Genomic DNA, 288,358 nt, shown 5'->3' with positions numbered 1-288,358 from the left:
TAGAAATACAATTCAAAGTAGCTCAAGTAATTAATAAAGTAATTTACAGTTCACTTTACCAAACCATTACAAGAACAAAGAGGAGCTGGTCTCGGGGGGAGTAAAAACCAGAAATTCAAATACCATAAGGACTTCTTCTTGGTCTCTCAATTCTATTTCCCTTTGTGTTTCATCTTTGTCATTCATCCTGGCACCTCCATGCGGCTGAGACTTGGTGCATGGGTAGAAAAACACCTGTCCCTCAGCTTTGTTTAGAAATATACCAAGAAAGGGTATTGTTAAGCCCAAATTAGCTCATAACTACCATAACATTAGGTCAGAAGACTAGGGCTGAAACAAACAGGGAAAAATAATTTTCAAACAGATGGAGATGCTGTTTTCATGAGAAGCAAGAGTACTGGGAAGACAAAACTGTCAACAGTCTTTATGAGTGTTAACACATCAAAATTGCATTTGTTCAAGCTGTAAAAATAATTCTCAAGGATTATTTATTTTTCATTTTTATACACAAAAAAATCACTAAGGCAGCAGAGTTGCTTGAGGACAGATGTATCATTAAGGGTAAAATGTGTTGATTTGCTGTTTATGAGGGATATTAACTCCTCTTCAAAGCGTAATAGTGTGTATTAGTGTGAACAGCAAAAAATTTCAGAAAACCATAAGTTGTACTCACATTTTTAGTCTTCTGGTAGATATTATCCTTGAAAGCAAACGCATTTGAAAATAAATATACAGGAAAGAATAAAATTACTGGAGAAAAAAAATGGTCATGAAGAAACTAGGGGCAGGATGGGAATAAAGACGCAGATGTACTAGAAAATGGACTTGAGGACATGGGGAGGGGGAAGGGTAAGCTGGGACGAAGTGAGAGAGTGGCATGGACATGTATACACTACCAAATGTAAAATAGATAGTGGGAAGCAGTCGCATAGCACAGGGAGACCAGCTTGGTGCTCTGTGACCACCTAGAGGGGTGGGATAGGGAGGGTGGGAGGGAGGGAGATGCAAGAGGGAAGAGATATGGCGATATATGTATATGTATAGCTGATTAACTTTGTTATAAAGCAGAAACTAACACACCATTGTAAAGCAATTATACTCCAATAAAGATGTTAAAAAAAAATTACTGGAGAAAGAACTGATATTAAAACAAAACTCACTATGATGAGTCATTCTTTGCAAAGTCCCTTTCAATCCAAAAAATCAATTTCATAAACAAATAATCCAGTCTATGGCCATACCACCTTGAACACACCCAATCTCATCTGATCTCAGAAGCTAAGTAGGGTCGGATAGTACTTGGATGGGAGACCGCCTGACAATACTGGGTACTGTAGGCCAAAACAAAACAAAATGAAACAAATAATTTCATGCTTTATTTGCTGGGAAAAAATCAATTCAGCATCCATTCATTTATAATTGAGCAAGTATTTGTTGAGTGCCTTATTAATAGTAAATTACTGTGCTGGAGGACAGCTAGTATCTGTCCTTGAGGAGTATACAGTAATTTAGGAACAGTAAGACATAATCAGAAAGAGATATAACTTTAAAAAGTAAAAAATTTTGCCAAAAAGGGCATATGGAATGATAAGGACAATTGAAATTTAAAAGAGAATGAAACATATTTCCAGATAAAGGAATAGAGGATGACTTTCATGGAAGAAGAATATCACAAATTGTTGTCCATGGTAATTTTTATTGTTATGAATCTCCTTGCATTTAATCTTGAAGGAATTGCCCACCAAAGCAGAAGACAGTGTTGTGGGCCTCATTTTGGCACCCAAGGCATCTTTGACAGTCCAGCTGTTCGTCTTTCTCTTTAACTTCCACTCTTGAAGATTTGTCATTTGGTGGTAAAGAGTGAGGGTGGGAATATTTTCTATATATACCTGAAATATATATATTTTTTAACTTTCAGCTTTAATGCACACGAGCACATATATGAACGTAAATATGTGTTAACATTCATTCTTGAAGTAATTATTGAGAAAAGTACTGTATTCATTCATTCATTTATTCATTCAGCGAATATTTAATGAGGATTGAGGACATGCTGGTAAACAAGACAAGGTTTCTGCTCTCATGAAGATTACAGTGTCGTGGGAGAGACTGGCATAGCCCTATGGGATGACAAACCATAAGTAAATACAATACAATAAATAAATACAATTGGAGATAGTTAAAAGTCCTTTGAAAATAATAAAACACAGTAAAGGGATAAGGAGTAACAGAAGAGGAAAAGACTCTAGGATGAACCATATAAACAGAAACGTCTTAATGATGAAACAGAAAAAGGACTACACTGTGTATGTGCAGTGTAATATCATAAGGCACTATACTAGTTGCTGAGATGTATAAAAATATATGTTTGGCATGATGTTTACTTTAGCAACCAGAAGTTCTAAATTAAATTGGAGAAACAGAGCATATGTGTAGTAAAAAAATATATATATGGAATAGTACACATGACTATGAACCTGGATATGAATTATCAGAGTTTATGCAATCGTGCAGTTATAAGGCTGTGAAACCTAATTCATTATTTCATGAACATATTTGATATGAGTGAATGAACTACCAAATTAGTATCTAAGCAAACATTCCTTCCGGTTAAACCCAATATCAGTATTTTTGCCAGTGGGTCTCTTGCATGTTGTTGAAGATATACGGATGCAGAAGTGTGTCTTCCTCCATGAGTGCCTGTCTCAGAAATCACCCAAATGTCTCAGCTAGAATAGCAGAGCTTACTCTTAACACATCTGCACTTACCCCCCATACTTGGTGCATCACTGAGGGCTTCTACTTGCTGAATTTCCCCCCAATATTATTCTCTGCATCTTCACAAACTTTCCCAGCAACTTCTTTTATGAGCTGTTATGAAAACTAGTGCAATATTCTTCCTATTATTCTCCTAGCATCCTCTCTTCCCCTATTCCATTTTTCTTTCCTAGGCAGCCATTGTGAGCTTAAAAAACTGAAATCTAATTGTATCTACACCCTTTCATCGCTTCCCTTCGTTCATCGTATTGAGAGCAAATTCTTTATCGTACAAGCCCTTTGGTCGGACTCTTTCCTGCCCACATATATGCCTGTTGTTCTCTGCACTCCAGCTGCACTGAGTTTCTTCCAGGTCCTAGAATATGTGGTGCTACTGAAGCTGAATCTGGCCTCTGTACCCTGACACTGAATTAAATCTAGGAGACAGAATTTTGAGTGAAGTAGAAAAGAACAGCTTTATTGCTTTGCCAGGCAAAGGGGGCCACAGTGGGCTAATGCCCCCGAAACTGTGTGTCACAACTTGGAGAGGGTAGTGAGGAGTTTTATAGTAATGGTTCAAAGAGGGCGTCATCAGCTCTTGGACTGATTGGTTGGTGGTGAGGTAAGTGGGAGTCAATATCATCAACCTTCAGGTTCCAACCCGCCTGGGGTCTACGTGTTTGTGGACAGCATACCGTCGTTAACCATTAGCTTTTTCCACCTAGTGGTGGTTTTAGTATCTGCAAAACAGCTCAAAGATATTGTTGTGTGTATCCTTCGATGGGGAACCAGGACCCTGCCCCAAGGCTGCACTATTGTTTCTCTTGACTGTTTGTTTCTCCCTTGTCTTGCATCCCCTCCCTTCCCTAATTAACAACTGCTTGAATCTGCCCGTTGGAACTCAGGGAAGGTCATGGAGGCTGAATGAAGCCTATTTCCTGTAATCAAAGAAATGGGGGACACAGAAAGGCTTTTGTGCCCAGGAGCCCCACAGGGCCCTGCTTGGTATTACTACCTCTTGCTTCAGGACTGTGCCAGGCTCTCTTGATTTTTTTTTGTTTCTTTCTTTCATTCGGCATAATTATTATTATTTTTTTAAACATCTTTATTGGAGTATAATTGCTTTACAATGTTGTATTAGTTTCTGCTGTATAACAAAGTGAATCAGCTATATGCATACATATGTGCATATGTATATCCCCATATGCCCTCCCTCTTGCATCTCTCTCCCACCCTCCCTATCCCACCCCTCTAGGTGGTCACAAAGCACCAAGCTAATCTCCCTGTGCTATGCGGCTGCTTCCCACCAGCTATCTATTTTACATTTGGTAGTGTGTATATATGTCAATGCCACTCTCTCACTTCATCCCAGCTTCCCCTTCCCCTTCCCTGTGTCCTCAAGTCCATTCTCTACGTCCGCATCTTTAGTACATGACTCTTTTTTTTTTTTTTTTAACAGCTTTCTTGGAGTATAATTGCTTCACAATGGTGTGTCAGCTTCTGCTGTATAACAAAGTGAATGAGCTATAGGTATACTTACATCCCCATATCCTCTCCCTCTTGCGCCTCCCTCCCAGCCTCCCTGTCTGCCCTTTTAATAGTCTGCGGGATTCTCTCTTGCGATGTCACTGAGTTGGCTCCCTCCTTTCCGCCTTACTGCAGGGATAGTGTGGCCAGCCTTTCTACCTCACACTACGTCACACTTTCCTGCTAGTGCTAAAAGCGTCTCTCTGGCTCTCCTTTAACATCTTACCATCAGCTTTCTCAAATCTTTTTAGGCGTCCATTCACACCATCCTCAAAGACTCTTAGGCTTTTCTTAACAGTATCTTCAAAGTCCTCCCAGCTTCCATGAATCTCTTGATCTCCAAGCCAAGACTACAAATTTTTTTTCTTTTCTTTTTCGCCCTTGCACTTTTATTTGTTCTTATCAAAGTTGCCTTATTTTTTCAGGTCTGTTTCCATAATTTGTCAATTTTTAAAAAAAATTAATTAATTAATTAATTGATTCTTTGGCTGTGTTACGCCTTTGTTGCTGCATGCAGGCTTTCTCTAGTTGCGGCGAGAGTGGGCTACTCTTCGTTGCGGTGCGCAGGCTTCTCATTGCAGTGGCATCACTTGTTGCGGAGCTAGGGCTCTAGGTGTGCAGGCTTCAGTAGTTGTGGCTCATGGGTTTTAGAGTGTAGGCTCAGTAGTTGTGGCACACAGGCTTAGTTGTTCCATGGCATGTGGGATCTTCCCAGACCAGGGCTTGAACCCGTGTCCCCTGCATTGGCTGGCAGATTCTTAACCACTGCACCACCAGGGAAGCCCATAATTTGTCAGTCTTCAAGTAGACTAAAATCAATTTCAACATCTTCAAATTAGGCTATTCTTCTCGAGACCAAAGCATTCTTTCTTGGCTGAGCACCTGTAGTTTGGATGGGGATGATTTTTCCTTTTCCCCTACCTTATAATCAGTCAGTGCCTAAAACCTTATTGCTTCTCAGAAGTAAGCTTTGCTACCCAATACTGAACTAGATCTATCTTATCAGGATTATTCTGCTTTCAATGACTCTGTTAGAAAACCTGGGAAGTACTATATGCTAGGTACTATTTTAGGTGTTGGAGATAAACAGGTAAATAAAGAAAATGTATTGGGCATGAATTTCAATTTAGGGTTCTCCCTTTTAGCTTTTTACTTTCCTCAATTTTCTTGCTCAATTTCCAGCCACTCTAGCAGGCAACATGAACCTCTGACCTCTAACTCCTCAACCAAATAAGACTACTGATTTCTGCTTGAGCTTTACTCTCTGTGGAATACAGAAGATGATTATCTTCAGGTCAAAGCTGTTTTCATGTGGATCTCACTCACTGTATTTGCTTCTTTCAAAAGCCTTATCCATCCAGTTTCTGTCTGTGTTTGGTGCTATCTAGTTGCTTCAAGCTATAGTTGATTATATATATACATATATATATATATAATCAATAACTATTATATGTATAATTATATATATATAATTATAACTATTAAATTATTATTAGGATCATCTGATACTAGGTACTCTGCCTTTACTAGAACGCCTATCTGTATTAATTTTTAAAAATAAAGTCTGATCAGTGACAATAACAGACCCATATTAATAAATTTAAATTTCAGCTACTTCACTTCTTGCAGGTATTGTGGTGAAGGAGTTGACAAGAAGCAAATTAGCCAATTTTCCAAATGTAGGAAGGAATAAAACGGGTTAATACAAATGAGATCCTTGGCCAACAGGCTAGTGATGTCAACAGTGTAGATTCATTCATTAAAACACTGACTGTAAATAGTTCTTTTTATTTATTGTCTCCATTAGGGATTCCCCGCCTCTTGCCAAAAAAAATGTTTCTCTGACATTTGACTCATATTTTGCCAAGCCTGTTGCCAATGAAAAATTTTTTCAAGAAGCATAATTTTTCAGAATTCTTAAAATTCTCTAGGCAAGTTTTTATTTAAGATCTGTTTCCACGAGAATTGCATCATGCACATGAACATGAGTTTCGGGGTAGAGCCATAACTGATAAGAAATGAAAGAGTTCCTTTGCTATTTAGATATCGAGTTATTAACATACTTCTTGCAGTCAAAAGCAAATATCTAAACCAGAGCTCACCATTACACTTAAAGAAAACTCCTGTTTTATCATCTGTTTAAATGAAATTAGCACCCAGTGAGAGATCTGTTGAGACTTCCATGTTCTGGAAGTTTAGCCCTGAAGTTTAATTTTCTCTTTATGAAGGATTGGAACTATAGTTGAAGCACTAAATTTCTAGAAAGAGAGGTCCCTGAGACATGCCCAGATGGATGTTGGTGTATACATGCATAGGCCCATGTGGGAGGTGGATTTGGTGGATAAAAGTTAGCCATTAACTAAAGATATTATTTTTCATATTTTACATAAGACGGGTGAAACTTCAGCTGTTCATAAAAACATATGGATGAAGATGAATGTTGGGGCTATAACCATGTGTATGTGCCAATTTTTTATGCTATCAGTGTTGATAAGATCACAGTCTACAGGCACAAGACCAATATCTCATGGGAGGACAGAGAACTGAGATCTTCCTGAAAAAAAAATATAGCATAACCCAGAAGAAAGATTATTATGGTCAGACTTGGAGACTTCGTGTTCCACTTCTAGTTCTGTCACTAACTGGTAAATCACTCACATGGCAAATTTTAACATCTTTCAGTACTTGAGGTTTTTTAGTTTTGTTTTCTTTTAATAAAAGGAGGAAATTAGAATGGAAGGCATCTAAAACCTACTTCATCTCTATAAATTTTTTGAGTGAAAAAACATAAAATATTAAAAATAAATTGTCCCAGGAACTTTCTCTACCTTAGGTTTTGAGTATTGACAGCCACTGAGCAAAGATGAAATAAAACCAGGGATGATCAAAATCTCAAGCGAGGCTTTACTTAACAGGGCCAAGTATTGCTTTTAGGGGGTTTTAACACTTATAAGGCTTGATTAATATCCTTAAACATCTCAAAAAACTAAAAAGAAACATTTAAACATAATTATTCTTTAACACATATATTACCTGGTCTAATCTTTCTAATTTTTGTTAACAGTGGCAAATCACCTATTGAGAGATACGTTATTTTTTCTCATTTTAACATCTCTGAAATCGAAATGGGCCAAATAATAAATGATGTCTTAATATTGTGTCATTGTTTACTTGCTGGTATTTTTTTTTGGCTTCTTGGTGTTACATAAAATAATGATTCATCTTTAAAATCGATGGTATTGGGCTTCCCTGGTGGCGCAGTGGCTGAGAATCCACCTGCCAATGCAGGGGACACGGGTTCGAGCCCTGGTCTGGGAAGATCCCACATGCCGTGGAGCAACTAAGCCCGTGCTCCACAACTACTGAGCCAGTGCTCTAAAGCCCGTGAGCCACAACTACTGAGCCTGCGTGCCACAACTACTGAATCCCGTGCACCTAGAGCCCGTGCTCCACAACAAATGAAGCCACTGCAATGAGAAGCCCACGCACTGCCACGAAAAGTAGCCCCTGCTCGCCACAGCTAGAGAAAGCCCACGTGTGGCAACAAAGACCCAACACAGCCAAAAATAAATAAATAAAATAATAAATAAATTTAGTTAAAAAAATCGTTGATAGATTAGGTGAAGTACAGCATATGCATCTACCTTGGAATCCATTTAAAAATTTTTTTTTCAAATGAATAATCTATAAAATGCCCAATAAATTCTCATTCAGATATTGTTTATGAAAAACCTAGCAGATAGGCTCAGATCTGTGATACCTTGGCCTTATGCTTCCCACCAGTGCCATCCAATGTCAAATGTCAGTGATTCCAGAAAGGTACAAATACCTCCATGATTCTGATTGGATCACTAGGTCCTTCTCAGAGTTTAATGCTCAATGTTTTACCAGATGAGGTCCTGAAAAGCTGAAGTTAATATTTACAATAATTATAATGATTGTTATATATATAAATCAAAGAAATTAGTACTTTTGTAGAAGTTAGTAAACTGATCAATGTGCCAGGCACAATTACTGTGATATTTTTTGTTTTATATTGCACAATAACCTTATAAAAGAAGTATTACTGATACCCCTACCTTACAAATAAGTGAACTGAAGCATAAACTGAGTAACTTATTTTAAAGTCCCAGAGTGAAGAGTGGGGAGAGCAGAATTCAAAGCCAGACCTCTGCCCCTTAACACAGCGTGGTACTTTCTCCCAGAAACATACAGAGGAAAACAAATAAATATAAGCACTAAGATAATGGAACCGGTAGAAAATAATTAACTATTAGATTGTTTGCTCCACCAGGGAATTAATTTAAAACAGATTATTCAATCAATAATCCCTCCTGATTTAAAAAATGAATTCAGCAGTGTGGAGATTAAGGGCAGATCCAAATGACACGGTAGGGTCAACCACTCATAGAAATCTATCCAACTGGAAAATTAATGGAAACAAACCTGTAATTAATGAAGATGACATGTCCCTTAGGGCTGCCAGAAATGATGTCCCAACTCTGAGTGCTCTAATGGAAAAAGTAAACAAAGGGCAAGAAGCCACCAACAAAACTCACGGCCTTATGTATGTCCTTAAAAGCCCTTTGCTTCCTGATGTTTCAGTGACTTTAGAGAAGGAATTTTCACTGAGATGGCATGAAATTGAAGGGAGGGAACTCAAATAGACTACTTTTTCTACCTGGCAGAGTGTCAAAAACAATTTCCAATAACTTGTTTGTCTTAGTTTAAGATAGACTTTTTAAAAAGGTTTACACACTAAAAGATACAATGGGGCATCTTATGTTGCTATTGGTCAAATATATATGCTAGTTTCTATTTCTTTTAAAGGTGTATTATTGTTATTTGGATTTGAAAAGAAAACCATAAAGCTCTTGATATTTGAAACTGCTAAAAATAATCAGGCTCCTTCTGTCAGACGACAAAAGGTCACATTTGTGACGCAAACCTTACAATTACATGCAATGCAAACTTTACAAATGGAAGGGTGGTTGAAATCAGTGATTAAACTTTTATTTATGTAAAAATATTAACTAATATGTCAGGTAGTCTTCCCCAGTCTTTTTCAAACAAGTTGTTAAATACACTGAACCTTAACATATAAGTCCTTGGGATTTTAGCAAAATGAATATTTTGTTGTTAGTATATTTAGCCGTTTTCCGGGTTAAAAATTTTTTTTTTTGATTTAAGTGTGTAAAAGCTGAATTTTCTTTTTACTCACAAAGCCATTACTGTTTCAGAAGGATTCCCCTTTAAAACTATTAATATATTTGATTTCCACTTAAAACCATAAAGGAATTCTAAAGATTTAAGAAAAGTCTAGACTCCAGCTAGGCTGAATGTATATGTTCTTAGGCTGCATTTAAATGTCTGAATTTATTCTGAAACATATTGTCATAAGAGAAAGGCATTATAACAGTATGTCTATTTATTTCATTGTTTATTCACTACAGCTTCATGTGTGCACAGTATCATTCATATAGTGGACCATTACAGCATTCTGCAGAGTGTCAAAACAAATGAAATCCCTGCAGAATATATTTTGACAGAGAGCGAAAGATTTTACATGGTCTTATGTTAAGGCAATGAATGAATGAATGAATGAATGTTCTGTCATTCCCATGTAAAAGTGAATTGCTTTTGATTTTCCTTATCGATATATTTTTTGAGAACTCATTTCCCATGTTAATAACTGCATAAAGAGTTTCAGAAGCTGGGGATCATTCCAGTAAAAATGACTTATCTAGTATGGTAACTGCAATTAGGGCCAGCATTATATAGGCTTACGATAGTCTACCATCACTCACCATAATCAATCTGGTTTTTGCAGATTTTAACAAAGAAATGGTAGAAATCATCCCCTCTACATTCTTTAAGATTTTGATAATCCCTCCTACAATTTTATTTTATTTTAACTGAGGGTTAGGAGAGCTTTTATATTTATAAATTCTGTATCCATTCATCTGTTGATGGACTCTTAGATTGTTATTTCCATGTCTTGGCTATTGTAAATAATACTGCAGGGAAAATGAGGATACAGGTATTTTTCAACATATTGATTTCACTTCCTTTGGTTATATATCCTGAAGTAAGATTGCTGGACCATATGGTAGCTCTATTTTTAATTTTTTGAAGAAGGTCTATACTGTTTTTCATAATAGTTGTACCAATTTACATTCTCACCCACAGTGCACTAGGATTCCCTTTTCTCTACATTCTCACTAGCACTTGTTAATGCTTGTCTTTTTGATGATAGCCATTCTGACAGGTGTGAGATGATATTTCATTGTGGTTTTGATTTGCATTTCCCTGATAATTAGTGATACTGAACATCTTTTCATGTACCTATTGGCCATTTGTATGTGTTTTTTGGAAAAATGTCTATTCAGATCCGCTGCTCATTTTTAAATTAGATTCTATTTATGTGGCTGATTGTTCCTTTTGCTGTGCAAAAACTTTTCAGTTTGATGTAGTCCCACTTGTTTATTTTTGCTTTTGTTGCTGTGCTTTTGTTGTCATATCCAAAAAATTGTTTCAAAGACCAATGTCAAGGAGCTTTTTTTCCCATATTTTCTTTTTGAAGTGTTATGATTTTATATTTTAACCATTTTGAGGTAATTTTTGTAAGTGGTATAAGATAGAGTCCAATTTCTTTCTTTTGCATGTGAATACCCATTTTCTCAAACACCATTTATTGAAAAGACTGTAATGTTTGAATGTTCTTGGCTCCCTTGCCAAATATTAGTTGACCTTCTTTGCGTGGGTTTATTTCTAGCTTCTCTATTCTGTTCCAATGATCTATGTGTCTGTTTCTATGCTAGGACCATACTGCTTTGATTACTATAGCTTTGTAATATAGTTTGTAATCAAAGAATGTTGCCTCTAGCTTTGTTCTTCTTCCTCAAGATTGCTTAGCTATTTGGAGTCTTTAGTGGTTCTTATGAATTTTAGGATTGTTTATTCTATTTCTGTGAAAGATGCCATTGTAATTTTGATAAGGATAGTATTGAATCTATAGATGGCTTTGGGTAGTATGCATGTTTTAAAAATATGAATTCTTCCAATCCACAAACATACATCTTACCATTTATTTGTGTCTTTTTCCATTTCTTTCATCAATGTCTTACAGTTTTCAGTGTACAAATCTTTCACCTAATTAGTTAAATATATTTCTAAGTATTTTATTGTTTTTGATGCTATTGTGAATGAAATTATTTTCTAATTTTCTTTTTGGATAGTTTTTTTGTTAGTGTATAAAAATGCAACTGATTTTTGTATGTTGATTTTATATCCTGCAACTTTACTGAATCTATTTTTTAGTTCTAATGTGGATTTTTTGATGGAGTTTTAGGATTTTCTATATATAAGATTATGTCATCTGCAAACAGAGATATTTTACTTCTTTCTTTCCAATTTGGATATCTTTTATTTCTTTTTCTTGTTTGAATTCTCTGGCTAGGACTTCTACTACTATGTTGAATAGGAGTGGTGAGAATGGGCCCTCTTATCTTATTCCTGATTTTAGAGCAAAATTTTTCAGCTTTTCACCATTGATTATGATGTTATCTGTGAGTTTGCCACATATGACCTTTATTAGGTTGAGGCATATCCCTTCTCTACTCAATTTGTTGAGAGTAGATTTTATAGAAAAAACCATAAGTGACAACAATCTAAACATTCAGAACTTGTTGAATAATGGATGGCATTAAGAGAAGGATAGTTATTAGAACATAATTCAAAATCACAAGTGGATTTTGAAAATAGAACATCTGGCAGAGATCATTTCCCATGTGACCTTTAACCCACGGTCAACTTTCATCTGGCCCTCCAAATTCTCATTTTGGCTTCCAGGGTTTGTTCCTTTGTCTCTGCCTCCAGTTTAAGGTTGTTTGTTATGATTGATCTAACAGGACAGTTCATGAGATGAGGATCATCTTTTACTTCTGCAATACCAGAAAACATGTATAGACAATTCCTTGAATATTTTCTACCATGAAACTTTTCTGGAATACCACACTATTAGGTAGCAATGAGAAATGTCTATTTGTCAAGGATATAATCTTTTCCCCAATCCTACAGAATGAACATGATTGTAAGTTATCTTCAGTAATAATTTAGCCTTCAAACAAATCTACAGAGCATCTAGACCATCAAAACAAACAAACCAAAAAAAAAAAAAAAAACCCCAAGAAAAACCTTAAGCGTAATTTTTTGTCTTCAAAAATGATATAGACTCATCCCTCACTTTTAGTTAGGAAATTACTCTTACTTAAGTGATTATACTTTTGTTCAGCAGAAAATTTTCAGAAACGTAACTCCCAGAATAAAGTTGACTTAATACCATTAAAATTATATATTTATAATGTGAATAACATTGAGAGGACTTTTTTACATGAGGTGTCTTTGAGACAGTTTTGTTACTAACTATTTCACACACATAAAAAAAATGCAACCCCCTACTCCACTAGTTATAAGAAATTAAGATGCAAAACAGGACCAACATTGCAGAAAAACCAATACAAGGAATCATATTCTGGTTATAGATTTGTTCATTTTAATTAGGGTAGAAAAAGAATGCTTTTAATAATTTTATCAGATAGCTTAGAGTTACGATTTGTTTTACATATGTGCAAACACCCAATTCACTAAGAGTATTATTGAAGGGTTTTTTTTTTTCAACTATAAATCAGTTATGCTTGAAAGTTGGAACTCAATTTAATGTTAATGACATTTCTTTTCAAAATACTAACTTGAAATAATATTTTCCTCAAAATATCCTTTCTGTGATACTCTATTTTCCTGTTATCTTGTTCTTTAGAAGATTAGTGATATTTGAAGGTCACATTTTCAGACCGTGGAGCAGATCGTGGGATAAATTTGCATTTCCACTGGTGAATTATGATCTATGCAAGTGATAAAAAGACAGCAGCTTGATAAAAACATCTTCACAAACCTAAGAAAGATAAAGGAATGGAAAAACAATGTCAGGTTGACATTTTTGTCTCTTTTTTTTTAACATCTTTATTGGAGTATAATTGCTTTACATTGTTGTGTTAGTTTCTGCTGTATAACAAAGTGAATCAGCTATACGTATACATATATCCCCATATCCTCTCCCTCTTGCATCTCCCTCCCACCCTCCCTATCCCACCCCTCTAGGTGGTCACAAAGCACCTTGATCTCCCTGTGCTATGTGGCTGCTTCCCACTAGCTATTTATTTTACATTTGGTAGTATATATGACATTTATATCTTAATTTTGAATACTGTAATTATCCCTCACTCCTCATAAGTATGTCATTTCACATTTCTTATCATTACATCTCAACACGAAAGCTATGAATTTGTTCTTCCACAATATCATATGCATTAATTTTCCTTCTGAAAGCAAATTGTTTGTAAATAGCTGTGTGGTATCTCAGAACTCCTGCTCAAAAGACCTACTGTTATGTTTTCTTTTTGATATGAAGTACACCATTTCTAACACTAAACTCTGAATTTTTAAATGTATTTAAAAATATGAAGACTTTGCAACAGAGAAAACTATTATATATAACTAATATACTAATATTTATAACTAATATAAACCGTATTTCAGACTTTTATTTATCCACAGGATAACTTTATTTACCTACAAGTTAACTTTAAGAAATTATATTTTCCTATTGTGGTTTTTAAAGTAACAAAAATATAAAAGTGCTATTTCACAACTATAGTAACAGAGCACTTACACTCTGTTTATGTTTATAAGATCAAGGTGTTTTAATATTTTATATGTTATAACATTTTGATAATTTGATAGTATCTTATGTAATTAACTATGGGAGGCAAAAACTGATAGAATTACCAGGAGAAGTAGATAAATCCACTATTATAGCTGGAACCTTCAAAACCACTCTGTTAGTAACTGATAAATGCAGCAGAGTGAAAATCAGTCAAAGACGTTAGAGACTGGCACCATCAAGCAACTTGATCTAATTGGCATTTATAGAACACTCCCCCAACAACAGCAGAATACAAATTCTTCTCAAGCTCACATGGAACATTCACCAAGAAAGACCACATACTGGGACACAAAACATATCTTTAAATTATTAAAAGAATAGAAATCCAATTATGTTCTTAGATCTCAAGGGAATTAAACCTGAAATCCATAACAGAAAAATAGCTAGAAAATCTCCAAAAATTTGGAAATTAAATAACATATTTCCAGTTAACCCATAGGTCAAAAAAGAATTATAAGAGGAATTATAAGGAAAAATATTTTGAATTAGATAAAAATGAAAACAACTTATCAAAACTTATCAAAATATGTGGAACACAGTGAAATCTCTTCTTAGAAATTTATAGTATAGGGTGTGTATATTAGAAAATAAAAAAGTTCTAAAATCAGTAACCTAAGTTTCCAACTTAGGAAAATAGAAGAAAAAAAAAATTAAGCCCAAATCAAGAAGAAAATAACAAAAATTAGAATAAAAAACAGGAATATCAAAAATAGGAAAACAATATGTAAAAATCAACCCAAAAGTTAGTTCTTTGGAAAGATCAATAACATTCATAAACTCTTAGCCAAGCTAACCCAGAAAAAAAGAGAAGGCACAACTTACCAATATTAGAAATAAAAGAGGAGTCATTACTGCTGATCCCATGAACATTAAAATAATAATAAAGGACTATTATTGGCCACTCTATGCCTACAAATTTGATAAATTAGATGAAAATGAATCAATTCCTTGAAAGACACAAACTATCAAAACTCCACAAGGATAAATAGACACCTGAAATAACTAGAGTAAACAAGACACTGTGGTATTGATAAAAGAATAGACACATTGATCTATGGAACAGAACTGAGAGCCCAGAAATAGACCCATACAAATGTAGTCAACTGATTTTTTTTTTTAAAAAAGCCCAAAGACTATTCAATGGAGAAAATATTATCTTTTCAACAAATGGTGCTAGAATGTTGGAAATTCAAATGTGAAAAATTAAATCTAAACACAGACCTTACTCTTTACACCAAAATTAACTCAAAATTGATCACAGATCTAATGAAAGAGATTGTTAAGAATATGAATAATCCAGCCACAGACGGGGAGAAAATAGTTACAAAATATACATCTGAAAGGACATATTCAAAATATACAAATAATTCTTCAAGCAATAAGAAAACAGTGTAAACAAATTAGACCATAGGCAAAGGATCTTAATAGATACCTCATCTGGAAAAATACACAGATGACAAATAAGCATATGATAAAATGTTCATCATGATTTGTCACTAGGGAATGGAAATTAAGACAACAATGAGATATGACTACACACCTATTAGAATGTCGAAAAGCCAAACCTTGACAGTACCAGTTACCTGTGATGCCGAGGATCCCAGCTCTCTGTGAATGCTGGTGGGAGTGCAGAGTGGTACAGGCACCTTGGAAGATAGTTGGAAGTTTCTCGTAAAGCTAAACGTAATCTTATTTTATAATCTAATAATCATGCCGCTAGATATTTACTCAAATTTTCATAAATTTATGTCCATACAAAATCTTGCACACAGAGGTTTATAGCAGTTTTCTCCATAACTGCTAAAAACTGGGAGCAATGACCTTGCCCTTTAAGAGGTGAATACATAAATAAACTGTGATACATTCATACAGTGGAATACTATTCAATGGTAAAAAGGAATGAGCTATCAATCCATGTAAAAATATGGATGAAAATTCAATGCATATTGCCAAGTGAAAGAAGCCAGCCTGAAAAGTCTCTATACTATATGATTCAGTTTATATGACATATTGGGAAAGGTAAAACTCTGTAGATGGTAAACAGATCAGTGGTTGCTAAGGGGTTCGGTGGTAGGAGTGTTGAAAAAATAGAGCATAAGTGATCATTTTTATTTTTATTTTATTTTTTTATGTGATATCACTTATTTGGAATCTAAAAAGTACAACAAACTAGTGAATATAACAAAAACAACAACAAACAGACTCACAGATATAACCGTGAAATTATTCTACATGGTACGGTAGTAGCACATGACACTAGGCATTTGTCAAAACCCATAGAACTTTACAGCATGAAGTGAACCTTAGCATATGCAAAATTGAAAAAAAGAATCAACTGGACAGAGAGGGATTTCTAGCGTGGAATTCAGACTCTGACAAAATAATGTAAGTTTATTACAGATATATGAATGAAATAACCTCATTGAAAGGGATGTGGGAAAAAGAAAACATTGACCTAAGTAACTCTGAAAATGAGCAGAGACTATAACACTAAAGACAGAGGAAATTCTACATAACATTTTACTCTAGTTGATAAAGCTATTTCCCATGGGGCAATATGTGAACTATTTCTGAAACCACTGTATATGTATATTTGAATTGAACAATTAAGTAAATGAATAAGAGGTGGTGGGAGCTAGGTTTTCCCATTGATTTTGGGACATTTTAGACAAGCAAGGAGACAAAGCTACAATGACCCATTTGGTAATGAAGTAGAGTTAGAAACATCAGTAGGAAGTCATATTTAGCTTAAGATAGATACAGATGGTGATATATAGAAATATTTATACATATATTTAAATACACAAGTCAGTATATAGATATATTTCAGTACGTATATTTCCTTGCTTTGTCAGTTGAGAGGGCTGAGGTGAAATGATACCCTGGTAGCCATAAGGAAACCTAGCAACCACACTCCTAAAGTGTGACTACACACAGTGATTTACATTCAGAAAGTGCAATATAGAAAAGGAAATAAAGAGTAACTTTATAGTGGTAAAACCTGACAAACACTGCCTCACGCAGGTGATCCAGGTCAACATCAATGGTGATAAGTCATGGGGATAATGGGAACTCTTACATAATGATGTAAGAGAAGCACTTTACCTCTGTGGTCTTCCTCCTAAAAACCCATACCCTTCATTTAATCATGAGACAATTTAGGGGAATTCTACAAAATACGTGACCAGTATTCTTAAAATTGTTACGATAATAAAAGCAAGTGCTGGGACTTCCCTGGCAGTCCAGCGGCTATGACTCTGCACTTCCACTGCAGGGGACACTGAGTTCAATCCCCATCCCTGGTCAGGAACTAAGATCCCAAAAGCCTAGTAGTGCAGCCAAAAAAAAAAAAAAAAAAAAAAAGAAAAAAAACCAAGTCCTTAAATTAATATGTATCATATTTTAAACTAATCGCAGTTTCCTTAAGAGTACTGATTTGATTATTAAACATTATTACTTGCCAAAAATGAAAAATACCAGATGTATATTTCATGAAAATCTTTGAATTTACCACATTTTATATTTCATAACACAATGACAATTCACTTTGACACTTTGCTTTTTTTTCCTTTAATTTTTATTGGTGTATAGTTGCTTTACAATATTGTGTTAGTTTCTACTGTACAGCAAAATGAATCAGCTATACATATACATATATCCCCTCTTTCTTGGATTTCCTTCCCAATTTGGTCACCACAGAGCACTGAGTAGAGTTCCCTGTGCTTTACAGTAGGTTCTCATTAGTTACCTATTTTATACGTAGCATTAATAGTGTATATATGTCAATCCCCATCTCCCAATTCATCCCACCTCCCTCTTCCCCCTTAGTATCCATATGTTTGTTCTCTACGTCACTGTCTCTATTTCTGCTTTGCAAATAAGATCATCTATACCATTTTTTAAAGATTCCACATATATGCATTAATACACAATATTTGTTTTCCTGATTACTTCACTCGGTATGACAGTCTCTAGGTCCATCCACGTCTCTACAAATGACCCAGTTTTGTTCTTTTTATGATTAAGTAACATTCCATTATATATATGTACAACATCTTCTTTATCCATTCATCTGTCAATGGATATTTAGGTTGCTTCCATGTCCTGCCTATTGTAAATAGTGCCACGATGAAAATTGGGGTGCATGTGTCTTTTTGAATTACAGTTTTCTCTTGGTATATGCCCAGTAGTGGGATTGCTGGGTCATATGGTAGTTCTATTTTTAGGTTTTTAAAAAACCGCCATACTGTTCTCCATAGTGGCTGTATCAATTTACATTCCCACCAGCAGTGCAAGAGGGTTCCCTTTTCTCCACACCCTCTCCAGCATTTGTTGTTTGTAGATTTTCTGATGATTCCCATTCTAACTGGTGTGAGGTGATACCTCATTGTAGTTTTGATTTGCAGTTCTCTAATAATTAGTGATGTTGAGCATCTTTTCATGTGCCTCTTGGCCATCTGTATGTCTTCTTTGGAGAGATGTCTATTTATGTCTTTTGCCCATTTTTTGATTGGGTTGTTTGTTTTTTTTATATTGAGCTGCATGAGCTGTTTGTATATTTTGGAGATTAATCCTTTGTCAGTTGCTTCATTTGCAAATATTTTCTCCCATTCTGAGGGTTGTCTTTTTGTCTTGTTTACAGTTTCCTTTGCTGTGCAAAGCTTTTAAGTTTAATTCGGTCTTATTTGTTTATTTTTGTTTTTATCTTCATTACTCTAGGAGGTGGGTCAAAAAAGATCTTGCTGTGATTTATGTCATAGAGTGTTCTGCCTATTTTTTCCTCTAAGAGTTTTATAGTGTCTGGCCTTACATTTAGGTCTTTAATCCATTTTGAATTTATTTTTTTGTGTGGTGTTAGGGAGTGTCCTAATTTCATTCTTTTACATGTAGCTGTCCAGTTTTCCCAGCACCACGTACTGAAGAGGCTGTCTTTTCTCCATTGTATATTCTTGCCTCCTTTGTCACATATTAGGTACCATAGGTGCATGGGTTTATCTCTGGGCTTTCTATCCTGTTCCATTGATCTATATTTCTGTCTTTGTGCTGGTACCATACTGTCTTGATTACTGTAGATTTGTAGTACAGTCTGAAGTCAGGGAGCCTGACTCCTCCAGCTCCGTTTTTCTTTCTCAAGGTTGCTTTGGCCCTTTGGGGTCTTTTGTGTTGCCATACAAATTATGAAGTTTTTTGCTCTAGTTCTGTGAAAAATGCCATTGGTAATTTGATAGGGATTGCATTGAAACTGTGGATTGCTTTGGGTAGTATAGTCATTTTCACAATATTGATTCTTCCAATCCAAGAACATGGTATATCTCTCCATTTGTTTGTGTCGTCTTTGATTTTTTTCATCAGGGTCTTATAGTTTTCTGAGTACAGGTCTTTTGCGTCCTTAAGTAGGTTTATTCCTAGGTATTTTATTCTTTTTGTTGCAATGGTGAATGAGATTGTTTCCTTAATTCTCTTTCTGATCTTTCATTGTTAGTGTATAGGAATGCAAGAGATTTCTGTGTATTAATTTTGTATCCTGTGACTTTACTAAATTCATTGATTAGCTCTAGTAGTTTTTTTTTTCTGATGGCATCTTTAGGATTTTCTATGTATAGTGTCAAATCATCTACAAACAGTGAAGTTTTAGTTCTTCTTTCCCAATTTGGATTCCTTTTATTTCTTTCTCTTCTTTGATTGCTGTGGCTAGGACTTCCAAAACTATGTTGAATAATAGTGGTGAGAGTGGGCAAACTTGTCTTCTTCCTGATCTTCCAGGAAATGCTTTCATTTTTCACCATTGAGAATAATGTTTGCTGTGGGTTTGTCATATGTGGCCTTTATTATGTTGAGGTAGGTTGCCTCTATGCCCACGTTCTGGAGAGTTTTTATCATAAATAGGTGTTGAATTTTTTTGAAAGCTTTTTCTGCATCTATTGAGATGATCATATGTTTTTTATCCTTCATTTGTTAATATGGTGTATCATACTGATTGATTTGCATATATTGAAGAATCCTTGCATCTGTGGGATAAATCCCACTGCGTCATGATGTATGATCCATTTAATGTGTTGTTAGTTTCATTTTGCTAGTATTTTGTTGAGGATTTTTGGTCTATGTTCATCAACGATATTGGCCTGTAGTTTTCTTTCTTTGTGACATCTTTGTCTGGTTTTGGCCTCAGGTGGCCTCATAGAATGAGTTTGGGAGTGTTCCTCCTTCTGCAATTTTTTGGAAGAGTTTGAGAAGGACAGGTGCTAGCTCTTCTCTAAATGTTTTGTAAATTCACCTGTGAGGACATCTCGTCCTGAACAGTTTTGCAGTTTCAACTTCAGTGCTTGTGACTGGTCTGTTCATATTTTCTATTTCTTCCTGCTTCAGTCTTGGGAGATTGTACCTTTCTAAGAATGTGTCCATTTCTTCCAGGTTGTCCATTTTATTGGCATACAGTTGCTTGTAGTAGTCTCTTATGATCTTTTGTATTTCTGTGGTGTCCATTGTAACTTCTCCTTTTTCATTTCTAAGTTTTTGAATTTGAGTCCTCTCCCTTTTTTTTCTTGATGAGTCTAGGTAAAGGTTTATCAGTTTTGTTTATCTTTTCAAAGACCAAGCTTTTCGTTTCATTGATCTTTGCTATTGTTTCCTTCACTTCTTTTTCATTTATTTCTGATCTGATCTTTATGATTTCTTTCCTTCTACTAATTTTAGGTTTTGTTTGTTCTTCTTTCTCTAGTTGCTTTTGGTGTAAGGTTAGGTTGTTTATTTGAGCTTTTTCTTGTTTCTTGATGTAGGATTGTATTGCTATAAACTTCCCTCTAAGAACTGCTTTTGCAGCATCCCATAGGTTTTGGGTCGACACTTTGTAGATACTCATTTTCAGTCAAGGAATAAAGCTTTAGTTAACTTAACAGTTGCTTTTGGATTTAAATTATGTACTGAAAGATAATACACTGATTTAATAAATGATATTTTCTTCAGTCATAAATTATTCTATCATTTTTAGAAAATTGGTACATTTTAAGTGTACTTTTTATCTGTAAGTGTGGACTTGGTCAAATATTATCTAAAAAATAAGTTTTATGTAAGTTTAAAAATTCAATTCTTTTTTCAATTCTAGGTAATAGTTTTTCTCTGGTTTAATTTCCTTTTCAAATGCTTGAAAAATTATCAAGGTAACATGTACGTAAGTTAAAATTAAAAGAGCACTTCAGATTCATAATGAAAAACAGCTTTTCAGTGTTTATTTCATGACTCATAAGAGCAATTCCTTAGAGGTAACGCATTTCAAATAATTTAACTCTTCATTCTAGAATTTCTATCCATAAAATGCCTGTAATGGTATTTTTAATCCATAGATTATTTATTATTGGGTTATACATTAGCCAATATTATCTATTGCTTTTGCATTATGTAAATAGTTTTTATTTCCATTTCTTCATGGAGTTTTATACCTACTATTTTAATTTGCTAGGTTGTATTTATAACTAGGGTCATACTATTTACTTTGATAGCCTCTGATATAATTTTCCACTAGTGGAACCTCTCAGTTCCATTCTCCCTCCCACGCAGCCTGCCTCCTGAGATCTTGATATTGGTACTCTTGCTCAGTTTTGATTTGCTTCATAGCTATGAGGTCCTGAAATTTGCTTTCACTATTATCCTAAGTATTATTCATCTTTTTCTTTCAGTGCCTATGTTTTGGATCATACCTTTTTCTTCCTTGGTGTATTCTATTTTTTTTGTGTGTGTGTGTGTGTGGAATACAATCTCAGTGGGTTTCCAGGGAAGTTGCATGGGAGGAAAATTTTGTAATACATGAAAATAATCTCCTCCCTCTTGATTAATTTTTTGGCTGGCTATGGGCTCCTAGCTTGAAAATAAATTTTACTCTAAATTCTGAGGGCATTTGCCTCATTGTTTCCTGGATTTCTTCTGTTGCTATTGAGAAACACGATGCCATTCTGATGCCTGATCTTCTATATAGGATGTGTTTTTTTCACCCATTCTTTGGCCTTTCTGCATATTTCCTAATGGTGTGATTTGATAATGATCGCTTATACAGAATTTCTACCCATCTCTTTTCATCTCATACATCACCCTTTTCTGAGGAAATAAGTGTCTTCAATGTTTAAATCTATCTGGGGTTCTGTTACATACATAGGCTTGCTGCTTGGTAATATCCCCTCTGCAGTCACTTGGAATTTGTTTGCTCAGTTGGGTAAAAATCTCACCAGATTTCTATTGCTCCCAAATTATTCATGCATCTTGTCCTTTATTTTGCTTTTCATCCTTGTACAATTATAACTTTTTCTCATTTAAGTGAACCTCAGTAAGGGAGAAGACATAAATGTATGACTTCAAACTGCTACTTTCAATTCCAAGTTTATTAATCACCTTTAAATGTAAATACATTTAATACTAATACTAATATAGATGTTATTATAGGAAGTTCAATTAAGTTATTTTTCATATCTCCTGTTAATACTTATTTTTCTGTTTTTCATTTTACCTTTGTTTTAAACAAATAAATTGACTCCAAGTTTGGGCCTTTCATATGTAAACAATATACTTATTAACATATATGATAGCAGTCATTAATCTGGTAAGATCAAGCAATTAATTTACCTTTAAAAACAAATTATTGTAGAAAATTGAATTTTACATTTCAACTTACTGAAAATCGGTTTGCTATTTTTGGGTGAAAATCTTCCTAAATACAGTGCTTACTTACTTTCTATCTTAAACTGGATCACATATACTAAATATCCTTTCAGCTACGGTCAATAATCTTTATTTATTTTTGATATATAAAAATTATATAATAAATTACATATATATATATATATATATATATATATATATATATATATATATATATAACTCAATAGCAAGAGTAACAATTCAAGTGCAGTTGAGACATGCAGGGAAGCTTGTTATGAAAGTATTACCAAATCACCATTAAGTTGATATTTTTCCTCTTGTCTTTGCTATCTACTCCTATAGTGATAATCTAATTTTCACCCTTTAGGCTCCTTTTTTAATCCCTTACTGTCTACTGGAGTCTATCAACTAAGGAAAAATCAAATAACAAATTTGTAAGTAAAGACATATATTTTGCTCACAATTGAAGCCTGTTATTCTGGGACTAAGGGCTCATGTTTAAATAAAATAATGGGCTGTATAACAGATGTTTTCCTCAGAGATTTTCCCCCCCATTTTTCTGGGTTCCCAGATGGGTTTTGACTGCTTTTTAACAGGGTTTACCTTCAGCTCTATTTCTTGTCTGGATATTGTAATTATCAATACATCCTCACTGAATTATGATAGACAGGGTTTCTCTTAGTGATAAAATAAAACATTAAAATAATTTAAATAATTTATAGAGCACTTACTACGAAATATTAGTTAAAAGCACAGACTTGGAGTTAGATGTCTGTCTCAGCTCCATGTCTCACTGGCTGTGTGGTTTATTACAAGACATTTAACCTTTCTAAATTTTGGTTTCCTCATTTTTAAAAACACAGGATTTTAGTAAAGATCAAATCAAATAGCCCACAGCAAACTGCCTCATGTGTAGTATCTCCATAATCATCAGCTGTTATTTTATTGTTGTTTTATACCAAGAATCAAACTAGGTGTTGGTGATGAATAAAACAGTGTCAGCCAATGCCTTAATGAGATATTTCTTCCGCATTTCATGATAATGATATTTAATCAGAGTCTCTGGTAGTATAAGAAATGATTAATCCTAGGACAGAGGTGGTAGATGCAAGCGGCTTGCATACAGACTGATCTCGATTTGGCATTAATATTTATTCCCATAACTAAATGTAAAATTTTAATTAGTTAATGCTGTGTGTACTAACCAGGATTTGTCATTTGAAAATTATCTATATATGCAGAAATTTGATTTCATGTACACACTTTATGAAAAATATATCAAGTTTAAATGTTTACTATAATTATCTCTGGTCTTCACATCATATCTTCTGAGAGCTGTCTCTTTGGGGGAATGTTTTGAATAACATGGAGGGATTCTATTTTTAGCCACCAATTCAAGAGGTATCGCCTCTTTCTGAGGAGAAAACCATGTAGCAACTTTTAGTATGGATTCTGCTTTTTCTCTGAGATACAGATTTTGTTTTCTTTTCTAACAGAATGTTAGAGTCTCCAATTTCTCCTTCTCATCCCAAGTCTCCTGGATGTGGGTGTCCAAATTAGTCTCTAGGATCTTACAATGAAATTGGTGCAAACGTTTTTTTGTTGTGATGAATCATAAAAATCTAAAGCTTACTGGTAATATCTAAACAAAACCATGTTATTTAAATAATGTGAAATTATTCCTTACATGTCTTCCTCTGCAAGTAAACATATCCAAAATTTCTGCATAGTTTTCTACATGGTATTGATACAACAAGCAATTCAGTGAATTGGGAGTTTTAAGAAACTTAGATTAATAATACCACATTTTGACGACCAGATAATTGATTAATTTAATTTTCACTTTTTTATAACATTTTTTTGTGGCATTACCTAGATAGAAACCTAATAGAAACAATCATTATTTTTATTTATCGGACATTTTAATAGAATTTTACAACAGAAGAACATTTCTTTGCAAATGCAAGTTATCATTACTTTCCATGTCTAAAACAGTATATGATTTAGGATTAAATCAAATAAGCAGGATTTTACCAAATAACCCAGGACTTATATGAGAATTAACACATGTAATAAAAACGGAAGAATTTGTTTAAATGTTCTAAATTTGGGTCATTTCCCATCTAGAGAAATAACTTATATTAGTTCATATAATAAAAAGGAACACAAAAATAATACTTAGTGAGTTGGGAGTCAGAGACCCACAATAGACAGAAATTTGTGAACAAACATACATACAAGTAGGAATGCAAAATAATAGTAATGGGGAAAAAAGTAAACAATATGTAAATACTAAGGAGGAAATTGAGGAATATGTAAAACTGTTACAAGTTTCCCCTTATATTGTCTTCAATATTTTTGACACAGCTGATGTTTTGTCAAGTTTTCACAAGTAGTGAATTTTCCCTAATAGCAAGTAAGGATTATACAAACTATATTTCTTATTTGTTGAAACTTTTAAAAAGTTGCAATGTTAAAAATAATTGCTGTATGCAAAAGTCAGTGAAGTAAATTTAAAGGTCATTTGTTGAACTATCTTATTTTATGGATGAGCAAACAAACCAGCCTGGTTAATTGAAGTCGTGGAGATCATCGTGTGAGTTACTGGCTGATCTGGGGATGGAACATATGTGCTCAAGCTTTTCTGTCTGCATCACCCTATAGCCACATTACAGCAAAATGCTTCCATCTATCTGTGCTTTTTCAACAAACTTTTAAAATCTCTTTCCTTCTCTACCAACCTATTTCCTTCAATCAATAGCAAAACATCTTAAAGAAGTCATGTGTACCACCTGTCTCTCCACTAGGGTGAATGAAACTCGGAGAGTGTGCAGGACTAGTCACTACAGTACTAAATAAATAAATAAATTAATTAATTAAATGGGCACCTCCACTTACATTTACTTTTTATTATAAGAAAGCAAAGAATTAAATTTCCTGAAAAATTTATGTCAAATATCACAGTCAGATACTTTGGAGGACAATCCCTCTTAGTTTGTTCAGAGTAATTTTAGTTTGTTCCTGTCCTCTTTCACTTTCAAAATTGGTCCAGTTTGGACAATAAGTTATATGGTCCACATATAATTTGCATCTGTGGGTATATAAAAATACTCTGATAGACCAGTGGGAGTTTGAGAGCCTGGAAGTGTCCACTTGATCACTATTTCTCATTTGAGCATTTCAGTGTATTTCAACACATTATTATTAATGAAACATAACAAAAAAGGCAAGTGGCTGAAAAATATTACTTCCAAAAAAAAATCTGTAGTTCTACATTTGCAATCATAATGTAAACATGAAGAAACCCCCAGAAAATGTCAGAGGGGATACTTTCAACCTTAAAACGACTAAAGCTATTTGTCAGCCCCACTATATGATGAAAGCTGAAAAGAAATAAACCAGGGAAATTATTAAGAAGATTTCTTGAAATATTAATTTACATCATTATTATTAATTTTGAATCTTGCCCTAGGAATTTATATTAACAATTTGAGGTATAAACTGTCATGATTGGCAAGATATTTAAAATTAAAAATCCATAAAATAGACTTATCTTCCAATTGTTTTGAAAAAATGTTTAGCAAGTCAATGCTTAACCCAAGTATTTTACAAAATATCACAAATTTCTCTAAGCTTTAGAATAGTAATAAATAGTTAGCATTTTTGAACACTTATTATGTCCCAGGGAATGTTTGAATATTTAGCATATATTAACTCATTTGGTCTTTAAAACAACTCTAGAGGGTAGAAATGACTATTATCCATGCTTTAACTGATGATGAAACTGAATAACAAAGATTTTAAATAACTTTCCCAAGGCCCACAGATATTCTTTGTTGGAAGCAGTCTGGGGGATTTTTTTTAAATTATATTATTAGTGTGGTATTTTAATATAATTCAAATAAAAGCATTTATAGTGTAAGACATTTCAGATTGACTGTGTTTTTGGTCCATAAAAATGAAAAATAAGAACAACCACCTCTATTTTTGAAGTTTAATCTCCAGATTTATTTGCAGACATATGAAATAAACATATCTAAGTTTTTTCATTGCAGCATTGTTTGTAATGGCAACATTTGGAAATAACCCTAATGTTCATTATTTGAAGATTAAACAAATTACAGCAAAAAATTTTTAAAAAGTCAGCTATACAAAAGAATTAGGGCATGTCCTATACAAATATATTAAGTGGTGAAAACCAAGATACAAACAATGTGTATAGTAGACTGCCATTTTTTATAAAATATGGAAATAATTTATATTTATATTGGTATGTACATTCATAAAGACATTATGGAAGTTTAAAAAAAAGGGAGGGAAAGGGAGGAATTTATAAGTGTTTACCTTGGGCAGCATTGAAGAACAGGGCTGGTTGGCTAGGGAACTGGGATGAAAGGGAGATTTTTCACTTTATATTTTTGGCTTATTAACTATGGTCTTATATTGCCTACCAAAATTAAATTAGCTTAAAATTTAAAAGGCTATTAAACTATTGTATCACAACTGATCATGTTGGCAAAGAGAGGTAAACAAATTTCAGAAAATAAATAGCCATGGTAGAAAATTAAGAATGAGAGATATGGGATGTAAACGACATTTTTCCTGTTCAAGTGGCTCAAGTGTCAGGACCCCTGAAGGCAAAGTAGAGGAATGGAATGTGTCTTGTCACGAAGCAACAGATTTAGCTAGATTTTTTTGACAAAAGATAATAACAGTGGAAGAATCAAGCTCTTTCCTTTTAAGTTCATTTATCATGTGATGATAATGACTGCTCTAAAATTAAGTAAAAATAGTTCTATTTGTTAGATAGTATGATCTCGAAATGACCAAAGTGATACTTAGTGTTAATTTGGAGCAAAATGGATTTCAAATGAGTTGCAGAATTGTTCCTGGCATATTAGGATCTACCTTGTCAGTGTTCATTATAAAGGAAGCTTACATCAACTCTGAAAATAATCATGGACTTCACAAAACATGTTATTATATTTCTGAAAAGATTCCAAAATAAATGCAAGTGATAAGTCTCCCAATGATTCCAATGAAAAAGGAGTATTACTATTGTAAGAGTGTTCACATATTGGTTAAGGATAAATTGTTAGTGTGGACAAACTCTTTGTTTAGGAAAAGCATTTAAAAATTGTTTTCTTCTAATGTGTCTTTGAAACTGTAATAATGTACTAGAGGGATTCATTGGTATACTAGAAATCAGCTTTAATTTTAACGTAAATTTAATTTAATCTAAGGAGCAAGTGTATCCCCTGAACGAAAATCTGGGCAAATTCCATGAAGTCTTTGCTTTCTCTTAGGCCATAAGATGTCCTTAAAAGATACTATTGGTTAAAAAATTCAGATGCCCAGTTCCATTATTAATAAAAACTTGAAAATTCACTTAAACATATTCTTTTAATCTCAATTTTGTGGATAACTGAAGTGGAAAAGGGACATATTTGGCATCTTATTTTCCCTGCTTGGGTTTCTATCTGTTCTTCTTCATCGTATTAACTGTGGGTGAGGGGTGGAGGAAGAGTGGTATCAGGAGAGGCCTTATTGACCAGCACCACCCAAGATGGCACGGCTCACCCACCTAGCCCTTGGCAACAATCTAAAATTGTTTCTTCTCATGAGTATCTCCATGGTCTCTTGAAAAGGTTCACTCTCTCTGGGCATCTTTTACCTGCAGGTCCTTCTTTTGATCTGGACAAATGGATCTTCTTCAGTTCGGTATTTATAGCCTTGTTCTCAGCCTCTGGAAACACAGAGCTCTTCCTCCAGCATTAGTTCAATGTTTCCCTCTACGTATCCTCTGGATAACATCTAAAAGTAACTCATTCCAGCATGCTGTTGCTGGTAGCCCATGTGAGACATTGGAAAATATTCAAATTTGCTCCAACAAATTCTGGAAGTTTCCCAGGGCAGCACCCTTTCTGTGTTCGCCATCAGAGGGTCCAGTCAGTCTCTGGCCCTTTCAACTTCAGACTGTGTTCACCATATCTACCAAATTATGAGGCCATATGTTAAGCTCTCTAATCGGTTGCACTAAGTCCCATTGAAGCCCCCTTCTGTAGGCTGAAGAGAGGAGAAGCATTTCCTATATTACCCCTTAGAATGGATGTGTTAGGGAACCATTGACCAAAACCACCCGCCCTGGCCAAGCATAATAATAACTGCTTGTATGAGGGGTCTCACAACAGGAGGTTCCAATAAGGAATATGGTGCTGCCATTGAAAACTAACTGGGAGAATTAAGGAGGGGCCAAAAGGCAAGAGGAGATGCCAGCCTGTAATATGTCCTGCCAACCTCCCAGAAACCCTCACACTGGAATCCATCTTGGCTGAGAGATGTACCCGCCACCAGGAAGGACCCTGACTCAGACCAAATATGGGCACGAGCAAGATGATTGGCCAGAGACACCAGAAAGCTAATCCCACTAGCATAAACCCTGAAATTAAGAGCCACATGGCAGAGCAGTTCTCCTGGGTTCCCTTACCCCCCTGCTCTCTGCCAGAGTGCCCCTTCCCAATAAAGTCTTTTGCTTTGTCAGTACGTGTGTCTCCTCGGACAATTCATTCCCAAGTGTTAGACAAGAGTCTGCCTTCTGGTAACATATGGGGTGAGTGGTAGGGTAAAAAAACCTACCAACTCTCTCCAAAATCTTCTCCTAAATTCCAATTATGTTCTCGTTCTCTCCGAACCTCCTATATAGGCTGAAGGTGGTGGTCAGCAAAGTTTCACATACCTAGTTGTCTTCCATCATTTTTACCAAGTCTTGCATGATGCCCTCCCTTTCAACTCCTTTCTATTGTCATGGAGCCTAAACTGAAAATGAGGCAATCATAGTTCTATTTTTATATCCTGTCACCCTTGCTAAGCTTAAGGGCATGCAAATCAAATGCACAGAGCTCTGATTTTGGTTCATGACTGGAATTTCACAGGGTAACCTTGAGAAGACAGCATGTTCCACCATAATTCCAGATATTGCTGGTATGTTTTATAGGAATATATGGGTGATATATTTTTTATCTGTTGATAATAAATTATAAAATGTTATAATATATAAATAAATATTTTAACATATAAAATAGAGATATTTAAAGTGAAATAACACATTTTACTTCTGTAATTAGAAGAGCATTACTGTATAGGAAAATAAGATAATGTAGCTTTTAAAGTATTTATCTGAAATCCATTCAAATTATTTTAGTGGGATTTAGTTAGATTATCCACCCGTAAGAGACCACTAAGTGTTATTCTGAACACAAATGAAAGATTGGCTCCCTGCCAGTCTTCTTGACTGACGTTGATGGAATGATAAAACAGTCAGCATCTGCCTGTTCTTCTACAGGACATTATGTTACCATTGCATCTGGGTCACAATCCCTTGGAGTTTATTATCACTGTTTCTAATCCTAGGTAAAGGCTCCTGACAGCACCAGAGTAGTTCAAACATTTTAGACTTTTCTACAGTGAGATAAAGGATTAATGTCAGGTAAGGATACATTTTCCAAGGTACCTTAAGGATTGGTTAGTTGGACAAGTTGTGCCTGTAAAAAGAGAAAGTTAGAAGTACTGTAATGAAAACCATTTGGGCAGATAGTGGATTGAATGCCAGATTCAGGACTTCAAAGTAATGCAAATCAGCCAAGCCTGAAGCTTCATTGTAAAATCAAGCTGCTTTGGGGAAAGCCCAGTGCTCTAAAGAGAGAAGAGAATGGAGAGCGCTGAGCATAGACCTACCGCGTAGGTTTTTTCTTAGGCCCATCCTCTTCCTACTCTCACTTCTTTTTGGTCCTCCTTATTACTCAGCATGAAATTTCTCTTTATCTATTATACATTTCTTTTTATGAATTCAACCACATTAATGTTTTCTCTAAACCCACCACATGCATTCCTAAACTTCTTCTACGTTTAACAAGTCATACACTGATATATATCTCTGAAAAATTTAAGAATAGGCAAGAATTTAAGACCCTGCCCTTTGACAAGCTTGGTCACTTCCACATTTTATGAGATAGATAAACTGGATGGGGTTCTTAACCTCTGAAATCTCCAGTAAGGAGTTTAGACCTAAAATTATAAAGAACAAATAACTGTTAAGGGTTTTTGTATGAAATGTTCAGCGTTGTGCTTCATGATGAAAATCCAGCAATAGTATATTTAGAGTGAAAAGAAGTTGGGTAGAAGAAATGGATTATGAGTCTTTAGGAAAAGCCATATAGGAAGTAAATAAGAAGGATGGATCTGAAAGGCTCTGGTGAAAATGATGGAGTGGTGGCTACTAGAGATTCAATGAAGGAAGCATCATAGAAATTTTACCTACCCATAAAGGAAATAAAATGGCATAGCTAGCATACATGGAAATTTGATAATGAATCACTGCTTTGTGGCATTGCCCAAGCATTGTTTACTTTTCTTTTAGATGTCATGCTTAATAATATAGGGTGAAAGGTTTAATATTTATTGCACAAGAGATGTACCAAGGATCTAACATTTGATATGTAATCATCTTTCTTAGAGATGATTAGTCCTAACTCTTATGCACTTGGCATTAAATTTTTTTTTAAACATCTTTATTAGAGTATAATTGCTTTACAATGTTGTGTTAGTTTCTGCTGTATAAAAAAGTGAATTAGCTATATGCATACATATATCCCCATATCCCCTCCCTCTTGTGTCTCCCTCCGACCCTCCTTATCCCACCCCTCTAGGTGGTCACAAAGCACTGAGCTGATCCCCCTGTGCTATGCAGCTGCTTCTCACTAGCTATCTATTCTACATTTGGTAGTGCATATATGTCAATGTTACTCTCTCGCTTTGTCCCAGCTTACCCTTCCCCCTCTCTGTGTCTTCAAGTCCATTCTCTACGTCTGTGCCTTTATACCTGTCCTGCCCCTAGGTTCATCGGAACCATTTTTAAAATTTGATTCCATAGTATGTGTTAGCATAAGGTATTTGTTTTTCTCTTTCTGACTTGCTTCACTCTGTATGACAGACTCTAGGTTCATCCAACTCACTACAAATAACTCAATTTCGTTTCTTTTTATGGCTGAGTAATATTCCAATGTATATATGTGCTACATCTTCTTTATCCATTCATCTGTCGATGGACACTTAGGTTGTTTCCATGTCCTGGCTATTGGAAATAAAGCTGCAATAAACATTGTGGTACATGACTCTTTTTGAATTATGGTTTTTTCAGGGTATATGCCCAGTAGTGGGATTGCTGGGTCATATGGTAGTCCTATTTTTAGGTTTTTAAAAAACCGCCATGCTGTTCCCCATAGTGGCTGTATCAATTTACGTTCCTACCAACAGTGCAAGAGGGTTCCCTTTTCTCCACACCCTCTCCAGCATTTATTGTTTGTAGGTTTTTTGATGATGTCCATTCTGACTGGTGTGAGGTGATACTTCATTGTAGTTTTGATTTGCATTTCTCTAATGATTAGTGATGTTGAGCATCTACTCATGTGTTTGTTGGCAATCTGTATATCTTCTTTGGAGAAATGTCTATTTAGGTCTTCTGCCCATTTTTGGATTGGGTTGTTTATTTTCTTGATGTTGAGCTACATGAGCTGCTTGTATATTTTGGAGATTAATCCTTTGTCAGTTGCTTCATTTGCAAATATTTTCTCCCATACTGAGGACTGTCTTTTCTTCTTGTTTATGGTTTCCTTTGCTGTGCAAAAGCTTTGAAGTTTCATTAGGTCCCATTTGTTTATTTTTGTTTTTATTTCCATTTCTCTAGCAGGTGGGTCAAAAAGGATCTTGCTGTGATTGATGTCATAGAGTGTTCTGCCTATGTTTTCCTCTAAGAGTTTTATAGTATCTGGTCTTACATTAAGTCTTTAATCCATTTTGAGTTTATTTTTGTGTATGGTGTTAAGGAGTGTTCTAATTTCATTATTTTACATGTAGCTCTCCAGTTTTCCCAGCTCCACTTGTTGAGAGACTGTCTTTCCTCCATTGTATATTCTTGCCTCTTTTATCAAAGATAAGGTGACCATATGTGTGTGGGTTCAACTCTGGGCTTTCTATGCTGTTCCACTGATCTATATTTCTGTTTTTGTGCCAGTACCATACTGTCTTGATTACTGTAGCTTTGTAGTATACTCTGAAGTCCAGGAGCCTGATTCCTCCAGCTCCGCTTTTCTTTCTCAAGATTGCTTTGGCTATTCATGGTCTTTTGTGTTTCCATACAAATTGTGCAATTCCTGGTTCTAGTTCTGTGAAAAATGCCATTGGTAGTTTGATAGGGATTGCATTGAATCTGTAGATTGCTTTGGGTAGTATAGTCATTTTCACAATGTTGATTCTTCCAATCTAAGAACATGGTATATCTCTCCATCTGTTTGTATCATCTTTAATTTCTTTCATCAGTGTCATATTTTTCTGCATACAGGTCTTTTGTCTCCTAAGGTAGGTTTATTCCTTGGTATTTTATTCTTTTTGTTGCAAAGGTAAATGGGAGTGTTTCCTTAATTTCTCTTTCAGATTTTTCATCATTAGTGTATAGGAATGCAAGAGATTTCTATGCATTAATTTTCTATCCTGCTGCTCTGCCAAATTCATTGATTAGCTCTAATAGTTTTCTGGTAGCATCTTTAGCATTCTCTATATATAGTATCATGTCATCTGCAAACAGTGATAGTTTTACTGTTCTTTTTCCGATTAGGATACTTTTATTTCTTTTTCTTCTCTGAAGCCGTGGCTAAAATGTCCACAACTATATTGAATAATAGTAGTGAGAGTGGGCAACCTTGTCTTGTTCCTGATCTTCGAGGAAATGCTTTCAGTTTTTCCCCATTGAGAACGATCTTGGCTGTGGGTTTGTCATATATGGCCTTTATTATGTTGAGGTAGGTTCCCTCTATGCCTACTTTCTGTAGAGTTTTTATCATAAACAGTTGTTGAATTTTGTTGAAAGCTTTTTATGCATCTATTGAGATTATCATATGATTTTTGCCCTTCTGTTTGTTACTATGGTGTATCATATTGATTGATTTGCATATATTGAAGAATCCTTGCATTCCTGGGAAAAACCCCACTTGATCATGGTGTATGATCCTTTTAATTTGCTGTTGGATTCTGTTTGCTAGTATTTTGTTGAGGATTTTTACATCTATGTTCATCAGAGATATTGGCCTGTTGTTGTGTTTTTTTGTAACATTTTTGTCTGGTTTTGGTATCAGGATGATGGTGGCCTCGTAGAATGAGTTTCAGAGTGTTCCTGTCTCTGTTATATTTTGGAAGAGTCTGAGAAGGAAAGGTGTTTGTTCTTCTCTAAATGTTTGGTATAATTCACCTGTGAAGCCACCTGGTCCTGGGTTTTGTTTGTTGGTAGATTTTTAATCACAGTTTCAATTTCAGTGTTTGTGATTGATCTGTTTATATTTTCCATTTCTTCCTGGTTCAGTCTCAGAAGGTTGTGCTTTTCTATGAATTTTTCCATTTCTTCCAGGTTGTCCATTTTATTGGCATATACTTGCTTTTAGTAATCTCTCATGATCTTTTGTACTCCTGCAGTGTTGGCTGTTACTTCTCCTTTATCATTTCTAATTTTGTTGATTTGAGTTTTCTCCTTTCTTTTCTTGATGAGTCTGGCTAATGGTTTATCAATTTTGTTTATCTTCTCAAAGAACCAGCTTTTAGTTTTATTGATCTTTGCTATTGCTTCCTTCATTTCTTTTTCATTTATTTCTGATCTGATCTTTATGATTCCTTTCCTTCTGTTAACTTTGGGGGTTTTTTGTTCCTCTTTCTCTGATTGCTTTAGGTATAAGTTTAGGTGGTTTATTTGAGTTTTTTCTTGTTTTTTCAGGTAGTATTGTATTGCTATAAACTTCCCACTTAGAACTGCTTTTGCTGGATCCCACAGGTTTTTGGTCATTGTGTTTTCATTGTCATTTGTTCCTAGGTATTTTTTGATTTCCTCTTTGATTTCTTCAGTGATCTCTTGGTTATTTAATAGCGTATTGTTTAGCATCCATGTGTTTGTATTTTTTACAGTTGTTTCCCTGTAATTGATATCTAGTCTTACAGCGTTGTGGTCAGAAAAGATGCTTGATACGATTTCAATTTTCTTAAATTTACCAAGGCTTGATTTGTGACTCAAGATATGTTCTATCCTGGAGAATGTTCCATGAGCACTTGAGAAGAAATTGTATTTTGTCTTTTTTGGATCGAATGTCCTATAAATATCAATTAAGGCCATCTTGTTTAATGTGTCATTTAAAGCTTGTGTTTCCTTATTTATTGTCATTTCCCCTTTTATGGCTGTTAGTATTTGCCTTATGTATTGAGGTGCGCCTATGTTGGGTGCATAAATATTTACAATTGCTATATCTAGTTCTTGGATTGATCCCTTGATCATTATGTAGTGTCCTTCTCTGTCTCCTGTAATAGTCTCTATTTTAAAGTCTATTTTGTCTGATATGAGACTTGCTGCTCCAGCTTTCTTTTGATTTCCATTTGCATGGAATATCTTTTTCCATCCTCTCACTTTCAGTCTGTATGTGTCCCTAGGTCTGAAGTGAGTCTCTTGTAGACAGCATATATATGGGTCTTGTTTTTTATCCATTCAGCCAGTCTATATCTTTTGGTTGGAGCCTTTAATCCATTTACATTTAAGGTAATTATTGATATGTACGTTCGTATTACCATTTTCTTAATTGTTTTGGGTTTGTTTTTGTAAGTCTTTTCCTTCTCTTTTGTTTCCTGCCTAGAGGAGTTCCTTTAGAATTTGTTTTAAAGCAGGTTTGGTGTTGCTGAATTCTCTTCACTTTTGCTTGACTCTAAAGGTTTTAATTTCTCCATTGAATCTGAATGATATGCTTGCTGGGTAATCTTGGTTGTAGGTTTTTCCCTTTCATCACTTTAAATATATCATGCCACTCCCTTCTGGCTTGCAGAGTTTCTGCTGAAAGATCACCTATTAACCTTATGGCGATTCCCTTGTATGTTATTTGTTGCTTTTCCCTTGCTGCTTTTAATATTTTTTATTTGTATTTAATTTTTGATAGTTTGATTAATATGTGTCTCAGCATGTTTCTCTTTGGTTTTATCCTGTTTGGGACTCTCTGTGCTTCCTGGACTTGTTTGAGTATTTCCTTTCCCATGTTAGGGAAGTTTTTGACTATAATCTCTTCAAGTATTTTCTCAGATCCTTCTTTTTCTCTTGGACCCGTATAATTAGAATGTTGGTGCATTTAATGTTGTCCCAGAGGTCTCTGAGAGTGTCCTCAATTCTTTTCATTCTTTTTTTTTATTTTGCTCCCTGGCAGTTATTTCCACCATCTTATCTTCCAGCTCTTATCTGCTCTTCTGCCTTAGTTATTCTGCTATTGATTCCTTCTAGAGTATTTTTAATTTCAGTAATTGTGTTGTTCATCACTCTTTGTTTGTTCTGTAGTTCTTCTAGATCCTTGTTAAATGTTTCCTGTGTTTTCTCCATTCATTTTCCAAGATTTTGGATCATCTTTACTACAATTACTCTGAATTCTTTTTCAAGTAGGTTCCTTATTTCCTCTTCATTTATTTGGTCTTGTAGGTTTTTACCTTGCTCCTTTGTCTGTAACATATTTTTTTGTCCTTTAATTTTTTTTTTTTGATTGGTGGTGCTGTATTCCTATCTTACTGGTTGTTTAGCCTGAGATGTCCAGCACTGGTGTTCGTAGGTTCCAGGAGGCCTCACTCTGATTAATATTCCTTGGGGTCTGAAGTTCTCTGTTAGTCCAGCAGTTTGGACCCGGAGCACCCACCACAGGAGCTCAGGCCAGACCTTTGGCCTGGGAACCAAAATCCCGCAAGCCTCATTGTACGGTGAAAGAAAAAAAAAAAAGAAAGAAAGAAAGAAAAAAGTAGCAGTACAATGTCAAAGATAAAAAACAAATAATATTAGAAAGATAAAAAATATATTAAGAAAAATAAAAGTGTAATTGAAACAACTGCAACAAGTTAAAATAAAACCACAACAGGAAAAAAAAAAAAGTGGTGATGGGGATCAAGCCAAAAGGAGAGAACAATAACAAACTATAATGAATAAAATAAAATTAGAAAAATAAAGGATTTATTAAGAAAAATAAAAATATAAAAGAATCAACAACAATGAATCAACAAGGGAAAACAGAACCCTATTCTAAAAGAGGAAAAAAGAAAACAACAAAAAAAACCTTGGCTATGAGGGCAGAGTTAGGCAGGGGTGGAACTTGGGCAGGGGTGGGGTTTAGGGTGGGGCGGGACCTAGGCAGGTGGGGGGGTAACGTTTGAGCGTGGGGTGGGGCCTAGGTTCAGGACCCACATAGCCGGAAAAGGCTCTGGGGGCGGGGCCTAGGCCGGGTGACGTTCAAGCATGGGACGGGGCCTCTGCTTAAGACCTGCGTGGAAGGGGAGAGGCAGCATGTCGAAAGGAGGGCCTCTGGAGTGTGGAATTCTGGAGTTTGGAGGTAGGGACCTGAGTGAGGGTGTGTGTGTGGGGTTTAGGCCCAGTTCATTGGAGGGGGTCTCCGAGTGTAGAGGTGTGGCCCTGGGTGGGAGTGCAGGGGCAGGGCTTGGGCTCTGCTCTGCAGGAGGGAGGCTCCAAGGGCAGAGGATTAGGCCTGGGAGTCCAACAGGCTCCCCAGAGCCTAAGTGGACAGGGAAAGCGCTGGCTACGTTCCCTTCCCTTCCTTCACGCCCCTCCCCCGCCTTCTCCCCCAGGGTCTCCCCCATCGCCACTAGACCCCTAACCGTGGGTGGGTCCCACTGGGTGTAGGAACTCCTCCCCTCCCCCAGCCACCCCTCAGGGTTGCCGGTCCTGGAGGTCCGGCCTTTACTGTTGCTCCCCCTTCCCTCCCTCCCACTCCCTCGGGACCTGCGCGGCTGGAGGGGGCCTTGGTGGGCAGAGAATCAGGCCTGGGATCTCAACAGGTTCCTGGGGGCCCAAGTGGGCAGGGGAAACCTGGCCACGCTCCCTTTTGATCCTCTGCCCTCCCAATGGTCCCCAATTCCCCCCGTCAGGCATGGGATCCCTTCCCCTCCCCCAGCCACCCCTCAGGGGCACCAGTCCCATCCCACTTCCACTTCTCCTCCCCCCTCACTCCCCCCATGCCCCATGTCCTACGCTGTTACTGGGGGTTCCTCCCGTCCCCTTAGATGTCCATGGTCCCCCACCGGTGCCTGGTAGCTGCCCTAGTTGTGAGGAGACGCGAATTCCGTGTCCCCCAAGTACGCCATCTTGCTCTGCCCACCCTAATTTTTATACTGTTTGAGACACATTGTCACTGTTATTTTTAATTTAACTTGATTTTTGTTTCATTTATTAACAATGCCTCTCCAATAACATACAAACTTTAAAGTAATTTCTGTGTGACTCTCATAACACTAGAATTAATCACTTGATGGATTTTCACCTATGTGAAAAAGCTGGTGTTTAATTGTCTTCACACTCATTTTTATAGAATATCTCAATTAACACAAAAATCTCATTTAGAGGAGATTATATAGAATCCTTCATTCTGTCAACTGGATATGTGTTCCATTGGCAATAAATACTAATTGATTGACAGTGTTCAATAAGAGTTTTCCCCAGTGAAAATATCTCATCTTCTTGCTAAATTTAAGGTAAAAATAATGTTTTGAATTTTTAAGAGTGAACTTTCACTCTGAGATTATATATATATATATATTAAACCTTTTGAACTTTTAAAATTTTAATAGCCTTTTTATTGCTCCTTGTATCCTATTATGTATCTTGGGTTTATTTTTCTACCTGCTATAATATATTTTCTAGTGATATTTTTGGACAAATTCTGAATGAGGTAAGCCTTTTAAATACTTACATATTGAAAATATTTTTACTTTACCCTTGATCTTGAAGTGATAGTGTGAATGGATACAGAATTATTGGGTTAATTTTTTCCTTAGCATTTCAAATATATTGCTCTATTGCCGTCTTATGTTCAATATTTTTAATAAAAGTACACTATCATTCTGGAGGTCATTTCTTTGTATATAATATAACTCTTCCTCTGATAGCTTTTAGATTTCTCTATCTCTCATGTTAAAGAATTTCATCAAGGTGGTCTAAGGGTGGCCTTTCTTTAATCCAGAAGTATTTGTTCATTATTTCAATCTGAAAAATTATGTCTTCCTCAGATCTGAGGCATTTTAGATGATTATTTTTTAAAAGTTCCTCCTTTGCTGGTTATTCATCCTTACTTCTTGCCACTACTATTGATGAATATTGGAATTTCTAGTTCTCTTCTCCACATCTCTTCACATTTCTTTTATACTCTTCATCTTTTTATCCATTTGGGCAGCAATCTGAGGGAAATAGAACACTTGGCTTGAATAATCAGTGTGATAGTATTTTCATTGGCAGTGTGCCAATTTGTAATTATATATCAAATTTTTATTTTAAAATTTATTTCTAAAATATTTTATCGGGGGCTTCCCTGGTGGCGCAGTGGTTGAGAATCTGCCTGCCAATGCAGGGGACACGGGTTCGAGCCCTGGTCTGGGAAGATCCCACATACCGCGGAGCAACTAGGCCCGTGAGCCACAACGGCTGAGCCTGCGCGTCTGGAGCCTGTGCTCTGCAACAAGAGAGGCCCGCGCACCGCGATGACGAGTGGCCCCCGCTTGCCGCAAATAGAGAAAAGCCCTCTCACAGAAAAACGAAGACCCAACACAGCCAATAAATAAATAAATAAATAAATAAATTAAATTAAAATATTTTATCCCTAAGAATGCTATTTTTCATACCAAATGTTCTTGATTAATTGACAAATGATTCTCTCTTATCTCTCTACAAATAATCATACTTATTTTAAATTCCTATCTGCATTGCTCAAGTATCTCCCTGTCTTAAATATAAATTTTTCCATTTGCTTTATCTCTCATATTGAACTGAGTTCCTTTACATATTTTTTTTTCTGATTTCTGATCCCTGAAATGTCCACTTTTTGTTTGAGAGAGTGGTGGTGGTGGTAGTTATTATTATGTCTTCTCCATTATCCCTATGGATTTGCTCCATAAGGAAACCATTGCCCATACCTGATCCTTGTGAAAGCTAGGGTTATGGGTATGTTGCTATTCACAATTGCCCACACTATAGATAGAATAAAATAACTAGGTTCCTCTTCTGAAATACTTCTGGGTGAAGTATTTTACACAGATCTTGTTTACACAGATCTTCTCATGTATCTGTAAGACACCAATTTTCAGATTGTATGCCAAAAAAGACATAATTCTTCCTACTGAGATAGCATGTACAGTAGCTAAGAAAATGGATTCTGGAGCCAGACTACCTGGGTTGAAATGCAGGCTCTCCTCCATAATATCTGTGGTTTTGGCTGAGTTAATCTCCTTCTGCTGAAGTTTTTTTTTTTTTTTTTTTTTTTTTTAAATCTGTACAAGTATATTAAACCCTACCTCGTAGAATTCTGCAAGAATTAAGTGAATCAATAACCTTATAATTCTTAGAAATATAAAGTTCTATGTAAATATTTTGCTACGCCCAGCCACAAGAGAGAATTTCTAGACTTTAGACTATCAGAATTAAGAAAATAAAAGGTATTTCATGGATTTTTCAAGGATAACAAGAATTTGGACACCAATGACTTCAGAATGTTTTTCCACATTAAATGTATTTACTATAAGTTCTTGCTTTGATTGCATTGCTGTGGCTATGATCTAATAGATAGATTGTGCATGTTTTTTAGTATTTCACATCAATTAAGTATCTGCTATCTGGGAACGTAGGATATTGATGAACAAGTCTAAGATTATTTTATGTTAAATATAGTACTTTCTGGATTTGACATAAGACCACTAATGTTAGCATACATGCACAACATTTATTAGTGGTTAATACATGTCATCATAGTACTTATTTGATTAGTATCAAAAAGTGCTGGTTTCTGGAATGAAACACTCAATGGCAAAAAAAAGTGAAGCCATTTTACAATAGGTCTACTTCTTGCCTTGTGAGCCCATTTTAAAGTGAGTCATTATAACCAGTTTACATGAAGAAACCAAAAACCAGAAATTAGTGCAAAATTTTTTAAAATTTCCTAATTTAAAATCTTTACTTCCAAGACTGCTGAAACTTAGCATATGTCTTTCTCTTGGTGCAATCATTCTAAGATTTTCAGGCTTTTCTAGGAAAGGGAGAGTACCTTTCTTTTGTTTTCTATCTCCTCCAGTAATTAGAACAATTACCAGTGACAGAGAACATTTAAAATAGTCCTGTTTGTGATTTTAGTGCCCTCATGATTTCATTTCAGGGTTCTGATTTGAATTCATCATCTCTATCCAATCTTGCTACCCCAGTTGTGGTTTCTTCTCTCATTCAATTATACCAGGAATTAATCATTTGCCTAAGCCACATATATCCACATGTATGGTATCGTTCTTTATTCCTGTCTTTCACATGTTTATCCTATTAATTGCCAAGTCCTCTGGTTTCTACCTCCTACGTATGTCTTAAAGTGATCTACAAATGAAAAAATGCGATTGGCTTCTGATTTCTCATACGTAACTTCAGAAGGTAGAATATAGTCAACAGCATCAACAAATTCCTGACAAGAAAACTATGCCCCAAGATATTATTCAAAAAATGAATTGAAAGAATTCAAGAAAATTATCTTCCACTTATCCTATCCGAAGTAAATAGTTGAGAAAACACTGTCATGTAATACTAATCAGCCAGAACAGAGAATTCAAGATGGAAAAAGGCAAGGAGTAGAAAAAAAAGGCAGAAAGCTTAGGAGAATGCAGACTCCATCAGGGCAAATATATCTGTTTTGTTCATAGCCATAGTCTAGTGCCTAGAACAGTCACATATAATGAACATTCCATTATTATTTGATGAACGAATGGATGATTAATTATGTATAGTATATCTCATTCAGTCTGCATAATATATAATTAAATATGAATGGATAATGCTAGATTTTTTGCTAGCATGATGTGTAACATGACGAATCACTGCTATAGAGCAGATAAAGTACAAGAAAACATTATACCTTAGGGTTGGATAAAATGAGATTGGTAACTGTGTTCCTAAATTCTGTCTCATGGCTGAGAGGAGGGGAGGAAGTTATGCACTGAAGATTATTCTAAAGGTTTTATCTTATTAGGATGTGTGGGAAAGCAGTAGGAGAGCATAGTATTAGGTGAAGCAAAACAGTGTGATGTTATTTTGATATAAAATTGAGTAAGGTATGTTTCATTATAAATTCTGAGGAAGGGGAATTAAATAAACTCCTAAATTTATAATAGAAAAAGTAGAATGATTGAGCAAGTAATATAAAAATATATAAACATGATAGAAGAAAAAGAAGTCAAAATCAAATAAATATTCCTCATACTAAAAATAGATTTTACCATTAGAAGATAAGATGGCAAGATTGTGTTGAAAGACCAATTATTTGTGCTATTCACAGAAATGTTAAAAAATAATGTAATTAAATAGGTGAAAATAAAGCAGTGGGCAAAGAGGAATGAGGAAATGCTCATAAAGTGGAAGTTGCAGCGGTCATATTAATACCAAACAAGGTAGAATTTAAACAGGATATCATTATGTAATGGTATGAGTCTATGTGAAAGGTATCACAGTAAAAAATCTGTAACATGAATTTGCAGCTAAATATAAAGAGTAAAAACTTATAAATACACAGAGAATATGCAAATTATACAATTATATAGGAAGACTTCAATTCTACATGTTAGATAGACTAGAAGCTAAAATACAAGTGAGGCTATAAGAAAGTGAATAATCATTCAGCAAACATGTATATGTGTATAACATTGCATCTTTCAAAAAGAAAGGATGCATACTTTTCTTAGACTGTGGAACATTTACACAGATTCAATTAGCTACTTGGCTACCAAGAAAACATTAACTTATAGTATATAGTGGAGGTCTGGCAACTTGCATTTTCTGATTATAATCTATAATCATTAGAAATAAATAAAATAAGGTTGACAAAATATATTACATGTAAAAATTAAGAAACAGATTACTAAACAACCCTTGATTCAATTAGGACCTTAAGAGAGAAATCATGCACAACATAGGAAACAATGGAAAGGAGAGCAATTTATATTAAAACCTAATGACTATAGACAATTCAGAAGAAAAAAATGTAGAACTTTAGATGCCTTAATTGTTATACAAGGAAAATTTTTAAAAGGCACAGAGTAGGTAACTAAAAAATTAAAAATAAAACCAAAATACATCAGAAGATTAATTAGGGTTAAAATATAAAATTAATGAAATAGTAACTACACACACACACACACACACACACACACACACACACACACACACACACACAAATTAGACAAGATAAGTAAATCCAAAAGCTGGTTCTTTAAGAAGACCAATAAAATTAACACTTCACAATCCTGATTATAGAAAAAGATGAACACAAAACTAAGGAAAAAAAATATATATATAAAATTAGTACGAAGGAAAGTGATATAGTTAAAGCCACAAGAAACCTTACAGGATTTTTGAGATGATTATATACTAGTCCATAAAAACATATTTGAAAACCTTTGGTAAATTATATTTCCTAGAAAGATTTTTCTAGGAAATATAATTACTAAAAATTTCCAAGATTAAGTGGAAATTTGAATAATTTAATAATTATAGAAGAGATTAGAAAATTGATTAAAGTTCTGTAATCAAAAAGGCACAGATTAGATGAAGGTCATAGCAGAATTTTATCTAACATTAAAAACATTCAATAGTATTTAAAGAATTCCAGGCCATGGGAAATGATGGGAAAGTCTCCAGTTTATGGTATGATGCCACAGTAACTTTCATGCTAAACCCCACTTAAAGTAATTTAAAGAAAACTATATTTCATTTATGAATATAGAATCAAATATTTTAAAGAAACTCATTACAACAGTAAACTAGTACTAGTTGCTACTTGCCTCTCCCAACCTTGTTGACAGCTAATGGAAATTATCAAGATAAATATATAAAATTAACATATATATTTTTGAATGTCACCCTTAGGGTTGTGCAGTGCAAAGACTGCATAATCTGATGGAGTAAATCTGCCCCATTGATACCTTATTCAAAAATCTATTCCAGTTGAATTAGAATTTACAAGTCAACATTAAGCAGCAAATTGTTGCAGAAGACTCTAGGAGATCTCATGCGAAATTTAAGGATATGGCAGAATTCTTAACCAAGACTAGAAACTCAAAAGCTTAAAAAAAAACCCTAAAATTTAAAACTTTTATGGTAAAAATATCTTATAAACGTCAACAGAATAAAGTAAGTTTGGAAAATAAATCTTGTAACCCAAATGAAATAAACCCAAATTTATATCTAGAATATGCAAAGAGTGTCTCAGAAATTGAAAAGGATAAATAACCAACCCAAATAAAAGTCGGCAGCAAATATACCCATTTAATTTATGAAAGAGGAAATCCAAAAGCTAAAAAAAAATAAGTTAAAAAAGTAAATCCAGGGGCTTCCCTGGGGGTGCAGTGGTTGGAAGTCTGCCTGCCAGAGCAGGGGGTGAGATTTCGAGCCCTGCTGCAGGAGGATCCCACATGCCACGGAGCAACTAAGCCCGTGCGCCACAACTACTGAGCCTGCGCTCTAGAGCCCGCGAGCCACAACTACTGAGCCCATGTGCCACAACTGCTGAGGCCCATGTGCCTGGAGCCTGTGCTCCACAGTGGGGGATGCCGCCGCGGTGAGAGGCGTGTGCACCACCACAGGGAGTAGACCCCCGCTTGCCACGGCTGGGGAGAGCCCGCGCGCAGCGGCGAGGACACAACACAGCCAAAAATAAAAATAAATAAAATAAATAAATTTATTTTTTAAAAAAAGTAAATCCAAATGGCAAAAAGCAACACATGATAGCTGTTTTTACTTTTCATTTTGCTAATTGATAATAATAAAATTAAACTATGATACTCTATCGTTCCAAAATCATTAAATTAGCAACAATTAGGGAGAGCTATAATACCTATTTCATGATGGAGGGGGGAAGGGCTTGTGAGGAAAGAGTGGTTTCACATATGCCTGATGGAAATGTAAAGTGTTACAGCCTTTTTTGGAAAGCAGTCTGACAATATCTCTTAATATTCAAAATATATTAAGGTCTTTGACTCAGATATCCCATTCCTAGGAATTCATCACATGGAAACCAAAGCATTAATAAGTAAAAAAAAATCTTTACGTAAGTATGCTTACCTTGTAATTGATAAAGATAAATCAGAAAGAAGTGACTACATATATAGAAATGGATAATAAATTAAGGCACAGATACTCCATGACATGTTTTGCATTTATTAAAAAAAATAAATTCAAGCTGTACAAGCTAATGTGAAAGGGTTTTCACAATACATTGCTAGGAGAAGATCAGATAAAGAAAAGTATATTAAATAATCCCACTTTGTTATTAATGACTAAAACCTCCTCTATATATGCTAATTTGTATATCTGAATTTGGAAGAAAATATAGAAAGAGAAAAATTAGTTGTAAACATGAGTTGCCCCCTTGTGTTGGAGTGCAGAGTGGTCTGATGTAAGAAATCATAAGAGCAGAAGAAGGAGAAAGACAGTAAAGAGGAGAAAAGAAAACTAAAGTTGAATGTATTAAATAAGTAAAATTACACAGAGAATTACACAGAGAATGTAATTGCTTGAGAAGAGAAAGGACCTGCTTTCAAAACAGGTCCTAAAAAACTGGTTAGCTTTATCAAATTTTACAGTCACATATATTCTTGTGGAATAAATTTACATTTTCTCAACATACATCAGTTGTTTGACTAAATCAAACTAAACTCATTGGTGACGGCCTGGAACTTTTTGAATGGAAATCCATGGAGACATATTCAAGTATTGGAAAAGAGTCTTTGCATAGTAATGTATTTTAGGGTGCTGCTGTAAGAAAAATGTCCTGAAGTATGACCACCAAGGACTTTCAGTGTTCTCCCACGGACAGTCCTACTCAATGGACTTTGCATGTGGTCTGACAGTTATTGCAAAGACCATCTGAATTACAGGTATTCTTTGCCTTTTGGATGATAAAAACAGCTTTATGGTTGTATTTTGGAACTATTTTTACAAGTCCTTATTTTTAAGGCATCATCTGCTGAATACAGTGAACTAATAAAAGTTTCTTTCTTTCTCCAGAGAGGACCTCTTGGGTCACAACTGATCACATCAGCAAGTGAGTCAAGACTGTGATATTTTCCACTAATAAGATTTTCATCAATCAAATACCTCTGGAAATGAAATTAAGCTAGAATGGAGATATTACAATACCTGACACAGTTTCCTGGTAACAGTCAGTATATAGTAGAAACGCCTCTTAACGTGTTCCCTAGAATGAATTCATTCTACAAGGGTACTCAGAAAGAAATTTCTTATTCTCAACTTAAAAAACTGTGTTCTCTTGGTAACTCCTGGTAGGAATTCCTTGACCACCATTCAAGATGAGGACCAAGTTGCGAAGATGCCCTATTCAGTGAAACAGGCGCCTGCATTTGGAATTAGCTCATCAATAAATAACCAGAAGGAATATTTCCTTTCTGTCACTTGGGAGCCACATACGAATTCGGCTTCTGCCTACTGCTTGTTCACGGGGAGGCCCAGACCTATTGGGGAGCGGGGAAGCCCAGGCACAATGACTCATTCAGGCCTGAAAACAAGGAAGGAAATGCTCAATGGTCAAATGCTATGTGGAGTTCCACTCAGAGCACCGCACATTTCCCTGAAACTTGCTTAGGAAAATATTCTAATGCTGTTTTTAGTGTGTTCTATTTGTCATTCTGAAACACAACACATTAGCTGCTTTGAACTCCTGGGCACTAAAAATATTTAAGTTACATAAGCAGATGGAGGGAAAGTCTAAACGGAGCTTTTAACTCAACACACTCAAAAGCATCTCCTTATTGCCCTAATGAATAGCGCACCTCTTGTAAGTGACTGTGGAAACCCTCAGCCAGCCAGCCCATACTGGACAGTGCAAAGGAGCAGCGAAACCAAGATAAATAGCCATGCATATTTTCTCCTGCTGGAATGAAAAGCAATGTTTTGCAAAAATATATACTCTTTTTCCTATTACTATTACAGTTCTTGCATGACTTTCATGTCCAATGGTTGGCTCGCTCAGACTTCCAAAATGTTTGAGGGTAGAAGGAAAGCAGAAAGAAGAGATATTGCTTTTGTGCCCTATTTTGTCCCATACATATTTGAAAAGCAGACACTATGTAAATATAAAAAGAAACTCTTCAGATTTACTAGTCCTTTTCATTTCTCTTTGCCTTCATCTGTGTTTTCTTTTATATCTTGCCTCTTTTAGTGTAGGGTTTTTCTTTATCTTTTGTACTCCTTTCTAAGGCATCCCCTGCCTATGTGTAGGACTGTACTATTGCCAGTGAATCTAGGATTTTTTTAAAGATGGATATTGTCTATGTGTATGACATTATATATGGAATATATTATATAAGTGTGATGAGAGAATCTTTATAGGGGCTCCTATTGTACACAAGCTTTATTATGCGTGTAAAAATAAATTGAATAATGAGGAAAAGCAGAATAAATAGTATAAATATTCACAATATAACTCTTTTTTAAGCGCTACTGAAAATAAACGTGACCCGCTTCAACACACACACACACATCAATTAAAGAGAGGTTAATAACCTGGTAACTGATTCTTTGCAGGACTGACTGAAGTACTTTACTGGAAAAAAGGGGAAAGACTTGGTGGTGGTAGTATACAACTCACAAAAGTCAAAACCAAAAGAATTTTTAAACTGCATTCCTTGATTTTTGATTTAGCATTTGGGTCAAATGTGTGCAAAATTCAAAAGCAAGCTATATTGAAATTTGTTTTAAAATATTTACCCCTAAATAAATAAGACAAGTGTCTGTTACCTTGCTCTAAATATAAACACAACTTCACTTCATACTAGTTTCCAAAAGAAAGACCTCAAGATTATCTTACTCTAGGAAGAAAAAAATACCAAGGCAGTCAAATGAACCTGTGTAGCAATGAAAAAATAATTGTGCAACAGATATTTCTCAGAGGGAAATATTTTCTAAAACCTCTATATTTGAATAATAACAATAATAAAAGAGATGGTATTAATTAGTGACAAACAGATGTGAAATAAAATGAGGGGTGGCACAGGATATAGGAAACTATTTGAACTATTTTAGCACTTGAAAATGTCAGACAATTTATTGAGGATTTATTCACTTGGTTTGGAATGTCTTGGAGACTAGCTATAAAAACATGTAAGAACTGGTGGGGTTGTAACCGAGTCAAACACCAGTGTGAACACAGAGAACCTTTTTAGGTTACCTTATTACACTAGTAAATGAAAGGAACAAATTAATTACTGTTCTTTTAACTTTAATCCCATAGATAAGAGACAAATCATTAAGAAAGGAAGGCAAAAGTTAAATCAGAAAAATGTTCATTTTAGAAAAAAATAATTACACTCTCTTCTTTTCATATGTCAACCCCAAAGGAAGATCATCCTCCCAATTAACTTCTTTCCTGTATCAGCTTTAATTTCAGTGAAATTTTGCATTCATTTGTGATCCTTCGGTTTTTAAAAGTAAAGCAAATCTCATAAGTACTAGCCTACTTCACAGGAATATTTTCACAATCTATGAGATAATTTATATGTAACTACTTGGAGTTCTGAGGAAACAAAGAGTTAAGGTAATTTTTAAAATTGATACACACATTTAAAATATGGAGTCATTTATAGGAATTGTTATTCAGCTAATTAAATACATTTACATTCAACCTCTCATCCAGGCTTTATGATATATATTATCTTTCTTCTTACAAGAAGACAGGACAGCGAGTGTATTGTAAAGTCATAAATAACCCAAGTCACAGGTTCTGAATTCAAACTCGTTACTACTTGTATAACGTCCTAGCCTTAATATCATCCATTAGCTCATCCACCAAAGTCAGTTGAAAGGAAGCATATTTTAAAACAAAGCCAACCTTTGCCTCAGAAAGAAGCCTATTTTCAATGCAAATTTCTGGATTTTCCAGTTCCTGCAACACAGTAACCAAGAAGTCATTTCACATTATTGGGCATGGGATGCAAGAGAAGTCAATACTATTTTCCTTATGAAACCTGGCAAATCTTTACACAAACCTTTTATAAAATTTATTAATTAATCTTGTGGTGTTCTCTGTAGGCACTGATGTTTTTTTGGCCCCCTGTCCAATGACGAGCGGGGAGACTCAGAGAAGGAAAGAGAACCCACATTTTGAAAACCAAAAATATTATTTTAGGTTTTTTCTCCCCCCTTGGGTACTCTTGAATTACCACTGGGAGTTACTTGCTGCCTTTGTGCTGAATGTTCCTGTTGGCTCTGTGTGTAGAAAGTGAATCATTTCAGGTGTTGAATGTTTCTTCATAGCTTCAAATTTCAGAACAGTAATTGTGCACCATTCAGTGGGGTGTGTGTAGAATTGGTAAAGGAGTATTCAAACAAGACATATTTCAAATCCCACTTTTTCTTTTCTCCCATATTACAAACAAAATAAAATAAATGATGGTGTTAATGATCCTTTTAAAGATAAGAAGGACTTCCTTTCTTTATGAATGTAAGTTTCACGATATCTCACAGAAGCCAAGGCCAGGAAGCTTTTCCATCCCCTTAGCCTACTTTTAGATTTTTTTTTTTCTTTTTCACTTGGTGATTCAGAGAAAAATGAATGGCTGTAATCAAGTAACTTTATCCAGGTCACTGGAGCGCCCTCCCTTCCTTCTTTCCTCTCCTAAGTTTTCCCACTGCCACACACACACACTGGAATGTAGTTATGAACATCATTTTCCTTTGCTCTAAAGACGTCACAAGAGCAATTGGATAAGTGTGAACGGTGGCCAACTTTTCTTTTCCTTTCAGTAAATACTGTGGTTCCCAAGGCTTCCACTCTACTTCTGAAGCCTCAGTCACTCTTGCTGTAACCGCTTCAGGCTGCCAGGGCAAGCACACAATCAGAGAAAAAGTGCAAAGAAGTGAAGGACAGCTGTGTGAGAGGGAGACACACGTGAAACTGATGAGATGATGCTTTTTTTCAAAGTAGTTTCCATTATGTGTTACTTTTACTAGGATTTTGTAGAGAAAAATGAGGCAAAACATTATAAAATGACACAAAGTTGGGCTTTTTTAGGGATAAACTATGGCTGGTTCCTATCATATCTGGTCAACTGTCCCACGAACCCCTTGAATTTAATTTAACTCAATGAGAAAAAGCCAAAGCTCTTTGCCATTAAAGTAATGTAGATATCTCTTGGTTTCATTATTATTTTAAACAATCTTTTCCAACTTCCAGCAAATGAACTTAATGTGATTCAATTTGAGGAGTTCAAAGTTTACAGTGCAAAGTCACAGACCTCTGTATCTGCAAAGAATATTTGCATCAAATATTCACAAGCCCCGTTCCAATTTACCAATATCTTTCAGTACATTTTTTAACTACACCCACTACTGCTTAGAGCAAAGTAAGGAAATAAATGTCTTTTTACCTTGTAATCAATATATTCAGACTTAATGCAAAAAAAAAAAAAAAAAAAAAAAAGAAATGTGAATGCAAGCTTTAAAGATAGTGAGCTAGAAACAGAACTGAAAGAGGAAAAGTGCAGAAACTGAGAACATAAATGAAGAAGAACGAACGTGTAGATTATAAAGTAATTATATTCACTGTCTTCAGATGATAATATGACTGTCTTCAGATTATTATCTCAGTGGACAGTTTACAAACCACCCTCTAAACTCTATCTTACCTACCTCTGTTTTTACACAATTCTTCTTGACGAGTTTTTCCCAGACATATATTTGAAGCAATTCAGTGTATTCATGTTTAAATATTATAATGAATAATGCCACTGAATTATTCATTTTAAGAACTATCCAGGATGATTTAGCATCATTCCAAAAAAGCCTTACCTCTGTAATATTTCATCTACCCTTAAATATAACTTCTGAGCTTTGCTTAATTCTGTTTGATTTTTAGAATTAAAAAATAAAAGTGGGGTGAGTCCTTCACATGCCCTGATAGGTCAACCTGCTTGTGGTCGGGGGTAAACCAGTAACAGAGAAGATAATAAACATCGGTCAAATTTGGAGGTGGTTTGATTTCTATTTTTGTCTAAATGTAATTAGATGAGTTGAGGGAACGATAATTGGTAGATAGTATATACCCAGTCTAAACAAAAAAAAATCTTATCTTGCAAAAGAAGTGTTTTGAAAGAATGTATAAAGAAAAGAATGTATAAAGAAGGCCTTGAAGGATCATATACTTTATTTATCAGAATGAGTCAGGGTCCCAAATGTCACATTGTCGGTTTTTTTCTCTCTTGTTTTAAGCTTCCAGAGAAGAGAACATCTTTATTCCATTTTAGATGCAACACTTAGACACCTTCTATCTGTTCTCTATAAAGACCGATCCTAGAAATGATCAGACCATTTTAGGTGTAGTTAGTGATTTTAATGTTTGAGCTAGAGGTCTTACCAGTGTGACAAATGTATATCAGTACTTTCCAAAATTGTTTTCCTGAGTATAAGTGTGTGAATGAAAAATGTTGCCTGCCATATCGGTAAACAAAGGATGTTGCATCATCAAGCCACTACAGCTGCCCCTGACAGTGACCCTGAGGGAACTCAGGATGGAAACAAACAGGATGCCCATCATCAAGCCCTCAGCCACTGCAGCCTCCCCCAACCATCTACCTTGAGGTTCAGGATGGGAAAGAACAGGACACTGGCTCTGGATAATTAAGGCGCATATCAAAGGAATGATTTCGGATGAGCCCAAATTCTTGCATCTTCCCATATATAGAAAAATGCTTAATTCCTTAACTTGAGATATCCGGCTTTCTTTAATGAACAGTAATCTTTTGATGTTCCCACTACTTGGTGTTTGTTGCAAAACTCCTATATATCCTGGTTCCTCTCTAACCTCTTCAGGGCAGTCCCTCAGAGCCATCTGAGAGGCTGTCTCTCGGGGCTTGAAGTCCTCAGAAAGTCCACCAAATAAAACGTAAAACTCCACTTTTAGGTTGTACATGTTTTTCAGTCGACAGTTTCTAAGGTAAATCATATTATATTTTACATATTTAATGGAACATTTTAAAAGGTAAGGTATCCAATGGCCAGCATGTGTAAAAAGCTAACTAAAATGGCATAGTGCTATTAATACTAGTAAAGATGACTAATTATCAGTCGGCTTCTTTGTGTGTCCCTTGTACTTTGTTCATGCATTCATCTGTGTATTTACTCAACAGATATAATGTAACAATTATTCCTACTTTAGAGATGAAGATACTGATGCTCAGAAACCCTAAGGGACCCCCAAGTGACATGGGAACTGACTGTCAGGGCCAGAGTCAGAGCTGGTCTCATTCTATTTTATGCTGTCAAGATGAAAATAAGGGCTGTTTTGAAAAATTTTGGAGTTGAATTAAAATGCAAGATCAGGATTGTGAGTATTAACCAGTCTGAACAGTCATCTGAATCCAAATAAATAATCAAGTTCTGAATAATTTTTCTGGTTTTCCTTCCACTTTCCCCTCTTTTGATATACCATGCAAATAAATTGTAACAATATTTTTACTTGGCTGAAATACATTTATAAGCCATATTCAAGAGAGTCAGACATAAAACATCCAAGGTTTCTGCAACCTGCAAGATTAAAATCCTGGTAGCAGCTTTCATCCCACTCTGTACTTGAACCTGTCTGTGCTGACTGAGCTAGCAGACTGTTTAAAGTTCCTGTGGTTTGGGCAAAAGCCAGTCTTTGCAGACACAGTTTCATAGAAGAGAGACTTTTTTTCCCTTACGACTGGCCAAGTTTTAAACCCTTCCTCGGTCGAGTCTGATTAGGAAGGTAACTCTGCAGGAAGGTACCATGGAGTGTGAGAATCTGTTTGTTGAGGAGAATGTATGTTTTATTAAAAAGTAATAATAATAGAAAGCCATCAGCTGCAAAAAGGCATAATGGCACAGATATTTTCAGTTTATATCAGAAACTAAAAGAGGGGCTATTCTTAAGTCCCTCTTTTGTCTCTAGGCTCACAGCTGTCTGGATGTAAATAAAGCCAGCCACTCCCTCAGCATCTCAGTGTCCCTGCCGTTTTCCTTGGCTGACTCTGAAGAGGTTTTTCATTTATTCACTCGCTCACTCATTCACTCATGCATTCCTTTATTTTTCACTTGTGCCTTCAGTAAACCATACCACTGCTCTAAATTCTAAGGTTATCTCTCTAGGTCCATCTCGCTCTACTCTGTAATGATTTAGTCTCAAAATTATTAAAATGTCTTTCTTTTTAATCCAGTGTAGCCTAAAATAGGACAGTCTTTCAAAGATCTGTAACATGACATTTTTTGTGGCAGAGAAATATGTGTCACATATTCGCATATCTTCAATTCAAAAATTCTAATGTAAATATTTATACTTCATCTATCATGCTAGAATAATGTAACAATTACTTTCAAGTTCATGGAAAGACACAATGATCACCAGTAACTAAGGCAGAGACTCTTAACCAAGGGAACTTGTAGTCCCTAATTAAATGAGCTTTGATGAGTTTGTGAATACCTGAAATTATATAATAATTTTTATATGTGTGTGTGTGTGTATATGTATATATAACATATAAAGTATCCAGTGAAGACTTTCGATATTTTTATCAAATTCTCAAAGTAGTCTGTGACACACACACACGCACACATACGAAACTGTATATCACTTCTGTGTACATACTTTTATTAAAATCAGTAGTGAAATACATTTTTTTGCTATTTGGCAATGATTATACTTATCAATTCAGGAAATGTTCCACCAAAATCACTTTTCTAAGCCTTCTTTCTCTCATGAAACTACCAGTCACAAATCTTTAGACATGATATTACACTCTAGTATATAGGAGACAAAAGTTAAAAACCAACCAAAAATAAACAAACCCTAAAATACTTCATTTGATCCTATTTTCTTAACCACATCCTGTGCTTTGCTTTCCTTCCAAATTTAAAATTCTTCGGGAAAATTCTACAGTCATCCTCATATTATTCACGCATCATTTCATCTTAATCTCTGAGATCTGAGTTTCAACTAAATTTAACTAACAAAAAGTTTTATTTCTTTATTCACAAATTGACTGTTCTTTCTCTTCCTCCAAGATTAACTTAAAATTCAGATTTTCAACACTAGCTGTTATTTCTTCAGAACTCCAACTTTAAATTTTATCTTTATGCTCCTCTAGGGCAGTGATCTGAAAAGATCAATCTCTAGATATGGAAGAAAAAGAAGATTTAATCATTTTAATGTTTAGATGTACTGACTTATCTTGAGGAGATACATTGAGACTGTTTTGCTTACTACTCCCTGAACATATCTTTAACTTTCTCCACTCTTCACTTTTGAAAAGAATACCCTAACTCTGTTCTCTACGTGTCTAAACCTTATACATTATATAATATTTAGTACCAATTTTAATTCTTCTGTGAAGTGCTTCTTTAACATCGCAGCCTAAAGTTAATTCATGATCCTCTAAATACTATAACAAATATTTTATTAATTCATTGCAGCTAATCATAGGAGATTAAGGAGAACCAAATTCATCAAGGGAGAGCCAAATCTTTATCACCGTTTCTTTGAATTCTTGCACGGTTATTTCATTATGGTATTTTTCAGCATTGTTGATTTGTTTCCACAACAATGTAGTCAACTCATAGGAAAGGAATCTATCTCTTTGATCTGCTACAGTACTTGATGAATTTTGAGCACTCAACAAAAAAATGATTCAAGTTTACTCTGATTTGCTAAATCCAGAGGAAAAAATAATCCAAGAGACTGACCATTAAGAGTCTAAGAGTTATTTGGTAAGGAGGAGAATCTCATTTTACTTCAGATGCATTTTATAGAAAATTCCTTCATTATTTCCTAGATTCAATCCCTTGTAGAACACCACGCATAAACCAATGGAAATGATCAAATTTACTTTTTGGTAAATGAGGTGAAAATATGCTTATGGAATAATGGACAGGTCTTAAGTGTACAATTAAATGTACTCTCATAAACGAAACCCACACTTCAGTCAAGATATAGAACATTATGATCACCTCAGGAAGTTCCCTCATGCACCCTTTCAATAAACCCTACTACCTCATGAGAAGACATTATTCTAGTTTCCATTACAAATAATTTTTTGTCCTGTTCTTGAACTTCAATTAGATGGAATCATATGAAATATATAGTCTGTGTTGGATTCTTTGGTAAACTTGAGGTTTTTGCAATTCTTCCCCATATCTGCATGTATTAGTAGCTCATTCTTTTATATTCCTGAGTAGTATTCCTTATTGACCTATAATTTTCTTTACTTGTAATGTTTTTATTAGGTTTTGATTTCAGTATTATTCCGGCCTCATAAAACAAGAAGAGTTGTCTTCCCTCCTTTCCTATTTTCTGAAAGGGTTTGTACCTAATTGTTGTAACTTTCTTAAATATTTGATAGGATCAACTTGGGAAGAACTATCTGGTACTAGAGTTTTCCTTGTTCTGGGTTTTTTATGAAAAAATCAATTTTTACAATAAATGAAGGGCTATTAAGTTTACTATTCTTTTCATGTTAGTTTTGTTAGCTTATGTTTTCCACAAAATATGTCCATTTTGCCTATATACTGTAATATATTTACATAAATTTGTACATAATATTACCTCTTATCATTGCAATATCTATTAAAGCTGTGACATCTCTTTCATTTCTATACAGATAGTTTGCTTTTCTTTTTTTTTCTTAATTACCCTTACCGGGTTTTTAAAATAAATTCTATTAACCCTTTAGAAAAACCAACTTTAGCCTTTAAAAATTTTTTCTATTTATTGTTTTCTATTTCACTAATTTCTTCCCATATATTTATTACATTCTTTTTTTTCTTTTTTGTATCTTCAATAGTTTGTTTTTTGTTTGTTTTATTTGAATTTTATTTTATTTTTTATACAGCAGGTTCTTACTAGTTATCCATTTTATACATATTAGCATATATATGTCAATCCCAATCTCCCAATTCATCACACACACACACCCCCGCTGCTTTCCCCCCTTGGTGTCCTCACGTTTGTTCTCTATATATGTGTCTCAATTTCTGTCCTGCAAACCAGTTCATCTGTACCATTTTTCCAGGTTTCACATATAAGTGTTAATATATGATATTTGTTTTTCTCTTTCCGACTTACTTCACTCTGTATGACAGTCTCTGGATTCATCCACGTCTCTACAAATGACCCAATTTCGTTCCTTTTTATGGCTGAGTAATATTCCATTGTGCATATGTACCATGTCTTCTTTATCCATTCGTCTGTTGATGGGCATTTAGGTTGCTCCCATGACCTGGCTATTGTAAATAGTGCTGCAATGAACATTGGGGTGCATGTGTCTTTTTGAATTATGGTTTTCTCTGGATATATACCCAGTACTGGGATTGCTGGGTCATATGGTAATTCTATTTTTAGTTTTTTAAGGAACCTCCATACTGTTCTCCATAGTGGCTGTATCAATTTACATTCCCACCGACAGTACAAGAGGGTTCCCTTTTCTCCACACCCTCTCCAGCATTTGTTGTTTGTAGATTTTCTGATGACGCCCATTCTAACTGCTGTGAGGTGATACCTCATTGTAGTTTTGACTTGCATTTCTCTAATAATTAGTGATGTTGAGCAGCTTTTCATGTGCTTCTTGGCCATCTCTATATCTTCTTTGGAGAAATGTCTATTTAGGTCTTCTGCCCATTTTTGGATTGGGTTGTTTGTTTTTTTAATATTGAGCTGCATGAGCTGTTTATATATTTTGGACATTAATCCTTTGTCTGTTGATTTGTTTGCAAATATTTTCTCCCATTCTGAGCATTGTCTTTTCATCTGGTTTGTAGTTTCCTTTGCCTTCCAGAAGCTTTTAAATTTCATTAGGTCCCATTCGTTTATTTTTGTTTTTATTTCCATTACTCTAGGAAGTGGATCAAAAAAGATCTTGCTGTGATTTATGTCAAAGAGAGTTCTTCCTATGTTTTCCTCTAAGAGTTTTATCATGTCCGGTCTTGTATTTAGGTCTTCAATCAATTTTGAGTTTATTTTTGTGTATGGTGTTAGGGAGTGTTCTAAATTCATTCTTTTACATGTAGCTGTCCAGTTTTCCCAGCACCACTTATTGAAGAGACTGTCTTTTCTCCATTGTACATCCTTGCCTTCTTTGTCATAGATTAGTTGACCATAGGTGCGTGGGTTTATCTCTGGGCTTTCTATCCTTTCCATTGATCTATATCTCTGTTTTTGTGCCAGTACCATATTGTCTTGATTACTGTAGCTTTGTAGTATAGTCTGAAGTCAGGAGCCTGATTTTTCCAGCTCCATTTTTTTCCCTCAAGACTGCTTTGCCTATTCGGGGTCTTTTGTGTCTCCATACAAATGTTTAGATTTTTTGTTATAGTTTTGTAAAGAATGCCATTGGTAATTTGATAAGGATTGCATTGAATCTGTAGATTGCTTTGGGTAATATAGTCATTTTCACAATATTGATTCTTCCAGTCCAAGAACATGGTATATCTCTCCATCTGTATCATCTTTAATTTATTTCATCAGTGTCTTATAGTTTTCTGCATACAGGTCTTTCGTCTTACAGTTTTCAGTGTCTTATAGTGTCTTATAGTTTTCTGCATACAGGTCTTCTGTCCCCCTAGGTAGGTTTATTCCTAGGTATTTTATTCTTTTTGTTGCAATGGTAAATGGGAGTGTTTCTTAATTTCTTGTTCAGATTTTTTATCATTAGTGTATAGGAATGCAAGAGATTACTCTGCATTAATTTTGTATCCTGCAACTTTACCAAATTCATTGATTAGTGCTAGTAGTTTTCTGGTGACATCTTTAGGATTCTCTATGTATAGTATCATGTCATCTGCAAACAGTGACAGTTTTACTTCTTCTTTTCCAATTTGGATTCATTTTACTTCTTTTTCTTCTCTGATTGCCGTGGCTAGGACTTCCAATACTATGTTGAATAATAGTGGTGAGAGTGGACATCCCTGTCTTGTTCCTGATCTTTGAGGAAGTGCTTTCAGTTTTTCACCATTGAGAATGATGTTTGCTGTGGGTTTGTCGTATATGGCCTTTATTATGTTGAGGTAGGTTCCCTCTATGCCCACTTTCTGGAGAGTTTTTATCATAAATGGGTGTTGAATTTTATCAAAAGCTTTTTCTGCATCTATTGAGATGATCATATGGTTTTTATTCTTTAATTTGTTAATATTGTGTATCACATTGATTGATTTGCGTATATTGAAGAATCCTTGCATCTGTGGGATAAATCCCACTTGATCATGGTGTATGATCCTTCTAATGTGTTGTTGGATTCTGTTTGCTAGTATTTTGTTGAGGATTTTTGCATCTATATTCATCAGTGATATTGGTCTGTAATTTTCTTTTCTGTAGTATCTTTGTCTGGTTTTGGTATCAGGGTGATTGTGGCTTCATAGAATGAGTTTGAGAGTGTTCCTTCCTCTGCCATTTTTTGGAAGTTTGAGAAGGATGGGTGTTAGTTCTGCTCTAAATGTTTGATAGAATTCACCTGTGAAACCATCTGGTCCTGGGCTTTTGTTTGTTGGAAGATTTTTAATCACAGTTTCAATTTCATTACTTGCAATTGGTCTGTTCATATTTTCTATTTCTTCCTGGTTCAGTCTTGGAAGGTTATACCTTTCTAAGAATTTGTCCATTTCTTCCAGGTTGTCCATTTTATTGGCATAGAGTTGTTTGTATAGTCTCTTAGGATGCTTTGTATTTCTGCAGTGTCTGTTGTTACTTCTCCTTTTTCATTTCTAATTTTATTGATTTGAGTCCTCTCCCTCTTTTTCGTGATGAGGGTGACTAATGGTTTATCAGTTTTGTTTATCTTCTCAGAGAAACAACTTTTAGTTTTACTGATCTTTGCTGTTATTTTCTTTGTTTCTATTTCATTTATTTCTGTTCTGACCTTTATGATTTCTTTCCTTCTGCTAACTTTGGGTTTTGTTTGTTTTTCTTTCTCTAGTTCCTTTAGGTATAAGGTTAGGTTGTTTATTTGAGATTTTTCTTGTTTCTTGAGGTAGGCTTGTATTGCTATAAACTTCCCTTTTAGAACTGCTTTTGCTGCATCCTGTAGGATTTGGATCGTCGTGTTTCCATTGCCATTTTTCTCTAGGTATTTTCTGATTCCCTCTTTGATTTCTTCAGTGATCTCTTGGTTATTTAGTGACGTATTGTTTAGCCTCTATGTGTTTGTGTTTTTATGATTTATTCCCTGTAGTTGATTTCTAATCTCATAGAGTTGTGGTCAGGAAGGATGCTTGATATGATTTCAATTTTCTTAAATTTACTGAGGTTTGATTTGTGACCTATCCTGCAGAGTGTTCCATGTGCACTTGAGAAGAAAGTGTAATCTGCTGTTTTAGGATGGAGTGTCCTATAAATATCTATTAAATCTATCTGGTCTATTGTGTCATTAAATCTTGTGTTTCCTTATTAATATTCTGTCTGGATGATCTGTTCATTGGTGTAAGTGAGGTGTTAAAGTCCCCCACTATTATTGTGTTACTGTTGATTTCGTCTTTTAGAGCTGTTAGCATTTGCCTTATGTATTGAGATGCTCCTATATTGGGTGGATATATATTTACAATTGTCATATCTTCTTCTTGGATTGATCCCTTTATCATTATGTAGTGTCCTTCTTTGTCTCTTGTAATGGTCTTTATGTTAAAGTTTATTTTGTCTGATATGAGTATTGCTACTCCAGCTTTCTTTTGATTTCCATTTGCCTGGAATATCTTTTTCCATCCTCTCACTTTCAGCCTGTATGTGTCCCTAGGTCTGAAGTGGGTCTCTTGTAGACAGCATATATATGGGTTTTGTTTTTGTATCCATTCAGAGAGCCTGTGTCTTTTGGTTGGAGCATTTAATCAATCCACATTTAAGGTAATTATCAATATGTATTTTCCTATTACCATTTTCTTAGTTGTTTTGGGTTTGTTTTTGTAGGTCCTTTTCTTCTCTTGTGTTTCCCACTTAGAGAAGTTCCTTTAGGATTTGTTGTAGAGCTGGTATGGTGGTGCTTAATTCTCTTAGCTTTTGCTTGTCTGTAAAGCTTTCGATTTCTCTGTCGAATCTGAATGAGATCCTTCCTGGGTACAGTAATCTTGGTTGTAGGTTCTTCCCTTTCATCACTTTAAATATACCAGGCCACGCACTTCTGGATTGTAGAGTTTCTGCTGAGAAAGCAGCTGTTAACCTTATGGGCATTCCCTTGTTTGTTATTTGTCATTTTTCCCTTGTTGCTTTTAATAATTTTTCTTTGTCTTTAATTTTTGTCAATTTGATTACTATGTGTCTCAGCATGTTTCACCTTGGGTTTATCCTGTCTGGGACTCTCTGTGCTTCCTGAACTTGGGTGGCTATTTCCTTTCCCATGTGAGGGAAGTTTTTGACTATAATCTCTTCAAATATTTTCTCGGGTCCTTTCTCTCTCTCTCATCTCCTTCTGGGACCCATATAATGCGAATGTTGGCACATTTAATATTGTCCCAGAAGTCTCTTAGGCTGTCTTAATTTCTTTTCATTCTTTTATCTTTATTCTGTTCTGTGGCAGTGAATTCCACCATTCTGTCTTCCAGGTCACTTAATATTTCTTCTGCCTCAGTTATTCTGCTATTGATTCCTTGTAGTGTATTTTTCATTTCAGTTATTGTTCATCTCTGTTTGTTTGTTCTTTAATTCTTCTAGGTCTTTGTTAAACATTTTTTTGCATCTTCTCGACCTTTACCTCCATTCTTTCTCCGAGGTCCTGTATCATCTTCTCTATCATTATTCTGAATTCTTTTCCTGGAAGGTTGCCCATCTCCACTTCATTTAGTTGTTTTTCTGGGGTTTTGTCTTGTTCCTTCATCTGTTACATAATCCTCTGCCTTTTCATTTTGTCTATCTTTCTGTGAAGGTGGTTTTCTTTCCACAGGCTGCATCATTGTAGTTCTTCTTGCTTCTGCTGTCTGCCCTCTGACCATATTATGATTTAAATGTGGAGTTGATGTCACTAAACTTCTATAATATTCTGGAGATGAATGCAAGGTTTTTAGCATGAAATGGAAAACAAAAACCAGGAGTCGAGTTAAATATCAAAATGCACAAGAAGGGGCAAAAATTAGCCATTAAAGAAGTTTATCCAATTACTGTCAGCTATCTTATGAATTCTGTAATGACAGCATTATGTGAGAGAAAAGAGGTCAGGAATGAAGTCATACAAGCAGACATTATGCATGAACTAGAGATTACACATGCATGAAGGATGGAAGCAGTGTTTGTCATATGCGTCCAGAAGTAATGGAACCCCACGCACAGGTTGGTCTCTTAGTTTTTGTCTGGATTTTTGTTTTTCAATAGCTCAGTGATGGACAGAGAATGGGGAGGCTCAGGTGGTCTCCTGGCAACAGGTAGAGAGCCCAAGCTTCCCTGGTAGCAGAGGACACAGCTGGATTTAGGTAGTAGTATCCAAAAGTGACACCATTACAATACAACTTGTGTCCATTTACACTTCAGTCCATTCCAAACCAATGAACAGCCATGCAGCCAGCAGCCCAAACTGCAAAAATTGTATTTACAATGATTGCTTAACATCTTCCACATTTGTTCTCTTCTGTCCTCATGCCCAGTTTCCAGCCATCATATCAAATTTCCTCCTAACTTCTGGAGCTTCCCCAAAGACGGATTTGACTTGCCTTGCACCATGCTCCTGGTTGTCCCATGATGTCTCAAATAGGAACTTGTATTTTAGCTCTGACCACATGGACCTAAACAAGAACATGGGCCATTTGACAGTGCCCTGGCTGGACCAACTTAATCCTACCTCCACCATCCACCCTCGCATACCATAACATGCTGGAAAACGACTGTTTAGAATTTCCCTGAGGACGTGTACTATTATGGTTTAAGAATAACCCAATCTTCAACTGTTTAGCATACTTGTTTACTGTTCTCTAATGCAAATTTTGTCAGGGAACACCTGTTCTGATGTTTCTAAGATCCTGTGTTGTAAACACATATCCCTGCACACATATGGAAATATTTCATGTCCTGCAAATTCAAAGGAAAACAGATGAACTTACCATAATTATAAACAAATAATTCTTTGAGTGGTTTGTTATGTCATGAGATAATTAGGGCTTAGTGCATCAACCTCAAATGATACAGTTATAACAGCCTGCTCTAAAAGATGTCAAAATTCCATATTTGCATTTGAAAAAGTTGTATTAAAAATTAGTCATCCTTTTATGAAACTTGTCATTCTTTTTTTAATTTATTTATTTATTTTATTCACGGCTGTGTTGGGTCTTCGTTTCTGTGCGAGGGCTTTCTCTAGTTGTGGCAAGTTGGGGCCACTCTTCATCGCGGTGCGTGGGCCTCTCACTATCGCGGCCTCTCTTGTTGCGGAGCACAGGCTCCAGACATGCAGGCTCAGTAATTGTGGCTCACGGGCCCAGTTGCTCCGTGGCATGTGGGATCTTCCCAGACCAGGGCTTGAACCCGTGTCCCCTGCATTGGCAGGCAGATTCTCAACCACTGCGCCACCAGGGAAGCCCGAAACTTGTCATTCTTGATGGCAAGTTTAGCATTCTTTGATAGTGAGAAATATTGTTTATTTTCTAATTTGGTTTTTTTACTTTATATAAACAATAGAAAGGTTCATGGTGGGCATGGATTTGGAAAAGAAGAATAAACTATCTATTACTCTCTTCCCAATACTTGGGAGTACAATAGAATATTTAGGGAAATATATTTTAGATCACTGAAATACCATTTCTTTCAAATAATGTACATAATATATTAAAATAATATATTAACATTTGACTCATATCCCAAATGGACAGAATAAACCAAAGAAGCGTCCAATCATTAAAATAGCTTACTATCAAGTGAGGAGAGTGGAATGGTGGATATAAAATCAAGAAACAGAGAGCAACCTATCATTTTTACATGTAAGTAAGCTTAATTAAATGCTGCAAAAAGTAAGAACTAAGTTACAGTGGGAGATTCTCAGATATTTCAAGCCCACAGTTGGGGCTTTAGATCTATTCTGAAAGACATACACTTTCATTTACAGAGTAATTACATCTCTGTAGAAAGACATAACTTTTAAAAAATTACTAATGAGGATAAAAATTTAGAGGAAAAGGATTAATTGTTGGCTTGTTTTTCTAAAAGGTATTCCTTTTAAGAAACTAAATAAAAATTCACTGGCAAGAGTTGAACCAACCTGAGTATGTGTTCTTGAATCTCTGTGACCTTGGTCAAGTGAGATGACCTCTTGAACACTTAGCCTTCTAATCTTTTAAGAGAAAATAATTCTGATCTAATAAACATATAAAATGCATGATAATTCTAAAGAAATAATATTTTAAAAGTTCCATGTCTGCAGATAGATACCAGATATTTCTTTTTCCTCCCTGCATAGCCCCATTGTGTACATAATTGTTTTTTATTTGTTGGCCTTCTCTGCTAGACCACATGTGCTGAGAGATCAGAAGCTCTGTATTGTGTAAATATCTGAAAAGATATTTTTCTGGAACATAAGTAAAACTTAATAAATGTTTGTTGATACGTTATTGACTCATATAGCACAAAAGTTGAAATTTCTTGAAAGATAATATATCTCGTACATAAACTTAAAGCCATAGTTCATGTTATTAAGAGTAGTGAAGTCTCTATTCAGCTGCATATATAATAATTTTATGAAATAAAAACTATTTTTTAAGTTACCTAATATGAAACTACAGTTGGACTCTATTTTACTTAACATGAGATTTCTAAGAATTAGTTCAAGAGGGATATTTTCAGTGGTGGGCACATAAAAATAATAGCCTTTGGGATCTCACAGTAGTTTTTATATTGTTGATCTTGCTCAATTATATATATACATATATACATCTCAATATTTATGAAAATGACAATGGTATTAAACAGAGATGTGTTAGACATCTTAGGACCTTATGAATGGCCCCAAATAAGAAGATATTGTGAAAATAGAATGATTCACATATTTGGAAAGTGAAATAACTCTTAGTTAGATATATTTATATGAGATTTAAAAATATCATGAAGAAAATGACAAACATTCTTGTGATTGAAACAACTTGGGCAGAAAGTAAATAGGAATAGATACATGCAGATCTCCTCTGTTATCTTGACTCCTAGGATTTGAGTTGGGATTTATACCTGTATGTCACATGAACTAGTTCATGTGCAAATCCAAGAAGTCAGACACATAATTAAAAAAATGAATAGATAGAGGATAACTAACTCTTTAAAAATCATGTGGCTTAAGAGAAGACAGTTTAACATTCAAGAAATATTTATTCGTTGCTTATTTATTAAAGTCTAGGTAAAGTACTAATTTCTCAGCATACGATAGTAAATAAAATAGCTCGTTCCTGCCAAAATTTGTCTTAGATTGTGTTATCTGAAGACTCAGTATCGTTGAACAGAACTTTTTTTTCTGTGTGTTATGTGCTATGAGAAAAGAACTAGCACAGGTTTAAAAACGTCAGGGAAAACAAAAAGTAATTCCTAGGATGAAAAGTACAGGAACTGGATTTAAAGCTTTGACGGTGAATGTGATGATTAGAAATCTAGGGGAACCCAGCCAATATCACCCTTCTTCTATCTCTGAGTTCAAAGCCAACTGAAAGTTAAGAGAACCCATGACATTATCTTTATTAGAGATAAAGGCTGATATTGGAGAACATTGCTTATATTTTCAATTTAGTAAACTTTCTCACAATTAAAAACACTAAAAATACAACTAGAGTGACCTAACTAGGGTTTTGCCTGGGACTGAAGGAGTTCCTGGGACATAGGACGTTGAGTACTGCAACTAGCATTCCACCGAGCGGGCCTGTACTTTCGGTTGCATGGTGCATGGATGTCCCCATGACCATCTTAGGGCTGAAATTTAATGTAGTCTTATTCTTTATAATAGAGCTTCCCTTTGAAGAAGAATCTCAGCCCAGTACAATTTTCTGAGGCAGAATGCTCTGGGAAAGAGTTTAGCCTCTGATCAACTCTTCTTATTAGGTAGCCTACACTACCTCCACTCTTTCTCTATGACAATTTTTTGGGTTTTTTTTTTTTTTTTTTATAGAATAACTTTTTATTCATATAATATAAACTTTTTCATTTACAATAAAATATTTACTCTTTTAATTGTTTTTTCCCTCCTCTCCATTAGATTGAAGGTTCCACACAGAGAGGGATCAAGACTGGTTACCATTGAATACCAGGGTATCTGGCATAGACTAGGTACCTAATAATCATGTGTGAATGAAACAATATGAAAAATTAAATCATACAGGGAAGTAGTATGGGCTCAAATACATCACTTCCATAAGATGATTTTGACCAGGCCCTGGACTCTGGGTCAGCTGGTATGTTCTGGTTTTTCCTCATTCTCAACGAAAACCTGGAATCACCAGAAATGCTCCAATCTTATTATTACTTCTGTTCTACCATTCAGGAAGGGGCAGTCTCCAAATCTCTACCACCTCGCTCACCAACCTATATACAAAGGAAGAAATGAGAGAAATATTGGCATTTAATTATCCCCTATAAGTGATAGCTCTTAGCCTTAAAATAGAAATAATATCTACTTTATTGAGTTTTCTAGGATATTAAATTAGATAATACAATTAAATCAAGTAACCCAATGCTGAGAAAGATAAGTGCTTGCTATTATTAACAAAAACAACAAATAAATTGACTTGAATGGTTTTTTTGATGTTTCTGCTGCAAAATGTGAGAGTCTTCAAGTTTCTGAAGGCTGCATTCAATTTTCTCAGAGATGCTTTTATTAATGCATTCATTCATACATTCAAAATTCTTTATTGCATGTTTATACATGATGTCCTCTTTTATTTTTCTTGACGCTGGCAACAACAAGCATTGACAAAAACTGAATTGCTGCCCTCAAAGAACTCGTCTAAAGAGTCCTGAAATAGTATAGAAAATATCTTAAACAGGAAAGAGAAGACTGTAGAGAAAACTACAATAACAACTGTAAGTGTAACACTTTGAAACTAAGAGGATGAGCTAGCTAAAGAAAGTAGCCAACAACTTTCAATAAACTGATTAATAATATGATGGAAGTTAGAGATTCACAAAAGGAGTAGAAACTACTTAAAGTTGAGAACAGTGCTATCAAAATATGCATGCAAAGTAAATTCCTTTTATAAAATGTTAATGCTGCCTTTATTTTTTTTTAACTTTTTATTTTACATTGCAGTGTAGTTGATTAACAATGTTGTGTTAGTTTCAGGTGTACAGCAAAGTGATTCAGTTATGCATATACATGTATCTACTCTTTTTCAAATTCTTTTTGTATCATTAACATCTATACATTCACTTTTAAGTGTTCTGTTCAGGTAAAGGATGTGAGTTAGAAAAACATCACCAGTGCAGAAGGGGTCAAACGAGCCCTTTCATAAATCAAATATGTGATGTTGGCTAAGCTGCCTGAGTATGTTTTCTCTCTCCTAAAAGGAGGAAGTAGAAAGGCCCATTTAAGCTGTAAAATTTGGTTTCTAAGTCAGGGAAATAACATGTAATTCAACGTTGTTATAATCACCCCCCAGAGGAGGAATACACCTCTATTCCCAAAACGACGTTCAGCCGTCCAGACTGATGACGTGCACCAAGAGATATTAGAGAGAGATTCCTACTTACAAAGTGGGGGGTTTCTGGGGGACGGTGGTTGTCTCTCAAACAAGTTCAAAAATGGCTGAGAGGGCAGAAAGGAGCGATTGGTTTGGGGTTCTATGGTGGTTGGGGGTAGGACTAGAATGAGAGTTCCCAAGTGGGCCGACATGACAAAAAGTTTGAGTCTCCCACCTGTGCCAAAAGAAGCAGCACCCGGACTTTCCTACTTTGCCCAGATGTGGGGCAATAGGGAAAGAGGAAATGGAGCCCTTGAAAGCTATCTGCAAAAACGGAGTCAGACTCTTATCACACACCTGCAGACCAGAGATTTCTCTTCATCAGTGCCAAACCCAGCCACCTTCTAGACTGGTCTTCCTGAGGTGACTGAAATTCATTCATAGAACATGGCTGAACCTTCAGCCCCTTTAGTAACCTAATCATGTTCTCTACTGAGAAAAAAGTCAATGCAGCTAATTCATTAAGCTATATGTTTATGTGTCCTGCACTTACATTTGGGTGTCACATTTGAAGTGTTAAAAATATAAAATGTATAAAAATATAAAATGTACATACAACTGCTAAAATGTATATACAACTGCTTAAAAATGGGTTCGTTTCAGCTGAAAATTCAACAAATTTGCACACTGGCTGGCGTTGCAAAAAAAAAAAAAAATGTATGCCTGATGGTTAATTCTTTTTCCAACAAAATTTGTAATTTTTTAAAATTTAAAACTCTTCTTAAGGTTTTTGAATAAAACTTCTTGGGCAGACATAGAAATCAGGCCACTTTGTAGGCTGAGACTCTCCCTTGCACACGGCATACTCAGAGGCACATGCTCTCTAGAAAAAAAATAATCATAAACATCTGTCTTTTCAGTGGTATTTTTTTTTCACCATAATACATGAAGAGAGTATTCCATGGACATCTATGGCTATAGAAATATGAATTTTTACATGCACTGTTGGAGTCCCTGGTTTAATAAAAGCTTAGTGAAGTGTGGAAAATATGTAAAATATGTTGATTTACTATCTCTCAGAGAATTTCTAAGGAAGCATTCATAAACTTGAGTACCTTTAAAAACAAAATGAAATCATTCTACAGGTCTATAGTTTGATGTATTCCCAAGCTAACCATTTTTTTTTAAGCACACCATGGCCATGAGCCTAACTCACTGATTCAGAAGCCCATGGAAAAGAACCTGTGTGCATTCTGATATTTTTGTTGCAAGTTCTAAAGCCTCCCGGTATGGAGATTTTAAATTTTGACTGTGAGCCCACAGAGGTGGGCTGAGATCGATTCTACTCAAAGACAGAGAAATGGGCTAGAACTTGCAAAGTCTGTGTGACCCACACAGCAGAGCATTGATCAGACTCATGGGCATTCATGGCAACAGGTCACACATTTTTCTTCATAGATTTACATAATCTAAAAAATACATTTATTTTCCTCACCGAAAACCAGAAATTGAGTTCTCATAACAGTCCTGTCATCTATGTTGCCTAATGTATTTAGACAATCCACAGAATGTGCTGACTACAACAAGCTTTACCTAAACACAAAAAACATGTCAGTGTTTTTGTATTAAAAATGATTTCCAGCTGCCTTTTTAAAAAACTACCCAGTACCTGATTTTCCTCTTAGAATTTTCTAATCAGTGCACTACATTCAATGCCTCAGGATAATTGAAGGTCCTAAACGAGACTTGAGTTACCCTGAAGATTACTATTTACAGGAGTTTTCATCCTATTATGTTTAAGGTGACATAATAAAGCATACATTCAAGAAAATTGTCAATATAGAAAAAATACAGTGTGAAAAAGAAACGTATTAAAAACCTAGATGAATACAGTTATTGCAACTGACATTAAATGCGGCTCTAAATTATCTGGCAGTTACAGCAAAGGTGAAATATAAATAATATTTTGTTTTAATCGTTGGATAAGAAAATTTATTTCAGCAATCAGTATAGAAGATATTCTATTATTCTATTGGTTTTATAAAGAGAACTACAGAACAATAAAAAAACGTTTATGGAGAACATGCAAAACATTTTGTTGTGAAGCCATTTCTTATTTTGACCCTTAATAATATTAGACCAAAAGTAGCATGAAAGTTTATTTCCATGAAGGCATTTCTGTGAGGATATTGGGAAACAGCTGATGGGCTACTGGTTCCACATCTATTCAGTACTATAGATCATAGTACCCATATTAGAGCTTGGTCCACTGGAACAGGATCTTCCGGATGTTTTAAAAATACAGTTTGCTGAACCTCCACCTAGGTGCATTGGTTCAGAGTCTCTGATGGTAGAATCAATCCTCACGTTGACATTGTCAGGTAATTTTTTTTGGGTTAAAGTATAATAAGCAAAAATAAAATTAACTTTTTTAGTGGAAAGTTCTGTGAGTATTGACAGCACACAAACCCACATGTTGAGAAAACACTTCAGGTGATATTTTTTTTTATCCACGGAATTTGATCACCATTGATGACACCAGTGGTTCTCAAAATGTGTGTCAGAGTCACCCGGAAGACTTGTTAAAACATACCCTGCTGTGCTCCATCCCCCAAACTTCTGATTTAGCAGACCCGGGGAGGGTCCTGATCATTTGTAATTCTGACAAGTGCTATAGGCGTTGTTTCTGCTGCTGATCTGTGAGGCACACTGAGAAACACTGGGCTAGAACAATGGTTCCCAACCTTCTCTGTCCATCACAATCACTAGGGAATTCTTCTCAAAAACATGAATTCCTGGGCTCCATCTTCTTCGTCATACTAACTTAATTGGTCCACAGTGGATCCCAGACGGACAGTTTTTCAAGAAGTCCCCAGGCAATTTTAATATTCAGCCAAGGTTGAGAACTACTGTCATAATGGAAAGGATGGATATCATTTATTTTGGTCATCTCTTTGGAGTACACACTGGCTGGACATTTAAAAAAAATATGTATTTATTTGGCTGCGTCGGGTCTTCTTTGTGGCACCAGGGCTTCTCTCTAGTTGTGGTGCGTGGGCTCTAGAGTGCATAGGTTCAGTTGCCCCACGGTGTGTGGGATCGTAGTTCCCCAACCAGGAATCGAACCTGTGTCCCCTGCATTGGAAGGCAGATTCCTAACCACTGGACCACCAGGGAAGTCCCCTGGCTGGACTTTTGATATGAACCAAGGAGTCAAGAGCACTGATACTCCTGTTACAAGGCATTGCATTAGATGTTTACATTTTAGTACAGTTACTCTTGAAAAAATATATCTTACTGCCTCCATAAGAAATTGAGGAATAATAGTATGAATTAAAATTAAAAAGAACATGAAGGAAATTAATAAGAGGTAGAGGCAGGAAACAAAACCATTTCTCTCAGATTTTATAACCCATAGTTTGTGATTCATAGTTTGAGTTATCAGATGGTCCTGGGAAAAATGATATTTAGTTGTAAAAATTGAGGATTTGACTTGTCTTATCCCCCACATGCCAGTTTTACAAAGTCATGGACCACTGAAGTACCGTGAGGAAAACTCTGGATCTATTAAAACACCAGATAAAATACATACTAGTTTGCACTTCACAGATATTCACTGTTAAGTATAGGATAAATTATTTCAGTCTGGAAAAAATGGAAGAGTAGATGTTCCAATTTGACCATCTGGGCCATAATATTGCTCTAGTGGGATATCTGATTTTGAGTAATATTGAATTCAGATGAACTTGTCAAGGAGTAATGAATGTCTAATAGCTAAGAGCAAAGTCTAAGGTTTTCTCTGGGGGTAGCTTCTGCAGCAGAAGAATATGTTATGAGGATATATTCTTTTCCAACATTGTTTTTGGTGACAAGATGAAAATATTAACATAGGAAAAATTCATAACCTCATTCTCTCTCCCCAAACAAAATAAGTTTATTTGTTGTCCCTTCTAATTATGTTTTTAATTCATACACCCACAGAAATGTTAATTCTGCAGTTAATTATGCAAACCAATGTAGGCTTGGAGGGCAAAAATGAGGTAGCCTAAGAGGCTAACTAAAGTTGTATTGGAACTTGAGAGGATTGCAAATAGGTAAAGAAAACACACACACACACACACACATACACATACACAGAAACAATGAGAAAAAAAGTAACTTTCGTAGATTGTATTAACGGCCCCAATTCTTCTCTACTACTTACATTGTATTGAGGCTCATTGCATTTAACTGTAGCTTCTGCTCTGACTTTTGGTTCTACCACGTGACATGTTTTGGCCAACGAGAAGTTAGCATAGGTAGTGAAAGCAGAGACTTGAAAAGCAGAGCGTGTGCAACGGGCTTGATGGTTCTTGCCCTCTGCCATCACCATGAAAAGAACATGCCTGGATGAAACTTCTAAAGGATGAGACATGTGTAACCAACCCAAGTGCTCTCAGCCATCCCAGTCAAGATCACTCCATATCCATCAATAAGCAGATGATTTCAGCTTGTGAACAAGGTTGGCCAAGTTCAGCAGAGCTGCTTAGCTGACCCATAGCCAACCATGTATGTTGTGCAAGCCCAGTCCAAATCGATAGAGCCTTCAGTTTTGCGAGCTAAAAATATTTATTGTTTATATGTCTAAGTTTTCGCGGTTGTTGCTTTGCAACATCATTATAATGACAGATAACTGATACACAGCTGGAGCATTTAAGTTTAAGACAATTTAAGAAGAGATAGACCAGAGGTGGAGAAATCTTTTAGAGCTAGCTGTCATTAGAGAGAGAACAGGCAAAATAAAGTGGTTTTCAAGAAGATTCAATGTGTGTTTTGAATAGAACACTTTTTAACATTATTTAAGAGATTTTAGGTAAATTTTACATTTTTTCCAGTTAATTTTGATTGTCATATTTCAATTTCATTCAAGATAATTTAGGCTGTCTGGCCTTGACACTAAAAAAAGCATACTTAAACGTTAATGGGTTATATTTAATATGAATTTACAGAACAACAACAACAACAAATTCAGGAAACTGCAGCCCAGGCTAAGGCCACAGTCAAAATGTACTTGGAACACCCTAGAGATGAAACATAAAATCATCATCTTTTGATTTCAAAAGCTGCTATAGACTACTTCAGAAAGATAGGCAGGATAATATGAAAATACACTTTAGAAAAATTTATTTGTGCTTAATGGACTGAATTAACAGAATTATAAATCACTCATAGAATTTGAATTAATAAAATGATCTAAAATGAGAATAAATCTTCCAGATTCCCAGGTTTTTGAGCCAAAACAATTTTTATAAAGTAGTTGGGAGTGGGTTGCTGTCAATAAACCTGGTGTAGCTGTTGGTATTCTCCAAGTATCTGAATGAGCTCTCATTTGAGTTGAGATTTTTACTAAGTATTTGGATAAAATTATGCAAAATGATCCCAATGATTTTAACAGATAGAAACAGTTTTCTAGGAAAAAAAGTTTTCTAAAAATTTTCTTAAAAAATAATTTAAGGAAAAGCAACCATTGCCATTTTCACCAATAGGTGAAAGTTTTTAACTAGATGAACTCAACTCTAAAAGATGTAATAATAATCACCACAGCCAAACACTGATGGATGGGAGAATCATTTTAAATGTCATTTCTTAGAGATAAATTGATAACTATTAAATTTTAATAGGAGATGATTAAATAAATATGGTACATCCATATTATGTAATATGCTTTAGAATTTTAGATCACAGTTTAAAGTAACTTTAATGAACAGGAAAAAAAAACTAACAATATAAAACTAAGGACAAAGGCAAAATTAAAAACCACATACAATATGAATCATATGCTATAAATACATATAAATTTGATGTTAAAATCTTTTTTATTAATTAAATGTTTAATTCTAGTTCTCGTTTCCTGTGCAAGCAGCAAGTTCTATATCATTTGCTTAGCATGGCTCCTTCCCCCTTCCTTGGTTCATTCTCCAGTACCAAATACCTTAAAACTTACAGGAAAATAAGGAGAAAGAGCCTTCTGCAATTGAAACATACTGACTGTTATCAGTATTTTTGCTAAATAATGACACTATTGCTGTATGTGACAATGCTGTTTGGACAGGCTATGTAGGTGATCTATAATCACCTGACCACAAGTTAGCCTTTCAACCTTCACCATTTCTGTGAAGGCCATGGTTTCAGTAGCAAATTGTACAGACATTTCTGGAACCATCTTCTTACTAGGTCTTGCCAACTCCATATGCCAGGTACACTGAGTCACAAAACTACAGAGGGTACTTTTACTCTATATTTTATGTAAATAGAACCCCTGAAATAATACACCATAGCAGTGCTATCCATGATAATCTGTGTGAATAGGGCAGAATCTCTGCTTTCTAAGATACCAGAAAACTCAGTCTTTCTCTCTCAATCTTGAGGGTGTTATCTTCCAGCAATGAGTCAATCCCTCTTTCCTCTTGAAACAATAGCATCAAACCTCCTTTTCTTTCAGGAAATCTGACCTAATCCTTTTGTGGGCAAAAGGATTTCAGAGCAAAGCCATGCTCTCTGTGTGTGTGTGTGTGTGTGTGTGTGTGTGTGTGTGTGCGCACACACACACAGAGGTTGTCCCTAAGACAATCTTCCCCTACTTGGCCAGAACACACACTTAAAAAGAAGTGCTAGGGAGACCTTCAAGATGGTGGAGAAGTAAGACATGGAGATCACCTTCCTCCCCATAAATACATCAAAAATACATCTATATGTGGAACAACTCCTACAGGACACCTACTGAATGCTGGCAGAAGACCTCAGATTTCCCAAAAGGCAAGAAAATCCCCACATACCTGGGTAGGGCAAAAGAAAAAAGAAAAAACAGAGACAAAAGAATAGGGATGGGACCCACACCTCTGGGAGGGAGCTGCGAAGGAAGAAAAGTTTCCACACACTAGGGAGTCCCTTCACTGGTGGGAATGGGGTGGGTGGGGAGAAGCTTTGGGGCCACAGAGGAGAGCACAGCAACAGGGGTGCAGAGGGCAAAGCGGAGAGATTCCCACACAGAGGATCAGTGCCAACCAGCACTCACCAGCCTGAGAGGCTTGTCTGCTCACCTGCCAGGGCAGTTGTGGGCTGGGAGCTGAGGCTCGGGCTTCGGAGGTCAGATCCCAGGGAGAGGTCTGGGGTCGGCTGCATGAACACAGCCTGAAGGGGGCTAGTGCGCCACAGCTAGCTGGGAGGGAGTCTGTGAAAATTCTGGACCTGCCAGAGAGGCATGAGACCTTTGTTTCAGGGTGCAGGAGGAGAGGAGATTCCTTCCCACTGTGCCCACAAGAGGCAGAGAAATGCCTAAGCAACCACCAGAGATAGGTGCAAGCCGCAGCTATCATCTCGGACCCCAGAGATGGGCATGGAACCCTAATGCTGCTGCTGCTGTCACCAAGAATCCTGTGTGCAAGTGCAGGTCACCATCCACAGCCCCCAGGAGCATGTGCACCACACCACTGCCAGGGTCCCAGGATCCAGGGACAAGTTCCCCAGGGAAACACATGGTGTGCCTCAGGCTGTTGCAATATCAAGCCAGCCTCTGCCACCTCAGACTCACCCCACATTCCAATTATGACTACTGTACCCCTCTCTCCCCCCTGGCCTGAGTGAGCAAGAGAGTCCTAATCAGCTGTTGCATTCACCTCCTTCTGTCTGGTCAGGTAACAGACTCCTGAGGGCAGCCTACACACAGAGGCAGGGCCAAAACAGAAGCTGAACCCAAGGAGCTGTGTGAAAAAAGAAGAGAAAGGGAAATTTCTCTGTGCAGCTATGGGAGCAGCAGATTAAATCCCCACAATCTACTTGATAAACCCTGCATCTGTGGAATACCTGAATAGACAATGAATGCTCCCAAAATTGAGGCGGTGGATTTTGGGAGCAAATGTAGACTTGAGGTTTGCTTTCTGCATCTAATTTGTTTCTGGTTTTATGTTTATCTTAGTTTAGTATTTAGTGTTTATTATCACTCGTGGATTTGTTTATTGGTTTTGTTGTTCTCTTCCATTCTTAAAATATATATATATTTTTTCTCCTTTTCCTCTTTTTGTGAGTGTGTATGTGTATGCTTCTTTTTGTGATTTTGTCTGTATAGGTTTGCTTTTACCATTTGTCCTAGGGTTCTGTCTGTTCGGTTTTTTTTGTTTTTGTTTTTTGGGTTTTTTTTTTTTATGTTATTCTTTCTTGTTTGTTTTTTCTTCCTTTTCTTCTGAGCCCTGTGGCTGGCAGGGTCTTGGTTCTCCAGCTGGGTGTCGGGACTGAGCCTCCGAGGGGGTAGGGCTGACTCGAGGATATTGGATCACAAGAAACCCCCCGGCCCCACATAATATCAATTGACAAGAGCTCTCCCAGAGATCTTCATCTCAACACTAAGACTCAGCTCCACCCAACGGCCAGCAAGTTCCAATGCTAGATACCCCATGCCAAACAACTAGCAAGACAGGAACAAAACACCACCCATTAGCAGAGAGGCAGCCTAAAGTCATACTAAGTTCACAGACACTCCAAAACACACCACTGGACACGGCCCTGCCCACCAGAAGGACAAGATACAGCCCCACCCACCCAAACACAGGCACGAGTTCCCTCCACCAGGAAGCCCAAACAAGCCACTGAACCAACCCCACCCACTGGAGGCAGACACCAAAACTAACAGGAAATACGAACCTGCAGCTTGCAAAAAGGACACCCCAAACACAGTAAGTTAAACAAAATGAGAAAAAAAAGAAATATGAAGAAGATGAAGGAGCAAGGTAAAAAACCACCAGACCAAACAAATGAAGAGGAAATAAGCAGCTTACCTGTAAAAGAATTCAAAGTAATGATAGTAAAGATGATCCAAAATTTTGGAAATAGAAGGAAGAAAATAAAAGAAACATTTAATGAGGACTTAGAAAAATAAAAGAGCAAACAAACCATGATGAACAACACAATAAATGAAATTAAAAATTCTCTAGAAGGAATCAATAACAGAATAACTGAGGCAGAAGAATGGATAAGTGACCTGGAAGATAACATAGTGGAAAAACTATCACAGAGCAGAATAAAGAAAAAAGAATGAAAAGAATTGAGGACAGTCTCAGAGACCTCTGGGACAACATTAAATGCACCAACATTCAAATTATAGGGGTCCCAGAGGAAGAAGAGAAAAAGAAAGTGTCTGAGAAAATATTTGAAGAGAATAGAGTTGAAAACTTCCCTAATACAGGAAAGGAAATAGTCAGGTCCAGAGAGCACAGAGAGTCCCATACAGGATAAATCCAAGGACAAACATGCCAAGACACATACTAATCAAAATATCAAAAATTAAATACAAAGAAAAAATATTAAAAGCAACAAGGGAAAAGCAACAAATAACATAGAAGGGAAATCCCATAAGGTTAACAGCTGATCTTTCAGCAAAAACTCTGCAAGCCACAGGGGAGTGGCAGGGCATATTTAAAGTGATGAAAGCGAAAAACATACCACCAAGATTACTCTACCCAACAGAGATCTCATTCAGATTTGACGGTGAAATTTAAACCTTTACAGACAAGCAAAAGCTAAGATATTCAGCACCACCAAAACAGCTTTACAACAAATGCTAAAGGAATTTCTCTAGGCAGAAAACACAAGAGAAGGAAAAGAACTACAGTAACAAACCAAAAAAATTAAGAAAATGGTAATAGGAACATACATATCAATACTTACTTTAAATGTAAATGGATTAAATGCTCCAACCAAAGGACATAGACTGGCTGAATGGATACCAAAACAAGACCCATATATATGCTGTCTACAAGAGAACCACTTCAGATCTAGGGACACATACAGACTGAAAGTGAGGGGATGGAAAAACATACTCCATGCAAATGGAAAACAAAAGAAAGCAGGAGTAGCAATTCTCATATCAGACGAAATAAACTATAAAAGACTATTACAAGAGACAAAAAAGGACACTACATAAAGATCAAGGGATCAATCCAAGAAGAAGATATAACAATTGTAAATATTTATGCACCCAACATAAGAGCACCACAATACATAAGGCAAATGCTAACAGCTCTGAAAGAGGAAATCGACAATAACACAATAATAGTAGGGGACTTTAACACCCTACTTTCACCAATGGACAGATCAACCAAAATGAAAATAAATAAGGAAACACAAGCTTTAAATTACACATTAGACCAGATAGACTTAATTGATATTTATAGGAAATTCCATCCAAAAACAACAGAAAACACTTTCTTCTCAAGTGCTCATGGAACATTCTCCAGGATAGATCATATCTTGGATCACAAATCAAGCCTTGGTAAATTTAAGAAAATTGAAATCATATCAAGTATCTTTTCTGACCACAATGCTATAAGACTACATATCATTACAGGAAAAAACTAAATACAAACATATGGAGGCTAAACAATACGCTAGTAAATAACCAAGAAATCACTGAAGAAATCAAAGGAGAAATCAAAAAATACCTAGAAACATATGACAATGAAAACACAATGATCCAAAGCCTATGGGATGCAGCAAAAGCAGTTCTAAGAGGGAAGTTTTTAGCAATACAATGCTACCTCAAAAAACAAGAAAAATCTCAAATAAACAACCTAATCTTACACCTAAAGGAAATAGAGAAAGAAGAACAAAAAACCCCCAAAGTTAGCAGAAGGAAAGAAATCATAAAGATCAGATCAGAAATAAATGAAAAAGAAATGAAGGAAACAGTGGCAAAGATCAATAAAACTAAAAGCTGGTTCTTTGAGAAGATAAACAAAATTGATAAACCATTAGCCAGACTCAAGAAAAAAAAAGGAAGAAGACTCAAATCAATAGAGTGAAATGAAAAAGGAGAGGTAAAAATTGACACTGCAGAAATACAAAGGATTATGAGAGACTAATACAAGCAACTATATGCCAATAAAATGGACAACCTGGAAGAAATGAACAAATTATTAGAAAAGTACAGCCTTCAAAAACTGAACCAGGAAGAAATAGAAAATATAAACAGACAAATCACAAGCACTGAAATTGAAACCGTGATTAAAAATCATCCAACAAACAAAAGCCCAGGACCAGATGTCATCACAGGTGAATTCTATTAAACATTTAGAGAAGAGCTAACACCCATCCTTCTCAAACTCTTCCAAAATATAGCTGAGGGAGGAACACTCCCAAACTCATTCTACAAGGCCACCATCACCCTAATACCAAAACCAGACAAAGATGCCACAAAAAAAGAAAACTACAGGCCAATATCACTGATGAACATAGATGCAAAAATCCTCAACAAAATACTAGCAACAGAATGCAACAGCACATTAAAAGGATCATACACCATGATCAAGTGGGGTTTATCCCAGGAATGAAAGGATTCGTCATCACTGTTCGCAGCTGACATGATACTATACATAGAGAATCCTAAAGATGCTACCAGAAAACTACTAGAGCTAATCAATGAATTTGGTAAAGTAGCAGGATACAAAATTAATGCACAGAAGTCTCTTGCATTCCTATACACTAACGATGAAAATTCTGAAAGAAAAATTAAGGAAACACTCCCATTTACCATTACAACAAAAGAATAAAATACATAGGAATAAACGTTCCTAAGGAAGTAAAAGAAAGATGGAGAGATATACCATGTTCTTGGATTGGAAGAATCAACATTGTGAAAATGACTATATTACCCGAAACAATCTACAGATTCATTGCAATCCCTATCAACCTACCAATGGCATTTTTCACAGACATAGAACAAAAAATTTCACAATTTGTATGGAAACATTAAAGACTCCAAATAGCCAAAGCAATCTTGAGAAAGAAAAACGGAGCTGGAAGCATCAGGGTCCCTGACCTCAGACTACACTACAGAGCTACAGTAATCAAGCCAGTTTGGTACTGGCACAAAAACAGAAATATAGACCAATGGAACAGGATAGAAAGCCCAGAGATAAACCCATGCACATATGGTCACCTTATCTTTGACAAAGGAGGCAAGAGTACATAATAGAGAAAAGACAGCCTCTTCAATAAATGGTGCTAATATGTATAGCTGATTCACTTTGTATACAGCAGAAACTAACACACCATTGTAAAGCAATTATACTCCACTAAAGATGTTAAAAAATTAAATTAAATTAAAAAATAAGTGGTGCTGGGAAAACTGGACAGCTACATGTAAAAGAATCAAACTAGAACACTTCCTAACACCATACACAAAAATAAATCAAAACGGATTAAAGACCTAAATATAAAGCCAGACACTATAAATCTCTTAGAGGAAAACATAGGCAGAACACTCTATGACATAAATCACAGCAAGATCCTTTTTGACCCAGCTCCTAGAGAAATGGAAAGAAAAACAAAAATAAACAAGTGGGACCTAAAGAAACTTAAAAGCTTTTGCACAGCAAAGGAAACCATAAACAAGAACAAAAGACAACCCTCAGAATGGGAGAAAATATTTGCAAAGGAAGCAACTGATGAAGGATTAATCTCCAAAATTTATAAGCAGCTCATGCAGCTCAATATCAAAAAAACAAACCACCCAATCCAAAAATGGGCAGAGTACCTTAATCGACACTTCTCTAAAGAAGATATACAGATTGCCAGCAAACACATGAAAGGATGCTCAACAACACTAATCATTAGAGAAATGCAAATCAGAACCACAATGAGGTATCACCTCACACCGGTCAGAAAGGCCATCATTAAAAAATCTAGAAACAGTAAATGCTGGAGAGGGTGTGGAGAAAAGGGAACCCTCTTGCACTGTTGGTGGGAATGTAAATTGATACAGCCACCATGGAGGACAGTATGGAGGTTCCTTAAAAAACTAAAAATAGAATTACCATATGACCCAACAATCCCACTACTGGGCATATACCCTGAGAAAACCATAATTCAAAAAGAGACATGTACCACAATGTTCATTGCAGCACTATTTGCAATAGCCAGGATATGGAAGCAACCTAAGTGTTCATGGACAGATGAATGGATAAAGAAGATGTGGCACATATATGCAATGGAATATTACTCAGCCATAAAAAGAAATGAAATGGAGGTATTTGTAGTGAGGTGGGTGAACCTAGAGTCTGTCATATAGAGTGAAGTAAGTCAGAGAGAGAAAAACAAATACCGTATGCTAACACATATATATGGAATCTAAAAAAAAGAAAAATGGTTCTGATGAACCTAGGAGAAGGACAGGAAAAAGATGCAGAGGTAGAGAATGGACTTGAGGACACGGGGAGGGAGAAGGATAAGCTGGGATGAAGTGAAAGAGTAGCATGGACATATATACACTACAAAATGTAAAAAAGATAGCCAGTGGGAAGCAGCTGCATAGCACAGGGAGAGCAGCTTGGTGTTTTGTGACCACCTAGAGGGGTGGGAGTGAGTCACAAGAGGAAGGGGATATGGGGATATATGTATATGTATAACTGATTCACTTTGTTATAGAGCAGAAACTAATACAACATCGTGAAGCAATTATACTTTAAGATGTTAAAAAAAAAAGTGCTCTTAATATTACATCTAAGCAAATGTAACTCCACAACTCAAGAATGCAAAGTTTAATGTGCTTTCCTTTTAAAGAGTTGGGGGAAGTTGATTTTTTTTTTTTATTTGCAGTATTGTTTGTTGTAACAACATATATTTTTAAGAAAACATCTTTTAAAAAAACAATTTAACATTAAGTCAATGATATGGCACAATTATCACACACATACAATATTTTATATTTAGGAGAATATCGAAATATTCAAAGGAAAAGCTAAATTAATATGAGGAAATCTAAATCTGGTTTTTGTCACAGATACCAATGCAGGACAGAGTAGACATTTTAGGCACAAACAGAGAAGAAAAGTCCTGTAAGTGGAAAATCAATGACTCCAAATTTATTGTGATTCTGCATATCCTGAATATCCAGTCCAGAAATAAACCTATACATATATAGTCAATCAACTTTTAAGAAAGACACCAAAATCTATTGAATGGGAAAATCTTGTCAACAAATGATGCTGTGACAAATGGATAAATGTGTGGGAAATGAATCTTAACTCTTACCTCTCATCACACACAAAAATTAATTTGGGATGGATCATAAACTTAAACATAAATGCTAAAACTACAAAAATTATAGAAAAAAATTTAAAAATATATTTGTGATAGGAGAGAGCAAGAAGTTCTTGGAACCAAAGGGCACTAATCACAAAAAAACAAAATTGATTTGGTAGCCATAATAATGGTCCTGAGAAATATCTATGCTTTAGTCACCAGAATCTGTAAATATGTTACGTGTGAAAAGGTACTTTGCAGATGTGATAAAGGGTATGGACTTTGAATAAGGAGGCTATCTGGTAGACCCCATCTAACCACATTAGTCCTTAAAAGTAAAGAAAATTTCCCAGCTGGGTCAGAGAGGAGTGATACAGAAGGAGGAAGAGAGATTCAGAGTGTGAAAGGGACCATCCATCATTCCTGGCTCTGAAGATGGAGGAAGGAGACATGAGCTAAAGACTGCAGGAAACTTCTCGAATCTGGGAACAACCTTTGGTAAGGAGCTAGCAGGAAAACCAGAATCTCAGTCCTACAACTGCAATGAACTGAATTCTGCCAACAAACCAAATGAACAAGGAACAGATCCCACCCATAGAGCCTCCAGCAAGGAATGGATTCTGCTGATCTCTTGGTTTTAGCTCTGTGAGACCCATATTAGATTTACAGAACTTTAAGATTGTAGATTTTTGTTTTTAAAGTTGCTAAGTTTTTGGCAATTAGTTACGGCATCAGTTGAAAATATATTCAGATGAATTAGAGTTCATCACAATTTTAAACTTCTGCTAATCAAAAGTCACCATTAAAAAGATGAAAAGGCAAGTCACAGACTAGGAGGAAATATTTACAATGTGTATATCTGACAAAGAACTTTTATCTGGAATATAGAATGATCTCCTACAAATCAATACCAAAAAGAAAAAAACTTCATTTTTTAAAGGGGCAAAGGATTTGAACAGACATTTAATAAAATAACATATGCAAAAGATCAAAAAGCAAAAGTTCATATTCATTCATCAGTGAAATTAAAATTAAAACCACATTATAAGAACATTTCCTACCCACAGAAAGACTAAAATGAAAAAGACTGACATCACCAAGTGTGGTCAAGGATGTGGAGAAATTAAAACTCTTTGCACATGACAGATGTGAAGGTAAAAGTGTACAACTTTTGAAAACAGTTTGGCATTTTCTTAAAAAGTTGAACATACACCTCCCCAGGAAACTATTTACCAGATATTTACCCAAGATAAAAATATATTAAAATAAAACTTGTACAAGAATATTCACAGCAGCTTTATTTGTAAGTGTCCAGAACTTAAAACAAGCCAATGCCCATCCACAAGAGAATAAACAGTAGTATAGTCATATAATGGAATATTATTCAACAGTAGAAAAGAATGAATAGTAGTTCAACAAAAATAAACATGGATAAATTTCAAAATATTATGTTGCGTGAAAGAATCAGGTTACAAAAGAGTACAAACTCTATGATTCCATTTATATGAATTTCAAGAACAGTAATAGAAATCAAAAGAGGGATTGCCTATGGGAGTGACCGGAAGGTCACATGAGGGAACTTTCTGGGGTGATGGAAACATTCTACATCTTGTTTGGAGTAGTGGTTTCTATTTATTTATCAAAACTCCTTGAATTCTACTCTTAAGTTGTATTGTACTTTGTGCATTTCATTGTATGTAATTTTCCCTCAATATTTTTTTGTCATTCTGGAAAGTTTAACAAGAAGTATATGTGTATTAGAAGTGCAATAATTCTAAAGATTTTGAAGTCAGAATTGGAGCAAACTGTTGAAAATTATTCATTCAACAAACCTTTGCATTAAGAAAATGCTACTTGACTGGAACTGTGTTAGTTTCAATAAATGCAATGATAGATAACCGTGAACCCTTCCAATTAAATAGTGCAAGAAACAAAACAAAACAAAAAAGCTATACACACAATTTTTTTTTAGATATAAGGCAATAGTTACCAAACTCAACAACAATATGAACATTGAGACTTAACTTCCCCTGTCCCCTGGTTTAGTACCAATTCTTTAGAAAGCATAAAGAAGAAGAGAGAGACTAATTGGTCTTATTTACAGTGTATTTTCAACACCTGTTAAATGCTTTTCACTTATGACATGCTCCAAAATGTCTAATAAGTGAATATATAAATAAAACATTTTAAGTTTAAAAAAATATATGTTGGTGAGGAGGCAGTGGGGTTTTCACAGTGTCCTAAGAGCTGTAGTACATTTTTTCCTGTATTTTGCTTGCTCAGGTCTTGTTGTGGAGTCAAATTTCATTTAAAACATTTTAATTTTCATATTTTAAAAATAGTTTTCTTTTTATTATAAAAGTAATATAATTACACGAAATTCAATCATATTAGAAAGAATAAAGGGGAAAGAAAAAACCATCTCGTAGTCAATCCAGAAATAACTACTTTTAATACTTCTGTTATATATTTTGCAAGGATTTATCTATAATAGAAATATATTTATATACAATCATAGTAAATGACCTTATATATTTATACATTTATAACTTTCAGCATACTGTGAAATTCCATGTTAAAAAATAACAGATAAGGAATGGTGATTTAAGCATTTAAAAATACTTGATGGCTATATTGTGTTCCCTTGTAGGTAAATATCATAATTTTTTTAAAGTTCCTTAATTATATATTAAGTTGTCTTTTTTATTGTCATATTGCTCATGTAAATGACACTGTTGCATCAAACTTTATAGACTACTACATTTTTAAAGGCTTAGAATAATCAAGAAACATTTTGTGAAAAGTATAGTAATAACTAAAAACATGATAAATTGACTTCAATTGTTGAAGCATATTGGGTGATAGCTGTGTACACGTGTGAGTGTGTGAGTGTGTGTGTGTGTGTGTGTGTGTGCTGGCTGAGGAGGGGGTTCTGAAAATTTACAGTAAGTGCCTCTTCTTCCTATAGTTTTTGTTTGTTTTTTGTACTGGTGAGATCTGTTAAAAATGAACATTATAATGTTCCTCATTGGGGAAAAATATTAATTGCAAAAATATCGCACATAACTTCAGATGTTTATTCATGCAACAGAATACTGGCTTGGCCTTGCAGAAAACATGAAGCTGTATAAACAGAGTACTACATGCAAAAGCCCCTTGATTAACATTAACCACTAGTTTGTAGGGTTGCTTCCTTCCCAAAGATAGCTTCCTTTAGTCACTGTCTGGCATCAGTTTCTTGAGCCCTTTCAAAGAGCAGAATCAGTGGGGACAATTGTGCTGGTCAGGAAAGAAGGCTTATTGATGTTGCTAAGCATATAGAGTAATATTCTGCGGGAAATGGTAAAGAAAAATAAATCATAACAGGGAACTATAGCAATGTGTTGGTTGTAGCTCTATAGAGAACTATTTCTCTAAAAGCCAAAATATTCACTAGAATATTAAAAATGGTATATTTTCCTTCATTATTCACATATATTTCATATTGATGTTATTCTTGGGAAATTTAATCATTTAAAAAGAGCACCACGCCTCCATTTCTAACTTAGCCAATTGCCGTCATGTTGTCTTGTTACCCCATCTTACACTAACCCAAGAATTTTAATTAAACAAGAAAACATACTGTATTTCTGAGATCAATCAAAATCCTTTTAACGTATAGCCAGAGTTTTTCTGAGATGATTTTTCTTAGAACTACAGTTAATGTTAAACCAATTTTATCAAGCCAAAGTCTACTTGTTTTACAATTGAATGTTTTTAATCAATCCATTAATGTACAATTTGTCTGAAAACCACTTAACAAGATAAATCTCTATTTTTTTATTTCATCAAAACATTGTTTGAATTATAGTCACTAATTTTTTAAAACCCTCCAGATCTTATTAGACAATTTCCAAGAATAAATTATAGACTAATACAAACCTAAATTTGTTCAAGAAAACAAGCAAAGAAAATAACTGTCAAAAGTAGCAGTAAATATTTACAGAAAAAAAATAACTTTTTTAAAAACAAAGGCAAGACAATCTGGTTCACAGAATGCAATTCAGTTTAAAAACATAACTTTGAATAATCATTACTCTCAAGATATTTCTTATTGTTTACTGTAACTCTGTGTCATCTTGTTCACATTTCCCATTCCATTCCTCTACACGAGCTATTCAAATATAAAGGATTAGGTTGGCCCCTAAATATCTAGAATAAATACAGCTGACTCTTGAAAAACATGAGGGTTATAGGCTCTGACCTTCTGCACGGTTGGAAGTCTTCTCGTATCACTGAGAAAATTAAGGCCATCGAGGATGAACTCCCCTTAAAATTCTTAATATGGAATAGAAGAGTCTCCATAATCTGGTATGACTTACCTCTTCAGGATTATTTCTTTTCAACCTCACACTCCAGCTTCCTACTTCAGTTCTCTCCATGCCTGGATTACATTATTCTCCGGTATTCTTCTCGCTACCTCTCTGGTGAATAACTGCATGTATTTCAAGACTCAGTCCCAGAGATATTTCTATGCAGCTTTTCTGATGTCTGAGCCAGAATGAATCCCTCCCTACAACAAGACCCCTTTGTAATATAGACAGATTCTACCACTGAATCTCTACATTTTTTTTTTTTTCTGTTTCCTCATGCTTCATGAGAGCAAAGGATGGGTTATTTCTTGTTTATCCTGTAACTTGAACAGTATCTGTTGTATTTTAAGGTTTCCATATATGTTTCAAAAAGAAATGGAATGACTTTGGTATTTTAGATTTTACCAAAAAATGCTGTGTTTCTAATCAAAAGTCATTTTCACACAGTTGTTTGACTTCTTCCCACTCATCTGGGAACTGAGGGCCCTGAACCCAAGCCAGGTTCCAGAAGACCTACGTATAGGATGAGATGGGATTAGTTTGTCCGTGGGCTATAGCATATGGCAGAGGGAGTCTAAAACGACTGTTCATGAAGCAGGCAGGACATGCGGCTGCTGAGTAGTTGGCAGAGGCAGAATGGAGGTACAGCATAACTGGTGGAACAGACCCCAGAACAGCAGCAGTGAATTCAGAAGAGCAGCTACAAGCCAAACACTGTTGTTCTAAGCGGGAGGGCTCTGTCCCTTGTGCCTTTTACACAACAAAGTAGCCCTGACAATGGTGAGATTGAAGCTATTATGTACTCTTTAAAAGCTTGGGTGGCAATTCTATGAGATAGTTATTACACATGAAGGACTTGTATATAAAATGTAATTATCCAAGGTGTCACAAGTACAAAGTGGCAGAGCTGGAACCTGAAGTAAGATGTAGGATATCGAGTCCATGATTTTCCTCCCTCTAATTAATAATGCTTGGCTCAAGGACAGAGATTTATGCATACCTAGTATTGAAAGCAACAGGAAAAAAATGGTCAAGCAATAGATGCAGATCCAGGAAAGCATTGTTCTATACAACTAAAGAGACAAGGACATTCCAAACATGATAGAACAAGTGTCAAGGGGTATAAAGAAGATGAACACGTTATTGGATTACAATTTCAGCAAAGTGATGAATGATGGGAAATATATTTCTTACAACCACCTGACAGTGTGATACATCCCCAGGTGCAGGCATTCATAACTTAAGTCAAAAAATGTATTTTTGTCCTTAGTTGATACACAACACTAAAGGAGCCTTGGCGACAAGCATCCTTCTCTCTCAAGGTCCCATTAACATCCTTTATATCTTGGGTGAGGACCTATTTGTTCCTTGCATTTCCCTTTACCCTTTGACTCATATCTCCATTTTCATAGACTATTCCTGTCAGGAACATTGCTCCCAGTGACTTTATGGGGTTTTTTCTGTGGTGCTTCCTTTGGTTAACATGTGTTGTCCTCATGTGATCCTTACTTGCCGAATTTGGCCTTCTCAACGCAAAGAAAGTTTGCTTGTGAGTATCGTGAACCAACTCATATAATTCATTTCTCTTTCAATGCTCGAAAGTTATATACTGAGTTATCAGGACTCTTTTCTGATTATTTTTGTATTCTTAAAATTTTGTTGTGTCTAGGATACTACCCATGCCATGCTCAAGACATAGGGGGCTATAGTATATCTTCAGAGAGTGGCATCGTTTTGGCTTTAGGTGATTATTTTCTGTTGATTGTGGTGGGTGTATGCCAATGTAATTTATTCCGTATTTACTTCTCTAACTTTATGTTAGAGTCTTCTAGTTCTCGTGGAATAAAGACTCTCATTGCCATATCATGGGGAGTTAAAGTGCCATCTTTTGCTCTGTCTTGGATGAAAATACCAGAAACGACCCAGTATCGGTTCTGGTGGTACCTTGGCAACTTTAGAAGCTATCTTGCCAGTACTTGCAAGCCCTACATTGATCCAACCACTTTCTCAGTAAAAGTAGTTTTTCAAAATTGAATCATATAAAATCGGTGATATTTTACTGTTTTTGACTCATAAAAACAGACATTTCACATATTTCAGCAGAACACTACTTCCTCAGCTAACAGCTTCCTGTTCTCTCCTCTGCTTCGTGATTTCTCCTTAGTCATTATTCCTGTCGTCTTCCAACTTCTAGTTCCTTACAGCTTCTGCTTGTTAATTTCTCTGTGTCTGGTGGCTTGTGTGACACGAAACCATTTGTCTCTATTTGTTAACTGATGACATACCTTGCAAGAGGTGATCTGATTGGCTTGACCAGTCCTCACTCAGAGCAGAGCACACCCTTTGGGTAAAGTTCTCACAATGGGCCTTTCTGTATTCCCTAATATTCCCTATCCAGCCTGCAGTTGCCTATCTCTGGGACTGATACCATACCTGTTTACATGGTATAAAATTTGATTATTGATGAAGAATAAGCATGTATGAGGGGGATCATTGAAAGTAGTAGGCATTAGAGACAGTCAATATAGTTTCTCTCTCTCTTTTTTTTTTTTTTTTAGCTCTTTTCATAGTTGGAGAAAAATATACACTCATTTCCCAAGCACTCAAACCACATTTCTCCAGAGGCAGTCATGTTACTTTGATTCTTTTTTTTTTTTCTCTCTCTGTGAATCATTGGGGCACATATTCAAATGCCCCACTAAAAACACATGAAATAAAGAACCCCTGACAATCTGCTAGGCCATAGAATCAATTATGGTCATCTCTAACCTCACAAATGTAATCTATCTTGAAGATGACTTATACACTTCCCTTTCATTTTCTTCTCCCCAACATGGGGTTTCCCTATATTTAAATTCCATCATGATCTGTCTTCATATATTTAAGATCAATAATATATATGTAAATAATCTTTGAAAACTGTATCCAGACTGAAGCAGTTTAGAATGGCCCTCAGCTTTTTGTTGCTTTAACACAAAAAATAGGTCAAGTTTTCTCCAACTGAACCATGTCAAAGTAAGTCTAATTCTCTCCCTCATTTTACTGTTTGGCAAGCTGAGGGCCCCAAGGTCAAGACCCGCCTTTCCAAAGTATGATGGAGCCTGAAGTCGGCCTCTTCCTCACTCCCTTCCAGATTGTTTCTTTTTTTTTTTTCCCCCAGTGTGGCCAGATGGATTTTTTTATATCCTGTACACAGCACTAAGGTTGGATTCAGTTTTTCAAGATGAATCCAAGTTTAACCTCTCCGTGTTATGGAATCTTTCCAAGGGAAAATTTTTCCAACCACTCTTGTTCATTTAAAATGTCTAAATAATTGCATTAAAAAATGATTGCTCAATACAAACTTCCTTCTAGCTTCATATCTATATCTAGTGGACATTAATTTAGCACATACAGGGGTAGAATTGTACATGGATTCAACTCATTCTGAGTTAAAATTGTAGGAAAAGTCAATTAGAAGAATATATTTTACATAAGGAACATACAAGAGCAATTGCAGGAAAACAGAGCAAAAGATTATTTTCTCAGCTACGGTTCACTTTTCTCAATTATGGTATAAAAATCTTATTACTTTCTTATTCACTCCTAACCAAAAATGAATAAACCTCATCCTTTTTCTTCCTCAAATCTGGAAATGGGGCATCTGACCTGTGTGACATACTATATCTGTAAAGTAGTTCACTGGGATTGTCTTTGAATGACAGCAAGCTGTATGCAATTTCAAATGTTAACTGCAGTTTGACCCTGTTTTGTTTCACTGCTTGAAGGTTGGAATCAGGACTTATTCTATAGGTGAGAAACACCAAAATCTTAAGCAACCATCTAGGGTGTTCGGGTAAGGGAAATGGGGCACTGTGTCTGGAATACAGACTTTCTGTCTCCCCACTATTGTTTTCCTCCATGTAACTTCATCAACATGGACCTTGGATGTAACCTTATGGACTGCCTTTATTTAGGGCACACAGGAGGTGAAAATTCACTTATTTCATGTCCAAACCGCCACATTTGAGCCAATCCCAAGCTATATCTAAAAGGAAAACATCATGTTTGTTTAGCATCTTGAAGGTCTCGGTTAAATTTTGAATATCCTTTTCTCACATTTTAAAAATCTGAACAGAAGGAAGAAATTAACTTTGGTTATTTTGGTTACTTATGTTGATGATTTAAACTTGTTAATAGTTCCAGGAAAACATGGATTTTAGACTTTATTTCCAATCATGGATTGAAAGACATTGTTCCTGAATAAAACAATTTAATAAATCAAAAGCTAGGTAGTAGAAGTATCTGAAGGCAGAGGCCTTCCTGCCAAAACACTAAGCCTGCTAGGATTTATGCTCTCCAGAATGATAGAACCCCTTCAGTTTTGGATTGACACATATTCATTAAAAATAAATTAGTGAAAAAAAAATAAAAAAAATAAATTAGTGTCCCCATCTGGTCTGACTCATTTGATGGGAACAAGAAGTTCCTCTAAAAGTACAAATTGACAGGGGGAAAGGATTGAAAATGAAGGGAAGCATGGGACTGACCTTGTGCAATTTTCCTAGGTCTAAGGACCATGAATGTAATTTTGACGTATAATTAAAATATTCTGAGCGGAATATCAGCAAGTCCACCTATATGTAGAGATATTTATTGCCCTGGGTTACCCCACAGATCAATTGAATTTTCAGCCTTTAACAACTTTCTCTTAATCAATATTCAAAACTAGCTTCTGTTCTACTATCAAGTATTAGATTATTAAGGGTTGGAAATATAGGTGTTCTGCGTTCATTCTGATTTACTTTTATGAAAGCAGTGGTGGCATTCATAAATAACTTAATTGAAATGTAAATTCCTTAAGCAGGGCCTCTTGAAACAAGTAGCTCTGAACATGTTCCATCTTCTAAGCCCTCTGTAGGTTGCTTGTTACAATCTAAAGTGAGGGAGGGAGGGAGGGCATGGAGAAAGATAAAAAATGTATACATATATACATATCCAAAGCGCTCAATCACCATGGGAGACTCAAAATACTGTAAATCAAGTTTATTTATTACACTCCTTTTGGCAAGGCAAAGATTTTCTCGATTTTTTGTCAGGAAATCAAAATTCTCTTTTACTTCTTGAGTTCTTAAATTACTTTCTATGCCCATCTTAATCTCTTCAGTCTTTATAGACTGATAAAATATAGTTGTCTTGGCAGAATTAATACAAATTATTTTCTGTTTAAGTACTTCATGCAGAAATTAAATTTTCAAAAACATACATAAATACGATGAATTAAATTGACACAGAATTATAGTATATTTATCTCTAGTCATCAAACTACCTTGATTATTATGGGCAATCTTAAACTGGCATGTAAAGTAAGATTTCCATTGAGACATGTTTTTAATTCTCTCTGTCATCATATTGCAAGGGAAAAAGTTCATGAATGGTAAGCCAGAGAGGTTTGCCAATTCTAGCAATGTATTTTTCTTCTTTCATAGATGAACTGGAAAAGAATTGTTCACTTATATTACTTATTTTTTGGAAACCTGATGTCTTTTTCAGAGAAGGACCATATGGAAGAACCACAAAGATAATGTGTGAAAGGAAGTAAGGGTATGTTATCAAGAAAAAAAAATAGTGGAAAATATAGACAAATTAGTTTTCAAATGTAATTTTATCCAAATACACTGATTTTTTTTACGCTGTTCTGAATTTGGAAACTAGACTTAAACTTGGTTTGAATTAGCACTGATTCTTGGGTGATGGGAGAGTAAGTTCAAGATGTCTACTAATCTTTCACTCTGAGGATCAAGCATTTTATCACATGAAAGCAGAGCCAAGTTACAGTTGATAAAGAAAATAGTCTTATTTAATTTTGGCCCCAGGCTTTCTTCACTATAGAGAGCCAATATTTCCTTCCAAGGCACTTCTAGGATACAGCAGTCCTAATGTTTTATAACATGGCTACATGTCTATATGTATAGTTTAGAATCCACAGAGACATGACAGTTGATTTTAAGTCAAGGTTCCTGAAATAGACTCAGAAGAAAAAAAAAAAAAAGAATGTGTTTATAGATGTTTCACTGGCTACTTAGTCAGGGTCTTCTGGGGTAATACTTTAATTGAGTATCACCACCAAGGTTTAGTCATCTACTTAAGACATTTACAAACTCAATATTGTAAATACAGTCTGAGATAATCGGTCTCCCTGGGACTGGTTCATGTGACTCCAATTCATAAGAGGGACTTATGGGCTATATTTAGTCTCCCTCTCTATGCTCTAAGCACTCTGGACATCTTCCTGCCAAGTATAATCCTTCCTCACATCTTTTAAACTAGATCCTTCCTATGTCCGAAATGCTGTATCATCAGATCTCTGCTTCATTGGGTCTCAGCAGAAAGATCACTGCCTCAGAGAAGCCCTCTTTGACTACTGTCCAGAGTAACCTCTCCCTGGATATCTCTGTTCTAACTTACTGTACTTTTTCATATAGCTCTTAGTGCTACCTGAAACACTATTATTCATTTAATTTTGTACCAAATTATCCTCACCTCCCACAAGCCCATGAGTCCCAGGAGGAGAGCCTTTGTCTATTCACTGCTGCCCCAGCACCAAGAACAGCAGAGAGCTGGTACTTAACATATTTACAGGGAGGAGGAGGAAATAGGGCAGCAGCAATGGCGTAACACTTGAATTTCCCTGTGTCAATCCATAAAAACAACACGGCAACTAAGAAAGCAAAACATTAACACACACACACACACACACACACACACACACACACACACAAACACACACACACAACAAATAGCACATGTAGGTTAAAAGGTGATCCCCCTTCAAACTTCAAAATATGAGTAGCCATATGCTGCCACAAGACCTGTGGGGTATCAGCAACTATTGAAAAATGCAGAGGGAAGGAAAAGAGACTTCTGCCGTCCTGAAAGCCACAGAGCCCAGAAATTGCCAACAGATACTTGGTCCCATAAGAAAGACTGCTCACCCTGTGTGCAAAGTCTGGTGGGCCAATGGGAGAATAGCATCCCAAACCAGAAGGGGGCATTGTAGGCTCTGGTGTAAGGGTACGAGGACACTTCAGGAAAGCTAGGTTGTTCTGAGCCAAATGAACACTAGAAAATAATCAAAGTCCCTGTGATGGCTAATTTTATGTGTCAATTTGACTGGGCTATGGAGTGTCCAGATATTTGGTCATTTAGTATTCTGAGTGTTTTTGTGAAGGCATTTTTGGGTGAGATTAACATTTAAACCAGTAGACTGAGCCAAGCAGATTGCTCTCCCTTATGCAGGTGGGCCTCATCTGAACACATGAAGGCCTGAATAGAACAAAAAGATGGCCCTTCCCTGAGGAAGAGGGTGTTCCTCCTGCCTGACTACCTTCAAACTGGGACATCAACTTTTTCCTACCTTTGGACTTGAACTGAAACAGTGGCTCTTCCTGGGTCTCCAGTCTTTTGGCCTTCAGACTAGAAAGAACTACACCATCAACTCTCTTGGGTCATGAGCTTGCCAGTTCATCCTAAAGATCTGGGGTCTAGTCAGCCTCCATAATAGTGTGAGCCAAATCTTTATAATAAATATATTTAGATAGATAGATAGATAGATCTCTTATTAGTTCTATTACCCTAACTGATACAGTCCTTTTCGGGGCAAAGTTTCACTGAGAAGAAACTGCTAGGAATAAAATCCAAATTGAGCTTTAAGAGGCACTAAAGACAAGAGAAGGAGAAGTAACTAGATGGAATTGTAAGAAGGGAATAATAAAGGTAAAATTCAAAGGAGTAGAGCTAACCAACAGAAAAGACAACCTATAACCCTGTAGCTAGAAAAGCTATTCTGACCTATTCTCTTTCCTTAGAACACACAGAAAAAACACATCTTAAATATAAGCAACATAGGGTTATAATTTACATCGCATATGAAGCTATTGTAATAAAAAGTGCTATTACAATTTTTTAAATTATCTGTACAGAAAAAGAAGGCTGGTCAGAAAAACATTCCCACAAAACAGAAGAAAACTATAATCTTATTTTAAGAGGGGCTAAAAGATAATTAAGGTGATTATATAAGATATGAAAGAAGATCATATATCAGAGGCAGAAAAATTAGGAATGAGACAATTGGACTAAATGTAGATTTGAAAAAGGAGCTCACAGACCTCAGGGAAAAGTTAAAAAGAAAAGAAAAAAATGCTGTCAGAAATGAAAAATCAACTAGAGTAAATATTGGGCTGGCCAAATAGTTCGTTCAGGTTTTTTGAACCCGATGTTATGGAAAACCTGAACAAACTTTTTGGCCAACCCAATACATATCATGAAAAATATTGTAAGGGTGAAGATAGGGAGAAGAAGAAGAAGAAGAAAGAGGAGGAGGAGGAGAGGAAGGGGGAGGGGGGAGGGGAGGAGGGGATCAACTTAAAAATATACCCACAAAATAGCGATCTCCAAAGAGAAAATGTAACGTCAGAACAAATATAAAAACATTATTTTTTAAAGTGACCTGGAATGGACCAATTCCTTGACACATCAAGTACAAAAGCAAAGCCAAGAAGAAATAGATAATGTGATTGGCTCTATATTTATTAAAGACATTGTAGTTAAAAGCTTCCCACAAAGAAAACTTGTTGAATTGTAGCAAACATTTAAGCAATAAATATTACCAATTCTATAGAAAATCTTCCAGAAATTTCAAAAGGAGAGAATACTTTCTAACATTTAATGATATCAGGATTACTCTGACGCACAAACCATACAAAGATATTATTCAAGAAAAGAGAAATACAGATCAACATCCCTCATGAACAAATATGCAAAAATTCCAAACAAATTCAATCCAGCAATACATAAAATGGATAAGGGTTTATTCCAGGAAGGGAAGGTGTTTTTGACATTTGAAAATCAATCAATATAATTCACCATATTAACAAATGAAGTAAGAAAAACCACACGACAAGTTCAATAGATGCAGAACAAGCATTTGACAAACCTAACATATGTTCCTGATCAAATTCTCAGCAAATTATAGATAAAAAGAAATTTCCTCAACCTGATAAAGCTGATAAAAGGCAGCTATGAAAAACCTAGAGCTATCATCACACTTAATGATGAGAAAATGAACCTTTTACTTTCTCCTAAGATGAACAAAGGCAAGGATATCTGCTCTGACCATTTATATACAACATGGTCCAAGAGGTTAAAAAAATAAAAGAAGTATCCATATTAGAAAAATTTAAAAAAGAGGTGAACTGTTTATATTCACAGACAACAGACAATATACTCATCTATGTAGAACATCTGATGCAGTCTACCAAAAAGCTACTAGAAATACTGAGAAAGTTTATCTAGATTGTAGAATTTAAAAATATATGCATACAAATATCAAGTGTATTTCTACATCACAACTAACAACCAGAAATTGAAATAAATAGAACAATGTCATTTTCAATTACATCAAAAATAGGAAGTACTTAGGGATAAATCTGGCAAAAGAAGTACAAGACATTTACATTGACAACTTCAAAACACTGAGAAAAAAATAAGAAAGCTAAATAAATGGAGAGAAATACCTTGCTTATGAGTTGGGAAACTCATATTGTTAAAATGCAAATTCTTTCCCAATTGGTTTATGGTTTCAAAACAATTGTGATCAAAATCCAAGTTTTTTTTTTTTTTTTTTTTTTTTACTAGCTGATACACTATGTATAAAATTCATTTGGAAATCTGAAGGACCTAGAATAGCTAAAGTAATTTTGAAAAAAAAAAAAAAAAAAAGGAAGGCTAAAAGTAATCAAGACAGAATACTACTGGCATAAATATAGACAAATAGATCAATAAAGAACCCAGAAATAATTTTGATATATATGGACAACTGACTTTTGACAATGGTGCAAAGGCAATTCAGTGGAGAAAGGACAGCATTTTAAACAAATAATGCTAGAAAAATTGGATATCCATATACAGAAAAATGAACTATGATATCATATACAAAACAACTCAAAATATCATAGATCTAAATATGAAATTAAAAACACTAAAAATATAAAACCTAGAAAAAACAGAAGATAAAATCTTTATGACCTTGAGTTAGGCAAAATTTCTTAATTATGACACTAAAAAACACAAGCCACAAAAAAATTGATACATTGGACTTCATCAACATTGAAAGTTTTTCCTGCTTAAACTACAGTGTTACAAAATGAAAAGAGGAGTCACAGAATATAAGAACAATTTTGTGAAACATATGTCAATAAAGGATGAGTATCCAGAATATATAAATAATTCTCAAACTCTACAATAAAAAACCAAAGAACCGAAGAGAAAATAAGCTAAAGATTTGAATAGACATTTTGAAAAAGAAGATATACAGATGGCAAATAACCTCATGGAAGGATATTCAGCAATAGCCCCAAACTGGACACAACCCAAATGCCTATCAAAAGATAATGGATAAATGCACTGTGGCATATCCATAGAGTGGATGACTCAGAAATAAATAGCAATGAAATATTACCAATTACCATGCAACCACATGGAAAAAAATCACAAAATAATTATGCTGAATAATAAGAATAAAATAATTATGCTCCCCTGGATGTCTAGAGATTGGGAGTGGGAGTAATAGGAGGCAGTAAAAGAAAGGGGCAGGAAGAGGAGAGGATCTTCAAGATGGCGGAGGAGTAAGACGTGGAGATCACCTTCTGCCGCAGACCGGCTGCAGAAAGCTAGAAGTTCCTGGCGGTGAGGGGTAAGGAACTGAAAAGCACCAGTATGGGGTCAGAAGGGCCAAGACAACTGATGGTTGCAAGGCAAGTTTATTCAAAGAGCATGAATGTATATATAGGTTCAGCATGGAACGAACACTAGGCAACAAATCAGTAAACCTTGTATTTCCACATAATTCTGTCACCACTATCTATGCGCTACTATCTATGCGCCACTATCTATGCGCCACTATCTATACGTCAGCATGCCTTATGGGCCATTCTTTGGAGATACAGACTTCCCCCTCAGGGCAGCACGTCCTTCTTCTGGGGAACAACCAGGGGCTCTTAGATCCAGAGCAGGCACCTGGAACGAAACTGGCCGCAAGCCATTTTCCTTTTTTACACTCAATACCGCAGCGTCAGGAGTGCATACCAAGAAAGAGACAAGCAGTTCTCCAGAAAGCAGAAAGCTGAATAAGCTTACAGCTTGGGGGCCACCACAACCTTCCTCCCCACAAATACATCAAAAATACATCTACATGTGGGACAACTCCTACAGAACACCTACTGATTGCTGTCAGAAGACCTCAGACTTCCCCAAAGGCAAGAAACTCCCCCACATACCTGGGTAGGAAAAAGAAAAAAGAAAAAACAGAGACAAAAGAATAGGGACGGGACCTGCATCTCTGGGAGGGAGCCGTGAAGGAGGAAAATTTCCACACACTAGGAAGCTCCTTCACTAGTAGAGACAGAAACCGTATAGCGATTTGAACAGAAAATGTTTAATATAAAGAATTATTAACTACACCTCAGGACTGCAGTAATGAGAGATTAGATACTATGGGTGAAAAATAATTCTAGAAGTAGCAGAGATAAGGAGCAGCCGCTGCCTCTAGGGCTAAAACAGAAAACTCAAAAAAGGAGCAAATCTGGAAAAGACTCCCAATCAGGGATGAGATCTAGATCGCATTGGAGAGGGTGTGGTCAGGCACATTGAATGGCAGTCACTGGAGTACAGGTTGAGAGATTTGCTGAGAATCTGCCCTCTGGCATCTCAGAGGAAGTTATCAAAAAGGACATTCCACTAGGGGAACTCACTGGGAAACCACTCTCTGGGGTGGTTGAGAAACTTCCCCAGGAAAGGTGCTGTGTCTTGGCACTTATTGCCAAGCTGCCCAAAGGGTGCCAGGGAAATCATCCCCAGGGAGGTGCCCTGTGCTTCTGGCCACCACCGTGCACTGCGGAAGTTGGCCTAAAGAGCATCCCACGACCAGGAAGCAGAACTTCTTTCCTCTTTTAGGATCCCTTTGGCACCCTCTACTGATAAATCATCATGCCCACGTGCAAAGGAAAATGTGTTCCAGTATCACAGGCCAGGCAATGAAGGGTGGATTGGGAACTGAGGGGCAATAGATTGCTAATTGGTAAACTTCTGCCTCTAACTCCTGATATATTGAAATACGAGGGATACAAGGGGTGTTTTAGTTGGCTCAACCTGCGTTAACAAAATACCACAGACCAGGTGGCTTTAAACGACAGATATTTACTTTCTCACAGTTCTGGAGGCCGGCAGTTCAAGATCAAGGTGTCATCAGGGATGGGGTCTACTGAAGCTCTTCCTGGCTTGCAGACAGCTGCCTCTTCCCAGTGTCCCCACATGGCCTGTCTTCTGTGTGCAAATGGAGAGAGAGAGATCTCTGGTGTCTCTTCCTCTTCTTACAAAGACTCTGTCCTATCAGATTGAGGCTCCACTCGTATGACCTCATTTAATCTGTATCTCTTTATAGGCTCTCTCTCCAAATACAGTCATCATGCGAGGGAGGGTTTTAACGTATGAATTTTGGGAGTACCACCATTCAGTCTATAACAAGGGTCAAAGCAACATGTTCACCTCATGGGGATAAAATCAGAAAAGTTTAAACAAAAAGCTCAGGGAAACCTATTGATTAAAAAGCATAATCAACATATGCAACTAAAAATAAAGCTATTTCGGCAAATGTGTACACTTACTAGATATGTGATGCTATTAACAATCTTTTCAGTTGTGATGATGTTAATGGATAGTGGTTTTTAAAGTTGTCATCTTTTGAAGTTACGTGCTGAAATTTTTACATACAAAGTGCTATAACATCTTGGCTTTTGTTAACATCATTCAATGGAGAAAGGAAATGGATGGGGGTAGAGATGAATTAAGTTTGCCATGAGTCAATAATTGTTGATGCTAATATACACGCACATGGAGAGCTCATTAGACTCTCTGCTTTTGTATGTTTAACATTGTTTATAATAAAAAGTTAAAAATAACAGTGACAAGTATGACTGTAAATAAAAGATTAATAATTGTAAAAGAATACTATATACAACTCTATGTGAATTCCTTTAAAGAAATGTCTATATTTTAGGAGACTATAAATTAAGAATACAAATTATTGATTGTCTTGAGAATTGGAAAACAAGAACCAACTGAAACACTAAATATTAAAACATATTGTCAAATTCCCTTCAAAAGAGGTACCACAACTAAATGGCTTTACAGGAAAAATCTTTCAAACTATCAAGGATCAGAATATATCATATTTTAGAATTTTCATATCATGCTGGCCAGTAAAGTCCACAACTTGATATCACCTTGTACCCAAAAGCTGCTTGAAAAGCCAAACCATTTTGAAATATTAAAACAAGATCAATAATAGTATTAGGAAAAGAATTTAGTGGTCCTATCAACAGTGAATTTTTTGAGAATTTTCTGGACGATAAAGAAAAGATGATATTGGAATGATAGAGGAAAAAAACAAAATTGAGAACCTCCAGACTATCAAGGATTACGAAGGGGCTTTTGAGGAATTAAGTGTTCCTGAAAACTGAAACAAAGCTAGTGGTAGAGTGAGCCAGAAAGGCAAAAAACTAATTTAAGGAGTTGAAGAGGCTTGGGTACATCCCTGCCTTTGGACTCTGTAGTGTTTGTGGTGACCACGTAAGGGATACAGATGTGGCTTACGGAGCTGTGGATGGAAACCTGAAGGGCTCCTCGATGGCAGCAAAGATTTCGATGGTACTGAATTTCATGGGTTATTCTTAAAAATCACTTTGGCAAACCAAATTAGTAGGCTGAGAATAATTGTGTGTGAAAGTAGGGGCTTCAAAGAAGTAGGCTTCCAAGTATTTTTCTAGACTGACCAAGAGCCACCAGCAACACTTTGGTGAGGGAGAGCTGTCATGTCATATCTGAATTTCACTTTTCAGTGATTAAAAGTTGATGAATATATTTACACTTTATCATGTAAGCAAAGTGTATGAATTTCTTAACCCATAGAATGGGTTCATTTCTTTTAACACTTTTGCGATATTCATAAATTCTGGCTTAAATAAATACTGCTAGGCAGTTGTTAGGAATGCATACAATACACCCATGTATTTTATTATTTATTTATTTATTTATTTATTTATTTATTTATTTATTTATAATACATCTTTATTGGAGTATAATGGCTTTACATTGTTGTGTTAGTTGCTGCTGTATAACAAAGTGAATCAGCTATACGTATACATATATCCCCATATCCCCTCCCTCTTGCATCTCCCTCCCACCCTCCCCATCCCACCCCTCTAGGTGGTCACAAAGCACATGCTGACCTCCCTGTGCCATGCTGCTGCTTCCCACTAGCTATCTATTTTACATTTGCTAGTGAATATATGTTAATGCTACTCTCACTTCGCCCCAGCTTCCTCCTCCCCCTCCCCCGTGTCCTGAGTCTTCTAGGTTGTTTCAAATCAATTTCAAACATCTAAACATTCTAGGGCTCACCTTCTGTGTTTTTTCAGTGCTTTGTGACTCTTTATCTCCATTCCTGCTTTTCTGATTTCCTCCTACCAGCTGCTCTTCAGCCTTCTGAATTTGTGCCCCAGTTTGCACTCACTTTTCTAACTTAAATGCAGAACTCTCCTTCAGGAAAAAAAAATTTTTAATTTGCTCTCCAACTCATGTACTACCATTGTCAGAAAGATACAGTATGTCTGGTTCCCAGACTCTGTCCTGTGAGAGAGTCTTCTCCTTGTAGAGACACCACAGCACCCGAGTAGATTTGGGAGGAAATGAAACAGATATCTTACAGTGGTGCTGGTGGTATGTCATGTGAAAAAAATCTCAGCACTACCGTTTTCAGAATGCTTTTGTGCATGTGCTGCATCTTAGAAATGTATCTTGCTGTTTGAAAAAGGCAGATCTTCCTTAAAGGTCAGCAGTTGCAGGTTTCATCTATCCTTTTAACCCTATCCAAATAAGTGGATTAATCCTATGAGATTCTCTCTGATCTCAACACCCAGTGAACAAACTGAAAGACCTTACAGTCTCTATAATGGAAAGCAAGGAATGTATGAAGTTTACACTTGTTACGTAATTGCTTTAACTGTTACTTTTAAAAGGAGAATTGAAAAGTCTTACCCAGGGCTTTGTATTTTGCATTTCTTTTGGCTGATATCCGCTTAATAAGACCAAGCCTGGCACATTCTTCACCAAGCGGTCAGTGCCTTCTCTAAGGGTGCTGCTGGTGTGGCCTTATGCACCTTACGTATGTAAACGAGAGGACTTCTAGAACCTTCCTTTGACTATGAGAACATAACCAACAAGGACCTACTGTATAGCACTGGGGACTCTGCTCAGTATTATGTGGCAGCCTGGATGGGAGGGGAGTTTGGGGCAGAATGGATACATGTATATGTACAACTGAACCACTTTGCTGTGTGCCTGAAACTTTCACAACATTGTTCATTGGCTATGCTCCAATATAAAATAAAAAGTTAAAAAAAGTATTCCTACGCATAGGATAAATTACATGGTTCCACTCCCTGCAACTATGTCCCCCCACAGATGAGCAGCGTCCTTTTCATCCTCAAACCAGATGAAATAAAAGAGAAATATAACCACAGAGTACAGCTCTCTGCAAAAATTACAGTGGAGTGCCAGCTACTAAAACATTGGGGATTTGCTCTTAATCTACCTATATAACAAATAATAAATGAAAAAAAATTCTGTGTGAAAAAAATGATTGGACGTCCCATCAAGTAATTAAATTAAATTAAATATAACCATTTGCTATTAACCAGGATAATCTTTCCTTTATAATAATAAGTGATAATGGTAGGATGATCAATAGAATACACATAAAGTTTTTAAAAATTTAAACACACATGTAATCGTGGAGTATAGTTTAGAAAAATAGAAATAGTTTTAGGACAGTGGAATTAGAGGCTGACATAATATTTATAATTTTCTATAATTCTATTATGTTATTCATTGTGGAAAACAAGAGAAGAAACTCACAGAAAAAGAAAATGGAATATAATCTACTCATATAGAGATAAAGCCATATAATATTAGTACTAGAGAGCAACTTTCAGTCAGCTGTAAGGTGATTTTTAAAAAAAAATTTTGATCACTGTTAAGTTTTTATATCTTCAGTTATTAGCTGAGATTCACATTGATTTTTCTCATTTTGGGGATTTCCATTTAACTCACTCTACCTGAAAATATATTCTCTTTGCAAGGGTTAATATACTTCTGTTTACAATTAACTTGGATAATCTATGGCTAAGAAGAGCTGAAAAGTTTGTTCTTTGTGGGCAAATGTGTCCCCCGGGGCAGGACGTTTTGGATATCCATATACTATTAGCTGACATCTAATAGTAATTGGCATTGCATTCTTAAAGATGGAAAAATGTACACATGAGAAGTAATACTTCGTAGTACTTTAATTTTGCTCTTGGCCATACTGCATGGCTTGCGGGATCCTAGTTCCCCCAGCAGTGAAAGCGCGGGTCCCAGCCACTGGACCTCCAGGGAATTCCTGAGAAGTAATACTTTGTTATTGAACACAGAAGGAAGCTGTGAAAAGAGGAAACGGCAGAGACTTTACAATCAGAAGTCCCAAATCTGTGTCTCCCTTCTGCCATGAAGAAATGGTGTGACCTTGGGTAAGTCATTCACCACATCAAGGGACACTAAGGAACAAAAGTGACAGTACACTTGAGAGTATTTGTAAAATGAAAGTCCTATACACATATTAACTATAGAGCACATCATTATTACAGAAACATAAAGAAAATACAGTAGAATGGGTTAATAATATTGACATGCATTTAAATAAAAACTAAGATACCGTATGTAAGCGATATCATATGATATTTGTCTTTCTCTGTCTGACTTACTTCACTTAGTATGATAACCTCCAGGTCCATCCATGTTGCTTCAAATGGCATTATTTCATTCTTTAAAATGGCTGAGTAGTATTCCATTGTATATATGTACCACATTTCTTTATCCTTTCATCTGCCAACAGACATTTAGGTTGCTTCCATGTCTTGGCTATTGTAAACAGTGCTGCAATGAACATTGGGGTGCATGTATCCTTTCAAAACTAAGAAAAATCTACATGTAATGATAAATAAGAGAGAAAAAAAAGAAAATAACTGAGATTCTTTTAGAAAATGCCAAAGTTTTCTCTGGAATTTTAGAGCAGAGTGATGTACATTGGCTCCAATTAACCACACAATGATAGAAAAGTTTCATTCATTCTTTCCTCCTCTGTAAATAAGAATGTTATTTAGCACTTCTCTTTCCCACAGTACAGTAATGACATAATAATTCAGTGCTTTAAAATATTTTGGATCGTCTCAAGAATGAGGTGCTAAAGATATTTGCTACCTCGTAAATCTAATGCAGAACATTCCTGCAGATTCCACTGTGGTTGAAAAGGTGGTAATTATAAATTGAGAGGAAAAAATATTTTAAAATGACAGAAAGAATTTAAATGATGCCATAAGCACCAGATTAAAAAAGAAAGAACTAGAAAGCCAGGTTATCTAGCCATGGAATTAGGCCCTTATTTAAAATCAGATGTGACAGTTTAGATCATCCAACGCCATGCTACGGTTTGCAGGCTGCCTATTCTGTGAGGTAAAAGTGGAAAAGGAATTCAATGTGGTAATTAGATAAGGTATAAATCCCTAAGATTTTTTTCAAGGGGAAAATATTTTCAAATACTACTAAAGTCACTTTTCGTTTAGGTTATAGAACTTCAAAGTGCCTCATTTTCAAAACAGGCCTGAAGAAATGAACACCAAGTCTAAAATGCTGTAGTTGTCTCTCTTGATAAAAGAGCTCGACTCATGGAAAAGAATAATGCAGTCAGGACCCTGAGTACCTTTCTAGAAGTTGTCAATGTGCCTATGATTCCAGTGATCACTTTGAACTTGAGGGGTTCTAGTTCCATTAAAAAGAATCAACAAACAGAACGGTGCTTCACCACACCCGCTGCCCAACATCAAGCTCCTTTACTGAAGGATTTCATCTAAATGTGTGAAATTAATCCTTGTTCTGGAGCAGGGGGGTGGGTGTCTTAAAAGGCTACTTGTTTCCTTGAACCGTGCCTCTCAACACAGATGAGTTTAGTATTTCAGGGGCAGACACTAGGGGAAGAGGTGAGCCTGCCAATTCTGTTACAGACCCTGGCGTGTCGTCATGTCTCACAAAGACCACCTTTGTGGTCCACATTCTTTTCCCATCAGGCAGTGCTGCCCTGACCTGGGGTGTGTTTTTCGTTTCCAAAGAATATGCTGATCCTCCCTAAATGATCTACTGAAAACTGAGTGTTGAAGCACAAATGAAAAGTGAAAGGTGCCATTTAGCCCACAACATAATTATTTCACGGCTTACTGCAAGTTAGCAAAGGCACGTTTCAGCTTGTAAGATGTGAAAGCCAGCCCATGCCATATCATAATATTTTTGTGTTTTCTGGAAACAGCTTTAAATCCCTCTTTTCCTGGGTTCGTGGCTGTAGAGAAGGAAGGGAGAAGGGAATGATATTTTCCTGTGGAATAGCTTTTTAAAGACTGAGTAGTCATAAAACCTCTATTAAAAGTGAACAGACATTGAATTCAATATCTGCATGACCAGATTTTTTTTAAAAAGGAACTCGCTCAACCTCAGGAAATAGTATAAGCAATCATAGCTGTTAAATTTACTTTGTACTAAAATTTAATCCAGCCGAATATGCCATTAAAGTCAATACCGTGAATAACCATACAGTGTGGACGTGTACACATATACTCGTTTTTAATACCACATAGGTTTAACTTTACACACATTTTATATAGTATGTGCTCAGTGGAAGAATAAATGAGTTTATATGGCTTCTAATTCTCACCAAGATTCCCTCAATAAATTAACCTTTGTGAAAGAGTATTAGATGTCATTTTTCCATTAACACTCTAACGCTCTATAAAACTAGTGTCTTTGGTCCTAGTAATTGAGAATAACTTCTAATCAGAAAAAGGAGAGAAAAGATAAAAAAGAATGACATTGTTTGCCGGAAAAATTCTAAATGTTAACAGTGAAAGCAACTGTTCTCCATTCTATAGGTAGCTGTCCACAGCTCTACAGGAAAGGATTTTCCTTTTGACTCACCACCACACATCACTACATCGCAAATAAATTTGGGGGTAAGGAAATTTGTTTCCTGGCCCAGATAACAGAAGACAGAAAAGAAAATACTCCCCTCCTTTCCTACTTTCAGTGGACCAAAAACTTTCAAGTTTTTAGGAAAACTATTAAAAAGTGATACCCTTGTGATTGCCTTTTTTTCCTATCTGTGTCTGCAACAACTCCACCAGAACTGGCCATTTCGTTTACTGAGTCCAGCACAATGACTGTTGTCTAGAAGCTTCTCGATAAGTGTTGTTTGAATGAATCAAGACTTTAGTGAATTTTCAATAGCTTATTAGCTTTTATCAGTGTGAAGTGTCAAGGTGACAATATGACAGAAAGTGGAGAATATTTGCAACATTATACACCTCAACCCAGACTTCAGCCCTACCCCCAGCCCCAGCTATTTCTCAGTGCCCTTTTTCTTCACAATCAGTGTGAATAGGTTGTTGAAAAAGATTTCATTGGAAAATTGATGAACAACTTCCCCAAATATATTTATTCAAGTGTCCACCATATGCCAAGCAGTGTCTGGGAAAATGAATAAAGACTCAAAGATAATTGATGCTATTTGACACATTATCCCTTGTTTATTATAATACCATGAAAATATTTAAGAAACAATTGCTTATTGACTTTTCTACCATATGTTGGACATCAATTCTAAAAATAATTTTATGAATTAAGTGTTATTATCATTTCCCATTTTTAGATGAAGAAACTAAGGCACAGAAGAATTAAGAAACTTGCCCAAAGTCATACACATAGCTCTTCTAGAGCCAAGATTTGGACCAAGGTAGCCTGGTTCTGGAGAAGGCTTCAAAACCATTAAATTATATAGTAAAGGCTTGTTTGGTGGTGATGAGAAAATCTTGCCATGTTATGGGAGTCATGTGAGAAGCATATTTTTAGACTGTAATATAGCTCTTTCTGTGGTTTAGCCAAGACTTTTATGTAAAACAATCACATATTTGCTAAACCACCCCAAAGAAATGTATACATTTGATAAAGGTTTTTTTCCTCTGAATTATCAGTTGAACATTATTCCTTTACAAGCCTTCAACAAATTGTAGCACCCACACAAATACAGTAATTAGTTTTAATTTCCCTTCGCCAACCTAAAATAAAAGTGAGGTAATTGATACTCTGGTACTGAGAATTTCACTCTACCTAAAAGCAAGTTTAGCAATTTAATAGTAACTTTAAAGAGTATTTGATAATTGTCAAGAATCTTAAAATTCTAATGGCCTCTGCCTGAAAGTGTTGTTTTATGAATTGAATTTCCTGTTATGTGTTTCACAAATAGATTCTGCCTCTTAGATTTTGACGATGCTTATTTTTGTTTGGCCTTAGTCTTCTGGCCCTAAGAAGGAGATTTGAAGGTTATGAATACAAAGAGTGGCACAGCTCTCTTTACCTGGAAGTGAAATGATATCTGGCTGAGTAGATTCAGTGGTTTTCTGGCTTCCATTTTTGCTGCTGAAAAGTGTGTTGTCAATGTAATTATTATTCATTGGTAGGTAATATGTCCTTTTTCTCTGTTTATCTTTCAAAATTTATTCTTATCTTTGGTGCTCTGCAGTTTTATGATGGTAAATCTAGATGAGTGTCTTGTTTTATTTATCTTGCTCGAAATTTGTGGCACTTTCTGTACTGAGGATACATATATTTTATCAGTTCTGGAAAATTCTCAGCCCATTTTCTTTTTGAATATAGCTTTTCCTTCATTCTTTCTTTCTAGAACTCCAAATAAATGTATGTGAGAATTTCTCTATCTCAGTCTTCCCTGTCTTTTAACCTCTCTTTCATATTGCCATCTTTTATTTTCTAGTTTGCTACTCGTCTCTTCAGCACTGTAAAAAACTAAGTGGATGTTAGCCCACCCACTTAGTTTTCCATTTCAATGACATATATAATTTTTAGAAGTTCTGTTTGGTTATTTTGTGGATTGTTGAATAATTTTTGATAGTTTCTCAAGGTGTTCTTCTATTTATGTATATATTATGTAAAGTATAAGATTATACATTAAGTATAAATAATCCAAAAGCTCCAACTAAAAACCAGAGATTGTCAGATGATAACAAAGCAACAACTAAAATATAGGTTGTCAACAAGAAGCACACTTCAAATGTAAAAACACAGATAGGTTAAGAGTAAAAGGATGGAAAGCAGCTTATCAAATAAATGCATACTTGAATGTTTCTAACAGCCTTATCCATAATAGCCCCAAACTGGAAATAGTCCAAATGTCCATCAACTGATGGCTTTGTAAACAAATTATGGTATGTCCATAAAATGGCAAATGCTCATCATAGGTAAGGAAGGAGCTACGGATATATACATCAATATGGATGAATATCAAAACCGTTATGTTAAGTGAAAGAAACCAAGCATAAAAGACTACATACTTTATAATAATTCCATTTATATGAACTTGTAGCAAAGACAAAATTACAGTGATAGAAAGAAGGTCAATGGTTGTCATAATCCTAAGGTTTGGGGGAGGGAACTTGACTGCAAGGGAGCAAAGGAAACTTTTTGAGTTTATAGAAATGTCATATATCTTGATTGTGGTGGCGGCTACATGAATGTATACATGTGTCAGAAATCAAATTGTACACTTAAAGTTAGTGAATTTTACTGTGTGATAATTACAGTTCAATTTATAAAATGTGCCTCAAAACAAAAAAATCTTAATAGTGTTATACTTCCATTTCCCCTCTCTCATGTGCTATTTTTTATCATACATTTTGCTTCTACTTACATTATATACTCTAAAATGCGTTGCTACTGTATGTATTCCATACAATCACCTGTCAATTAAAGGGATTTTAAAGTGCAAAAAAAAAAAGAAATGCCTCTCAGACACAAACTTTCTTTTAAGTCCTAACTTGGGCTTTGTGCTGTATCAAAATACTCGATTGTTCTATGCTATTTTGCCTTCCTTCTTTTCATACATATTTTGAAGTCTTTCTCCTTCCACTGTAAATATTTAAAATGTGTTTTTAACTGTTCATCTTTTGGTTTATTAAATATGATGTATGAAGGGTCTATTGTGTGTTGGTACTCTTTATGGGTTAGAAATATGAAGGTGGATTACACTTCACATGATTTTAGATTGTTTACGTTGCTTAAAAATACTCAATTTATACAGAGGAAGTGTGCAGTATGCATGTATAAACTATGAGGTTCACAACAAAATGAAAGCCTAGGAACCCAGCCACTCAACCCAAGAACTGGAATACCATCAAAATTACCAAAATTTATGTGTTAATTCCCTATCTCATCCCCTTTGCTTTCTCTTAAGAGGTAACAACTACTTGAATTTGTCTTTTTCATTCCCTTTCTTTCTCCTGACTTTATTGTTCTTATGCTCCTCCTTCTTTTTTTTAAAAATTTATTTATTTTTGGCTGTGTTGGGTCTTCGTTTCTGTGCGAGGGCTTTCTCTAGTTGCGGCGAGCGGGGGCCACTCCTCATCGCGGCGCGCAGGCCTCTCACTATCGCGGCCTCTCTTGTTGCGGAGCACAGGCTCCAGACGCGCAGGCTCAGTAATTGTGGCTCACGGGCCCAGTTGCTCCGCGGCATGTGGGATCCTCCCAGACCAGGGCTCGAACCCATGTCTCCTGCATTGGCAGGCAGACTCTCAACCACTGAGCCACCAGAGAAGCCCTCCTCCCTCTTCTTTAATAGTTGTAACATTCTTATAATTTATATTTACTTTCATTGTTCTCCAGTATGTTATTCTTCAAGAAGACACAATTTTATTTATCCATCTCCTATTAAGGAAACTCTAGGCTATTTTCAGATTCTGCTATTATGAACAATAATGCAATGGACATTCTTGTATATGTTCATTAATGCCTCTTCTAGAATCTCTTGTGCACAGAACATAATGAAATTTCTATAGATTATTGGAAGAGCCATGCTTTCAAGATGCTATCAATTTCTGTACCAAATTATACTCCCATCAGACTTGCATATGAGCCTTCATTAATCCAATTTTGGAAATGATCAGACTTCTTAAATTTTGTGCAACTAGTGTGTGTTAAATACTATTATAATGTGATCTTTACTGTTTCACTGATTCCTACTGAAGTTGAATATATTTCATATGTGTATGGATCATTTCTATTGCCTCTTCTATGAAATACTGTTTCATATCATTTTCTCCCTTTTCTAAATTGTCCATTTCAACATAAGCATTAAAGCTTTTCATCCATGAAAAAATAATTTTGTTGTATAATATGAGGTAGATAGCCTATTTCATTTATTTTTTAATGATACACAATAAATATTTACTGGTCCGTACATTCCCTAGTGCTCTACATGGTCACTTTATGTGTCAAATTTGAATCGGTTTCTGATACCTCTATTCCATTCCATTGGTACTTGCGCATTTCTGTACCAATGCCAGATGACCTCAGTTAGCTTTAAAACCTCTTCTTATTTTTCTTTTCAAAAGTATCTGGATGATTAAGAGTCCTCAAAAATCCCATTGGAATTACATTAAATCTATTGATCAATTTGGAGAGAATGTCATCTTTATGATGCAGTATCTTCTTACCTATGAAGACACTATCTGTAATGTTTTTTAATAACATTTTACACTTTTTTATATATACATGTTTTGTGGTGTTTATTCATAGGTATCATGTTATTATTTCTTCTTGAATTCGTTTTGGTAAGTGATAGTTTGAGAAATATAATCTCCAACAAATCAAGCTTTTAATTACATATTTCAAATCTTTTTAAAAGTTTGCTAATTTTGTTTCAACTATCAATAATTGTGAAATGTGTATTAAAATCTCCCATTGCAATGGATATTTACACACTTTTTTTCTAGAATTTATGTAAACTTTTTATATATTTTTAAATTTTTATTTTATTTATTTATTTTTTAATATAGCAGGTTCTTATTAGTTACCTATTTTATACATATTAGTGTATATATGCCCATCCCAATCTCCCAATTCATCACACCACCACCACCCCCACCCCTCACTTTCCCTCCTTGGTGTCCATACGTGCATTCTCTGCATCTGTGTCTCTATTTCTGCCTTGCAAACTGGTTCATCTGTACCATTTTTCTAGGTTCCACATATATGCGTTAATATACGATATTTGTTGTTCAATTTCTGACTTACTTCACTCTGTGTGACAGTCTCTAGATCCATCCACATCTCTACAAAAGACCCAGTTTTGTTCCTTTTTAGGGCTGAGTAATATTCCATTATATATATGTACTACATCTTCTCTACCTATTCGTCTGTCAGTGAGTGTTTAGGTTGCTTCCATAACCTGGCTACTGTAAATAGTGCTGCAGTGAACATCAGGGTGCCTGTGTCTTTTTGAATTATGGTTTTCTCTGCGTATATGCCCAGTAGTGAGATTGCTGGGTCATATGGTAATTCTATTTTTAGTTTTTTAAGGACCCTCCATACTGTTCTCCATAGTGGCTGTATCAATTTACATTCCCACCAACAGTGCAAGAGGGTTCCCTTTTCTCCACACCCTCTCCAGCATTTGTTGTTTGTAGATTTTTTGATGATGGCCATTCTGACCAGTGTGAGGTGATACCACATAGTTTTGATTTGCCTTTCTCTAATAATTAGTGATGTTGAGCATCTTTTCATGTGTTTGTTGGCCATCTGTATGTCTTCTTTGGAGAAATGTCTATTTAGGTCTTCTGCACACTTTTGGATTGGGTGGTTTGTTTTTTTAATATTGAGCTGCATGTGCTACTTATATATTTTGGAGATTAATCCTTTGTCTGTTGATTCATTTGCAAATATTTTCTCCCATTTTGAGTGTTGTCTTTTCATCTTGTTTATAGTTTCCTTTGTTGTGCAAAAGCTTTGAAGTTTCATTAGGTCCCATTTGTTTATTTTTGTTTTTATTTCCATTTCTCTAGGGGGTGGGTCAAAAAGGATCTTGCTGTGATTTATGTCATAGAGTGTCCTGCCTATGTTTTCCTCTAAGAATTTTATACTGTCCAGTCTTACATTTAGGTCTCTAATCCATTTTGAGTTTATTTTTGTGTATGGTGTTAGGGAGTGTTCTGATTTCATTCTTTTACATGTAGCTGTCCAGTTTTCCCAGCACTACTTATTGAAGAGACTGCCTCTTCTTCATGGTATATCCTGGCCTCGTTTGTCATAGATTAGTTGACCATAGGTGCATGGGTTTACCTCCAGGCTTTCTGTCCTGTTCCATTGATCTATATTTCTGTTTTTGTGCCAGTACCATATTGTCTTGATTACTGTACATTTGTAGTATAGTCTGAAGTCAGGGAGTCTGATTCCTCCAGCTTTGATTTTGTTTCCCAAGATTGCTTTGGCTATTCAGGGTCTTTTGTGTCTCCATATAAATTTTAAGATTTTTGTTCTAGTTCTGTAAAAAATTCCATAGATAATTTGATAGGGATTGCATTGAATCTGTAGATTGCTTTGGGTAGTATAGTCATTTTCACAATATTGATTCTTCCAATCCAAGAACATGGTGTGTCTCTCCATCTGTTTGTGTCATCTTTGATTTCTTTCATCAGTGTTTTATAGTTTTCTGAGTACAGGTCTTTTACCTCCTTAGGTAGGTTTATTCCTAGGTATTTTATTTTTTTTGTTGCAGTGGTGAATGGGATTCTTTCCTTATTTTCTCTTTCATTGTTAGTGTACAGGAATGCCAGAGATTTCTGTGCATTAATTTTGTATCCTGCAACCTTACCAAATTCATTCATTAGCTCTAATAGTTTTCTGGTGGCATCTTTAGGATATCTATTTATAGTATCATGTCATCTGCTAACAGTGACAGTTTTACTTCTTCTTTTCCAATTTGTATTCCTTTTACTTCTTTTTCTTCTCTGATTGCCATGGCTAGGACTTCCAAAACTATGTTGAATAATAGTGGTGAGAGTGGACATCCTTGTCTTGTTCCTGATCTTAGGGGAAATGCTTTCAGTTTTTCACCATTGAGAATGATGTTGGCTGTGGGTTTGTCATATATAGCCTTTATTATGTTGAGGTAGGTTCCCCCTTTGCCCACTTTCTGGAGGTTTTTATTATAAATGGGTGTTGAATTTTGTCAAAAGCTTTTTCTGCATCTATTGAAATGATCATATGGTTTTTATTCTTCTATTTTTGTAATATGGTGTATCACATTGATTGATTTGCCTATATTGAAGAATCCTTGCATCCCTGTGTTAAATCCCACTTGATCATGGTGTATAATCCTTTTAATGTGTTGTTAGATTCTGTTTGCTACTATGTTGTTGGGGATTTTTGCATCTATATTCATCAGTGATATTGCTCTGTAATTTTCTTCTTTTGTAGTATCTTTGTCTGCTTTTGGTATCAGCATGATGGTGGACTCATAGAATGAGTTTGGGAGTGTTCCTTCCTGTGCCATTTTTTGGAAGAGTTTGAGAAGGATGAGTGTTAGCTCTTCTCTAAATGTTTGCTAGAATTCACCTGTGAAGCCCTCTGGTCCTGAGCTTTTGTTTGTTGGAAGATTTTAAATCACAGTTTCAATTTCATAACTTGTGACTGGTCTGTTCATATTTTCTATTTCTTTCTGGTTCAGTCTTGGAAGGCTATACCTTTTCTAAGACTTTGTCCATTTCTTCCAGATTGTCCATTTTATTGGCATAGAGTTGCTAGTAGTAGTGTCTTATGATGCTTTGTATTTCTACAGTGTCTGTTGTCACTTCTCCTTTTTCACTTCTAATTTTATTTATTTGAGTCCTCTCTCTCTTTTTCTTGATGAGGCTGGGTAAAGCTTTATCAATTTTGTTTATCTTCTCAAAGAACCAGATTTTAGTTTCATTGATCTTTGCTATTGTTTTCTTTGTTTCTATTTCATTTACTTTTGCTCTGATGTTTATGATCTCTTTCCTTCTACTAACTTTGGGTTTTGTTTGTTCTTCTTTCTCTAGTTCCTTTAGGTGTAAGGTTAGATTGTTTATTAGAGCTTCTTCTTGTTTCTTGAGGTAGGATTATATTGTTATAAACTTCCTTCTTAGAACTGCTTTTGCTGCATCCCATAGGTTTTGGATCGTCATATTTTCATTGTTATTTGTCTCTAGGTATTTTGATTTCCTCTTTGATTTCTTCAGTGATCTTTTGGTTATTTAGTAATGTATTGTTTAGCTTCCATGTGTTTGTGTTTTTTACGGTTTTTTCCCTGTAATTGATTTCTAATCTCAGTGTTGTGGTAGGAAAAGATACTTGATATGATTTCAATTTTCTTAAATTTACCAAGACTTGATTTGTGACCCATGATGTGATCTAGCCTGAAGCATGTTCAATGTGCAGTTGAGAAGAACATTTGTTCTGTGGTTTTAGGATGGAATGTCCTATAACTATCAATTAAATCTATCTGGTCTATTGTGTCATTTAAAGCTTGTGTTTCCTTATTAATATTCTGTCTGGATGATCTGTCCATTGGTATAAGTGAGTTGTTAAAGTCCCTGACTATTATTGTGTTACTGTCGATTTCCTCTTTTATATGTATTCCTCTTTTATATGTATTGAGGTGCTCCTATGTTGGGTGCATATATACTTATAATTGTTATATCTTCTTCTTGGATTGATCCCTTGATCATTATGTAGTGTCCTTCCTTGTCTCTTGTAACATTCTTTATTCTAAAGTCTATTTTGTCTGATATGAGTATTGCTACTCCAGCTTTCTTTTGATTTCCATTTGCATGGAATATCTTTTTCTATCTTCTCACCTTCAGTCTGTATGTGTCCCAGGTCTAAAGGGTGTCTCTTGTAGACAGCATATATATGGGTCTTGGTTTTGTATCCATTCAGGGAGCCTGTGCCTTTTGGTTGGAGCATTTAATCCATTAACATTTAAGGTAGTTATCAGTATGTATGTTCCTATTACTATTTTTGTACCTATTACAATGTTCCAATTGTTTTGAGTTTGTTTTTGTAGGTCCTTTTCTTCTCTTGTTTTTTACACTTAGAGAAGTTCCTTTTGCATTTGTTGTAGAGCTGGTTTGGTGGTGCTGAATTCTTTTAGCTTTTGCTTGTCTGTAAACTTTTGATTTCTCCATCGAATCTGAATGAGATCCTTGCCAGGTAGAGTAATCTTGGTTGTAAGTTCTTCCCTTTCATCACTTTAAATATACCATGCCACTTACTTCTGGCTTGTAGAGTTTCTGCTGAGAAATCAGCTTTTAACTTTATGGGAGTTCCTTTGTATGTTATGTGTCCTTTTTCTGTTGTTGCTTTTAATAATTTTTCTTTGCCTTTAATTTTTGTCAGTTTGATTACTATGTGCCTTGGTGTGTTTCTCCTTGGGTTTATCCTGCCTGGGACTCTCTGCACTTCCTGGACTTGGGTGGCTATTTCCCTTCCCATGTTAGGGAAATTTTTGACTACAATCTCCTCAAATATTTTCTAGGGTCCTTTCTCTCTCTGTTCTCCTTCTGGGACCCCTATAATGCAAATGTTGGTGCGTTTAATGTTGTCCCAGAGGTCTCTTAGGCCATCTTCATTTTTTTTCTTCTTTTTTCTTTATTCTGTTCCATGGCAGTGATTTCCACCATTCTTTTTTTTAGGTCACTTATCTGTTCTTCTGCCTCAGTTCTTCTGCTATTGATTCCTTCTAGAGTATTTTTCATTTCAGTTATTGTATTGTTCATCTCTGTTTGTTTGTTCTTTAATTCTTCAAGGTCTTTGTTAAACATTTCTTGCATCTTCTCCACCTTTCCCTCCATTCTTTTTTCGAGGTCCTGGATCATCTTCACTATCATTATTCTGAATTCTTTTTCTGGAATTTGCTTATCTCCACTTCATTTAGTTGTTTTTCTGGGGTTTTATCTTGTTCCTTCATCTGGTATATAGTCCACTGCATTTTCATTTTTCTATCTTTCTGTGAATGTAAAACTTTTTATATTTTGAAGCTTTATTATTTAGTGCATTCTAATTATCTTTCTGTAATCTGAAACTTTCAATTCTTAATAATGATTGTAAATAGTATTAGAAGTTGTTACTGTTTTCTTCACGAGTATATTACTCAACCAGTGACACCTGAAAGAGTATTGTTTCATGGACGAACTAGTGTTTGGCTTGATATAATGTTATTATTTTGATTTGATTGCATCAAATCTTTATACCTAGTTTTCCCTATATGTAGTAATTTACTTTAATTCCTACTAGAAACTTATAATTAGTAGATAATAAGAATAAAAATAGTTTTCTATGATATAGTCCAAAATTTTAAAAATAGGTTTTGCAAGTATTATTCATTAAATTAAGAGCCTAGGGAATATGACTAAATTGATCATGTTCCTGAGCTCACATCCTGCCATTGTCATTGGCTCCTACATGAATCCACGTTTTCACCTTTATCTTTGGATTCCAGTTTTATCTGCTTCTCCCAATAGACATCAACTTTAGTAATTTTGATACATATATTGTACTTTATCTTCCAAACACTTTTTTCATATTTTTGTATTCCATAACAAATAACACATGTTTTGTGTCTATGGAGTTTTTATAACATGTATAGCACTACAAGTAACATTTGTAGTCATGACTTCATGATCAATTAAGTATGGGGAGGGAGAGGTAGAAGGAGAACTCAAAATTAGCCCTCAGATTCTTCATTTTAGGACCAGGTATAAAATGATACCATTCACTTAAATGAGGAATACAGAGGAAGAGAAATGAGGAGGGTTTAGTTTTGGACAGTCAAGTTTAATGTATCTGTAAGACATCCATGTGAAGACTTCCACTAGGAAGCTGTAGTCTAGAACTTAGGAGAGATTGATAAGCAGAAAATAAAACTTTGTGAGTCATCCTTAAGTATTCGGTAATTGAAGATAGTTGAAAAGTTAAGATATTGTGGGGACTAGAATGAGAAATGAAATTAGGGCAGCCCTGATAGTATTACGGTGTTTAAAAGTGTACTAATGTGCTGAGAACTCCAATTCATATCAAATGGTAACATTTCCTGAGAAATAGTGAACTTTATTAAAAGAAGCTATCAAGAGAGGAGAAGATCAAGATGGCAGAGTAGAAGATGTGGAACTCACCCTCCCCATGGACACATCAAAAATACATCTACATGTGGCACAATTCTCACTGAAAGCTAACTGGAAACTGGCAGAAAGACTCCTGTACAACCAGGACTGTAAGAGAGATATACATGTAATTGGGTAGGAAGGGAAGACAAACAATCTGGTCAGAACCTGTGACCCTGGGAGAGGACTCAGAGGAAAAGGGAGATTATGTGGTCAGAGACCCACCCTGGGGAGTGAGCGGTTCTAGCCACAGATTGGGTTCCCAGCACAGGGAAGACACAGGGATCCTACACAGGGAAGATGAGCCCCCTTGACTGGTTGGAGGAACACTGAGACTAACTGGGGGGCTGTGGGAAGCCTGGACGCTGCTCAGGAGGAGCCTGTGCACACTGGCCCCTGAAGCAGGGCAGTGAGGGCAGATTGAAGACTGCTCTAGGGGATGCTGGGTTTCCCGTGACCACCGTGGCACATGCCCCAGCCTGAGCTGAGTGAACACTACAGTTCCACTTACTCCACTTCACAGGGTGGCACTGGATCTAGGGCCACCATGACCAGGGAAAAAGCTCAGCTGTAGGATGTAGAGGTGACTTGGTTCTGGGGTGACATCTGGGTGGGGCAGCAGTGACCATTGTTGACATGTACTCAAGCAGCACCTCAGAAGCAGCTCAGAACTCTGACAGTAGCCAGTCCACCACAGCACAAACCCAATATATACTGAGAGCTCATGTGTGCCCCACCTGCCCTGTGATATGGCTCCACAACAGGGCAGGGGCAATGGAGGCTTGGGAAGTGATCTCTGTGAGGGACAAAGGGGACTTGGACCTGAGGCTGCATCTGAGCAGAGTGAGGGAAACAATGTTGGTGCCTGAACAGGCAACATGTTGGAGACAGCCCAGACCTCTGTTTGTGGCCAACACAAACTGAGAGCCTGCACAGGCTCCTGCTTGCTTCAGCACTTCCCTCTTCTGGGACAAGGGTCCAGTGCTGGGAGAGGGGAAAACACAGTTAAAGGGAATAGAACTAACTCAGGCCTGACCCTCAGGGCTTCTGCTCCAGCAACTTGGGATCAAACCCTACCCCTGACAGGGCAGTGGTGGTCACTGTGTAAAGAGGAAGTCCTGCCTCACACTTGGCTCCAGTTCTAGCCCCTCCATCTCCAGCCCCACCTCTACCAAGGAGAAAACTGTGAGCACACCCTGAAGAAAATCATGACTTGTATCCACATCAAGTCCAGCCCTACCACCAAAGGCACTGGGCGCATACAGTCTGTATAGGGATGCTCCCACACCCCTTCAAGACTGAAATAGGTAATCGTTTCACTTAAGTTCGTAGAGGCAGAGAAAGGCAAGCAAAATAAAAAGGTGGAGGAACAGATCTCAATTTAAAAAGCGAGAGAAAAAACACTGGAAAAAATGAATAATGAAACAGCAATAAATTTTTTACCAGATAAAGTATTCAAAGCATTGGTAATAAGAGTGTTAACTGAATTGGGGAAAAGAAGCAATGAACACAGTGAAATTTTAAACAAGGAACTAGAAAATATAAAAAAGACCCAATCAGAAATGAAGAATTCAATGACTGAAATAGAAAAAACACACTAGAAAGAATGATAACAGACTAAGTGATAAAGAAGAAAACATAAGTGATCTGGAAGACAGAATAATGGAGTTCAGTCAATCAGAACAACAAAAAGAAAAACAAATTTTAAAAAATGAGAACAGTTTAACAGATCTCTGGGATAGCAGTAAATGTACCAACATTCACATTATAGGGGTCCCAGAAGGAGAAGAGAAAGAGAAGGGGATCAAAAATGTATTTGATGAAATTATGGTTAAAAACTTCCCAAACCTAAAAAAGAAAACTGATATCCAGGTACAAGAAGCACAGAGGGTCCCTAAAAAGATTATCCCAAACATACCCACACCAAGACATAGCACAATTAAAATGGTAAAAGTTAAAGAAAGAATTTTAAAAACAGCAAGAGAAAAGCAAAGAGTCATATGTAAGGGAAACCCTGTAAGTTTTTGTATCAGCTAAGTTGCAGAATACAAGAATAATATACAGGGATCTGTTGCTTTTCTATATACTAATAATGAACTATCAGTAAGAGAAAGCAAAACAAAACAAAACAAAAACAAACAAACAAAAAAACCAGAGACAAAACCAATTCTGTTTAGAATCACACAAAAAAGAATAAAATACCTAAGAATAAACTTAGACAAGGAGTTGAAGGAACTAGACTCAAAACTATAAGACACTGATGAAGGAAATTGAAGATGATACAAAGAAATGGAACAATATCTCTTGCTCTTGTATTGGAATAATTAATTTTGTTAAAATGGCCATACTACCAAGAGTAATCTATAGATTTAATGCAATCCCTTTCAAAATAACCATGATATCTTTCACAGAATTAGAATAAATTATCCTAAAATTTATATGGAACCATAAAAGAAACAAAATTGCCAAAGCAGTCTTGAGAAAAAGCAAAGCTGGAAGTATCACCCACCCAGACTTCAGACTATACTCAAAGCTACAGTATCAAAATAGCATGGTATTGGCACAAAAATGGACACATAGATCAATAGAAGAGAGTAGAGAACCCAGTAATAAACGTACGCTCTTATGGTCAATATTTGACAATAAAAGAGTCAAGAATATACAATGGAGAAAAGACAGTCTCCAATCAGTGGTGCTGGGAAATCTGGACAGCTACATGTAAAAGAATGAGATTAGAACATTTTATAACATATACAAAAATAAACTCAAAACTAATTAAAGACCTAAATGAGAGACCTGAAATCATAAAATTCCTAGAAGAGAACATGGGCAGAACAATCTTTGGCATATATCACAGCAATATCTTTTTGGATCTGTCTCCTAAGGCAAAGGAAATAAAAGCAAAAATAAATAAATAGTACCTAATTAAACTTAAAAACTTTTGCACAGCAAAGGAAACCATAGACAAAACATAAAGAAAACCTACTGAATGGGAGAAAAGTTTTGCAAATAATGTGATCAACCAGGGGTTAATCTCCAAAATATATAAGCAGCTCATCCAACTCAATATCAGAAAAAGCAAACAGCCCAATCAAAAAATGGGAAGAAGACCTGAATACAGATGTTCCAAAGAAGACATACAGATGGCTAACTGGTACATGAAAGAATGCTCAACATTGTTAATTATTAGAGAAATGCAAATCCAAACAATGAGATATCACCTCGCACCTGTCAGAAAGGCCGTCATCAAAAAGTCTACAAATAACAAATGTTGGAGAGGATGTGGAGAAAAGGGAACCTTCGTACACTGTTGGTGGGAATGTAAATTGGTGCAGCCACTATGGATAAAATTATAGAGGTTCCTCAAAAAACTAAAAATAAAACTATCATAGGATCCAGCAATTTCACTCCTGATTATACCCAGAAAAAACAAAACCACTAATTCAGAAAGATACATGCACCCCAATGTTCATAGGAGCAAGATTTACAATAGCCAAGATACGGAAGCAACCCAAGCATCCATCAACAGATGAATGGATAAAGAAGATGTATTTATATACATATATATGTATATATAATGGAACATTACTCAGCCATAAAAAAAAACCAGTGAAATTCTGCCACTTGCAGCAAAGTGGATGGATCTAGAGACTATTATGCTTAGTGAAATAAGTCAGACGAAGAAAGACAATGAATGTATATAGCAAAACAGAAACAGTCTCACAGATACAGAAAACAAACTAGTGGTTACCAGTGGAGAGAGGGAAGGGAGGAAGGGCAAAATAGGGGTATGGGATTAAGAGATACAAACTACTATGTATAAAACAGATAAACAACAATGATATATTTTACAGCACAGGGAATTACAACCAATATTTTGTAATAATTTTAATGGAATATAATCTATAAAAATACTGAATCACTATGCAGTACACCTGAAACTAACATAATATTTTATTATAATATTGTAAATCAACTGTACTTTGATTAAAAAGGAGCTATCAATATAAAAAGAGAAGAATAATGAATGAGCATAGAACTGAAACATATCTCATCTCTGAAAATTTATCTGTATATATTGAAAAAAAATCCAAAATATTATGTAAACAATTTGTGACGACGTTTGTTTCAAGATCTGAAAGAAAAATCATTGAAAACCAAGTCCTCCATATTGTGTTGTTATTTTCAAGCCAAACAATTTACCATGCAGAGTAATGTCTCTCAGATTTATGTTAAATATATTTGCTATGATTTTACTAATATTAAGTTTGCTCAACCAAACAGAGTTGTTAAATATACAAGGCCATGTTAAAAATGTACGTTTGATTTTCCCATGTTTAGATCGTTTATCCTTTTCTACATTTTTTGATTTAACTGAATTATCAAATAATAATTATCATCAGTTGGTAGAAGCCTAGTTTACAAGTAAGGTTTAAAGCAAAAATTAATTTAGACATTTAGCTTTGGGAAAGAAACTTAGTTAGAAAATTGACCTCTGAGATACACTTTAAAACACATATCCATAAACCTGAAATGGATTTACTTGTCTATAATAAAAATTCCTGGGAATAATTCATCCTGAAATTCATGGAGAGACAGTTTACTGGTGAGAATATCATACCTCCCTTAATAGCTTGAGGATGGAATTGACCTAAATTATAATGAATAAAAAAACTGTAAACTTGTGTATTCTGAAAGCGAATGGAAATGAAGATGTATGTATACATATTGATGGGCTTTGAAAAAACAGACATGTGCAGTGGCAAATGAAGGGATGCCCACAAATTATAGCTTACTATATGCCTGGTAAGACAATTATTATTTAAATCATTATTAAATATTTTAAAATAAATAGTGTAATGTTTTGCATACTTTTCATTATATCATATATCTTACTCTGTCAATTATTTTTCTATTCTATCACCTAGGGATAAATACGGGGTAAGTTATAATTAATTTTCTGATCTCCTCAAGCACTTCCTCCATGACTTAGTTACTTAACATTTTGTCAACATGGGACAATAATTATTCAACAAAAGTTAATTTACTTACTTCTTTCCTAGTTCAGTTTAGCCATGCAAATAAATACAAAAGGCTTAACAAACTAATCATGCTTCAAGGTTTAAGTCATAGGATTTTGATTCCCTTTTTTAATAAAAAGAGCATGTTGCTAAAAGATACGCTGAGTGAGATCAAAGACAGTAGGTTTTGGAGAAGGCACTGCAAGCCTTAAAGTGAACATGAGGACGAGAAGTATCTGGCACTTTCCAAGCCCAGAGAGCTACTTCCACCTATTATTAAAACTCTTAGAGACAGACCATATTTATGTTCTTAATGAATGCCTTTTGTGTTTCCCTATATCTGTCTGTGCAGCAAACCTTTGGGGACCACCCTGCTCCTGGCAGAAATGCAGTCTTCATGAGGAAAGCCAACTTCAGCAAGCTCTGAAGGAAACACAAAGGTCAACTTCACAGGATGCGCTGTCAACTGAATCAAAGGCTTTAAGAGAAACCTAACCCTGATACTGACTCTGCCAATACTTTGCACCATTCCTATCTCACTGAGTGCATTGATTCTCCACAGATTCTGCGCTGCTGACCTAAATAAAGAGCAGATGAAGGGCAAAGAGCTGTGGTCCATCTCAACAGCCCAATGACTTTCACCCCCTGAGGGCATAAAGCCAGCCTGTTTGGTCTCATATAACTTAATATGCGTGCTATGCTCTGCCTACTCAGAAAGCACGTATCAAAGAGGTAGCATATATTTCATGCTTAGTAAATATGAATATATGATTAACCTGAACTTTAAATTGTATCCTCTAAATAGAGCGTCATTTCATGGATTCCTTGGTTGAGTCAAGCTATATATAATACCAAATTCATGTCAGTGTGTCAACACACAACTAAAATACTTCCCTGATAGTTATAAGGAAAGCTCCTAGAAATGAAATTTTAATAAAAGAAGTGCTTAGTCACTGCAATTTAGCCATAATAACCAGCATTTGGGGGTGGCATCACAACATGCTTTTTCCCTATATTTTATCCCACACTAACAAAACTGCTTTTTTCAACTGCCTGAAAGGATGGCTATTACTTTCTGCTGTCTTATAAAAATTTTGACTATAGAATATAAAAATAAACTAAAAAAAATAGAAAAATTCTGACTGACATCTATAATGAGGTCTAACATTATATCAATAAATTGTGCCCCCTCTCTTCCAATATTTTATTCATCCTGTATTTCAGCAAGAAACTCAACCTTATGTTCCACATCTGGGGCTTAGAAGTAGGTTGTAAACTCTTATTAACTCCCAAGGAGCATAATATTGACTCAAACATTTCATCTAAGTGGTGTTTCTTCAATTTTATTTAGTGATGTGCAGTGCATGACAAAGAAGGATAAAATTTGTCCCAGTGTGAGAGAAACTGTCTGAGCCTATAAGATCTGACCTTTCACTTCCAACTTTTTCTTTGATCTCTTTGCTTTTTTCAAAAGAAGCAATGTCCTTGGGGGATGGAAGTTGGTTTTTTGCTTAGGATTTGATACTTATCTAGTACAGAAGACTCCGAGAAGATGGTAAGTAAGAGCACTTAGTTTCATAATTTGGTCTAATAGTAATCAGGATATAAATAGAAAAAGATACATTTAAATACCTTTAGAATTAAATATTTTTTACATTTTATTAAATATAAAACTACTCTCTACGATGTACAAAAATTCAAAGGCACAAACAAAAACATTTAAAAAATTAGGATAATAGTAAATTAGGCAATTAGTGGATTTCACGAGATCAAATATATACCTATGCATATTTAATATATAATTAAAATATGCATATTTAAGTGTATAATTAAACAGAATTTAACTCCTAGAAACAATAGTTGCTCAATAATTAGTTTTTTCCTTCCTGTCTATAATTTTTGTAATCTGGTAATTTTAACAAATTCAATGATATTTCTAATTTTACGTTTAAAATAGTCAAATATTTGACTATTTGTAGTATACTACTACAGATAGTACTAGTACTACTACTACACTAAGTAGTAGTAGTTGTTCTTGTTCTGAATTACTCTGATGGCCCCAAATTTTGTTTCCAAAAATGTGTTAGTGAACCTTGGTCCTAATCTATTATAAAATCTATTAATTAATGCTTATACTTAAAAAAGTACTTTCTTAAAGTAGATTTACTTGAATTACGAATTCTATCTATGCTTTTGATTCCATGCTTTATAATTTAAAGCCTTTACTCAGAAGATTATGGGACATTTTAAACACCAGACTGTTAATTCTTAGAGCAATTTATAATGGTTGGAAAGTATAGGAGTTTAAACTAGAAAACTGAAAATGTAATTTGATAGTCCTGCTCAGCTGTCTTCATATCGAATACACACACCAGAGACTGGCCATTTTAGCTGCTTAATAAGTGTTCAGTAACAACGGAACCTACTACTTTTTGGGCTATATATTATGTGAACTATAATGTCATTGTGAGAAAATCCTTGGACATAAGCTGCTTTATATCAAGGCTTTCAAAGATGCAAAAGAAATTATCTCATGCTATGAAGATTTCAATAATGGCTTTAAATTATAACAGGTTGGTACAACCCTGATCCCAATGCAGTAGGAATGGAAGACCTAAAACTGCATATCACCTTCGAAATAGAGCAATTACTTTCAGTCCCCTAAGGTTCCTGGTAAATGAGCTCTAATACAAATTGATTTTGAAAGCACATAACTTAATGCGGCAGTCCAGAAATTACATAAATGCCTAATTCCACCATGCATTATTAGGGTGTGAATGGACAGGGCAGATTAAACACTTGTTGCTTTAGGCTTAGAATAACCACCAACTGCTACTGATCTGAGTAGACAGTGACATCTTAATATACATTACTTTTCTTTATATTATAAACCTCCTTGGTAAAGCATTGCTTTTACCTATCTTGTGAATAATTACAAGATACCATCAGATGCTTCTGTTTCTCATTTAACAGATTGTATTTACACACACACACACTCACAGATCTTATGTTATTAAAACAGTGATTATCACTTGTCCAAAATTTACTAACTTCAGATGATTAATAAGGCACTTGAGATGTGGTTTTCATTTAGATTTTAGTAAGCATCAGAGTTTACCTGTGATTCTTACCCAAAGTAATTTGTCTTCTTTGAACTGTAAACAACACAAAATAGTAAAAAGAATATGAGTATGTGAAGACCAAGACGTGATGAGGGGGAGGAAAAAGGAAAGGAAATTGGAAAAGTTCCTCCATTCTTCGAATCTGAACTATAAGAGGAAATTTGTAGAGGAAAAAGTACAAGAAAAACATAGGCTATTATCCTTAACATTTGAAAACCTTCACTCCTTTCCCTGCAACAACTAGCCTCATTTTTCCCCTCATAATTCTTCTGCCATCTTAGATTTCTCCAAGGATTCAGAAACTAGAGAGGGAAGATATGATGGCAAGAATTTCCAGGAGGGGGTCAAACAAAATGTTGAGTGCTCTGGTTCCTTCTGTGTGCACAGATACAGACAAGGTATTTTTTTTAGTGTAACTGAATTTTCTTTAAGTATTGATTATAAACTGATTCAGGGGTATTAAATTACATAGTAAAGGGTTTGATATAACATAAAAGCTCAATAAAAATTAGTTTCAGAATTCTCAAAAGGCACTTTTAAAATAATTTGATTAATTAATTTTTTTTTTTTTTACAAAGCAAGTGGGGACTGGGTCATAAGGAGTTACGTTACTTACCTAGAATTCTACATATGATGTATTTCAATCCATTTTTTTAAAAAATTAAGCTTCATGTTATATAGATGATTTAGTCATCTAATCTATAATAATGTAGTTTACATATACCAAGTGTATAAATTAAATTAGTATCTTTACATTCTACATCAAAGCTATTTGCTTAATGGTATTAAACGTTTTAAATACGTTGCCAAAAATTTTAATAAGGAAATTTTTAAAGATTCATGATATGATAATTTAGCTATATTTATAAATATTCTCACATATCATGGGAGCTAATCATCAGCACAGCTATCATTTTTAAGAACTTACTATGTGTGTTTTTCTCTATTTGTATTGAGATGGAATTTAGGCCCAAGAAAACATCAGAGATTGACATTTTTCCTAGTTTAAATTGAAATTACCTATGTCGAGTACCAAAAAAACAAACAAAAGAAAAACATTAATTAAAAAATGTTTGTCAAACTCAATTTTATAAACCTTTAATAAATCTTTTATTAAATTCTTTAAACACATCTGGAGAGCAAACACTTAGGAGATTATATATAATAACATTTTCTTGAATAATAGCTCTTTTTTTTTTATCTTGTTTCCCTTGTCAGTTTCTATTTTTTTTGAATTTTTGAATTTTATTTTATTTATTTTTTTATACAGCAGGTTCTTATTAGTCATCCATTTTATACACATCAGTGTCTGCATGTCAATCCCAATCTCCCAATTCATCACATCCCCCCTCCACCCCCCCCGCCACTTTCCCCCCGTGGTGTCCATACGTTTTTTCTCTACATCTCTGTCTCAATTTCTGCCCTGCAAACCGGTTCATCTGTCCCATTTTTCTAGGTTCCACATATATGCATTAATATATGATATTTGTTTTTCTCTTTCTGACTTACTTCACTCTGTATGACAGTCTCTAGATGCATCCACGTCTCAACAAATGACCCAATTTCATTCCTTTTTATGGCTGAGTCATAGTTCATTGTATATATGTACCACAACTTCTTTATCCATTCATCTGTCGATGGGCATTTAGGTTGCTTCCATGACCTGGCTATTGTAAATAGTGCTGCAATGAATATTGGGGTGCATATGTCTTTTTGAATTATGGTTTTCTCTGGGTATATGCCCAGTAGTGGGATTGCTGGGTCATATGGTAGTTCTATTTTTAGTTTCTTAAGGAACCTCCATACTGTTCTCCATAGTGCCTGTAACAATTTACATTCCCACCAACGATGCAAGAGGGTTCCCTTTTTAGAGTTTCATGTTTTGAATTTCTTTTTGGCCAGATGTGGATCTTTCCCTTTCAGCAAAAAAACGGACTCAATAGTCTTGTTAGTCTTTTCTTTCTTCAACAGTTGCCTTATAGAATCCCTGCGCCGGGATTGCGCCGGCACGGCCAGGAAGGTTGGAGCACGGCCGAGGGCCCATGTCTGCAGGCAGGACCAGTCGCTTCCAGAAGACAATTCACCAGTCTTGCTGGGGGATTGCTTGGAGTGGGATCTAGCAGAAGAAGTGTGCTTGTAAAGAAAGAGGCACAGAGGTGGTGTCAGGAAGGAAAGAGGGATGGGAGATGTTACTTGAATTAACCTTTTGAACGGGACTCAGGCCTGCAGGATCAGATGAAATACAGCTGTACACAGACTTTGAACATCTCTCTAGCAGCTTTTTTCTCCCTGATATATACAGTTTTAAGAAATATTCTCCTAAGGTCTCAACTTTTAAAACATTTTCCTCCAGAGATATGAGTAAGGAAAAGATGTTGCCTCTAGTATATGTTTCTTCTTTTCCTCCTCCATCCTTACCTTTTAAAAAAAGTTTGCAAAAGGATTATAAGAGCTCCACCATAATAATTAAAATAAATATATGCCAAAGTTAGAAAGTATCAGTAATTACAAATAGAATATGTTGAAATCTTAATTTTTTGATTTAAACTAACTGAATTTACTTTCAATTGTCAGCCATTTTAGTAGCCTGCAAAAGCTTAAAAAGAAATAATAATAAACAATTGCCACTACTTGTTATTTAACTAATGAAATTATCTAAGCCTGGAATATTGCCAACTTTATTTACTGTGTGGGGAGGGCAGAATAAATGTTTTTCTCTCCTTTGTCCCTCTTGCTGCCTCTCTAAAGTTTCCTTATGTTCAGCCTGAAGTTCATGGATACTTTATTTAAATGCATGATCATGAGTAAATAGGTATATATTATTGGCTGGTACAAATTGATAAAAATAACAATTCTTGGTGTATACAATGAATCATAGAAAGATTTTTAAAGTGAACTTCATGACTAAGAAGGTAGGTGTCAAGTCAAGACTCTAAGGTTTCAGATATTAGTGTTGATAATGTTTCAAACTGTGAAATACAGGCTTGAGCATCTGAGGAAAGAATGACTTTGAAAGTTTGCAATGTAGACTGTAATGCAACATCTTCCTAAAAATTCTTTGAAAAAATCTCTATTATTCCCCCCTTATCTATTTCCTCCAAAATGTCTGCTAAAGATAGATATTCCCTCTACAATATTTCAGCATGAGCTAAAACCACCTGTGGCTGTAAAACTCTACAGCATAAGCCTTCCATTTTTGGAAATCCTCTATTTTAGAATATCCATCTTTATCTTTGCCTCCATGTAATTGTGATTCATTGTCTATTTCTCAGCACTCCGCAAATTAAATGGAACAAGCCAAATCATTCCGTCTTTATCATTTCTTCCAGCCTAACAATTTTCAATTTCTTTCAACACATTTCAAATGGTACTTTTTTGAGTCACTGGATCCTCAAGGTACCTGCGTCTGGAAAAGATCTGCATGCCAATTTTTGTATTAAAATATGCTACCCCCAAACTATAGGTATGGCTTGATCTGACTGACAAGAGCCAGATCATCATTTTGTTCTGGAAAACACTTGGTCATGTACAACAAACATGACAGCCTGAGCAGTAGAACGTTACTTTACTAGGCATTCAGGGAAGAGAAATACAGTTTGCAAATTACTAATTATTTTTAGAAAGCAAAATGATACAAGAAGTAGAGAGGCACAAATTATATATATATATATATATATATATATTAATAAGATAAGAGAGAGCTACCTTTTATTTTTTTCTTTAAGACTTTACTTTTTAGAACAGTTTTAGGTTCACGACAAAATCGAGACCATATAGAGATTTCCCTTATACTTCCTGCTACCACACATGCACAGCCTCCCGCATTATCAAAATCCCCACCAGGATGGTACACTTATTACAATTGATGAACCTACACTGACACATCATAATAATCCAAAGTCCATAGTTTACACTGTCATTCATTCTTGATGTTGTTCGTTCTGTGGGTTTAGACAAATGTATAATGACATGTATCCATCATTATAGTTTCAAATATAGAGTATTTTCAAGGCCCTAAAAATTCTTTGCACTTCACCTCTTCATCCCTTCCGACTCCTGGCAACCAGTGATCCCTTTACTGTCTCCATAGTTTTTTCCTTTACCAGAATGCCATATAGTTGGAATCATACAGTATGTGGTCTTTTCTGATTAGCTTCTTTTACTTAGTAATATGCCTTCAATTTCCCTCCATGTCTTATCATGGTTTGATAGGTCATGTCTTTTTAGCACTTAATAATGTTCTATTGTCTGTATGTTCCACAGTTGATTCATTCACCAAATGAAGGATATTTTAGTTGCTTCCAAGTTTTGTCAATTATGAATAAAGCTGCTATTAACATCCGTGTGTGTTTCTGTGTGTGTACATATGTTTTCATCCTCTTTGGGTAAATATCAAGGAATGTCATTGCTGGAGGATCTGGGAGGAGTGTGTTTAATTTTGTAGGAAACTGCCAGTGTGTCAAAGTGGCTGTACCATTTTGCACTCCTACCAGCAGTGAATGAGAAATCATGTTGCTCCACACCTCACCAGCACTTGGCATTGTCAGTGTTCTCATTTTGGCCATTCTAATTAGTGTGTAGTGGTATCTCATTTTTGTTTTAATTGCATTTTCCTGATGATGAACAATGTGGGGCATATTTTCACATGTTTATTTGTCATCTGTATGTTTTTGTTGGTGAGGTGACTTTAAGGTCTATGGCCCATTTTTAGTGGGTTATTTTTCTACTGTTATAAGAGAGTTATTTTTGTATATTTTGGGTAACAGTCCTTCATCAAGTGCGTCTTTTGCAAATATTTTCTTGCAGTCCATGGCCTGTCTTCTCATTCTCTTGGCATTGTTTTTCATAGAGTAGAAGGAAGCTAGCTTTTGAGTTAGGCCTTGAAAAATAAGACATATCTTAAAGCAGAATTGGATAAAAATAAACCTTCTGGCTGAGGGAGTAGCAAAAGGAAAGAAAATTGATTGAAAAATGTATAAGCTGTTCCAGAATTGGGGGAATGGTGATGTTAACTTAGGAGGGCTGGTGAAATATGGGAAAAAAGTGAGACTATAAAGACAATTGAATTCAAATTGTGAAGAGCCCTGAGTGTCATAATGAAAAGTATATGTGTTTGAGCAGTGAAATACAGATTTAGGAAGAGAGGAGTAATCCAGGTTTTGGCTGATGTGACACATTTCACCTCTACTAAATTTACTGTTAACATATTTGTAACTAAATTTTGCTTTTCCAATGCCTTCCTTATATGATTGCATATAGGACCACAGACCCTGATCTAAATCAGGAGAGCAATACAATCCTGAGAAGTTCCATCTTTTTAAGGAAACCCATCGCTACAACCTGGCTGGAACTGTGGATATCTTAACGCTAAGGCTAGAAGCTCTTTTTCCCACATTTGGTAAGCTATTATCCTTAAAATGTACATAATTGTTTCCCTCATATTTCTATTAAATTAAAAATGAGAGCAGAGGCATTATGCCTTCTTTGCAGGCTACCTATAAGAAGAGACCTTTACTACACCTAGCAGAATGAAACAGTGAGATTAAATTGAAGCCAGACACTCCAACTGAGTAAGCTATTGCTATTTACACTCTGTGAACCTCTTGGTCTTTACTTGTAAAATAGGAGGGGATAATAAGACCAAACTGATAATATTAATTTGAGGATCACAAATGATAATATATATTTTCTTAGCTCATATTGACATAAGACAGACACTCAATACATGATGGTGTTTATGTATACATATATATTATGTCTATTATTAATATGAGTAATAATTATATTTCCTTTTAAAATATTCTTATTGAATATTATTAATTATAATCAAAGAATATATCCGTTGAAATATTACTTTCATATTAAATAATGTATTTGATCCTTTCAACACATTGTTGGGAAGGTACTGTATTAACTCATTTTTGAGCAAGAAAACAACTTTTGTTAATGAAAGTGGTGACCTCAGAGGGGCCATTAACTGCTGAGACTTCACTTCTCTTGAGTGCTTGGTTTATTTGAAATAAAGCCAACATCACCACATTTGCATGTCACAGACAATTAAAAGTCACAAGACTAGTGCCTACTCCTAAAACTTAAGCCTATATCTATTAGACACTATTAATATTTCCATTCTTCTTTAGAAACATTTTTAAAGTTCTTTAAATAAGAAAGGTATTTGGTTGCAAAATTGTATGAAAGTGAAGTTTGTTTATTTGTTTTGCTTTTTAAATGTAAACCATTCACTCACAATTTTCAAAGGTTAACGATGTTGGCGAGTTTTTTTCTTTATTCTGTCTCTGCCAGAAATGACACTTTCCTGTACAAGAAAAGGAAGAGAACATATTTAGAAGTGTTTCTGTATATTGTTGATTTTATATATCAAGTTGCTTTAGGAAGTCATCAATTAGGTCTGCTGTTGGAATCACATGTCTGAAAAGGCACAATTGTGGTCAGTATTAGGATTAACCTTACATTGACACTAAGCTGGAAACCAAAAATATTTTCTAGTAATGATCTAGCTTTTTTATTTCATCACTCTTTTCCAAAGCCCCCTTATACCTAGTGATTCTAAATGTGAAAGACTGAGTCAAGATGGGCCATGTCCTCCCATTTGGGGATAATGCTCTTGCTACATTGTTATTTAGTACTTGAAAACTTTACCAAAGTTTTGACAACACTAAAATATAAGATTTCTCCTTTGATCTTTCATGCATGTTCAAGCTAATGGGATCCTTTAGAGAGCCCGACTTGGTTCAAGCTCTTTCCTCACTCAATTCAAAAAAAGTGATTCATATCTCCCACAACATAAACTCAAAATTCCTTAGCCTTACATGTGAGGCTTTGACTATCAGTACAAAAACTTCTTTCCCATTTTTATTTCCAATACAACATGAACCCTACTCTTTGTACACACTGAATTGCGCTCCATTTTCCAAAGGCACTTTCCACATTGCTGTCTTCGAGCTTTTGTTTATGTTATTTCTTCTATGAAGGGTGTAATCCCTCCCCTTTTCTCTTCCAGTTAAAATTCTACCTTGATCCTGCTTGAAATGCTACCATGGATCTTGAAGTGTGAGGTATGTTTGAGAATTTGGGAAACACATCACTTGGAGAAATTTTGAGTTTTTGACTTCTTGTATTTCAGGTTGGCAACAAGGGTTCATTTTCTAGCTTGCCATCAAGATAGTTCAGTCTGAGTTTTCTGATTTTAAAAATGACACATTTTCATCTGAAAGAAGGACTCACTAGAAGTAAAATCTAACGGGAACATATTGTTTTATTTTAAACATGATTTGTCACTATCACATCATCCCATCCCTAATATCTTGCTGGATTGGTTAGCAGGTAAAATCCCAAATTGGCTGAAACATTCCACTTCTGCTTCTGGAAAATCCAACACTGTGAGTAGTTCCAGCAAGTATTTACAATTCCCATTGGAACGTGGAGACAATCCATGTTTAATCTTTCCACTCATCATCCTCAGCTCTGTATTTATGAACAGCATTCTTACCATGGGTATCATTTCATTTTCATTTGGGTTGAACTGAACAAATTGAACTTCTCAAATAAAGAAGGAGCCACTGAATGAACAGTGAATCAAAGACCAGATGCCTGGAGGCACTTAACACACCAGACTATTAGAATGAAGATGCGTTTCAGGGGATGCACATATACCACATGCTACTCTAAAGTCCATTGAGTATTGAACAGCAACACTTTTTGTCTGGTTTTACTTAGTGCTCATAAGACACTGATTGATTGACTTCCAAATAAAAGGATACATGGTAAAAATTTAAGTTGTGAAACAAATAAGACCCCTACAGTTCAAAATTTCTTATCAATTGGGTTACAATGATGCTTCTTTAGTCTCTAACATTTGCAAATATTTGTCCTACTGTTGGTATCTCACGCGATTCTAAGTGCCACGCTAATATCAGCATAAGTATATTATACCATGTGATATTATAGTATTACAGAAATAAGTTAGAGGACTCGATTAATTATTCCTGGTTAGCTTTGAGCCTGGTTTAGCAATACTAAATTATTATTTTAAATTCTGTTGACCTTATAAATGTTTTATCAACCATCTATTAAATAATCAATCAGATATTTAGGGCAGTAAAGTCGAATAAATTTCTAAATCATGTACAGAGTGAGCTAGCTTTGTAATAAAACAGAACGCATTCTAAGCACATGAATGTTCCATTATGTAGTTCATTTACAAGTGTAATTTCTCAGGGTCAAAGCAGTTCATTATGTTTTATGAATCTTCAGAAACCATTAAGAATGTACGTTGACATGCATAAGCTTGGATGCATTCTAGCATTGTGCGTATTCAAATGGGATTACTATTTAATCCTGTCATAAAAATCATGCAATCAGCATGTAATTTTCTTTCCCCTTAAAATATTTCACACATGTTACCTCTTTAATCTTTAACTACTACCACATATTTGTTTCAACAAGGTCTACAAATTCTTCTAACTCAATGATAAAATTTCAGTGGGGTCAACCTTTTGTCTTTATTGTTTTTGTCTTATTTAATGTAGTAATGCTTCATAGAGCATTTTTGTCTTTGTGTGCTTTTTAATAGCTTTGTCAGCAGGAGTGAGATACAAAACATTTAATAAGTGATAAGGCAAGAGCACTAACCAGTCACCCTGGATTCGTAACTAGTCCCCAGGATGCCACAGCTAACCAGAACAAAAGCTAACATGGCTTTGGTTGACCAGGTATGCTTGGTTGCAAATTACCCCTGCCCTGAAGGGGATGCCCTGCTCTGTGATTTGGGTGCTCAGAAGCACAATGACAATAGAATACACACCCTAGTGTCTCTCGAAGAATGTAAAGTTCTTATTTTTTGGCACTAAAGTATAAAGTCATTATTTGGTGATTTGTTGTTTACTTCTGGTTCTTTCAGATACATTTTCAGGGCTATTTTCATTATAAAGATACTATGTATAATTTGGAAGGCACCATTTTCCATCAGCTATGCCATATTTAGTATTCCACTATGTGGCCTATGAGAATACTTGTCATGTGAGGAGTCAGAAAAATCAGGGTCTCAGACCCAGCTTTGCTGCTAACTAATATTGTATTCACAGATTAATCCTATCTTTTGAACTTCTGTCTCTTTTCTTGCAAAACCTAGGATTTCAAATTACCTATCTGTAATTATTCATGTGGCTTTTTAATTGATTGGAAATATGTCTGAAATAAAGTCAGATATTTCTAGATGTGAAATAGAGATGTCATTTCATTATGAAAAAGGGAACATTCATCATCAATGCTATTTTAAGGCCATAATTCTAGAGGAATTTTTAGTTATGAGCTGAAATCTCAGTGCTTTAACTAACTTGAAGCTCATGTCTATCAAATTCAGTGCTCACTGGAGATGAACAGACCATACTTCTTTTTTTTTTTTTTTTTTTTTACCATTTAGATATTAACTTTTCAATTCTACCAAGCAGTAAGGGACAGTGGAATTAGTGAAGATATATTAAGCAGCATACAGAGAATTTCTCTTCATCTTTTAATGGAATCTTAACTTCATTTTTAATTTATGATCATTTCCCTTGTATTGATTTTAAGTTCATATTTGTTCAAACACTGAAGATATAATCATCTAAGTACTTTCATAATATTAATATGATTGCAAGACACATTCCTGAGGAAACACATATTTGAAAATAATTTAGTGTATAGTTATATGAAAATGCTACTACAAATGACAAATAAGTTGTATCTGATCATATAGTTGCATCTGGTCATTCAAGTCGGTTTGGAAGGTATTAGGGAGCACCTTGTTAGCAGTTTGGGCAGAGGTTCTCAAACCCAGCTTTGAAAATTAGACTAAGTTGAGGAACTGTGAAGTAATACTGGTATCCGAGCTCTGCCTCAGAACAATTCATTCAGAATTTCTTGAAACATTAAGCTGGAATAAAAATGTGTACCTAAAATAAATTAAAATGCCATTTATTTGAACTATTACATGATAGAGACATTAAGGCAATGATCCCCAAACCTTACTGCATATTGGAATCACGTGGGGACTCTTCAGAAACTACTGATACCTGTATTGCCTCCCACATATTCTGTTCTAATCAGTTCGAGATGTAGCATGGGCATGGGATTTTTTAAATCTCTGCAGTTGATACTAATGTGAAGCAAAGTCTGGAAACCATTGCATTAATGAATGCTTCCATATCGATATATTTTGCTATCTTATAATAATTACATGTTAAAAATGGGAAAATCTAAAAACTAACTCTTCAGAGATCTCTAAAAAGAAACAGAAATAGAAGAAGCTCAGAATGGAGTATTCCAGGCTTATTGGACTCAAGTATTGCTCCAGGTATGGTGAACAAAATCCATTTCTTCAGAAATCTATTTTTTCCACATACGTGGCATAATTTTTTGTGGTTTTTTTTTTTTTTTTTTTTAGCTTTTTAACACATTTGTAATAATATAAGCTGTTTAGAAAATTTGAAATATTGGGAGCTGTCAATGTGAAAAACAGACAACTTGCCTAATTTTTATTGCCAATTCATCTGGATTATTATTTTCACTTGCTTGACTTGAAATTTCAAGCGTAGATTCAGGTTAGCTAATGCCAATAGATATCCCTTTTCAAAAAATGTTTCGACTTATTTTTTTAACAACTCCAGTCCTGTTCATTAATGGACAAAACAGATTATTTTTCACTTGTTGTCTCTTGGTAATTTTCAACAGGTAGGTAGCATAAAGTCTTGCTGTATACGTTTTGAATCGTATTAGAAGATTATTCGTACTTTCAGAGATTTTGTTTTATTTCGTTTTGATTTATTTTGTTTAGGAAAATATATATTGGGCATGAAAGGAATGTAGTGATTTGAGTGAAATACATTACTCTTGGTGAAAATAGGTGTCTATTATTGACTTTGAAACCAAATCTTTCCAGTTATTAACAGGAAGGATGAAATTGAGGAAGCTGCAATCATTAGGTGATCATTGAAGATGCTTGAAAGTGCTTGAGCAGGGAATTCCTTGGCAGTCCAAGTGGTTAGGATGCCACGCTTCCACTGCTGGGGGCCGGGGTTTGATCCTTGGCGGGGGACCTGGGGGGACCTAAGATCCCGCAAGCCACATGGCACGGCCATAAAAAAAAGTGCTTGGGCAAAGAGGGACTTCAATGTCACTTGGCAATGGGCATGGCTGAGAATACACAGAAAAAAAGTGTGGATGTGTCATCAGTATAACAGATGCTTAGGAGAGTCTGGATCTTTAATACAATCAATACTTTTAAAATAACAATTCCTCCTAATATTTGGTAAGAATCTAAATGCTATCCCTTATGTCTTAGGATACTTTAATGATTTGGTTTTGTTATGGTCTATAGGTTGGAAAGCAAAATAAGAGTTATACATTTGTAAACTGTGGGAAGGTGGCAACCTCAACAAGAGCCTGGTACCCTGTCTCTGCTGCTCATCCAATTATGGTTAATTGTTAGAGCCTTAAGTATATGGCATCATATATCACATATAGCTATACTGCATATAGCCGAGACCTTTAAAGTAGGGTGTCTTTGATCAAGACCTTGATAAATAGAACCTAGAAAAGCACCAGATACTTAAAAAAAAAAAAAAGTCTTGTACTGCCAGTGAAATCTGAGGCAAAGACTCAGAGCCATTATATCTATGTTGGGTGGTAGAAAGGAAGTGAGTTGATCTGTGTGAAAATCTATTTGGAGCATGGTTGAGGGCTTACTCCTGTTACTTGTGGAGACCAGCTTTTAGGAGAGATGGAAGCATTGGAGAAGAAGCATAGTACCTGGCTGAGAAAAACCTACATATCTTCTTCCTGAGAGTAGAGTAGCCTCAACACAACTTCCTAAACTAATCACCCTTAGGCCCCTGGAGAAGAAACTCTTATCCCAGTTTCCACTATTTCGCAATCCAGCACTAGCCAAGAGACACCAACAGCTTGATCTCCATGTTGAGAGGTCACAGGTACTAATGAGTTAGCAGAGAAATCTATGTTCTATGGAAGCTCTTGATTAATTTTCACTGCTATGAAGTATTTCATTGTATGAAATATAATTCTATATCACAATTTATTTGTCTATTTTTTGTTCACTTAGTTTTCTTTTTTTGTTGTCATTATTAACATCCTCCTACAGGTGTCCTTGTGTTCTTGTGAAAAAGTTTCTTCAAGACAAATTCCTAGGAATGGAATGGCTAGAAATATGCATATCTTCTTCTATGCTAGATGTTTTAAAATTGCATTTCCAAGTGGCAGTACTAATTTTAACTTCAACTAGCAGTTTATTAGAGTTTACATTGTTTCATATCTTTTCTCACATTTTATTGCCAGTCTTTTCAATGTTTACTCTTTTATGGCTGTGGTTTTAATTTTCATTTCTTTGATTACTAGGTAGTTGAGCTTTCTTTATTTGTGCATCACAGTTTTTATTTCCTCTTATGTGATTCGTTTATACATTTTCCCAAAAGGTTTATATTTTTCCCATGACAATATTGCTGTATATAATATAAAATAATAAAAGAATCTTGGAGGTTTCCTGTAATTGTGACTTCTAGTTGCCTTCCAGTTTCTACTGTCCCCTACTTCTTTAGTAAAAGAACTCTATATTTTAGCTGAGTATATTGTCAACTACCTATATTATTGTATGTCCAAATCTCCTTTTTAAGATAAGTGTAGCCATGAGTTAGGTTCTGGCCAATGAAATATAAGCTGACATGTTGAATGGAACCTCCAGAGTGTCTACTTACATGTCTACTTACTACCCTCTCTTAGTTTCTAGTCAATATGGACTACTTGGTAACAGACTAGCTCTCCCAGTATAAACAACTAGAAAACCGAATTAGTGACTAAGCACCCTCTTTTAGGCATTAGTCAAGAGGCACCATAGACTTATGATCCCAGAGAGAATGGGAACAAATGAGGTAAGCCCAATAATTGCCCCAGCTTTCTACCTGGGAGTGTTTTTTAGATACTAGTGCAGAAAGGGAAAATTCAAAGATCAGCTACCTCACCAAGTTGAAGAAATAGAGATTGTTGGGCATCTGGAATATGAAGGACATAGTTCTGGAAAGGAGTGAGATATGTAGAAAGAGAAATCTAGAAATCTGCATGAAGAGTTCCTTGAGTCATTGGCTGAATATTAAACATCACATTCATAGGGTGGTACACTACAAGACCAGATGAAGAACCATTACCGGGAACTCTAAATGAAGCAACTTAGAAATAAAATGCTATTCATCAATAAAAAGGTACAAACTACCAATACAGAAGAAAAAATGATAAGTCTCAAAACCATTACATGAGAAAGAAATCAGATACAAAGTAATATATACTGTATGAAGCCATTTGTATGAAATTCAACAATAAGCAATACTATTATATACTGATGAAAATCAGATCAGTATTTGCCTTAAAAGTGATGGAAATGTTCAAAATTTTGATTGTGGTGGTGTTTACACAAATATATACAAATGCCAAAATTCATCAACTGAAAACTTAAGATAGCTGCATTTTATTTCATGAAATTTATACCTTAATAAAGTTGATTTTATGAAAGGAAACAAAGTGCCATTTTCTTCTTTTTTTTCAACTTATTTCTTAGAATGGGAATCTGAAAACTGGAGAACTAGAAGCTATACTGGACCATGAGGGCAAGATCTATTTCCTATGGGATACTGGAGAGATGTAGGAAAGACCTCCAGCCTCTGAAATGTTTATGAATCTATGATAGATGTACATGGGTCATGTGTATCTAGATGGGATATACACATCTAGAAAGAGAGATCACTGGACTTCTCTCTTGATTTCTTTTACATGAAGGAAAAAAATGAACCTCTGCTGTTTAAGCTACTGTTCTTCAATATTATGTTCCCTGAAGCTGAGCCTAATTATAAATAATACACATGACTTCCAGGCAGAAAGAATATTTTATTTACAAAATTAGACTGGTGTTTTATGATCTACGACACTAGAATCTAAATGAGTAAAACTTATACACCTTAATGAATAAAAATAGTGCAATCCAATTATTCTACAGACAGAGTAGTCCTACATAAGGGCTAAAGAAAGATTTTTTTCAACATAGAAGAATTCAGAATGCATGGCATCTCTGTACCCGACATGAGGAAATTCTTTAGGAAACTATTCTAAATAAATTAAATCAGAACAGATTCTCAAGATAGGGAAAGATGAAGATCATAACAAATGGTAGTAAGCAATAAATACTGCTATACTGCTGTAACACTGATATAATGATAGATTAATCTATATGAATATAATGATAGTCAAACTGAGGATTGGTAAAACGGGTAATATAAAGATCACACACAGACACACATATACACACACTTAGGTACACAAACACTAAAGGGAAGAAACAATAGCTTAGACCAAAAATTCTAAAGTTTTTAATAATTAAACACTATTGGGAGAATTAAACCATATAAAACTTTCATCTCAGTGGTCAAGAGATAAGAAAGTAGGTAAGCCAACCGAATATGGAGGGGCATTCATTCTTTAAAATTAATATGACAATATGGAAATATAGGTTCAATATTCCTTTAAAGATAGAATGACAAATAGTAGACAAATGGAGGTATACTTTCAAACTTCCAAATTAGTGAGGGTGTAAGTCATAAAAGGAAACATGTTCAATCAAAATAAAAAAAGATAAAATATAATATAAAGAAATTTATGATAGATGATATTAAGTTAATGGAAAGATTATAATGAACATGAGTGACTCTGTTTCCCTAACAGAAAACAAACATTATTTTATTTATTTATTTATTTATTTATTTATTTATTTATTTATTTATTATTCTTGTAAAAGAAATGTGGCCAAGTTCTAGTCTTTACTGATGGGATATCAACATCTAGAAAGAGAGATCACTCAATTGTACATTGATTAGACTGTTTCCATGAATTTTGGAATTAATCCCTATGAATAAAAAAAATCCTCACTTTTCATTTTGAATTTAAAATAACTGCATATCTTAAATTCCTACTTGATCATCTTCCCTCTTATCTCTCTTCCTTATACAAACAATATTTTATATGTTTATTATAATATTTCTCTATTGTGGTTAAGAGTCATTTCTGTCTACAGATTTTAGCCTCCTGGAAGAAGTATTGAATATTACACATTATAACAGCTCAACAAATGTCCTATGTAAAGAAAACTTATCTCTCTCCTTATTATAAACCCTTTGTGTGATTGCTTTTGTCACATTTCCATCATTCATAGGGACTAACATTGTTTTGCTAAAAAGAATGTGATCTCAGTGATTGTTGAATGAAACTGAGTTTAATACATAGAACACTTTCAAATATAGGAAATGCTGTTAAGAAACAAACTAGAAAATGAGACATCAGAAGGGTGAAGAAAAATGGCATGCACATCAAGCTCTAAATCTCATCTGCTTTGTTCAGGCAGCTCTTTTGTTTTTAATAAACATGCATTCCCTTTTATTTGGCCACATATTTAGCAAAATTAGCTGTCTTTTTTTCTAGCTCACAGAAAAGTTGAAGCAGCATATTACAAAGGTGCTAATGGATGAGAGAATTTTAAAGGTAGGTACAAGGTACACATGTAGCAGTAAGAAAAGATTGTTAATTGCATAAATGTGAGAGAAAATACAGAAAAATTATACAAAGCAGATTTAAGAATTGTAATGGCAAAATGTCCTAAAAACTTAATGGCCCTTTTGGACATCTTTCTACCACAGTAAAAACAATAAGAACATGTTTTTAATGATGACATTGCTACTTAAAAATATACAAAGTGTTCCATAATCCATTTGTTGTAGAGAGAATGCAGTGCAGTTTTTAAATCTTTCTATCAAAATAAGAAAAGGAAGAAAGTTCATTTATTATAACATTCACCTAAATGAATACCTCATTCTATGGCAAAGCCTAAATCATGCTCCATTTTACATTATTTTATGTTCTTTTAAATATGATATGATTTGTGTATATTTCCTCTTGTTCTTTGAATGTCACTGAAAAATAGGTAAAGAAATGATTTCTATTGCATAGGTGGAGATATAAGTTTGCGAACAACACAAATTCCCACACAAAACCAATTTGGACAATAATTTTGAAAAAACAATTCTAAATATTTTGTCTTCATCCATTAAAAAAGTTAAATCTATTTTTCATATACTCATAGTTTGGACTATTTCCTCAAAAATACACTATTATTCTTTTATTTTTATTTAATTTACTCTTGTTATAGATGCACAATCACTGAAATTTACAAGTCAGTTGAGTGCAGCAATTCTTTCAAAAAAATGTGCTTTGTTTGAGCTGTAATACTGGCTAGGACATTGTTAAACCTCCCTGCAGGACCAGAAGAAAAGAATGAAGTGATGAATAGAGGTAAAGAATATACCCAAGTGGACAGATAAAGCCTATGTTTTGCAATGGTTGAAAGCTGTGGACTTTGTTCAGTACCTTCCAAGGTATTATTTCCTCATGAAATGGTATTCTCAAAACAAGTTCTTCAAATGTCATAAGGAAAGAGGTAGCCAATAGCCTAGAGCTTGGAAAAGCAGTAAAACCTTTTTAGAAGTAACCCTGCTTGAAATGTATTTTGATTGCATTTCCTGATATAATGTTTTCTCCCCCCATGGTACATTGTTTAGTGAATTTGTTTGCAAAAATAAAAATGTTTTCACCTGCTGATCTCCAAAGTAAACATGATCAAATTAAAGCTCAAAAGATGGCTTTATAGATACCATATAAGAGCAGTTGTTTTCAATATTCTTTTATTTTACATGACCATTGCCAAGAGGTAAAAGCTGATGTTGAAAATATTCTCATTAGATTGAAAGTTATCAAGACCCATAAAAGAATTATTTCTTTGAAAATGTGTTTGCTCCTTTCTCCTTCTCAATGCCTTCTTGAATGGTATAAAGTACAAACTAGCGCTCAGAAAGTTGTTTATGTAGATGGATTAATTTGATTACATAATAATTTCCTGATGGGATAGCTTATTCTTGTGCTCAATTACATAAATACCATATGAGAGCGATGAATGAGGATTTACTGAGATCACTTTTTTTTTTTTTTGACACTGCCCGAAGTTGAAACAAAACATTGGGTTTTCTGCTTTCGGCTTGGTAAAAACATTGAGATTTTTTTTCCACTCAGGGATCACAAATGGATAAAGTAACATAGAGATAAAAGTCATTTTCTGAATAGAGGTGCAATCGAGGCACCCACATAAGAAACTCCAGGTCTGACTGACTAGTCAATCATCTCAAAATTTCATAATTCAGATGCACAGCTGGGATTGAGGGTTGATTTAGGATGTACGGTGTTCAGGATTACAGCTGCGAGGAACACACTTAATGAGGATTGAATGGGTATTTCATTCATTCATGTTTGTTCTACAGCATATCTGAAATGTGTACTATCAAAAGAGATTTGGTTCCACTAACATCAAGTAGAGCAAGTATATGTATTCTCCCGGAAAGGCACTGAGTGATTGAGTGATTCTTTTTCTATTTCTTCCTGGTCATATTTAAGTCTAGCTCTAAGCATTTAGTTTTAATTTTTATTATCATTGGTTAGTCTAATAAAGGATATAAGAATTCTTCTGAAAAAAATGTGTTAAAATGTTCCCTAGTAACATTGCACGCTTTGGAATGCTCAATTTACTTTATGAAAGCAGTAGGTCAGAAAACAGCAACGGCAGTGACAAAAATATACCTCGGAATTAATAAAGCTTTCCTACAGCACTTACACATTTACTCTATAAAGTTAGTTTTCCACTTTGTTTTTAGTGAAATCACAAGTACTCAGAGCCAGTATTATCGGTTAATTGTAGCACACATGTGCAAGATGCTAATTATGTTTGGATTTATAGTAATACTTCTTAATAGCATGGGATTACTCATGAGAAATAAACAGATCACACAGGAAAGCAATTTCATCCTTCAAACTTTTTTTTAAAAACATGCAACTTAGCAATTATTTAGTAATAGTACTTCTAATGTATAGACATTATTTGATTAGTAGACCACATCTGAGGTATAGGAAAAACGTTAGAACAAAATGCCTTCATTTTTCGTGAGATAAAACCCCAAATAGTCTCCAATAGCATGATATCATATATCTTCCTAATATTTTTTAGTTAATTTTCAGGTAAATAAAATATACAAAGTTCACATGCAGTGTTGAGAACAAGATAGTACGGGAACTTATTCTACCCCTCCTCATCAGAGTTTCACTGCTCAGAATATGCAAGTGATGGTTGTATAGATTTCAGTCATCAAATTTTCTCAAGACAGGGCTCCATAACTATTCTATTTTGCTGTGAATAAAGCTAATTATTTTTGTGTTTTGGTTACTTACATTATGCATCGACAGCTGTCATCTGGCTCCAATCTATAAAAAAATAAAAAAGCAAGTAACACTTAAAAGTGTTAAGGAAACAAATCCAAGATTACTGTTCAAAGTCATAATATAAGTGTTCTTAGTGTGTTTAGACAGGGAAAGTCTTAAATGGGTATTTATTGAGGCTATTCAGGCTTCATCCATTATTTGAACTTCTAGCAACAATTAAGGATTGACATAAATATTCAAAAACAAATAAGGCTATGCAGTTCAAAACCACAACTTAATCCTTAACCCTTTCAGCATTTAAAAATAGTAGCTACAGATTTTTAATCGGGAACTGGTGCTAGTAAAATCTGGAAAAATGGTTAGTTTCTTATAAGATAAGCCTAGACTAAGTCAATTTATATGGTATCCTAGGGTATCAGAAATAAAAAATGAGGCATTTCAATTTGATAATAATATTGTAATAATAAAGGCAAAATTTTTATGTTAATCCTTCAAAGAAGATTTCATGTTAACCACATCCACAGAATTGTGGAGGAGGAAAAATAATTTTTCCTCTACTCTTCTAGGTTCTTGGCTGAGACCCCCTATATCAGAAGATAAATTAACAGGAGAAAAACAAACCAAAATTTAATAACACGTATATCTCCTGTATACAAGGGAGATAACGGGGAAAACTGAGTCCATTCCCTGAAATGGCCCAAGCCATCACCTTGAATACCATCTCCAGCTAAAGACAAAAGATTTTGGGGGTGGGGAACAAGTTATAAGAAGTTTTTACGCAAAGCACAATAAACAAGAGTATGGTTGTTATGCAGATTTAAGTCTCTCCCTTTTCCACTGGTAAGAGTTTCTAGAGATATAGTCATCCCCCTCTTCCTGGTACAGGGAAGGAGACGCCCTTATAAATGGAGATTTCCCTTATAAATGTAGATGTCTCTTACAAAAGGGTTACTTCTACTCAGTTTCCAGAGTTTCTTCTGTGTCTGCTGTTTCTAAAAATAATCAGCCAAAAGAAATCTTTATGTCAAAGAGGCATATTTTAAGGTGGCAAATTCTGTTACCCTTCTGAATAGCTCTCATTCTTGGAGTTATTAGTGCCCTATTATTTTTTGGTCATCTTAAATACATAAAACAAATTTTTTCCTGCCTGTGTTATTTAAGAAACAATGACCCTAAAGAGTGTAAGGTTGTGAAATAGTTAAATTGAAAGGACTCTCTTCTGAGCATTTATAAATGAGATTTATATTCCAAAACTGTATGGAAGATTATTTATATTCCAAAACTGTATAGAACATGTATTTTCAATTTCATGTGTTTGTTTCCCTTTCCCTTCTTTTTTCTATATATTTTAAAGAAATTTAAAAATAAAGAAAATGTATGTAAAATATAAAAATATTCCCAAAGCTTAGAATATCTACTGCAGATATTTTGTCATATTTGTTTCTCATTCTTTTTACTTAAATAAAACAAACTTTAGCAGTTTAGCTAGTCTCCTGTAATGAACCCTGTCAGTAATATTCCCCTCCAATCTCCCCAGAGGCAACTGCCATCTGACATTTTTATAAGAATCTTTCCAATCTATTTACATTAAGATTTTTATCCTATATGTGTTTTTAAACAATATTTGGTAAAGTGTTGTATGTATTATCCTCCATCTTTCCATTTTCATTCAACATTATTTTCAACATCTCCCATGTTGATCTGTCTGGAACCAGCACCAACATTTTGAGCATCCCACTATTAATGGATATTTAGATTCATTCAGATTTTTCAAGATTACAATTATCTTCACAATGCAAATGCTCACTTTGGTGTCTTTACTTTGCATGTGGGGAACAGATGAAAAATGGATTAAGTTGATCATGTATCTACTCATCAAGATTATGGAGCTGGAAAGGGGCAAGGAAGGTGAGACATTACCATGAAATGATTATAATAATTGATTATGGCTGTTAAGTAAGGAGGAAGAGAGGAGGTGTATGAGTTGGCTTGGGCTGCCATAACAAAATACCACAGACTGGGCGACTTATATAACAGAAATTTATTTTCTTACGTATCTGGAGACTTGAAGTCCAAGATCAAGGTTAGATCAGGGTTGATTTATGGTGAGACCTCTCTTCCTGACTTATTCTATGCCATTTTATTTTATTTTATTTATTTATTTATTTATTTATTTTTTAAAGATTTTTAGAAATTTCATGTAATGTCTGAAACATTTATATTAACATATTTCCATACATATTTCCATACATTTCTGCTTTATAACAAAGTGAATCAGCTTTACATATACATATATCCCCATATCTCCTCCCTCTTGCATCTCCCTACAACCCTCCCCAACCCACCCCTCTAGGTGGTGACAAAGCACAGAGCTGATCTCCCTGTGCTATGTGGCTGCTTCCCACTAGCTATCTATTTTACGTTTGGTAGTGTATATATGTCCATGCCACTCTCTCACTTCGTCCCAGCTTACCCTTCCCCCTCTCCCCATGTCCTCAAGTCCATTCTCTACCTCTGCGGCTTTTTCCTATCCTGCTCCTAGTTTCCTCAGAACCATTTTTATTTTTTTTAGATTCCATATATATGTGTTAGAATATGGTATTTATTTTTCTCTTTCTGACTTACTTCACTCTGTATGACAGTCTCTAGGTCCATCCACCTAACTACAAATAACTCAACTTCATTTCTTTTTATGGCTGAGTAATACTCCATTGTATATATGTGCCACATCTTCTTTATCCATTCATCTGTCGATGGACACTAAGGTTGCTTCCATGTCCTGGCTATTGGAAATAGAGCTGCAATGAATATTGTGGTACATGATTCTTTTTGAATTATGGTTTTCTCAGGATATATGCTCAGTAGTGGGATTGCTGGGTCGTATGGTAGTTCTATTTTTAGTTTTTTAAGGAACCTCCATACTGTTCTCCATAGTGGCTGTATCAAATTACATTCCCACCAGCAGTGCAAGAGCGTTCCCTTTCTCCAAACCCTCTCCAGCATTTATCGTTTGTAGATCTGTTGATGATGGCCACACCCTGTGTGGGGTGATACCTCATTGTAGTTTTGATTTACATTTCTCCAATGATTAGTGATGTTGAGCATCCTTTCATGTGTTAGTTGGCAATCTGTATATCTTCTTTGGAGAAATATCTATTTAGGTCTTCTGCCCATTTTTGGATTGGGTTTGTTTTTTTCATATTGAGCTGCATGAGCTGCTTGTAAATTTTGGAGATTAATCCTTGGTCAGTTGCTTCATTAGCAACTATTTTCTCCCATTCTGAGGGTTGTTTTTTTGTCTTGTTTATGGTTTCCTTTGTTGTGCAAAACCTTTTAAGTTTCATTAGGACCCATTTGTTTATTTTTGTTTTTATTTCCATTGCTCTAGCAGATGGGTCAAAAAGGATCTTGCTGTGATTGATGTCATAGAGTGTCCTGCCTATGTTTTCCTCTAAGAGTTTTATAGTGTCTGCCCTTACATTTAGGTCTTTAATCCATTTTGAGTTTATTTTTGTGTATGGTGTTAGGGAGAGTTCTAATTTCATTCTTTTACATGTAGCTGTCCAGTTTTCCCAGCACCACTTATTGAAGAGGCTGTATTTTCTCCATTGCACATTGTTGTCTCCTTTATCAAAGATAAGGTGACCATATGTGTGTGGGTTTATCTCTGGGCAATCTATCCTGTTCCATTGATCTATATTTCTCTTTTAGTGCCAGTACCATACTGTCTTGATTACTGTAGCTTTGTAGTATAGTCTAAAGTCTGGGAGCCTGATTCCTCCAGCTCCATTTTCTTTCTAAAGATTGCTTTGGCTATTTGGGGTCTTTTGTGTTTCCATACAAATTGTGAAATTTTTTGTTCCAGTTCTGTGAAAAACGCCATTGGTAGTATGATAGGGATTGCATTGAATTTGTAGATTGCTTTGGGTAGTATAGTCATTTTCACAATGTTGATTCTTCCAATCCAAGAACATGGTATATCTCTCCATTTGTTCGTATCATCTTTAATTTTTTTCACCAGTGTCTTATAGCTTTCTGCATACAAGTCTTTTGCCTACTTAGGTAGGTTTGTTACTAGATATTTTATTCTTTTTGTTGCAGTGGTAAATGGGAGTGCTTCCTTAACTTCTCTTTCAGATTTTTTCATCATTAGTGTATAGGAATGCAGGAGATTTCTGTGCATTAATTTTGTATCCTGCTACTTTACCAAATTCATTGATTAGGTCTAGCAGCTTTCTGGTAGCATCTTTATGATTCTCTATATATAGTATCATGTCATCTGCAAACAGTGACAGCTTTAATTCTTCTTTTCCGATTTGGATTCTTTTTAGTTCTTTTTCTTCTCTGATTGCTGTGGCTAAAACTTCCAAAACTATGTTGAATAATAGTGGTGACCGTGGACAACCTTGTCTTGTTCCTGATCTTAGTGGAAATGCTTTCAGTTTTTCACCATTGAGAATTATGTTGGCTGTGGGTTTGTCATATATGACCTTTATTATGTTGAGGTAAGTTCCCCCTATGCCTACTTTCTGGAGGGTTTTTAACATAAATGGGTGTTGAATTTTGTCAAAAGCTTTTTCTGCATCAGTTGAGATGATCATATGGTTTTTCTCCTTCAATTTGTTAATCTGGTTTATCACATTGATTGATTTGTATATATTGAAGAATCCTTGCATTCCTGGGATAAACCCCATGTGATCATGGTGTATGATCCTTTTAATGCGCTGTTCAATTCTGTTTCCTAGTATTTTGTTGAGGATTTTTGCCTGTATGTTCATCAGTGATATTGGCATGATATTTCTTTGTGACATCTTTTTCTGGTTTTGGTATCAGGGTGACAGTGGCCTCATAGAACGAGTTTGGGTGTGTTTCTCCCTCTGCTATATTTTGGAAGAGTTTGAGAAGGATAGGTGTTAACTCTTCTCTAAATGTTTGATAGAATTCTCCTGTGAAGCCATCTGGGCCTGGGCTTTTGTTTGTTGGAAGATTTTTAATCACAGACAAAACTTCAGTGCTTGTGGTTGGTCGGTTTATATTTTCTATTTCTTCCTGGTTCAGTCTCAGAAGGTTGTGCTTTTCTAAGAATTTGTCCATTTCTTCCAGGTTGTCCATTTTATTGGCATATAGTTTCTTGTAGTAATCGCTCATGATCCTTTGTATTTCTGCAGTGTCAGTTGTTGCTTCTTTTTCCTTTCTAATTCTATGGATTTGAGTCTTCTTCCTGTTTTTCTTCATGGGTCTGGCTAATGGTTTATCAATTTTGTTTATCTTCTCAAAGAACCAGGTTTTAGTTTTATTGATCTTTGCTATCATTTCCTTCATTTCTTTTTCATTTATTTGATCTGATCCTTATTTCTGATCTGATCTGATCTGACCTTTATTTCTTTCCTTCTGCTAATTTTGGATTTTTTTTTTTTGTTGTTCTTCTTTCTCTAATTGCTTTAGGTGTAAGGTTAGGTTGTTTATTTGAGTTTTTTCTTGTTTCTTAAGGTAGGATTGTATTGCTATATACTTCTCTCTTAGAACTGCTTTTGCTGCATCCCATAGGATTCGGGTCATTGTGTTTTCATTGTCATTTTTTTCTAGGTATTTTTTTGATTTCCTCTTTGATTTCCTCAGTGATCTCTTGGTTATTTAGTAATGTATTGTTTAACCTCCTCGTGTTTGTATTTTTAAAGATTTTTTTCCAGTAATTGATATGTAGTCTCATTGCGTTGTCATCAGAAAAGATACTTGATACGATTTCAATTTTCTTAAATTTACCAAGGCTTGATTTGTGACCGAAGATATGATCTATCCTGGAGAATGTTCCATGAGCACTTGAGAAGATAGTGTATTCTGTTGTTTTTGGATGGATTGTCCTATAAATATCCATTAAGTCCATCTTGTTTAATATATCATTTAAAGCTTGTGTTTCCTTATTTATTTTCATTTTGGATGATCTGTCCATTGGTGAGAGTAGGTGTTAAAGTCCACTACTATGATTGTGTTACTGTCAATTTTCCCTTTTATGGCTGTTAGCATTTGCCTTATGTGCTCAGGTGCTCCTATGTTGGGTGCATAAATATTTGCAATTGTTATGTCTTCTTCTTGGATTGATCCCTTGAACATTATGCACTGTCCTTCTTCGCCTCCTGTAATAGTCTTCATTTTAAAGTATATTTTGTCTGATATGAGAATTGCTATTCCAGCTTTCTTTTGATTTTCATTTGCATGGAATATCTTTTTTCCATCTCCTCACTTTCAGTTTGTATGTTTCCCTAGGTCTGAAGTGGGTCTCTTGTGACAACATATATATGAGTCTCATTTTTGTATCCATTCAGCCAGTCTATGTCTTTTGGTTGGACCATTTAATCCATTTACATTTAAGGTAGTCATCAATATGTATGTCCCTATTACCATTTTCTTAATTTGTTTTCATTTGTTATTGTACGTCTTTTCCTTCTTGTGTGTTTCCTGCCTATAGAAGTTTCTTTAGCATTTGTTGTAAAGCTGGTTTTGTGGTGCTGAATTCTCTTAGCTTTTGCTTGTCTGTAAAGGTTTTAATTTCTCCATCGAATCTGAATGAGATCCTTGCTGTGTAGAGTAATCTTGGTTGTAGGTTTTTCCCTTTCATCACTTTAAATATGTCCTGCCACACCCTTCTGGCTTACAGAGTTTCTTCTGAAAGAACAGCTGTTAACCTTATCGGGATTCCCTTGTATGTTATTTGTTGTTTTTCCCTTGCTGCTTTTAATATTTTTGTTTGTATTTAATTTTTGATGGTTTGATTAATATGTGTCTTGAGGTGTTGCTCCTTGGATTTATCCTGTATGAGACTCTCTGTGCTTCCTGGACTTGATTGACTATTTCTTTTCCCATGTTGTGGAAGTTTTCAACTATAATCTCTTCAAATATTTTCTCAGACCCCTTCTTTTTCTTTTCTTCTTCTGGTCTGGGACCACTATCATTCGAATGTTGGTGTATTTAGTGTTGTCCCAGAGGTCTCTGAGACTGTCCTCAATTCTTTTCATCCTTTTTTCTGTATTCTGCTCTGCGGTATTATTTCTACTATTTTATCTTCCAGGTCACTTACCCATTCTTCTGTCTCAGTTATTCTTCTGTTTATTCCTTCAAGAGAATTTTTAATTTCATTTATTGTGTTGTTCATCATTGTTTGTTTGCTCTTTAGTTCTTCTAGGTCCTTGTTAAACGTTTCTTGTATTTTCTCCATTCTATTTCCAAGATTTTGGATTATTTTTACTATCAGTATTCTGAATTCTTTTCCAGGTAGACTGCTTATTTCCTCTTCATTTGTTTGGTCTGGTGGGTTTTTACCTTGTTCTTCATCTGCTGTGTGTTTCTCTATCTTCTCATTTTGCTGAACTTACTGTGTTTGGGGTCTCCTTTTTGCAGGCTGCAGGTTCATATTTCCCATTGTTTTTGGTGTCTGCCACCAGTGGCTAAAGTTGGTTCAGTGGGTTGTGTAGGCTTCCTGGTGGAGGGGACTGGTGCCTGTGTTCTAGTGGATGAGACTGGATCTTGTCTTTCTGGTGGGCAGGGCCGCATCCAGTGTTGTCTTTTAGGGTGTCTGTGACCTTATTATGATTTTAGGCAGCCTCTCTGCTAATGGGTTGGTTGTATTCTTGTCTTGCTAGCTGTTTGGCATGGGGTTTCTAGCACTGTAGCTTGATGGTGGTTGAGTGGAGCTGTGTCTTAGCTTTGAGCTGGAGATCTCTGGGAGATCTTTCGCCGTTTGATATTACATGGAGTCGGGAGGTCTCTGGTCGACCAATGTCCTGAAATTGGCTCTCTCACCTCAGAAACAGAGGCTTGACACCCAGCCTGAGCACCAAGTTCCTGTCAGCCATATGGCTCAGAAGAAAAGTGAGAATAAAAGAAAGAAGGAAAAAAATAAAATAAAATAAAGTTATTAAAATAAAAGAAATTATTAAAAAAATTAAAAGGTAATAAAAAAAGAAAAACAAAAAGAAAGAAAGAAAGAAGAGAGCAGCCAAACCATAAAACAAATCCACCAATGATAACAAGCACTAAAAACTATACTAAGAAAACAAACAAACAAACAAAAAGAACGGATAGACAGAACCCTAGGAGAAATGGTAAAAGGAAAGCTATACAGACAAAATCACCCAAACAAGCATACACATGCAAACTCACAAAAAGTGAAAAAGGAAAAAAATATATATATATCTATATTTAAAAAAAAAGGAAGAAAGCAACCAAATCAATAATCAAATCTACCAATGATAATGAACTCTAAATACTAAACTAAGACAAACCTAAAACTAGAAACGAATTAGAAGCAGCAAGAAACCCCAAGTCTACAGTTGCTCCCAAAGTTCACAGCCTCAATTTTGGGATGATTCGTTGTCTATTCAGGTATTCCACAGATGCAGGGTACATCAAGTTGATTGTGGAGATTTAATCCGCTGCTCCTGAGGCTGCTGGGAGAGATTTCCCTTTCTCTTCTTTGTTCACACAGCTCCTGGGGTTTAGCTTTTGATTTGGCCCTGCCTCTTCATGTAGGTTGCCCTCTGGCATCTGTTCTTCACTCAGACAGGACGGGGTTAAAGGAGCAGCTGATTCGGGGGCTCTGGCTCACTCAGGCTGGGGGGAGGGAGGGGTGTGGGGAGAGCCTGTGGTGGCAGAGGACGGCATGATGTTGCAACAGCCTGAGGCGCACCGTGTGTTCTTCTGGGGAAGTTGTCCCTGGATCAGGAAACCCTGGCAGTGGCGGGCTGCACAGGCTCCAGGAAAGGGAGGTGTGGAGAGTGACCTGTGCTCGCACACAGGCTTCTTGGTGGCTGCAGCAACAGCCTTAGCGTCCCATGCCCGTCTCTGGTGTCCGTGCTGATAGCCGCAGCTCGTGCCCAACTCTGGAGCTCATTTAAGCAGTGCTCTGAATCCCCTCTCTTCGTGTACCCTGAAACAATGGCCTCTTGTGTCTTAGGCTCTTCCAGGCTTTTTCTGGACTCCCTCCTGGCTAGCTGTGGTGGACTAGCCCCCTTCAGGCTGTGTTCATGCAGCCAACCCCAGTCCTCTCCCTGGGTTCTGACCTCCGAAGCCCGAGCCTCAGGTCCCAGCCCCTGCCCGCCCCGGCGGGTTAGCAGACAAGCCTCTCGGGCTGGTGAGTGCTGCTCGGCACTGATCCTCTGTGTGGGAATCTCTCCGCTTTGCCCTCTGCACCCCTGTGGCTGCGCTCTCCTCCGTGGCTCTGAAGCTTCCCCTCCACCGCCCCCTTCTCCACCAGTGAAGGGTTTTCCTAGTGTGTGGAAACTTTTCCTCCTTCACAGCTCCCTCCCACTGGTGCAGGTCCCGTCCCTATTCTTTTGTCTCTGTTTTTCTCTTTTCTTTTGCCCCACCCAGGTACGTGGGGGGGTTTCTTGCCTTTTGGGAGGTCTGAGGTCTTCTGCCAGCGTTCAGTAGGTGTTCTGTAGGAGTTGTTCCACATGTAGATGTACTTCTGATGTATTTGTGGGGAGGAAGGTGATCTCCACATCTTACTTCTCCGCCATCTTGAAGTTCTCTCTCCTATGCCATTTTAAAAAGATAAATCATAGATGAAGAAGTAATACTTCCAGGATGGAGGGTCTGAACCCATCCTGGTGCAAATAAGTTCTTTTAGATCAATGTTTTTCTTGCCACAGACTTTGAATTACCCTATTGAGGCTCTATGGGAAATAGTTCAAGTAATCTCTGGATATGAAATTTTTGCTTCACTTTATTATTTATCAATTCAATGACAATGTGTAGACAAAAGAAAAGAACTCTATCCATATCCAATAAAACCAGAGAAGTGTTGGTATAGATATATAGATCTATTAGCCTAAATGATTCTGCATTTCATCCTTGACATTTATGGGCAGTTTATCCCTCCCATTTAGGGTAAACCTATATCTGAGTTGATCTGGGCCTTTGCCAGTGTATGCTTGTTAACCTGTTATCCTGAGGTTAGCACCTTCCTTTACTCTAAAATGTGTTCCAGTTTGAATAATGAGTTATATCCAACCATTCACCAAGATCTGGCAATACAAGCCAATTTTAAACACTAATATTTCCTCCAACATTTATCATTCAAAACTATTTAAAAACACAGCGATGAATCTGACATTTACTTATGCTCTTTTCATAAGCACAGTTATTGGTTATACATGTCACCTAAAAGAATTAAGAAAAAGGAAATGAATGCTTAGAATATTAAATATAAGAATGCATCACCTTTACTATGAAAAGTTATTGTGACTATTTTATTTTCATATAAAGCAAATATTAGGCCACTGGATTTTGGTGTTATGAAAAAACAGCCATTTAAATGTAAAAAAGAAGTCATCACTGTTAAAAACTTCTACATCAAAAGATCACAAGCTTTTTACAAGAGAGAAAGCATTCCTCAATAAAGTGCTTTATTTTGCTTTGTTTTAATATGTGATATCCAGTAAGCTCCACTTTAAAAATACAAAAATGGATAAAAATAATAATACAAAAAAACATTCTTAACATGACAGATAAATATGATTCCCTTTGCTTGGCTCAGTTTTCCTCCAAATCCATTCAAATACATGAATCACAGATGTTCCCATGGCAAGTCCTTAGAGATGTGAATACAGGGTAAAAACAAATATCTAAAAATAACTTGAGTAACAGACAGAAAAAAATTAAATGTGAAAATTTTTATTACAGTTTTAAGATTAGGAATAATCCTCGGGGAAGTAGAGGAAGCATCTCATTGAAATTGTACACCCAGGAGTGTAGGAGTGTACAAGGTCACAATATGTCATTTCTGAATGTGGGAGAAGAGAAGTTGTGAGGACCTTACTCGGCAGATGACAAATGTCCTCTAGGCTTTCTTAGATAAAAGCCTGTCAAACATGAAATTTCTACATAAAGCTGTCAACTGATCTGTGGCACTATTGTATTGCTACAGAGTTCAGGAGAGATGGCCAAAAGAATGAAACTAAAACACATGTAAAAAAATTAAAACAAGTTTTGAATGTTTGGGAGCAAAGGAGGTCAGGAATCTACAAATAGAATTTAAAATATATTGAGGAAGAGGAGGTGAAACTTATACTGGACATGATAATTATTTGACTCCAAGTGACATAACAAAATTCAGCTCTCATTGCCATTCCTTATTCGTGGAAATTCAAAACCTGTTAGAGCTGAAATGGGTCCTGGGTGAGACAGCAAGGAAGTAGGGTAGGGCTGAGAGGTTGCCCTCTAAGTTTGACATTCCTAAACTGGAATCTTAGCTCTGCTGTGTACTCAGTATTTGATTGTGGTGAATTTATTTATGTCTCTTTATGTTAATAACCTTACCTATAAAATGGGTATGACACCATCCACATAGTTTATGATAAGTTTTAAAATAAGCAATGTATTTAAAAACTTAGTATGATGCCTGGCATATAGTAAAATTTGAATAAAAATGCTTGTTACATGATTGTCTACCTGCTTAATTTGAAGATGTAGAAATTAGGCATCATAAGGATAAATGTGAGTTCTCCAAGGTCACAAAAAATTAATTTCAAATGCCCTATTATTTTCACTATTCTCACCTTCTTGGTTTGATACAGGGGAGGGAAACTAAAATGTAGATTTGAACTTCTTTTTAAGTTATAAATTGGTTTTGTTAATTTTAGTTGATAAACTCAAAGGACTCCTACATGGTCTCAATTAAACTAATCATATGAATACAGATTACAAATACATTTTGTCCAGCGTGAATACCGGCCAAAAAAATCCACAACAAAGGAAAATATTAATTATCAGGTGGAGAAAATGACAGACTCTGTGGATATATCACTTTCTTTGCCCAACCAATCCAGTTCTTGCTCAAAGAGCCCATGAAAAAAGTAGTTATGGCAAAAACTTCACAGTGGGACAACTGGCAGACACAAGATTAACCAAATGATCAAAATGATAAATTATCACTAATGGGATAAATTGAAACCTTGTACCACCTGATAGAATTCAATGAATTGAACAACTATCACTTCTTTGATAATTATGCCAAAATATTTAAATGAAAATACTCATGAGGAAACTTCTGACCAACCCACTGGGGAGACACACTAGATAAATGATTAGCCTGAAATTACATCCTGTTAATATAGAATGAGAAATGGTCAATTGGTGGTTATTTTATTGTTAATAATATGCCAATTCTCTTCCTTTTTCTTCCCATTATCCTATTCTCTTTCAGAAAGTATGAGGACCTGAGGCCAGAAATGGGAAACACAGCTTTGCATCTATTAGGAGTTTAATTAAAGAAGGGTTAATTTAGATAATTTTAAATGTAGATATAATTTATTTTTCTTTATTGAGGTATAGTTGATTTACAATATTATGTTAGTCTCAGGTGCACAACATAGTGATTCAAAATTTACATAGATTATACTCCATTTAAAGTTATAAAATATTGGCTATATTGCCTGTGGTTTACAATATACCCTTATAGCTTATTTAATTTATACATGGTGATTTGTGCCTGCTCTTAATCCCCTACCTCTATCTTGCCCCCTCCTTCCCTCTCCCTACTGGTAACCACTAGTTTATATTAGTGAGTCTGTTTCCATTTGGTTACATTCACTTCATTGTTTTATTTTCTTAGATTCCACATATAAGTGATATCATGCAGTATTTGTCTTTGTCTGATTTTCACTAAGCATAATACCCTCGAGGTTCATCTATGTTGTTGCAAATGGAAGAACTTCATTCTTTTTTACAACTAAGTAGTATTCCATTGTGTGTGTGTGTGTGTGTGTGTGTGTGTGTGTGTGTGTGTGTGTGTGTATTGATGGACACTTAGATTGCTTCCATACTTGGCTATTGTAAATAATGCTGCTATGAATATCAGGGTGCATGTATCTTTTTGAATTAGTGCTTTTGTTTTCTTCAGATACATAACTGGGAGGGAACTGCTGGATCATATGGTAGTTCTACTTTCAGTTTTTTGAGGAACATCCATACTGTCTTCCATAGTAGCTACACCAATTTACCCTCCCACCAACACTGTACAAGTGTTCCCTTTTCTTCACATTTTCACCAGCAATTTTTATTTCTGGTATTTTTGATGATAGCCATTCTGATAGGTGTGAGATGATATCTCATTGTCGTTTTGATTCATATTTCTCTGATTATTAGAGATAGTCAGCATTTTTTCAGGTGCCTGTTGGCTATCTGTATGTTTTCTTTGGAAAAATGTCAGTTCAGGTCTTCTGCCCATTTTTTAATGGGGTTGTTTCTTATTTTGATATTGACTTATATGAGCTTTTAAAAAATATCTTGGATATCAATTTCTCATTAGTCATATCATTTGGAAGTATTTTCTCCCATTTAGTAGGTTGTCTTTGTTTTGTTGATGGTTTCCTTTGCTGTTGAAAAAGCTTTTAACATCAATTATATCCCATTTGTTTATTTTTTCTTTTGTTTCCTTTGCCTTAGGAGACAAATCCAAAAATTATTGTTATTACTTATGTCAACGAGTGTTCTGCTTAAGTTTCCTTCTAGGAATTTTACGGTTTCAGGTCTTACATTTAGGTCTTTAATCCATTTTGAGTTTATTTTTGTATATGGTGTGAGAAAATGTTCTAATTTTATGCTTTTAAATGTAGCTGTCCAGTTTTACCCATCACCACTTATTGAAGAGATTTTCTCCATTGTATATTCTTGCCTCCTTTGTCATAGATTAATTGACCATAAGTGCATGTGTTCATTTCTGGGCTCTCTATTCTATTCCATTAATCTATATGTGTGTTTTGTCCCAGTGTCATACTGTTTGGATTACTATAACTTTGTAGTAATGTCTGAAGTCAAGAAGCATGATATGTCCAACTCTGTTCTTTTTTCCTAAAGATTACTTTAGCTTTTGGGGTCTTTTGTGTTTCTATGCAAACTTTAAAATTATTTGTTCTTTGTTCTGTGAAAAATGTCATAGGTATTTTGATACAGATTGCATTGAATCTGTAGATTGCCTTGGGGAGTGTGGTAATTTTAATAATATTAATTCTTGAATACATGAACATGGTATATTTTTCCATCTTTTCATGTCATCTTCAGTTTCCTTCATCAGTGTCTTATAGTTTCTGAGTAGAGGTTTTTACTTCATTATTTAGACTTACTTCTAGGATTTTATCCTTTTTTATGTGATGATGTTTTCTTAATTTCTTTTTTTGATAGTTGCTTATTAGTGTATAGAAATGCAAAAGATTTATTTATATTAATTTCATATACTGCAACTTTACTGAATTCACTGATGAACTCTAGTAGATTTTTGGTGGCATCTTTAGGATTTTCTATGTATCGTATCATGTCATCTTCAAACAGTGACAGTTCTAATTCTTCCTTTGCAATTTGGATTCCATATCTTGTACCTGATCTTAGCAGAAATGCTTTCAGGTTTTTATCATTGAGTATGAGGGGCTTATCATGGCCTTTATTATGTTGAGGTATGTTCCCTCTTTAACTTCTTTGTGGAGAGTTTTCATCATAAATGGAAGCTGAATATTGTCAAAAGTTTTTCTGCGTATATTGAGATAATCATATGGTTTTCATTCTTCAATTTGTTAATGTGGTGTATCACATTGATTTATAGATATTAAACCACACTTGCATCCCCGAGATAAATCCCACTTGATCTTGGAGTATGATCCTTTTAATATATTGTTAAATTCAATTTGCTAATATTATGTGGAAGATTTTTGCATTCATATTCATCAGTGATATTGGTCTATAATTTTCATTTTTTGTAATATTTTTGTCTCATTTTGGTATCAGGGTAATGCTGGCTTCATAGACTGAATTTAGAAGAGTTCTTTTCTCTGCAATTTTTTGAAAGAGTTAGAGAAGGATAGGTGTTAACTCTTCTCTAAATGTTTGGTAGAATTCACCTGTGAAGACTTCTGGTCCTGGACTTTATTTATTGGAAGTTTTTTATTTTTATTAATTATTCAATCTTATTACTCTTCATATTTTCTATTTCATCCTGGTTCAATCTTGGGAGATTGTACATATCTAGGAATTTTCCCATTTATTCTAGGTTATCCATTGTATTGGCATATAGTTATTTGTAGTAATCACTTATGATCCTTTGTACTTCTGATCTCAACTTCATATACATTTTAAGAACCCTGTTAGCTGTAAATTTTCCGTTTTCTTTTCTGATTTTATTAACTTGAGCCCTTGCTCTTTTTTCTTGATGAGTCTGGCTAAAGGTTTATTAATTTTGTTTATCTTTTCAAAGAACCAGCCATTAGTTTCTTTAATATTTTCTATTGTTTTTTAGTCTCTATTCATTTATTTCTGCTCTGATCCTTATGATTTCTTGCCTTCTACTAACTTTGGATTTGTTCCTCTTTTTCTAGCTCCTTTACATATATGGTTAGGTTGTTTATTTGATATTTATCTTGTTTCCTGGTGTAAGCTTGTATGTCTATAAACATCCCTGTTAGAACTACTTTTGCTATGTCCCATAGATATTTGGATCATTGTGTTTTCATTTTCATTTGTCTTAAGGTATTTTTTGATTTCTCCTCTGATTTCTTCAATGATCCACTGGTTCTTTAGTAACATACTGTTCAGCTTCCACATATTTGTGCTTTTGCAGTTTTTTTTTTAATCAAATCTGGTTGATTTCTAGTCTCATAATGTTGTGGTCAATAAAGATGCTTGATATGATTTCAATTTTCTTAAATTTACCAAGGCTTATTTTTGTTGTCTAGCATGTGATCTTTACTGGAAATTGTTCTGTGTGCTCTTGAAAAGAATATGTATTCTGCTGTTTTGTGGATGGAATGGTCTATATGTCTAATAAGCCCATTTACACTAATGTGTCATTTAAGGCTAGTGTTTCCTTATTGGTATTCTGTCTGAATGATGCGTCCATTGATGTAAGTGGAGTATTAAAGTCCCCTACTATTATTGTGTTACTATCAATTTTTCCCTGTATGTCTGTTAATATATGCTTTTCATACTTAGGTGCTCCTATGTTGGGTGTATATATATTTACAATTGTTATGTCTTCTTCTTGGATTGATCCTTTGAACCTTATGCAATGTCCTTCTTTGTCTATTGTTACAGTCTTTCTTTTAAAATCTATTTTATGTGATATAAATATTGTTACCCTAGCTTTCTTTTGATTTCCTTTTGCAAGGAATACCTTTTCCCATCCTATTACTTTCAGTATGTGCCTTTAGATTTGAGTCTCTTTTTGGTAGCATGTAAATGGGTCTTGTTTTTGTATCCATTCAATCACTCTATGTCTTTTGATTGGAGCATTTATTCCATTTACATTTAAAGTAGTTATCGATAGGTATGTACTTACTGCAATATTATTAATTGTTTTGTTGGTGGTTTTGTAGGTTCTTTTTCGTTCCTTTCTTCTTCTTATGTTCCCTTCTCTTGTGATTTCATGACTATCTTTAGTGCTATGTTTTGATTCTTTTCTCTTTATTTTGTGTGTATCTATTATAGATTTTTGGAGTATGGTTACCATGAGGCTTATATATAGCAATCTCTACATATATGCAATTATTCTAAATTTCTGATCTCAACTTCATATACATTTTAAGAACCCTGTATTTCTACTCTTCCACCTCACACTTACTGTCTTAGATGTAATATTTTATAATTTTTGGTTTTGTATATCCCTTAACCACTTATTGCAGACATAGAATTATATATATTATTTTGTCAGTTAACCCTTCATACTCGCTTTGTATATGATTGATTTACTACCTTTACTATGTATTTGCCTTTACCCATGAGCTTTTTCCTTTCATAGTTTTCGTGTCTTTAATTGTGGCCTTTTCTTTTCCTGCTTAGAGAAGTCCTTCTAACAATTCTTGTAAAACTGGTTTGGTGAGGCTGAACTCTTTTAGCTTTTGCGTACCTGTAAAACATTTGATCTCCCCATCAAATCTAAATAAATGCCTTGCTGTGTAGAGCTTTCTTGATTGTAAGTTTTTCCTTTTCATCACTTTAAATACACCACACCACTCTCTTCTGGCCTGCAGAGTTCCTGCTGAAAAGTCAGCCTAGGGCCTTATGGTAGTGCTCTTGTACCTAACTTGTTGCTTTTCCTTTGTTGTGTTAATACTCTCTCTTTATCTTTAATTTTTTAATTTTAATTATAATGTGTATTGGTGTGGTTCTCTTTGGGTTGATTCTGTTTGGGATTCTCTGTGCTTCCTGGACTTGGATGTCTGTTTCCTTTCCCAGGTTAATGAAGTTCTTAGCTATTATGTCTTTTAAGTTGCTTCCATCAGACAATCTAGTTTTAAAGACCTTTTTTTTCCCTAACTTTCTAGCCTGTTCTATTTTACAAAAAATATTTGTATCTTTCTTAAATATTCTTGAGAAATGTTATTTAAAAGGCTGCATGACTCCTTATAAGATGAATGTGTTGTAGTTTGTATATATTTTGGAAAATGCTATATGTAGTGGGTGGTATTTATTTAAAGTAGATGAAATATGGTATTTGTGATTTTTAAAAATTTGCTTAAGGGTCTTTGGAAGGAAATATAATCTCCAATTATAACATTAATTTTGGGGGAACAGGAATTCGACTTACATCATTTGAATTTTCTGTACCTTTTTAGAAATATAATCCACAGTAAGTTCAAGAAGTGCTTATATACTTTTAAAAAGGTTTCAAATCACTTATGCCAATCCAAATCAAGGTAAAATATGAATGTTGCCATAAAATTAAGCGAAAAATGTAAGCTTCAAATTTACCTCCCATAAGCAAAGCTCTATACAATGAAATAAATTATTTTAATTATATTGCATAATTTAAAACAACCTTTCAGACTGAAGTATTCTTCTGAGATATTTTGTACTACATATTGACATATATATATATATTTACAGGATCAGTTAATGATTTCTATTTATAAATAGTTAATGAACTCAATTGAATTATTAAGACTAATAAAATAGCATTGTAAATTTTAAAATTCTATGACCAATACTCTAATGTTATAGAAAATATAATAAGTAACTTTCTAAAAGCATAAAATAATGTACACAAATTAAATGTACATGCTTATACACAGAGCTGCAAAGTCACTTGTTGAAAACTGTCACTTGTGAAAATTGTGAAAACTGATCTGACTGACCTTCACTACTTTATTATTTATGGCTTCTTTTTAAAGCAGTAGAATGAAGGAACTTCATCAGATTCACAGAAAGGAAATGGAGGCGTATTTCTCAACAGTTCTCATCTGGGCCAAGATGCTACTCTGGTCCTCACATGATGTAGATAAAACAGTTAACTATTACCATGTTTGGCTGGTTTGATTATCAGTCCATCAGTCCTATGAAATAATATGCATTCATGAATTCTAAGTTGCAAGGTAGACCTAGTTAGGTAGGAGAAAAGTGTCACTCAACTAGGTGACACCAATAAAAAGATAAGACAGTTTATATCATTTTCACCATCACTGCACTGCAGAGAGAGGTTATCCCCAGAGAGACGGCAGTTCCCTCAAAGAAGGTAAACAAACTGAGGACATTGAATCTGCCTTGGTTAGACTAACACTGAATGGTTCACTTCAGCAGCAAATTATAGAAATGCTACCTATGAAAACAGAGTTGAGAAAGGCACATTGACTCAACTTTTCTGAAAAAAGCCTGCCCTTTGATAACAGCTGGACCTGGCCACAAATCTTGGCTCCATTTCTAACTGGTTGTGAAATTGGTGACAATGGACATAAACACTTCCGTTTTTTGTATGTTGTTTACCTGAAACAAATAGACTGCCAGATATTTCTGGGTTAAATAAATAAAGATGGGTTTATTCAGGATCAGCAGAGAAATGCAATTCAAGGTCTGCAACCGTGACAAGTCCCTGCACAGTAAGGGAAGGAGACTGCTTTTATAGAGGGGAAAAGGAAGTTGAGAGGGCTAAAGTAAATAGTCCATAGCTTTTCATTGGCTGAGTCCTTGCCAGAAAAGAAGAGTCTTTCTTCTTCTTGTTGGGCTCTGCTATCATTGCAGGGTGTGGGAGTAGCTCCCCTTTTCTGGTCTCCCAACTCTATTTAGTTGAGGTATCTGTTTACTAACTTTCTATAATGTAAAGTTTGGATAGTAAAACGCAGTTCATGAAGCTGTGTGAAGATTAAAGGCCCTAATATGTGTAAAGTGTCTGGCAGTAATTGGCATGTAGTAGACATTCAGACACATGCTTCCCTTTCCCTTCACCTCACCACTTATAAATAGTACGAAAGCCAGGGTGTAAAAGAAATGGTCATTCCAATGACTCAGGTGCTAGATATGGAGCACCAGAAATGCAACAAGCATCAGCAAGTACTACATAATCAGAATAACAAAATTAAAGAAAGCCAGACACAGTAGGGGAAGACACACCCCTCTAGCCATAGCTGGTGAAAAAAAATGTTTGGAGTTAGTAATAGCCGGGGTGACTGATGCATGTGCAACAAATTTGGTTTGAGAGTTGTTGAAATTTACATTCCGATGAGTCATTGATTTAGAGAGAGCAAATAGGTCATTGGGCACATGGGATTGGAACTCAAAAAAAAAAAAAACTACATAGAATGAATGAAACTGAATCTCCAGTTTACATCATTTACAAAATTCAAATGCAGGTAGATTAAAGACCTAAATATGAAAAGTAAAACTTTAATCATTTTAATAATAAATTTTAATGAGAATTAACTTTATAAACTCAGTCAGAATAGATTTCTGAAACAAGGGCAAAAAGTACAACACAAAAGGAAAAAAAAATTGATACAGTTTACTAAATTTAAATTTGAAACATCCATGCATCAAAAGTCAAACCGGAAAAGATGTTCTCAAACTATTTTAACATAAAGAATTAGCAGACAGAATGATTAACAAATTCTTCTCAATGAGAAATATAAACGACCTAATAAAAAAGTTCAAAGCGGAGGGAATAAAGATAACTAATAAACATATGAAAAGCTATTCAAAATCACTAATAATGAGTAAAATGCAAATTAAAAGTATGGGATATGCAATTTCATACCCATTGCATTAGCAAAAATTTAAGTCTCACAATGGCATTGTAAATGAGGCAATAGAGCAATGAAAATTCCTCTACATTGTTGAGAGCTTGTAAATTCACACAACGATTTTGGAAAGTAATTTAATATTATCTAATAAAATTTCATTACAACAATACACCCTAGAAAAAATTGTGTGTATGTGTTCCTGGAAAAATGTAAAATAATATTCATAGCAGCAGTGATTGTAATAGAAAATCTGAAAACATCTAAATGTCCCTAACAGAAGAATAAAAATCAACAGGGATTTACTATGTAATAAATGGGGAGATGTTGGTCAAAGTGTCCAAACTTCCAGTTATAAGATAAATAAGTTCTGGGGATGTAATGTACAGCATGGTGACTAGTTAAGAGTACCGTATTGTATATTTGCAAGTTGTCAAGGGAATAGATCTTTTTTTTAAAATAAATTTATTTATTTTATTTATTTTTGGCTGCGTTGGGTCTTTGTTGCTGCGCATGGGCTTTCTCTAGTTGCGATGAGCGGGGGCTACTCTTCGTTGTGGTGTGCAGGCTTCTCATTGCAGTGGCTTCTCTTGTTACAGAGCACGGGCTCTAGAGCGCAAGCTCAGTAATTGTGCCGCACTGGCTTAGTTGCTCTGCGGCATGTGGGATCTTCCCAAACCAGGGATTGAACCCCTGTCCCCTGCATCGGCAAGCAGATTTTTAACCACTGCGCCACCAGGGAAGTCCCAAGAAAATAGATCTTAAAAGTTCTTATCACAAGAAAAGAAATTTATAACTATGAGAGGAGATAGATGTTAACTAAACTTACTATGGTAATTATTTCATAATATGAATACATAGATCAAACCATTATGTTGTATACCATAAACTTATACAATGCTAAATGTCAGGTATCTCTTAATAAACTGTAAAAAAAAAAGATTAAAAGACATTATATTAAGAGAAAGCACAAGTTGGAAAAAGATATATATAGTGAAGTATAATAAAAAAATGTAAAGTTTTAAAACATACAAAACAATGTTATATGTTCATGGAGTTATACATATATAGGAAATGAATAAGAAGAGCATGGTCATTATGCAACTAAATGCTGGTAATAGTTGCCTCTAGTATGATATTATTGAGTGAGGACAATAGTCTTGGGAAAGGAACATAAAGATTTTATTTAATTTGTATAATGATTTCTAAATGGGTGTTCATTATATCGACACTTTGTTGAATACATAATCTAATAGTTAAAATGAAAAAAATAGAGAGGAAGCAGATAATACTTTTAATGTACAAACCTTTGAAAACTGTTATAACTAATGACTCCAGAAATATATAGCAAAAATATTCCCCCAATATATTTATTTTTAGTTTGTCGTTTTCTAAATTTTACTGATTTATACACTTGTACTTGTTGTTTTATTCCTTTGTCTTCTTTGAATTTAACTTATTTTGTTTTTCTACCATTTTTTCTAGCTTTTTAAGGTGGAAGCTCAGATCACTGACTTTTAGATATTTCTTATCTTCTCATATTCACACATTTATGAATTTTATTTCTCTGCTTCTTTATCAAAAACTTTCACATGTTATACTTTCATTTTCAGTTCAAAATATTTTCTAATTTCTTGACATTTTTCTTAAACCCATAGATAATTTAAATGTATGTCATTTAAATTTTAAATACAGTTGACCCTTGGACAACATGGGTTTAAAGTGTGCTAGTCCGCTTATGTGCAGATTTTTTTCAATAAGTACATACTACAGTATTACATGATCCTCAGTTGGTTGAATCCACTAGTAATTTGTTGTCTTTTTGATGATAGCCACTCTGACAGATGTGAGGTGGTATCTTATTGTGTTTTTCTTTTTTTTCTTATAATGAGAGCCTCTGGGAACTACAGTTTTGTCTTTTATTTTATTTTATTTTATTTATTTATTTATTTATTTATTATTTATGGCTGTGTTGGGTCTTCGTTTCTGTGCAAGGGCTTTCTCTAGTTGTGGCAAGTGGGGGCCACTCTTCATCGTGGTGCGCGGGCCTCTCATTATCGTGGCCTCTCTTGTTGCAGAGCACAGGCTCCAGACACGCAGGCTCAGTAATTGTGGCTCACGGGCCTAGTTGCTCCGCGGCATATGGGATCTTCCCAGACCAGGGCTCGAACCCGTGTCCCCTGCATTGGCAGGCAGACTCTCAACCACTGCACCACCAGGGAAGCCCCTTATTGTGGTTTTGATTTGCATTTCCCTGATGATTAGTGATGCGGAGGATCCTTTCATGTGCCAATTGGCTATCTGTATATCTATGTCTTCTTTGGAAAAATGTCTACTCAGGTTCTTTGCCCATTTTTAAATCAGATTGTTTATTTTTTGATATTGAGTTGTATGAGTTCTTCATATATTTTAAATATTAACCCTTTATTGGAAATATTATTTACAAACATCTTCTCCCATTCAGTAGTTCCCTTTTCATTTTGTTGATGGTTTCCTTTGCTGTGCAAAAGCTTTTTAATTTGATGTAGCCCCATTTGTTTATTTTGGTTTATTTTTGCTTTTGTTGCCCTTGCTTGAGGAGACAGATGCAAAAAGTAAAAAAATACTGTTAAGACTGATGTCAAAGAGCTTACTAACTTTCTTTTCTTCTAGGAGTTTTATGGTTTCAGGTCTTATATTTAAGTATTTAATCCATTTGAGTTTATTTTTGTATATGGTGTAAGAAAGCAGTCTAGTTTCATTCTCTTGCATGTAGCTGTCTAGTTTTCACAATACCATTTATTGAAGAGCCTGTTTTTTCCCCATTGTATATTCTTGCATACTTTGTTGTAGATTAATTGACCATACAAGTTGGGGAGGTATTTCTGGGCTCTCTGTTCTGTTTCATCAATCTATGTGTCTGTTTTTTTGCCAGTACTATACTATTTTTATTACTATAGTTTTTCAGTGTAGTTTGAAATCAGAGCGCATGATAACTCTAGCTTTGCTCTTCTTTCTCAAGATTGCTTTGGCTATTTAGGGTCTTTTGTGGTTCCATAAAAATTTTGGGACTATTTGTTTCTAGTTCTGTGAAAAATGCCATGGCTATTTTGATAACGATTACATTGACTCTATAGATTGCTTTGGGTAGTATGGGCATTTCAATAATATTAATTCTTCCAATCTGTGAGCATGGTATATCTTTCCATTTATTTGTGTTGTCTTCCATTTCTTTCATCAATGTGGTACAGTTTTCAGAGTACAGGTCTTTCACTTTCTTTGTTAAATTTATTCTTAGGTATTTTAATCTTTTTGATGTAATCGTAAATGGGATTTTCTTAATTTCTCTGATTGTTTGCTCTTAGTGTATAGAAATGCAACAGATTTCTGTATATTGATTTTGTATCCTGCAACTTTATTGAATTCATTTATTAGTTCTAGCAGATATTTTGGTGGGGTCTTTAGGGTTTTCTAGATGTAGCATTATGTTATCTGCAAATAGTGATAGTTTTACTTCCATTCCAGATAAAATTTTGTTATTAATTTCTAATTTAATTTTGTTATTGTCAAACCAATATGATTTTAGTCCTTTTATAGTTATTAAGACATTTTTATAGCCCAGCACATGGAACATCTTGATGTAAGTTCTATGTACACTTGACAAAAAAATTGTGTATTTTGTTATCATTGGTTGAAATGTTTTATAAATGTCAGTTAAGGTAACTTAGTTTATGGACTTACTCAAGTTTTCGATACACTGCTTTTCTGCCTACTCATTCTATGAATTAATGAGAAGAGTATTGTAATCTTCAACTATATCTAAGACATTGCCTATTTCTCCTTTCAGTCTCTCAGTTTTTGTTTCATGTATTTTGGAGCTTTGGTTTTAAGTGACTGTACAATTAAAGATATTTTTCTTTTACTGTATTAATATTATTATAAAATCTCACTTTGTCTCTAGTAATACTTATTATCTGAAAGCATATTTTATTTATTGTTAATATAGGGAACCATGTTTACTGTGCATATTTGTTTGGAGGGTATATATTTTCCATCCCTTTATTTTTAACTTATTTCTTTTTATTTAAAGTGTATCTCTTTTAGACAAGATATAGGCTGGCCTTGACTTCTTATCAGAAATGACAATCTCTACTTTTATTTATTTATTTATGTATTTTTTAACATCTTTATTGGAGTATAATTGCTTTACAATGTTGTGTTAGCTTCTGCTGTATAACAGTGTGAATCAACTATATGTATACATATATCTTCATATCCCCTCCCTCTTGCACCTCCCTCCCACACTCCCTATCCCACCCCTCTAGCTGGTCACAAAGCACCTAGCTGATCATCCTGTGCTATGCAGCTGCTTCCAACTAGCTATCTATTTTATATTTGGTAGTGTATATATGTCAATGTCACTCTCTCACTTCACCCCAGTTACCCTTCCTCTTCTCCGTGTCCTCAAGTCCATTTTGTATGTCTGTGTCTTTATTCCTGTCCTGCCCCTAAGTTCTTCAGAAGGATTTTGTTTTTTAGATTCCATATATATGTGATAGCATATGGTATTTGTTTCTCTCTTTCTGAGTTACTTCACTCTGTATGACAGACTCTAGGTCCATCCACCTCACTACAAATAACTCAATTTCATTTCTTTTTATGGCTCAGTAATATTCCATTGTATATGTGTACCACATCTTTTTTATCCATTCATCTTTTGATGGACACGTAGGTTGCTTCCATGTCTTGGCTATTGTAAATAGTGCTGCAATGAACATTTTGATACATGTATATTTTTAAATTATGGTTTTCTCAGGGTATATGCCCAGTAGTGGGATTGCTGGGTCATATGGTAGTTCTATTTTTGGTTTTTTAAGGAACCTCCATACTGTCCTCCATGGTGGCTGTATCAATTTACATTCCCACCAAGAGTACAAGAGGGTTCCCATTTCTCCACACCCTCTCCAGCATTTGTTGTTTGTATATTTTCTGATGATGCCTATTCTAACTGGTGTGAGGTGATACCTCATTGTAGTTTTGATTTGCATTTCTCTAATAATTAGTGACGTTGAGCAGCTTTTCATGTGCTTCTTGACCATCTGTATGTCTTCTTTGGAGAAATGTCTATTTAGGTCTTGTGCACATTTTTGGATTGGGTTGTTTGTTTTTTTAATATTGAGTTGCATGAGCTGTTTATACATTTTGAAGGTTAATCCTTTGTCCATTAATTCATTTGCAAATATTTTCTCCCATTCTGAGAGTTGTTTTTTGTCTTGTTTATGGTTTCCTTTGCTGTGCAAAAGCTTTGAAGTTTCATTAAGTACCATTTGTTTATTTTTGTTTTTATTTCCATTACTCTAGGAGGTGGATCAAAGAAGATCTTGCTGTGATTTATGTCAAAGAGTGTTCTTCCTATGTTTTCCTCTAAGTGTTTTAGAGTGTCCAGTCTTACAGTTATGTCTTTAATCCATTTTGAGCTTATTTTTGTGTATGGTGTTAGGGAGTATTCTAATTTCATTCTTTTACATGTAGCTGTGCAGTTTTCCCAGTACCACTTATTGAAGAGGCTGTATTTTCTCCATTGTATATTCTTGCCTCCGTTGTCATAGATTAGTTGACCATAGGTGCGTGGGTTTATCTCTGGGCTTTCTGTCTTGTTCCATTGATCTATGTTTCTGTTTTTGTTCCAGTACCATATTGTCTTGATTGCTGTAGCTTTGTAGTATAGTCTAAAGTCAGGGAGTCTGATCCCTCCAGCTCCGTTTTGTTCCCTCAAGACTGCTTTGGCTATTCGGGGCCATTTGTGTCTCCATACAAATTTTAAGATTTTTTGTTCTAGTTCCATAAAAAATGCCATTGGTAATTTGATAGGGTTTGCATGGAATCTGTAGATTGCTTTGGGTAGTATAGTCATTTTCCCAATATTGGTTCTTCCAATCCAAGAACATGCCATATCTCTCCATCTGTTGGTATCATCTTTAATTTATTTCATCAGTGTCTTATAGTTTTCTGCATACAGGTTTTTGTCTCCCTAGGTAGGTTTATTCCTAGGTATTTTATTCTTTTTGTTGCAACGGTAAATGGGAGTGTTTCCTTAATTTCTCTTTCAGAATTTTCATCATTAGTGCTTAGGTATGCAAGAGATTTCTGTGCATTAATTTTGTATCCTGCAACTTTACCAAATTCATTGATTAGCTCTAGTAGTTTTCTGGTGGCATCTTTAGGATTCTCTATGTATAGTATAATGTCATCTGCAAAGAGTGACAGTTTTACTTCTTCTTTTCCAATTTGTATTCTTTTTATTTCTCTTTCTTCTCTGATTGCCGTGGCTAGGACTTCCAATACTATGTTGAATAATAGTGGTGAGAGTGGACATCCCTGTCTTGTTCCTGATCTTTGAGGAAGTGCTTTCAGTTTTTCACCATTGAGAATGATGTTTGCTGTGGGTTTGTCTTATATGGCCTTTATTATGTTGAGGTAGGTTCCCTCTATGCCCACTTTCTGGAGAGTTTTTATCATAAATGGGTGTTGAATTTTGTCAAAAGCTTCTTCTGCATCTACTGAGATGATCATATGTTTTTATTCTTCAGTTTGTTAATATGGTGTATCACATTGATTGATTTGCATATATTGAAGAATCCTTGCCTCCCTGGGATAAATCCCACTTGATCATGCTGTATGATCCTTTTAATGTGTTGTTGTATTCTGTTTGCTAGTATTTTGTTGAGGATCTTTGCATCTATATTCATCAGTGATATTGGTCTGTAATTTTCTTTTTTTGTAGTATCTTTGTCTGGTTTTGGTATCAGGGTGATGGTAGCCTCATGGAATGAGTTTAGGAGTGTTCCTTCCTCCACCATTTTTTGGAAGAGTTTGAGAAGGATGGGTGTTAACTCTTCTCTAAATGTTTGATAGAATTCAACTGTGAAGCCATCTGGTTCTGGAATTTGTTTGTTGGAAGATTTTTCATCACAGTTTCAATTTCATTACTTGTGATTGGTATGTTCATATTTTCTATTTCTTCCTGGTTCAGTCTTGGAAGGTTATACCTTTCTATGAATTTGTCCATTTCTTCCAAGTTGTCCATTTTATTGGCATACAGTTGCTTGTAGTAGTCTCTTGGGATGCTTTGTATTTCTGCGGTGTCTTTTGTAACTTCTCCTTTTTCATTTCTAATTTTATTGATTTGAGTCCTCTCCCTCTTTTTCTTGATGAGTTTGGCTAATGGTTTATCAATTTTCTTTATCTTCTCAAAGAACCAGCTTTCAGTTGTACTGATCTTTGCTATTGTTTTCCTTGTTTCTATTTCATTTATTTCTGCTCTGATCTTTATGACTTCTTTCCTTCTGCTAACTTTGGGGTTTGTTTGTGCTTCTTTCTCTAGTTTCTTTAGGTGTAAGGTTAGATTGTTTATTTGAGATTTTTCTTGTTTCCTGAGGTAGGCGTGTATAGCTATAAACTTCCCTCTTAGAACTGTTTTTGCTGCATCCCAAAGGTTTTGGATCGTCGTGTTTTCATTGTCATTTGTCTCTAGGTATTTTTTCATTTCCTCTTTGATTTCTTCAGTGATCTCTTTTAGTAAGGTATTGTTTAGCCTCCATGTGTTTGTGTTTTTTACGTTTTTTTCCATGTAATTCATTTCTAATCTCATAACGTTGTGGTCAGAAAAGATGCTTGATATGATTTCAATTTTCTTAAATTTACTGACGCTTGATTTGTGACCCAAGATGTGATCTATCCTGGAGAATGTTCCATGCACACTTGAGAAGAAAGTGTAATCTGCTGTTTTTGGATGGAATGTCCTATAAATATCAATTAAATCTGTCTGGTCTATTGTGTATTTAAAGCTTCTGTTTCCTTATTTATTTTCAGTTTCGATGATCTGTCCATTGGTGTAAGTGAGGTTTTAAAGTCCCCCACTATTATTGTGTTACTGTCAATTTCTTCCTTTATAGCTGTTAGCAGTTCTCTTATGTATTGAGGTGCTCCTATGTTGGGTGCATATGTATTTATAATTGTTATATCTTCTTCTTGGATTGATCCCTTGATTATTACGTAGTGTCCTTCCTTGTCTCCTGTAACATTCTTTATTTTAAAGTCTATTTTATCTGATATGAATCTTGCTATTCCAGCTTTCTTTTGGTTTCCATTTGCATGGAATATCGTTTTCTATCCCCTCACTTTCATTCTGTATGTGTCCCTAGGTCTGAAGTGGGTCTCTTGTAGACAGCACATATATGGGTCTTGTTTTTGTATCCATTCAGCAAGTCTGTGTCTTTTGGTTGGAGCATTTAATCCATTCACGTTTAAGGTAATTATCGATATGTATATTCCTATGACCATTTTCTTAATTGTTTTGGGTTTGTTTTTGTAGGTCCTTTTCTTCTCTTTTGTTTCCCACTTAGAGAAGTTCCTTTAGCGTTTCTTGCAGAGCTGGTTTGGTGGTGCTCAATTCTCTTAGCTATTGCTTGTCTGTAAAGCTTTTGATTTCTCCATCGAATCTGAATGAGATCATTGCTGGGTAGAGTAATCTTGGTTGTAGGTTCTTCCCTTTCATCACTTTGATTATATCATGCCACTCCCTTCTGGCTTGTAGAGTTTCTACTGTGAAATCAGCTGTTAACCTTATAAGAGTTCCCTTGTATGTTATTTGTCATTTTTCCCTTGCTGCTTTCAATAATTTTTGTTTGTCTTTAATTTTTGCCGGTTTGATTACTATGTGTCTCGGCATGTTTCTCCTTGGGTTTTTCCTGTATGGGACTCTGTGAGCTTCCTGAACTTGGGTGGCTATTTCCTTTCCCATGTTAGGGAAGTTTTCGATTATAATCTCTTCAAATATTTTCTCGGGTCCTTTCTCTCTCTTGTCCCTCTGGGACCCCTATAATGTGAATGTTGTTGCATTTAGAGTTGTCCCAGAGGTCTCTTAGGCTGTCTTCATTTCTTTTCATTCTTTTTTCTTTATTCTGTTCCCCAGCAGTGAATTCCACCATTCTGTTTTCCAGGTCAGTTATCCGTTCTTCTGCCTCCGTTCTTCTGCTACTGATTCCTTCTAGTGTAGTTTTCATTTCATTTATTGTATTGTTCATCTGTTTGTTTGTTCTTTAATTCTTCTAGGTCTTTGTTAAACATTTCTTACATCTTCTCGATCTTTGCCTCCATTCTTTTTCCGAGGTCCTGGATCATCTTCACTATCATTATTCTGAATTCTTTTTCTGGAAGGTTGCCTATCTCCACTTCATTTAGTTGTTTTTCTGGGGTTTTTATCTTGTTCCTTCATCTGGTACATAGCCCTCTGCCATTTCATCTTGTCTATCTTTCTGTGAATGTGGTTTTTGTTCCACAGGCTGCAGGATTGTAGTTCTTCTTGCTTCTGCTGTCTCCCCTCTGGTGGATGAGGCTATCTAAGAGGCTTGTGCACATTTCCTGATGGGAGGGACAGACTGGTAGTGGGTAGAGCTGGGTGTTGCTCTGGCGGGCAGAGCTCAGTAAAACTTTAATCCGTTTGACTGCTGATGGGTGGGGTTGGGTTCCCTCCCTGTTGGTTGTTTGGCCTGAGGCAACCCAACACTGGAGCCTACCTGGGCTCTTTGGTAGGGCTAATGGCTGACTCTGGGAGGGCTCACGCCAAGGAGTACTTCCCAGAACTTCTGTTGCCAGTGTCCTTGTCCCCATGGTGAGCCGCAGCCACCCCTGCCTCTGCAGGAGACCCTCCAACACTAGCAGGTAGGTCTGGTTCAGTTTCCCCTGGGGTCACTTCTCCTTCCCCTGGGTCCCAATGCGCACACTACTTTGTGTGTGCCCTCCAAGAGTGGAGTCTCTGTTTCCCCCAGTCCTGTCAAAGTCCTGTAATCAAATCCCACTAGCCTTCAAAGTCTGATTCTCTAGGAATTCTTCCTCCCGTTGCCGGACCCTCAGGTTGGGAAGCCTGACATGCAGTTCAGAACCTTCACTCCAGTGGGTGGACTTCTGTGGTATAAGTGTTCTCCAGTCTGTGAGTCACCCACCCAGCAGTTATGGGATGTGATTTTACCCCTCCTACCATCTCATTATGGCTTCTCCTTTGTCTTTGGATGTGGGGTATCTTTTTTGGTGAGTTCCAGTGTCTTCCTGTTGATGATTGTCCAGCAGCTAGATGTGATTCTGGTGTTCTCACAAGAGGGAGTGAGAGCACATCCTTCTACTCAGCAATCTTGGTTCCGATCTGTCCAAAGTTTTAAATGTACACTTTCCTTCTGGCTATTAGGAATTGTATGTTAAGAAGTCCAAGACTTTCTGAACGTGTATTGGACAGGATGCTTCTCAGGCAGAGGTAAGATCCCAGACGCTGCTCCCTCTCTCCTGTGTCCTGCCCTCACTTAATTCTGCTCCTAAGTGTCCAGATTTTGTTTTAATCAGTGATTTATCTCATAAAGAAATGGAGAATAATTATGCATATATATGTATATGTATGTATATATGCACATATGTACACATAAACATATATATATATAGGGTGTGTGTGTTTGTATACATAGTCTTTTATATTTATCTATGTATTTATTATTTCTGGTGTTTGTCATTTTTTCTTGCATAATCCTTTTTATCCACTGGTGCCATTTCTCTGCAGCACGATTTCTTTTAGTATTTCTTGAAGTGCAGATCTACTGGCAAAAAATTCTCTCTTGTTTCAACATGAAAATGACTTTACTTGGCATTTGAATAGAAGGGATTTGATTAGCTATAGTCTTCTCCATTAACAGTATTTTCAGTACTTTGAATACACCATTTCAATGTCTTCTGGCTTCCATTATTTCTTATTAGAAGTCAGTCATTGTTATTGTTTTCCTATATATGATATGTCATTTTTTTCTTGCTGCTTTCATTATTTTCTCTTTATTTTTGGCTTTTATCAATTTAACTACAATGTTGCTAATGTGCAGTTTCCTTTTCATTTATACTATTTTTTTTATCTTTAATTTAATGTTTTTCACTGAATTTGGGCAGTTTTTAAAGCATTATTTTTTCAGAAAAATTGTCTCCTTCCTTTTTACTCTCCTCTCCTCCTGGGACTTTGATTACAAGTATAGTGTCCATTTAATATTGTTCCACACATCTCTGCCACCTTACTCATTTTTTTTTTTTCTAACATCTTTTATTTCTCTCTGTTCAGATTGGAAAATAGCCATTGCTCTAACTTCAGGTCCACTTATTTTTCATACCATTTTATATGTGCTTTTAATATCATATAGTACATTTTTCTCAGTTATTTCTTTAGCTTACTATTTCAAATTACTTCATTTTTATAATTTCCAGTTCCCTATTGTGATTACCTATTTTTTATCATTAATATCAAATTTGCCTTTAGTTCTTAATACATTGTTTAACACTTTGGACAAATTTAAAATATTTGCTCTGAAATCTTTATATGCTATATACCACAATTGGGTCCATTTGGAGTCAATTTCTAATGACTGCTTTCTTTCCTGAATGCAGTTCATATGTTCATGTTCTGTTAGTCATTGCGAATAATGTTTTGAAGACTATGGGATCTGGTCTTTTTTTTTTTTTTCCTAAAGATGATTGTTGCCCTTATTTTGTCATAGTAGCCTCTTAACTAGCCAAGACTAAAACTGAATGTCTTTCTCCCTCATGGTGGGTAACAGTGATGACTCTGCTCAGTCTTTTCTTCTACGAGCTATTACTTTTTTAGCTTGGATCCCTGGGAGTCTCCCCTGAGCCTGCCTAGCTCAGTATTGATTCAAAGATCAGGCAGAATTTATATTCAGATTTTGAGCCTTACCATCTCTGACATTTCTTTTTTTCTGGGGTTTGCTCCCAATCTCACTATGAGCTGCAGTTTCAGCTCACAAACCTCCCAAACTGTATATGGGTTTGGAAACACACTAGAAGTCCAGCATACATCCAAATCTCACCAGGAACAGTTCTCTCTTTGGAAGTTAAGTACTCTTTAATTTCTGTCCAGTTTTGTGCTGGCATCCCCGAGGTCTTCCATGTGTTTGCAATGTTTTCTAGATTATCTGTTCTTTAGAACCCATTTATATGCATCTTGAGTCAGAGATTCTGCATATTATCACTACCTGAACTGGGAGATATCAGGCCAAGTCACCACCTTCAAACAAGAAGCCACAAATTAGCTGCTCTTATCTAATGGAGCAGTTGCTCAGGAGTAAACACTGTACACATTTCTTTTTTTAATTAATTTTTATTGGAGTATAGCTGATTTACAATGTTGTGTTAATTTCTGCTGTACAGCAAAGTGAATCAGTTATACATACACATATATACAGTCTTTTTTAGATTGTACTCCCAGATAGGTCATTACAGAGTACTGAGCAGAGTTCCCAGTGCTATACAGTAGGTTCTTATTAGTTACCTATTTTATATATAGTAGTGTGTATATGTCAATCCCAATCTCCCAATTTATCCCCCCTTTCCTCCTTGGTGACCATTAGTTTATTTTCTACATCTGTGACTCTATTTCTGTTTTGTAAATAGGTTCATTTGTACAATTTTTTTAGATTCCACATATAAGCAATATCATATGATATTTGTCTTTCTCTGTCTGACTTACTTCACTCAGTATGACAGTCTCTAGGTCCATCCATGTCTCTGCAAAAGGCATTATTTCTTTTTTTTGTATGGCTGAGTAATATTCCATTGTGTATACACACACACACACACACACACACACACACACACACCACATCTTCTTTCCATTCCTCTGTGATGGACTCTTAGGTTGCGTCCATGTCCTGGCTATTGTAAGTAGCATTGCTATAAACACTGGGGTGCATGTATCTTTTCGAATTATGGTTTTCTCTGGATATATGGCCAGGAGTGTGATTGATAGGTCTTATGGTAGCTTTATTTTCAGTTTTTAAGGACCTTCTATAATGTTCTTCATACTGGCTGTACCAATTTACATTCTCACCAATAGTGTAGGAAGGTTCTCTTTTCTCCATACCCTCTCCAGAATTTTTTCAATTAATTTTTTATTGGAGTATAGTTGATTTACAATATTGTGCTGGTTTATGCTATAGAAACAAAACCTAAAGTTAGTAGAAGGAAAGAAATCATAAAGATCAAAGCAGAAGTAAATGAAATAGAGATGAAGAAAACAATAGCAAAGATCAATGAAACAAAAAGCTAGTTCTTTGAGAAGATAAACAAATTGATAAACCTTCAGCCAGACTCATCAATAATAAAAGGGAGAGGACTCAAATTAATAAAATTAGAAATGAAAAAGGAGAATTTACTACTGACATCACAGAAATACAAAGGATCATAGAAGACTACATTAAGCGACTATATGTCAATAAAATGGACAACCTAGAAGAAATGGACAAATTCTTGGAAAGGTATAATTTTCCAAGACTGAAACAGGAAAAATCAGAAAATATAAACAGACCTATCACAATTAATGAAATTGAAAGCGTAATTTAAAATCTTCCAACACACAAAAGTCAAGGACCAGATGGCTTCACAGGCGAATTCTATCAAACATTTAGAGAAGAGTTAACATGTATCCTTCTGAAACTCTTCCAAAAAATTACAGAGGAAAGAAAACTCCCAAGCTCATTCTATGAGGCTACCATCACCCTGATACCAAAACCAGAAAAATGTATCACAAAAAATGAAAATTACAGGCCAATATCACTGATGAAAATAGATGCTAAAATCCTCAACAAAATACTAGCAAACAGAATCCAACAACATATTAAAAGGATCATACACCATGATCAAGTGGGATTTATCCCAGGGATGCAAGGATTCTTCAACATACATAAATCAATTAATGTGATACACCACATTAACAAACTGAAGAATAAAACAATATGACCATCTCAGTAGATGAAGAAGAAGCTTTTGACAAAATTCAACACCCATTTATGATAAAAACTCTCCAGAAAGTGGGCATAGAGGGAACTTACCTCAACATAATAAAGGCTGTATATGACAAACCCACAGCCAACATCATTCTCAATGGTGAAAAAATGAAAGCATTTCCTCTAAGATTAGGAACACGACAAGGATATCCACTCTCTCCACTTTTATTCTACATAGTTTTGGAAGTCCTAACCATGACAATCAGAGAAGAAAAAGAAATAAAAGCAATACAAATTGGAAAAGAAGAAGTAAAACTGTCACTGTTTGCAGATGACATGATATTAGACATAGAAAATCCTAAATATACCACCAGAAAACTACTACAGCTTATCAATGAATCTGGTAAAGTTGCAGGATATAAAATTAATACACAGAAATCTCTTGCATTCCTGTACACTAACAATGAAAATTCAGAAAGAGAAATTAAGGAAACAATCCCATTCACCATTGCAACAAAAAGAATAAAATACCGAGGAATAAACCTACCTAAGGAAGTAAAACTCCTGTACGCATAAAATTATAAGACTCTGATGAAAGAAATCAAAGATGACACAAACAGATGTAGAGATTTACCATGCTCTTGGATTGGAAGAATCAATACTGTGAAAATGACTATTCTACCCAAAGCAACCTACAGATTCAATGTAAACCCTATCAAATTACTAATGGTATTTTTCACAGAACTAGAGGAAAAAAATCTTAAAATTTGTATGGAGACACAAAAGAACCCAAATAGCAAAAGCAATCTTGAGGGAAAAAAACAGAGCTAGACGAATCAGACTCCCTGATGTCAGACTATACTACAAAGCTACAGTAATCAAGGCAATATAGTACTGGCACAAAAAAAGAAATATAGCTCAATGGAACAGGATAGAAAGCCCGGAGATAAACTCATGCACCAATGGTCAACTAATCTATGACAAAAGAGGCAAGGATATACAATGGAGAAAAGACAGTCTCTTCAATAAGTGGTGCTGGGAAAACTAGACAGCTACATGTAAAAGAATGAAATTAGAACATTTTCTAACACCATACACAAAAATAAACTCAAAATGGATTAAAGACCTAAATGTAAGACCAGACACTATAAAACTCTTAGAGGAAGTCACAAGCAGAACACTCTCTGACATAAATCGCAGCAAGATCTTTTTTTGATCCCCCTCCTAGAGTAATTAAAATTAAAACTTTACACATTTCTGACTCCTTCATCTTCAAAAGCCTTAAAATAATTGTTTAAAAATATTTCTTTTCTAATTTTTAAAATGCGAAATTTTTATCTATGGTTGTAATCACTGCCTTCTTTATACAGCCATTATTAGAAGACCTTGTTATGTGTATTTTTAGTTAGAAGTATTTTGTGTTTAAATAACTCTAAAATCATCTGCTCTTATGTTGTTAGAAAGCACATTGCAGTTGTTAAGTTCAACCACAATACCATATGAATTACCTAAATTTAAATCCTGAACACTTATCAATAAGTCTTTAAAACCAGTGCCTGTATAATCAAAACCTTCTCTCTCTGACTTTTCATAAATGGGATACGCTTATATTTAACCAAAACAGATGTAATTCTGAAAGGGTACTAGTAGAAGTCCAAAATGCTCATAGGAAGTTTATTTTTCCAAGACTCATTGCATTGTTCACTGGATAAAACACGTCTCCATGTTCCATGATTTCAAATTTATTATGCTTTGAAGAATACTGATAATTCATTTTAAAACAGGCAAGAAAGATTAGGGGAAAGAAACATGAAACATCTCATATTTCCTAATTTCTTTTCTTTTACCACTGTTATTTAAATGAAATTTAATTTGCTCTCTTTTGGTTTTATGTTTCCAGTGTTTTATTGTCCTCAGGTAAGATTTGACTCCTAATGAAAAAAAAGGTCACTAAATTTTAAAATATAATTCATCTTCTTACTTTACAAAGTGTGTTAGAACTTTGAAGAGTTTTGATGGCTATTCCTATGCTTTATATTATGTGACATAGTTGCCTTTTCAAGGTGTGTAGAATATAATCAGTTAATCTATTTTCTTCCGTTTGTTTGTTAGTTGAAACTTTAATAAGGATAAGGAAAAGTAAAGCAAAGGAGAGAGAGAAAAATGAGAGAGGAAGGAGAGAGAGAGAGAGTTTGGAAATCATATTTTCTTGTATTTTCATTTTTTTATCTTACTGATGGAAATAAAAGAAATTTCATGTATATCTTTGTAGCAGTGCTAATGGTTGTTTTACCTTGGTTTCTCTTCACCACTGGACTGGGAGCGTCTTGAGGTTAAAGAGGTATCTACACATCCTTGGATCTTTTAATGCCTCAGTGTCTGACATGGTGTATGCAATGCTAGTCTTTGCTGAACGAATGAATAAATATTGGGTTTTATTTTCTAAGCTTATATTTATCTTGATACTCATTTGCAGTTAAATTGAACACATTGTTTTTTAGCCTCAGTGGAAGAGAGGAGAGGGTCATATTTCAGTGAGGAAACTGAAATAGGAAAAGGAAAGCGGTCAGTAAATCATTATCAGAGGGTATAGACAATTGTACTATTAGCCTTTTATAGATAATCAGATTTCTGCCCACTGAAGCAAAACCATCCTCAACAAGAAACAGTGAATTGATTAAAGCTTTGTTCTACTTTGGCTGACTTTCAGCATTCTTGTGTTTTATACAGAACACAGACAAATTTTGGATTCTGTAGTACAGGATTACATGATATACAAAGAGGATCAGTACCACAGCCGTCTGTCTCTCTACCAACAAAGTCTGCAATAATTTGCACCAGATGGTGCTTCCGAAGTCTTTAGCTTATAACATTTTCTAAAGAACATTTCTAAAGAACTCATGACTAAACTCAGGGTAAAATTGAGAAATAAGGCTGTAAAATCTGTGGAATAAAGTTGAATAGTTCTCTATCAGTTAAAAAAATATTTGTACTGTTGCTACATATTTTTAGGGCACTCTCTCTTAGTATGGTTGAACAGGATGATGTATAAACAGGATTGGGGGAAAAATTGGGAAATAAAAATGGACAATGATCTTTGTGAGCATTTTTACTACACTATTGAAATAATTTACAATGTATATGCATGAGTGTGCATATATTTTAAATTAATCAAAAATTGGTTTGCTGTATGGTAGTTTCTTAAATATTAGGTTTCTCCCAATTTCCAACTTATATATTATTAAGTAGTTGGGTACTACTGCTGGTGTTACTCAAGATGTGATTCCCACATGGACCATGCCAGGGATGTGAGAAGAAACATTAGTATTCTGATATCAAATATACTTGGATATGAAGCTTTCAATTACTTGATATGTAAGACTTTCAAAGAGTCATGTACTAAAGACGCAGATGTAGAGAATGGACTTGAGGACATGGGGAAGGGTAAGCTGGGACGAAGTGAGAGAGTAGCATTGACGTATACACACTACCAAATGTAAAATATATAGCTAGTGGGGAGCAGCTGCATCACATGCGGAGAATAGCTTGGTGATTTGTGACCACCTAAATGGGTGGGGTAGGGAGGGTGGGAGCGAGATGCAAGAGGGAGAGGATATGGGGATATATGTATACCTATAGGTGATTCATTTTGTTATACAGCAGAAGCTAACACACCATTGTAAAGCAATTATACTCCAATAAAGATGTTAAAATAAATAAATATATAAATAAATAAATAAGAATGCACATAAAAAATAAATAAATATATAAAAGTATGAGAAGTTCATTCCAGCAGCACTGTGTTAAATAAACCCTGTCAGATATTGTGGATGAAGGCATAAACTGTACATAACAATGTGTCCAGTGGTTATAAAAATGATAAGAACATTCTACCAGCACAGAGATTGACAAAGAAAGAATTTTAACAAGGACTGTATATGCTCAAACCATTGGCAAAATATTTGATCATATCTTCCTTTGATCAATAATTTATAAATATTAAAAACCAAATATAGTAGCTATAAAAAAATTCTTTAGAATAAAAGAGAACATATTTGGAAGACTCAGAGAAAATATAACACCTGTAAATTATTTTACCAGAAAATAAATTAAGAGTTAAGAAAATTATTTTGCATCCTCAGTGGGAAAAAATATGACATGGCTCATACAACACAGAAATCCAGTTTGATAAAGAAAAAATAAAATGAATAAAAAGGCAAGAACATGAGGTGATTAGGAGAATGTGAGAAAAAGAAGACTGTGAAAAAAAATCAAATTATACAGCAGTGTTCAAACTTTATTTGAATGTTTAAATATAATAAATATAATAAGAAATGCAAAGGAGAAATTCAAGTTTTGTATGGCATTTATAGAAAATGGGCAAAAAATGTAATAATGTGGGATGCAAAAATTTAGAGAACAGGGAATGGAGAGCCAAAAAAAATATTAAAAAAAAAAAAAAAGCAAACCAGATCAACTTCAATAGCAACAATTACCAAAGATGTAAATGAAGTAATTCTTGAGGTGAAAACTTTACAGTGTACAGAAATAAAGGCATCTTATGTCAAAAAGCTATTCCTCAATGTTTTCTTCCAGAAATTTTACAGTTTTAGGCCTTACATTAAGTCTTTAATCCATTTTCAGTTGATTTTTGTGTATGTTGTATGATAGAGGTCCAGTTTCATTCTTTTGCATGTGAATATCCAGTTTTCCCACATTTCTCCAGAGCAGACATACAAATGACCAACAGGTATATGAAAAGGTGCTTGACATTGTTAACCATGAGGGAATGCAAATCTAAATCACAATGAGATATCACCTCACACCTGTTAGGATGACAATTATCTAAAAACCAAAAAGATAACAAGTGTGGCAGCATATGGAGAAATTGGAACAGTTGTACACTGTTGATGGGAATGTAAAATGGTGCACCACTATGGATAACACTATGGAAGATCCTCAAAAATTAAAAATAGAACCACCATATAATCCGGCAACCTTACTCCTGGATATATATCCAAAAGAATTAAAATATGGATCTCCAAGAGGTATCTGTTCTCCCCTGTTCACTGTAGCATTATTCACAATAATCAATATGTGGAAACACTCCAAATATCTATCAACAGGTGAATGGATTAAGAAAATGTGGTGTATACATACAACGGAATATTATTCAACCTTAAAAAGAAAAGAAGGAAATTCTACCATTTGCAACCATATTGATGTTCCTTGAAGACACTATGCTAAGCGAAATAAGTCAGGCACAGAAGGACACTTACTGCATGACTCCATCCATATGAGAAATCTAAAAGAGATAAACTTATCAAAAAGTAGAATGATGGTCTCCAGAGGCTGGGAGGAGGGGGAAATGGGGATTTGATGTTCAGTACGTTATACAAGATGAATTATTTCTAGATATCTGCTGCAAAACATAGCTCCTATAGTTAATACAGTGCTGTGCATCTAAAAATTTAAGAGGATAGATCTCATGTTAAGTGTTTTTAACACACATACATACGCACACATATACACACAAAACAAAGGGACACAAGAAAACTTTTGGAGGTGATATGTTTATTACCTTGATTGTGGTGATGGTATCATGGGTGTGTATGTATGTCCAAACTGTATAATATATGTGGAATTTTTTGTATATCAATTACACCTCAATGAAACCAAAAAAGTAAAAAAATTAAGGCACCCTATAACCCATAGCAAACATCATACTTAATGGTGAAATATTGAATACTTTCCCTTTGCTGTAGTGAAAAGATAAGAATGCTCAACTTTAGTACCTTTATTTAATATTTTATCAAAAATCCTAATGAGTTCAGTAAGTCAAGAAAAAGAAATGATAGTGTATGTATTGGAAAATAATTATTAAACACAAAAATATAGTATTATACATTATACAGAGTGAAGCAGAATATACTGATAAATTATTAGAATAAGAGACTTTTTAGCATGTTGCTGGTTACAAAACAAACATGACAGCTATTTTTCTGTTTCATGTCCAATGCCCATGTTTCTCTGCCTTCCTCTTTCTAGAAGGAAATAGCATTTCCCAGATTTCCTTGCTTTCCATTTCCAAATAGCTTTAGTCTACACAGGTATATAAGAAGACTGCAAGGCAGGAAGGAAAGGAAAAGGCAGGATATCCCCACTCACCTGCTTTGAACAACATCAACAAAAGCAGTTACATCCTTTAACACCACCGCCGCTGGTCCATCAACTGCTGAACAACGCTGAGCTCCATAATCTCAGGTCTTGAAAGACAGACTCACTATAATTCCTGCTTCTGTGTGATGGACCTGCTCCTGGGCTCATCTTTTCCTTTTATCTTTACAGTCATAGAGGTGTGAGGGAATTCCTGCTACTGCTTGTTTTTGATTTCCTTATTTCTGGGTTATTTCTATGTTCTTCCATTATACAGGTAAATAGCTTCTTATATTAAATTACCTCTGTTTGAAATACATGTGATGGTTTCCATTTTCTGACCAGATTCTGACTGATATAGTTTCTAGTACCAAGACTCTCAATATGAGATTATGAGATTGAAGTGTTCAGTTCTTTGAGTATTAATACTTTGATAATATATTTTCTAGTGTAAATGGGATACCGGTAATGTGTGATTTTATGAAATTATGATCTATAAATGCTTGGGTGAAGTGTTGGTTGCCTGCAAGTCTTAGGAGGCCAAGTAGCTGTTCTACTTGACAGTACAGACATAATAATGACTACAAAGTCTGAGAAGTAAGATGACTACTTATGAAAGTGCTGGAGTGTACAGAAAAGGCACTGGATTTATAATGCTTACATTAAGGCAGTGTCAGCTGAAACCCCAGACCTTCTGCATAACCTTAAAATAATCACTTTTTTTTTCTTGTTCAAGGTTCAGCAACTTTTTTTCTATAAAGGGTCAGATAGTAAAAGTTTCAGGACTTGTGGGACAGTCTATGTTACATAATCTTTTTCCTTCTTCTTTTTTTAACCCTGTAAACCATTCTCAGAATGGGCTCTGGGCTATAGTTTTCAGTTTTCAGATTCCTGTTTTAGTAACCTCAGAGAATATGTGGTTTAGGATTATAAAAAAAATAAATATGTGTATTTCACAATCAAAACTCAAGTTGAAAACACAACCTAAACAAGTCATTTTTTGTTTAATTTAGGACATTATTTGGAATGAGTGAGATTCTGATCTTTTTTATTGGATTGTTTTAGATAAGCTCTGATGAAACTTGAACCTCTAAATATTACTAAGCTCCCTTTGCAGGCAGAAATAGCCTCTCTTCTCCTGTCTAAATAGATTAGTCTGGGACTTCCCTGGTGGTCCAGTGGTTAGGACTCCATGCTCCCAGTGCAGGGAGCCTGGGTTTAATCCCTGGTCAGGGAACTAGATCCCACATGCCACAACGAAAGATCATGCCTGCTGCAACTAAGACCCGGCACAGCCAAATAAATAAATAAATATTTAAAATAATAAATAAATAGATTAGTCCTTCCATTCTTGAATCTCCTGTGAGGCTTGCTTCACAAGGGGCATCCTATTCTTTTCATAATTCACCCAAATGCCCTTCATTACTGTCAAGTCCATAAGTAGGTACATATCAATATGCCCAAGGAGGAAAGCTACAAGAATCACCTCTATAAACAGATAGCTTACAAACCAAAGAATTGCAATATATTGCTAATTTATATCAGCTAGAACATAGGGAGTATGTCTTGGATTGGATTTTAAGAATGTTACACTAGAGAGAATAAATTTATTAACATGGGTGTCTTTAATCAAGATTCTTGATTTAATGTGCTACTGCAAACAGCTGGAAGTGACCCTAACAGGTTATTAGTTTGATTGACTGAATTATGGTTTTAATGGTGACTTTAATTCAATAAAATTTCGATGACAGAATTTCCCTGGCATAATTTGTAGGAAGCACTCAAGACAGAGAGGTGCAAGTAGCGGATTGAAGTTATTATGTAGAAATAGAACACTGTTTCCTTGACTATACCCACCAGGAGGACCCAGTGGACACTCTACTCTCTAAAACATTAAAAAATTAAATAATAACAAGAGAGACAGCATCCATAAAATCTCCATAATGGCTGTCCCTTAGGCTAGGAATGATAGTGAGAAATGCTGCCATTAAAATGAGCTTCCTGAATTCAAAAGAGATGATGGAATTCTGGAGCAAGGAGTCCAGGTAAGAGTAAGTAGCCATGAGAAACAATGTGGGCACCAACACTGCGATAGGCATCATGGATAAGGTGGGGATAGGAGTATTTTGACATAAAGGAATCTATGAGAGTGGTTTATGATTTATGGTGAGCCAAGGAATGAAACAGATGGTCAGTTTACTAAAGTGCTACTTCATCTACAGGTGTCTTTGGTTTTATTGCCCTTTGCAGTACTGAGCTTCCCAGATATTGTGTTTTTTACAAGTTGAAGTTTTGTGGAAACCCTACATGGAGAAATTCTATCAACACCATTTTTCCAGCAGCGATTGCTCACCTCATGTCTCTGTGTCACATTTTTGTAATTCTCAAAATATTTCAAACTTTTCATTATTATTATGTTTGTTATGGTGACCGGGTGACCTTTGATGTGACTACCATATTGTGATTGCTTTGGGGAAACATGAACTGCACCCTTGTAAGATGGCGGTGAACTTAACTGATAAATATTGTGTGTATTCTGACTGCTCCACCAACCAGCCATTTCCCCCATCTCTCTCCCTCTCCTCAAGCCTTTCTATTCCCTGAGACACAGCAATATTGAAATTAGACCAATTAATAGCCCTACAATGGTCTCTAAGTGTTCAAATGAAAGGAAGGGTTGTACAGCTCTCACTTCAAATCAAAAGACAGAAATAAATTAGCTTAGTGAGGAGGGCATGTACAAAGCTGAGATAGGGCAAAAACTAGGCTTCCTGTGCCAAACAGCCAAGTGAATGCAAAGGAAAAGTTCTTGAAGGAAATTAAACGTGCTCCTCTGGTGAATACATGATGATAAGAAAGTGAAAGGGCCTTATTGCTGATATGAAGAAAGTTTCAGTGGTCTGGTTAGAAGATCAAACCAGCTATAACATTCCCTTATGCCAAAGCCTAATCCAGAGCAAGGTCTTAACTCTCTTCAATCCTATGAAAGCTGAGAGAGGTGAAGAAGCTGCAGAGAAAAGTTTGAAGTTAGCTGAGGTTGATTCATGAGGTTTAAGGAAAGAAGCTATCTCCATAACATTGAAGTGTAAGGTGATGCAGCAAGTGCTGGTGTAGAAGCTGCAGCAAGTTATCCTGAAGATCCAGCTGAGATAATTAATGAAGGTGGCTACTCTAAACAATAGATTTCAATGCAGACAAAACAACCTTCTATTGGAAGAACATGCCATCTAAGACTTTCATAGCCAAAGGGGAGAAGTCAATGCCTGGCTTCAAAGTTTCAAAGGACAGGCTGACTCTCTTGTTAGGGGCTAACGAAGCTGGTGACTTGAAGTTGAAGTCAATGCTCATTTACCGTTCCAAAAATCCCAGGGCCCTGAAGAATTACGCTAAATCTACTCTGCCTGTTCTCAATAAATGGAGCAACAAAGTCTCAATGAGAGTGCATCTGTTGACAACATGGTTAACTGAATACTTTAAGCCCACTGTTGAGACGTACTGCTTAGAAAAAAAGATTCCTTACAAAATATTACTACTCACTGACAATGCACCTGGTCAGTCAAGAGCTCTGATAGAGATGTACAATGAGATTCACGTTGTTGTCATGCCTGCTAACACAACATCTACTCTGCAGCCTGTAGATAAAGGAGTTATTTTGACTCTCAAGTTTTATTATTTAAGAAATATACCCCATAAGGCTATAGCTGACATAGATAGTGGATCTGGGCAAAGTCAATTGACAACTCTATGGAAAGGAGTCACCATTCTAGATGCCATGAAGAATATTAGTGATTCATGGGAAGAGGTCCCAATAACAACATTAATAGGAGTTTGGAAGAAGTTGATACCAACCCTCATGGATGACTTTGGAGGAAATAACTGCAAATGTGGTGGAAATAGCTTTGCAACCACCTAGAGGGGTGGGATAAGGAGGGTGGGAGGGAGATGCAAGAGGGAGGGGATATGGGGATATAAGTATACGTATAGCTGATTCACTTTGTTATACAGCAGAAACTAACACTACACTGTAAAGCAATTATACTCCAATAAAGATGTTAAAAAGAAAAAAAAAGTGGAGCCTGAACATGTGACTGAGTTGCTGCAATCTCATGATAAAACTTGAACCGTTGAGGGGGTGCTTCTTATGGATGAGCATAGAAAGTGGTTTCTTGACATGGAATCTACTTCTGGTGAAGATACAACAAATATTTTTGAAATGACAATAAAGGATTTAGAATATTATGTAAATGTATTTGACAAAGTAGGGGCAGGGTTTGAGAGGATTGCTGCAATTTTGAAAGTTTTGTGAGTAAAATGCTATCAAAGGACATTGTAAGCGACAAAGATATTGTTAGTGAGAGCAAGAGTCAGCCTAATGTGGCAACTTCACTGTGGTCTTATTTTAAGAAACTGCCACAGTCACCCCAGCCTCCAGCAGCCACCGCCCTGATGATCAGTCAGCAGCCATCAACATCGAGGCGAGACCCTCCACCAGCAAAAACATTGTGACTCACTAAAGGCTCAGATGATGATTAGTATTTTTTAGCAATAAAGTATTTTAAAATTAAGGTGCGTACATTGTCTTTTAGATATAATGCTATTGTACACTTCATAGACTACAGTAAAATGTAAACGTAACTTTTATATGTACTGGGAAACTAAAAATATTATGTCCCTCACTTTATTGTGGTATTCGCTTTATTGCGTTGGTCTGGATCTGAACCTGCGATATCTCCAAGGTATGCCTGTGTATAAACAAATATTCCCTAGGCATGGTGAGCAGTCAGCTTATTTGAACTGTCAACATAGATAGTCATGGCTTCTCACCCAATTAGCAGTCCTTTATAGAAGGGGAGTCTGATGTCTTTGAGGAAGTACTCTGCAATAAGATTATAGTACTGTGGTAGGCAGAATAATGAACCCCCAAAGACGTCTTTGTCCTAATCCAGGAAAACTGTCACTGTGTTAGATTATATGGACTATGTTAGATTATATGGCAAAATGGAATTAAGAATGCATATGGAATTAAGATTTCCAATGAGCTGACCTTTAAAAAGGGTGATTTTTCTACCTTATCCAGATTAATTCAATGTAATTAAAAGAGTCCTTAAATTGGAAGGGGAGGCTAAAAAGAGATCAGAGAGTCAAAGGGAGATGTTACTAGGAAGAAGGCCCAGAGAGATGAAACTTTGCTGCCTTTGAAGATGGAGGAAGAGAGCCAGGAGCCAAGGAATGTGGGCAGCCTCTAGAGCTGGAAAATGCAAGGAAATATTTTCCCTTAAAGGTGCCAGAAAGGAACATAGCCTTACCTTGATTTCAGCCTAGTATCAGACTTCTGTATCAGACTTCTGTATGAGAGAACTGCATCAGACTTCTAACCTATGGAAATGTAAGATAATAAATTTGTGTTGTTTTAAAGCCACTAAATTTTTGGTAATTTGTTACATCAACAAGAGAATACTAATACAAATATATACTGCAAATATTTCTGCAAGATGTTTCCAAGGGTCTGTGAAGCTATTTACATAGAATGACTATGAACTTGGAAAGAGTAGCCATCAGACTTTAGGGACACTGGCTCTGAATTCATGCAAATGTGCAGGAATAAAATAGTACTGGGGTCCATGTGGAAATTAGGTCAATAATAAATGGAGCTTCAGCCTGAGTCCTTCTTGTGCTCATCCTAGTTAATCAAGGAAAACATCTTGTGGTGTTCCCACATTTTAATTCTATATTTGCAGTTGAAATAGCTGTACTCAGCAAATGGAAAAAAATCCACAAGCTGGTTTTCTGACTCATGGAATAAGGGCTAATATGGTAGAAAGGCCAAGTGGAAGTCCCTAAATTTACTCCTCCTTACCAAAATACTAAACCAAGTGCAATACCACATTTCTGAGTGAATTATAGAGATTACTTTAACCATCAACAACTTGAAAGATGCAGGGGTGATGATTCATAGCCTATCTTTGTTTAAATTGTCTGTTTGGCCAATGCAAAAGCTGGATGGATCTATGACTGTGGGTTATTGTTAATGTCATCAAAGAGTGATTCTCATTGCAGCTTTCCTCCAGATGTGTATCTTTACTGGAGCAAATCAACACAGCCAGTGACATGTGGCATGCAGCTATTAATGTGGCAAATAAACTTTTCTCCATTGGCAAGGCATATCTGAAGTAATTGGATTTTACCTGGCAGGGACATCAATACACCTTTATTGTCTTACCTCAGGGCCTGTCCACAGGGACTTGAACTGTCTAATATCCCAAAGAATATCATGTTGGTCCACAACACTGATGACATTATGATCGCACCTGTGAATAGGAAGTACCAGATACTAGATGTCAAGATGCCTTATGTCAAGTATGTCAGAGGGTGGAAGATAAACTCCCTGAAAATTTAGTCTCTAGTATATCAGTGAAATTTCTAGAGATTCAGTGGTCCATGGTATCTATGGATATCTAAAGAAAAAGCAGGTTGAGGCACCCTGTAATTTCTACCAGTTGTTGAAAAGTGCAACCTATGATGGACCTCTATACTTAGAAAGCAACGTAAACCACATGTGGGTGTGGTGCTCTTACATTTTACTTAACACATAAATCAGCTACTTGTGAGTGGGACCCAGAGCACGACAGTACTCTGCAGCAGATTCAAGCTGTGGTGCAATTAGTTTTTCCACTTAAGCCTTGTAACCCAGTAGAAGCAACAGTAGTCAAAGTATCTCTGGCAAATTAAGATGCTCTAATGGAGCCCCTAGTTGGCTCCAAGAGGAGAATCAGTATAAACATCAAAATTTTTGGATAAAAACTACTTTCTTGTGTGGATAACTATTCTCTTTGGAGAAGCAGTTATTTTATTTCTACTAAACTCTGGTAGAGACTGAAAGCCTGACTAAAAGAAACAAAGTGACTATTATAAATTGGCTTTTTTATAACAAACTAGGTACAGTATTAGCTGATGCAACAAGCCATGAGTTTACGAAAATGCAGTATCAGTATCTTTAAGTGGAAAGGACATATACAATATCATGTCTTGACAAGTCAGAAAACACAAGTATGTTGCTTAAGCAGATAGATCAGTTTCTGCTGATCCCTACTCCTGTGTGTTGCCCACCTTTCCTCAGGCTCTGCTTATGGACTCATGTGAAGTTCCCTATAATCAGGTGACAGAGAAAGAAAAATTCAGCCTTGTTTTTACAGGTGGATCTGAATAATATGGCGGCAGTGGAACTAATGAGATACTACTGTATTACAGACCATCTCAGGGGTGACTATGAAGGAGAGTGAAGAAAAATCCTTTCACTTTTTCATCTGCCTGTTGGTCATCTGTAAGTCTTCTTTGGAAAAATGCCTATTTAGATCTTCTGCCCATTTTCTTATTGCATTGGGTTTTTTTAGATATTGAGTGGTATGGACCGTTTGTATGTTCTGGAGATTAATCCCTTGTTGGTTGCATTGTTTGTAAATATTTTCTCCCATTCTGTACATTGTCTTTTCATTTTGTTTATGGTTTCCTTTGCTGTGCAAAAGATTTAAAGTTTAATTAGATCCCCTTTGTTTATCTTTGTTCTTATTTCCATTATTCTAGAAGACGGATCCAAAAAGATATTGCTGCGATTTATGTCAAAGAGTGTTCTGCCTATGTTTTCTTTTAGGAGTTTTATAGTATCTGGTCTTACATTTATGTCTTTAATACATTTTGAGTTTATTTTTGTGCATGGTGTTAGAGTTGTTCTAATTTCATTCTTTTACATGTAACTGTCCAGTTTTCCCAGCACCACTTATTGAAAAGACTGTCTTTCATCCATTGTATATTCTTACCTCCTTTGTTGTAGATTAATTAACCATAGATGTGTGGGTTTATTTCTGGGCTTTCTATCCTGTTCCATTGATCTATATTTCTGTTTTTGTGCCACTACCATACTGTTTTGATGACTGTAGCTTTATGGTATAGTCTGAAGTCAGGGATCCTGATTCCTTCAGCTCTGCTTTTCTTTCTCAAGATTGCTTTGACTATGTAGGGTCTTTCATTGTTCCATAAAAAATTTTAAATTATGTGTTCTAGTTCTGTGGAAAATGCCATTCATAATTTGATAGGGATTGCACTGAATCTGTAGATTTCCTTGGGTAGTACAGTCATTTTAGAGAAATGCAAATCAAAACTACAATGAGGTATCACTTCACACCGGTCAGAATGGCCATCATCAAAAAGTCTACAAATAATAAATGCTGGAGAGGATGTGAAGAAAAAGGAAACCTCCTACACTGTTGATGGGAATGTAAATTGATACAGCCACTATGGAGAACAGTATGGAGGTTGGAGGTTCCTTGAAAACCTGAAAATAGAGCTACCATATGATCCTGCAATCTCACTCCTAGACATATATCTGGGGAAAACCATAATTCAAAAAGACACATGTACCCCAGTGTTCACTGAAATGCTATTTACAATATCCAAGACATGGAAGCAACCTAAATGTCCATCAACAGATGAATGGATAAAGAAGATGTGAGATATATTTACAATGGAATATTATTCAGCCTTAAAAAAGAATGAAATAATGCCATTTGCAGCAACATGGTTGGACCTAGAGATTATCATACTAAGTGAAGTAAGCCAAACAGAGAAAGACAAACATCATATGATATCACTTACATGTGGAACCTTAAAAAATGATACAAATGAACTTATGTACAAAAGAGAAAGAGATTCAGAGACATAGAAAACAAATTTATGGTTACCAAAGGGGAAAGGGGGTTGGAGGGAGGGATAAATTAGGAGTTTGGGATTAAGATATACACACAACTACAGTAAGTCCCCTACATACAAATGAGTTCCATTCTGAGAGCACGTTTGTAAGTCCAATTTGTTCGTAAGTCCAACAAAGTTAGCCTAGGTACCCAACTAACATAAACGGCTATGTAGTACTGTACTGTAATAGGTTTATAATACTTTTCACACAAATAATACATAAAAAACAAACACAAAAGATAAAGAAAACATTTTTAACCTTACTGTACTGTACCTTGAAAAGTACAGTAGTACAGTACAACAGCTGGCATAGAGGGGCTAGCATCGAGTGAACAGGCAAGAAGAGTTACTGACTGGAGGAAGGAGAGGCGGTGGGAGATGGTAGAGCTAAAGGATAGTCAGCAATAGGAGACGGAGGGCAAGCTGCAATTTTACTCACGCCTGACGTTGAGAGCACAGTTTCTGGTTCCTTGCTGGATTCAATTCTATCTACCCTCTTGAAAAATGATCCAGTGATGTCTGGGTAGTAGCTCTTTGTTTCTCACCGTAGATGACATGGTAGCACTGGATTGCATTCTGAACGGCTGCTGCAACCTTCATGTACCATTCTACGTTCAGTACCTGTGCCTGAAAAACTAACAGTGCCTCCTCAAATAAAGAAAATCCCCTTACCATTTCCAGTGTCATGAATCTCTTCGGTTCTTCAGTTACTTCTTCTTCCTCTTGTCTCTCTTCATCCCTTCTCTGGGCCTCCAATTCCATCAGGTCTTCATTAGTAAGCTCCTCGTGTTGCACAGCAAGTTCCATTATTTTCGCTTGGCACTTCTTTGCATTACCAGCTACAACACTGCTGCTTTTACACTTGCTTCCGGACATCCTGGGCTTGAAATAAAGATACTGTACTACTGCACTCTATACGGTACTGTACAGTAAAGTACACAAAAGCACAACCACTTGTAGAGGATGCATGCACATGACAATGTATGCCAGACACGTGAACTAACTTACATGACTGGACTTGCAAACATACATTCGCCTCTTTGAAAGTTCGTGACTTGAAAGTTCATATGCAGGGGACTTATATGTAAAATAGATAATCAACAATGCACTACTGTATAGCACAGAGGACTATACTCAATATTTTGTAATAACCTATGAGGGAAAATAATCTGAAAAGGAATATATATATATATATATATATATATATATATATATAGCTGAATCACTGTACTGTACACCTGAAACTAACACAATACTGTAAATCAACTATACTTCAATTAAAAGAAACACAATACCCCACACACACATGCACAAGTGAACATCAGAATTGGTATTGAAGAAAACCATAAAACTTTACTGAAGTACATTTTAAAAAATTGGATAATTGGAGAGAAACCCCAGGTTCCTAGAGGGTAAAACTTCATATTGTAAATATATCAAACTCTCTGAAATAGTCTGTAAATATAGTACAATTTTAATGAACATCCAAATCATTGGTTTTGCAGATTAGGGGATTTATAAGGTGATGTTAAGTTTTACTTGGAAGAATAAAGGGGTGATAATAGTCAAGAAAAAAAAAAGATATCTTTTCAGTAGGCAAATTTCAGGCAATATATGTGGTTGCCCATTCTTAATGAAAAAATAGATAACATGATTTAGAGTTCTACACTAATTAGTAGGTGATGTTAGTTGGTTTTCAGGTTGGTCTGGGATGTGGAAAGAACAAGACAGGAAGATTAGTGACAAAGATGCCTGCAAGTGGACCTCTAGAGAGGGAATAGAATTTGAAGATAATGTGTTCAATGTGAAAGCCTATCAAACTGTACCAAACAAATCAGGTGGAAAATAGGACTTGTCCTATGGCTATCAGTCAATTTTTTTCTCTTCAGCTACCATATGTACTCAATGGGTCCATGTACAAATTAGCCATGGTATTTGGGATGGAGATGATGAACAGCCCAAAACATGATGTCCTCTCGCCTCACACCTCTTGATATGACCGCTGCTAAAAGCTCAACAAGAGAAATGAAGAATGTGAATCCCTGATATGGCTTCACTCACTAGGAGAATCAGCTAACAACCTAGGGACAGGTTTATACCACTGACTCACTTCCATCAAGGAAAGGGCAGTAACTTGTCTTTGCCAGTATTCACACTTATATGGGATGTGTATATGTCTTCCATGTGGGTTAGCCTGCTAAATTCATCATTCATGGACTAACAGAAGGCCTTCTGCACCACCATTATAATCCAAACATCATTGATTTGACCAAAGAGTTCCTCATTTCACAGCAAAATAAATTCAGCAATGTGATTAACTATGGAAAATGATGTTACCTGGAGATAGAAAGCAAGTAAAGATGGTGACTTTGAATATTCCCTTTGGGGGGGATGGGTAAAACACCTTCATTTGAATAATAGATAGTTTCTGTTTAGATGAAAACAAGAACTTGTCTGGAAGTTAAAAGTTGGTAGAAGTGTAAGAATAGATTCTGAGCAAAAATATAAAATATTTCTAAAATTCAGGCTGAAAAAGAGACATACACTGCAAAAGAAAGGTGGGGGAAAATTTGAATAGGTGCTTTGAAAAAGATGAAATGCAGTTGGCAATGTATATATTCCTATACTTTAACTATAGGCTTGGACATGTGATTTACTTTGGCAGTGAAATAGGATAGAACCCTTGCACATTTTTGCCTGACTCTTGTAATTTTTACCATTGTCTTGAGAAAAAAATACCTAGGGAGTCCAGTGGTCCAGCGAGGATAAGAGACACAGGAAGCAGACATCTCCCCCAGGCCTCACCTCCACCCCCACCCCACCCCATTCTACTCACAAATCTGCAGCAAGAAACAGAGCCTCTCAGCCACTGCTGCTGAAGCAGAACTACCTAGCTAAACCTAGTATAAATCATCTGACCCTCAGTGACTAACATTTCCGTAAAAATAAATGCTTATTGCTGTATGCTGCTGAAATATGTTATTGTTGCTTATTATGCAGAAATAGCTGATTGATATAAATGAATAAATTTCTATTAACTATATAGCCAATAAGGGTAAAGTCACCCAGTGAAGGTCATGGGTAGAGTGATGGTTGAAACCAATAATCTACCACCACAACAGCAAAGAGCTTGCATGCATAGTCCCATGCACACACAGGTACAAAATAAATATTGGGAAACACACAAGTTGAAAGAAATACTTCCACAAAAGAATTTGGAATTCTGGAAGATGATTGAGAACCAGAAACAGATACAACTGTATTCTAGAGATTTAGTGAACATCTGGACATAAATCATATCTGCCCTACAGACTGGGTGACAAAAGAAGTCATTTTTCTTTCCCTGTCTAGACTCTGAATGGTCTATGGTTTTGAAAGCAAATATGGAGAATGTAACTTTGGCTGGGACATCACTGTTCCCATGATAGGTGTCATCAACAGTAACAGCAGGAAGAATTCTTAATTGATTTATGGGCAGCAGTCTTTAGTTACTGGGACCAAGGAGGCCAGATACTGCATAGTGACAATAGTTTAGAAACTTTAGTGTGAGTAGCCCTTAGGAATGAGACCGTACGACTAGAGAATGAAGTAAAAGTGTTAACTTTCTGGTGTAGGGTGTGATTGGGCACAGAAATATAATATTTGGGGCACACAGTATTAACTCATGCTATAACCATTACCAGTGAGATTATATATTCTTCTGTTGTTCTGACAAATAAGATTAAAGAAATACATATTTTATAGGTAATTTTTCAATCTCATTTTCATTAATGACTCTTTTCTTCCATCTCATAGGAAAAACAAGCAAAATATTACTCTAATTCCTCAACTTGAAGAGAAAGCTCTTTCCTACACTAAAAGCATGTTCCTGCTCAAAGATTTTACTCAGTTAAGATAGAACTGTAATACAAAACTTTAAATTCCAAGTTTAACCCCCAAACACAACTTATATTGCTAGTAGTTATTTTTTTTCCTGGTACACATTTCCATTGTTTTCATGAAAAGAAAATTTTAACTGCAGAGAAGTAAAATAAATTGTCTTAGGAAAAAATGAATCACCCTTTGAGGAAATATAGTTACTGGTGTGTTCAGACAAACTCCATCTGATATACTCCCTTTGTCTCAACCCACATAAATTATAATCTATTCTACCAAAGGCTGATTTTTAGAAAACATTATAAAACCGTGTGAAAGGTTCTCCTCCAATTATCATAGCAGAAATGGACTTTGAACATGAGTGAGTCAGAGGAAAGCTGATTTAGCACCTCTCATCTCTCCATTTCCTGGAATGGTGCCATTGGAAAGAGCTTTAAGCAGCTGGAAATTGTGGCACAAAAATACACTTGTGGAGATTGGTTCAAGATGGTGGAGAAGATGGACGTGCTCTCACTCCCTCCTGTGAGAACACCAGAATCACAACTAACGGCTGAACAATCATCTACAGGAAGACACTGGAACTCACCAAAAAAGATACCCCACATCCAAAGACAAAGGAGAAGCCACAATGAGATGGTAGGAGGGGTGCAATCACAATAAAATCAAATCCCATAACTGCTGGGTGGGTGACTCACAAACTGGAGAACACTTATACCACAGAAGTCCACCCACTGGAGTGAAGGTTCTGAGCCCCATGTCAGGCTTCCCAACCTGGGGGTCTGGCAACCGAAGGAGTAATTCCTAGAAAATCAGACTTTGAAGGCTAGTGGGATTTGATTGCAGGACTTTGACAAGACTGGGGGAAACAGAGATTCCACTCTTGGAGGGCACACACAAAGTAATGTGCACATCAGGACCCAGGGGAAGGAGCAGTGACCCCAGGGGAGACTGAACCAGACCTACCTGTTAGTGTTGGAGGGTCTCCTGCAGAGGCAGGGGTGGCTGCGGCTCACCATGGGGACAAGGACACTGGCAGCAGAAGTACTGGGAAGTACTCCTTGGCGTGAGCCCTCCCAGAGTCAGCCATTAGCCCTACCAAAGAGCCCAGGTAGGCTCCAGTGTTGGGTTGCCTCAGGCCAAACAACCAACAGGGAGGGAACCCAGCCCCACCCATCAGCAGTCAAACGGATTAAAGTTTTACTGAGCTCTGCCCGCCAGAGCAACACCCAGCTCTACCCACCACCAGTCCCTCCCATCAGGAAATGTGCACAAGCCTCTTAGATAGCCTCATCCACGAGAGGGCAGACAGCAGAAGCAAGAACTACAATCCTGCAGCCTGTGGAACAAAAACCACATTCACAGGAAGATAGACAAGATGAAAAGGCAGAGGGCTATGTACCAGATGAAGGAACAAGATAAAACCCCAGGAAAACAACTAAATGAAGTGGAGATAGGCAACCTTCCAGAAAAAGAATTCAGAATAATGATAGTGAAGATGATCCAGGACCTTGGAAAAAGAATGGAGGCAAAGATTGAGAAGATGCAAGAAATGTTTAACAAAGAACTAGAAGAATTAAAGAACAAACAAACAGAGATGAACAATACAATAACTGAAATGAAACCTACACTAGAAGGAATCAGTAGCAGAAGAACTGAGGCAGAAGAACGGATACGTGACCTGGAAGACAGAATGGTGGAATCCACTGCTGCGGAACAGAATAAAGAAAAAAGAATGAAAAGAAATGAAGAGAGCCTAAGAGACATCTGGGACAACATTAAACGCAACAACATTCATATTATAGGGGTCCCAGAAGGAGAAGAGAGAGAGAAAGGACCCAGGAAATTATTTGAAGAGATTAGAGTCGAAAACTTCCCTAACATGGGAAAGGAAATAGCCACCCAAGTCCAGAAAGCGCAGAGAGTCCCATACAGGATAAACCCAAGGAGAATCACACCGAGACACATAGTAATCAAATTGGCAAAAATTAAAGGCAAAGAAAAATTATTGAAAACAACAAGGGAAAAACGACAAATAACATACAAGGGAACTCCCATAAGGTTAACAGTTGATTTCTCAGCAGAAACTCTACAAGCCAGAAGAGAGTGTCATGATATACTTAAAGTGATGAAAGGGAAGAAACTACAACCAAGATTACTCTATCTGGCAAGGATCTCATTCAGATTCAATGGGGAAATCAAAAGCTTTACAGACAAGCAAAAGCTAAGAGAATTCAACACCACCAAACCAGCTCTACAACAAATGCTAAAGGAACTTCTCTAAGTGGGAAACACAAGAGAAGAAAAGGACCTACAAAAACAAAGCCAAAACAATTAAGAAAATGATCATAGGAACATACACGTCGATAATTACCTTAAATGTGAATGGATTAAATGCTCCAACCAAAAGACGCAGGCTTGCTGAATGGATACAAAAACAAGACCCATATATCTACTTTCTACAAGAGACCCACTTCAGACCTAGGGACACATAGAGACTGAAAGTGAGGGAATGAAAAACTTATTGCATGCAAAGGGAAATCAAAAGAAAGCTGGAGTAGCAATACTCATATCAGATAAAATAGACTTTAAAAGAAAGAATGTTACAAGAGACAAGGAAGACACTACATAATGATCAAGGGATCAATCCAAGAAGAAGATATAAAAATTATAAATATATATGCATCTAACATAGGAAAACTCAATACATAAGGCAACTGCTAACTGCTATAAAAGAGGAAATCAACAGTAACACAGTAATAGTGGGGTACTTTAACCCTCACTTACACCAATGGACAGATCATCCAAACAGAAAATTGATTAGGAAACACAAGCTTTAAATGACACAAGAGAACAGATAGATTTAATTGATATTTATAGGGCATTCCATCCAAAAACAGCAGATTACACTTTCTTGTCCAGTGCACATGGAACATTCTCCAGGATAGATCACATCTTGGGTCACAAATCAAGCATCAGTAAATTTAAGAAAATTGAAATCATATCAAGCATCTTTTCTGACCACAATGCTATGAGATTAGAAATGAATTACAGGGAAAAAAAAAGTAAAAAACACAAACACATGGAGGCTAAACAATATGTTACTAAATAACCAAGAGATCACCGAAGAAATCAAAAAATACCTAGAGACAAATGACAATAAAAACACGACGATGAAAAATCTATGGGATGCAGCAAAAGCAGTTCTAAGAGGGAAGTTTATAGCTATACAAGCCTACCTCAAGAAACAAGAAAAATCACAAATAAACAATCTAACCTTACACCTAAAGGAACTAGAGAAAGAAGAACAAACAAAACCCAAAGTTAGCAGAAGGAAAGAAATCATAAAGATCAGAGCAGAAATAAATGAAATAGAAACAAGGAAAACAATAGCAAAGATCAGTACAACTGAAAGCTGGTTCTTTGAGAAGATGATAAACAAAATTGATAAACCATTAACCAGACTCATTGAGAAAAAGAGGGAGAGGACTCAAATCAATAAAATTAGAAATGAAAAAGGAGAATTTACAACAGACACCGCAGAAATACAAAGCATCCTAGGAGACTTCTACAAGCAACTCTATGCCAATAAAATGGACAACCTGGAAGAAATGGACAAATTCGTAGAAAGGTATAACCTTTCAAGACTGAACCAGGAAGAAATAGAAAATATGAACAGACCAATCACAAGTAATGAAATTGAAACTGTGATTAAAAATCTTCCAACAAACAAAAGTCCAGGACCAGATGGCTTCACAGGTGAATTCCACCAAACATTTAGAGAAGAGCTAACACCCATCCTTCTCAAACTCTTCCAAAAAATTGCAGAGGAAGGAACACACCCAAACTCATTCTATGAGGCCACCATCTCACTGATACCAAAACCAGAGAAAGATACTACAAAGAAGAAAATTGCAGACCAATATCATTGAGGAATATAGATGCAAAAATCCTCAACAAAATACCAGCAAACAGAATCCAACAACATATTAAAAGGATCATACACCATGATCAAGTGGGATTTATCCCAGAGATTCAAGGATTCTTCAATATCCACAAATCGATCAGTATGATACACAATATTAACAAATTGAAGAATAAAAACCATATGATCATCTCAATAGATACAGAAAAGGATTTTGACAAAATTCAACACCCATTTATGATAAAAATTCTCCAGAAAGTGGGCATAGAGGGAACCTACCTCACCATTATAAAGGCCATATACAACAAACCCACAGCAAACTTCATTCTCAATGGTGAAAAACTGAAAGCATTTCCTCTAAGATCAGGAACAAGACAAGAATATCCACTCTCAACTCTTATTCAACATAGTTTTGGAAGTCCTAGCCATGGCAAACACAGAAGAAAAAGAAATAAAAGGAATAAAAATTGGAAAAGAAAATGTAAAACTGTCACTGTTTGCAGATGACATGATACTATACATAGAGAATCCTAAAGATGCCACCGGAAAACTACTAGAGCTAATCAATGAATTTGGTAAATTTGCAGGATACAAAATTAATGCACAGAAATCTCTTGCATTTCTATATATTAATGATAAAAAATCTGAAAGAGAAATTAAGGAAACACTTCCATTTACCATTGCAACAAAAAGAATAAAATACCTAAGAATAAACCTACCTAGGGAGACAAAAGACCTGTATGCAGAAAACTATGACACTGATGAAACTAATTAAAGATGATACCAACATACAGAGAGATATACCATGTTCTTAGATTGGAAGAATCAATATTGGGAAAAAGACTATACTACCCAAGCAATCTACAGATTCAATACAATCCCTATCAAAATACCAATGGTATTTTTTACAGAACTAGAACAAAAAATCTTAAAATTTGTATGGAGACACAGAAGACCCCGAATAGCCAAAGCAGTCTCGAGGGAAAAAAGTGGAGCTGGAGGAATCAGACTACCTGACTTCAGACTATACTACAAAGCTACAGTTATCAAGACAATATGGTACTGGCACAAAAACAGAAATATAGATCACTGGAACAAGATAGAAAGCCCAGAGACAAACCCATGCACCTATAGTCAACTAGTCTATGAGAAAGGAGGCAAGGATATACAATGGAGAAAAGACAGTCTCTTCAATAAGTGGTGCTGGGAAAACTGCACAGCTACATGTAAAAGAATGAAATTAGAACACTCCCTAACACCATACACAAAAATAAACTCAAAATGGATTAGAGACCTAAATGTAAGACCGGACACTGTAAAACTCCTAGAGGAAAACATAGGAAGAACACTCTTTGACATAAATCACAGCAAGATCTTTTTTGATCCACCTCCTAGAGTAATGGAAATAAAAACAAAAATAAACAAATGGGACCTAATGAAACTTAAAAGCTTTTGCACAGCAAAGGAAACCATAAAAAAATGAAAATACTACCCTCAGAATGGGAGAAAATATTTGCAAATGAATCAATGGACAAAAAATTTATCTCCAAAATATATAAACAGTTCATGCAGTTCAATACTAAAAAAACAAACAACCCAATCTAAAAATGGGCAGAGGACCTAAATAGACATTTCTCCAAAGAAGACATACAAATGGTCATGAAGCACATGAAAAGGTGCTCTACATCACTAATTATTAGAGAAATGCAAATCAAAACTACAATGAGGTATCACCTCACACCAGGTAGAATGGGCATCATCAGAAAATCTACAAACAACGAGTGCTGGAGAGGATGTGGAGAAAAGAGAACGCTCTTGCACTGTTGGTGGGAATGTAAGTTGATACAGCCACTATGAAAAACAGTGTGGACCTTAAAAAACTAAAAATAGAACTACCATACGACCCAGCAATCCCAATACTGGGCATATACCCAGAGAAAATCATAATTCAAAGAGACACATCTACCCCAGTATTCATTGCAGCACTATTTACAATAGCCAGGTCATGGAAGCAACCTAAATGCCCATCGACAGACAACTGGATAAAGAAGATGTGGTACATATATACAATGGAATATTACTCAGCCATAAAAAGGAACGAAATTGGGTCATTTGTAGAGATGTGAATGGACGTAGAGACTGTCATACAGAGTGAAGTAAGTCAGAAAGAGAAAAACAAATATCGTATATTAACGCATATATGTGAACCTATAAAATTGGTACAGATGAACTGGTTTGCAGGGCAGAAATTGAGACACAGATGCAGAGAACAAACGTTTGGACACCAAGGGGGGAAAGCGGCAGGGGGGTGGGGGTGGTGTGATGAATTGGGAGATTGGGATTGACATGTATACACTGATGTGTATAAAATTGTTGACTAATAAGAACCTGCTGTATAAAACAATAAATTTAATAAAATTCAGAAATTTTAAAAATAAAAAAAATTTTAAAAAAGTAAGAAGTCCTACCAGGGGAAAAAAAAAAAAATACACTTGTGATTCAGCAATGACCACACTGGGGCATCAAGTCTTCCTGCTCAATTTTTTAGGAAAATCAAATCATCTTAATTTGGGTTTCTCATGATTGTCTTCATTTTTACATGATAGGTATTTTTAAACACTTTTTCTAATAATTTATTAGAATAAGATGTTTAACATATATTGGTACATTTGTGCTTTGCTTGAGGTTTTCTATTTCCAAATGTATTTTAAATATCAAATATTTTATTTCACTGATATGTTTTTAATTTTGTGAATTCTACTTTTTTGAAAACAAAATATACTCATATTGGTATTTCAGTATTAGGCAAAATAATGACCAAAAAACTAGCATTGGTCTTCCCTGGTGGCTCAGTGGTTAAGAATCTGCCTGCCAATGCAGGAGACACGGGTTCGAGCACTGGTCTGGGAAGATCCCACATGCCGCGGAGCAACTAAGCCCGTGTGCCACAACTACTAAGCCTGCACTCTAGAGCCCATGAGCCGCAACTACTGAGCCTGCGTGCCACAACTACTCAAGCCTGTGTGCCTAGAGCCTGTGCTCCGCAACAGGAGAAGCCACCACAATGAGATGCCCGCACCCAGCAACGAAGAGTAGCCGCTCACCGCAACTAGAGAAAGGCCGCACACAGCAACAAAGACCCAACACAGACAAAAATAAATAAATTAAATAAATAAATTTTTTAAAAAAGCATTATAAAGAAATGAATATGATCATAAATCTTGAAAACCCAGGTTAACTATTTAAAAATCTGCATATTGTCTACATTTGTTTCTTGAAACTCTCACCAGAAGTAGTGCAAATTCATTATTTATTTTCAAAGCAACATCAAAATAGACCACACATGTAATGGATGAGCTTGGATGGGATAATTTATATATTGGCTATATGGACTCGAAAATCAAATCAGTGTGCCATGTCAGACACAATCAAAAGTGGGCAACTTGATATATATGCCATGTGGTATGAAACAGAGCAGCTATTTGAAGATGAAGGAAAATGATTCAACTAAGAAATAAACAGTGATGAAATGATCAGCTGAGCAACAAAGGGAAGTTCTTAAGTTCTAGCAACTATTCAAGATCTTAAAGCCTTTTGAAACCAGAAAAACAAGCTTCCTTATAAGACATGCAATGTAATGATTTATTACTACTACTACTACTACTTATTATTAGTAGTATTTCTTACTCTGTGAAAAGAATAATTTTAGTTTTGTGGGTGAAAAAATGATGAATAAGGATGAAATATAATAAGAAGACAGGACAAGAGCATAACTTTTGCAATCTGCAGGCAAATGTGCTAATATAATTTGAAAAAGACAAAGTGTTTCAAGTCAGAGTGAGAACATATCTAGCTTGGTGTCAGGAGAGGCTTCTTACTGAAAGTAGCATTTTTGGTCAGCATATGTCTGGTTGATGTTATTAAACCAAAGTGTAACCTGACACCAATGAAAATTTGAATTCAGAATTATCAGCAAAATCAATAAATAATAAGTGTTGCAATCCTCAATTTTTAAAACTATGAGTTATTTTAAGAAAAATAAAACTATCAAATACTCTCAGGTTAGTTGAAATTTCAAAATTAGTCGAATACTATGTCAACAAAAGAAATCAAAGCAAATATGCGTTTGCAAATCCCCCTTCCAAGGATTCCAATACACTCCTTCCAATTTCTGTTTCCTGGTTTCATTCCTTCCCATTTAGAATCACAATATGGTATGCGAGTTCACGATGAATAGTCTGTGACTATTATCTACCCACCAAATATTTATTGAGCAGTTACTATTTTAAGGCAATATGAAATTAAGGAAGGAATCATACTCAGTATATATATATATATATATATATATATATATATATATATATATATATATATACTCACATCTATGAATAAGAGAGATATAGAGATATGAGTATAATGAGTAGAAGTAAGTATGGAATAGTGAATGAAGATAGTATTTTCAAATGGAGTGTTATGAAGAACTTTGAGGATGTAGTGATATTTGAACTGAACCTTGAAGTGTGGATATGATTTGGTGTACACAGAGTTGGGGAGATGTAGGTGGAAAGACATCTCTGAAAACTTTCTGAGAAAGAACAGAAATGTCAATCACATCCAGGTACCTCAAATAGGGAACTCCATGGAGGCAGTTGCTGGAACATAAACTGTGGGAAGAACAAGGAGAATTATTTTTGGAAAATAATATTTGAGCCAAATTATAAGGCAAGGGAAGGAAGAACACAGGATGACAGAGATTGCAAGACAAGGCATGAAGGAATGCCCTGTTCATCCCAATTTCTTAGAGCCCAGTTGCAAAAAGAACCTGTTTTAATAGTTTGCTCCCCCAACTCTGCTTTTACCACCAAATGAAGGCCTCCAAACCTTGTAAGCCTCTAGGTTTTGAAGGGAAATCATTACTGTTTCCTTGCCATTTTTTAGTAGAACCGCTGAATTTCAGAGCTGAAAGATGTCTCATCTGTCAATTAGGTGAGTCTCCCATGTTTAGATGAGAGCACTGAGGCTCAGAGAAATTGAGTACCTCATTCAAAATTACACAGGTAACTATTGTCAACTCTCTAATGGAAATCTGAGTCTCTACCTTTCCAGTTGAGTGTGCTTATGAATCTATGTGTGCCTTGCCTGTAGCCTGCCCCATCCTGCATCCAGAGTTATCAAGGGACCTATGAAGAGGCAAGCAGAAACTGTTTGCAAGGGTGACGCCAATGGACAAAGTCATTTTAAATACAACATGAAGGATGCAGCTGACACACAGATATTAATTTTAAGGCTGATAGTTAGCTTCTACCCACCTGATGGAGTTGATATAAACATTGATAAATCATCTCCATTGATAAGCTCATATTTTTGGAAGAGGAGTTATGGAGGCATATACATTATGTTTATGAGGCAGCTATGCTTCAACAATCCCTTTGCCTTCCCCAGTCATTCCTTAACAAAACCAGGGACACAGCAGCCATCCCTATCAAGCCTGCACCACTCAGAATCAGACACTCTACCTGCAAAGGATCCACAGACTGGCCAGCTCCAATGACATGAGTTATAGGTAAGAACAGAACGCTATAAGCTTCAATGATATCCAACAAAGATAAAGTCTATTTATAGAGACTCAAACAATGGTTGGATCTAATGCAAACTTAATGGTCTCTGTATTTGCCAGGATTACTTGGCTTTTTGTATTCTGCCAGATCCAGGCTAAACATAGTGTAGTACATGGGTAAACCCCTCTGTACTTTGAACAGAGAGGCAGACAGGCTGCCAGAGCACCACATGTAAAAGACCTAATTGAGGGGGAGGGCATGAGCTGGTCATCTGCTCCTAGAGACGTTCTGTACTTAATGAGAGTGCAAACCTACTATATTACTACACAGCTGACTCAGTAAGACTTGTGGTCCACATCCTCTACAGAAGCTACTCAGAATTCACAAAGGTGGAGTGTTAATTGAAAGAGGACTCTATGTAGAGAACCCCAAATTAGCTACTACCAGCCAATGAATGATCTCTTTCGACTCAGTCTCCCTTATCCCAAACTGAGCGTACTTTTTGCAAGACTATAAAAGACCCAGGACATACCAAAGTACTTCAGAATCTGACTGCTTTAATCCTGGTTTTCTGCCATTTCTGAGCTTTTTTCTGTGTGATGCAGGGGAAATTGCTCAGCTTAATTTCCTCTTCTTTAAAAGGAGATGCAAGGAAGCATCTTGGTATAAACGTTACATGTAAAACATCTAGCAAAAAGCCTCATACATGGTAGACACTCAGGAAATTGTAGTAAATTGTAGCTCCTTTATCATTCAGGATTTTATTGCAGCATGGATCCTAGGCTCCTAAATATTATTTGGTCTTCCTTTCACATAATCTATATATAATTAATTAGAATAAATCATAAATCCAGAAATGATGATAAAACATCATCTTACTTTATTTCCTTCTCTCTAGGAGGTAGACATTATTCAATTACTGGAATTAGATCTACCTTCCCAGTTATTACAATTTGTTACTTTATAGTTCAAGAGAAAGTGAATGAGTCCAGATATTGAGAAAGAAAAATAAAGCCACATGTGGAACTGTGACACTAAATTATTCAAGTTCATAGATTCATTTAATCCACTCTTTTAAATTGAGAGAATTGGAATTAAGAGGCCACAGCTCCTGTCTTTAGAAAGTCACAATTTAGCAGGGGAAGCAGAAAGCTAAACAAACTCTGTGTGTGTGTGTGTGTGTGTGTGTGTGTGTGTGTGTTTGTGTGAGAGAGAAAGAGAAAACAGAATGGTGTATACAGTTTTATGAAAACACTCAAGATGGAGCAAGTTCCTGTTCAGACACCACTTCTTCAAATCACCCTTGTTAGTATACTATTTTTTAAAGAACTTGCCCTGATAGAACGTTATTATAGCACCTTCAAATAATCAACTGTTCTCACCCAAACTCAACTATTTCTGTTTTATAAAATCTCAAATTATTCTTATCCGGGGAACTCAGTGAACAATGAAAGAACATAGTTGCGAATAAGTCAAAAATATAATGGGTTAACTTCATACAGATTACTAAGCAATTAACATAGGAATATTAACAGTTTAGTAGCTTTGTCTTGTACAACAAAGGCATTCTTGTTAACTGTCTTTTCAGGGTCCCCGATAGATTTCATCTAATTGAATCTCTCTAGATCAGTGCTTCTTCGATTCTCTGAGCCACTAGGAGGCCTCACAATGACTGAAAGACTTGGCTGGCTCACCTTTCTGGAATCACGTTGATGATTACAGAGGCTGCTGGTCAGAAGTGGTCACACCCTCCACCTCACTTCAGAGTTATTTAAGGGTTTCTAGGGCCCCTGTAAGCCCTCGAAGTGGTCTATTTGTCTATTCCCTGAAGGAAGGATTCTTTTTTCAGTAAAACCTAAGAAAGTCTTTTAGAAAACTGTCTTCCCAGGAAGCTCAGTTAACTGTTTGTCATTGGTCTTCTTTACCACTTCTTTACTACTTCAAAACTTCCTAAACTCTGCCCAGAAACTGGTAGCCTTAAATTGTGTTTCACAACCATATACTGATGGTTGGAATTAGAAATTTTTAAATGTTTACTTGCCCACTAAAGATGGACTACAGACTCTGAAATACAGAAAGTATTACCTGAGGGTCATTTTTAGTGGGAAAAACTATATAAATGATTTAAGATAGGGATAAATTAATAAATTTTTAAAAAAATCAAGTGACGTTATCTTAAAAACAAAACTAAATTAAGATGCTGTTTCATTTTTTATTCATTAACTTCAAAATGTAATTGAAATTCTACTTAATTCTTACAATGGAGAAAAAAATTTTTTTAAATCAATCACATGTTATATGAAAGCTCTGAATGACAACTTTCTTTATGTTATATTTCGTCTTTACAACAGGATCATAAGGAGTGCAAAAATATTTTAGATCTTCATCAGTTTCTCTAAGGGCTTCTGTCAATCATTTGAAAATCAAATCATGCTCTCTAGAATCATCAATCTTATCATTACCCTTGTTATTTTCTCTTAATCAGTATTAAGCAGTCTAAACATGCTAATTCTAATTTGTCAGTGATTTGCCTGTGGTTTGATCAAGTCTCCAATACAGTATTGGAAAATCAGCATTTTCATCTTAACTGATGTTCATTCTATGTGCATTGTATTATTTAGTGTTAACAATATCCAAAAATCAGTAAGATGAGAAGTAGGGCAGAGTGTTACTTAGTTATCAGTTGGGGACTTAATTTTATAAAGGATTGATTCGTTTGTAAATATGTTCCTATTATGATGCCCTCTACCTCATTAATTATAACTTTTCTAAATCATAGGACACAGATAATGAGTATTTAGATAATGTGGACCCTTATATTTTCTTTGCATTGTTCTTAGTAATTGTCAGCCCAACTTTTTGTCCATGATGAATTTAGGGCATTGTCTACATGTCACCGTGCAAAAACAAAAGTTACTTGATTGCTCAAATTCTTCTTAAGGAAGTAGGCCAGCAGTGAGAAATTGTCATGCCATTTAGAGATCCTCACAATTCCAATCCAAGGCATGATAATGCTGTAATTGTTTCAGTAGTGGAGGTGTCCAGTTCAAATCTCATGACTCTGAGGGGAAACTATGAAGAATTGTTACCAAATGCCTGGTTCGTCCTGGTAGAAATGTAATCAGAGTGGAAGTGCCTGCTTGGCACTGCGCTAGTCCAAGGACCACCAATTGGATCAGAGAGAAGTCTGACGATCTAAGAATCCAGAGCTCTGGATCCTGGCCCTGGCTCTTCCTCTAACTATGAGAAGAACTTCATAAAAGCCTCTGTGACACCCATTAGTTCAGTTTCTGTATCTGCCAAATTGGATAATAATTTGTTCCCTCCTAATCCTTGTAATAGGCTGAATAATGAGCCCCTGACTGATGTCCATGTCCTAAATTTCCTAGAACCTGTGAATATGTTACCTTACATGTTAAAAGGGATGTTTCTGATGTGATTAAGGATTGGGGGATGTGAATATTATCCTAGATTATCTAACTGGGTCCAGTGTAATCACAAGGGTCCTTATAAGAGGGAGGCAGGGGGATCACAGTGATCGGCAGAAGATGTGACCATGGAAGCAAGAGGTTGGAGTGATGCGAAGAAGGGGTCATGAGCCAAGGAAAGCAGGCGGCCTCTAGAAACTGAAAAAGGTGAGGAAACGGATTCTCCCCTGAAGCTTCCCAATGGAACACTCCCCCACTGACATCTTGATTCTATACTTCTGACCTCCAGAACTGTGAAAAAATAGATTTATGTTGTTTTAAGCCCTCAACTTTTTGGCGATTGTCACAGCAGCAATAGGAAATTAATACAATGTGACAATGACTAGGAAAATCAACAGAGCAGTAAGTTTGAGATCCCTCAGGAAAGTCAAAAGAAGCATTTCAAAGCAAGATGATACGGTAGGTCATACATACTCTGTCCATAGATAATTAGTAAAAATTCCATGAATTATAAACTCGTATGAACCAGGATTGGGTTGTTCCTTGGTTTTTACATGCTTTAAAACAAGTGGGAAAAGTACAATTAGAAGTGGCATGAAGGTCCCAGCTTTCTTGATTACATCACAAGGGCCTCCAGGTGTAGTCTACCTTATCACTCCCATGACCTTCAATCATCAACTATGCTGTCCATTTAACCTCATACCTTTCCCTCTTTTTGCTCTTCTCCTCCCACACCTCTTCTTGCTTTCTGAAAATGTGACCACTGCACTTTGTCAGAAAACAAAACAAAACACTGAAAAGCACCTGAAACTGCAACATCTTCAGGCAATTTTCTCAGCATATAAGCAGCTAGTCCCGTGTGTAGAAAGAAAGAATGGGGTGAGAGCAAGGGATAGCTTGAAACATACCATAAATATTCAGACTCCAACTTGGAAGTCCACAAAAGAAATGCATCTCTCACGTTATTAATATTCTGGTCATCACTTCTTTGGCTACAAATGAACTTGTTCTAAAGCCAATCAGTCTAATGTTAGAAACTTCAAATGTGACATAGAAATATTTAGAAGGATGGGAGTTATTACTTGGAGTATTATGTATAGTCCCTAGATTTATTAAGTGTGATATTGTGATTTATAATGAGAAATATATACTTGGTCTTCTTCCCCTTCCTGGCACAGAGGTCCTAAAACCATTGGAATTTCCTAAGTGTTGAGAGCAACCAAGGTGTCTTTTGCTATGTTAATGAGGTGACTTTTGGAAAACTTTCCAAGGTAACCTAAGGAGGGAGTTGTTTGCCAGTAAATCCAACCTTGTGATTAGAGGATTGGAACTTTCAATCTCACTCCTCACTTTCGACCTCCAGGGAGTGGAGTGAGGGTGAAGATTGAGTTCAATCATCAAAGACCAATGATTTAATCAATCATGCCTATGTAATGAAGCCTCCATAAAACCCCAAAAGGACAGGGTCCAGGGAGCTTCCAGGTTCAAAAATAGCATGCCCAGAGAGGACATGGACTTTCTAAGTCCCTCCCCACATACTTCGCCCTATGTATCTCTTCATGTGGCTATTCATCTGTATACTTTATAATATCTTTAATAAAGTGGTAAATGTGTTTCCCTGAGTTCTGTGAGCAATTCCAGCAAATAATCAAATCCAAGAGGGAGGAGGTTATAGGAACCTCCAATTTGTAGTCAAGTTAGACAGAATTTGTGGGTAACCTGGGGACCTATTACTTGTGATTGGCATCTGTAGTAGAGTCTCCTGGGACGGAGCACTTAACTTGAGGGATCTGACGCTGTCTCCAAGTAGACAGTGTCAGAATTGAGTTAAATTGCAGGACACCCAGCTGGTGTCCCAGATTTGCTTGGCGTGGGGAAAAAAAAAACACCCATCTGGTGTCACAAGTGTTGTTAGTTCTATTTCTCTGGAGAACACTGACAAATACCCTGGCTAAATTAGAGTCCTTTAACAGGAAAAGAAGCAAATCATAACATAATATTCTAATATTCCCAGGTTCTGTACCACTTTCTGAGCAATCTCAGATGTCTTTAAGACATCACCAATGATATTATGAAAGAAAAGTTCGCAAAACTAAAAAGTTTGATCTGCTGCTTCACCTCTGTACCCCATCCCAATGTGGTATTTTGAGATCCAATCTGTAAAATCCAACTCTAGAAGATTGCAAAACTTAGAATGATTCTAAATTATTTTCTGTTGTAGCATTCTTTGATATTACAAGTATCAACATAAGATTACCCTACAACAATATTCATGTACCTCACCCTTCTCAATGGGCAGCTCTAAATTGCTTGATTGCAGCAAGTAAATTGAGATAGTAAAAAGAATTTAAGACTCCAACAGCCTCATTTTTCTTAGAAAATCTTTGCCAATGGTTTCTAATATATATCATTAATATTTACTTTATGAACATCTAAAAAGCATGAAACTGAAAGTATCTTGATAGTCCCCAGACTTACTTAACTTTCTCATTAGTATAACAAGAAAAAGTAAACTACGTGTTTTCTCATTACAAAAATAACTACCATTTTCATACTGAAGTCTGTTTCCTCTTCTGGTTGTTACCTGGGTTAGGTTACCTGATATGTATGGGTTGCAAAGAAACCTTTCTGCTTTCTCCTGGAATATTGGCCCCTGTGCTACCTTCGGGATGTTTTGTTGTTTTGTTTGTCATTCCCGAGGCAAGGAATGATGTTTATTCCTTCAGGTCTGAGTTTGATTCTTGCCATGTAAGTGCTCTAATCCAATATCAAGGCATTAAAAACTTCCAGCAGTTACTTAGCAAAACAAAACCTGCTTTTTCATTATAATCCATTATCATCACAGCTAGAAAAAATGATTCAGGGCGACTCTGATATGCTGACCTCAAAACATGATTGTTTCAGTTAATATATTGACTAAAATTTGAATGTATGAACAATACAGTTTCCAGGAAATCATCTGTGAAATGTACATGCTGCTTGTGTAGTTTATATAGTTTAAACAACCAAAAAGAATAAGGTAATTTTGTTCCAAATGTCAAAGGACTGTCCCAAAAGTTCTTATCTGTAAATATTGTTGTTTTCTTGCTTACCCATTTACTAAAATTTATGGGTATGAACAATAGAATTTTCTGGAGAACTTCATGATAAAACAACAGCTGCTGTGTAATTTAAACCAACAAATAGTACACAATGACTTTGCTCCAAATCCAAGTCAATATTATTGAATAGGAAAAATTAAGAAAGTAAAAACAAAAGAGGTGTAAGAACTCGAGTCTGTTCTCCTTTCATCAAATATGAAGATTGGGCATTAGGAAGTGGAAAATTTTGAGCACATTAATAGGTAAAAATGTATGATAGTGTTTTAAAAGACGATATAATTGTAAGGTTTTTTTCCTCACTTAGTATAAGCATAACCAAAAGAGTTAGGTACAGTGATTATTCCCATTTTATGGATGATGCAACTGAGGTGGTGAAGTTCTCAAGGATACAGAGCTAGCGAGCATCAAGGCCAGGATTTGACTCAGTCATTCTGTCCTCAGAGCCTTGCTCTAGATAGGGTTTACACAATTCAATAATGTACAAATATAGGAAAAGGTGAAAACAAGGTTTTTTTTACTCAAATTCAGATGCCTAATAGGTTTCTTATTTTCTTAAAACAAAATGAGACAAAAAAAATTAACTTCTAGGCTTCCAACTCATAAATGTTACCATATCACCAATTAGACCACAAATACTTAACAACACTCCCTGGACAATGGCTCAACAAATTGGACTATTCCTGCAATCCATCTGCTTAGCAGGTGGCATAACTTTCACTGTTAAGGGACCTTTGTGGTTCAAGGCAGGTACAACAGGGTGGGAATAGCAACAAGGTGGGTGTCATCTTTAAGTAAAATGGAAAACTTCTTAAAAGAGATGTGTGGGTAGTTAATGGCAGGAGTTTTGCAGAACCAGAATGTTCTCTAAAAGTATCATGTAATATTAACTTTTCTCAGCCGTCTGACCTCTCCACTGTCCCCTGTAAGACGTATGGATATTCCTATTGTTGAGCCTTCTCTCTTTATTGCTGATTAATTTATTTCCAGAATCTATAGCAGTTTTTATTTCATAATGAAATGATGTTCTGTTGTTACCTCAGTAAATAAACTACTTTGGCTAGAATGGAAAATAAGAATCCCATGTTAAATGTAGAATATAGAATTCCATGCTAAAGTAAACCATGTTAGAATAAAATATTCTGTTCATTGGAAAAGAATTCCATATGGAATAAATATGAACTAACCAGAGTTATATTCTTCATATCTTAATTATTTTATCACACACTGCTTGCTTAACTATGCTGAAAACACTCATTGTATCTCATCCTTGCATAAGACTTAGAAATAACAAATTTTTTAGAAATACCATGGCAGCAACTATTGCTTACAATTTTTGAAAAGTCTTTTCTCTTAAAAGGACTGAACCACAAACTCAGTTCCTTAAGATGAGAAACACCTTCACTCCAAATAATGAAATGTGGTGACAGTAATGAAAGAGATGACAAAGAATATTTAAAGTGGAAATGAGCTGTACACCTGAACCTAACACAACATTGTTAATCCACTCTACTCCAATATAAAATAAAATTGTTTTTAAATAATAAAAATAAAATCACTGAAAAAATAAATAAAGTGGAAATGAAATGCCTACCTCTTTATCTATGGTCTGCAATGTTTTGGGTTTTTGTTGTAGTTTGAAAGTTTAATAACAATCTAGATACTCACTAGAGAGTAATCCATCTGAGAGCCTGACCATTCACTCATCTGTGACTTCAGCACAGAGCACAAAGTCTGAAACACAAAAGTTTCTCAGTAAATATTTATTAAATTAAAAGAAAGACAACTGTTTTTCCCTCAAACATAGGGTATCACTCAAATTCACTGACAAGGTATGTAAATTGTACCCAAATGGAAAGTGAGATCATAGGATCATAGAATTTTAGAAATGCAAGGAAGTTCATGAAATTTCTTTCTTGGTGCCTAAGAAAATTCTAGGCTGTAGGAGAAAAGTACACACTAAGAGAATAATCCAGTTCTCAAGCTGCTGTGTTTTTTCTCCTAGTTATGTGCATTTTTCTGATATTTTAAAATGCAGTTTCCTTTTCATTCACATTGGAATGACCATCCAGTCTGCTTACTAGATGCCTCTTAGACCAGCTCTTATCAAAGCTTAGCACAGAAATATCATCTATGGGATCAGGCCCCTTTCTGTTCCTCCTTTACACTTAAATTAAAAATTCAGTGTGTCTCAATCGTGAGAAAATTATAGCTCAATTGCAAAGAATAATGCCAATTTCAGAGAGAAATGTTTAATATCACAGTAGAAGCAAATATTCTAGAGCTTTTAAAATAGAGAACTAGGACTTCCCTGGTGGCACAGTGGTTAAGAATCCGCCTGCCAATGCAGGGGACATGGGTTTGAGACCTGGTCCAGGAAGATCCCACATGCCACGGAGCAACTAAGCTTGTGCGCCACAACTACTGAGCCTGCGCTCTAGAGGCCACGAGCCGCAACTACTGAGCCTGCGTGCCACAGCTACTGAAGCCCACACGCTTAGAGTCTGTGCTGTACAACAAGAAAAGCCACTGCAATGAGAAGCCCGCACACCGCAAGTAAGAGTAGCCCCCGCTAGCCGCAACTAGAGAAAGCCCGCGTGCAGCAATGAAGAACTAACACAGCCAAAAATTAAATAAATAAATAAATACATTTATTAAAAAAATAAAATAGAGAACTGTAGAACACATCCAGAGAGCTTACCTAAATCAAAGATATACCATTGTTATCTTTAAATGTAATGGTTTAATTGAAAGATGTTAAGAGGTCAGTCAAGGACCTACAGCAAATAAATCAACCCTTCTGCCTGTTATTATATCAATAGTTTCATTCCTGTGGATTTGTATAGGTTTAAAATGCAAACATACTTGAGACAGGTTATATCTGCAAACACCCTATCATTTAAAACCGTATCAGGGTTTTATCACCTTCCCTGGTGGTCCAATGGTAAAGAATCCGCCTACCAATGCAGGGGATGCAGGTTTGATCCCTGATCAGGGAACTAAGATCCCACAGACCGTGGGGCAACTAAGCCCGTGCACCACAACTACTGAGCCTGTGTGCCGCAAACTATAGAGCCCATGCGCCCTGGAGACTGCGCACCACAATTAGAGAGAGAAAACCCGCATGCCACAACTAGAAAGAAGTCTGCACGCTGCAGCAAAAGATCTCGTGTGCCTCAACGAAGATCACATGTACTGCAACTAAGACTCAATGCAGCCCAAAATAATAAATTAATTAATTAATTAATTAATTAAAAATAAAAACAAACAAACAAAAAACCTTATCAGGATTACTGATCACTTGACAGCAAGTCTGAGAATCAAGGCAGGTGCCCCAGGATGTAAAGGAAAGATAGCTTCAGAAGTAATTTAAGTACATCAAAGATAAAATGCATATCAACTGGATTTGAGCTCTTTCTCTTCAGACTCCATAAACGTTTTGTACAGTTTTATGGGACTAATGTATATTGCAGTTACATGACTGTTTTATTCTTCCCCTTAGTGTGTGTCCTCAGTGTGGGTAGGAAAAGCTTCTATTTGTTTCCTCAGTTCCTATTCAGTGCTTTGCATGAAGCCAATGCTCATTTTATGTTTGTATATTAAATTTTGCTTTGCTCCATCATTACACTTGGTAACTACACTCTTTGGTCATATTTAGAATAAAAAAGAAGCAAGGGATAGTCCATAGACATGGGCTAATTAATTGCAGAAGCACTAATACTCTAAAACAAATCAGCTGTAATGTATAGCAGCATCCCTTTTGTTGATTTTCTATCTCTAGATACAATTAAAAAGAAGAAGACAATTAAATCTGGCATATTTTTGTGTGCTGCAATGTTGACCTATGAAGCTCCATTCTTTCACCAGCAACCTTTGCAAACCACTAGTTTCTGGTTTTATTTAATATGTCCAAATCTGATTTAATAGAACTCCGAGCCATTCTAGCACATCAGGCACAAAAAGTCCCTTTGATCTTTTTGCCACTTTTAAGAAACATCTGCATCTTTGTAAAGACCTGGCAGGAAGAGCCAAAAGTTTGAGAACAGATACGGCCACATGTAAGAAGATAGAAAGAATTGTTAGAGGAACCAACCCTTCTTGTTAGAAGCCCAGAGACCTGAAGGGAAGGCTGGCAGCATCTAGGGCTATAAATGTAGAGTCGTTTCCAAGAGTTGGACTTCAGAGGTGACCCATTCCATCATCCTATTGAATAAAACGGCCTGATATCATCGTCAAAGAAGGACAAGATAGTAAGATTGGTTTTAAGGTTACCCAAACATTTGCTTCACAGTAAGGAAATTACAACCAAAAAAGTTCCTACTTGGACTTTGCCCTTTTCTAATTTTTTTAAGATAAAATTTAAACCTTTCTTTGTCAAAATTTCTCTGTTGTGTTTTATTCCATCTGGGTTTTATTTCAGGGAAAAAAGAATAGCCTGCATAAATATCCAACATATATCTGTGTGCATAGGGTGCAAAATGGTCAACTACTGCGTCTGTATCCTCTACAAGGTTCTAATCCCACCAAGTGCTTAGAAACCCTCTATATATTCCCCAGCTCCAGTCACGTGTTTGAACTGAACTGAACTTTTTTGTGTTCCAGATAAATGCTGGAGTGTGCCATGTAAAATAATGTTCAAACACTTCTTTTGAACTGAGTGTTGCAAATGACAAGATGAAGATTCCGGGACTAGCTCAGATGTGCTGGATAAGAGAGATCCCTGAGGGCTAGTTCCAAGACCTGGGAAGGGTTAGCCCTTACCTCCCATTCTGCCGCGAGTCTGAGGTTTCCTTTCCCACGCAGGTGGAAATGGAGCACTGAATGAAAGAAAAAGCTAAGTGGCAGATGATAGCAGAAGTTTTCTATCATAGCCTCATCCAGTTCTCTAGCACATGTTGCAGATTGAGTGTTCTGTGAAGCCCAAGGGACATGAACTGAACAGGAGGTTGAGCCAAAACTCCTCATGGTTTATTGAAAACATTTCCAGGGCTTGGAAATGTATCCTAATAGGAATTCCTATCATTTCTGGAAAAGCCAGGCAAACTAGTATGTTCTGAGAACCCAGTGGCCTTCCCTCTCCCCTTTTAGCGAGAAAGACAAAGTAGTCCAGACGGTACATATTTGAGAATAAGTTGCTTTCAGAATTTAAACACGAAGATTCAAAGTCTTATGTCCTAGAGTATTCTGAATTTTCACTTATATAGGTATACATACACATATTTATGTAGTTAATACAGCACAGGCTGGGAAGCAAAAAAAATCTAGATTCTAAACTATGATCCCCTTCTCACGGAAGGCTACTAAATGAGCTCTGAGGTGTCTCCAAATTGTAAATTATATTGTAATTTCATTTTATTTTTATCAAATTTTTTGAAGTATATTTTAGGAACGGTAAACTGCATACATATAAAGTGTACCATTAAATGAATTTTGACAGATGCACACATCCATGAAACCACCAACACACTAAAAAAGCAGAATATTTCCATGACCCCCAAAAGATTCCTGGTGCCCCTTTGTAGTCAAGCCCTTTCTCTACCTTCAACCCAGCCAACCACTGATCTGTTTTCTGTCAGTATAAAGGAGGTTGTATTTATGGAAATGGAATATGTAGTAAGTACTCTTTTATGTCTGGCTTTGTTCACTCGGCATAATGATTTTGAGACTTAACCGTGTGATTGCATGCACCAGTAATTTCTTCATTCTTATTGTTTTGTTTTATTTTTCTAACCACATATTTGCTGATGGACAGTTGGGTTATTTCTAGTTTGGAGCTATTTTAAATAAAACTGCTATGGACATGCATGTACAAGTCTTTGTGTGTTTCTCCTGGGTAAGTACTTAAGAGTGGAATGGATAGGTCATATGTTGGTTGTATATTTAAAATTTTTAAAAAGTGCAAATTTGTTTTCCCAGCTGGTTATCTAATTTTATATTTCCATCATGAATAATTTTATATTCCACATTGTTACCAACACTTAATATGGTTAGTCTTTGTAATTTCATCCATTCTAATTGTGCATGTAGCTCTATCTCATTTTTATCTGGATTTTCCTGATGACTAATGTTAAGCATCTCATCATGCACTTAGGACCATTACTTTATCTTCTTTTGTGAGGCGTCAATGAAGTTATTTTTATCATATTTATAAGTTTGTTTCTGTTTTTATTGTTGAGTTGTAAAAGTTATTTATGTATTTTGGTTACGAGTCTTTTGGCAGATACACATATTGCAAATATTTTCCCCAATCTTTGGCATGGTTTTGTTTTCTTAACCATGTCTTTTGAAGAGAAAAACAGGATTTAATAATAAAGCTAAATTTAATGTATTTTTGTCTGGTTTATACTTTTTGCTCCCCCAAATTGCAAAGATTTTCTCCTTTTTTCTTTAGAAGTTTATTATTTAACTTTTTATTTTGTGATAATATTAGACAGTCAGAAAAGTTTTCCAAGTAGTATTGAGGGTTCCCAAAGACCTTCACAGAACCTCCCTTAGTTTTAGCATCTTTTATATTCATACAATTATCAAACTAAGATGATAAGACTGGGAAAATGCTGATAACTAAGCTGGAGGCTTTATTTGTATTTAACCAGTTTTTACACTAATGTCATTTTTCTTTTTTTAATCGAAGAATAGTTAGCTTACAATAGTATATTTGATTTACTTATACAACATAGTGATTCAAAATTTTTATATACTCCATTTAAAGCTACGATCCCTGTGCTGTACTATACATCCTTGTAGCTTATTTATGTTATACATAGTATTTTGTACCTCTTAATACCCTACCCCTATCTTGCCCCTCCCCCATTCACTCTCCTCACTGGTAACCACTTGCTTATTCTCTGTATCTGTGAGTCTGTTTCTGTTTTGCTATATTCATTTGTTTGTTTGATTTTTTTAGATTCTACATATAAGTAATAACAAAGTGTATTTATCTGTCTCTGACTTATTTCACTAAGCATAATACCATCTAGGTCCATCTCCATTAGTGCAATGGCAAACTTTTATTCTTGTTTATGGCTGAATAGTATTCCATTGTGTGTGTGTATGTATGTGTGTATATATATACCAAGTCATCTTTATCCATTTGTCTGTTTATGGACAGACACTTAGGTTGTTTCCGTATCTTGGCTATTGTAAATAATGCTACTGTGGATGTTAGGGTACATATATCTTTTTAAATTAGTGTTTTAATTTTTTCTGGATATATGCCCAAAAGTGGAATTACTGGGTCATATGATAGCTCTATTTTTAGTTATTTGAGGAACCTCCATACTGTTTTTCATAGTAACTGCACCAATTTACGTTTCCACCAACAATGTACAAGGGTTCCCTTTTCTCCACATCCTCACCAACATCTGTTATATGTGGTCTTTTTGAGGATAGCTATTCTGACAGGTATGAAGTGATAGCTTATTGCGGTTTTGATTTGCATTTCCTTGATGATTAGTGATGTTCAGTATCTTTTCATGTGCTTGTTGGTCATCTGTATGTCTTCTCTGGAACAAGGTCTGTTCAGGTCTTCTGCCCATCTTTTAATCAGGTTGTTTGTTTTTTTGATATTGAATTTTATGAGCCATTTATATATTTTGTATATGAACCCCTTATTGGTCATATCATTTGCAAATATTTTCTCCCAATCAATAGGTCGTCTTTTCATTTTGTTGAAGGTTTTTTTTTTCCTGTGCAAAAGTTTGAAATTTAATTAGGCCCCATTTGTTTGGTTTTGCTTTTATTTCCTTTACTTTAGGAGACAAAAAACATATTGCTATGATTTATGTCAAAAAGTGTTCTGCCTATGTTTTCTTCTAGGAGTTTTATGGTTTCAGGTCCTACATTTAAGTCTAATCCATTTTAAGTTTGTTTCTGGATGTGGTGATAGAGAATGTTCTAATTTTATTCTTTTACATGTAGCTGTATAGATTTCCCGGCACCACTTATTGAAGAGACTGTCTTTTCTCCATTGTATATTCTTGCCTTCTTTGTTGTAGATTAATTGACCATAAGTGTGTGAGTTTATTTCTGGTGTCACTTCCTTTCAGCTTGAAGAACTGCCTTTCTTGAAGTGCAGATCTGCTGACAATTTTTTGTTGCTATAATTTTTTGGTTTTGTTTGCTTTTTTAACCCAAAATGCCTTTATTTCACCTTCTTTCTTAAAGCATATTTTTACTGTACTAGAATTTCGGCTTAACAATTTTTTTTCCTTTCCATACTTCAAAGATTTGATCCATGGTCTTCTGAACTTCATTGTATCTGGTGTGAAAACTACAATCTTTCAAATCATTTCTTTTTCCTAACTGCTTTCAATATTCTCTCTTTCTCTTTGATTTACAAGCAGATTCATTCAGATGTGGCTAGGCATTTTACTTGTAATTATTCTACTTGTGGTTCACTAAACTTCTTGAAGATGTAAAATTAAGTCTTTCACCAAATTTGGCATGTTTTTGACCCTTAATTCTTAAAATGTTTTTAGTAGACAGTTAAATTGATTAGACCCAAACTGCAAACTCTGTTTCACCTGCAGTGGGTGGTATTGCAGATCTCAGTTCAGTCCTTTTATTCTTAAGGGCAGCTAACCTTGATTTTGCTCCATGTATGCATGGTCCCAGGGTCAATCAGAGATTTGGGTAGAGTGTAATATAGAATTTAGAATTCCTCTTCTTTGGCTTTTTCCTCTTCAGGACTTCTTCCCCACTCTCTAGAGGCCATGGTTGTCCTGTTCTCTGTCTTCTGCTTCTTTAGCTGCCCTTCACTACTTTGTACCTGACACTCTGGCTAGCCTCAAGCTCAGGTCATTAATATAGGAAGCTCAGCGCATGACAGCCCTTTCTTCCAAATTTCAACTCACCTCTAATATATGTCTGCTCTTATTCACTCTCCAAGAGTCATTAAGTAAGATTGCGTGTTGGTATGTCTGTGTGTATGTGTATGTATATGTGCTTTCTCCAGAGTATATAGTTGTTATCTGATGAAACATCAATCTATTGTGACCTTTTCTACCATACTAAAGACACAAATGCCCCAAATTCTATTATTTAATATAGCAATAAATGTGTGTGTGCTTTTGCCTAACTAAACTGTTGCAAATGCTACTTATTACTTCCCTTTATTCATTTTCCCATAATGTTAATATTTAATTTAAACCAGATGTTGTTCTAATTGCTGATATGTAGAGTATTCACAGCTTAGCACCGTTTTTGCTGTTCTCAAATAACTCACAAAAAAGAGTAAGTAGAATTTTTAACAAGTTTGAGAAAAGGAAATTGGGATTCCAAAGATTAGAAGATCACGAAAGATCACACATGATATGGATTCATGTGTGTGGAGAGAAAAAACTGTCCATTTTGAGAGCAGAAACAACCTAAAGAAACCTTAGGAAATGCAAGCATTTCCTATGAAAAACTGGAGTTAGATCACTTAGGTGACTTTCAAAGATTGCATAACTAGTTAATGACTCAACCAGAATGTCTTCTCAGTCTCAAGGATCAAACTAGTAGGAAAGTGGGCATAAAATACCCAATGTCTGTTCTATAGAAAGAAGGACTTCCAGCAAAAGTGCCACATAAAAATGACAAACTAAAGAATTGTACTTTTTCTATATTAATTTAGAGGCATTTAAGCAGAGACTGAACTTGGCAGGGAAGCTGTATATTAAGCATTTGATGGGTAATTGAACTAGATAACCATTAAGGTTCCTTCCAGACCACAGCATTCACAACTTGACAATTCAGTGACCATTATCATTGCACCTAAAAGTGTCATTTTTAAGATTCTGACTCTATTACCTTGACACATTTGGGTGTATGTCCTAAAGAAATAATTTTTTGAATTGAGGGATTAATGTTCTTAGCATGTGGTGCTTGCAGAGCTATTGATGCTGCCTAAGAAAATATTTTAGAATTCCTGTCCATAGCAGACATAAATTTCACGTAATGAAATCATTTTCATAAAGTTGTCATTTACTCTTCTTTGCAAAGAAATTAAAGTTAGGTTCTTATTATGGTTAAAGTCAACTCTTATATTAAACAATCAGAATTTTCTTATAAATCAGACACACAGACATACTAATGTATATAGAAATAGAGATATGTGGATTAAAATTTTCCTTGGAATAATATTTCTTTGAATTTATTAATATAAATGTAATTTGAATTTTAAATTTTTAATCAAAGAGAAAATGTGAAAATTGTAACTTTTTTGTATTGTTCTATAATTCAGCTTAATGTACTCATGAGCCACTCCCTTTTTTCCAGTAGGACAATTGTTCTCAAAGTGTGGTTGAAGGATCCCTAGAAGTTCCCAAGACAATTTCAAGGGTTCTGCTAAGCCAAACTACTTCCATGCTATATAATATGGAGATATTTTTGCCCTTTTACTTTCACTCATGAATAAGTGTGCAGTACATCTTTCCAGAAACTACATGTTATGCAGGACATGTGTTTTTACTGCTAATGGAATATATGCTTGTGTGGAATATTCCTATGTTTTCTGAAATCTATAGCATATAAATATTTGAATTTTCATAAATTAACTTAATTTTTAATTAGTACTTACACTATTCTGTTACTATCACTGATTGTACTTCTTTTTATGGAAGTCATAACATGGGTGTAGTTTTGTTTTGTGCTGCACCACGAGGCATGCGGGATCTTAGTTCCCTGACCAGGGATGGAACCTGCGCCCCCTGCAGTGGAAGCGCAGAATCTTAACCACTGGACCGCCAGGGAAGTCTTGATTATACCTCTTTTAATATTTGTAAACTCATTATCATCCAGTAAATCTTACTCTGAAATTCTGAAATTCTCCTTGTACCTACATGGAAACACAAAAAGAAGTAGAAGTTGTCTAGATTTGTATGATTTTAAATTTTAAAAAAGTTCTAATATTTTAATTATTATCTAAAGATAATATTTTTAGTAATAATATTACTATTTTAGAATATAATCATTTATTTTCAAATAGAGGAAATATATATTTGAGGAATGATTATTGGCTTAAAAAAAGAAGACTCATTTTCTCAACCCACAGATGCACTATCTACAACTAAAAATGCTGAGAAAAATTAAACTCTCATATTAAAGGGTTATTTGACTAATGGAAGAGAGAAATCTTCTCTAAAGAACCTGGTGAAACAGTAACCAAGAAACAAAACTGTGACAAAATGCTACTTTCCTCACCTTATAAATGTTAATAATTTTTTTATTGTGTCTTTTGAAACAGAATATTTTAAAACAGTTTTGTAGTGCCAGTTAAGCTGCAATGTTATTTTGAGACCAAGCATTCAAAAGTTTAAAAAATAAGTAATTGAATATTTAAAACATAGTTGGGCTAAAGTCTTTAGCAGACAAAACTATTTCTTACAGTTTTTCAAACTAGACTTGCAGAAGACATTGAAACATCTTACAGGGAATGTTATCATATTCCATTGGCTAGAGAAGAACACACAATAGCTAAAAAAAATAATAAAACTTTGGACCACTGACATTGCTCAATGCTTGCTGATGAAAAATAAAAGCATTCACATCAGTGCCAATTTGTGGTATTAGAGCATCTTGTCAAATTAAAATTTTCCTTGCAAACATGGAGATGAGATAATATCTCATCTGCACAACTATACTTTTTCCCTTACAAATGGATGAATCTACAGGCATGGCTGGACTTGCTCATTTGCTTGTATTCATCTGTTATGGATACTAAATAAGCAACCGGGAAGACCTTGTTTTATGTGAATTTTTGGCACCAAGCACAAGTGACACTGAAATATTCAAAATATGAGTAATATTTTTTAATTACATCACTCTTTGGGCCCCATGGAAGAACTGTGTTGACTTGTGCAATGATGGTACAGAAGCAACTATGGGTAAAACTGCTGGTACCTTAGCACAAATCAAGGTACTGGTACCTAACTGTACTACTGGCCATTGTATTCTTCACTGATGGGTGTTTGTAAATAAAGAAAATAACAATAAGGTCAATGTTAATTAAGAATATTTGGTTTCTTGGCTCTCCCTGAGCACTTAGGATAATGGAATCTGGTGCTTGCTTTCTCCCTTGGAACATTCAGGGGACGTTTGAGGGATTTCACTTGAGAGTGGTTTTAAGTTGGGAAGGAGAAGGATTCAGGAATGAGGGAGCATGTTGTTATCTTTCCAGAATTCCTCTTTGTAGTTAATTGGTAAAAATATGAATGACTAAATCCATTAGTCTTTTCCTGGATGGCTAATTTATTAAAAATTTTAAGACAGAAATTCTTTGTTTTTCTTCACAAGTATAGTTCTAGGTTTGCAGATATCCTTTCTGCTCTTACTTGTTTGTTATTTTATTGATTCTTAAATTTATTTACAGTCAAAAATATTTCATTTATCGTTGTCTCTCTCCCACTATTATAAGGCCCATAAGGATGGAGTTGATGTTTATGTTCTATTTGTTACTCCAGTGCTTAGACTAATGACAGGTACATAGTGGTTACTCAACAGATAATTGCAAAATGAATTATTTTTATTTTTATATTCAATTTAAATTGTCTGAATTTTGTGAGATTTTTTGTGAACTATGCTTCCAATAAATCATCCTTAAGAACAGCAACAACAAAAAAGTCTATCCAATTATATTTACCATTATTTACAAAACACACTAACAAACAAACAAAATTTCCTTTCTATGCATAGCAGGAATCTTTTAAAGCTTTTTTTTTCTGTTTTATTATTCTCTTTTCTGACTTGAGATTTATTGCATTTAATTTGTGATATCTCATTGTTTCTTCTCTCCAAATTGCTCTTTGATATTTTTGTTTATTTACATCTTCCAGACTTATTTAATAATAAATACATGTTCTTAAATATGGCTCTTTCTAATGGGTTAAAATCATGTAAATCCCTGTTTATAGGATACATGAATAAACCAAAGACATTAAAAATCAGAAATGTTACTATACTTGTCATTCACTGACATTTTCTGGTGCTCAGTGCTGTGTTCCTTTCTGCTCAGGATATTAAAACTAGATCCAGCCTCACCCTGATTAGTCCTACACAACTGCGAGTCACCATGGACCTAATTAAAAGCCCTTTCCCTTTTAGTTAAAGACTTTGAAAAGTCTCTTTCCCAGTTCGAGGTTAGTTGTACTTCTCTTCACATTCATATCTTTCTCACCCTGGCACATCCACAGGAACATCAGACAACAGTTAATCTGCTCCCTATTGCATCTGACTATCCACCTTACTCACCTTCTGGCTGTCTTCCTGATTCCTAGTTCTTAACAGAACCTCCTGATGGGTTTGAAGACTGGTTTAGAATCACTTTGTTGATGAAAATAGTTCCTCTCCTTGTCTTATGTCAACCGACTCTTCCTGCTTTGTTTTATATACAACCCCTTGATCCACAGTTTGGAGAACTACAAATATACTAACATACACCTGTGCTTACACAATCATACAAATACTGAATGATAGGGCACACAATCACCAAGATCAAACGTGAGCACTCAGGTCGGTGTTTTTGTATAGTGATGCCAGTTCAGATCACACTGGAGAGGGCTAATTTGGCTGGCAATGCTCTTAAAGGGCACAGGTGATTTTGCCCTTCCACATTCACAACATAGCACATCATGCTGCATCAATATGGCTGCACTGGCTGATGTAACTTCCTATGTAGTTGTTTATTTTTTATTACTATCATCATCATCATCACCACCATCATCATCACTATTTACAACTATATCTATTTGCTATTTCTTGGCATTATAAACAACACAGCATGAATTTCATTGTCTCATTAAATCAAAGGTGTTCTAGAATATTGAATGTACCTATATTTGCCAAATCCAACATTATTTTCCAAGCCACCAGATTCGTTTCCATTTTAAAGTAGAGAATTCTGATGTTCAGAAAAGTAGTTTTTCCCTAATGGCACACTGTATGTCATTGATGGAGCTGGTAATAAAACCCTAGTTGTGTGAATCTCCAACTCCGTGCTCAACTGAAATTGCATTCTTCACTCAAAGCTAAAGGAGAAAATAAAAGTTACACGCTGATTCCACAGGATATGTTGTGCTAAACTAATGTCACCCATTTCATTCCTTGCAACCCAAGCATACTTCAAGTACTATTTACTAAATGACCTGTGAAGGTCATTTCATGCAACAGTACAATGTTTGAAGTTTCTGAGTTATCTATATTTTGAAATATTAACAAAATATGTTTTGTGAGCCTTCTACACCCTCATAAAGTTAATAGACCACTTACCTACACTAGTCTCCTAATAAGGTTTTGGACTTATTCACTCAAACTAATAATGATAATGATAAGTACTGTACTAAGTAGTGAAGAAGGTTTTTTAAAAAGCTCCCTACCATTTGCCAAGCAAGCAATACCATTATAATTTAACATATACTATCTCATTGAAACTCCTTAAAAAACAGTAAGATTGGTATTATTATTATTACTTTACTAGACATAAAGATAAAGTTTTGAGCATTCAATTCATGTAATTAATTAACAGAACCAAGTTTCAAATTCCATTCTTCAGATCAACATCTCCTACACTGAAAATAAGGCATTATTTTAAAACCTCTCAATTTCACATCTAATAATAAATATGAAACTGAATTTAAGAAAGAGAAACTACTAAACTCAGCCTCTCCCCGCCAGCCCCACCATCACTGCTGCAGTCACGACTGCTGATGGGGTGGACGAATGCTTGCCTCTGCTCTCCGCATCCCATTCGAGAAATGTCACTCCCATGTCCCCACCATACTTACAAGAAAGCAGCCCCAGAGCAGAACCCCACCTCCGTACACAGCCATTGCCAGTCCAGATGCCAGTGGTAGTCCAGTAATAAACTGCCATGTGTGCCAACCTCTCAATTTGGATGGCAAGCTTCACCAGCACGTGGCTAAGTGCACGGTTTGCAATGATGCTACGCCAGTCAAAAATCCCCCAACAGGGAAGAAGTATGTTAGATGCCCTTGTAATTGTCTCCTCATTTATAAGGACACATCACGGCAAATAGGATGTCCAAGACCCACCTGTAGACACATAATTAACCTTGGCCCAGTAATGCTTATTTCTGAAGAACAGCCAGCTCAACCTGCATTGCCAGTCCGACCAGAAGGTACAAAGATCATGTGTGGGCACTGTGGAAACATGTTCTTGTGGATGGAACTGAGGTTCAACACTCTGGCAAAATGCCCACACTGCAAAAACATTTCCTCAGTGGGTAGTGCACTTCCTCGAAGGTGCTGCTGTGCATATATTACCATTGGAATGATATGTATTTTCACTGGAGTTGGATTAACTGTTGGCACCCAAGATTTTGCAAGGCAATTTCATGCAACCTATGTTTCTTGGGCAGTTGCTTATCTCTTAGCTTTGATCTGCCTTATCTGAGCTTGTTATTGGGGAGTCATAAGAGTGAGTTATCCAGAACTTGGTTTTGCATAAGCTTGTTTATGATTTGGTCATGCAGGTGAGAGTATCTAGCAGTTCTCAATAAGCTACTCTGGACATCTTTAAATCATTTACCTAATGGATTTTTTTTTTTTTTTTTTTTGGCTGTGTTGGGTCTTCGTTTCTGTGCGAGGGCTTTATCTAGTTGCGGCGAGCAGGGGCCACTCTTCAGCGTGGTGCATGGGCCTCTCGCTGTCACGGCCTCTCTTGTTGCGGAGCACAGGCTCCAGACGCGCAGGCTCAGTAGTTGTGGCTCACGGGCCTAGTTGCTCCGCAGCATGTGGGATCTTCCCAGACCAGGGCTGTAACCCATGTCCTCTGCATTGGCAGGCAGATTCTCAACCACTGCGCCACCAGGGAAGCCCAACCTAATGGATTTCACTCCGGTTTATGTATGAAGTTTTAAGACTTTGGGAGTCTTTTATGAACAAATGCTCATTGTACTACATTATATGCAAATAGTTTGTTTTGCTGCTAAGTTTTCAATTTCCAAATAATAAAGCTTGGTCTTCATATTCTTTCACATCTCTTAAAAAAAAAAGAAAAGAAAAGAAAGAGAAACTACTTATCATGATCAATATCTTCTATTTGATCCAGAATACTTTACTAGAGACACAATAAAGCATGTTTAACTTGCAGTCCACATGCTAAACAGGTATGCTATTTATCATCACAATAAAAAGGAACATATATTTTATTATCTAAGAGAAACCTGGACTTCCCTGGTGGCACAGTGGTTAAGAATCCACCTGCCAGTGCAGGGGGTGCGGGTTTGAGCTCTGGTCCGGGAAGATCCCACGTGCCGCGGAGCAACTAAGCCCGTGCGCCACAACTACTGAGCCTGTGGGCCTAGAGCCCGTGCTCCACAGCAAGAGAAGCCACCGCAATGAGAAGCCCGCGCACCGCAACGAAGAGTAGACCCCGCTCGCCGCAACCGGAGAAAGCCCCTATGCATCAACGAAGACCCAACGCAGCCAAAAATTAATTAATTAATTAATTTTTTAAAAAGAGAATCCTAACTGCTTTGAAATGAATGTTCTTTAAAATTTTTACCTTATTTTAATAGAGTAAATATTTAACTACCATAAAATAAAAGATGCCATATGAATCACCATATAAAATAGATGTTAAACTAGGCAGAGAATTACCTCAGCTTATTACATTTCTTTGGTTAAATATTCATGAAAACAGTCATTATCTATAGAAACCATCATAAAAAAGGTTAAGAGTAACACAACTATTGAAATATTTAAAAGTAATTCAAAAAGCTTTCATGCTAAGGAGTCAGAAATCTTAAGAATAGAGAGGAAACATTAAATAAAACTCAAAACCAGATAAACCCATAGTGTTTATGGGTATTCCATACAGCGCTTGGTCTTTCATTCTTTCTTATAAAAGATTTTTTAAAATAACCTGGAAGATGTGCATATATATATGTGTGTATATATATATATATATATATATATATATATATATATATATATCTGAAATGTATGTACATATATATGAAGTATATAATATATATATCTGAAATGAATGGTTAAAATATTAAATGACAAAATTGAGATTCAGGAGTACTCTAACACATGATGGGTTCAAACAGTATAACAAAATAAGAATAAAGGTAAAGTCCTGATTTGGGAGCAAAAGAAACTGTGTATGGATAACATGGGGTAGACCTGGCTTGACAGCAGTTTAAGTAAAAAGATTCAGATTTGTCCTAATTGGGATTGACATATACACACTACTATATATAAAATAGATAACTAATAAGGACCTACTCTATAGCACAGGGAATTCTACTCAGTACACTGTAATGACTTATATGGGAAAAGAATCTAAAAAAGAGTGGATATATGTATATGTATAACTGATTCACTCTGGTGTACAGCAGAAACTAACACAACATTGTAAATCAACTATACTCCAATAAAAAAATTTTTTTAAGACAATAGGAAGAGCAAAAAAAGAAAGATTCCTATTTATCTGGTCATAATTGTATAGTAATCAAAAAAGTGATTGTGGTAAAAAATGTTCTATTTATATGCATTGTCAGACTTTTGTTTTAGTATTATTCATAACAAAAACTGAAGGCAACATAAAAAATAGAAGTTTAGGGAAATAAATTATTATACATCAAGAGCCAATGGGTATACAATACAGCACAGAAAAAGACTTTTAAAATATATATATATATATATTTGTTTATTTATTTATTTATTTGGCTGCATCGGGTCTTAGTTGCAGCATGCAGGATCTTTCGTTGCACCACACGGGCTCTCTAGTTTGGCCAGCAGGCTGCAGAGCACACAGGCTCAGTAGCTGCAGCACACGGGCTTAGTTGCCCCAGCACGTGGGATCTTAGTTCCCCGACCAGGGATCACACACACACCCCCTGCATTTGAAGGTGGATTCTTAATCACTGGACCATCAGGGAAGTCCCCAAAAGACTTTTTAATCACAATAAAATGTTATATAAATAGAAGGATATATGTTTGATATTCAGCATGATTTTAGCTAATTTAGAAACTTGTATAGAAATCATACTAAAAGGAAATATGTCAAACATTTAAAAGTGGTTTCCCTACAGTATCTGAGATCAAGGAGTATATTTTCTTTAATTTCCTTTTAATTTTTTTAACTTTCATAATATACTTCAAAAAACCATCACTTTTAGAATCAAAATATTGTTTTAAATAAACTAACCGAATTTTGAACTGTTTTTGCCTTATTAATATTTAATAGAATCTATCATTGATTGTGGGAAGATAAACCAGCTTTAAAAATCTCTGCAGAAAAAACTCATTATGCAAACAATTTGCTCGTTAAGTAAAAAACAACTATCTCCATTATTGTGTAATAAAATGTGTACACAACACTCTTTTTCTACCATCTTCTTTTATCATTTATCCATTTTCAAATCACTCAACCCTCTTTCCCAAACAATATCTGGACAATAGTTTGCTAATTCTCCATCCCTCCTTTCTATGGGAGAGGTCCATAGTCAGCCAGGCAATGGGAGAATCTTCAGTGGGTCTGCTGAGTGAAAGGTGCAGACAGAAAAGAGGCTGTGCTGCTTCCCGGGTGGGTGAGTAGGTGCAGTTGAGGTGATCAAGAGAGAACTTTGACCAGCCTGTGGTAACATCTAAACCTTGGGTGTCAGATTTAGGCATTAAAGTCCAAAATAATGAAGGAGGAGGACCAAAGACCAACCTCATTTATATCACAATTTTGTCTTAGTTCAGGTTTGTGAAGTGCTGATTTAACAATATGTGCACTAAGAAGGGGCCAACATTTAAACAAAACTTTACAATTACCTCCAGTCCTCAGATCCATAAAAAGCTGTTTACTGACTGATAATACAGTAGATACAGAGCAGAAAAATGTTTCTAAGGAGTGGTAGGTAAACTCAAGGGACAAAGGAGTGTTATATTTTACATTTGTGGACACATGGATGCTATCAACAAATTAGATTAAATGTTTTTATTTGAATTATATAAATGAGGAAGAATTTCAGTTGATTTGATGCCATGGATATTTCTAAGACTCACACAAATTTAAAATTAATATAAAATATGATGGCAGGAACTTTTAACTTTAGTATGGAATAAATCCAACCATCTGGCAATATTAGGGATGAAATTTAATTTCTGCATTATCAACATACAACTTACAGATTTATGTCCAGGTATAAAATAAAACTCCAAAACTTTAGAAGGTATGCCTGTTAAATAAGGTAGACATTTACAACTGGAGGAAATAAATTTAAATAATTTAAATAATTACATTTAAATCATTTAAATCATCATTTATATAATTACATTTTTAAATGCATAGATTATTTTACCATATGCTAAAAATTGGTTTTTAAATTATTGAAAAAATATACACAGATTTTATTTTATATATCCCTTAAGTAAAGTGTATCCTATGTCTAATAGCAATGGCTGTTTTTCATAAAAATCATGAGACTCAATGCTTTCCTATATACAGTCAATCTTTCTTTCTAAATCCAAACAAATTTGTCCAAGTGCTTCAAATTTTTAATAGTAGAAAATTAATATATATGGAAAAATCTAAATAGTGTATAATATAAGCGAATTTATTTCTACTTTTTTCTGTGGGAGCTATATCAGTCAAATTTTAATAATTATTGAAAGACATATTCCATTGATTTTCTGCCTTTTTCCAAAAATTCTCAACCATGACTTAGATCTTCATCACAGAACAATAAATAGAACCTCTAGGGGAGACTCACTGACATGAGGTAAAAATGATGAGAGATTTGGGTAAAAGGATCTGAAAGTCCATGACATTCTCAAACTCAATGATTCCATTTTAGCTTTCACATATGGAGTGGGGCACAATAGCTAGTTGGCATCCCCTAGAATTATAGAAGTAGACAAAAGTCTCATTTTCTCCCTGAATAGACTTTTCTGGGTCCTAATCTAATCTAAAAAGAATAAAATTAATAGAATCATCTTTCTGACCTTATATTTCATCATGTCATCTAAGTCACTTTTTAGTTAACCACCAACTCAGAAAACATAATCATCCATGGTAGTATGGGTTAAAAGTAAAAACCTGGATTCTGAAGCCAAACTGCCCGGGTTCACAACCCAGCTCTGTCACCTGTTAGTTATGTCCCTTGGGCAAGTTGCTTAGCTACTCTGTGACATAGTTCTATTTAAAATGTGGGTAGTAATATTACATATCTCATAGAGCTATTGTGAGAATCCAAAAAATTATTAAATGTTTGAACATTGCCTGATACACAGTAGATGCTATATGTGTGTTTGCTATTATTACTATCATCCTACCCTTTAAGTTATCTGAAAATAGAAAAATTGAGTAGATTAGCATGAATTTATAACTAACTCATAGCCTTCTCTTCTCTTTGCATCTCTTCTCAGCAAAGATATACTTTAGTCATATTATAACAGAATATAAATGTTAAACTAAAATTAATTTTACCTTTTTCTTCTAGCTTTTTAAAGAATCATTCTGCTCATTTTGATGAAAAGAGAATATTTCTCCAGCAGTGGGTAAAAATAAATTTCCTCTTTTCCAAGAAGAAAAGATTAGACAATCGTGGTTTATAAAAACTGGTTCCTATCTCTTCAAGGAAAAGAAAAAGAATATTCTTTAGATGATGGTGTAGAGTCCAGTTATCATGGGTCACTGAGGTTCTACCTGATAGACCACCAAATGCTTCTGTGTGGGTAAATAAAAGAATAGGGATTTGATGTGCATCTTAAAATTGGTAGAGGCTGGGAGGTTGGAGAGCCTTGTGTGGACAAGAGAAGTAGAAGATTGGAGAGAAGGAGTATGGAAAACTCAGGAGGATAATCCAAGAGTCCTTTCTGGGAAGGATGAATCAAGTGGGAAAGAGAAAGAACACTACAAGGATATTACTTCACTGTGCATGAGACATGCTGGAAGAGGTTATTTGACAGCTAATCTGTCTTTGTATAAATTATATGGGAACTTTTGATAGTGGCCTTTAGAATGTGAAACACCTATTTCCTCCTTCTTCAATCAAAAGTAGCCTGATTTACCCTTGGAGAAGTTTACTTCTCCCAACAGTATAGTAGCAATGCTGTTGAAGTGGTCCTGAACAGGCTTAATCCAATCAATTCATCTCATCACCATGACCTTGATATTCAATTTAAGGGTGAACCTATGACACAGTTCAAGTCAGGGAGACCACAGGGAAGTAGCCATTTTCTTCCTCTGAATGAATTGCTGCGATAATATGAGATACAGAACTGCAGTCTACATAAAAGAAGATCCTGGGGCCACCATGTAGACCTGAAAATGAATACTAGGGCCATGGAAGATGGAGCAAAAAGACAAGGAAAAAAATTAGATGACTAGTGACTTATTCACTGTGTCAGGTCACATTAGCATCCTTTATCTGGATTGCTGAGTTATAAAGTCAATGAATTCATTTGTGGTTGTTGATTATACCAGTTCACGTTGAGGTTTGTTATTTGCAGTTAAAATAGTCCTAACCAATACAAATTTCACATCTATATAATAGGTTTGCACCACTTGACTAACAAGTGTTTAGGCATGTAGGAATTTTGTTTATTGTGAACCGTGAATCCAGTTAGCTGACACCTCTGCTGAAGTATGTCACAAGTGTTCAACCTACTCCTCTCTGGCAACCCCGCAAGAATCTTTGTGAAGTTGAATGAAGCATGCTCGATTAACCAACACTGGGCTAGGAGAACTGAAAAACATTACTAGAAAACATTTTGTCAGTCATTTGTAAGCATTGTAATTTCTACCCTAATAGTCATAGCAAAAACATAACTGCTCTGACTGTATATACTCATTTAAAGATAGCACTTCACAAGTCAAACACACACACACACACACACACACACACACACACACACAGAAGCACATTAAACTATTCTATTGTGTTAAAAGAAAGTCATAGAAGTGACATATACTCCAAAGACCATCCACAAATCTTAGTCAGACATGGCCATATCACTCTTTCTCCTGCATTACTTGGAATAGGAATCACTTTTCGTTTCCCAGCATGATAGGAAAAATTGACGTCAGCAGCAAAATTCCATCTGTTTGGCCATGTGAGGGCTATTAGCTTGCTCACAAGATAACCTCTCCCAAAGGACTCAATTTCATGTTCTAAAATAAGAATTTGAAATTCATTATTTAATATTGAAAATAATTCAGGATACAAAAATGGTTTCCTAAAATGCTAAATTGTTATAGTAGTTAGTATACGAGCCTCAGTAGATACATATATTCTTTCCTTCTTAACAGTTTAGTATATTATAAGAATATATTAAACCACCTCATGACATTCAGAACAATATTTGCACAACCATAACAAAAAACACAAAATTCCAGTCTTTAATGAGTTTTAGGACTATTAAAAGATTATAAAACGTGAAAATAGAAGATTATAGTCAACACCTAATTTACATTTTTCCATATCACGCAGGACTTTCCACAGTCTAAATTGTGTGTGTGTTGTTCTTGTTGTCATTGCTTTTGTTGTTTTTATATTCATTGTTATTTCTTCTTCTAGTCTATAAACTACTAAAGGACAGGGAAAAACCTGTTAGGTTGACAAATGGGAGGTTCTCAATATCTATTTGTTGAATGTATAGATGAATAAATTAATGAATCACTAAATGAATGGATAGGTGAACAAGGGTCAACCTATATTCTGCATTGATCTAACAATAAAGGCAAATGCTTCAATGACATTAGTGTGTTCATATCCTTGTTGAGTTATCTCCATTCATTTACTGGATAAATATTTATTGAGCACCTACTTTGTCCAACAGAATAATGATGTGCAGACCACCACGCACAGCAACATGGTCGTTGGCAACTCATGCTCTTCTGAGAGAAAATCAGGCTTCAGAACTACCTATAAATGAGTTTAAGGGTTGTGCTAAAAATAAACAAGCCTGACTCTTCTAGTTTGCCTAGGTCTGAGATGGTTCCTGAGACTTGGGTTTTTAATACTAACTCTGGGAAAGTCCTGTAAAAGGAAAAATGCATCAAATGGAGTTAAACAATCAAAGAACCCTTGTTCAAGACTATTGCAATAGGAGAGAGAAATTGAACTCAACTCCACTGAAACAAAGGTGAGAGGGTTTTTAAGCTGTAGGGTGAGTTAGTGGAAAAGTACTGGGGAATATTAGTGAGGCATTGATTAATAGGGTTAGGCCATTTGTGTTTGTTAATTGTTGTTTATTGAAGTTAGGCTCCTACCTCACACAGAAACAGGGAGATAGCATATCTTTCATGATGATTATATATCAAATAGATGATTCCCAGGTCCCCCGGAAAGACATTCCTGGGTTGTGAAACTGTCAGGGGGCTGTGAGAAGATTTACATCTCAAAGGGACAGAAAACAATTTACAACTCTAAGTTTCCTAAAGTAAATGCTCTAAGAAAAGGGAGGTCAGGGGCCAAGAGTTAGGAAAAAGGCATCCTAAAGTTCAGTCAAGCTGAGGAGAATGTTAAGACCCTCCTGATCAGTCTCAAGCAAACTGAGAGAGGTGATCACCTACTGGGTGTTAGATGTTGCACAGAACTTCACTAAAAATTTTCTATGGCTGAAATTTGGAATAATCACATTTAGCAAATTCTCATGTAAATCTATGAGTTCATCAGCTTTCACAGGCTTACCAAGAAAGTGATTTTTTTTCTCTTGGAAGATAGCTATCTCAAAATGCAATAATGATTTTTGTTTCCATGAAATAGTTTTTAGAAACACATATTTTTGGCGCTTTTGTTGGACTGTATGAAAATGAAGACTTCATATTCAGTGAAAAGCTTTAAACAAATCACCAAAAAAAGCATTCAAAGAATGAATCTCTATTCCATGATGCTTCTGCTGTACCAGAACCCTCAGAATATCCCATAAAAGTCTTTAATTTGTTGTCACAAACTCCACTAACTCATCTTAAGCCTCACGATTATTTTAGATACTGAGTAAAATCAGTGACTTGAGATTTGCTTTTTTTGAAAGCTTCAATTATAAGAATTCTGCCACATTGTTAACTCTGATCATTTAAATCCTGATAATAAGTTCATGATAATTTGTATGTGGCTCGAAATAGAAGATCTGTTGAAAGGAGTATTTTTGCTGTAATGAAAAATAAATCTTACAAGTTTCCAACTTAAGGTTTTATGTAATAATACACTGTATTGTTGAACTTTATTGTTCATTTCCTATATTTTAGTTTTTAGGAAAGTTCTGAGCCCATATGGTGAAGGTGTTAGGTTCTAGAAATGCACTGAACCAAACACAGTACTAGAGACAAAAAGGAAACCCTTTTCCAATGCCTGGGGCCAAATTCATTGTTGGCTTGAGCCAAAAGAGTGAAATGAGAAAGAGCCTAGATATTTTCGTAAAGAACTAAATAATAAATTATCGACATCAAAATGAGGTCAACGACCTTCAATGTTTATCTCATTAAAAGAAAGACCATTACTTCATCTCTAGCCTAACACCACATTAATTTTCTTCAGACAGTAAAAGAATGAATTGGTAATTCCAGGAGGGTTTCTATTTTCCTGTTAATTCCAGGAATTCTGCTTCTCTGTGATGTGTGTGTGTGTGTGTGTGTGACAGTAACACTTCTGAGAAACTATCGAGACTAAATAAAATTAGGAAAATGTCATAACTTAGATGTGTTATATTGGGATTTGAGAGAAAATCAGAAACCTGAGTATACATAATAAATTTTAAAAAATATTTGGGTAAGAATACATCTAAATAGTGAAGCAACTTTGGTAAATCTTTACAAAAGGAAATGTCATGTTGCAGGTCAAGACTCAAATGAGGAGCTTGTTTTTAAAAATTATGCATTATTTAACTCATTCCAAAAATATTTACTGACCATCTTCTAAGTGACCAAGTATTAAGATAGGTATTTTATGGATAGGAATGGTCTCTGAGGAAGTAATAGTTAATAAATAGACTCACACATGTATAATCACTCCAATACAATAGAAGCTTAGTTTTTGATCTTGTAACATGGGACCAAGTGGGTTTGTCAGCAGAACAGCCCTCTTCCATGCCATCTTTCTGAACTAAATTAAAAGAGGCTCTGCAATCTTCAATATATGGTTTCTAGCTGGCTGAAATGGGGAAAAAATAGCGGTAGCAAGGTAAGGGAGAAGTCCACGGACATTTAACAGGCCTGGCTTGGAAGTGAGCCAAATCTCATTTATTCACCTTGCATTGAATAGACCTGGTCACAGGATCCCAGCTAGATGCAAGAAAACCTGGCAAATTCTATCTTGTGCTCCCCATATACACTTCATAACATGAAAAAGGAAACGTGTTTTTGGTGGACAGTTAGACATTTCTTCCACAATCTACCTCTCTCACCATCAGATATTACTCTATATCCCATCCCTAAGAAGACAACTCAAAATCCAACCCACTTGCTGCATACAGTACAAAGTCCAGGATATATAGATGCTGCACTGTCTTCTTCATCATTTCCAGAGGTGGATTCTCATAATTTAATGACCCACGTACCAAAAGGCCAATTATGTGCATTTTCCAACTTCACATGCCTATTTTATAAAGTGGAGCAAGGATAGCAATAAAAGCTACCATTCAAAGTGTTGAAAGATACAAGATATACAGCAGTCACTCATCTATAACAATCATAGCATCCAAATTGCCAGTTATCATGGAAGTCTCTACCCTGGCATGAGGGAAAGTCCTTCATTGACCTAAATACTATTATCTGAAAGAAACTGTAGTCATCCTCCAAAACCACATATAAGGGGGTTTTCAGAGAGTATGTCCTCCTTGAGAGCAAGATAGCTTTCACAACTCCCTACTTGTTACATATATAAATTAGATAGTTAAGAAGTTGCTCTAAGGCTTGACTATTCAAAGACTCCTTTAGTGAAGGCTCACATTTCTTTGGAAACACCAGCTTTCAAAAACAGTAAGCTTCTGATTTACTTGCCTTCAGTCAGCACCAGGTGCCAGTAACTACAACTTAAATTTTTCTCCTAGACATAATTTTCAAGTTTGATTTATTCCCTTGCCTCCATGCCCCTAGGTCTCTCTCCATAGCAGCTACCTTGAGGCCATATGAAGTGACAAACTTGAGGGGAAGGGAAGAGTTGTTAATTTAAACCTTTCAAAGCTGAGTTTCTCTGTTTAATGAGAACGCTGATGAACCTTTGTTACTTATGTTCTTTTTAAGTCTTGTTTCCTACGCTTTAAGTTTCAAAACTCTTCACCCTTTTGTTTCTGCCCCTGAATCAGTAAATTCTTGAGCAAGATCATTGTTTTTATGTAATATCTTCCTAAATACAGTAAATAACAAGCTACCCAAGCTAGTAACATTCTGCTCTCCAACCTCTTCTAGAGCCACAAACATTGAAGGCAAGACTTCTCCTTATTAGTAAGGTTAGACTAACTGCCATAAAAATTAGAAATTAAAATGTAAACTGTATAAATACAATAGAAGATTACTTTTATTCATGTAAAAGTATTGGATAGGTGAAGAGGTTAAAGGGATTGTACTTGTCCACACAATTGTTCAAGAACCCTTTGTGATGGAGCTGCTGACATTGTCAACATGTTGCTTTCAAGGGCATCTGAGAGTCACTCTAATTCAAACCATACAAAAGTTCAGAGAAAATAGAGGAGCACAGGAAAGGATTTTAGTGCTAAACCTTAACGTACCACATGGCATGTCCACTCATATTCCCTTGGCCAGAACTAGTCACATGGCTCTACCTAGCTGCAAGGGAGATGGGATATGCACTGCTTTCCTTTGAAAACTCTATGTTTTGGAAGAGGGAACACATCTTTTGGTTGGTAGATAATTAGTCAAATCTGCTACAATTTGTGATTTGATAGGTGAGAAGCAGAAGACATTTTGGGGTGGGTGCGTTGGCCTGGTTCTCATTTGAAGGGACATTTCAGGCAAAACAAATTGATAGAAGACGTCTTAAAGTGGAAAGATCTTGTTCTGAGGTTGTTTTCAATATCTCAGAGTAGGCCACTATGATGAAAGGATGGTGAGGAAAGTAGAAAAGATGGTGCTAGAGAGGTAGACTGGAGACACATCAAGCAAGGAGAGTTAACAAATTTGAATTGTGTTCTAAATGTGGTAATTTAGAATGTATTTTAAGTAAAGGAAGAAATTATTTAATATTTTAAAGACCATATCAGCATTAAAAAAAAAACTCTGCTTGCAGTATGGAGAGTGGGGGTAGGAGTAATGGTAGAAGGTAGTAATCTTGATAAGACACTAAGGGATGTGAAGAAGAATTAGAGAAGGATCTGGCACCATATGTATCATTAAGCCATTAACTAGGCCCAATATGGGTCACTTGGACAGTCATACCTTTGGGAGATGTGAGAAACTGCTATCTAAAAACACAGGATGCTTACTGACCTAAATGAAAATCCTGGAAGCAAGGATCTCATTTGGGCAAAGAACATAACTTGTATATTCTCTTATTCTTTCCACATATACACGAAGTATTTCTTCCCTTTGATTATCCTCTATTTCTTCATGTTAAAGATCTGCTCCCTAATTATTTAAACATTCTATGATGAAAATGTATACGTATATTTTTCTTAATGGAACTTCCCTACACAGGGATTAGAGATCTCATGGAGAGTGGAGGGAAACAAATATTTTCATGTTTCTGTATGATCAGGGCATTCAGAAAAAAGAAAACTGCAAGCTGGATTGAAGGATAAGTCTTGAAAGGTAAAAGATGACTGAAAAGTGAGAGATCTCAGGGAGATTTAAAGCGTTTACCTCCTTGGTGTTTGTTTACATTTCAAAGTATGAAACCCAGAGATGTCCTTTTACTTTCTGAAGGATTTTAAACCATTAGGGAACAAAGATTTCTTTCCCTCTTTCAGGAACAGAGGAGTACTCTGTAACCTATATAAACTCCCACATACATAGTTTGGGGCTTCCTCTCCTATAGTACAAAAAAATCCTTGACATGTATATTGTGATTTTGCCCCTGATTGTATTATTCTGAAGAGGGAGTAATAGAACATGGAGAACTAATACAGTTATTGTTATAAGTGATAATACTCTGTCTCTGACCCAGAACCTTGGCATTGGCTTTGAGGTTCATATAAATAAATATACATATTAAAAATGTATCAGATTAATCAAAGGCAATCCTTTCAAAGAATATGTACCACAGATTGTTGGAAAATCACTGAAGGAGAAATAAACATGGGAGAGTGGCATGCACCTCTATGAATAGCATCCATGGGAATAAAGCTCAGAACAAACTGAGACTTGTAAAAAATAATAGGAACAATACAAAAGGATTTGTAGATAGTCCTCAAGCAAGATCAGCAGTGAAGGGGAAAAGGCTGTAATATTAAGAAAAGACAGAAAGTAGTCTACTAGTAAGAAAAATAACTTTTTTTCACTAAAACAAATTATAGTAAACCAAATTCATTCACTGCTTGATTAGAGTAATAAAACAGATATAATGGAATTTATTTAGGCAAGGCATTTTGACTGCTAGTTACAATACCTTTATAGAATGTTTTAAATAGGCTAGAATTAATAGAGTTATTGGACGAATGGGTGTCAGATTCTAAAACTTTGCATTGCATTAATGATTAATAGCGTCTTGTAGATCAGGAGAATGTTAGCCACTGGTCTGCCACAAGATGTAATCCTGGTTCGCATTTTAATCAGACTTGGCTAAAAGGTATATGCACTTTTTTGAATAAAAGAATTATAATTCAAAATTATCTTAGCTAGGTAAGCCAAAAAGTAGAAAATCAAATGTAACTGGTAAGTTCTCACTTGGTTTCAGAAAGCTAGCTACAAACTGGGGAACCCAGAATTAACAGAAGTTTAATTTGAACCTATCTTTGGAATTAGCACCCAACATTTGTCATGAAATCTAGATTCTGAGCTAAATTACTGTGCCAATAGTTTCGGTTCCAACATCATCGCTTAGTAGCCAACAAGAGGGTAACCTGAGAATAGCAGCCGGGCTGTGGCCAAACCCCAAAGCTAAGTAATGGGACCCACTTGAGAACTAAGGACTTTTAGTTCAGAATGCAGAACACTGGGTAGTGGGTCTCATCTACATAAAGCAATATTATATTGACATTATATATTGACAAAATATTATATTGACATATAAAAAATATTATACTGACATTGGCATGTGTGTGGGGAGAACATAAAAACGAAACACAAAAATCGAATAATGTTATTAGTTAATTATATTAATTGAATATTTACAAAAATAGCATAAATGAGAAAAAATCATAGTGACAAACATTTCAAATCCATTATTTTAATTGTTTGAATTAACTTTAAAAATTAGAAGTACAGTAAGTCCCCTACATATGAACCTTCAAGTTGCGAACTTTCAAAGATGCGAATGTGCGTTCACGTGTCCAATCACTTAAGTTAGTTCATGTGTCTGGCGTACATTGTCATGTGTGTGCATCCTCTACAAAATTAGAAATGTTTTCTTTATTTTCTGTGTTTGTTTTTTATGTGTTATTTGTGTGAAAAGTGTTATAAACCTATTACAGTGCAGTACTATATAGCCGATTGTGTTAGTTTGGCACCTAGGCTAACTTTGTTAGACTTACAAACAAATTGGACTTACGAATGTGCTCTCAGAACTGAACTCGTTCTTATGTAGGGGACTTACTTATTGCCTTATAGACAACCAGTTTTTGCTATGGGAGAAAATTCTAGACGTTAAAACATCTAGATGTTAGTAACACAGAGGCAATTTGGGAGTAATAAGAGAAAAACATTTTCAACTCTGAAAAGAATTTCCTTATATAATAGAGAATGCCAAGTCCCTGAAAATTGTTCAAGCTAAGGCTGGAAAGTCATGTAACTAGAGGTGGGATTGCTCTGAGATAACCTCCAAGACCTTGTCCAAATAAAATTCATTATTCAATTAAATCAGGCAAGCCTATGTGGAGAAGAGGTAAGGAAGATAGAAATAGCCAAATATTATGAAAATATCTAGCAAAATTTGCGAAGGATAATGTTAGAGTAGAATCTGGAAATCATGTCTCTGGGAAGATTTTCAGGAATGCAGGAAACAATGGATCCTAAATAAATTTTGTAAGAAAAGCACTGGAGCTTGAAAAATAAAAAGTACTTGAAAAGAAAGTAAAATTCCAACTTTAGTACTTTCCCAACATTACTGTAGTTTCATGGGTCGAAATTTTCAAATTATTAATATACTTAAAACATTGTATCTTAATATATCACTGTGAATATCACAAAACACATACAAATGAAACAGACTGTGCACATATATATGCGTGAATATATATATATATATATATATATATATATATATATATATATATATATATATATATATATATATATGGAATATTCCTCTGCCATGAGAAAGTGAGAAATTCTGTCACATGTGACAACATGAATGGACCTTGGGGCATTATGCTAAGTGAAATAAGCCAGGCATGGGAAGACAAATATTGCATGGTATCACTTATATATGGGGTTTTTAAAAAAGTCAAACTTATAGAAACAGAGAGTAGAAAAGTGGCTGCCAGGGGGTAGGGCGTGGGGAAATAGGGAGAGGTTGATAAAAGGGTACAAACTTTCAGCTATAAGGTGAATAAGGTCTGAGGACCTAATGTATAACGTGGTGAGTGTAGTTGATAACACCGTATTGTACAACTGAAGTTTGTTAAGAAAGTAGACCTTAAAGGTTCTCATCAAAAAACCAAAAAGAGAGATAAATATGTGGGTTGATGGGTGAATTAATTAACTAGATGGGAGGAATCCTTTCACAGTGTATACATATATCAAATTACCACACTTTAAATATCTTAATCTTTAAATATCTTACAATTTTATATGTCAATTATCCCTCAATAAAGCTGAAGTTAAAAAGGAAATAACAAAAAAAAAGGAAAACTGTGGGCTAGAAACCTGGGTATAGCGATCTATCAGCAAATGGGTGGTTACTGAAGCCATAGAAGTGGGCAAGATTGTCCAGAACAATATAAAGACTGAGAAGAGAAGACCTGGAGCAGATCCCTGCCTCACTCCAACAATTTAAGACACAGGCAGAGGAAATATTGCCTGGAAAAGAGGTCAAGAATAAATGACAAAAAATTGTCAGAGAATATGAGGATAGAGGTGTTTGTGGTTGAAAATTTTAAGTGATTTGCTTAAAGGCCCTGTATTAGTTTTCTAGGGCTACTGTAACAAAATGCCACAGGCTACGTGGCTTCAACAACAGAAGTGTATTTTCTCATAGTTCTGGAGGCTGGTTGTTCAAGGTCAAGGTGTGACAGGTTGGTTTCTCCTGAGATCTCCCTCTCCTTGTCTCACAGATGGCTGCCTTGTCGCAGGGTCTTTCTTCACAAGGTCTTTCTTTTATGCATGTTCATTCCTGGTGTCTCTGCTTCTTCCTAGCAGGACACAAGTTATATTAGGTTAGGGCCCCATCTTTATGACTTTTTTTAACCTTAATTAACTCTTTAAAGACCCCACCTCCAAACACAGTTACATTGGGGGTTAGGGCTTCAACATATGAATTTGTGAGGGGCCCAGTCTAGTATACCACAGGTCCCTAGTGGGAAATAATGACCTTGGGGTTCACCTGACTATTCACCCCATCCTGATATTCTTTCTGTTACAGCACACTATTTCCCTGTGTGATATTTGAATTGGAATTTATTACTAACTCCATCTAGAAAACTGTAAGCTCTCTGTGTAACTTGTTCTATTTATGTTTATACCTGAGTAATTACCATAGCATCCAATAAATTGATGTATTAAAGGATATATCTGAAGAAAAATCTCTGTCCATCCATTTCAACATAAGTTATCCTTTCAATTAGTTATGAATGGCCTTTGCTAGTTATCTTCACTGCAGTGCACACCTTTTATAAACTGTAAATGGACATAAACTAGGGGTCTCTTAGGAGGAATAAAGTCAAAGTGTTTAAGAAAAGTGAAATACTAAAAACACAGCTGGCAAAAAAAGAGGGGAGAAGATATATCTGCAGGTATCATCTCTACTTTATCCATTCTCCTCTCCTTTATTCAGTTTCTCAGTCTCTCTATTTCACAGAAAAGCAATGCTGGAGATTATAGGAGAAATGGTAAGCTAACCTATAAAGGATTGATGGCAGGAAAGGGAGGAGTGGTCCCACTGTGACATGCTACAGACTGTAAACAGAAAGCATCTACAATTGACACCTTGGTGCACAGAGACTGATAGCAAAATTAAAGTAGTAAAGATGTCTTTCAGTTTCCTTAGTGCAAATTTCCTTTTTGATTAGCTCTCCCATTTCTTACATCCTCCATTCCCTTTCAACAATCACTTTGATCAAAAACGGGAAGAAAGGAGCTGAATTCCTTGATGGAGGAAAGCGGTTAGGCGAAGGTTTCTAATGCAGATGGAGATGGAGGCCAGCGATATCAAGGATGCAGTCAGTGTTTCAGATAGTAATAGAAAGCCACATGTAAAGCACAGCCAGGAAATGAATTGATGTGTTACAGTGTTCAAACGTCATTTTCTTATTAAGAAACATGGTCTTTACTAGCCACCAGAAAAGCTCCTCGCAATTTTTGCCTGCTGGAATGTAAGATACACATTTCATTGGTCTCTGTTCCTGAAATCTGTGGCTTGAAACTTGGAGAGCAGAAAGGTCATTAGATTTAGCTGGCCTAAAATAATACTCCATGAACCAATTTCAATTGTCAAGTAAAAGGATTGGCTTGGGATCTAAAAACCTGTAATTCTTTGGAATGAGTTAATTGACATCTTTTAAAATGTTAAATTTATTTGCACCATTTAGGAAAATGCGTAGTTTCCATGAGCTCAGGATTGTGTTTTAAGAGAAAGCTTTTATTTTAAGCCTGACATTGAATGTTAAAAGACATTTTGCATTTTGTATTATTTGATAATTTTGATAGATTTATCAGACATTATCCCTCATCCGTTACTTCTGTCAAGGCATGAGATTTTCATATTTGATTCACCAAGCAAAATTTTCACAAAAGGAATTGTTGAAACTTTAAAATTTACGAACCCCAATGCTGAGACATCCCTACCTTCTTCCTTATTTCCAGCATTTTCCTGGATATGTATGGCTATAACGCCTCCATTTTACCTGTCAACTGATGAGATCAGAATTTGTTTCAAAATTCTAAATTAAGAGAACTGTTGGAAGGAAGGAAAATATTATTTTATCTATGGGTCATTAATGATGTTCAGGACAGTTCTTTTTCATACATGATCTCTTATATGTATTTGTAATATGTGTCTCTGAGGTGTGTATTAAGGAAAAGTAATGGGAAACCAGGGGATGGCCCTGGTGAGGAGCTCCATGTTTATTTAAAGGACCCTCAGTTGATCTTAGGTCTTCCAGACTCCCCACATTTCAAATGCAGTGGCCATTCTTTCTACTTAATAAAAAGTATTTTCAATAATTTGTAGATAATTCATGGAGTCTTGATGTAAGTATTTTTGTCAGACAGACTAGGGGCAAGGAAGACAGAGAATTTTTGACTTCTTAGAGCACTTGGCTGAAGGCCATGATTTGTTTAAATGCTGTGGATTTTGCCTATTGTAGGACAATTCACCGCAGCAGGGAGTTTGATATTTCTCAGGGCAGAGTGTACTCATAGATGTACATATGAATTCTGAGCATAACCAGGAAAATCATATGTATTATGTAATATATATGTACTTGTTGTTATTGTTAGTTGTTTGCTTGTTTTTAAGATATTTGTTTTACTCCTCTGCTCAGGGAAAGACCTAAAGACATTTGTTCTCAAGCTTGACTGGCTGTTAGGATTACCTGGAGAGCCCTTAGAAATTCTGATGCCTGAGATCCACCCCCAGAGATTCTGATAAAATTGGATTAAAATAATGGTATTTTTAAGCTCCCCAGGTATTTCTAATGTGCACCTGAGGTTAAGAGCCATTGCCTTTGGCCACTGTGCAAAGTCAGACTCTTAGGACCCATGGCAATGCCTATTTCTTGAATTTTGATTTTAGACTCAGAGTTGCCTGAGTTTAAGTTCATGCTCAGCTGCCTACTATCTAGGAAGGGCCTTATTAGTTTGTAAGGCTCAGATTACTTTATGTCAAATATGGAAAATAATAGTAGCTATCTCACGGGACTGTTGGAAAGATTCAGTGAAATTCTGCAATTTAAAATTGTTAACTAAGGGCTTGGCATAGAGTAAGACCTGAATATATACTAGCATTACTCCTGCTACTGCTGTTGCTGTTATACTTTTCTTTTCCTTTTTTTTTTTAAATTAATTTATATATTTTATTTATTTATTTTTGGCTGCGTTGGGTCTTTGTTGCTGCGCACAGGCTTTCTCTAGTTGCAGCGAGCGGGGACTACTCTTTGTAGTGGTGCGCGGGCTTCTCATTGAGGTGGCTTCTCTTGTTGCGGAGCACAGGCTCTAGGCATGCGGGCTTCAGGAGTTTCGGCACACAGGCTCAGCAGTTGTGGCTTGTGGGCTCTAGAGCGCAGGCTCAGTAGTTGTGGCGCACGGGCTTAGTTGCTCCGCGGCATGTGGGATCTTCCCGGACCAGGGATCGAACCCGTGATCCCTGCATTGGCAGGCGGATTCTTAACCACTGCACCATCAGGGAAGTCCCTGCTGTTATACTTTTCTGAACACTAACCACAGTATTCAGACATTTCCAGTGGAGAGACAGCCATGGGGGTGGATTTTTGCAGACTCCTTCTCACAGAGGGAGGCCAGGCTTCCACCCAAATTCTCAACCTGTCCTCTCCTCTTGCTAGCACATTTGATGAAAACCTCTTTCACATAGAACACAAATATTTTTAAATTGTTCTCTTAGGTTAATGTTGCTTAGTAAACTGTAAGCCAGGTAAAAATGGAGCCATCATTTTTTACTTTACACTATGTATTTTCAGTATGTTTGTCTATATTAGACTGAAATCTTGAAGTCAGGGTCCAAGTCCAATTCTTCTTCATGTTTACATAATATCTAGGCTAACTTTTTTACACAAAGTATTCACTCAAGACAAATAAGTGGTTAAATGAATCAACAAGTTATCAACCTAACAACCCAGGCAGATCACATCTTGCTTCGCTGACTTTTAGTCTCCGGAAAAGCATCACAGAATGAAAAGTTTTGGTAGCTCCTATCATGCTATCTTGTGATTCTTCATTCCTTGTCAGCTGGAAGCTTGGTGATAGTATGAGCTCTGTCTGTTACTCTCTTCCCTAGGAGAGTTTTTTCTTACAGTAGAAGCTCAATAAATACTTGTAACAGGATTGCATGAATTTATGAATAAATACTTGAGATATAAGCCCTTCCTCCTCTGTGTGGATATTTTTCATGCTCCAGACAATTCCTTTCTGCATTGCATAAATCAGTGTATCTGTACATGGTGTCACTGTTTCAGAAGTATGTGTGTGCATATGTTTGTATGTGTGTATGCTTTCTTTCCTAAATTAGATTATATCTTCCTCAAGGGAGGGGGCTTAAGTCTGACCCCCTTCACATCCTCCAGGCTGCTTAGCCAAGTTCTGGACATGCGCTGAATGATGATTAATAAAAATGTTTATTGATTGCTCTCTTCCCAAGCAGCAAAGGCAAGAATGTTGTTATTGTTATCTTTTCCATTTTCCACTTCAGTTTTGTTTTATAGGGAAGCCTAAGAAATCCCCTTCCATGGGGAAATCTTGTAGCAAATTAAATCCTCATTTCTGTGGGCCCATGTGTGTGATGAGAGCTGCCTGGAGGAGAAGGAAAACCCAGCCTGCCTCCAGGCTCTGTCCTGCTCTATGGCTTAGAGACCTCAGCAAGGAAGTAAACAGGGTCTAAATGAATTCTGCAGATGATACTAAAATGGGAAACGTTGGAATAATAACATGGGCCCTAGCAAGGAAAATAAAATAAGGTTCATCTTGGAAAAAAGAACTAACACATCGAGGGGAAAAATAATTCGAAACACAGATTCAGCAGGAGGGACAAACTTGGAAAGCAACGCATATGGCAGGCTCTCCTTACACGGTCCAAAGTCAGGGTTGACATTTCAGTGCACTCACCCACCTTCCTCCCCCTCATCACCGAAAGGGTGACACTCTTCTGTCCTTCCAATAAAATTTGAGGCTGAAATTTTCATATCCCAAGTTGAACCCTTTTGACGTAGGCAGGCAAATGTAACTAGAAAAGTTCAGACATAAGTAATGAAATGGACAAAGGAAAAATTCAAGTATTTATTCACAATGATAGCTTCTCAGAGCAGAACAAGAAGAGATCATCAGAACAGAAACCATGGGGCAAAACACACTCTACAAAGTAAAATATTTATATTAATATCCCATCACAACTTCCACCACATTTATTGTATGGCCACAGCACAGGGGCTCTCGCTTTAGAAAGCGATGAATTGAGGGTGCTGTTCAGTGCTTCAGATGGGTTACCATTTTGATTTCTCCCTCAGTCTCCACAGTGTTATCTTATTTGTAGCATCACTACTGGCCCTGTTATGGCCTTCTGCTGTCAACTGTCAGCTATAGCACTTTTACTTCCACCAAGGCACAGTGGGAGAACTGATATTTCTATAGTGCTGGGATATATTGGTCTTATTGCTTTTTAAAACATTCTGTAGTATAAAGTGGCTTTAATACAATCTCACATATAATCCTCAAAAAATGGATTACAGCTCCAAACAGTCTGTTTGACCCCTACCATTTTTTATCATTTCAGCTCATCTTTACTTTACCAGGTCTCTCTACATTAGATTCCATCCATACTAACAGTTAAAAGGAGCAGAAGAATCTCTCCCAAACAGATTTGGAATTTTGCACAAATTCAGATTAGCATGAAAACCAGCTAAAAAAAAGAGACAGACTAAACATATTGATATTCATCATTAGCCTCTTGCCTGATGTTCATTTGCTCCACCCTGATCTCTTCTAGGCCAAGAGTATGAGACTGCAATTATTTTAAAGGTTTCTAAGAAAAAATTGTTTACCATCATTATTTTAATAAGCAAGAACCCTGGTGTTTTCTAGGGGTGTGTAAATTTCAGACAGAATGAAAACAATGTATATTTTCATTCTCTTAAATGATATTTAGACTGGAACTTATCTGCCACTTAAAATTAACTATCTGGACTTCTACTTCTCACCAAGATAAGGTAAAAGAGACTAAATTTACCCTATTGCTTGAAACAACCAAAAATAGACAGTCAAAATATGTGAGAAAAAGTTTACAAGACACTACACATCAGACAATGAAGAACACTGGTCTCTGAGAGATGGGGGAGAAATGAGACCTAAAATTGCCCCCAAGCTATTAATTTGGGAGACTTTTCAGGTCGCAATGCAGGGAGAAGGAACCCATAAAGAGACTGGTAAACTACTTAAGATGAGAAGACAGCTGAAATTCTGGGGAGATTCTGAAATACACAGGAAACTGTATCATAGATGAAAGAGAGTCAGGAAGACAGATTTCTAGTTTTGGAGAGGGTCTATCTTGAGTATCCAATTGAGTACCGATCAGCAAATTTGTGTGAGAAAACTCCCCTAACCAGGGGAGACTACTACCTAAAAAGATAGACCTAAAAACATTGCTCAGCACCTATATAGATGTAGGAATTTTATCAGTTCCCACTAAGCATATTGGGAAACCTTATATCCATAGCTCATTAGGTAGAGTACACAAACTGGTCTTGTCTTAATAGTGGGGAATAATTAGCCATAGGCTGATAACTGCTCTAGCTCCACCTAACCAATCTTAAAAGCAAAACAAAAAAATCATTTTTTCATGTAATTTAACTTCATTCTAGAGCAAAGCTCAACATTTGTGGCAATGCAAAAATATTCAGCACCCAACAGAGTAAAATTTACAATGTTTAGCATTCAATAAAAAAAAAAAATTACCAGGTAACAACAAAGCAGTAAAATATGACTCATAATGAGGGATGATTAATCAAAAGCAACCCAGAACTGACACAGATGTTAAATAGCAGATAAGGATATTAAGTAGGTATTATAAATGTACTGCATATATTCAAAAAGTTAGAGATACGGAAGATTTTAAAAAATGTAAACTTCCTTAGATGAAAACTACAGTGTATAAGATAAAAAAAATACACTGGCTGGGATTAATGGCAGATTAGACATTAGATATTGTGCGAGAAAAGATGTGTACTTTGATATCATAATAATAGAACTATCTAAGATGAAACATAGAGAGATGAAGAAAGCATCAGTGAACTGTGGGAAAAATTCAAATGGATTAATATGTATGTAATTTGCATTCTGGAAGGAGAGAGAGGAAGGAGGGAGGTAAAAAAATTGAAAACTAATGGACACAGGTTGTTTTTTTTAATTTAAAAAAATCTGTAAGTACGAAAATCCAAGAAGCTCAGTAAACCCCAAGCACAAGAAATATGCAGAAAACTGTACCAAAGCACATCATGGTTAAATTACTTAAAACCAGTGAGAAGTAGAAAATCTTAAATTCGGTGAAGGAGTATTACGGACAAAAGAATAAAGATAAGGATGAGAGCATATGTCCTGCTGTAAACAACAGAAATGAGAAGTCAGTGAAACATCATTTTAAAAATACTGAACAACAAAACCTCCACTCAGAACCAGAGGGAAATCAGTGAAAATTTTTATAAAAAGAATAATAGAGAAACTAAATAAAACCTATATTTAGTTCTTTGAGAAAATCGATGAAACTAAGAAACCTCTAGCCTAAGATCTCAGGAAAAAAGAAGATACAAATTAGCAATACCAGGAATGAGAAAGGTGACATCAGTATAGTTTCCACAGATATTAAAGGATAGTAAGAGACTATAAACAACTTTATGTCAATAACTACAACAAATTAAATGAAATGGACAAATTCCTTGAAGGACACAAACTACTTTTTTCAGCTCACTTAAGCTAACTCAAGAAGAAAGAGATAACCTGAAGAAATAGATAATCTATTAGAAAAACTGAAATTTAGTTAAAAAAAACTTTACACAAAGAAATTGCAGGAGTACATGGCTTCACTGGTACATTCTACAAAACAATTAAGGAAAATCTAATATCAATTCCACAAAAACTCTTCCAGAAAATTGAAGAGAAGGTAATAATTTTTAACTGATTTTATGAGGCCAGAATTACCCTGATACCCAAACCAGAAAACTACAGAGAAATGTTCCTCATAAATATAGATGCAAAATTTCTAAACACAATTTTAGCAGATCAAATACAACAATATACAAAAAGCATGACCAGGTGGGATTTATCCTAGGAACACGAAGTTGATTTAAGATTTGAAAAATCAATCAATGTAACTTACCATGTTAACAAACTAAAACAAGCAAACCAATGCCCCCACAAAAATTCAGGGTATAATCATTCAACAAGTGCAAAAAAACGATTTGACAAAATCTAAACTCTATTTCAGATAAAAACTCGCAACAAAGTGGAAATAGATAAGAACTTTTTAACCTAACAAAGGACACCTATGAGGAAGCTTTACAGCTAACATTATACTTAATGGCGAAAGATTGAATGTTTTCTAAGTTTACAAATAAGACAGGAGGCTCACTCTCTCTCCTATTTAATGCTGTACTGAAGGGTCTGGAAAGTAAAATAAAGTGAGATAAATAAATAAAGTGTATCCATATTGGAAAGGAAGAAGTACAACAGTCCCTATCCCTAGATGACATGAATACCTATTTAGAATACCCAAAGCAATCTATACAATTGACTTAGAACTAATAAGTGAGTTTATCAAGTTTTATCAACTGAAACACAAGATCAATCCATAAAAAATCAATTGTATTTCTTTATATTAGCAGCAAACAATAAATTGAAACTAATAACTAATAACATTTACAATAGCATCAAAAATATGAAAGTAGAAACAAAAGAGACTTCAGGCTGAATGTTGTTAAATCAGTTATTAGAAAAATCATTTAGATGGTAGTATGGTTTGGAAGGTTTAATATGATAGATATGGAGACCTGAAGGACTTTTGCAAGAATGGTAACCAAAATTGTCCTGCCACTGCTGCTTAGAAAATAGCTTCATATCTATTGCATTATTGTGTAAATTATATTGTAATTGTGTAATTTTATTTTGCTATTTAGCTAGTGCATTACATGCCAAAACTTTTTAGAGTTTAATAAGTTTAAATTGTTTGAGAAAATTTCTTCCTCTCTTTATGAATATAAATGCCTCTTGATGTTATTTTTGTTAGAATTAAGTATTATAGGTGGGGCACCTTCAAGATGGCAGAGGAGTAAGACGTGGAGATCACCTTCCTCCCAATAAATACATCAAAAATACATCTACACATGGAACAACTCCTACAGAACACATACTGAACACTGACAGAAGACCTCAGACTTCCCAAAAGGCAAGAATATCCCCACGTACCTGGGTAGGGCAAAAGAAAAATGAAAAAACAGAGACAAAAGAATAGGGACAGCACCAGCACCTCTGTTAGGGAGCTATGGAGGAGGAAAAGTTTCCACATACTAGGAAGCCCCTTCACTGGCAGAGACAGGGGTTAGGCAGGGGGGAAGCTTCGGAGCCACGGAGGAGAGCACAGCAACGGGGTGCAGAGGGAAAAGCGGAGAGATTCCTGCACAGAGGATCAGTGTTGACCAGCACTCACCAGCCTGAGAGGCTCGTCTGCTCACCCACCAGGGTGGGCGGGGGCTGGGAGCTGAGGCTCAGGCTTCAGAGGTCAGATCCCAGGGAGAGGACTGGGGTTGGCTGTGTGAACACAACCTGAAGGGGGCTAGTGCATCACAGCTAGCCGGGAGGGAGTCTGGGAAAAAGTCTGGACCTGCCTAAGAGGCAACAGACCATTGTTTCAGGGTGCACGAGGGGAGGGGATTCCTTCCCTGTCTGCCCACAGAAGGCAGAGCAGTGCCTAAATGAGGTCCAGAGACGGGCGTAAGGTGCAACTATCAGCTCGGACCCCAGAGACAGGCATGAAATGCTCAGACTGCTACTGCAGCCACCAAGAAGCCTGTGTGCAAGAACAAGTCACTATCCACACCCCCGTGGGAGCCTGTGCAACACGCCACTGCCAGGGTCCTGTGATCCAAGGACAAGTTCCCAGGAGAACACACAGCATGCCTCAGGCTGTTGCAGCGTCACGCCAGCCTCTGCCACTACAGGCTCGCCCCGCATTCCAATTATAACTGCCGTACCCCTCTCTCCCTAGGCATGAGTGAGCCAGAGCCCCTTAATCAGCCGCTCCTTTAACCCCGTCCTGTCTGGGCAGGAACAGATGCCTGAGGGTGACCTACACGCAGAGGTGGGGCCAAATCCAAGGCTGAACCCTGGGAGCTGTGCGAGCAAAGAAGAGAAAAGGAAATCTCTCCCAGCAGCCTCAGGAGCAGCCGATTAAATCCCCAAAATCAACCTGATGTACCCTGCATCTGTGGAATACCTGAAGAGACAACAAATGTTCCCAAAATTGAGGTGGTGGAATTTGGGAGCAACTGTAGACTTGGGGTCTGCTGTCTGTGACTGATTTGTTTCTGATTTTTATGTTTATCTTAGTATAGATTTTAGCACTTGTTATCATTGGTAGATTTGTTTATTGGTTTGGTTGCTGTCTTCTTTTTTTATTATTATTTTTATTTCTTTATTTTAATAACTTTTTTTTCTTTCTTTTTTTCTCTCTTTTCTTCTGAGTCATGTGGCTGACAGGGTCTTGGGGCTCTGGCCTGGTATCAGACCTGAGCCTCTGAGGTGGGAGAGCCGAGTTCAGGACACTGGACCAGCAGAGACCTTCTGGCCGCAGGTAATATCAGTCAGCGAGAGCTCTCCCAGAGATCTCCATCTCAGCACTAAGACCCAGCTCCACCCAATGGCCAGCAAGCTCCAGTGCTGGACGCCCCATGCCAATCAACTATCAAGACAGGAATACAAACCCACCCATTAACAGAGAGGCTGCCTGAAATCACACTAAGTTCACTAACACCCCAAAACACACCACTGGATGTGGACCTGCCCACCAGAAAGACAAGACCCAGCCCCACCCACCAGAACACAGGCATCAGTCCCCTACGCCAGGAGGCCTACACAACCCACTGAACCAACCTCACGCTTTGGGGGCAGACACCAAAACCAAAGAAGCTATGAAACTGCCACCTGCAAAAAGGAGACCCTCAAAACAGTAACTTAAACAAAATGAGAAGACAGAGAAAGATGCAGCAGATGAAATAGCAAGGTAAAAACCCACCAGACCAAATAAATGAAGAGGGAATAGGCAGTCTACCTGAAAAATAATTCAGAGTACTGATAGTAAAGATGATCCAAAATCTTGGAAATAGAATGGAGAAAATACAAGAAACATTTAACGAGGAATTAGAAGAACTAAAGATCAAACAAACAATGAACAACACAATAAATGAAATTAAAAATTCTCTAGAAGGAATCCATAGCAGAATAACTGAGGCAGAAGAACGGATAAGTGACCTGGAAGATAAAATAGTGGAAATAACTACTGCAGAGCAGAATTTAAAAAAAGAATGAAAAGAATTGAGGACAGTCTTAGAGACCTCTGGGAAAACATTAAATGCACCAACACTCAAATTATAGGGGTCCCAGAAGAAGAAGGGAAAAAGAAATGGTCTGAAAAATATTTGAAGAGATAATAGTTGAAAACTTCCCTAACAAGGGCAAGGAAATACTCAATCAAGTCCAGGAAGGGCAGAGAGTCCCATACAGGATAAATCCAAGGAGAAACATGCAAAGACACATATTAATCAAACTATCAAACATTAAATACAAAGAAAAAATATTAAAAGCAGCAAGGGAAAAGCAACAAGTAACATACAAGGGAATCCCCATAAGGTTAAGAGCTGATTGTTCAGCAGAAACTCTACAAGCCAGAATGGAGTGGCAGGACATATTTAAATTGACGAACAAGAAAAACCTACAACCAAGATTACTCTACCAAGCAAGGATCTCATTCAGATTTGACACAGAAATTGAAGCCTTTACAGACAAGCAAAGGCTAAGAGAATTCAGCACCACCAAACAAGCTTTACTACAAATACCAAAGGAACTTCTCTAGGCAGGAAACAAGAGAAGGAAAAGACCTACAAAAAAAAAAACCAAAACACTTAAGAAAATGGTAATAGGAACATGCATATCGATAATTACCTTAAATGTGAATGGATTAAATGCTCCAACCAAACGACATAGACTGGCTGAATGGATACAAAAGCAAGACCTGTATATATGCTGTCTGCAAGAGACCCACTTCAGACCTAGGGACACATACAGACTGAAAGTGAGGGGATGGAAAAAGATATTCCATGCAAATGAAAATCAAAAGAAAGCTGGAATAGCAATTCTCATATCAGACAAAATAGACTTTAAAATAAAGACTATAACAAGAGACAAAGAAGGACACTATATAATGATCAAGGGATCAATCCAGGAAGAAGATATAAAAAACTGTAAATATTTATGCACTGAACATAGCAGCACCTCAATACATAAGTCATATGCTAAGTGCTCTAAAAGAGGAAATCGACAGTAACACAATAATAGTAGGGGACTTTGGACTTCCCTGCTGGCACAGTTATTGAGAATCTGCCTGCCAATACAGGGACATGGGTTCGAGCCCTGGTCCAGGAAGATCCCACATACCATGGAGCAACTAAGCCTGTGTGCCACAACTACTGAGCCTGCTCTCTACAGCCTGTGAGCCACAACTACTGAGCCCGCATGTCACAACTACTGAAGGCCGTGTGCCTAGAGGCCATGCTCTGCAACAAAGAGAAGCCCCCACAATGAGAAGCCCGCACACCGCAACAAAGAGTAGCCCCTGCTCGCCACAACTAGAGAAAGCCTGTGTGCAGCAATGAAGACACGACACAGCCAAAAATAAATAAATTAATTAATTAATTAAAAAAAAATAATAGTAGGGGACTTTAACACCTCACTTTCACCAATGGACAGATCATCCAAAATGAAAATAAATATGGAAACACAAGCTTTAAATGATACATTAAACAGGATGGACTTAATTGATATTTATAGGACATTCCATTCAAAAACAACACAATACACTTTCTTCTCAATTGCTTATGGAACATTCTCCAGGATAGATCATATCTTGAGTCACAAATCAAGCCTTGGTAAATTTAGGGGATATTGAAAGCATATCAAGTATCTTTTCCAACCACAACGCTGTGATATCAATTACAAGAAAAAAAACTGTAAAAAATACAAACATACGGAGGCTAAATAATACACAACTAATAACCAGGAGATTACTGAAGAAATCAAAGAGGAAATCAAAAAATACCTAGAAAAAAATGATAATGAAAACACAATGAACCAAAGCCTATGGGATGCAGAAAAAGCAGTTCTAAGTGGGAAGTTTATAGCAGTACAATCCTACCTCAAGACAAGAAACATCTCAAGTAAACAACCTAACCTTACACCTAAAGCAATTAGAGAAAAAAGAACAAAAAAACCCCCCAAAGTTAACAGAAGGAAAGGAATCATAAAGATCAGATCAGAAATGAATGAAAAAGAAATGAAGGAAACAGCAAATATCAATAAAACTGAAAGTTGGTTCTTTGAGAAGATAAACAGAATTGATAAACCATTAGCCAGACTCATCAACAAAAAAAGGGAGAAGACTCAAATAAACAGAATTAGAAATGAAAAAGGAGAAGTAACAATGGACACTGCAGAAATACAAAGGATCATGAGAGATTACTACAAGCAACTCTATGCCAATAAAATGGACAATCTGGAAGAAATGGACAAATTCTTAGAAAAGCACAACCTTCCAAAACTGAACCAGGAAGAAATAGAAAATATAAACAGACCAATCACAAGTACTGAAATTGAAACTGTCGTTAAAAATCTTCCAACAAACAAAAGCCCAGGACCAGTTGGCTTCACAGGCGAATTCTATCAAACATTTAGAGAACAGCCAAGCCTATCCTTCTCAAACTCTTCCAAAATATAGCAGAGGGAGGAGCACGCCCAAACTCAGCCTATGAGATCACCATCATGCTGATACCAAAACCAGACAAAGATGTCACAAAAAAAGAAAACTACAGGCCAATATCACTGATGAACATAGATGCAAAAATCCTCAACAAAATACTGGCAAACAGAATCGAACAGCACATTAAAAAGATCATACGACATGATCAAGTGGGGTTTATCCCAGGAATGCAAGGATTCTTCAATATATACAAATCAATCAATGTGATACACCATAGTAAAAAATGGAAGGATAAAAACCATATGATAATCTCAATAGATGCAGACAAAGCTTTCAACAAAATTCAACACCCATTATGATAAAAACTCTCCAGAAAGTAGACATAGAGAGAATTTACCTCAACATAATAAAGACCATATATGACAAACCTACAGCCAATATCGTTCTCAATGGTGAAAAACTGAAACTTTTTTCTCTAAGATCAGGAACAAGACAAGTTTGCCCACTCTCACTGCTATTATTCAGCATAGTTTTGGAAGTTTTAGCCACAGCAATCAGAGAAGAAAAAGAAATAAAAGAAATCCAAATCAGAAACGAGGAAGTAAAAATGTCACTGTTTGCAGATGACATGATACTATACATAGAGAATCCTAAAGATGCTACCAGAAAACTACTAGAGCTAATCAATGAATTTGGTAAAGTAGCAGGATACAAAATTAATGCACAGAAATCTCTTGCATTCCTATACACTAATGATGAAAAATCTGAAAGAGAAATTAAGGAAACACTCCCATTTACAACTGCAACAAAAAGAATAAAATACCAAGGAATAAACCTACCTCAGGAGACAAAAGACCTGTATGCAGAAAACTGTCAGACACTGTTGAAAGAAATTAAAGATTATACAAACAGATGGAGAGATATACCATGTTCTTGGATTGGAAGAATCAACATTGTGAAAATGACTATACTATCCAAAGCAATCTACAGATTCAATGCAATCTCTATCAAACTACCAATGGCATTTTTCACACGACTAGAACAAAAAATTTCACAATTTGTATGGAAACACAGAAGACTGCGCACTGCCAAAGCAATCTTGAGAAAGAAAAACGGAGCTGGAGGAATCAGACTCCCTGACTTCAGACTATACTACAAAGCTACAGTAATCAAGAGAGTATGGTACTGGCACAAAAACAGAAATATAGATCAATGGAACAGGATAGAAAGCCCAGAGATAAACCCACACACATATGGTCACCTTATCTTTGATAAAGGAGGCAAGAATATACAATGGAGAAAAGACAGCCTCTTCAATAAGTGGTGCTGGGAAAACTGGACAGCTACATGTAAAAGAATGAAATTAGAACACTCCCTAACACCATACACAAAAATAAACTCAAAATGGATTAAAGACCGAAACGTAAGGCCAGACACTATAAAACTCTTAGAGGAAAACATAGGCAGAACACTCTATGACATAAATCACAGCAAGATCCTTTTTGATGCACCTCCAAGAGAAATGGAAATAAAAATAAAAATAAACAAATGGGACCTAATGAAACTTAAAAGATTTTACACAGCAAAGGAAACCATAAACAAGAGGAAAGACAACCCTCAGAATGGGAGAAAATATTTGTACATGAAGCAACTGACAAAGGTTAATCTCCAAGATTTACAAGCAGCTCATGCAGCTCAATAACAAAAAAATGAACAACCCAATCCAAAAATGGGCAGAAGACCTAAATAGACATTTCTCCAAAGAAGATATACAGATTGCCACCAAATACATGAAAGGATGCTCAACATCACTAATCATTAGAGAAAAGCAAGTCAAAATTACAATGAGGTATCACCTCACACCGGTCAGAATGGCAATCATCAAAAATTCTACAAACAATAACTGCTGGAGGGGGTGTGGAGAAAATGGAACCTTCTTGCACTGTTGGTGGGAATGTAAATTGATACAGCCATTATGGAGAACAATATGGAGGTTCCTTAAAAAACTAAAAATAGGGCTTCCCTGGTGGCACAGTGGTTAAGAATCTGCCTGCCAATGCAGGGGACACGGGTTCGAGCCCTGGTCCCGGAAGATCCCACATGCCGCGGAGCAGCTGGGCCCGTGAGCCACAATTACTGAGCCTGTGCGTCTGGAGCCTGTGCTCCGCAACAAGAGAGGCCGCAATAGTGAGAGGCCTGTGCACTGCGATGAAGAGTGGCCCCCACTTGCCACAACTGGAGAAAGCCCTTGCACAGAAACAAAGACCCAACAAAGCCATAAATAAATAAATAAATAAATAAAATTTAAAAGAGATAAAAGAAAATCAATAATTTCACAAACATATATTGTTTAGGATTAAAAATTTAAAAAAAAAAGAAAACTAAAAATAGAATTACCATACGACTCAGCAATCCCACTACTGGGCATATACCCTGAGAAAACCATAATTCAAAAAGAGTCATGTACCACAATGTTCATTGCAACACTATTTAAAATATCCAGGACATGGAAGCAACCTTAGTGCCCATTCATAGATGAATGGATAAGGAAGATGTGGCACATATATACAATGGAATATTACTCAGCCATAAAAAGAAAAGAAATTGAGTTATTTGTAGTGAGTCGGATAGACCTAGAGTCTGTCAGAGAGTGAAGTAAGTCAGAAAGAGAAAAACAAATACCATATGCTAACACATATATATGGAATCTAAAAAAAAAAAAATGGCTCTCATGAACCTAGTGGCAGGACAGGAATAAAGACGCAGATGTAGATAATGGACTTGAGGACACGGGGAGGGGGAAGGGTAAGCTGGGACGAAGTGAGAGAGTAGCACGGACATATATACACTACCAAAAGTAAAATAGATAGCTAGTGGGAAGCAGCCACATAGCACAGGGAGATCAGCTCGGTGCTTTGCGACCACCTAGAGGGGTGGGATAGGGATGGTGGGAGGGAGACGCAAGAGGGAGGGGATATGGGGATATATGTATACACATAACTGATTCTCTTTGTTTTACAGCAGAAACTAACACAACATTGTAAATCAATTATACTCCAATAAAGATGTTTAAAAAATAATAAAATAAGTTAAAAAAAAAAGAATTAAGTATTATGTAAAACACTTACTGTAGCACCTATATCCTAAGAAATGTTCAAACAATTTAAGTGGAATCTGGTTAGTTTTTAAAATTTATGCCAATGCAGTGATTTGCCTAATTTCATAATTCCAGTATAAATTCCCTAAAACTCCAAGACTCAGTGACACTTGCCTCCCTCCCATCAACATAACAACTCACATCTAAAGTAGATGTGGCCATATCATCAAAGATGGAAGGAAGAATAAACTTTTCATCTTATTTCCCCTGATAGGTTCATGGCATCATCTGTGAGACCTCAGAGTCCAATGACACAACACATTCATAAATTTTGGAGAGTTTTACATGGATCCAGGATATACACATCAGTATACTAACAATAACTATATGTGTGAACTCTCTTCAGATCCTGTGCTAAACACTAATTACATCTATTTAAATCTATATAGCGATCTTGTTAGGTAGGGTACGATTATAATCTATGTTTTACAAAAGGGGAAAATGAAGCAGAGTGAAGAAATAACTTGCCCAAAGTCACAAAGCTAAGTTAAGAGTTATATTGGATATATCTGATTCTACAGCTTTTTCTTTAAAAGTCCAGCTATTATTCTGATAAAGTAGGGTACAACTTTGTTGTTTAGTTTGGTTCTCTGATATGTCTGGCTTCACTTATATGAAAAATATTAAGAATACATAAATCCTACACAAAAACTAGGGAAAAAGTGAAAGTAAAATATTCTAAATAAACAAACAAAAAAAACTGTTTACAGTTTATCATTCAGTGACTCTGTTTAACAGAAAAATATATGAGTTATTTTTGGGTAAGCATTTTTAGCAGTGGCTAATCCTAGATAACAAAAGGGAGGATGTATTAACAAAGTTTAGTGGGTCCAAATCTCTACTGAGAAGGGTAAGTACAAGAGTGCAGGGTTTGTTTGTATTAATTTTGACTGAGGATCTACTCAGGACTTTAAACCAAAAGGACAAAGACTAGCAGAAAATATAAAGAAGAATGTTTTAAATTATTGAAAGAAATGGTAAAGAGAAAGTGGAGAAAGAAATATTCATTGAGGGCCTACTATGTCTGATCTATGTGTTGGACCTTGTGCTACAGAATCAGAGAACTGAATATTAATTAAAAGATGTTTCTTTCAAGAATAATCCCAGGGGCATCAGAACCATCCTGTAAGTGACTCAGAAGAGATAATGAAGAAACTGGCTCAAGATAGAAGAGCCAATTTTTCATTACAATTGTGGAATTTCCCAAACTCAATTACTACAGTCCATAAATATTTCATCCCAGTTGTTGGGTGTAGTTAAAACAGTGAATTTAAGCAGCAGAGCCATCACACCTTACTAGTAGAGTTTTGAAGCAGGGTCATGTCATGGCAATGTGCATGAAATGTGCATTGAAAGCTAGTTCGGAGTTCAAAGTCAGTCTCCACTACTTACAACTAGTTTCAGTTTATTCTTATAAAAAAATAAGAGAATTATGTTAGAAAGTAGCCATAATAGCTCTAATTGTTTTATGAGTATGACATTGAATAACTTTACAAAATGGGACATAGAAATCAATCTAATCTTAAAGCTTGAAAACAATGAACCCAAAGCAAATCATGTTATACAGACAAGGACAGCAGCTAGCTCCAAGTTAAGTCATAATCTTCATATATAAGTGTTTCCTACAAGTCTTTGAGCTGAGAGAGAAGACCTGATGATATTAAACACATAGCTTGGAGGTTTATCATTAAAGCTTAAGTACATTCAAGTGATGTAATAGAATGATTTCCATTCTAGGAGATCAAAAACAATGTCTTTACAACACTGGAGACTTAGCTAAGCGTGGCAGTTGAAGTAGGTAATCAAAGTCTGCTTGTCAGAGACAATGAATATCATTAGGATTTTGTTTTGTATAACGGTTCATTTCATAAAAAGAAATTTTATATTCCTAGAATTCCACCAGAGGATACAAAACTGGGAAAATTAATGCCTCACATCAAAAAGAAAAGAAAAGATTCAAACTGGCAACTCCAAAGCTAATGATGAGAGGTTTGCTCTCAAGTTTGATCTCTGCCTTGCGTACTCTGGCCTCACAAACATTACGGTAGCCCCTCCTGGGTAAAATAAAGAAATCTGATTTAGAGTCCACACATTCTTTTCCCACTTAGACGCACATTCAATTGTTCCTTGGAGGATATTGTATGACATCGAGTGTTCGTTGCCACAATATAAATGGGAGAAAAGTGAAAGAGAGGAAGAGCAAATGAAAAAAAGGAGATTTTATGTGTTTAAAGTTCAGGTTTAGTGCCTCAGTAGATATAATTTTAGCTCTGAAAACAAATCTTCAGTGGTCTTGTTAGAAGCACAGCTCAAGGACTTCGTGTAGTATTTATCTCAAACTTCAAAAAAAAGAAAAAAAAAGAAAATTCAATTATCTGCATACACACACACACATATTTGAGTTCATCAAGAATCACTCGAATAAGCACCTGAGAAAGTACTGGTATATAAAATGTACATAGACACTAAATTCTAGAGAGCTAAGGTATGACTATGTAAAATTAGGAGTTTGGGATTAACAGATACACAGTATTATATATAAAATAGATAAACAACGAAGATCTACTTCATAGCAGAGGAAACTATACTCAATATCTCGTAATAACCTATAATGGAAAAGGATCTGAAAAAGAATATATATATATATATATATATATATATATATATATATATATGTATGTATGTATAACTGAATCACTTGATTGTATATACTTGAAACTAACACAATATTGTAAATTAACTATATGACTATGTATCCAAAAAGAGACATCTATTTGCTGTACCACCTATTCTTCCGCCTTCTGGTGTCCAAAGACTAGAGAGATATCTAAATTTAGTTATATATTAAATCCATTGAAAAATCCATCGACATTACAAAAGTTTCCACTGCCAACAAAAGGCATTTATATCTCCAACTACTTTGTGAATGAGGAATTAATCTTTGCTGACCACTGATGCAACGAAGAGTGAAAAGATGCATGCGTCTTCTCCACGTGTAAACTTTAGGAACAGAGTTTCACAGATTAGTCTGCAAAACTAATGCCGTAGACAATTGGAGATGAGCAACTCCCTCTATAAAAAATTATATTTTTACTAATCAAGTCATATAGCTTGCTTAAGAGTTTTCTGATTTAATATCATCTGTTTGGGGAACTTTTTATGTAGCTGAGGTAGGATATCTTTGGTTATACCTGGTACTGAAAGATTTCCTCCTGAAGTCCTGGAAATGTAAATAAATATTAATAATATCTAATGGGGCTTAAAATGTATATGAGATTAAAATGTATGACAACCTGTATTCTTTTTCCTATGACTGCCATAACAAAGTACCACAACGGGGTGGCTTAACAGAAATTTATTGGTTCACAGTCTGGAGTCTAGAAGTCCAAGGTAGGGCTGTTGGCGGAATTGATTCTGTCTGAGGGCAGTAGCCACAGGCATCCCTTGGCTTGTAGATGGTGTTCTCCCATGTCTTTACATTGTCTTCACTCTGTACATGTCCCCATGTCTGAATCATATCTTCTTATGTGGACACCAATCATATTGGATTAGGGGCCCACCCTACTCCAGTATGACTTCATCTAATTACATTTGCTAATTATTATACATGAACTAATTACATTTGCAAGGGCTTTATTTCCAAATAAAATCATACTCTGAGTTACTAGGGATTAGAACTTCAATATAACAATTTTGAGGGGACACAATGCGACTCGTAATACAACCATAACCATGAAGCTAAAGAGTACTGAAAACTAGACAACATTTCTTATTATCCAATTCTTCTAGGTCTACAACAATCAAAATATATACGTTCCTAGATTTTTAAGTTCCCTGTGGAAATTATTAACCCCACAGAAATAGTTTTAATCTTACAAATAACAGAATAAGAGCAAGAGAAATCCTCAAAGACAAAAACAATCAGGATAAGATGTGTTAGAATAGATTTTATTTAATGGTTCCCAAAGACATGCTAATAATTACTCATGGAAAGCCTTTAATAGCATTTGGGAAATCTGTAGATAACTAATGGATGTGTATAACTGGGTTTGGCTCAAACCTGATGCAGGCATGCTCATCACTTTTTCAGCTGTCTGTAACACTAGCTAACTTCACTAAGGTTTAGTAAATGCCGGGAACTATTATAGTTTCTTTACCTGGATTTTTCTCACTACAACTCTATAAAAGATGTTGTCCCTACCTCCATTTAAGGAAATATGTCTTGGGGAGGTTAAATAACACAGCCAAGGATACAATGCTTGTTCAAAGGCCCTTGAAACTCCTGAAATACTTCAGATGCTAGAGATTACAATATTTTAGAGAAAACTAGGAATGTATACATCTCCTTCTAGCTATCTCTTGATTGAGAAAATTATGCAACGTTTAATTTTTCAGATTACAATATTCCATAAACCATCTTTCCAAACATTACAGGCAAAAAATAGGGCAAATTAATTCCCCAAAAGTGGTAAATTTCATTTTCCCTTTCAAAGTAAATGACTAAACAACCCAAACCTACATACTCAACCGGGTGATAAATCAGATTATGTAATCTGCAACTTCAAAAAGTCTAGAATATTGAAAGATAAATCTTTTGACTGACACAGGTTGGTGGCTTAGAGATTATTTGCTAGTGCTTACCTATATCCAGCTGTCTTCTCACGTGTCCCGTTTCCTGCTTTCATATATTAGGTGGGACTTTGTTACAAATTTTAATCAAAGAGATGGGAAGAGAAGTGGTCTATATCACTTCTGGGTTAAACCACAAAAAGCTGATGCTTAAACCTCTGGGGCTTATGACCCTGGAAGCTTTGTGCTCTGCCATTCTGGACCCTGGGATACCTTTGAAAGGAAATTGCCCTAGTGTAGCACCTGTAGCAGACTTTGTATGTGTCAGGCCACTAAGCATCTAGGGTGTATTTGTCACCAGAGCATAGCCTTATCTACCCCAACTAATACAGAAACACCAGAGTTTAGATTTTATTCGTCTGTCATTTTTAAGCTTGCTTAAGATTTGTCAAAAAATTTAACACTTCCACCTGAACAGTCACAGAAGCCCAACACACAGGTGACTTCTTAGAGAAATCGGATTGGTAACACAAAAACGGAAAGGCCTGCTTTTACGGTATGAAACCCATTCTTCACTTCACAACAGCCCTAAATGTATGGGACAGATGGAGAAACAAAGTGCCATCAAAAAGTTGCCAGCTTTGACATTCCTGGGACAAAAATGCTTCCAGAAGGGCATAACTCCACAAGCCTTCAAAATCTGGAGGACTAATTCACTTCATTGCCTTCATCAAATGTTAGGAATAGTAAAATGTTCACTGGGATAAAAACTAATGGAGAAAACAGGGAATGTGCTGGTGCTTTTGTGCAAATCAGGCATTTTATTTTAACTTTAGAATTTCATGCAAAACCACAAAAAAAAAGATCTTTTGAATTTAAGAAACTGACCATTGACACATCCAATTTCTCTAAAACTATTGTGTCCAAGTTATATAATCAGCTATAGAGACTATAAAATTTCAGACATTATAATCTTGGAAAGAATATATTTGTTACAACCTGAATATTTGCTGAAATATTTGAACTGAATTCTCAACTAACATTGCAGGGTCTGGAGTCTGACTGCCTTTGATTCCCAGCTATTCTGCTTAATAGGAAAGGGACTTTGGACAAATAGAATGTTTTGCTTCTTATAAAATGGGGATTATTTCCACATTATAGTGTGGTAAGTCATAAAGGAGGCTTATATACGACAATCCATTTACCAAAGGGCCTGACTCGTAAAATGTACACAATGCCTTTTAATAAGTACTATTATTGTAAAGAATATACATGAGTAAAATTAAATTAAAATGCTCTTACAAATGACTTGTAATCTTTAATTTGAGCAGGCGTAGCTATACTGTATTGGTGAATAGTTAAGGCTTTTGGGTTTGTCTACTGTGCTCAAATCTCTGTAATACAACTTCCTCATCGTTGGGTGAAAAATTGAGTCAACTTGGCTAAATTATTTAGTGGCCCAATTCTTCAGTTTCTTCCTCTGTAATATAGCCCAACTTAGAGGAATGTGAGAAATAAAAGTGAAAAACCATGAAAGAGCCTTTTATCACCAAATTACTATTTCCAAAAGTCAAAAGGGCTATTGTATATACATCACTATTTAGAAAACTGTTATTAAATCTAAGTACAAAAGTGTTCATTTGATATTATGTTATAGTTATCCCCAAAGATAATTAAGATGTAGCATTTGATAATATGTAAAGCCAGTACTAAAAATAGTGTATATAGAATTATTATGGAAAATTACTATATGCTTTAAGAAATACTTACAGATCAATTATAAAAAGAAAGTTAATACTTTCTATACAACAGCTGCAATATTTTGCATGGCTCCTCATTGTGTGTACTGAAATCTGTCCACAGTAAAAGTCTTATTGAATACATTATACGAAAGCTATGAAATAATAATAAAAAGCAATTTTGCACTGTTCAGTATTTCAGATAGCTACAGAAAAGTGTTGAGACAATACACACAGCTGAAATAAATGACATTTTATTTGGGGAAGGAATTTTTTTTAAAAAAACAGAATAGAGTTGGGAACACAGAGCAGGGGTGAATGCAGCACATCTTGCCATGAGTTTTACTTTGCTTAGGCAGGGAACTGTTTAATTAGAGAAAAAAGTGGGCAATCATTTTTCTACTTTGCTGCTAATCTTTTTACTATGGAAAGACTCTTTCAGGGCCCAGGAAAATGTGTACATGCCACCTGTACCCCTGTTGACTCCATTTAAGAAAATGTTTGTGAACATGGAAGTGTCTTTGTCCATGACCTCATCTGAGCATCTCTACGTAGCCTCAGCCAGGAAGGAGGAAGCATCACCAGGGTGCAAGGATTCCTAAGTGTGTTCCTGTTCACTGTGACCCCCAAAGTGGCTCCCCTCCATGCATCTTAAATAAAACAGTACTTTTTGAATTGTAAATACCAAGAAAATTAATGGACTTCTTAAAAGCCATTTCATAGCTGACTTATTTAACAATAACAGGCTGAGAAGAAACATGGACATGCTAAAATCAAGCCTCCCCTGGCTTCCCATACTCATTGTCAGGGGCCCACACGCTCTGAGTATCAACTGGTTTTCCCAGAAGTCCACCCTAGGGGGCAAATGGGAGTCAGTATGCTGTCAATGAACTTGTCCCCACACCAGTGGAGGACACAAGTGCTGACCTCTCTAGACTTCTTGCTTTCACCACCTGCAGTCAGGAGCAGGTCCACCCACAGGGACCAACTACGCAAATCCATCTTCCCCAACCTCCTCAACTCCATCACCAGGAGTCATGAAGGCATCTCATGGGTAGATTTCACCCTTCTTCATCTACTGCTCAACCCCACCCAAATCACGGTCTGGTCAGTAGTGTGACACTAATCCCTTCAAACTTTTAGTCTTTTTTAAGTTCAGTCCCAAAGGCTGAGGGCAACTCTCACTTTCTGCATGCTAGCCTCTTCTTCCCCTTCTCTTACCCTGAATCCTTTTCACTGTGCCCTCTGGTACATATACTCCAGCATCACAGGACTCCCCTTATCTTCCACCTCTTTCCAGAATGTCCTCCCCACACTCTGACTCTAATACAAACCTAGCTCTTCCCTTACTCCCCTGGTTCCTCTACAGCTTTCACCAGTGGGGTCTGTTGTTACCACCTCAGTGTTTGTCCCATGGGGCCTGGAAGTAGGGTTGATATCCTTGTTCTTTATTGATGCTCTCAGACCATTCTGCCTTCCTTCTCCCTAAAAATTAAGCCTGCTTTAAATATTGTATCACCCATTGACCTCACCCACAAACCTTCATTTTTGCTGCATGTGGTTCTTTCACATTTTTCTCAGTTTCTCCCTTATATTTTTCCATGATTCTATCCTCCAGCTCATTATCAATTCTCTCCAAAACTGCTCCTGTGTGTATTTTCAAGTTTTAATTTGTTCCTCCTTCTAACATCTTGGCCTCTTTTTTTTATGAATTTTTCTTCTGCAATGATCTTGTTCTCTACACATTCACAATTACCAACTTCCACAGTCACACCCTAGTTCTTGTCAATGCCAATAAGTGCAATTCCTTTGTCGTCTCAGTTGTATGGTTCCCATTCACTGACCATCAATTTCTACCACTCTATCTCATTTTCTATAATATACCGACTCCAAAATACTTAAAATATACTGGGATCTCTAATCCATCGATTCTACTGCTTTTTCACCCTCCATCTAGATGTCTTCTCTCTCCTTTTTACTCAGCTTACATCCCATGGTTTAACATAATCATCACCTTGCTTACAGCCTTGATTTCCTCTCCGTTCTCTTACTTCATTGTACTTGCTTAACAAAGCAAGTTGTTAAACCCAATTCTCTACCTATTCTCACCCTACATCCATGGTTAGGGGAAAATTCTCCCAGCTGTGCTGACTCTTCACATTGTAATTTCATGACTGTGAACCTCAAGTGCACATTTACTGCTGCAAGGTATCTCACTATACATCCTTCATCAATTCATGCTGTCACATTCTGTTTAGTAGTCTGTTTGCTTTTCTTCTCCCCAAGAGGACTATATCATATCTTTTGTTTCTCCCTTCCCGAAGTTATTATAAAAATTAATATAAAAGTGAGAAAGGTAGTTAAGTGTAGAAGAAACATACAGGAGTCTTTATATCAGCAATAAACAAAAAAATTCGTACTTAAAGATACCATTTACAAAAGCAACAATAGTTTAATGTCTAAGAATTATCATTAATTATCAATGATCTAAAATATCAAAAGTTATTGAATAAAACCTAACTATATGGAGAGATATACAAAACCACTATACAAGGATTCAACATGTAAAGGCATCAGTTCTCTTCATATTAATCAACAGATTGAATACAAATCCAATTAAAATCTCTCAAATAATGCATACATTTTTGTGTGAGTATATAACTTAACAAGCTGATTTTAATATTTTTATGATAAGATAAAGGGTCAAATCACAGTGAAAGAAGAGAAAGTTGGAGTGATTGTTCTTTCAGCTGATAAGATTTTTTATAAATCTCTGATATTAATGAGAGAATAAAATAAGTACCTTATTCTATAGTCAAAAAACAAATGAAGCAGTTAGAACAAATAGGAAGTTCAGATATAGGCAAACACATCTTTGCAAATGTGATTTCTGACAGAGTTTACATTACAGATCATCTGGAAAAGAATGGACACAATTTAATAGTGAGGTAAACATTTGTTATCCAAATGCACAAAAATACACAAAATTGGATACCAGTTAGATTAAACCAATACATGAAAATGCAAATACTTGAAACTATTAAAAGAAATAAGAGAATTATTTTTACAGTAAGTCCCCTACATATGAACGAATTCCATTCTGAGAGCACATTCGTAAGTCTAATTTGTTTGTATGTCCAACAAATTTAGCCTAGGTACCCAACTAACACAATTGACTATACAGTACTGTACTGTAATAGGTTTATAATACTTTTCACACAAATAATACATAAAAAACAAAACAAACACAAAAGATAAAGAAAACATTTTTAATCTTACAGTACAATACCCTGAAAAGTACAGTAGTACAGTACAACAGCTGGCATACAGGGTCTGGCATCGACAGAACAGGCAAGAAAAGTTACTGACTGGAGGAGAGAGAGGAGGTGGGAGATGGTAGAGCTGAAGGATCGTCAGCAATAGTAGTTGGAGGGCAAGCTGCAATTTCACTCATGCCTGACGCTGATGGCATATGTTCTGGTTCCTTGCTGGATTCAATTCTATCTACCCTCTTAAAAAAGATGATCCAGTGATGTCTGGACAGTAGCTCTTTTTATCTCACCATAGATGACATGGTAGCACTGGATTGCAGTGATTCTGAAGGGCTGCTGCAACCTTCGTGTACCGTTCTACATTCAGGTCCTGTGCCTCAAAAACTAACAGTGCTCCCTCAAATACAGAAAATCCCCTTGCCATTTCCTGCAACGTGAATCTCTTCAGTTCTTCAGTTGCTTCTTCTTCCTCTTGTCTCTCTTCGTCCTTTCTCTGGGTCTCCAATTCCATCAGGTCTTCATTAGTAAGCTCCTCGTGTTGCACAGCAAAGAGTTGAATGAAGTCATCCTCTTGCAGATCTAGCTCGAGCTTCTCACTGAGGGTTACTAAGTTGCTAAAGACCTCTTTGGGTTCCTCATCCACCTTCTCAAATCCACCAAAATCATGAACAAACTGTGGGCAAAGTTTCTTCCAACCCCATTCATGGCGACAGCCGTAACCTCACGCCAAGCAAAGTCAATGTTTTTTATGGCCTTGTAGATGTTATAGTCCTGCCAAAATTGTTGCAAGGTTGTTCCTGATTCATCACTCACCTTTACTGCCTGACAAAAAGTGTGATGTAAATAATATTTCTTGAAAGTCGCTATAACTCCATGGTCCATAGGTTGGATGAGCGATGTAGTATTTCGGTGGCAGATGCACTACTTTGACTTTGGGATGAAAGTTGTCCATGAATGGAGGGTGGCCCAGAGCATTGTTGAGCAGCAAAAGAATGTTGAATGAGACGTCCTTCTCCAAACAATATTTCTCTACTTCTGGGATAAAGTGGTGGAAAAACTAGTGCTGGAAAATGGCCTGTGTAACCAAGGCTTTGAGGTTACTCTTCCACACAACAAGAAGAGAGCCCTTGGCTATGTTTTTAAGGGCTTTTGGGTTCTCTGAATGATAAACTAAGAGAGCCTTCAGCTTCATATCACAAGAAACATTGACGCTAAACAACAGAGTTAGCCTATCCTTTGCTGCTTTATAGCATGGCATCAACGTTTCCTTCTTACTGATGTAACTTTGGTCTGGCATCCTCTTCCAGTACAGCCCTGTCTCATCTACATTAAAAACCTGCTCAAGTAAATATGCGTCTTCATCAATAATTTCTCAAATCATTTCAGGAAATTCCCGGGCAGCTACCCTATCTGCACTCACTGTCTCACCACTTACTTTTGTATTGTGAGGTTGACTCTATCCTTGAACGGATGAAACCAGCTATGGCTGGTATTAAAAGATGCGCCCTCTGATTCTTTGCCGTGTTTCTTCTTCAAGTATTCATAAAGGCTTTTAGCTTTCTCTTGAATCAACATTAAGCTGAGCAGGACTTGACACTGATGCTGATCCTGCGTCCACACACTGAGAAGTTTCTCCATCTCCTCCATCACTTTTCAATGCTTCTTTGATATTATTGTCAACATCGTCGGCACAGCAGACTTCACATGTTCCATGATCTTGTCCTTGTTCTTTAGAATCATGCTGGTGGTTGAACGATTCATGTTATATGAATGAGCAACCTCAACCATGTTTTTGCCTTGCTCCACTCTCTCAATTATTTTCACTTTTGTTTCCATCGTTATCACTTGGCGCTTCTTAGCAGTACCAGCTACATCACCACTGCTTTTACACTTGCTTCTGGACTTCCTGGGCTCAAAATAAAGATACTGTACTACTGTACTCTATACAGTACTATACAGTAAAGTACACAAAAGCACAACCACTTGTAGAGGATGCACACATGTGACAATGTATGCCAGACATGTGAACTAACTTACATGACTGGACATGTGAACTCACGTTTGCATCTTTGAAAGTTTGCAACTTGAAGGTTCGTATGTAGGGGACTTACTGTATTGTGAGGGCAAGATTTCTTATAAGACACAAAATTACAAACCATAAGGAAAGTTTTGATAAAATCAACTACATTAAAATTTAATCTTCCCTATTAAATAAATTGTATAAAAAATGAAAGACATGTTCCAAGCTAGAAGACATTTGTAACACAAGGATTATTACTTACAGTATATAAAGAATACCCACAAAGCAATAAGAAATTTAAAAAATATGAACCAAAGTTATTTCACAGAAGAAGCATAAATAGCCAAAAATCACATGAAAGTGTCCTCCTCTGCACTGGTATCTAAAAAAGTGTAAATTGATTCTCAACCTCATTGGTATTTATCAAAATATAAATTAAAACTATGATGAAGTACCATTTTGCCCTGTAGTCTGGCAATTTTTTAAAATCACCATAGCATATATGGGTGAAGACATGGCACAGGGACATGAATATAAATCACTATGTGGAACACAATGTAACAATGTTTGGTAAATGGAAAACATAAATCCCAGTGACTCAGAAATTCTATTCCTCCATTTCTTGAGTGACATGTATAACAACATTCAAGCAGTATTGTTTTAATAGGGGGATAAAACTGGAAACATTATAAATATATATCAAGTGGAAAATGGCATACTCTACAACTGGAAAATAAAGAAGCCATAACCACTCATATCAATAACAATAAATTACACTTACTTAGTAGAATAAGCAAGTTCATAGAATAATAAATACACTGTGATTATCCATACACAAAATTAAAAACAAGAAAAGTAAATAAAATAGGAAAGCAAAACTGTAACAAACCCCAAACTCTGATTATTGAAGAGTTAGTGAAAGAGAAAAGAAATGGGATCAGGGAACACTAACAAGGGAACTTCAAAAGTATTCATATGGTTTTATATTTTTAGTCTAAGCCATGTGTTCATAGCTTTCATCTTATGATTATTTATGTACATACGTACAAATATTATTTTGTATATAATGAATATTTAATTTAAATATATATGAATAATGTTCTTGTGACTTCCAATAAAGATACTGAAGTGAACTCACCTTCAGACACCATCTTTATTCTAAACACAGAGATTTCAGTTTAAATATACAGAGCAAAATTCTGAAGATCCTATCAGTGCTCAAAATCAAGAAGCAAAGACAACAGAAGCACAAAAAAGGTGAGTGAGGTTGAGGTACTCTGCCTATTGCAGTCTTCATTTCTGAAAGTTTTGAGCCCAACGGAGGCAAAAAGATATGACATGACATTACTCTTTTTTTTTTTTTTTTTTTTGCCGGACATTACTCTTGACCAGTATCTAGACCAAGCTTACAGGTTGCCTGGAATTGCAACAGGCTCAAAACATTGAGAGAAAGGAACACTGGACCATCTCTATAAAGCCTAGTGAATAGTGTAAAGAGAGAGGGACATGAAAACTAAAATTTTCCCACTCCAATTAAGTTCAAAAGTATAAAATAAGTGAACCATTCAAATATTAAGACAACTAAAGATTAAAAAAAAAACATTAAAATAATTATGTAAGATGCTCAAAGAGATAAATGAAGAAATTATTTTCATAGGAAATAAACAAACAGAAATTGAAATGAAAAGGGGAGAAAAAAGAACAAGTGGAAACAGTCATTGAATTTCTTCTTTTAAAAGAAAAATATTCAATTGGGGGAGAAGCTAAATTAAGCACAGTCTAAGAGTGAAAAAGATTCATTGGAATCTTAATGGGAAGAAATTCTCCCAGAATGTAGCATAGAGAGAAAAACAGATTCTTTTTTAAATTAAAAATCATTTATCATCCAACAGAAGTTCCAGAAGAAAACTGAGGGAAAAACAGCAAAAGAGGATTTGCTTGAAATTCCCCAGAATTGAAAAAAACTCTTGATTTAAAAGATTGAGAAGGTACTTTATTAAGCCAGTTTCTTTAAAATTAATCCCTACTTAACCTTTGCCCACTGTAGTGAAAGTTCAGTACAGCAAGAATAAAAATATAGGATTCTACCAACCAAGACCCAGCTCTACCCAACAGCCTACAAACTCCAGTGCTGGAAGCATCAGGCCAAGCAAACAGAAAGACAGGAACACAATCCCACTCATTAAAAAAAAAAGGAAAAAGAATGAGATGGCAAAAAAATGTCACAGATGAAGGGGCAAAGTCAAAACTTAGAGTATGAAATAAATGAAGAGGAAATAGGCAATCTACCCAAAAAAGAATTCTGAGTAATGATAGTAAAGATGCTCCACAATCTCGGAAATAGAATGGAGGCACGGATTGAGAAAATACAAGAAATGTTTAACAAAGATCTAGAAGAACTAAAGAACAAACAAAGAGAGATGAACAACACAATAACTGAAATGAAAAATACACTAGAAGGAATCAATAACAGAATAACTGAGGCAGAAGAACGAATAAGTGAGCTGGAAGACAAAATGGTGGAAATAACTGCCAAGGAGCAGAATAAGGAATAAAGAATGAAAAGAACTGAAGAAAATCTCAGAGACCTCTGGGACAACACTAAACGCACCAACATTCGAATTATAGGGGTCCCAGAAGAAGAAGAGAAAAAGAAAGGGTCTGAGAAAATATTTGAAGAAATTATGGTGGAAAACCTCCCTAACATGGGAAAGGAAACAGTCACCCAAGTCCAGAGAGTGCAGAGAGTCCCAACAGGATAAACACTAGGAGAAATACATCAAGACACATATTAATCAAACTAACAAAAATTAAAATCAAAAAAATATTAAAAGCAGCAAGGGAAAAACAGAAAACAACATAAAAAAGAAACCCCATAAGGTTATCAGCTGATTTTCAGCAGAAACTCTGCAGGCCAGAAGGGAGTGGCAGGATACACTTAAAGTGATGAAAGAGAAAAACCTACAACCAAGATTACTCTACCCAGCAAGGATCTCATTCAGATTCGATGGAGAAATCAAAAGCTTTCAGACAAGCAAAAGCTAAGGGAATTCAGCACCACCAAACCAGCTTTACAACAAATCCTAAAGAAATTTCTCTAAGCAGGAAACACAAGAGAAAGAAAAGGATCCACAAAAACAAACTCAAAACAATTAAGAAAATGATAATAGGAACATACATATCAATAATAACCTTGAATGTAAATGGATTAAATGCCCCAACCAAAAGACACAGACTGGCTGAATGGTTACAAAAACAAGACCCATATACATGCTGTCTACAAGAAACCCACTTCAGACCTAGGGACACATACAGACTGAAAGTGAGGGGATGGAAAAAGATATTCCATGCAAATGGAAATCAAAAGAAAGCTGGAGTAGCGATACTCATATCAGATAAAATAAACTTTAAAATAAAGACTGTTATAAGAGATAAGGAAGGACACTATATAATGATCAAGGGATCAATCCAAGAAGAAGATATAACAATTATAAATGTTTATGCAGCCAACATAGGAGCACCTCAATACATAAGGCAAATGTTAACAACCATGAAAGGGGAAATCGACAGTAACACAATAATAGTAGGGGACTTTAACACTCCACTTACACCAATGGACAGATCATCCAGACAGAAAATTAATAAGAAAATACAAGCCTTAAATGACACAATAGACTAGATAGATTTAATTGATATTTATACAACATTCCACCCAAAAGTGGGAGAATACACTTTCTTCTCAAGTACACAAGGAACATTCTCCAGGATAGATCACAATTTGGGGCACAAATCAAGCCTCGGAAAATTTAAGAAAATTGAAATCGTATCAAGCATCTTTTCTGACCACAACACCAGGAGACTGGGAAACAATTACAGGAAAAAAAACTGTAAAAACCACAAATATATGAAGGCTAAAAAGTGTGCTACTAAATAGCCAAGAGATCACTGAAGAAATCAAAGAAGAAGTAAAAAAGTACAAAGAAAAAAATGACAGCTAAAACACAATGACCCCAAACCTATGGGACACAGCAAAAGTAGTTCTAAGAGGGAAGTTTATAGCAATTCAATCTGACCTCAAGAAACAAGAAAAATCTCAAATAAACAATCTAACCCTACAACTAAAGTAACTAGAGAAAGAAGAACAAAGAAAACCCCAAAAAGTCAGTAAAGCTAAAGAAATCATAAAGATCAGAGCAGAAATGAATGAAATAGAAACAAAGAAAACAATAGCAAATATCAATAAAGCTAAAAGCTGGTTCTTTGAGAAGATAAACAAAATTGATAAACCTTTAGCCAGACTCATAAAAAAAAAGAAAAAAAAAAGGGAGAAGATGCAAAATATAAAATTAGAAATGAAAAAGGAGAAATCACAACTGTCACCACAGAAATACAAAGCATCATAACAGACTACTAAAAACAACTATTTGCCAATAAAATGGACAATCATGAAGAAATGGACAAATTCTTGGAAAGGTACAATTTTCAAAGACTGAACCAGGAAGAATTAGAAAATATAAACAGACCTATCACAAGTAATGAAGTTGAAACTGTAATTAAAAATCTTCCACAAACAAAAGTCCAGGACCAGATGGCTTCACAGGCGAATTCTATCAAACATTTAGAGAAGAGCTAACACCCATCCTTCTCAAAATCTTCCCAGAGATGTAGGGATTCTTGAATGCATGCAAATTAATCAATGTGATACACCACATTAACAAATTAAGGAATAAAAAAACATATATTCAGCTCAATAGATGAAGAAAAAGCTTTTGACAAAATTCAACACCGATTTATGGTAAAAACTCTCTAGAAAATGGGCATAAAGGGAACTTACCTCAACATAATAAAAGCCACATATGACAAAGCCACAGCAAACATCATACTCAATGGTGAAAAACTGAAATCTTTTCACTAAGATCAGGAACAAGACAAGAATGTCCACCCATACCACTCTTATTCAATATAGTTTTGGAAGTCTTAACCACGGCGCTCAGAGATGAAAAAGAAATAAAAGCAATACAAATTGGAAAAGAAGTAAAACTGTCACTGTTTGCAGATGACATGATACTATGCATAGAAAATCCTAAAGATCCCACCAGAAAACTAGTAGAATTAATCAAAGAATTTGATAAGGTTGCAGTATACAAAATTAACGCACAGAACTCTCTGGCATTCTTATACACTAACAACGAAAGATCAGAAAGAGAAATTAAGGAAACAATCCCATTCACCATTGCAACAAAAAATAAAATACCTGGGAATAAACCTACCTAAGGAGGTGAAAGACTTGTACTCTGAAAATTTTAAAACACTGATGAAAGAAATCAAAGATGACAGAAACAGATGGTGAAATATACCATGTTCTTGGATTGGAAGAATCAATATTGTGAAAATGACTATATTACCCAAAGCAATCTACAGATTCAATGCAATTCCTATGAAACTACTATTGGCTTTCCTCACAGAATTAGAACAAAAAATTCTACAATTCATATGGAAACACAAAAGACCCCAAATAGCCAAAGCGATCTTGAGAAAGAAAAATGTATCTGGAGGAATCAGGCTCCCAGACTTCAGACTATACTACAAAGCTACAGTAATCAAGACAGTATGGTACTGGCACAAAAACAGAAATATAGATCAATGGTACAGGATAGACAGCCCAGAGATAAACACACGCACATATGGTCTCCTAATTTATGATAAAGGAGGCAAGAATATACAATGGAGAAAAGACAGCCTCTTCAATTAATGGTGCTTGGAAAAGTGGACAGCTACATGTAAAATAATGAAATTAGAACACTCCCTAACACTATACACAAAAATAAACATAAAATGGATTAAAGACCTAAATGTAAGATGAGACACTATAAAACTCTTAGAGGAAAACACTCTTTGACATAAACGACAGCAAGATCTTTTTTGATCCACCTCCTAGAGTAATGGAAATAAAAACAAAAATAAACAAATGGGACCTAATGAAACTTCAAAGTTTTTGCACAGCAAAAGAAACCATAAACAAGTTGAAAAGACAACCCTCAGAATGGGAGAAAATATTTGCAAATGAAACTACAGACAAAGGATTAATCTCCAAAATACACAAACAGCTCATGGAGCTCAATATCAAAAAGACCAAACAGTTCAATTAAAAAATGGGCAGAAGATCTAAATAGACATTTCACCAAAGAAGACATACAGATGGCTAAGAGGCACTTGAAAAGCTGCTCAACATCACTAATTATTAGAGAAATGAAAATCAAAACTACAATGAGGTTTCACCTCACAACAGACAGAATGGCCATTATCAAAAAATCTAGAAACAATAAATGTTGGAAAAGGTGTGGTGAAAAAGGAACCCTCCTGCACTGTTGGTGGGAAGGTAAATTGATACAACCACTATGGAGAACAGTATGGAGCTTCCTTAAAAAACTAAAAATAGAACTACCATATGATCCAGCAATCCCACTACTGGGCATATACCTTGAGAAAACCATAATTCAAAAAAAAAGACATGTACCACCATGTTCATTGCAGCACTGTTTACAATAGCCAGGACATGGAACCAACATAAGTGTCCATCGACAGATGAATGGATAAGGAGATGTGGCACATATATACAATGGAATATTACTCAGCCATAAAAAAGAAACAAAATTGAGTTATTTGTAGTGAGGTGGATGGACCTAGAGTCTGTCATACAGAGTAATGTAAGTCAGATATAAAAAAATAAATACCGTATGCTCACACATATATATGGAATCTAAAAAAAAAAATGGTATTGATGAACATTGTGGCAGGACAGGAATAAAGATGTAGACTTAGAGAATGGACTTGGGGACACAGGTGGGAGGGGGAAGCTGGGGTGAAGTGAGAGTAGCATTGACATATATACACTATCCAATGTAAAATAGTTAGCTAGTGGAAAGCAGCCGCATAGCACAGGGAGATCAGCTCAGTGCTTTGTGATGACCTAGAGACATGGGATAGGGAGGGTGGGAGGGAGGCTCAAGATGGAGGGTATATGGGGATATATGTATGCATATGGCTGATTCACTTTGTTGTACAGCAGAAACTAACACAGTATTGTGAAGCAATTATACTCCAATAAAGATCTATGAAAAAAAAAGAATAAAAAGATAGTCTTTAAAGTTATCAAAGTGTAAAAACCAGTTACAATAATTCCATAGTAGACTTATCTATAAATGCCAGAAAACTATGGAGAAATACCTTCAAAGTCCTTTAGACAAATACCCATCAATCTAGAATTCAAAACTGACATCCATATATTGTTGGATCTGCACAGACTGAGTTACTTCATGGCCAGAGAAAATCCTCTCTAATAAAATTCTTAAGATTGGTCTATCTATCTATCTATCTACACCAGTAAGAAAAGTAAACTCAAAAGAAGGAATAGATTTTTTTTCAATGTTGAAAATAAAAATTGATCAAATAGTTAGTAAACTTAATTAAACTTTGTTCATAAAAAAAAAAACCAAAGAACTATTTTTTGTATTTAAAAATGGCAAAGGAATTCCCTGGCAGCCCAGTGGCTAAGACCCTGTGTTTCCATTGCAGGAGCATAGGTTTGATCCCTTGTCAGGGAACTAAGATCCCACAGGCTATGCTGTGCAGCCAAATAAAACACAATAAAAATAAAGAAAAAAGTTTTTTTTTTAATTAAAGAAAATATAAAAATTAAAATGGCAAGGTAAAGCCTGTAAGGAAGAGTAAACATATGTTAGGGCAGAATTTTGAATAATTTTATGAGGCCCTGTGTGAGGATGAGACAGCAGAGCACAGCCAAGAGTCTGAAGCTCCATGAAGGCAGGTATCATGTCCACTGTGTTTCAGCACCAGAAGAAGTACCTTATGTTTAATAGACACTTAATAAAGATTTTTTTCCAGCTTTATTAGACATAATTGACATATAACATTGTGTAAGTTTAAGATGTGCAACATGTTGATTTGATACACTTATATATTACAGAATGACTACCACTGTTGGGTTAGTTAATACCTCTGTCACCTCATATAATTACTATTTCTTTTTAGTGGTGAGAACATTTAAGATCTACTCTCTTAGCAACTTTCAAGTATACAATACAGTATTGTTAACTATAGTCATCATGCTGCACATTAGATCCCCAGAAATTATTCATCTTATAACTGGAAGTTTGTACCCTTGGACCAACATCTCCCAATTTCCCCCACCACCTAGCCACTGGCAATCACCACTCGACTCTGTTTTTATGAATATATATATCACTTCTTTATCCTTTCATCCGTAGATGAACACTTAGATTGTTTCCATATCTTAGCTATTGTGAATAACATTGCAATGAACATGAGAGTTCAGATGTCTCTTCAAGATAGTGATTTTGCTTCCTATGGCTATAAACCCGAAAATGGGATGCTGGATCATATGGTTGTTCTATTTTTAATGTTTTGAGGAATCTCTATACTGTTTTCCACAGTGGTTGTACCAATTTACATTCCCACCAACAGTGCAAAAGTGTTCCCTTTTCTCCACATACAATAAAGATTTTTTTGATTGGCCAATTGTTGTCATTAACAGAGTTAATGAGAGAGATCCAACAGATGTTTATTCTAGTATGAAGCAGGCTCTGTATCTTGGTGTGAAAATATAATCATTCAGTCATTTGCTTTGGCTTCTTTGGCCTAGAACATTGTCAGCGGCTCAGTCCACTCCTGCCTGCCTTCTTATTGCCTGTTCTTGTTGATGTCACATTCCATTACCACTACAAATATTTCACACCCTTTTTCCCTCTCCTTTTCCTAAAAATACTAAAATAGTCAAAGCTTAAACGAAGGTGAATGCTTTAATCTCTGCTGTCAAGTCAGCAATTCACACTTGCCCTTTGTGACAGAAGCACACTCATCTTCACTCACCTGTGATGGTAAATTAGAGCACTGTTCATATGGTTACTGCTGAATTCTCACATCAGCACTCTTATTGCAAATCCAGCTTTACGCTCCTTCCCAGTAGCTGGACAAGTCAGTGATAGAAACTCTCCTAGAGCTGAGATACAGAGATTCCATTGAGTTGACTAAGGAGTTTATATTCCTCCCTTCCTTCCTTCCTTCCTTCCTTCCTTCCTTCATTCCTTCCTTCCTTCACTCCTTCTTTCCTTTCTTCCTTCTTTCTTTCCCTTTGAAAAGAATCTAAAAAAGAGTGGATATATGTATATGTATAATTGATTCACTTTGCTGTACAGCAGAAACTAACATAACATTTTAAATCAACTATACTCCATTAAAAAATTAATTTAAAAAAAAAGAAAATGGAAATATATCCTACATAATGAGCACTGAAAGATAGAGTGGTTTCAGCAGACAGTCCATAATAGAAGATTAGTCATGTAACAGTGAGCCATAATATATCTGGGCAGGTACAGCAGATGTCCTCAGGCATGGCATGTAGGCTCAGCAGTCACGTGGAACTACTTAGCTCTTAGGTTGTTCCAGCACACACACTATTTGCATGTGTTCATCACTTAGCCCAATATTTCTGCCCATGAGTCTCACTTGCACTCTCAATGATATATTTTTGTATCAAGCAAGATATTTTTAAATATTTTAAGATTATGGTCTTCCTCAGCATGCTTAGTTTTGATTAATTTAATTATTTAATAGCTTATTAATAATACCTACTCATAACACCTGCGAATAACATGTATGTGTGGATTTGTTCTGGGGCTTTTCAGATTTGGGTGTGTTGTTGTTTTTCAGTAAACTAAAGAAATACATGTAAATAAACAAGTTTCTTCTAAGTGAGACATATATGTTTGCATATCTATGTTCACAAGTATAAGGAAGGCACACTAAGTTTAAGCTATGATTGTGCTGTTATTGAATTTCTTCTGTAAATAAATGACTTCAATTAAGTCAAGTATATTCCAGTTATATAACTTTGAGATAAGCACCATAAAACATACATACACAACTAAAACACACACACACACACACACACACACACACACACAGAAGGAGCTATGTACAGTACATCTATATACACCTCGTAGTAAAGTTCACCTACCTTGAGAAATGTATGAATTATTGTCCTTTTACTCTACAGAAAGGCAGTAAAGTTATTCCAGAGGAATTGATCACTTTGTACTAAGGATTAAAGGATTTTATCCTTGGGAATTTAAAGGATTTGTACCAAGTGGAATTTTAAACCCTGCTCTTGCCACGTGTCTATCCAGTAGCTAGATTGAGAACTAAAGTATAATTGAATATCAGGTCTTTTACAGACTGAGGGGACTTCATGGACCATTACAGATGACTCAGAATAAAATGTGTTTCATGAGTGTCTATTATATGAAAAACATTCTCTGAGGATACTATTAAGCAGAAAGTAAGTTTTATATTTAGTTAGTGAGATTCAGTAACATACAGTAAATTGAAAAAAGGGAAATAGTAGGATGTAACTTTGCTCTAAAAAAGGTAGAGTCAGCATTTAAATGAGAGGATCAGAGTAGACTTTATAAAGGAAAAATCATATGAGATGGAATCCAAGGATGGCTAAATTTGATGGAGGTCAGAGGGAAAAGAACAAGTCAAAGTTCTAAATAAATGAACCCACATAAGTAAAGACATGGTGCACTGCAGGCATTGAATTATTATTTCATGAATGATGAATAAAAGTAGAAAGTGTTGTGCATATTAAAGAAACAACTACATCTGTTAAAATATTAAAATGTCTTCAGACAAAATTTCCAGATTACCTTGGCAGTGCTAGTATCTTCTAGCATCCAGTTTTTTTTAATCCTCTGTTCCACTTCCTTCACCTTATAGAATTTTGCTTCCCTTGTTGTCTCATGGTCACAAGACGCTGGTGTAACTCCAGACATCAGGTACTCATCACATGGCAAAGCAAAAAGGCCAGGGGTAGAGAATCATTGCTTATACATCTCTTTTTTATCATGGAGAAGAATCTTCCTCAAAGTGTTCCGTGGCAGAATTTCTCTATATTTAATTGGCCAGAGCTGAGTCACATAATCATCTCAGACTAACCGCTGGCAAAAAGAAAAGGAAACCACCATGATTCATGCCCCTGGCACTGTGCAAGGTGATTCCTGAAGAAAACTGGGGTTCTTTTAGCAAGGAGGACGGGCTATTTAGTAGGAACTAACAATTCATGCCATTGTGGGTAATTCTGGAATATGCAACACATGTAGAGAAAACATATGACATCAAACTAGAAAAGATTTGAACAGGAGAATGAAAAATATTGACCATCAATCTAAGAAGCTGATTCTTCATTTGATTGCCAGTTAGAAGACTTTTAAAATGAAAGCTTTGTTGGTTTGCTTCTTTATTTTTTAGTTTAGTTTCCTTTGGGTTTGGTTTCATTCCATTAGTAGAAAAATTACTCTAGCAGCAGTGTGTAAACTGGATCAAAACTGAAAATCTAAGGATAGCTTCAAGATGGCAGAGGAGTAAGATGTGGAGATCACCTTCCTCCCCACAAATACATCAAAAATACATCTACATATGGAACAGCTCCTACAGAACACTTACTTAATGCTGACAGAAGACCTCAGAATTCCCAAAAGGCAAGAAACTCCACACATACCTGGCTGGGTGGCTGACAGAGTCTTGGTGCTCCAGCCGGGTGTCAGGCCTGAGCTTCTGAGGTGGGAGAGCCGAGTTCAGGACACTGGTAAACCAGAGACCTCCCAGCCCCATGTAATATCAAACTCAAAAGGTCTCTCAGAGATCTCCATCTCAATGCTAAGACCCAGCTCACTCAACGACCAGCAAGCTACAGTGCTGAACACCCTATGCCAAACAGATAGGGCATAGGACACCAGGGAAGCCTATGACAGGAACACAACACCAACCATTAGCAGAGAGGCTACCTAAAATCATAATAAGTTCACAGACACCCCAAAACACACCACCAGACGTGGTCAAGCCCACCAAAAAGACAAGATAGAGCCTCATCCACCAGAACAAAGGCACTACTCCCCTGCACCAGGAAGCCTACAAAAACCATTGAACCAACCTTATCCAGCGGGGACAGACACCAAAAACAATGGGAACTACAAACCTGCAGCCTGCAGAAAGGAGACCCCAAACACAGTAAGTTAAGCAAAATGAGAAGACAGAGAAATACACAGCAGATGAAGGAGCAAGGTAAAAACCCACCAGACCAAATAAATGAAGAGGAAATAAGCAGTCCACCTGAAAAAGATTCAGAGTAATGATAGTAAAGATGATCTAAAATCTTGGAAATAGAATGGAGAAAATACAAGAAATGTTTCACAAGGACGTAGAAGAACTAAAGAGCAAACAAACAATGATGAACAGCACAATAAATGAAATTAAAAATTCTCTAGAAGGAATCCATAGCAGAATAACTGAGGCAGAAGAACGGATAAGTGACCTGGAAGATAAAATAGTGGAAATAACTACTGCAGAGCAGAATAAAGAAAAAAGAATGAAAAGAATTGAGGACAGTCTTAGAGACCTCTGAGACAACATTAAATGCACCACATTTGAATTATAGGGATCCCAAAAAAGAAGAGAAAAAGAAAGAGTCTGAGAAAATATTTGAAGAAATTATAGTTGAAAGTTTCCCTAACGTGGGAAATGAAGTAGTCAATCAAGTCCAGGAAGAACAGACAGTCCCATACAGGATAAATCCAACGAGAAACACACCAAGACACATATTAATCAAACTATCAAAAATTAAATACAAACAAAAAATATTAAAAGCAGCAAGGGAAAAACAACAAATAACATACAAGGGAATTCCCATAAGGTTAACAGCTGATCTTTCAGCAGAAACTCTGCAAGCCAGAAGGGAGTGGCAGGACATATTTAAAGTGATGAAAGGGAAAAACCTACAACCAAGATTACTCTACCCAGCAAGGATCTCATTCATATTTGAAGGAGAAATTAAAACCTTTACTGACAAGCAAAAGCTAAGAGAATTCAGCACCACCAAACCAGCTTTACAACAAATCCTAGAGGAACTTCTCTAGGCAGGAAACACAAGAGAAGGAAAAAACCTGCAATAACAAACCCAAAACAATTAAGAATATAGTAATAGGAACATACATATTGATAACTACCTTAAATTTAAATGGATTAAGTGCTCCAACCAAAAGACATAGACTGGCTGAATGGATACAAAAGCAAAACCCGTATATATGCTGTCAACAAGAGACCCACTTCAGACCTAAGGACACATACTGACTGAAAGTGAGGAGATGGAACAAGATATTCCATGCAAATAGAAATCAAAAGAAAGCTAGAGTAGCAATTCTCATATCAGACAAAATAGACTTTAAAATAAAGATTATTACAAGAGACAAAGAAGGACACTACATAATGTCAAGGGATCAATCCAAGAAGAAAATATAACAATTGTAAATATTTATGCACCCAAAAGAAGAGCACCTCGATATTTAAGGCAAATGTTAACAGCCATAAAAGGGGAAATCAACAGTAACACAATCATAGTAGGGGACTTTAACACCCCACTTTCACCAATGGACAGATCATCCAAAATGAAAATAAATAAGGAAACACAAACTTTAAATGATACATTGAACAAGATGGACTTAATTGATATTTATAGGACATTCCATCCAAAAACAAGAAACTACACTTCCTTCTCAAGTACTCATGGAAAATTCTCCAGGATAGATCATATCTTGGGCCACAAACCAAACCTTGGTAAATTTAAGAAAACTGAAATCATATCAAATATCTTTCTGACCACAATGCTATGAGACAAGATATCAATTACAGGAAAAAAGTCTGTAAAAAATACAAACACATGGAGGCAAAACAATACACTACAAAATAACCAAGAGATCACTGAAAAAATCAAAGAGGAAATCAAAAAATACCTAGAAACAAATGACACGGAAAACACGATGACCCAAAGCCTATGGGATGCAGAAAAAGCACTTCTAAGAGGGAAGTTTATAGCAATACAATCTTACCTCAAGAAACAGCAAACATCTCAAATAAACAACCTAACCTTACACCTAAAGCAATTAGAGAAAGAAGAACAAAAATACCCAAAGTTAGCAGAAGGAAAGAAATCATAAAGATCAGATCAGAAATAAATGAAAAAAAAATGAAGGAAACAATAACTAAGATGAATAAAACTAAAAGCTCGTTCTTTGAGAAGATAAAATTGGTGAAACACTAGCCAGACTCATCAAGAAGAAAAGGGAGAAGACTCAAATCAATAGAATTAGAAATGAAAAAGGAGAAGTAACAACTGACACAGCAGAAATACAAAGGATCATGAGAGATTACTACAAGCAACTATACGCCAATAAAATGGACAACCTGGAAGAAATGGACAAATTCTTAGAAAAGCACAACCTTCCGAGACTGAACCAGGAAAAATAGAAAATATAAACAGACCAATCACAAGCACTGAAATTGAGACTGTGATTAAAAGTCTTCCAACAAACAAAAGTCCAGGACCAGATGGCTGCACAGGCGAATTCTATCAAATATTTAGAGGAGAGCTAACACCTGTCCTTCTCAAACTCTTCCAAAATATAGCAGAGGGAAGAATACTCCCAAACACATTCTACGAGATCACCATCACCCTGATACCAAAACCAGACAAAGATGTCACAAAAAAAGAAAACTACAGGCCAATGTCTCTGATGAACATAGATGCAAAAATCCTCAACAAAATACTAGTAAATCGAATCCAACAGCACATTAAAAGGATCATACACCATGATCAAGTGGGGTTTACCCCAGGGATGCAAGGATTCTTTAATATATGCAAATCAATCAGTGTTATAAACCATATTAACAAATTTGAAGGAGAAAAACCATATGATCATCTCAATAGATGCAGAAAAAGCTTTTGACAAATTCAACACCCATTTATGATAAAACCCTCCAGAAAGTGGGCATAGAGGGAACCTACCTCAACATAATAAAGGCCATATATGACAAACCCACAGCCAACATCGTCCTCAATGGTGAAAAACTGAAACCATTTCCACTAAGATCAGGAAGAAGATAAGGTTGTCCACTCTCATCACTATTTTTCAACATATTTTTGGAAGTTTTAGCCACAGCAATCAGAGAAGATAAAGAAATAAAAGGAATCCAAATCGGAAAAGAAGAAGTAAAAATGTCACTGTTTGAAGATGACATGATACTATATGTAGAGAATCCTAAAGATGCTACCAGAAACCTACTAGAGGTAATCAATGAATTTCGTAAAGTAGCAGGATATAAAATTAATGCACAGAAATCTCTTTGCATTCCTGTACACTAATGATGAAAAATCTGAAAGAGAAATTAAGGAAACACACCCATTTACCATTGCAACAAAAAGAATAAAATATCTAGGAATAAACCTACCTAAGGAGACAAAAGACTTGTATGCAGAAAACAATAAGACATATGTGCTTATTGTGTATATGTGCTGTGTGTGCATGTGCTTTTAGAAGTCATTTCATTACAATATCACTGTAAATGTGTAGACATAATGACACATAAACCTGGTATTCTTCTATTAGAATACCTGTGGTCAATTGAGAAAAGCTGTTATGCAGAAAAATTTTCTTCAAACAGCAAAAGCTCACAGAAGTCGTATCACTACTGAATTTTAGGTCATGCTTGGCAACACAGAGGCCCAAAACACCCATAGAGTTCGCCCTTATACCTTGAGCTCCTATGATGATTTCAGGGTAATTATGGTTTTGTTTAATAAGGTATGCCCTTACATAACTAAAACATAAAGCTCTTATTTCAACCCATTGTTTATACGCTTTTACATACATTCTTATGATTAATGGGTGCTCAAGATAATCATTAAAGTAATCAATAAATACTTGTTAATTTTCACTTTGTTAATAATGTAAAAGGTTTTGATCCTGCATATTACTCATGTATATATGGCTCTTATTTGAAGTTATGTTCTATTAGTCATTTTTATTATTAAAAACTAATACATTCCTGGGACTTCCCTGGTGTTCCAGTGGTTAAGAATCTGCCTTCCAATGCAGGGGACATGGGTTCGATCCCTGGTCAGGAAACTAAGATCCCACATGCTGCGGGGCAACTAAGTCCACGTGCCGTAACTACTGAGCCCGCAGGCTCTGAAGCCTGCGCGCCACAACTAGAGAGAAGCCCACAAGCAGCAATGAAAATCCCACGTGCTGCAATTAAGATCCGACGCAGCCAAATTAATTAATTAATTAATTAAAAGAAAAACTAATACACTCCAATTCATGGGAAGACTTCGATGTTCGTTAAGTTGAACTGAACCACACCACCTATGAATAATGCCTTCTAAACACCACACCCCGGGTGAACCTCAATATCACGTGTTTTCAACCTGCACATGAAAGAATTGATCATAACCGTAATCTCTTATCTAAAACGAGTATAAATGTTATAGTAATTAGTATGTTATTAATTATGAGTCAATGGTTTATCTTCCTAAATAAAGGTTCAAAAAAACCTTCCAGTGGAGACTTTCTTTTCCTTTTTGCTCCTGCTCTAACACTCCTGAAGGACATGAAAGGCACTCGGGGGTTTCCTTAATTGTACTAATCAAGTTTGTCTATGGCAGATTCTAAAAGAGCAGTTGAAAGAAAGTAGAAAGAAAATAATGTGTTTGAAATGTTTATCCTCCCCCTGCCCCACCTGCCATTCCAATATCCACTGCTGTCACTACCGTAGACATAGAGGCAGCTCATCTCTAATCTTATTAACTTAAAGTTGCTATCTTTATTGTGTAAACAGTCAGCAAGAGAAAGTGGTTCCATTTTTAAGATGCTAATATTACTTCAAATTTTCCATCTCTGAAATGGTGGTAGTCAAAATAATTCAAGAGAGATGTCTAGATTTTCATATACATATTTATAATGTTGATAAGAATATTCAACATCTGATGTTGTAAATATGTAAGTTATAACTTGGGTATAAAAAAGTATGTAATTTTCTCATTATATGTGGCTGACCTTTAACGGGGCCATTATACAACCTTGGTCATTCATTAAAGTTAGCTACATTAACAAATACACATGGGACCAACTAATGTTCTTGCACCTTCCCTGTATTCTGATTTCTTCCTCAATGCATTTTTGCTCTAACTTATATTTTAATTAGAGCATTTCCCTCTCCAAATTGCAAGATTTTACCACTTCTTTGAGTAGCCGGGCTGTCTATTTGAACATATGTGATTTCCAGCTCAGTTCATAAGCCCATCTCTCCTAATTCTACTTGTCAGTTGTAACCAGGAAAGAGCAAGCTGAGATGCTGTTTCTTAATAACCTACTGCCAACTGTTTAGAACGTTGGAGCCAAGCACATTTAGATTTAGGGCTTATGGTTGTCATTAAAGGGTGAGAAAAGATTGTAAGAGGAAGAAGAATCAATGTTTAGAAAAGAAGGAATGGGTACTTAATATTCATCCCTACCAATAAAGAATCTTATAAATTTTTCCATATAACAGAGGTGAGCCATTTAACCCTCACAATGTTAGCAGTATTCACAGTTAAATTAATCAGAAATGAATTATCATGAAACAATAAATGCCCCTTCACTTGACTTGAGGAAATAATGTTAGAGATCAGTTTAGGGACATGTGCATTTTGATTCCATAAATAACAAACTGAAAATAGAGTACTTCAGGAAAGTTTATCATTACAACTCAGAAGAGGTATGTCCTTGGAAGAGCACAAGTAAGCAAGTGTTTCTCCTGAGGCTTAGCTTTTAGATCCTGTAAAATGTCTTTCTCTATTTAGGACATTTTCCTCACATATTATCTAGATCCTGCTTACCTGGGGAGGGGTAAAGACTGTAAAACCACTCAATCCACTCTTTAAATTTTTCACTAAATCCCCCACCTGGTAACATTCTCCTACAATAGCTGTATTAACAATTTTCAGTGGGTTGCAGGAATAAAATAATCCTATTTTTGGTAGATAAACTAATAATTATTATAATGTATGCCTGTTGATGTTATTCTCACATGGATCTATTTAAGAAGCATCTCACAATAAGATAATCTTGCCATAAGTATAACCTAGTTTAATTATTCAAGCAAGATTTAATTAGGATCAAAATAGCATATAGAATATAATAAAATTCAGGCATATTCCAAAGTGTCATGTAATTTACTAAGACAGACAGCAGAATAAGTGAAAGTATGTTGCTAATTATACAGTATGTTGATAAAACATATGAGTAAAATGTGAGTGTTCTTATCCAGATCATGTGTGTGTATCCGTGAACAAGATCTTCCTCCAAAATGTTCAGTAAACTTGCACTGTCATGCAAGGTCAGTGATTGAGATCTGGTTGAAAATACCAGACAGAAGCAGTGGTCTGCAGGTAAATGTATAACAACCAGTTTTCTGGGGGTAAAAGCTTTGCTTTGTGATATTGACTAACTTCTATGGTATAAATACTCCCACAATGGCCAAATTCCAGCTACCAATGTGATGTCACAAAATGTAGAGTTGGGAAGAAATGTGCAGTGGCTCACCATTACATTGTATTTTTACTAT

At 35.7% G+C, this 288,358-nt stretch overlaps 1 long non-coding RNA gene and 1 pseudogene across 9 annotated transcripts; one reads left to right on the top strand and one right to left on the bottom strand.

The window, feature by feature from the left end:
- Positions 1-70,556: 70,556 nt before the first annotated feature.
- Positions 70,557-196,109, bottom strand: LOC309634712. 8 transcript variants are annotated; one of them, XR_014248315.1, is made up of 6 exons: positions 190,908-196,109; positions 186,797-186,866; positions 141,551-141,583; positions 129,420-129,488; positions 101,725-101,944; positions 96,750-97,381 (listed from the first exon to the last, which is right to left on the bottom strand). It is a non-coding gene; the product is annotated as an uncharacterized lncRNA (long non-coding RNA). The 8 variants fall into 8 exon arrangements; XR_014248322.1 differs by lacking the exons at positions 96,750-97,381; positions 190,908-196,109 and adding an exon at positions 70,557-83,807 and having other exon boundaries at positions 186,797-186,855; XR_014248316.1 differs by lacking the exon at positions 141,551-141,583.
- Positions 196,110-223,362: 27,253 nt separating this feature from the next.
- On the top strand, positions 223,363-233,831 carry LOC309634690 (type 2 phosphatidylinositol 4,5-bisphosphate 4-phosphatase pseudogene; annotated as a pseudogene). The gene has a single exon. The product of its transcript is annotated as a type 2 phosphatidylinositol 4,5-bisphosphate 4-phosphatase pseudogene (transcript).
- The last annotated feature ends 54,527 nt before the right edge of the window (positions 233,832-288,358 follow it).

Source organism: Balaenoptera borealis (genome assembly GCF_965194805.1).
Source record: "Balaenoptera borealis genome assembly, chromosome: 9".
NCBI lineage: Eukaryota > Metazoa > Chordata > Mammalia > Artiodactyla > Balaenopteridae > Balaenoptera > Balaenoptera borealis.
The sequence above is the reverse complement of the archived record's forward strand: the minus strand, read 5'-3'. Positions and strand labels throughout refer to the sequence as shown.